This window comes from Tenebrio molitor, chromosome 1, assembly GCF_963966145.1.
Source record: "Tenebrio molitor chromosome 1, icTenMoli1.1, whole genome shotgun sequence".
In the NCBI taxonomy this organism is placed as follows: Eukaryota; Metazoa; Arthropoda; class Insecta; order Coleoptera; family Tenebrionidae; genus Tenebrio; species Tenebrio molitor.
This window is the reverse complement of record NC_091046.1, coordinates 28,888,960-29,173,319: the sequence shown is the minus strand read 5'-3', so window position 1 is coordinate 29,173,319 and position 284,360 is coordinate 28,888,960. Positions and strand designations below refer to the sequence as shown.

At 34.1% G+C, this 284,360-nt stretch overlaps 10 protein-coding genes and 3 long non-coding RNA genes across 25 annotated transcripts; 8 read left to right on the top strand and 5 right to left on the bottom strand.

The window, feature by feature from the left end:
- Window positions 1–28,293: 28,293 nt before the first annotated feature.
- On the top strand, window positions 28,294–29,090 carry LOC138141345 (uncharacterized). The gene is made up of 2 exons (XR_011163105.1): window positions 28,294–28,605; window positions 28,656–29,090. It is a non-coding gene; the product is annotated as an uncharacterized lncRNA (long non-coding RNA).
- A 14,988-nt stretch (window positions 29,091–44,078) lies between these two features.
- On the bottom strand, window positions 44,079–51,183 carry LOC138125887 (uncharacterized). 2 transcript variants are annotated; one of them, XM_069041453.1, is made up of 4 exons: window positions 51,043–51,183; window positions 50,513–50,979; window positions 44,648–50,446; window positions 44,079–44,589 (listed from the first exon to the last, which is right to left on the bottom strand). In XM_069041453.1, the coding sequence occupies exons 3-4, from the start codon at window positions 45,349–45,351 to the stop codon at window positions 44,097–44,099; spliced, it is 1,197 nt and encodes a 398-aa protein (XP_068897554.1). In that variant the 5' UTR covers window positions 45,352–50,446; window positions 50,513–50,979; window positions 51,043–51,183; the 3' UTR covers window positions 44,079–44,096. The 2 variants fall into 2 exon arrangements, with proteins under 2 accessions (XP_068897554.1, XP_068897547.1); XM_069041446.1 differs by having other exon boundaries at window positions 51,039–51,179.
- Window positions 51,184–51,353: 170 nt separating this feature from the next.
- On the top strand, window positions 51,354–53,054 carry LOC138125901 (transcription elongation factor, mitochondrial). The gene is made up of 7 exons (XM_069041467.1): window positions 51,354–51,508; window positions 51,567–51,683; window positions 51,732–51,862; window positions 51,911–52,139; window positions 52,241–52,390; window positions 52,445–52,698; window positions 52,754–53,054. Exons 2-7 carry the CDS (start codon window positions 51,630–51,632, stop codon window positions 53,016–53,018), a joined length of 1,083 nt encoding a protein of 360 aa, XP_068897568.1. The 5' UTR covers window positions 51,354–51,508; window positions 51,567–51,629; the 3' UTR covers window positions 53,019–53,054.
- Window positions 53,055–58,726: 5,672 nt separating this feature from the next.
- Window positions 58,727–146,550, top strand: LOC138122522 (probable E3 ubiquitin-protein ligase RNF144A). Of its 6 annotated transcripts, XM_069036758.1 has the most exons (8): window positions 61,353–61,578; window positions 61,726–61,751; window positions 100,857–100,896; window positions 113,426–113,697; window positions 135,784–136,340; window positions 144,653–144,815; window positions 144,877–145,229; window positions 145,287–146,550. In XM_069036758.1, the coding sequence occupies exons 4-8, from the start codon at window positions 113,481–113,483 to the stop codon at window positions 145,533–145,535; spliced, it is 1,539 nt and encodes a 512-aa protein (XP_068892859.1). In that variant the 5' UTR covers window positions 61,353–61,578; window positions 61,726–61,751; window positions 100,857–100,896; window positions 113,426–113,480; the 3' UTR covers window positions 145,536–146,550. The 6 variants fall into 6 exon arrangements, with proteins under 6 accessions (XP_068892871.1, XP_068892860.1, XP_068892859.1 ...); XM_069036759.1 differs by lacking the exons at window positions 61,353–61,578; window positions 61,726–61,751 and adding an exon at window positions 58,846–58,867; XM_069036757.1 differs by lacking the exon at window positions 61,726–61,751.
- A 10,021-nt stretch (window positions 146,551–156,571) lies between these two features.
- Window positions 156,572–157,584, bottom strand: LOC138122603 (transmembrane protein 223). The gene is made up of 2 exons (XM_069036856.1): window positions 157,044–157,584; window positions 156,572–156,991 (listed from the first exon to the last, which is right to left on the bottom strand). The coding sequence occupies exons 1-2, from the start codon at window positions 157,396–157,398 to the stop codon at window positions 156,690–156,692; spliced, it is 657 nt and encodes a 218-aa protein (XP_068892957.1). The 5' UTR covers window positions 157,399–157,584; the 3' UTR covers window positions 156,572–156,689.
- A 1,403-nt stretch (window positions 157,585–158,987) lies between these two features.
- Window positions 158,988–162,806, bottom strand: LOC138122481 (kinesin-like protein Nod). The gene is made up of 10 exons (XM_069036754.1): window positions 162,649–162,806; window positions 162,298–162,427; window positions 162,048–162,242; window positions 161,824–161,992; window positions 161,605–161,770; window positions 160,849–161,550; window positions 160,662–160,788; window positions 159,443–159,849; window positions 159,213–159,392; window positions 158,988–159,160 (listed from the first exon to the last, which is right to left on the bottom strand). The coding sequence occupies exons 2-10, from the start codon at window positions 162,409–162,411 to the stop codon at window positions 159,055–159,057; spliced, it is 2,166 nt and encodes a 721-aa protein (XP_068892855.1). The 5' UTR covers window positions 162,412–162,427; window positions 162,649–162,806; the 3' UTR covers window positions 158,988–159,054.
- Window positions 162,807–173,391: 10,585 nt separating this feature from the next.
- On the top strand, window positions 173,392–176,034 carry LOC138122472 (uncharacterized). Its single transcript, XR_011156518.1, has 2 exons — window positions 173,392–175,724; window positions 175,784–176,034. It is a non-coding gene; the product is annotated as an uncharacterized lncRNA (long non-coding RNA).
- Window positions 176,035–201,735: 25,701 nt separating this feature from the next.
- Window positions 201,736–203,402, top strand: LOC138134538 (uncharacterized). Its single transcript, XR_011160752.1, has 3 exons — window positions 201,736–202,094; window positions 202,151–202,222; window positions 202,269–203,402. It is a non-coding gene; the product is annotated as an uncharacterized lncRNA (long non-coding RNA).
- A 5,534-nt stretch (window positions 203,403–208,936) lies between these two features.
- Window positions 208,937–231,214, bottom strand: Top2 (topoisomerase 2). Of its 3 annotated transcripts, XM_069036441.1 has the most exons (10): window positions 231,036–231,213; window positions 228,904–229,082; window positions 218,000–219,857; window positions 213,708–214,700; window positions 212,788–212,983; window positions 212,393–212,733; window positions 212,075–212,337; window positions 210,052–210,213; window positions 209,840–210,002; window positions 208,937–209,784 (listed from the first exon to the last, which is right to left on the bottom strand). In XM_069036441.1, the coding sequence occupies exons 2-10, from the start codon at window positions 228,949–228,951 to the stop codon at window positions 209,081–209,083; spliced, it is 4,728 nt and encodes a 1,575-aa protein (XP_068892542.1). In that variant the 5' UTR covers window positions 228,952–229,082; window positions 231,036–231,213; the 3' UTR covers window positions 208,937–209,080. The 3 variants fall into 3 exon arrangements, with proteins under 3 accessions (XP_068892542.1, XP_068892543.1, XP_068892544.1); XM_069036442.1 differs by lacking the exon at window positions 228,904–229,082 and having other exon boundaries at window positions 231,036–231,214; XM_069036443.1 differs by lacking the exons at window positions 208,937–209,784; window positions 209,840–210,002; window positions 210,052–210,213; window positions 231,036–231,213 and adding an exon at window positions 211,770–211,939 and having other exon boundaries at window positions 228,904–229,057.
- Window positions 231,215–231,374: 160 nt separating this feature from the next.
- LOC138122273 (N-acetylneuraminate 9-O-acetyltransferase) lies at window positions 231,375–245,248 on the top strand. Its single transcript, XM_069036444.1, has 6 exons — window positions 231,375–231,830; window positions 231,925–232,021; window positions 232,078–232,326; window positions 232,377–232,644; window positions 232,699–232,934; window positions 243,698–245,248. The coding sequence occupies exons 1-6, from the start codon at window positions 231,704–231,706 to the stop codon at window positions 245,112–245,114; spliced, it is 2,394 nt and encodes a 797-aa protein (XP_068892545.1). The 5' UTR covers window positions 231,375–231,703; the 3' UTR covers window positions 245,115–245,248.
- A 9,294-nt stretch (window positions 245,249–254,542) lies between these two features.
- On the top strand, window positions 254,543–263,608 carry Cmtr1 (Cap methyltransferase 1). The gene is made up of 12 exons (XM_069036680.1): window positions 254,543–254,807; window positions 254,864–254,970; window positions 255,030–255,185; window positions 255,245–255,412; window positions 255,469–255,933; window positions 255,986–256,169; window positions 256,219–256,453; window positions 256,510–256,700; window positions 256,761–256,892; window positions 259,814–260,045; window positions 262,787–263,013; window positions 263,065–263,608. The coding sequence occupies exons 1-12, from the start codon at window positions 254,729–254,731 to the stop codon at window positions 263,181–263,183; spliced, it is 2,295 nt and encodes a 764-aa protein (XP_068892781.1). The 5' UTR covers window positions 254,543–254,728; the 3' UTR covers window positions 263,184–263,608.
- A 394-nt stretch (window positions 263,609–264,002) lies between these two features.
- On the top strand, window positions 264,003–281,502 carry LOC138122418 (serine/threonine-protein phosphatase 4 regulatory subunit 4-like). Of its 3 annotated transcripts, XM_069036678.1 has the most exons (15): window positions 264,026–264,214; window positions 264,360–264,439; window positions 264,724–264,934; window positions 264,991–265,297; window positions 265,350–265,462; window positions 265,521–265,621; window positions 265,675–265,803; window positions 265,856–266,085; window positions 274,661–274,841; window positions 274,893–275,218; window positions 275,275–275,506; window positions 275,562–275,867; window positions 278,373–278,514; window positions 278,574–279,407; window positions 281,385–281,502. In XM_069036678.1, exons 3-15 carry the CDS (start codon window positions 264,861–264,863, stop codon window positions 281,413–281,415), a joined length of 3,006 nt encoding a protein of 1,001 aa, XP_068892779.1. In that variant the 5' UTR covers window positions 264,026–264,214; window positions 264,360–264,439; window positions 264,724–264,860; the 3' UTR covers window positions 281,416–281,502. The 3 variants fall into 3 exon arrangements, with proteins under 3 accessions (XP_068892778.1, XP_068892780.1, XP_068892779.1); XM_069036677.1 differs by lacking the exon at window positions 264,724–264,934 and having other exon boundaries at window positions 264,003–264,169; XM_069036679.1 differs by lacking the exons at window positions 264,360–264,439; window positions 264,724–264,934 and having other exon boundaries at window positions 264,020–264,214.
- On the bottom strand, window positions 281,397–283,382 carry LOC138122420 (haloacid dehalogenase-like hydrolase domain-containing protein 2). 3 transcript variants are annotated; one of them, XM_069036682.1, is made up of 4 exons: window positions 283,271–283,382; window positions 283,030–283,179; window positions 282,459–282,972; window positions 281,397–281,674 (listed from the first exon to the last, which is right to left on the bottom strand). In XM_069036682.1, exons 2-4 carry the CDS (start codon window positions 283,113–283,115, stop codon window positions 281,504–281,506), a joined length of 771 nt encoding a protein of 256 aa, XP_068892783.1. In that variant the 5' UTR covers window positions 283,116–283,179; window positions 283,271–283,382; the 3' UTR covers window positions 281,397–281,503. The 3 variants fall into 3 exon arrangements, with proteins under 3 accessions (XP_068892783.1, XP_068892782.1, XP_068892784.1); XM_069036681.1 differs by having other exon boundaries at window positions 283,236–283,348; XM_069036683.1 differs by having other exon boundaries at window positions 282,459–282,571; window positions 282,629–282,972; window positions 283,030–283,330.
- Window positions 283,383–284,360: the final 978 nt, after the last annotated feature.

Here is a 284,360-nt window from a genome sequence, read left to right as displayed (position 1 = left end):
TACTCTTTTAGATAACACTTCCTTCCAAGTTTGTATTGGTTTAAAATTGGGTTGTAATCTTTGTACACCTCATATTTGCAAATGCAATGCGAAAGTTGACGAAATTGGCACCCACGGTCTAAGTTGTTTCAAAAGCAGTGGTAGATTTTAAAGACACACTGAAATTAATTCCATTATCAACCGGTCTTTAACTTCAATTCATGTGAATTCAACTTTAGAACCAAACGGACTATCTCGGGACGACGGAAAACGCCCAGATGGGATGACTTTAGTACCGTGGATTAAAGGTCAACCTTTGGTTTGGGACGTTACTGTTGTAGATACACTTGCAGACAATTACGTATTGCAATCATTTGAAGTCTCAGGTTTTGCCGCTGAAATGGCTTGCAAACGCAAACATAGCAAATATAGTTCAATCATTTCGTCAAACTACGTGTTTAAAGGTTTAGCATTTGAAACCTTAGGCCCTTGGTGCAAAGAAGCCATCGATTTCATTAATGTCATCGGAAACCGACTTATCGCGGAATCAGGCGATTCAAAATCAAAGAAATTCCTTTTCGAGAGGATTTCCCTTGCCATTCAACGTGGAAACGCTGCAAGCATTCGGGGCACTTTTCCAGATTCCGCAATATTATCGGAAATTTTTTGTATTATAAAACAAAAATGTTTATTGTAAATTGTTTGTCACTTCGACAATGTTATTGACATATCAATTTCGGCTGCTTCAGTCTGTTGAATGCGCTCAACGATGACATGAGTTCATGACATAACGCTTACACTATCAAAAATTAGAAATATCCAGTAAACTAGATTAGGCCGGTGTTTCCAAATTAATGGCCGCCAGTGTACGTAGAGGAAGAAAAACTCCGTAAAAGGAATTTCAGTTCTTCCTTAATACAATATTATGTAAAATAGTTATTTATGATGTAAGTGTTAAAAGTGAGATTTTATTTTGTAAGTGGGGTAGATTGGGAAACGAGCGCAGTGAGTTGACCAACTCCACGAACAAAATAAAATCACTTTTAACACGTCCATCATACATGTATTTTTTATACAACTGATTTGCATTGCATTAAAAAACGCAATCGTATTTTTGATGTTTATTTTAATTTCTGCGGCAAAAATCAGGTAGCTAGTCTTGTATTGACATTTGTTTATTAGAAACGACAAAAAAGTTTCCATTACGTTTTGTAAAACACTTTCAATTCCAAATTATTGCATTCGTAAATATGGAATGCAAAGAAAACGACGTTAACGATGCCGATATCGACGACAGATTTCCCGCAGTTATTGAAAAAGCGGCAAATAGAGCCACTTTAACATTTATAAATAAATAAAAAATAACTAGTGTTAAAAGTTTTTTTTTACTAGTGTTAAAAATACTTTTAACACGGTAAGTTATAAAGAGCAATTTCTAATCAAATTAGCTTCCACTAAAAACGTCACTTTTAATGTCAGTTGTATAAAAACTCATTTTTTTGGTTTTTTTTTTTTTTTTCATAAAATCATCGTACACAATACCCACGAATACGTAATTACGAAAAATAGTAGATTGTTTTACAAATAAAGAAAAGTGAAGGTTAACTAGCAAGTGAAAAATGTGTGATTCACGAGCGATAGCGAGCGGATTATATTCTTACGAGCTAGTAAACCTTTAGTTCTCTTACGAGTTGAACTTGATATTTTATTGTGTACTCAATGGAAAAGTTTGAATGAAAAACTAGTTTTTCATTTTTTTTAACAAATATCTTGCTTTAATCAAAGTTGCGAAAAATGTGATCTTTCAAATGAAGCTTTGCTTGAAGATTCTCCTGAAATATTAGCAGTGACTTCAAATTTACCACCTACGACGTAGAAAGACAAGAATGTCAAATGTTACGAGATCTTTTTCAGTTGGTTCATCGGTGGTACCATCGGCGCCATCGAAATGTGAATGAATTTCTGATGCCATACAAACGTGTTCTGTTTTGGTCTAGATTAAATAAAACTTTCTTCAGTGGCGTGGTATGGCAGATAAGAAAAGATTTCTATAACCTATAACTTTCTATTACAATTATTACAATTTTCCCCGAGTTTGGCTACAGGCCTCGCTTTTTTCGCATCGGTCAAGTGTCGTGGCATGTAATTGTATATCGTTTAAAAATAAATTAAATCTGTTGACAAATTATGTTTGTGAAAATATGTCACAAATCTGACACATTAACACCTATGATTCATGTTTCAACACACACTAGGAAAATTTGGCGTTCACATTTCGATGGCGCCGATAGTACCATTTTATCATTAATTGCGAAAATAAATCGATTAAAATTTGTTACTGCGTTGCTAATGAGTAAAGTGTTGCCAGTGAGTAAAGTGTTGCTAACGAGTAAAGTGCCACTTTTCTTTATTGATTTCTACCTAGTAAAATGACTTGTTTTCCATTGAGTACACAAAAAAAAAATTGCGATAATTGGCTAACGTTAACTTTATATCTTAAATAAGCTTATTTACAGGGTAGAACATGGAAATAATAGTATTGATTGCCTCTCAAACTGTCCCTCGTTATTAAAGACACAACCGGTAAAGACAGACCAGTCATTAGGCAAATAAAATTATAGGTTATGAATAGAAGGGGTAATTTTACTAATTTTACACGCGACAAAATATAAACCATAAAGTTGAAATTCTTAGCTGAAAATCGTTATAATTTATAACACTACAAGTGTATTCTCCTTCTTGATTAGTACGGTACGGACTATTTAAACATTTAATCTAAAGGAAGAGCTGCATATTGAGTCATCAAAATCTGGACGGAACATTTTCACAAAATATAGCTACGAGTATGAGGGTGAATTTAAAAAAGTAGAATATTACCAAATATAATGTTTAAATTATTTTCACACCACCGGTCTCAGTGCCAGTGGTCTTGTGATCAATCCCTATTCTGTTACCGGCGTCATCACCGGCTCCGACCGAAATATATACAGTGCGTTTTTTTAACTGTTGCCATAGGGAATTAATTGCATGGTAAAACTTATAGCCCCTGTTAACTTTTGTTCCGATGAAAATATTCAAACCATTTTTGGAACAAAGTTGGAAGATTTTTTAAACAATCGGACAGATTACTACAATTAAATATCCTAAACTTTCGAAAAAGTTGTGAAAATAGTAGTTTATTTAACGAGTTCGTGTGTAAATTGGGCTTTTTTTGGCATGAGTCGGCCAGTTTAAAACGCAAGTGAAACGAGCGTTAAAGGCCCACCAGTGCCAAAAAAGGTCCAATTTACACACGAACGAGTTGAATACAACGTTTTTTTGTCCGACGAGCCCCTTAAAGGCTCCAAATCGCTTAAAATCTAAATTAACTTCACGTTTCGTTTTGACAAGTTGTGACATTTATCGAAATCCGTTCACACAGGAGAAAATTCTCAAATTCTGACAGTGTCCAACAAAAAATGTCAATTTTAGGCACGTTTCATGTTGCAAATTTTATTTATTCCATCCTAAACGATAAAATGGTGTTTTATCTACTGTTTTCTTCATGACAAAATGACATTTTATCGTCTAGAAAAATAAAATAAGTACATTTTCACAAGTTTCTTTATTCTTTTTTAATCAAAATTACAAACATCTGAATTGAAATAACCGGAAATAACATTGTTAATAAAAATTAAATGTGCAGTTTTGCCACATTTGACAGTATTCTCGTTAGCGACATCTTTGCTTTAGATGAAGTTAGCGACATCCTCATTTTTGACGACGTTAGCCGTTAGCGCTACTGCAACCAGGTAATTCGTTTGAAAATCCTTGACAATTCTTTGTGCTGCTTGTTCCCATCAAAATCACCTTTTGGCTTTTATGTTTCTGCTTTTCCTCTACGCACAGAAAATATTGTATTCTTTTTCATACAATGATACAGATTTTCGCGGCAATAAATTTTTAACAACAGACCTGACTTCTTTAATAATATCTTCAGGAACATACAATTCATCTTCATTAAGGAAAGATTGGGCCATTATTTCCTCAAAATTGAAACACTTTTACGACGCTTTTACGAAACTGCTTTTAACTTCAACTGTGTTTTGCTCCTGCTAACATTAATGTATTTATTATTTAATATCAACACCAACAGGGGAACAATTATTGCCCCCATTGTATCGCCATTCGCCACACAGTGTACAGGAATTGGTATGAGATCAAATCCCAACATATACAGTCCGGACCAAGAGCAAAATAATGTTGCGCACTGGTTTGGTTGTGCGGGAGGGAGAAAGTTTGAGCGCCGCCTCTTTTGAAAATATCTCGGTCAGTGGCGGGTGCAAATTCATAGAATAATAAATGACCCTTTACATTTATAAGAAATCGAAAATATGCGCAGGAGATCTGCGCATTGTGAGAGAACAGTTGACCGCTACACTTATTTCTATTAGTTTTTTTATTACTTTGTTGTTGTTGTGTTGTTTTAACTCGTCGAAGTTATCTTACCTAACGGTCAACATCTTTGTTGTCTCACAGGACGCAGAATTCCTTTGCGCAGTGACGTCACTGTGCGAGAAAGCGCATGCTTATTTGTGAAAGTCCATTGTTCAAAAGACTGATGAATCTAACATCGACAGTAATGAATTCTCTATGCGAGTTCGTGATTAAAATCTTTTAAATGTTACGCCATTGGCTCTTGCATTTCTGTATGTAGCTATGACGACTAGACACGAAGCTCCATTCGGTATGCGCCGGAATTGGCCAACTAAGGGCGGCCGGACTGTAAATATTGAGAACACCTTGTCTCTGTATGCCACTATACAATACTGCCTCTTTGTTTGCTTTCACATTTCTTGTTTTATGCTAGTGATAATGATAAATACGACCTAACCTAGACCGTGCTGTCGAATACGGTATTGACTCACATATTTTCTTCCAATATAAATAACAGTGTTTTTCCTAAAAAATAGGTCTTACTGGTTTTTCAATAAAATCTGAAATTTATTCAACAACATATTTAATTTACAACACTAAATAACAAACATAACAAAAATAACACTTGACAATTCTTCATTTATTTTCAAAAATATTTTGCAGCATTTCTTGGTTAATAGTACGGCAACACTGCAGTTCATTTAAGTTATGCAGAGGTCTCCTGAATACACTGTTTTTAAATAGCCAAAGATTGAAAAATCCAATGTACCGTGTGAGCAACAAGTACTGATTGAGTTGGCAATAAATTCTGGTGATTTTTGGTGACTTTTATGTCATGTTCCAACGAGAAAACCATTTTATTAATAAAAGATTACAAAAACTAAGACGTTTAAATTTGAAATGTATACCAGCTGTCAATAATGTCAATAAAACAAACCGAAATAGGTACAATTCACAGTCTTGAAAATTTTATGAAACATTTTTTTTTGCCAACTGTAACAGTTATTGTTGCTCACCCTGTATTTGTTCTCTGTGCCTTTGTCCATTGATAGTTCCATTAAAAAATATTGGTCCAATCAGTGTTCTATGAGAAACTGCTATCCACAGTTCCACACGCCAATTTTCAAAACATGTAAAGGAGTCTCTACAAATTGGTGTGGATTCTCAGCACTCCAAATTTTGAAATTGAGGTGATTTTGAAACCAATTAATTACTTACAATATTCAACACAACTTTGATAACAAAAGTCTGCACTGATTTCGATGTTTGCATAAAATTGACAGTTTTTGAACAATTTCGACCCCCTGATTACGAAAATGATTTTGGTTTTGCGCTATCACGTCTAGTTTTTTCACAAATCGTTTTTTCTTAAAATTGGAATGTTCACCTAGATCGAATGAATTATTTCAAAATTTCGATATTGTAATATCAAACAACAATGTGGATATTCGAAATTTTCTTGTTTTATTTGCGATTGGGACAGCCGGGCACGAGACAAGCCTTAGACTCAAAAGAAGTGGCCTTTAAGAACTAGACTTGTACCGGGAAACAATAATAAAAAATAATTTTTCTTCAAACGTCCGTAAATTATGACATTATCCTGCTGCATTGATAATGCTAAAGTGTCACTTCATTGTCATGGCATCTAACGAGCTGATAAAGTTATTATCTCCGCTGAGAGCGGCAGATAAAGTTATTATCTCCGCTGATGAGCGGCAGTAAAGTAAACTAGCTAAATCATTTGAAATTCCTACCTGGTTTCTTAACATGTCTTAAATAATTTGTTATGAAGGTTTGAAGAAAAAATAGTATATGTTATTAATTATATCCTAAAAAATGGTATTAGGTACCACAAATGCATATCAAACTCTGTTTGATGAAGCAATTTGTAAAGGCTCTTGATAAAAATGGACAATGTTTCAAGTATTAATGGTCAAAGTTACCAGATCCCTCCAATGCCAAATTAAAAGAGGTTAGGACATCAAATAAGATCTTTGTGCAAAGGTAAGGATTTTCAAAATTCTATGAATGTTGTTGAAAGGAATGCTTCGACGGCATTTAAGAACGTCATAGAAAAATTGTTTGGAAATCACAAAGATGAAGACTACAAAAATATTGTAAGAATCCTGTTTAAAAATTTTCACATCTTGGGATGTAATATGAGTTTGAAAGTGCATTTCCTATTTTCGCACTTAAATCTTTTTCTTAAAAATCTTGGTGCTGTCAGCGAGGAACAAGGAGAACGTTTTGACCAAGATATAAAACAAATGAAGAGGTAATATCAATGATGGTAGACTTTTGCTGGATGTTACAGCGCGATGTACCCAAAAAAAAACATACAGCAGACAATCAATTAAAAGAAGTTTCCTCACAAAGCGTCAAAGATGCCATTCTCATAAGGAATAAAAAATTTAGTTAGATTTTTAACCAAGAATTATTATAAACATGTTATTTTCCTAAATAAATTGCTTAATATTTTTTTGTTAATTGTGAAAAAACCTGACGTGATACAAAAAAATGAATTGTATTTTTGTAATCAGGGCTCCCATGTTATACAAAATCAGTTATCAAAATCAAAACATGGATTAAAAAGTTTTGTTTTGTAGGCCTGTGATAATCTGCAGGTTGGAGTTCTTGTACGCTTATTTTATAAGGATGCAGTTGTAGCCTTTCTCTTAAATCCTCGACAATTTCATCAGATACTGGTGGCCATTCTGACGATCTACCCTTGCTAATTGTTCCGGTTATTAAAAATCTGTTCACAATTCGCCCAATGTGAGTTAGCAGTCATCTTGAATGTTGTCAAGATATTTTTCCGGGAATTCATTTTTACAAACAGCAAACAGATAATAATGAGTATGTCCATTCCCCATTAATAATCCTTCAATTTCGAAAGTAAGAAACAACAATGAACGTGTTCAGTTCAACAGAATAAATTATCGTATAGAAAAATAAAGCTAAAATAAAACTAAAACATTAAAACATAGCCTCACAAATTTTTCCAGTCTGTTTACCTCTAAATTCATGAAAAACTACGGTTGGCTTCAAAAAAAACGGGAACTTTCAGAAAAAGTTCTGTCAGATTTTATTAAATTTGTATAGTTTGAAACGGTCTTTTAGAATTTAGGTTAAAAAACTGCACTTATGTGTCAGAAATACTACTGTCAAACAGACACAAATTGACATAAATTGACAAATTAAATTTCCAATTCACATTAGGTCAAATTTCATTTCCCGTTTTTTTTTAAGCCAACTGTAGTACAGCAAAATTTTGTTGGAGTAAATTAGGCTACATGAAAATGTTAAATATAAAGGTCTGTCGTTATGACAGTTCGAATTTAGCAATGCTCAATCCAACGTCAAACGTATTTACGTATTTATTTGACATGTTGGACATTAGTAACCATTTAACATAAAGCACGTAGAAACGTTACACTACAACATTTTTGAAAAGTTGACAAAACTATGATGTTTTGCTGTACCATCGGCTGCATAGAAATCTAGTACAGCCAAATTTACATAATTATCGTTTACGTCAAGTTAGGAGTATAATTTATGTTCTCATGCACTACTGACACTATCACTATCTTCTACCGGTTGCAACGTGGCACTTTGCAACCTTACACAACTTAAATTTCCAAAAATTCAGGTAGAGTAAGATTTGACACTGTACTAGATTTCTATACATTATACAGGGTGGTCCCGATATAACCTGCCAAAAGAAATCCAGTAATAGGTGACGATGAGTAGAACGCATACACAAAAAAAGTTTCTAATAAAAGTCTTTTCGTTTTCGAGATAAAAATAATTGAAAATTTGGTCAAAATTTGCTGTACGCTAATGAGTTAATCGGTTTTAAAAAGGTAATTCTGGTTACTTGGCTGCAATTTCTTTAGCAACGGTACCTGCAACACCTATGACATTTGTCAAGTTTAATTTTAAATTTTCGAATCCTTCAAAAGGTTATGAAATTCACAAAACAAGAATACGCCGATTTGCATTTACTCTATGGCGAAACACGTGGTAATTCAAGACCGGCAAGGCGACCATACGGCGAGCGTTTTCCTGAAGGAGTCCTTCCGTCCCGTTGTACTTTTGTGGAGCTACATCCGCATTTATGTGAGGTTGGTTCTGACTGATTCCAATACGATGGCGTCCCCGATCCTCCATTTAACCCCTCTGGATTTTAATTTTTGGGACCACACGAAAGATTTGGTATACGAAGTTGAAATAAATACAGGAGGCCAACTCCAGAAACGCGTAACAGACGCCGCGAACCAGATTTGTAAAAACCCAGAAATGCTGAATTCTGTTTATTAAAATTGGTACCAGCGTACTCAAATGTACTTAAATGCCAACGGAAGGCACACAGAACATTTATTATAAAATAATTGTTCTAGTCTAGTTTACCTTTCATTAGTTAGTAGATATTCTCAGTTAGAGTTGAAAGTACGAATATGTAAAGTGTAAATAAATTTATTCAATACATTATTTTGGCTATTTAACCACAATTAAGACGATACTCTTGTTACACAGTTCTTCCACAATTTTGCACACACTACCTCTACATTTATTTACACATTGAGGAACACCACTTTATTTATTACTCATTCATCTCAGTCTACAAAATCAGCTTTTGTACCTAAATAAGCTGGTGAATTAACGCACACAGTGTAGGTACAGCGTTTTCAATAAATGTCATTAATTTGATTTAGTTTGTCAGATTTGAGATTTGTCATAAACGATTCAGGTACCTATGTTGCTTAGATACTGTCATACTTACAAACACCAACAATTAATTCCTGAGTAGGTACGTATTTTTGTGGTCAGCAGCGTCGAATGGGTGTGGATAGGGGTTAATTTATCCCCATTATTTTGGACCTAACAAAATGGGGTTTTTTGGACTTGTTAGATCCTTCTAATGACCCAGAATTTTTTTGGCAGGTTATATCGGGACCACCCTGTATATTTTTTTGAAAAATACAGATTTTTAGTGTTTATTAACTCTGATTAACTGCGATAAAACAAATATAAGGAACGAAAACTCGACTGACAAGCGCGAATAAAACGTCATTAATCTCAGAAGTGACCGTGAAAACGAACTAGAATTAGGCATCGGTTTCAAAAAAGCGGGACAGTAATATTTTTCCAAGGCTGTATTACAAGGAAAGTAGGAATTATTGTTGCCTTAAAATTTGAAAATTGTAATATTAATGTAAGTAACTGCAGGAAAAAAATTAATGAGTTCATGTTCAATTTTTTTTTTATATAATTGATTCAAAAAATTGAAATTCACGCATAGTTATCTGTGCATGAAGTGGGTCATTTTCTGACGTGTATTTTTTTTGCATTGTTAGTAAGATCGAAACCGTAGAAACCATACAAAACAGTGTGTGAAATGCAATTTCACGCATACGACTATTTCTGTTTTTCATTTCACGCACTGTTTTTTATTAGTTACCTAGCAACATGGTCACTGCATTGAAACTTCAGAGTTCCTTCAAAAATTTGAATTTTTAATTTAAATTTTTTGAATCAATTATAGAAAAAATATTGTTTATATTTCGTGCGCGAAGATGTTTTTGTGCATTCAAAGGCTTATACTGCCTCGACCTTCGTCTCGGCGTAAAAGACCTTTTCATGCACAAAAATCACTCTCTTCGCGCACTTAATATAAAAATAACTATTTTGTGATTCGCTTGAAGATGAAATTGTCTATATCATTAAGAGCAGAAGGTCTTTTTGTGCCTCGCCCAGTTGCCGACCTCAACTGCGTTTCGGTCATCAATCTCTGGGCTAGCCACAAAAAGACGTACTTCTACTCTTAATGATATTGGTATATACTATTTTTACGAGTATGTATACATAGATTTGATTTTTTGTTTAACCAATAAAACGGTACATTTATCAACACAACCTCAGCGGCAATTGCCCGTATCGGAATCTCGTCTGAAACGTTACGCTATAACGGGTGTTTGTTTAAATTTGGCGTTGAAGTAGGCGTTGAACTGTCGATTGTGAACGCACTATACAGGTTACGGATCACGGATCAGCTGTTTAAATCTTACGCTTTTACACGAGTGGTGCGATCTCAATCGACTCTCCAACGCCTACTTCGACCATTTAGTCTGTTTTTGAATTTCAGTGAAACCCATTATTTCGCATTGACTTTGAGACAATAATGTTTGACGTTGTAGACTTTGATTTACAAAACTAAAATTTTGGCTGTACGAGCTTTTTTTGGCCAGCGATTGTACCTACCTATTTTACGTTATCCTTTAATTATTTTGAATAGTCTGTTTAACTTAGGATTTGAATAGGTAGATTAAAATAATCAAATTATTTTTATTTTACATTTTTGATTAACTTTTATTTTTACAAATAGGTTCAGCAATTTTTTTACATTCTTTGTAAGTTTCAAAATTATTAAAAGAAGGATAGCAACCACCAAATTGAACAACTTCACATTTTTGCAGTTTATTGTTCCATGTGTAAATCCACATTAACTGTCTACAAATATCACCGATGTGCTCCAAATAATAACGTCTGGAACAATCTGTAAAATATTCACAATGTACGAGTAGGTAGGGTGGATGAAAACTGAAAAAGTAATATAAAGAAATAAGTAACAAGTAACAACGCCTAACAATATGTACAATGAGATTTTAACAAAATGTCGAAGTCCACCACGAACCGCATGTCTTTTCTTAAATTTTATTTCGTTGCCTATTGTAAAAAATATTTCAGGAACATGTTCGCAACCAAGCAGTCGACCATTGTTATGACGGCATTTACCCAGTTGTACGAAAAACTCTCTAACAAGACACACGCTTTTTTTTTATAACCTACTTTGACTCATTCTGTTATCGTATTATATCAGGTGTTCACATAGGAGAAAATTCTCAAATTCTGACAGTGTCGAACAAAAAAAGATATATTGATCTTCAACGATCATCGAAAACCTAGTAGCTCTCCTTATCAAACAGAAACTCTCATTCCCTTATCTGCGCATCTCAAACGTCAAGCTATTTCTGTCAAGCTGTAACTATGATCTATGTTAGACAGAGCGGTCGTTTTCTGTCGGAGGTATCAGATAGCAATCTCTTATTATTGAAGTTAAAGTCCACTATAAGAGTTCTTGGACAAGTATGATAAGTAAGGTAATATTTCAAATAAATTTCCTACATTACGAGATTACCTCATAATGCCTCACAAAAAACGTATTTTTTACTTTATTTCTGTAAGTTATTGTGTATTATATTGTCATTTAGGCAAAAATAGGCAGACTTGATTCAGAATAGGTGATATTTATTAATCAGCAAGCAGGCAATAATAATAATTAGGGCTCAGATTACATTTCTTATGAAACGTATTTAGGTATGTTCAACTCTTATTTATGTGCCACAGATTCACTGACCTCTATAACATGGACCGAGGATGCTATGTTTCAAAACTGAAGAAGAAAAGTCGGCCATATTGCTAGTCTCAATTTTTAGTAACTTTCTTTTTGTCCAGTTAACTGAATTCTGTCCTGCTTTTCACTGACGTTTGACGTTGACAGGTGTGGCCATGCTCGTTGATGGAGACGATTTAAATATAACTCGACCATGTTTTTGTGACCAAATTTACAGAAACCACGAATAAAATCACAAATAAGAAATCAGGCAACTCAACAGAACGAGTGACAGAATGATGTCACTAAATCTGCTGCCAACAGTATTTTGGTGTAAAACTAAAAGTTTCCAATGTGAGACTACAAAAATTTGTAGCTTCACTTTTACTGTGGCAAGGGAGCACTGCACACGCAGTCCATGTTATAGAGGTCAGTGCACAGATGTAGGAAATAGGGAATTGCTCTAGAATCCCTCTCTTCTCATTACACTATACAATGTTCTCACTTCTCAGTGCCTCGAAACAAAAGAAAAAAAAGACAGTTCAACCCTGCTTTGCTTGTAAAACTACATGCAACACTTTTTATTAACCTAAATTATTGTTGTAGGCACATTTAGCTAATTATACCGTGAGATCATTTAAATCTATAATTAAAGTTGGCTATGACTTTAAAATTAGATTGGCAACACCACTGACATCTTGATTTAGTTTGTCAAAGTGGCGCTTGAAAATTCAGTACAGAATATGAGGCTGAAACTACTGCGAGTTAACAGTTGTATTAACCACCTGACTTGGATACAATTGTTAACTCGCCGTTTCATATTTTGTATTGAATTTTAAAGCGTCATTTTGACAATTCAAATCAAGGTGTCAGTGGTGTTGCCAATATAATTTTGTAGTCATAGCCTCCTTTAATTATAAATTTAAATGATTTCTGGGTACTTATGTATACTTACGTAATTCAAGTATTCTTAACTTTTGCGTAAATTATATTTAATTTGATTCACTTATACAACAACAAATATTATTTGATAAACCTTTTAAGATAGACTTGCTTCAAAAGTATAGTTATTAAAGTTATAATGGACCTTTCAATTACAGATGGAAAATATGCGCGTGAGATCTGCGCATTGTGAGAGAACAGTTGAAGGCTACACTTACTTCCATTGGTTTAACTCGTCGAAGTTGTTTTACATTTTACCTAACGGTCAACATCTTTGTTGTCTCACAGGACGCAGAATTCCTTTGCGCAGTTACGTCACTGTGCGACAAAGAGCATTCTTATTTGTAAAGGTCCATTATTACAGAATCTTTATTTTTTAAATATATCTTACCACTTTTTGAAAATGAATGTGACCAAACAAGTTCAGGAAATATCAGACAAGTCACCAGAAATAATACAACTTTTAAACTGTGATACATGCTTTTAACAGTTGACTATACTATGTGAAAAGAGTATCATTCTCATTTATATTGTTATTTATAGGTATTGTTTACGGTCATATATTTTTATGGCTTCATTCATTATGCTTTTTCATTTAGTTGTTTATTTCATGCCATTTTGAAGTTTAAGTACCAATAAATATATATTTTAATAGTTGATCAATTTCTGATTGAGGGAAATGCCAAATTAATGTTCACCAGATTAAGCGACTTTTTTTCATCATACTCAAAATTTTGTCAAATGTAAAATCAAATGTAAAGTGTGCAAATCAGAAACAAACCGCTTTATCGTAGAAATTCAAATTTTAAAATTTGAATCTTTGGTGGAATAAGCGGAACTTTCTAAACGTATTGAAAATCTAATGTGATTTGCTAAAAGAACAAATTTTCAATTGTATAGAATTGATTGGCTGTTGGGTTAAGTGAGGGGTAAGAAAGTGAGTGTTTGAGAATGATCGAAGAAAACGGCACCACCGCAGATAACTTGAGATTGCCACTCTCAAGTGGCTTGAGGTACCATTTTCTTTGACAATTCAATAAACTTTGTTTTCAAAATCTTACCGTTCAACTTGTCCTAAATTCACAACAGCGAAACAATTGGAGAAACGTGTTCCAGAAAAGCGATTTTCAAAGTTTTTCATACGAGTATTACTATCTGAGTGTCCCACCTAAGACTTTCAGGTCTCTAACTGGTTGCCAAATTTACTGAAACGGGATCCATCCATGATTTGCCTCGGCAAGGTCGACCTCGAGGAAACGAAGAAACCAGATTAAATGTGTTACTTGAAGCTGAAGAAAATCCTCACCATTCTACAAGGCAGCAACGTGGACCACTCTTTTGTTGTGAAGTTGTTCAAGAAAGAGAAATATCATCCTTACAAAGTTCAATTGATTCACGAATTAAACGAGGATGATCCAGACCGCCGCTTGCAGTTTTGCGAAGAACTAATGTTACTAATGTTAAATAATATCCTATTTTCTGACGAGGCCACTCTTTGCCTGAATGGGACAGTACATCGTCACAATTGCAGGTATTGACAAGAGAAAATCCTCAAACAACACCATACACACATACATACATAATTTAGACCTGAGTTATAATGATATACCTGTTAGACTACGTCCACTGATAGAATGCATTTTTTTAAATATCCTTAGATAACAAAATCCCCAAACCATAACATTAAAATATTAAGAAAGTATCATAGATTGTGTTGGTATTATCTTGAAGCATTCGCGCCACTGATTCTCATTGGTTGTTATAAAACCCACGCGAAAAATAAATTATATGACATTTCAAATTTGAAATTGTCAGTGCTGTCAAGTGATTTAAGCATTTAGATTTGCGATTTTTCATCTTTAGAGCTTTGTTTTGCGTTCCTCTGGTTTTAAAAGTTATTAGTTTTGATCGTGTTGCTGTTTTGATCTTCTCCGTTGCGATTTTTGTTGATTTCTTTGAATTTGTGAAGTGAGTGCGTGCCTCAAGAATCTAGCATAATGAACACTTTAAGTGACATTACAAACATCGAAAATGAATCAGAGGTAATTTTTGTTCATGCATTAAATATTAAATAATCTCTTATTTGTTTTAGCCATTTCCGAAAAAAGCTGGATATTTTCATTTCAGTAGCCAGCTTTTTTCGGAAATTCGAAAATGTATTGTGCGTTGCATTTTTAAATCCATGGGGCACATTATCACTCTTGAAATACCCTGTATTAATAAAACCTAATATATTACCCCTGCTATACTGAAGTTTTCTTTCGTCTTTCCTAAGTGCAAACATGCAGAATAATAATAAAACATCACGTGTAAACCTGTTCTTTCATTTTTTTAAATTTCGCGCCGGATCTATTTCTTATAGCGTAGAGTGAACACTTTTAGTTACATTTATGTCAAGCAATCTATCAGTGGACAGAGTTTATTAATCAAAATTTTTACTACTATCAAAATTTTAAAGAACAAATTGAAGATGAATTCAATAGAACTCTTAACGAATTTGAACACACAGAACCATTTAATAGACCACTATTACCTAAACAACAAAGTTCAAAAAAATTATTTGCAATGATTGAAATTTTAAATCAATTCATTTTACCTAAATTTGAAAATAACACCACAAGTTTTAAAAAATTACACAGTATTATATACAAGTGTCCCGAAAATGGCGCACTCACTACTTACTACCTGATCGAGGATGTTTAAATGTACATGAAAAAGATATGGAAAAACATTTTGAGACAAAAAAATCAATTATTGCAAAAATGACAGTACAATGTAAACAAAGATATACTCGTACATCAGTGTTGCCTTTGTGGATTTAAGATAATTTTTACGATTTCCTAAACTTCTAAATTCTCTATTATGCAGGATCGGATATTGGTAGTGAGTGATCTTGTACTTTGTGATAATACATACGATTAGAGGTAGTTTTCATGACAATTTAATACATTTATTTCGAAATAATTGACCTGTTAAGTGCCACTTTCAAAGACCACCAAATCAGCAAATAAGTCCAATAGAATTTTTTTAACATTTTTCTCACGTTTATGGTAATCTCTTCTACACCGTAGTGCATCGGAAGGGCGCCATTTTCGGGACACCGGTATAGTGGAGCTTTAACAATTGACCAGACAAATAATATAAAAGCGAAAGAATTACCAAAATGGGAACAAAGACTAAATAAACGGATTAATAATATCAGACGAGATTTAGGTAGAATAACGCAAAATTTAAAGGGTATAAATTCTAATCATCTAAATAATTGTATTCAATTCATTTTAAATAACAACCGAGTACATTGTTTAAAATATAATGAATATAATAAAACATTAATAGAAATCAAAGACACTTTAAACGACTAAAAAGATATAAAAATAATAAACAACGGAAATTTGAAAACAAACTATTTATTTAGAAATAATGAGAAGTTGTTTTACAAAAATGTAAGATCATAAAACTCAAACTAATAATGGTACACCAAATATAAACGAAATTAAAGAATTCTGGTCAAACATTTGGTCAAATGAAGTTCAATTTAATAATCAGGCAGAATGGATTCCTCATTTAGAAAATGATATACCAGATAGTAATTAATAATCGACATCATATTCAAATTAGCCTTAAAATTTTAGTAAAAAATATTAATAGTTCACATAATTGGAAATCCCCTGGAGGTGACCAAATTCATAACTTTTGGTTAAAAAAATTTACTTGTATTCATAAATGCTTACTTGATCACTTTAACGGATTTATTAGGGAACCTAACATATTTCCAGAGTTTTTGGCCCATGGTATAACATATCTGAAACCAAAAGATTCCGATACTAAAAATCCATCAAAATATAGACCAATCACATGTCTACCTACAATTTATAAAATTATGACATCTTGCATTAAAGTAATAATTTACGACCATTGTCAAAAATTAAATATACTTAATGAAGAACAAAAAGGTTGTGTTAAGGAGTGTTTTGGTTGTAAAGAACAACTCATAATAGATACAGTAATAATGGAACAAGCTAGAAAAAATAATAGAAATATTTATACCGCATTCATAGACTACAAAAAAGCCTGTGATTCAGTACCACATTCATGGTTAATTAAAATTCTTAAAATTTATGAAATTAATTTGGATTTGATTAACTTTTTATCCCATGCTATGACATTTTGGAGAACTACTTTAAATTTATCAATAAACAATACTAAATTAAAATCCGAGCCTATTAAAATTAAACGGGGAATTTATCAAGGATATTCTTTAAGTCCTTTATGGTTTTGTCTAGCCATTAATCCTTTGACAAATCTATTAAATTGCACTGGATATGGTTTTAATATTAGACTTAATAATACCACACTATCCAAATTAAATCACCTTCTTTATATGGATGACATAAAACTTTATGCATCAAAAAAGAATCACATTTTATCTTTACTAACAATAACTGAAAATTTCTCAAATGATATTGGGATGAATTTTTGGTATTGATAAGTGTAAAATGAAGTAAAAAGAAGGAGAAATCATTAAAAATTTAAATAAAGGAGAATTTTATAAATATTAAGGTATTAATCAACCAAATCATATTCAACACTTAATTATAAAAGAAAATTTAGAAAAGCAATTTTATTTAAGAACTAAATCTATTTTAGAATCAAAATTAAACGGTAATAATTTAATTAAAGCAGTTGATACATAATATGCTGTTCCATTACTGACCTCTTCTTTCGGTGTTATAAAATGGTCCAAAACTAATTTACAGAACATAAACATTAAAACTAGAGTTCTTTTTGCCAAATTTAGTAAACATCACCCTAAATCTGCTATTGAAAGATTTAATTTACCACGCGAAAACGGTGGTAGTGGTTTTCCAAATCTAGAAATACTGCTACACAATCAAATTGCTTCACTAAAAAATTATTTCCTCAATAGAGCTCGTGATAATGCTTTGGTTTCAGCCGATAAAGGTTACACACCTTTAAATTTAAGTGATAATATAATTTCAGATATTGTTGAGCCAAATATACCTGACACTGTAGCAAATACATATAAAACAGAAGTCTTCACATGGGAGATACTTTAAAGAACTGGAACAACCAGAAATTAATATTCAGACCTCTCATTAAGAAATCAAATATTCACCCTGAGACAGAGGGTTTTATATTTGCAATTCAAGATCGTGTTATAAATACAAGAAATTATAAAAAACACATATGCGGTTTACAATCGATAATTGATAAATGTAGGATTTGCGGAACTGAAGGGGAAATAATTGAAAACATCATTTCTTCTTGCACCGTTTTGGCTCAAAGCGAATATAAGAAACGTCACGATATATTCGCTCAAATTATACACATGAATTTAGCTGTTAAATTCAATTTATTAAAGAATACACAACCACATATAGTTATACACCAGAAAGTTGTTTGGAAAATGATAATTACAAATTATATTTTGATAGAACAGTTTTAACTGACATTCATATTAAGCATAACAGACCAGATATTATAATTTTAAATAAACAACAAAAGCAAGCATATCTTTTACATATAGCTGTTCCAAATTCACATAATATAACACAGACATATAACACAAAAATTAATAAATATTTAGAGCTCTCCGTTGCTATGAGAAATCTTTGGTGTTTAGAAAAAATTTCAATTTTACCACTTGTAATTTCAGCAACGGGAATAGTACCGCAATCTCTTTTTAAAAATTTAAAAATTCTGGATTTAGGTAACACATTGGTAGTTGAAATTCAAAAAGGTATATTATTATACTCATGTCACATCGTGAGGAAGTTCCTTAACATTGACACAGAACATAATAAAACACAACAAAGTCAAAATGTGGAGGCGAGACGCCGGTAATTATGTTGATTAGCACTGCACTATTACTTGATAGTAATATCCGTAATAGTGTATGTACTCCGGCAAAATTGCCGTGCCGCCGGGTGGTGGAGGGTTCTAAATTCATTACTTCGTTTAACGTTTGAAGAAACTTTTTTTTTGTCAAAATTGGAAAAAATCTTGTATGTAACACGTTAGGAATTGCAATTTTGTGTAACTCGTGTGATTTTGCGGGATCTCGCTGCGTTCGTCCCGCAAATATTCCACTCGTTAAACAAAATAACGCATTTCCTAACTGGTTACATAAATAGCTAATACTGGATGGTTTAATTCTTCCATAAAGGACTAAAACACGATCGGAATATTTTAGCAAGGTAATTTAGTACGCTTCCTGTGTCTTCAAATAAAGTGAGGACTCTCTGAACCTTAAATTTTATAAAGCCTACATTTGGATAGTGTTCCACGAGAAAACGAACTGTGTCATTGAAGTTCTTACGATACTCTCCGCAGGCAAAAATTATTTCCTTTTTCAACAATATTGAAATTTCTGCCATTGTAGTCTATTTTTAGAGTATTTTCAATAAATTTACACAATTTGACTTTTCTAATAAGGCACACCCACTTTTGACAGATTTTAAGGGATGTATAAAATGTTGCTTGGTAACTTTTCATCAATTATTTAACAAAGTAACTGCTCAAATACCTTCAAAATTTAGATTAAATTTTTAACAATAAAATTTAATCTTTTCGTTGAATTAAACGGGCGATTTAGTTAATTTTTTGTGTAGACACCTATTTTTTAATGTTTAACAATCTAATAATAGTTGCGCTTAATTTTCAATAAAGGAAACGTGTGTTAAAAGTACATTTTTTAACTTGAAGTAATTTTATTATTGCTATAGTCCAATTTTTTTAAAATCAATTGTCAATGTCAAAATTCCCTCAAAGACCAGGCTGTACCACCCTAAAACCTTTCGTTTCGGGACACCTCTATAGTAAAATCTTCCTAGATCAGGTTTGAGGTTATATCAGTAATTTTCAAATGTCAGAAAAGTTTCAGGTGTAACCAAATTTTATACCAAAAGACAAGAAATAAAGACGATAATCACACTAAAAAGTGCAACTTAACATATACAGGAAAATGGGAATTTATTTAATGGGTTATATAAGCAGTTTACCTATTAATTTTCAGAATCTAACCCCCAATCGTCTTCCGAATATGATTCTGCAGAAGAGGAATGTCCTCAATTGGTAGATTTTCCATCAATTTTTTCCAGTCCTCTCTAATCAGTTCCTCGCAGTGACGAACCCATATATCAAAAGAAAATACCTTGAATATGATGTGTGCATCTTTACTGCAATTTAACATGGTCGGTTTTTCTGTCTACATTTCTTCACGTAATCTAATCATAGCCAATTTTTCTCGTTGTGTTAGATCCTTGTTTTCGGAAACTCATTTAACTTTGTATTTTTATTTAAATGTAATTGCGCCTTCAATAGCGCAAGCGCCTTTACATCAAAATGACTGACATATAGTTGACATTTTACGTTGCCAATCTAATAAGTAATAACTATCAAATAACCAGTGGTTCATACCAACATGACAACACTTTGACAATTGATTTAAAAAAAATTGGAGTATAGTTAAACCAGTTAAACCTTCACCGTCTAAAATATCTGCATTTTAAATGTCATAAAAATCCGTTGACATCCTGTATACAGGATGTCCCAGAACTGGCTCCCCAGAGAAAAAAGGGAGCCTTAGGGCGAATATATTAACTTGTATTTTGAAGAAAAAAAGTCCTATCTCAAGAAAAGACATTCTGAAGTTGACCAATCAGAGTTGAGCACCATTAAGGTGGAATAATCGCAATTTTGCGTGGCCTAGGTTTCCTTTTAATCCGTAAACCTCTATAATTCTGTCCATTAGATTTGGTCCACTACATTTATTAAAATGATTGTTTACGTCAGTTTGACATTTGTTAAGGCTCATTCACAATGACGTTAACGTTACGTCGATGTTAAAACGATGTTAAATCGTTAGATCTAGAAATTCAAAATTACATGTATTTCAGTGTAGACCGTTCACAATGGCGTTATGATGAAAGTTAATGTTACATGATATTGTTAGCGTTAACGTTAGACCCAGAAATGTTCTGAATTCTTGACGTTACATTCTAACATTAGCCAACGGAAATAATTTAAAAAAAAATACTAAAATACATGTAATTAGATCTAACGTTAACATTAACGTTTTAACATCGACGTAATGTTAACGTCATTGTGAAAGGGCTGTTATACAATTTCGTTGCGATATTTAATTCAAGTGTATCATTTAACATGTATTCTTTCTGAGTACGTAGATATGATTCTTACTTTTGCACGATGTAGGAATAATGCACGTGAAACAGCAAGGTTGTACCGTGAACAATTTCCGCAAAGACAAAATCATCCGGATCATAAAACAATCCTGAAATTAATCGCTCGGAGTCGAGAAACGGGTCAGATGCAGCCAGTTCGAAGAGAAGTTGGGGGTGCTCCAAGAAATGTAAGGACTGTCGAACACGAGGAAGCCGTATTGAATGTCTTTGAGGAAAACGGCACCCGGAGTATTCGAACAGTTTCTCGTGAAATGGGTTTATCCAAGAGTTCGGTGCAGAGTTTTAGCTGATAATAGGAGGCATCCGTAACACTATACAAGAGTACAACATCTTCTGCCAGAGGATTATCCAATTAGGCGAGAATTTTGTCTGTGGTTAATAAACCAAAACGATGCTGATCCACACTTCTTGTCATGGATACTGTTTTCTGATGAATCGCTATTTTGCCGGGAAGGTAGTTCCAATTATCACAACCTTCATATCTGGACAGAGGAAAATCGAAGAGAATGATTTCCCAGAGGTTTTCAACATAGTTTTTATGTTAATATGTGGACTGAGCTATTAGGCGATCGTTTGGCAAGTATAAGTGTGGTGGATCTTTCCATTTGTTAAAATTCCGAATCTCCCGCTCTAGATTGGACCGTTTGAATTCCCCGCAAGATTAACGGGGGCAAGATATGCTCAGTTCATTGGCACGGAGCTACCTGATCTACTTGACATTGTACCTCTTGCTTATCGCATAAATGACTGGTTCCAACATGATGGTACTCCACCACATTTTAGCAGAAACGTTCGGGAAATTTTGGATAACCAATATCCACAGCGCTGGATCAGTCGAGGGGGACCGCATCATTGGCCTGCCAGGTCTCCAGAGCTGAATCCAATAGATTTTGTTTAGAGGCTTTTGTTTCAGTTACTGAAGAATTGATAACTAACGCTACTACAAGAAGTTTGTTACGTAGAGCACAATTGTGCATACAAATGAATGGTGATCATTTCGAACATCTGCTTTAACATTATTAGTTATTACCTATTTAAATAAATGGTTCTTTTTAGAGTCGCCATTTTTATTGTTTTATTTCGAAGTTATTATCTTTTACACTTGTCAAGTATTTAAAAAAAAAGTGCCCACGACTGAAACTTAAATGTCCTTTTCTGTCGAAAGATTGTGAAAATTAACACAAAAATGGTCTAAAAACATTCTTTTGAAAGTTAAACAGCTTTCCTAACAGTACAAATTGGCAATATTGCACTTTTTTCTTCTAAAAAATATTATATTCACGTACTTCGCCGTATCTAAGAAACCAATAGTGATGACAGATACGGTCACCTGCATAAAAATAAAGCTGTCATGTGGATATGAATCAAAATTTTAATTTTCAATAAATTGAACAAAAAGGTAAATGTTTCAATTAAATCTTATAATAGCTGTTCGAAATTTTTCCACCAACTTCAATGCACATTGCTGCTCTTCGAACAATGTTCTCTTGAACCTTTAGAAGCATAGGAACATTTATGGTATTAACTGCTGCGTTGGTTAAGGTCAGGTGACCGGGGGGGCCAAGCAATCGCGCCACATCTACCATCTATTTGGATAAGTCTCGTCACACTAGTCCCATACTATCCTACCAAAATGTGGAGGGGCGCCATCCATTTCTAGCCACATTTGCCTCAAAATTGTAAGGGGCAAATCTTCAAGCAAAACTTGAAGGTCATTTTGTAAAAATTGTAGAAAATTTTCTGCATTCACTCTGGCAGGTAGCATAAAAGGTCCTACGAGGTTATTATCAATGACCCCAGCCCACATATTAATTCCGAAGCGGTGCTGATGTGCACGAGGATGCACAGCGAAAGGATTTTCAGTTGCCCAGATATGATTATTGTGTTGATTAAAAATGCCGTCTTGAGAAAAATACGATTCATCTGTCCATAAAATGTTTTGAATAAACCTAGGATCGATTCTGTGACATCCAAGTAGCCATTCACAAAATTCTACTCTGAGGGGATAATCACCTGGATAATCACCTTATCACTTTAACATAGTGATAAGGATGATAATGTTCGTCAGCCAGGATACCTTGTACCGGGCGATAGTCTACGTGAAACTCTCGCGCCAATCCTCCTATACTTCGTCCTGGGGCATTTTCAGTTGCTTCCAAAATAGCTTCCTCCAAAGCTGGTGTTCGAACTTCATGAGGTCTTCCACGATTTACATAAAGAGGCATTATTTGGCCGTTTTCTCTTAATCGCTGCATCAATCTTCTTATTACCTTAGCATCTGGATGACGTCGTTGAGGGTACAGTCTTGCATATTCTCTTGCTGCTTCAGATGCGTTATCATTTGAAGCACCCAAGCAGAGTAACATGTCTACATATTCGTCAAAAGTGTATGTAATTTTTTCAGACTTTTTGGAAAATTGACAGATTAAATTTGACAAAACCATTAACATTAAAAATTGAATTATTGTTGCTATCGTTTTCAATAATTACATGTTTCTGTATCTCAGGAGTTTTGCAATGTTGTAACATTGACGAATTTTCTTTGGACCCAAACCTTTAATAAAGTTGGTTCCGACAGACTTTTTGAATTTTTTACTTAAGAACATCATCAACTCGATCAAAATCAAGAGTTCAACAATAAAATTATTAGTAAACAGTTAATCATAGGTATAGATTTCTATTGTCTAAAAAGGAAATCTTATATCTTGGCGAAGAGTGGACAAATTTAATTTTGGATTTCGAATTCGTGTTTAGTTAAAAATACTCTATAACGTGCAGGTTAGCACGGGCACTTTTTTTTCATCATCCTGTATGTCAAACTTATTAGTGGAGAGACAAAAATACGGCGTTATTTCGGAACCGGTAGCAAGAGTTCCGATTGTAATAATTTATTTTTTTTTTATGTCATGAATACAAAATACTAAAACCTTTATAGGTTAAAAATTGACGCTCATAGTGGAAAATACACTCACCGTCACAAAAAGCGACTCATTATGATTTCTTTAATAAATAATCTTGAAATTATATTTGTGCTTATTTTTTTTTATAATAGTTAAATTGGGATATTTTCAAAGATCGGGAGTGCTATGGTCACCATGGCAACTGAATTGTTTTCTTTAAATAAATTATTGAAAAGTTTGCGCTACTTCCATGTGTTTTTGTCGGTTGTTTTACGTGTTAAAATTTTTAATTTGACAATACGAGATACTAATTCAAAATACTGTTCAAATTTGACAATTTTTTATAACATACAATTTTTTTCTAAAAAATAACTTTTATCATTTTTGATTAAAATCTTATTTCCTGTGTTTAATGTTTTGTTTGTCGGATATTCTTTGGCAAAGAATAACTTAAATAGCACCTACCAATACAACATGATACCAAAAAAAAAAAATTCTAAGACAATGAATTACTTAAAATTCGAAGTGAGTCGCGAAGTGAGTCGTTTTTTGTGCCGGTCAGTGTATTTCGGAACACTCGAAAACAAAAATCCAAAAACACGGAATTTAATTGATTTGCATTTATTTTAGTGGCTAAAAAGGTGAAATAAACTATTCCGACCACACTTTTTGAAATTATATATCTGACTTTGTTATGAGAACTCTTCAAACGATCATTGTGAGGGGTATTGGTAAAAAATATACAAGAAATTCAATATAACCCATTCTTTATTGTCAATGTGACAGTTTATGACAACTGGAACATTTGAAGAATTGATCAGACGTACCTACTATCTTGTCAAAAATAAATTACTCCCTATATTTCGAACTTTTAGACAAATAACGTTTTTCATGTTGTGTAACTAAAATTTTCAGAAGTAATTTTGAATGCCTAAGGTTGGTTACTATGAATTGAGGGATTAGGTAAGTTCAGTTAAATATGTCGACAGAAACCAAAATTGATTGTGAAACGAAAAATCATCTATCACTTAGCGAGGCATTAGTCATTAATTTGCAACTGTGACAAGGAATTAGCCACAGCGTTACATTTTTGAGATATCTTTTGTCAGCCACCAGAAACCACATAGCCCCCAACCTAACCAAATTTATGACAACCTAGTAACGAATATCCCTATATCCTAGAGAGTAATTTATTTTTGACACGATTGTAGCACAGTTATTAACTAAACTCTCACAATCAGTCTAAATAAGCTTAAATGTAGGAAGGACGGTTTCACACTTATGACTGTTATGTCAAAAATGATGTCTGTTTTTTTTTTACTCTCCACTGTAAGTGCCTTGAAAGTCCGAAAACTTTTGTTGAAATTCCTCGAAAACTACAGGTGTTGCATAGGACGATTCGCCGTTTCTGAAGTAACACTGCGCAATGAAAATTTTTTGCTCTGAACATATTGCAATAGCAATTTTAATAGTCAATAATTAAATTAATAATGACAGTTCTCCATTGTAATGATATCTGATGACATTTGAATTACATTTTTACGTATTGCCAACTGAAGCGTATTAATCACGGACCTCTGGATTTTTTTAATTTTCGATCGCATGGTATTACTAAACACTTTTTTGTCAAAAATCATCAAAAATAATTATACAGTGAGCGGCAAAAGTATGGAATAAATTCCTTAAAAATTAAACATTTTTTTCAAAAAAATCTTTGGACAGGTCAATTTTAGTTTATAAAAATACATGTTTTAGTATCAAAGAAAATTTCAAGCAGTCATTTGTTTTCGAGTTATGACGTCATCGATACTTTTTGGAAACACTACTTTTTTTGTTGATTCTGATATCCCTTTTAATTGTCTAAATGACAGTATAAAAATTTTGTTATCTTACATAAGGAAACTTTTGAGAAAAAAAATAATAGAGTTGGAAAAATTAAATTTTATAAAGAACAAAAACAAGTCAAAAAATCAAGTAGGTAAATCAAACAGTCAAATGTTACTGTCAATTTCATTCGTATGTGTTATTTGTTTTACAAAACGTTTTCGAAAATGACTCATTTATCAGAAACATAACGTATAGAAATTTTAATTTTGATTGGGTGCGTGGATAAAATTAGATAAAACTAAAACAGGGGGAATTTCTTCATAAACTTGCTTATTGTCAACAAGCTGGAGGATGGCAATTCGAACATTGAATTCCATAATTTTAAGTACTATGGCGGACAATAAATTTAGGCCGGCCTGTCATTGCGTTGACATCAAAATGTGAAGCTGGCATTACGTTCAAATAACCCCATTTTCGATTTTTGTCATTCTTGTCATCGTGACAGCGATAATCAAAATTAAAATTGGGAAAAGAAGCGTGCACCAGAGAGAAGTGCTACTACAAATCAGTTATGCTAGTGCGTCATGCTCTGTAAGTTACGAAAAAGGCCAAGGAAACGCCAAACAGCTTGAAAACCTTCAGTTTGACAAACTGACACATCAGTCATAATGACAATAAATGGTCGCTTGCATTGACTTTTTTGAAATGTCAGAAATTTGCCGGCCTAAATTTATTGTCCGCCATAGTACTTACTAACGCAGTTTTTGACTCGTTTTTGTTTGTTATAAAATTAGTTTTTTCCAACTTTATTATTTTTTTTCTCAAAAATTTCCTTATGTAAGATAACAAGTTGAATACAACGTTTTTTTGGTCGACGAGCCCCTTAAAGGCTCCAAATCGCTTAAAACCTTTAAAATTAGCTTGACGTTTCGTTTTGACAAGTTGTGACATTTATCAAAATCCGTTCACATAGGAGAAAATTCTCAAATTCTGACAGTGTCGAACAAAAAAATTTGTTTAATTTCTAAAAGACAAACTGAACGTGTTTCTATCTGAGCCGGTCATCACTGGGCTACCGAATATCTGCCTATTGTTCTTCTTTTTCCACATACAATTCATTCCAAACAAGTTTCAATATAACAATATACTATCGCGGCCAAAATACTTTGGTCGTCAATGTGACATAAAAGACATTCAATTCTAAAGCAAACTTTAGGATGTTTAACCTTATTTTTTACTACTGTCAAAATTATTTTAATCTATTAGTGTCATACGGGTGGGGTAAATCCCAGCTGCGGAGGCAGGGTTCAAAAGCAAAAGATCAACATGGTCGCGGTTTAGACAACCTTCAGAAGCACGTAAGACGATTCTATATTTATCAAAAACTGAAGGTGCCATATTTTTGACAAGAATAATTTGAAATTGTCATGTATATTGACATTAATACTTGATTTACATTTGAAGTGTCAAAAAGTGACGACCAAAGTATTTTGGCCGCGATAGTACTCTTCCCAAAGTCATTCTATATTGTTCTCTAGTATTTTTCTTGCGAAAATAACGATTTCTAACTGGAAAATTTCAGTTCTTATAAATAAACAATAAATTAATGAAATAAACAATGAGCGGCAATTTTTAACCTATAAAGGTTTTATAATATGTTTTATTTATAACACATTAAAAAAATTTCGTTCAAATCCGAGCTCTTGCTACCGGTTCCGAAATAAAAACCTAACTTTACTCCACTATATATTATCTTTTACAATTGTCAAGTCTTGATGTTGATGACAGATAAACGTCAACGGGATTTTTATATCGGAAAACGTCAAAATTCCAGTTGCCCAAACATTTTATTGATTTTTGCGATATCAGAGATTTTTTGCTGTTTAGTAACCGATCGGATTTTTTAGTAATACCTGAGGACGAGCTTCCGGGATTGGTGAAATTAAAAACTTTATAACTCGGTAATTTGAGCTAGCAGAAAATTTATTTTAGTCAATTTAGAGTCTCTTTTGTTGTCGGCACATGCCTGTTTTCTCTGGAGAGCCAGTTCTGGGACACACTGTATATACTGGGTGCCCCAAAATTTGCGGAACAATTCAATGAGGCAATGTCAATTCATGTCAGAAAATAATGAGAAAAATAATAAAAAAAATTCTGTACGTCTTAGATTTGAAGATATGGGGGCTTAAAAGGTGCAGCTTTGAACTCATTTATTTTAAAAATGAAAAAAGATTTTGACTATTTGTCTTTTACTAGCCAGTGGCATAATAATTTTGAATGATTGTGATCAGGTTTGCAATTATTTACGCCATTATTTGCAGCATTTCCAAGAAGCAATTTTATGTCCGTTTTACCTGAAATAACATGGTAACGTAGCCTTTGTATTCACCTATGAACCATTTCTACATATTAACTAATCTAATATTCGTTGACAGCAATTCCTCGCAAATAAATGTCATCGAGAACTGTCAATGTAATTGAAGAAATTAACTTATCTGTCAATAGGGAGTTTGCGGTAGCGCATTTTCTGTTACGTTATACGAGAATTTTACCGTATAACAAAATACAGTGTGGAATAAAATGATTTACATCTAGTTACCTTTGCATTACCATTGTAAAAATACGAAATGTCGCTCTACCAAAAAAAAAGAAAGCCTAACCTCAAAATATTCCAAAATTCCAAATGTGATTTATTGCGAAGGGATGATATGAATGCAAAGTAGAGATTGAAATTAAAAAGGAGCTAACAAAAGCAAGTCACAGCTAGTGTTGAAAGTGGCTACCAACGTTTGTTAATTCAATTTAGTAAATTGTAACAATTGTCAATTCGATTGATGACATTTATTGACAGAACTAATAGTTCGGCACTTCAAAAAAAAAGTAGAGCGGTACAGGAAAATTTACATGTGCAAAAATTCCAAAGGTAACTAGATGTAAATCATTTTATTCCACACTGTATAACGTAAATTGCAGGAAACAGATGTGCGGTTAACAAAAAAAAATTAATAACGTATAAGATAACAGTTGATGATAGATTCTTAGAATGACAGAATTAGAATGTCAAATCGAACAAGATGACGGAAATTATTTTATTTTATATATTGTGGTACAAATGGCTCTTGAGGAAAGAAAAAGACTCTATTCACTGACTACAGATGTGTCTTTGCGTTCAAAATTTTGTTGCTCAATGTGAGACACTGGCACATCAGATTCTACGGTGACTTCAATAACATTAACTTCAATACAATTTCCAGTACATTGTGCACGAAATAACAAGGACTGCAAATGCTGGATCTACCTACAAAGTATCAAACTTAGAACATCTACCTATTTTATACCAAAATTTGCTTATTTGACACAGATCGTACAGCGTCTTCTTTGTTCAATAATAATTGGTATGTTTTCTAAGACTCCTGTTATTATTTTCGAACAATTCTGCATCTTGCACAATATTTTTTATTAACAAAACTATGAAAATATTTGACATTAATATGAAATTGAGTATACTGTCACTTTTTCATAATGGAATATTTTCGGATTGGCTCTCTTATTTTCAGAAATAGTGTAAGGAAATTCGGTATACGGTATAAATTCTGTATGAGTTTGACGTTATAAAACATAACGACAATTTTTATAACGAAAAATGCGCTACCGTAAACTCTTTAATATCGCCCTGTTCGTTATAAGATTTATCTTAATTTCGCTGAGTTTGTTCTTTATAATTGCATTTTTGTTCGTTTTGTTTCGTCGTTGTGTTCATAGTATTTACTTCTTTTTGTGTTAGTTTGTTTTTTTCTCATCTTCAAGTTAATATGTTTTCGAACAATGAATATGCCGACATGCATTTAGTACTAGGAGAATGCCGTAACAATGCGACTGCTGCTGCTAGAGTTTATCGTGAAAGGTACCCATTAAGAAGACATCCCAGCAGTAATGTTTGTAGAAGGTTGGATCACAGAATAAGAGAAACAGGAAGCGTGCCAAAGGGTGTATTCTACAGGGACAGAGGTCGTCCAAGAATTGCAAGAAAACTTCAAATTGCGGATAATGTTTTAGATTTATTAGATGAAAATCCAACGTCTTCATGTGATATTGCTTTAAGGTTAGATGCATCGCATAGTTTAGTGAGCAGAATTATTAAAGATGAGCGACTTCATCCATTTCACTACACACAAGTTCAAGCTCTATTGCCTGCGGATTTTCCCATACGCGAACATTTTTGTAGCGGTTGCTGCAGCAGATACAAAGAGACCCACAATTTAGTCAAAATATTTTATGGACTGATGAAGCAAATTTTTCACGAGAACGCTTTTTCAATTTTCGAAATTCTCATTTTTATTCACTTCAAAATCTCTATTTATGTAGGCCAATGAACCACCAGCATAGGTTTAGTGTGAATGTTTGGGAGGGAATTATTGGCAATCGTCTAATTGGACCAGTTATTATTCCGGATCGTCTTGCTGGAAACAATTTTCTAGAATTCCTGACCACTGATTTTCAAGATTTAATTGATGAACTTCCTTTGGCGGTCATTAATAATATGTGGCTTCAAATCGATGATGCTCCAGCTCATCATGCAGCACCAGTGAGAAACTGGCTGAATGAACATTTTGAGGAAAGGTGGATAGGTAGAGTACCATTTCGATGGCCGCCTAGGTCCCCTGATCTTACTCCTTTGGATTTTTTTTTGTGGGGTCACATTAAAGCTAGGGTGTACAGAAAATGAAGACGATCTAATAGAAAGAATTTTTGAAGCAGCTCGTTATGTAGACGTGGAAATGCTCGAAAGAGTAATAATAATATAATAATGATTTATTATTAGCAATATGCTACAGAATCACATAGATAAATGTTAAAAAACTATACAAAATAGAAAAAAAAATAAATAAAAATACATCCGCTATACATAATATCAATAATTATCAATAATGTACACTCTCAACATACGCTTAAAATTTGACAAATCATTACATGCCTTGATGTCTATTGGTAACTGATTAAATAACATAAGTCCCTGATGGTATAGACTATTGCACTTAGGATTAAATTTACAGAGTTGTAAATCAAAATCTTCACAGTTTCTTAAATTGTATCGTTGCCGTTCCTTTACATAATTAATTTTGTCATGCAAATAACGTGGTGTTTTCTTTATCCTAATTTTGAACACAGTTATAAGGGTATTAAAGATAAGTGTTTGCTTGACAGATAAAAATTTCAAAATCTTGAGCATTAGATTAATCGGTGTATATCTACTGCAACATAGAATATTGCGCATTGCCCTATTTTGCACTATTTGTATTTCATGTACTTTATATGCTGGTAACATAAATAATACTGATGAACAGTAATTCAAATGTGGTGAAACAATTGTTGTATATAATAGGCGTCTGGTATATATGTTCAAATTTTTACCAATTCTACTTAATAGATAAACTTTTTGTGACATTTTATTTAAAACATATTGTATATGACTATGAAACGATAATTTATGATCGAATATAACACCTAAATACTTAATCTCATTAACCCGCTCTAAGACAATTTTATTTATTTGTACTGTCATGCCTATGTTACTGATTTCAGATTGGGAATATCAGTTTTGAAATATAATATACTTAGGGCCAGTTTACAGAAGCGAAATTAAATTAATCGTAATAAAATACGAGATTAACTGAACACATGATAAGATTGAACCAATCGAAGTTTCGGATTCATGGGTTAATCGCGCATTAAAATTTAATTCGAAGTAAATATTTAATTCTCATTCTATAAACTGGCCCTTAGACTTGTTTACATTGACACTAAGGCTATTGCTACATAGATAATGATAGATACTCATTAAGTCTTCATTAATTTCTGTTATGATGTTTTCAATATTTTTCCCAGACTTGTACAGCATAGTGTCATCAGCAAACATACTAATGTTACAATATTTGACATGCTTAACAATATCATTAACATACAGATTAAACAATAATGGCCCTAAGACTGTACCCTGAGGTACCCCGTATTCAACCAATATATCATCAGATAGTATATCACCATATTTAACAAACATAAGGTACTACAAACAAACATAATTAGAAGAGCAGAAGTCTGCAGACAACAGCATGGGCAATATTTTGAACATTTAATGTAATTTTTCCGCAATATTATCGGAAATTTTTGTATTATAAAACAAAAATGTTTATGTAATTATGTTATTAATATAAATGACAAATATGTATTTTTCTGTTGATTTTTTATTAAACTTTTTGACATCTGTTTTTATTAACGGTCTTATTGACATTACAATATTATAGTCCAGTTTTTTTTTTTTTTTAAGTCCAGTTTCATTGTTCATTCTGATTTCCATGGATACAACAAAAATGAAATATTTGCCGATTATTGGGATAAATCGAATGTTGCCACATTTAGTGTAACAAAAAGGTCCATATCTTCTATGTACAAAGTACTGACGTACTGTTATGTTGTTCCGCGAATTTTGGGGCACCCAGTATATTCAGATCGCTGATATACCAGGTGTAGAATGGATTTTGGTAAGTACTATTGGGAGCATGGAATTTCGAGCAGCAATTTATGTCATTTTAAAAAACCCAATGTAGTTTAAGCTTTATTGTCACAAATGTCATAATAATTACATAATTTTGACTGAACTTCAAAATTAACTGTCACAATTATGCACCATTATTTTACATTTTAGTTATTGATTTCCAAAGTATAATAAAAGACTGTTCAGTTTTCAGAAAATCACATCTAAGCACTTGCAGTTTTTCAGAATTGACGAATGCAATTTGCAAAATGATATGAGGCAATTGTAGATATTAAAATGAGGTTATTAATACGTTTAGCACCTAAAGCCTATTTCACATCTTATATCAGTCAAATTTCAAGTCTGCCCGAAATTCCGTGCTCCCAATAGTACATAGGCACTTTACGTGTAAAAGAAAAATCCTCGGATATTGGCTCCCCTAATCATTTTAGAACAAAGCCTTAAATACAGAAGTTGTAGACTTTTAAAAATGGTTTCCAATTCTTACTTTTTTTGTTTTTTAACATCTTCCGGAAGTGCACAATCATAGAAAAAATAATTGAAGAATTTGTTAAAAATAGCGATAGCAGTGAAGTGTAACCGAGGTGACAACCCAACTCGTTGCGTTTTCTCAAAAAATGGATTTTATAGCTGTCGGGAATCATGGCAATTACTATTTTATCGATAGATTTTTAATATTTAATTTTTCTTGTCTAACAGAACCAGAAGGTGTTAGAAAATAACTAGAAAAGGATTTAGATACAATTTTTTTTACTCTACAACTTTTGTATTTAATGTTTTGTTGGAAAATAATTAAGGGAGCCAATATCCGAGGATTTTTACTATTACACGTAAAGTGCCTATGTACTGTCGCGAGCAAAAAATTCTGGTCGTCAATGTCATTTAGATTGTCACAAATTAAAAATTTTTCCCTGCCTGATTATGCCCACGTCAACAAAGTGTCAAAAAATTAAATAATTAATATCAATTAATGTCATACAACATGATGATAGGTTATGATTTTAAGATCCTTTTACAATGGAGCATTTTCCATTGCGCAAAACATGATTTAGACGACCAGTTTTTTTTGCTCGCGACAGTACCAAAATCCATCCTACACCCTCTATATCTGTGAAAACAAAAAAAATATATAAATTCTTAAAAGAATTTCATATATACAGCACTAGATCTAATAATTTGACGATCTCTGCACATAGAATAGCTAAATGTCAGACTTCTTCAGACTACTATGCGATCAGATTCTATAATACATTGCCTGTTGAATTTCGTGATCTACAAAATAAACAATATAGAACGCTGCTGAAAAATTATTTAATTTAATACACTGCAAGGATTTTTCGAGGATAGTTTCTTAGAACTAAAGCAATTACCTAAAGCTCTGTAATTATACATATAGGCAATTATACATACATATTAATTATGTACTAGAGATCGCCCAGCGGTCGAAATTCGACCATTTTCATTAAATTTTAAGTTTGAACGTTACTGAGGTTTTTTTTTATCAAAGAGTATTCCTCTATAATTATTGCATATATATTTTTTTTAATTTTGTTCTATTACGTCAGCTGCGAGCGTTTACAAATATGTCATTATGCACTAATTTTCGAGTTATTTGAAAAATACGAACGATAGGAAAAATGAGGTATAGTTTGGGTATGCCATATTTAAAAAACAATAACGCGTTTTTTGACATTTCCTTAGGTTTTTTTATTGCTACACTGGCCAGGTTTCGCTAAGGCTACACGGTTAATTTGCCTATCTTTTTCAAATTATATAAAATATAAAATCTGAAACCATTGAATGATGATCGAACGCTATTTGCTGCGACGTACAATTGAAAACTGGCTGCCTCAATAAAATTGCAATTTTTTCGAATGTTTGTTTTTGAGACTTATTTATTGTCATCGCAAATGCAGCTATAATGGAAATTGACTTCTTTGAAAATAAAATTGTTAAATAGTACCTGAATATGTAAAATTTATACGTGGAATCAAAATTCTCTTATTGCGTTCGGTTCCAGTTAAAACTTCGCAATCAATAGCATTGCGATGCATAAACTTGATGCGTATTCTTGTTCCATAGACTAATGCTTGCTTTGTATTTAAGTTTCTGATCGGTAAAACGTGCAATTAACTTTCAATACTAACTTATGTGGTGGCAAACCACTAATAGTCAAAGAATTTTGTATTTCACTCCGAAGAGGTTTTTTTTTTATGAATAATCTAAATAAACTCCCTCCTGGAGTGGATTTCAGTGCGGGAGGATTAAATCAATTACAAATCACCCACTCCGCATTCGCTCCAAATTCACTCCGCATTTACTCCGCTAATTTTTTACAGTGTATGAACGTAATACACAGGTGTCCCCCAAAAAGAATTTGAGTCCAGAACTCCTTTACAGCCCTTTCACAATAGCGTTAACGTTACGTCGATGTTAAAACGTTAATGTTAACGTTAGATCTAATTACATGTATTTCAGTACTTTTTATAAATTATTTCCGTTGGCTAATGTTAGAATGTAACGTTAAGAATCCAGAACATTTCTAGAACTAACGTTAACGCTAACATTATCATGCAACATTAATTTTCATCATAACGTCATTGTGAACGGTCCACAATGAAATACATGTAATTTTGAATTTCTAGATCTAACGTTAACATTAACGTTTTAACATTGACGTAACGTTAACGCCATTGCGTATGGGCCTTTATTTATCGGAGGATATTAATTATTTATACACCAAATTAAATGGCCCTAAATAGGCTATAAAAAGCCATAATAAATTCACATAAGGTTCAAGGACTTCAGGGCTAAACTGTCAAAATATTTTTTTTCAAATGCGAACACATAATTTTTTTAACACTTCTGATAGAGATTTTTTATTCTAAAAAGAACAGTGTATCACAAGTGTACACTTACTTACCCAAACACCAAAAAAAAGTTAAAAAACGCTACTATCGTCGATGCTTAAACTGCGCTCTATGCTCGTACGTGCAATCCCAAATGTTATTACATACATATTTGTCATTTGTTTTTCCAACTAACTTAATTTGGTTAATTTATTACATTGTAACGCAATGAATTTTGATAGCTTCTCGCTTGGTGCTCGTCATTTGTTTCAAAATGTAGTGTTATTTTTTAATTTTTTTTTTCTTATATTAGGTTACACATTGTTGTTTTCAGAATAAAAATCTCTATCAGAATTAGTAAAAAAAAAGTATGTATCCGTATTTGAAAAAAATATTTTGACAGTTTAACCTTGAAGCACTTTGGGTTTTACGTGAATTTAGTACGCCATTTTATAGCTTATTCGCAACCATTTAATTTGGTGTATAGATAATTAAAATCCTCCGATAAATAAGGGAGTTATGGATTTGTCTCTTTTTTTGGGGACGCCCTGTATATTATACATAAATTTTATCTTTCTGCACTCCTTCTCCACATAAACTTTAACTATGTCAAATTTCACAACCCTCCGTGCGCGCAATTTGCTTAAAAAGGGGTACAAAAGTTTTCCTTCACGTATTAATATAGTGAGCGGCAAAAGTATGGAATAAATTCATTAAAAATTAAACAAAATTTTTTTCAAAAAAATCTTTGGACAAGTCAATTTTAGTTTATAAAAATACATATTTTAATGCAAAATAAAATTCGAAACAGTCATTTGTTTTCGAGTTATGACGTCATCGATAGTTTTTTTAAATAGAAACCCCCTATTTTTTTTCTTGATTCTGATAGCCCTTTTAATTGTCTAAACGCCAGTATAAGAATTTTGTTACCTTACACAAGGAAATTTTTGTGAAAAAAAATAATAAATTTGGAAAAAATAAATTTTATAACGAACAAAAACAAGTCAAAAACTGTGTTAGTACGTATTTAAAATTATGGAATTAAATGTTCGATTTGCCATCCCGCAGCTTGTTGACAATAAGCAAGTTTATGAAGAAATTCCCCCTGTTTTAGTTTTATCTAGTTTTATCCCCCCACCCAATCAAAATTAAAATTTCTATACGTTGTGTTTCTGTTAAATGAGTCATTTTCGAAAACGTTTTGTAAAACAAATAACACATACGAATGAAATGGACAATAACATTTGACTGTTTGATTTACCTACTTGATTTTTTGACTTGTTTTTGTTCGTTATAAAATTTATTTTTTCCAAATTTAGTATTTTTTTTCTCAAAAATTTTCTTATGTAAGATAACAACATTTTTATACTGTCATTTAGACAATTAAAAGGGCTATCAGAATCAAGAAAAAAAATAGGGGGTTACCATTTAAAAAAACTATCGATGACGTAATAACTCGAAAACAAATGACTGCTTGAAATTTTCTTTGATACTAAAACATGTATTTTTATAAACTAAAATTGACTTGTTCAAAGATTTTTTTGAAAAAAATTTTGTTTAATTTTTGATGAATTTATTCCATACTTTTGCCGCTCACTGTATAGATATCATACTTTCTTTTGACAAGTGTACAAATTTGTATAATAACACGAATAAAGATGTATTATTATTATTTATTATTCGAATAATTGGACGGCATTTAATAGGACCTCACTGTTTTGAAGGATAGCAATGTTTCCAAATGATCACGAAGCAGATGTACCCCATCAGGATATTTGGTTTCAACAAGATGAGGCGCCTCCTCACTTTGGAATCAACGTCCGTCAATATCTTGACGCCACATTTCGTGAAAGGCGGATAGGACGTCGAGGAGCCACCGCGTTCCCCAGACTTGACTCTCTTAGATTTTTCTGTGGGGTTATTTAAAATCAAAAGTTTATTGTAATCGGCCAAATAATTTAGACGAGCTACGGCAAAGAATTCGTGCTGAAGTAGAGCACACTACTCCTGAAGTCCTTGAGCGAAGTATAAAAAGTGTTTACACTCATATGGGTTAGAGTGGTATATGTATAAGAGAAAGTAGGCTCGATCCTGGTTCCTAGGGGAGTGTTTGAGAGTTAGATTTGAGTCGGCAACCTGGTTTTCACAAAATTTGTGAAGGTAATTCAAGCAAATTTAAATAGTTAACATAATATTTATATTTTATTTTCACTCTAGAAACATTTTGTTAATTAGCAATTTTATTTAAACGCAGATAACGACAATTTTGACAATAAACGTGCAGCCTATTGTCTGAATTAGCAATCAAAAAACGCCGCTAGGAATCAGGATGGTGCCAACTCTCTTTAATATACTAATTTTAGTATGGGTCAGTGCCAAATGGTTAACGGAGAGCAATTTGAACACTTGCGCTAAATTTTGTTTGTTTTTGGGGTTTAATTAAGATTTTCTTCGATTAAAGTTACATTTTTATTTCTTACGGTAAGTGTGTTATTTTCTCAAAAAATAGTTATCTAAGGTACCGAAGGGGGGGATTTTTTCAAAAGAATGAACCTCCGCCGGGGTGTGTATGTCTCCTGGGGGCTGACGGTAGGGTGGTGGAAAAAACAATCAACACTCTTTCGGCCACCACCGCGAGGTCAGCACGGGTTCGAGTCCCGTCGGGCAAAGGCGCCCATGGGTATATAAATGTTGTTGTGTATGTCTGTGAATGTGAGGTGGAATGGGCGTGGGTGGCCGGGGACAGTGCCCGGGAGCCCCGTCGCATCACCTGAGAAGGCAAAGGAACAAGAAAATTGGAATGGAAAAAAAACGGCCGACCGAAAGGTACCGTAAAAAGCCGTATGGCAAAAAACGGGAATGGCAATTTAAAAAAAAAATGAAAAAAAAGGGTACCAATCTTTTTACACCATCATTTAAGTAGTTGGACCATCTATAAAAAACAGCAAAAAAAATTGGGGTTGTCATTGAAAAAAAAAACAATGATGAGGTCATTGTGCAAAAATACATGACGTCATAAGTAAAATTTTTATGTCATAAGGTGGCTAATTAAAAAATAAAAAGTGTGCCATGCCTCTGTCAACATCATTTGATAATTCTCTTGACGAGAATAATAGTTATCTTGAGTTTAAATACCCTCAAGACACAAGATTTCGTCTACGAACTACAGACTGGAAAATTAGTGACAATGACGCAGGTCCTTCGAACGCTAATATTAATCTTGAACAGAAATTCGGAAATGTCAAGAAAAGTCATCATAAAATTTCGATGTGAAGACTGCAACAGGGATTTTAAAAAGGAAAAGGGCCTTAAAATTCATAGGACAAAAATTCATGGACTAATGAGCCAATCGTTTTTATGCAGATCATTTTCTTCAGAAATTAATAAAACAAGAAGGAAAAATGAAGAAATTAATAACACTCCATCTACTCGTAATTCCACGGATTATGAGAAGCACTTCGGATCTCAAGATAGTTATTCTAGTGGACCGAAAAGATTAAATTGTACTTTATGTCCTGGAAAATCTTTTAAAGATAATACCAGATTGAAAATTCACATAGATATACTCTCGTGTCAAAAATGGATTACTCCCTAGAATTCGAACTTTTAGGGAAATAACGTTTTTCATGTTCTGTGTAACTAGAATTTTCAAAAGTTATTTTGAATGCCTAAGGTTGGTTACTTTGAATTGAGAGATTAAATCCAAATAAATATGCCGCCTGTAACCAAAATTGATTATGAAACGAAAAATCATCTATCACTTAGCGAGAAAAAACTGTTACAATTAATATTTTGCTGTCTTACATTTTTGGGATATCTTTTGTTTGTCACCAGAAACCACATAGCCTCCAACCTAACCAAATTTATGGCAACCTAGTAACGAATATGCCTAAATCCTAGGGAGTAATCCATTTTTGACACGAGAGTAGTCTGTCTCAATTCTAAATTTCCACCAACACTGCATTCTACGTTGAAAATACAACCGGCAACACTGTTTGGTGAAAAATGCGTCAGATTGTATTTGTTAGGTTATCTGTCAATTTCCGTTTTTAGAACTCAAAATTTTAGAATAAAGGAAAAGAACGAAAATCTTTGTTAAAAAGCAGCAAGTGAGTAGGTAGAAAATCAAATTCTAAAACCAAAATAAACTTATGAACCAATTTTAATGTTTTCGAATCATAAAATAATTATATTGCCAACTTTGGTTATAAGAATCTCCAATTTAGAAATATTTTTATTTTGCCAGCATAATTCAACAAGTGGTGGAAATTTAGAATTGAGACAAACTATAAGTATCATATCAATAATAATCTACTATAGTATTGCCGTTATAACTTTTTATCTGCTCCGCCCACTAAAATTGACCAATCAGAATCAAAGCCAGATTCAATCTGTACAACTTTTCATCACATTTGCCACGTAAAAAAGTTAAGGTTAGAATTTTGCTGTCAGGTCCACAATTATTGTTTTAGGTTCTAAAAAATAAAATGTCATTAAGACAATTCGAATGTCAGAAATTTTTACTGTGTAAATCAGATCGTCTTAACAACCTATTTGATTGGTAACTAAGAAAATGAAATGGGCGGGGCAGATAAAATGTTACGTTGTCCTTAGTATAACTTCTTCTACTTTTTCTTCAACCGTTTCAATCACAAAATTACATATTAATTTAAAACATCAGTTACCAACTATATGAAGATTACCAAAAGCTTGTAGACATTTAGCTGCAGATAAATTAAGCTCAATTATTAATAATTGTTTTTCGACCAAATCAAACTCTTCCTTTGAGAATATTTTGCTTTTCTCCTATAGAGCTTTCAATGTGGCCGAGAAATCTGATAAGTCATTGAATAAGCATATAAAAGAACAACTTTCTAATTTTGAAGTTCCTCAAATACGAACTGTTTCTAAGAAACGTACAAATTTATCATTAGCTAAGAAAGTGGAAGCAAAAGTAGCCGATTTTGATATTAAAGGAGCTGTTATTATTGCTGTTATATTATTGTCCTCGGATGACTCATTAGCTTCATTCTCAATGAAGATGTTGCTGAAGAATTAAAAAAAAAAACATCCTTCACCATTTCGCGAACTTTTTTTCCCAGACGCTTTCAAACCAGGAGACTTTTCTTTAATAGTCAATGAGCAAAACGTCCGAGAAGCTATGAATTCCTTTCCTGCCGGTTCTTCACCAGGTTTAGATGGCATGAGATCACAATATTTGAAAGATATTATATCTTTATCAGCGAGTGAACCAGGTCGGCAGGCACTAAGAGCTTTAACAAAACTGTGCAATTTTTTATATAATAAATGACAAATTTCTGAAGGAAGTTGGCCATTCCTTCAGAAATTTGTCATTTATTATATGGTGCGCCTTTATGTACCCTTCATAAGGAAGATGGAGGAATTAAACAGATCGCTATAGGAAAATGTTTACGAAGATTGACTTCAAAGCTAGCCTGTTTTCAAAGCCGTAATATTGTAAATTCGTATTTATCTCCACACCAATTTGGAGTGACAACTAAAACTAAGCTAGGGTGCGAAGCAGCAACTCATAGAGGTATTTTCATATTTGGTGGCGGAAACAAAAGACTGAGAAATGTCACAAAAATGTATTGTCAGTGTGAAATTTCTCATAAACGCCGTAAAAAGGAATGTCTAAGTAAATTTACATTTTCGCTAAATAGATTGAAAAAACAAATTCTAAGGAAACCAATTTTTGTCAGTGCTTCAAAAGGAAAAGTTATTCTCATATAATCAAACGCATTACAAATTATTTCTCTAGTTCGACGATGAATAACCTTCTTATTGCCAATTTGCTGCATTTTTGTCGAAATCACGAACGTCTTTGAGAAATTTGACACTGACAATACAAATTTGTGACATTTCTCAGTCTTTTGTTTCCGCCACGAAATATGAAAATATCTCTACCACACGAATAACGACCAAAACCGTGGCAAAATTCTTCTTAAATTGGATTTCAAAAACAACTTTAACTCAGTCGAACGGGACTGTATTCTAAAAGAAGTGCAGTGTCATACCCCACTTCTTTACCTTTATCTTTATCAATGCTATAGGAATCCTTCAACTTTACTTTTCGGTGATCATTTAATTTCTTCTTCTGTTGGAGATCCTTGCGGTCCTATGATTTTTAGTCTTGCCATTCGACCAATTATTTTATCTTTTGATTCTCAACTGAATATTTGGTATTTAGACAAGGCGATCTTCATTTACCAGGCCATGACACTGACCAAAGACAGTGTGCTATGGAATGGCCTACCATAGTCTGGCAACATTGCTTCATTTGGTGAAAAAATTCGAAATCCACTAAACCTGTCATTGAATTTGCATTTGTCAAATATGAGTGATCTAATTTTGCGACAGTTCAAAAATGCATTATCGCATTGTAATATACAGTTTAAATCCACCTTGGGGACAGAAAAATAACGGTGCTCATTACTGATAATATTTCAGATGTTCTGCTGTGTTCCGGGCTATTGAAACTGTTTGTGGTCATAAACTAACGCGATTCCTTTTTAAAGCCAAAAGATTTTCCCCAGTGATTGTGTGGTTATTACTAATTTTCATTATTTCTTCTCAAAATGTACGTAATTTCTTCGTAATTAGAAGTTGTTGGCACCGCGTTTGGTAGAAGTCGCTTCATTTTGTCCCCGTTTATATCTGTTCCCCTAAAATATTTAGCACAAGCATGGCTGCTTTTGCGATTTCATCACTTTTCGATTTTTAAAATCTCTTTCCAAATTGGGTTCGTTTCCTCATTTGATCGAAACTTAAATACAGGTACCTAACTACCTACGTAATTTGAAGAAGAAGACGCATAATTTGAGTTGCAATTTGGTACCCAACACTTAAAGGCGCTTTTAATTCAGTTTGACGAATTTGACCAAGGACTTGTCAAAATTTATTTTAAATGTCGAATTGGTTTCAAAATTTTAGGAACATCGTAGGTCATGGAATGGCCTACCAGAGAATGTGGCAACGTAGCCAGTGTCCTGGCCTGTAACTTTAGACCGCCTTGATTTAGATGATTAAACCTTCGCTGATTACCCAGAAGTAGTTTTGTCCGACTTTAAGAAAGTTATCAATTTATCCAGAAAAATTGGTCTTGAATTAAACTTTAATAAATGTGAAATCTTTTGCTGTTCTGTAGACACAGATTTAAAAGTCATAAAGAAATTTCAAAATTTAACACCAGGTATTAAAATTTGTGACCGAGAAAGTTTATCTCTTTTTGCTCTCCAATCTTTGACCAAGGTTTCAAAAACACTGTCGAAAAAACTATAATTACAGTTGACAATTTAATTCATACACTAAAAATCCCATAAGCAGCGGTGTTTTTGTCATTATGACAGCGAAAAAAGTTTGCCCTAACTTTTCCAGCGACAAAACATTTATAATTCGAGTTTTGTTGTCTGGCAATTAAACTCAAAAAACTGCCAGAAAAAATTACTCGTTTTGCGGACAGTAATTTTTTCAGATGCAGTTTTTTTCGTTAAATTGCCAGGCAACAAAATTCTCATTGAAATGTCAAGTTTACTTCGACAAAAAAAAGCTCTCGTGTAGTTATAAGTGAAAATCTTTTAAACAAAGCTGAACTTCTTACCAGACACGTGGCTTATACTTTAATCAAGAACTGTCTTTTCATACCAAAATTTAATTTTTTATTAAGAACAACTCCATTTTGGAAGTCCTAACAAAAGTCTAAATTGAAACATTTAAAATTATGGTGGCAAACGGAAACGGTTAAATTGAAAGTTCTAGAAATATAAAAAAAAGATGTCGCGATTGGCTAAAGTAACAAGTAAAGTCGTACCGAGCTGATTGGCCCTTTTGGTCAACCCCTACTTGTATAATGTATTCCAACTTTAAAAAAACGATGCTTGGCCATGAGAATCTGACAGATTTCATCCTGTGTATTCGAAGAAAAGTTTGGTTTAAAAATTTGAAAAGTTTGAAGTCAAAATGTTGCCATACTTATGTTCCGCTTTTTTACGAATCGATTGAAACTGTATTAAAAGAAATTAATAGAGAACCAGAGTGTGTCTTAATTGTCGAAGTTGTACTGTATACAGTTTAGGATTTAATCGAATACCTACAATACGTTTTGTGTCGAAAGACACAACTTTTGGCATTATGCACTTGTAGTAAACCCTTTGAATTATTACTTTGTGTTTTCTAATCTCTATATACCGGGTGTAGAATTGGTTTACGAGACATAGGATTTTACATGTAAAAATAAGGAGATCCAATTATTGGCTCCCCTAATAATTTTATGGCAAAATGGTTAAAATGAAAGTTAGAGAGAATTAAAAGTAGGTACTGTCTAATTCCACTCTTTGTTTTTTCTAACATCTTGTGGTACTGAAAGAAAAGCAAGAAAGGAGTTAAGACAAAAGTACTAAAAAGCAGTACTAGCAATGAAATTTGACTTCTAAAATTATTTGTCACTATTATTTAATTTTCTTTTGATCTGCCCTTCAAATGAACTCGTACAGGACTACAGGACGAATGAAAAGGTATCTTCCATTAAATGTTCAAACTTCTCTCCAATTCTTCGAATTATTCCTATGGCTGAAATTGGTCGGTCTGGGAAATCTGAAGCAAATAATGCTTGGAAGTTTCTTAAAGAAGATCCTCCATAATACCATTTAAAGAAAAAAATAAAATTTCATGCCTAGTAGTACTTTTTAGTATTTTTGTGTTAACTCTTTTCTTGTCTTTCTTTCAGTACCACAAGATGTTAGAATAAAACTAAGATTCAAAATTAGACAGTAATTTTAATTCTCTCTAACTTTCATTTTAACTATTTTGCCATAAAACTGTTAGGGGAGACAATTCAACTCGCATTCTCTCGACCAATCAGATTTACGAAATTGGTCAGTACGGACCAATCACGTTTGTTTTAAAAAAATTGCAGCGGAAATTTTCACTAGTGAAAATTGCCACCAAAAATTTCCAACAAAATGTTTCCACTAGGATATTTTATTTTCTATTTTATTTATTCAAAGCATTAGTACCAAAATTAAAAATACAACTATTATAAACATTATTTGTACCCGATGATGTCGACGTAATTTCTTCATTCTTCTTGGCAAGAACTGGTTCTGAAGTTGTCGCTGCTTTATCTCTAAAACATTGTATCAGACGTGAGTGGTGTTCCTCATTGAGCTGCAAGTACGGCTTGATCGATGCTCCAGAACTATGGCCTGTTATTTTAATTAGTTCTTGTTCACCAATTCCAGAACTTGCCAACATTGTGACCGCACTTGAGCGTGCTGAATGATTGGTAATTTTCAGTCTTTTCGTATCCAGACCTGCTTTTTGAGCAGTGTCTTTCAACCACTTTCCTAGCTCATTAATTCCTGCGGGACAATTTTTAAACCAAGCGGCGGCCTTATTTTCTGGAGTCCACCCATGATTGACACTAAGAAACATTCTGTCCGTTTTTATTCGGTCGCTTCTTTTTGATAACAGTTTCTTAAATAGCCTGTAATTGATTATGTAATTAGTTCTTGCCTTAAATTTTAGTTTTTAAGTAAATTTACCTTACTGGACACAAGTCAGATGACATGTTTGGCACCAACCATTTGCTTTCGCTTAAGGAATGGCAGCCTCGTTGGTGTGTTTTTGAAAATATCGGATTGTACTCCAATCGACCAGTCAAATCTCCAAAATTGTTTCTTTCTTCTCGGAAGAAACTCACAAGACAATTTGCCGCCTCATTACCTCTCCAGGCTAATTCTCGTGCAACAATCAGGAAGAATTTGTGTTGTAAACCATGAGGCGTTTCTTCATCCCATAATTTAACCATCTTTAAGTATTCTTCATTTCTTAGTGCTGCTGAGCTTACTTTCCGCTTACTTACATCAGCTTGCAATATTCTTCTTCTAACGTCCCTTGCATTTCTTGCTTCTCTAAACGCTGGATCTTTGAAAGGATTGAACTTAATTTTAAACTTATTGTAATACATTTCCTGTAAAGCTTTGGCCGTTGTGTTCCATAATACTTTTACTACTGTCTCTTTGTAATCCTCTCCACTTTTTTTCTTCATATTGAAGCCATAATCTTTCAGAATATTGTTAAGTTCTTCAATCGGCAAAACTTGATCCAGCGAATAGCCACGTTGGGAGCAAAATTCCTCAAACTGTGTCCAGCACAAGCGATGTGTTTTCAAGGTGTTTACTGGCACTAAATTTCGTATTGCTTCGTTTATTTCTTTGTTCTCCGCGTTTCCAAATATTTCAGCCATCGTGGGAAGGAAAGGGGAAGGAAACAATTCACGAATGCAGAAACAACCACAGAGAAACAACCACCAAGGACCGAATTTTGCCTTTATGTCGTTTTCGTTTTTTGAAATTTTCACTGTTTATTGACGAATTGCTATAACAACCTTTTGTAAATCACAAACTACTATTCAAGTATTTCTTTCATTGAATTTTTCAATCTTCGCTCGGTGAATTGTCATGCCGAATACAAACTCGTGGGTACGAAATTACCGGAAATTTTCTCTTCTGACCACTAGTATTTGTTTCTTAAAACAATTTTCACTCGTTCGCTTGGCTCACTCGTGAAAATTGTCGCCGAAACAAATACTCGTATCTGCTTTTTTTGCATTCCCGCACTAACACTGTCACTCTCTACTTCTGAACTGGAACTTGGTTGTCAATGTGTAGTCGCTGAGAGAGTCTTTTCATTGGTGTAATGGGACGCAGTTCTCCGGCTTCTTGGCTTGTTTTCCTCCAGGTGCCTTCGTGTATACGCGAACGGGACCACCCTGCGATGTGTCGTCGGACATGACAACGCATGCTTCGGAATCGGCGCTGACTCCTGATTTGACATATGGTGCGGTCGACACTGCCATGTTGCAACACGCTCGTCAGGAACTCCTGGTGCTTGTGGCGACGCTTGCGCTAGGCTTTCAACTTCGGGTGTTTCTGCAATTTCACGGCGGCTCTAGCCTCGAGGTGGCGCTTCTCGTCGATCAGCAACGGGTCTTTGCTGATGTTGTTGTTCACCTTCTCTAGGAGCTCGTCGCGTTCGGCCTGGGGTTGTCTCTTGGTCCTCTCTAACTCCTCGACTTTGACGTTCGACTCGTCCAGCTCGCGGCTCAGCGACAGGATCTGGGTTTCTTTCTCTCGGACCTGTCTTTCGGGGGCATTGTTCTCACCTATCGACTGTTCGCTGACTTGCTCTTCCTCGGTCAACACTTTATCGAATGTTCTTCTGCGTCTTCTCCAGTTCGGTCACTTTCTGCATCGGCGTCTCTGGGTCGATTTTGGTGTTTTCTATCTTCGCTGCGACATTCTTCTCACTTCGCTCCGGTTTGTAGTTGGCCGCTGTCAACTCTTCGGTGATCAGCTGGGTCTTGAGGGTTCTGTCCCGCAACAGTTCGTTGTTGCTCTGCTCTTCTTTGATTCCTTCTCCTCGCGTGGTGATTCTGTTCTCACTCAGACTTTGCTGCTTCGTCATCTCGTACGCCTTGACGTTGACCGTCGTCTCCAGAGTGGTGTCGCGCCTGGTGCACGCGATTTCCTCGTTCCTCAACTGACTCTTGGAGTTGAGACACCGGGGGGCTCTGAGCTCGATCTGCGCTTGAATTCGCAACTCCTCGGACATGTTCGTCGGCAGCATAGTCACCTGTTCCATCGTGGTGGCGTTCCGGGACGCCAACCCGTTCCGCGCTCCTCCAGGATCACTCCGGGATCGGTCTTCTCCGGTTTCGGGACGGTGGTGACATGATTCTGTTTGGTTTCTTGTCGCTGCGGCTCCCTTTGGTTCTGCTGCGGGGGGCCTCCAGGGCGGATTTCCATCGTGTCCCGCTGGGGGCTGTCTGGGGGCCCGGACCTGACGCCGTGGACCTGCACAGAGCAAGTTTTGTGTCCTACCACTACTTGGGACTGGGACGAACTCGATGACGGCGTCGGACACTGCGTAATCCCATCCGGACGCTTTTCTTGCGCCGCATCCATCCTCCGGTTAATAACCTCTGCGAGGCCTTATCGACTCGGAAAAACTGAAGCCTCGTGGTAACTTCCGTTGATCCCTTTGGCCTTTGGACTCTTGAAGACTCGGATGTCGGGCTCTGCTATAATGTTCCAACAGGCTCGCAAAAAGTTTGTTCTGATCCTGGAGAATCTGCATCCAGAACATGATTTGGTGAATTTAGTCGCTTCCAGCAGACCCAGTGCTGCTTGATGGTTGGACAACCCGTAATTCGTATTAGCATGGTTGGGTGTTGGCGTGGTCGCGGAGCGTGAAGCATAATTATTATGCACTTGTGGTAGAATACTGACGGGGTTTGTCTGAGTACTCGGCCTCCACTCTCAGGGCGTGTACATATAGTTTGGGAACGAGAAGTTGGAACTTTAGCTTCTTCACCTGCAATGGGTTTAGGGTAGGTTGTAAAGATTATAATAATGAAGATTTACGATAGTGGTAAGTTTTTGCCTACCGACGTACTAGTATAGTCTTCCTGCTAGTTATTAAAAAGGGATGCCGAATATCGGCAAAGTGCAGATTGTTTGTGCCTCCTGGAATGAAGTGCTCATAGTCGTAAATCTCCATTATTATAATCTTTACAACCTACCCTAAACCCATTGCAAGTGAAGAAGCTAAAGTTCCAATTTCTCGTTCCCAAACTATACCCCGCCTCTTTTCTTTCGTAGGCTCGGTCGGCCTCTGGATACCTCGTTAGGTCACGTTTCGTCGCGTCAGGCGACTCTTGTGGTCTCTTGTGGTGATTAGGAATTGGGGTCGTCACTCGTCGCGAAGCAAATACTTGAACGGTTGGAGTAAGTATATTTCACAGAGAGAAAGTAACAAAAATCGTTGTGTTCTCGTTGAGCGTTGCTGGAGGAAGACTGGAAGAGTCCGCAGTCCGGTACTCCGGTCTTGCACCGGCCAGCCGGGGTTCTCCCGTCTACAAAGGGTGAGGGTGGGGTGTTTTACCCTGTGCCGCAGGTACGATACCACCCGTACTACTCCTCATGATTATAAAGTTGCCTAACCTAAGTCTTTTATTTCTAACACATTTTTACACAATTTATAATATAAAGAGCGATCAAATTAATTTGTAATCGAGTCATCCATGGATTTGAATCCGTATGTCTTTTCGATTGATATGCTCAGATTTAACCTGTGGTTTTTGTTCAAGAAACGACATACGATTTCGGATTCAGGGATAACAACGAAACAACAACAATTGACCATTTCTACATATATCAACGATTAATGACACAGATGACTTCGGAAAAGATATTTTTTGTTATAATTTTCAGACTGTAGTGCAGTGCAGGTATTTTTTTTCTACCTACCTATAATAAAAAATAGCGCGTATGACACACGTTTACAAGGGCTTTTAAAGCACTTGCGACGTGCATTTAAACTCATCTCGCGTTCTTTAAAGGCTTCCTTATAAACTTTTATCATAATATACATACTATTCTGCATTCTAACAAACAAAAATTACGGATAAAAAAAACTCTCTTATGTACTTTACGATTGTATTATGTGTCATTTACTTCTATGCTTTTATATTTACATGTTTTTTTTAAATAATTAAATATACATAATTACATTTCTTGTAATAAGGCGCATATACAAAGTTATGTATTTAACCTTTTCACTAAAAAAAAAGTCGTATGTAACGTCCATTTATAACGACGGGAATTAGCCGGTCCCTTGGTCGTCGTTATAAGCGACTTCCACTGTATCTGCAATTAGTCCTAGAGCAATGCTGCATATGGAAAATCGACTGAATAGTAACGTTTATATTAGAGTTCTCGAAGATGTGATGCTCTCTTCAGAGAGAATTTACCCTCATCAGAATACAGCACATAGGGTATTTGCATGGCTCAAGAAGCATACCTAATATCTACAGGATGGACACTTCAACTGGAATAAAATTCATAACTTGGAAATAGGCGATTTTTGTAAAAAATACCGAAACAGGTCAATTTTTATTTTTCCTTGCCCACATTTTGACGCATATGGTTTTTGCATATCTGCTCCCGGAAGTGCGCAACAACCCCCCAACTCTTTTTTTTTTCAAACGTAAGGGTATATCAAGTGACACCTCGTTTGAAAGGCCAATTTGTAAGGAATACAACGCACTATTTGTTTCTTGAATATTTTCAAAGCCTACGTGCTAAAAAATAAAAACCAATTTTGTAAGTTCAACACAATGCAACAAATGTTCAAAATGGACCCCGTTTCTCTTTTGGTTATGGTTCATGCCTAATACGTTGCTTAAGGTCCTCAATATTCTTCAGTTTTAGTTAGGCAAATCACACCGGAAATGTTACAAAACGTAAGGGATGCAGGTTACTATCGCTTTGCAATTTGTCAACAAACAAACGGTGGCGATTTTGAACATTTTTTGCATTAGATAATGTTAAACTTATAAAATTGGTTTTTATTTTTTAGCACGTAGGCTTTGAAAATATCTAGGAAACAAATAGTGCGTTGTATTCCTTGCGAAGTGGTCTTTCAAACGAGGTGTCACTTGATATACCCTTCCATTTGAAAAAAAAAAGTTGGGGGTGGTTGCGCACTTCCGGGAGCAGATATGCAAAAACCTTATGCGTCAAAATGTGGGCAAGGAAAAATAAAAATCGAGCTGTTTCAGGATTTTTTACAAAAATTGCCTATTTCCAAGTTATGAATTTTATTCCAGTTAAAGTTTCCACCCTGTATAAACGTGTTTGACTGGCCAAGCTGCAGTCCAGATCTTAACCCCATAGAAAACATGTGAAAAAATATGGTTCTGTTATTGAAAATGTATCTAGAATGTTCAGAAGAGCTGTCAGAGAACGATTGTGGAAGGACAGAGTCACCTAGATATACTGTATATTGATCCACATAAGCAGGGCTCCTGGTGGTGAATAGTTGTACTAAATATTTTTGGAATGCAATATGCACGACCTGCTGTATTATAACCGGCCTGTTCAAAAGTGTAATTTGAGTGATCCCCGCAGAGCGCTAGTGTACGGGCGCTTTTTGGGGATATTATTCATCTTAAGTTTTTGTCACCGAGAGTTTTTCTCGTTCAAATGACATTCGAATTTAAAATCAACAACACAAAAATCCAATTGTATTCAGTATTGTTTTAGAAAGAAAATATGAACTTACTGTGCTCAATCTTAACTCTAAAATCATGTCTAAACCTATTTTTCCGCATTTTTATTCTTCAGAAGCGCCCGTACTGTGGCGCCCTCATCGGCGAAAATTGGCTCTTTCTCGGAAACATTTTCTCAATGCTTTTTTAATGAAATGAACAGGCCGGTTAATATACAGCAGGTCGTGGCAACATGCAACTGAAAGCTAATTACGTCAGGTGTTGGTATCTGTAAAAAAAAGTAGTTATCTTATTCTTTCCTTAACTGTGGGAAGTAAATTATCGAATAACATACCTATTCATTAGTACATTAGTTACTATCATCAGTATTGCTTTCCTGTTTTACAGGTTGGCAATCTTTTTGAGAAAATAATATGTCGTCGATTTTCTTCTCAGTGACATGAAATTCATGAACAATCGTCCCGATGGCATGCTTTTCGCCTTCAACAAGCTCGTATTTCTTAGTCCTTTGTCTCTTTTTTCTAGGTGTAGAAAATGATGTAGATGTACCAGATGCCACAGCTTTAGATTCTCTTGTGATTGTTGAATACATCTTTTTTGATATACCTGTGGCAGCCAGAATTCGTTCTCTGAAATTCTGTAGTGGTATTGTGGGCTCATTCCGAAGTTTGTACTGTTCAGCTTCCATTTTCATAAAGTCAATCACATTTGCCACGATTTCACGAGCCTGGCAATGTAAAATTTGACCTTTTTTACCAAAAGTAGATGAAGGTGAGAGTCCCTGTACACTCATTTTACGTTCTGTAAAAATGAACAATAAATATGTAGTACCTAAAACGCCCTCCAACTTAGTTACTTACTTACTTACAAAACTCAGGAAATTCTCTTACAACATAAAAATATGTTTATGAATAATTATAAACACAAGAACTAAATAATAATGCAGGGGCAAAGGCGACAAAGTAATAAATGTCAAATTTACTTTAACCACTTAACCAGACAACCACGGCCTTGCACGGCAACCACCAACCACCCTTATGCACACATCACCCTGATCTGTGCCCTTATTTAAGTAATAACAGAGACAGACAATTGGGTTGTCTCTAGTAATAATAAATAATGGCCTCATCCAACGAAAAACAAAACTGCGTTGCTGGTTGCTGCACGTGCACACCACATCCCCACCGAAGCGACTGGAGTGATGGAGTCTAAAATGTGTCTAAAATCTAAAATAAGTAAATAACCTCCTTGATATTTTGCCTTTGAATTTCAGGTTATGTCATAATTGTTACAGGAGTCAGTGCAAAAGATGGTTCAGTAAAAAATTATTGTAATTAGTAAAAATGCAAATTATTATGTGCAAAACTAATTTCCGTTCAAATTTCTAGCAAACATGAAAATATTAATTTCTAGCAAAGTGGAAATTTATGCCTTGTTGAAAACTTGAAATCATGGTTTTTATAAAAAGTTATTGCTTTAAGACTCAATTAAATTTGCAATACGTGGTATGTTTTAATAAAACGCAAAAAAGGCTTTTTAACTTTTTTTTTTAGGGCAAACTCTTACATTTAAGTTCATCATTTGCTAATTACACAGAATACAGTTTGAAGCCTAAGTTTAATGAATCAGAACAAGCAAAAATACTTGACATTATCAATCAATCAAATAGAGATGAGTTGCAATGGTAAATTCCAGTGTGATAAACTGAGTTTATATTAATATTTATTTTTAGCTTGAATATTGCCCAAAATAAAGTAAAGAGTTTGGAGAATTATAAAAAGAAAAATGGACCATTCAAGTCATTAAATGAGCTTTTAGAAGTAGATGGTTTGAGTGTAAAACTGCTAGAAAAATTATGTAAACAAATTATTACAAATGGTTCACCTGAACAAGTAAAACAACTTAATAATGAGAATAAAAAAATAAAGCAGATATTAGGTCCACAATTACCAGCAAATCATGTATGTAATGTTTTAACATTATAAAATATAATAATAAAACTTAAATCTTCATGAAACTATGCTTAGATATTTAATATGAATACATATTTATTTTTATTCAGGCAATATCATCTGCTGTAGGAGTACATCTTGCTCCAACAGGAATTAGCTGGGCAAAAGTACTTCAAAAAGAAAATCAACTAGAGTCATGGGGATATAAAGATTTTGTTAATTTACCAAAGAAGATGTTTCCAACTGATACATTTAAATTGGTGTGGTCTTAAAGTATATAGTGGAAGTGCAGCTTTTATTTAGATGATTTGTAGGCAACAGACATTTTATATCAACTTCCTGTGGGTGATGCTTATATATTTGAGGGAACATCTAGTATGAGTTTGCAAGGACAAAAGCAACCTACAGTTGTGGCTTCTTACACACAACAATTGGAGTTATCATCAATGCTATTAGCACTTATTAATACCAGTTCAAGACATAATATAATAAATCAAAATAATAAGAAAACCGATTCTAATGATGTAATAAATGTTGTGTACTTTTTAAGGTCAAAATTACCCGCTAGGTAGCATTTTATGAGACATTTATCAGTGAAGAAATCAAATAAATTTAAATTTCAGGTTATTTAAAACATTAGTTGGTAACGAATGTGTTTCAAGTACAACTACAGTACTTCGTTTGCTGGGTGATTTACCATTAGATAATATTATACTGCCATGCACTCCGATTACTGTGGACCAGAAATTGAAAAATGACTATGCAAGCCAATCTCCACCACACAAAGAACTTTTAGGTCAGGCATTAATGTTAACAGTTGCTTTTATAAATCTTTGTATTAAAAAAAATCCAATTAGTATAAAAGCAATTATACCTGGTAAAAAATAAATGTAGGTACAGTTCTGCCATTAAATTATGTATGAAGCTGTTTACTTTTATTTTGACCTGATGTGAATCGTTCTAAAGCACTTAAAACAAAAAATCTGTTTCATTCAATTAACGAGATCACATAATTGTTAAGTACCTTATATCCAGTTATTAACTTACGTTTGTGATATTTCACGGTAGAAAATTGTCATTTTAAAGAAAAATTACAAATTGAATAGGTATGTTTGATATTTCAGAATCTCTAAAAAAAATGTCAATGCTACAATTGGTTTCGATATAAAGCCAAAAACCTTTCACTCCCTTTTTTTTTTTACTTGTTATGTAAATGAAGATAAATATTTAATGATTGTTGTAAAAACTGTAAAATTGTAATTTACAGTATAATATGGGTTGATTACGAAAGTCATAAACTAGATACACAACGAAACATTCGTTTTTGTTAAAAATGGGAATACATATATCAACAAATCGATTTAAAAAAATAGGTGTCTACTGGGTGCCCCAAAATTCGCGGAACAACATAGTAGTAGGTACGTTGTTAAGTAGTCATCAAGAGATCAGGTAAAAATGTTTAAAAAAATCAATCTTCTTGTGTTTGTAGAAGATATGGACCTATTCGTAACACTAAATGTGGCAACATTTAAAAACATTCTATGCATACCAATAGTCTGCAAATATTTCATTTTTGTTGTATCGATGGAAATGAGAGGGAAAAATCAAAGCCGTGTTGCCGTACGCTATTTGAGGTAAAATGAACATAAAATTACTACTTGGAAATGCTGGAAATAATGAAGAAAATAATTACAAACCCGATCACAATCGTTCAAAATTATTAGGCCACTGGCTAGTAAAAGACAAATAGTCAAAAAAAAAATTATTATTCAAAATAAATAAGATCAAAGCTGCACCTTTTGGGCCCCCATATCTTCAAATCTAAGAGGTATAGAATTTTTTAATTATTTTTCTCGTTATTTTCTAACATGAATTCACATTGCCTCATTGAGTTGTTCCGCGAATTTTGGGGCACCCAGTATAATGGAGTGTAGGTTGTTACTTTCATGTTATTTCAATACACCTTTTATAGAATTAGGTATATGTGGGATTTATAGACCCTAATAACTTCCATGTTCTGTAAGGAGTATATGTAGAGTGACAGGGTCCAAAAATCGTGTTCAAGATAACATCAAATTTTGATTGTCGTATGGTCAAAACGTAAAGCAAAGTGGTTATCCGCAAGGCGGCCGTGCTTACGCTTGTGTCTGCTGTGGATTTTTCTTCCGTTGACTATCACTTTCGCAAAAAAAGCACCCATTCGGGTATTTTTTTATAAAAAATGTTTGTCTCAGTGAAGGCTTCAGGGCTATTGATTTAGGTCCCAGTTGGACCAGTAGTTTAGGAATAGGTATACACTGAGTTTTTTTTTAAGACTGGCCATAGGGTTTTACATGCTAATTTTTCAACCGCCTGTTAACTTTTGTTCCGATGAAAATATTCAAACCATTTTTGGAACAAAGTTGGAAGATTTTTTAAACTATCGGATAGATTACAATTCAATATCCCAAACTGTAATAAATTTCTAAAAATAGTACAGTTGGTTTAAAAAAAAACAGGAACTGTGAGAATAAAATTGACACATTTTTCCAATTTTTTCATAGTGTGAAACCTTCTTACGAGAGATACGTTAGAATTGTTGTCAAAATTCAATGATATTTAAAAAAATATTTGATAGGTATTGTCATGTAGACAATTAATTGACAAATGGACAAAACCAAATTTACATTAGGAAAATTTTCTTTTCCCGTTTTTTTTGCAACCAACTGAGCGGGCCAGTTTAAAACGCGAGTGAAACGAGCGTTTTAAAGGCCCACGAGTGCCATAAAGAGCCCATACACACGAACGAGTTGAATACAACGGTTTTTTTTTGTTCGACGAGCCCCTTAAAGGCTCCAAGTCGCTTAAAATCGTTAAAATTAGCTTGACGTTTCATTTTGACAAGTTGTGATATTTATCTCCGTTCACACAGGAGAAAATTCTCAAATTCTGACAGTGTCGAACAAAAAATATGTTTTTTGCACGACCTGTATAGAGGCTGTCTTAAAATTCGCGAATTCCAAATTCAGAGCGTTGTAGGGGATCACTTCAGTAGTCGAAATATGGAAATTAAAAAAAAAAAATCGGGACTCCCCCCCACAAAGATACATTGGTCTGAAGGTGCACTCTTTGAAGTGCGTTTGGCTAAAAAGTTCAGTGTTTATTTATGGTGTAGATGATTGTGGAAAAAAATAACGTAAAACATTTTTTTGAAAAATAGCTTTACTTTGGAGTAAAGAATTATAAATTTTTGTAATTTTTCTTAAAAATGGAACGGCAACGTAGCTAGAATAGTATTTTGTCACTGTGGATATGAAGGCTGCTATGTATTGAACAAAATTAAAGTGCTTATATCTTCTTCAGGAAGAGCGAATTTTTTTTTCTAAGTATTTTTCGAGCTCCACTGGGTCCTTCCCTACCACGCTCTGAATTTGGAATTCGCGATTTTGAGACACCTTGTATAATGAGCAACTTTACTCCCTGATTGTATGAAGTAAACCGGGTCTTTTTTCCCCTTCGGCAAAAAAACCATAGTCAACTCAAGCTTTTAGTCAACTTTTTTTCCCTTGGGCAAAAAACCATAGCCAATTCAACCTTTTATGATGCATATTTATTTCGAATTAATTTGTTTTTTTACTCGAGGTGCAGTTTGTAGCCCAAAGGCGAAGCCCGAGGGTCCTACAAAGCACCGACGGTAACAATCATGCAGTCCCGAGGTGCAGATACTATTATTTGCACGATCCAAAAATTTTGAATTGAAAAAGCTGAAAGGTTAAAAATTATTTTTTCTACAACCGTCAAAAAAATGTGACATTTTTGCATCATTATCAAGTCGCAAAGTTTCTCATTTTTTCACGTGTTAAAAAACCATTTTTTTTACAGGTGTGAAAAAATGTAATCTTCATTTGCACGTTTCCGAGTTACAATGACTTGTCACAATACTTGATCTAATTTGCCTTCAAAAATCAAATTCTTTTTTTGACGGTTTTAGAAAAAATAGTGTTTGTATTTCGTGGCAAAATTCGTGTTTTGTTGGCGCTTTCGAATGAGTTTTTGATCGAGACCGTCATGCATCAATAAAAAACACTTATTTTGCGTTGGGTCGTGCAAAAAATAGTATACAGGGTGATTCTGAAATAAGTTTGGAAAAAAACCGGTAATTGGTGACAATGAGAAGAAATCATTGACAAAAAATGTTTTCTTATGAAAGTTTTTTCGTTTTCGAGATACAAATGATTGAAAATTTGGTCAAAATTGCTAGTACGCTGCTGAATTAAAGGTGATTGATTACCTGATTATCTTGGTAGTTTAGCAACAATAATAATCAAAGGTGCCTGTCAGTCACAAACGTAACCTTATTCCTCTTGATCATTTCCATAGAAACATTTACAAAACAGTGTGCGTGCACCTACGACTTTATTGTGGAGTTGATGTACCTGACAATGGTTGCTAATGAAGTGAACAAATTCGGACAAATTTTCCCTATCCATAGGCGTTTGAAATACAAGGATATAGGGTAATTTCCATCCTTTTGATTTCACCTCCAAAAGTCATTTACGCAGAATTATTTTGTATCAAGGATACAACACATTTTTTTTTCCAAACTTATTTCAGAATCACCCTGTATAGACCTCGGGATGAATGATTTTTATCCTCAGTGCTTTGTAGAACCCTCGAGGTACGCCCTCGGGCTACCAACTGCACCTCGGGTAAAAATCATCCACTTCACTCCCTCGGTGCATATATCGTGCGTTCATTTAAATTTAGCCTCAAAGTAGGTGTTAAATACTCGATTGTGAACGCACTATACGGATAAATGGTCACAAATCAGCTGTTTAAATCTACCTACGCTTTTACTCGAGTGGTGCGTTACCACCGACTCTACTTGCTCTACTCTATGTATGTATGAGTCGGTGGTGGGTGCGTTCTCAATCGACTGTCCAACGCCAACTTTGAGGATAAATTTAAATGAACGCCTGATACTATTATACTAATTTTGTGCTGTAGGTAATTTTGCTACTAAATTGTTTTTTTCAAGACCAACGAATATCTACGATTACAAAATGGTTTGTTCAACTGAACAACAGAGATTTATGGCAAAAAGTTGTTTCTTAACAGGTGCAAGATCAGCGGTGAGTGATTATTGAAATGATTTGTTATTCAGTGAGCTGTAACAATATTGTGCTGAACATGTTTTTGAAAATTTTTCAAAATTTGTTGATATAGATTTATACGTATTTAGACACTCCCATGTTTAGTGCCTATAATAATAATCTAAGGGGGAAATTCACGAAACTTTGCAAATTTGTAAATCGTTAACGAAACGGCAAATACAATGCTTCAACAATGTCGGTTGTCATGGTTTTGAATTTTCAATGCCTTATCGAGCCTTTGTCAATCGAATTGTGTCCTACGTTATTATGGGTGATAGTAATAAATTTCAAATTTTAATTTGCAAACGTTAGTCATAATGACAATAAAGATTAAAACTACACGCAACAGAAAAAATTTCTTACATTTGTATGAAGCTTTTAATTGTCAATATAAAGCCAAAATCAAACTGACTTTTACAATCACTGTTGACAGTTATCTTGTCAGCTGTAATGCCGAATCTAAATGAATTCCAAAAACCACTAATTAGACAACGCCTTGGGGAGGGTACCTATTACCATACGAGCAATTGCTAACGAGCTAAACCTTAGCAAAACTACTATTTTGCTCGCCAAACAAATGTTTTGTAAATATCACACGTGTCATTTTTGTCTTACTTATGTGATCATACCATAGTTAACTACATTTCTTAGCAAGCCTGAATTAAAGGGTGAAAATTTGTCAAATTTGGATTTGAACAGTTGTCATTTTTGTCCCACTTTTTTTGGTCCACTGACCGTATTTACATAAACTATTACTGTTAAAAATAATCTTGAAAAATAATTTTGAAACATGGAACTAATGTATGGTTATCCATGCCGATATTTTTATGTTAGAAATCATATTATATCATATCATGATAATTGAAAATTAGTACTTACATTATTAATATTAATATCGCTATATCAAATAAATAATAGTAGTATATAAATACATAATAATCTTTATATTTCATATGTCAAAGATGTAGATTTTTTGATATCAAATAATCAGGATCATCAGGTTCTATTATAGATCATGTTGAACCCATTAAAATGGGTCCATGTCGATAATATTTTCGAGAGCACGACGTAGGTATTTTATGGACTGCGCAATTATTAGATTACCTACTTACCTATTACAAATACAGTACAGTAGGTAGGTACTATTACAATATCTGATTGTAAAAATGTACAAAAAATTGTAATTTCAATTATGTTTTATTTATGACTCATACATTTGAATAAAAGCAGTCACAAAATCAATTAAAATTAATATTAGTCAACGTACTTGGTGCTTTTTTGAGTGAAGCATTTTAGTAAATATTTTTATTAAAAAATCTATATTTCGTATCAGGTTGATTTTCCAGTATTGTTTTGAAAGAGTAAATATAATTGGGCTACAGCCTACAACCGACGCAATAATATCGATCAGTGCGGCATAGACGACCTAGAGCATTCACCGTTTTCCTTGGCGCCACCGTAAAAATATCAGAACGAAATCGGTCTAATAAAACACCAAGTGCAAATTATACGTAGTGTTTTGTAACAATAAAAAGTGAAAATACAGTAATTTTCAGATTTTGCTACATATTCAAAATGAATAGATCTAATAAATGTTTTACTCATGTGAGTACTCTAACAATAACTGATTAGTTTTGTTCATAGGTGGTTAAGATAGATACGTTTTTGTTGAGTTGAAAATATAAGTTAAAAAAATGTCAACGAATTTAAAGACGTATGAATATCGGTAGAAAATATTTTTATCAATTACATTGTTTACATTAAAGTAAAGTGAGATGTCACTCAAGTATGAACCATTTTTTTTAAGTAACTACTACTTTACTAATGATTACGTAAGTAACACAAGTAAATGATAAAAGTATTGAAAACAATAACATAAAGGTACCTATATCTTAACACAATATTTAGTTATATAGGTATGTACTTACATATTTACGTGGGTAAATGTAATACCTACATGTAAAGTATTCACCTCAAATGAAATGTTAGCAACAGTTAACTACCTACCTAATGTGAATTTCTCTTTTCAAGAAAAGGGTACCTTCGTCATTACTTGTGATAATAACACTTCTGTAACGACTAACGACTCCTTTACTTTTATAAATTAATTAAGCGTATTAACATAAATATTGGCAAAAATTTGAAACCAAACAAATGGCACCTGTGAGATACATATCTTCTTATAAGAAGAACATAATAATTCAAGTGATTTAGGTTGTTTTATTTACATTTCTTTTCTCCAGAATAATATGGGATGATCTTCAAAGTTCTGTCTGGGTTGACATTTTCATTATTCATTATTCAGCCAATAGCTCATCAGATAATTGAGGAGTGTCATTAGCTCATGAATTCTTATCACTGATTTATGGTCTCTTTCAACTCTACCGCTTAAATCAAATACTGGTTAAATACAGTTATAAGGTACTGTCGCTAAACGATAATTATGTTTCCTAAAAATTGTGTCCAATTTGAATGCCATCCAACGAATGCTTCCACCATAACATTTAGCAAATTAGTGTTTTTAAAGGTGACTTTGTTCACAATGTACATATTATAGAAGCCCAGGCTTCCCATCCGCAAGAATGAGAACAAATCAAATACTGGTTAAATACAGTTATAAGGTACTGTCGCTAAACGATAATTACGTTTCCTAAAAATTGTGTCCAATTTGAATGCCATCCAACGAATGCTTCCACCATAACATTTAGCAAATTAGGGTTTTTAAAGGTGACTTTGTTCACAATGTACATATTATAGAAGCCCAGGCTTCCCATCCGCAAGAATGAGAACAAATAAAAGGATTATAATTCAAATTCAAACAATTGTAGGTAAAACTATTCAGAATTTTTGATAACTCTACAGTTCTGCGCAGCTGCTACACTCAGAATTTCCTGATGTTAGTGTACATAATATGTTTTGTGAATTCGGTAACATTAATGAACGAAGAACGTTTGTGTTTGTGATTTAAATTATTTGTACGTCGAATCGGAGAAATGTCTTTGCTAATATGAAGTAATGAGCTAATGAGCACGTTAGATATCTGACGCAGGGAAGATTCGTTCTGCTAATCACAAAATTGTTTCGAAACAGTTTTTCTTATGAAAATGATTCACAACGGCAACAGAAAATCCATTTGATTCGTTCGAATATTCAAAAATAACTTCTAACGAACAATATAGGAAATAAATTCTCTAGACAAACTACAGATTGAATTTTAATCAATTAGGTAATATCTGTTCACGTTGAAATGAACATCAGTGGTGCAAATGACCTGACCTGTTACTATGACAACTCATGGGAAAGTTAGTGTCAAATGTGTGCGATTTGCACCACTGATGTTCAATCCAACAGGATATACCTACCTACACTAGAACTAGAGGAAATGTGTGAGCCTTAGGACATTCATTTTAATATGACAATATACCTACAGGTTTGTGGATTTTATCGTGTTATCAAAATAACGATGCTTAGATAAAGTTAAAACTAAAAGTCTCTATTTAAACTCAAAAAGTTTTGTTCCCAGCCATAGATTTTTACAGTATTTTTTCAGTAAAGTAAGACTTGAGTTAGGGGCACATAGAATGACTGCAATGAATCAAAAATTAAATGATACAACTGAAGGTATTTTATTTACATTAACAAATTACAAAAAAAAAAAAAATAGGATCAACTTTCAGGTAAAAAGAATTCTGTATGAATGTTGGAATTTGAAATATTTTTTAACATTTGCAGTATAAAGTTTAAAGAGAGTTTAAGCAGGAAAAATGATAGATCAAACTAAACCGCAATATTTCTACAAAATAAAAAGTGTAAAAAAGTACGGCGTGATCAACAATGACTGAGTCTGTTGGCAATGAAACAGTTGAAAAAAACAATGAAAACATTTTTGGTTATGCCGGTAATGTTTATGCTGTTACAAAAATGAACCTTTGATGGTAAATTTCAAATTTGCCAAATTTCATGGTTACCAATAGACTCAGTCATTTTTGACCACACCGTATAAATAAGTTTACTGTATTGACAAAATATTTATGCATCCAACAATACATCCTAAACTTTGTTGGCTGAGGTGTGTATACATTCGTACAGTTATCAGTTAGAAAATTCTAAAGGAGTAGAGGTCAGAACGTGGCAGTAGTTGAGTAGTAGTTCGTTAAGTCAAACGTGAATTTAGTAAACAAAGTTAATAACACCACACCTGAATAGTGCAAATTAAAACATATAATGAACTGTGAATAGCATCAAATACTGAAACGTAAATTCGAATTACTTTTTCTGTTGTGGGTGAATCCGAAGTAGGACGACTATTTTCACAGGTAAATATGGTTTTTGGGGCCAGAATCGAACTGGTTTCGGTTATGTGACCTTTATTAACATGTTTTGACACAATTTATGTTAATCAAATAGAGGACTTTTGTGCTAGTTTCGTCTTGTTAAAACGTGGAAAAATCTACTTGTTCCAGATAAAATTATACACTCCTTGTAGCACGTACGTATTGAAAACTATCTAAAATAACCATCCACAACTGATTTGACGGTGACGTTTTTAACACAAACAATGGCATATTTCCACAATTCCGTGAAGCAAAGAAAATTACGCTGAATTGTTATCTTGAATTTCACACGTCTTGTTATTTAAAAACGGTTGTTGAATAATGAAAAGTTATTACTTGAGCCCCTTATTTGTATCTAGTCATTATGTTTACGTTTTATAAATGGTACCAACTTATAGCAAGCAAACCATTAAGTTAAAGCTTAAGTGATGAAATTGTTCTGTGTATCATGCTTGCTTGTCTGTCTTGAATACAAATTATACAGTTAGAACAAAGCATACAAATAATATTCATCCATATTGTATCACTACAGCAAAGAAAAAAAATTCTCATTTTAGTACCTGTTGTCGGCTCACATGGAAGGACCAAAATTTCTAAAATTATTATGATCACAATTATTTTTCATGTACCTAAGTACCTATAATCAGTTTATAATGAAAGATGTTATCAAATTTTAGGCCAACTCCACCAGAGATTAGCGAATTTAAGTATATGCAAATTAACAGCAGAAGATGATGATCACGTAACACTATTGTTTCAGCCCAAGATTTTTACTGTGAGAAAAAGTTTTACTGTGTATGTACTCTGCACCGTAAAGAATAGTTAACAGTTCATTTTACTTATGTTCTTTTGATAAATCAAATATGTATTTCAAAATTGTAGTTTTTCGTATCGTTTCGAACCACCATAAACAAAAATCTAGGTAGAAACTCAAAAAGGTCAATGTTCACTTTCGACGCACACCACAACCAACGCAACTTGATCAAGCCAAGCCAAATTTACAAAAATATTAGGTTTTGCCATTTTAATAATATTTACGGCGGCCTGGATGGCTTACTCAGGTGAATTGCGGATTGTTGAACGCTTCAGCTAAACAAATGTATCGGCGGCAAAACTCTAATACATTATGTATATTCGAATTCCACAGGGCTCTAGATATGCGTTCTTTTTTTAAATTCTCGTATCCCACCTCCACCTGGCGGCACGGCAATTTTGCCGGAGTACATACACTATTACGGATAATACTATTAAGTAGGTAATAGTGCAGTGCTTATCAACATAATTACCGGCGTCTCGCCTCCACATTTTGACTTTTTTGTGTTTTATGTTCTGTGTCAATGTTAAGGAATTTCCTTATTATTATTATTATTATTATTATTATTAAATTAAGCTAAATTACGGAGGCAAACCTTTTACGCAATTTTGTTTAAGCGTTAACAAGTAAAATTTAATTAATACAGACTGATTCACATAACTTTCCGACCCTAACGAAAGTTAAATGCAGCCAGTAATACATATAGTTTGTTTTTTAATCAAAGAACCACGACCTGTTGATTTAGGTTTGCAAATATAAAATTTTACTAAATTTAGGAAATTTAATGATATCTGTTGGCTATACCAGCCAACGCCTGTCATTTTTAATGTCCTTGAGAGTACGCAAACTCGCATCTAAAATTCGAATGTGTTATTAAAAATGCCTCGCAAAGTAAGACATTTATTAAACTTTCAAGTTAGTTGTTATTAGTTATTGTTAACTTTATTAACATGCTGCGCTTCTAATATCTCTAATAACCTCAATTTCTATATGATGAGATTTTCACCCTAGGTCAAAAGTGTACAATGTTGTCAGCTCTATTTGAGAAGCAACTCTTCAAAGCGCATTATGGCACATAAAACAGTTTTTTGGGTAGAAGCAAAAAACGTATATTTTCTAATTCGATTCACTTTACGTTAAAACTAAACGGCCATTTGAGAAGTTCTGTTAGATGGATCACATTAATGATCTCATTTAGATCAAAAAGACCCTAGATATTTAGAAAATTTAAAAAAAAACATCGGACATAATGCAATTTGATTCATTCTAGTGAATGTAATGCGTTTTGTTGTGGTATGTTTGGACATAATGCTTATTGTTAATCGTGAAATTTATTATAACATTGTAAAAACCGAGGTAAACACTTAATTGAAAAGCCAAATTAATACTAGACAAGATTTTTAATTGAAACATAATTTATAAACTAAAAGACACGATTGAAACCGCTAATTTGAGGTTAGATACATACCAAAATGTATCCAAAATGCCAATGAAACAACATAATGCGTTTTGATCCGTCTACCTCGATGGACATTATACGTTTTGATGCAAGCATCAGATTTCAAACTGAAATTAAATAGAGATATAATTTTATTTTTAGCAGAGGTAGGGCTGTAAAGTAGTTATAGAGGATTACAAATCCACTTCAAACTGAATTTTGGCCTCGACTGGACATAATGCGATTTGATTAGTTGCTCCTCATTTTAGGTGTAAATTGCGGTGTTGTGGTTCTTTGATTAAAAAACAGACTGTACGTATAGTGAAATTTTTTTAATAAACAATTGTCAGTGTCAAAATGAAGTAAAAAACCATACTGTACCACCCTAAAATTTGGACATGTGGACCAACTGTATAACAATTTGACACCAAATCATGGTTAAGGTTATGTTCACTTCACTTCCCGTACCTTTCTTCCGTGAATTCATTTTCAAAACAAATTTAATGAGAAATCAGGAGAAACCTTTTTGAATTTGAAATAAACTCTCGCTCGTTAGGGCGCAGGCTCAGTTACATAAAAAAATGTTGACACTCAATGTGACCAATCGTATTATCATGAAAATCACAGTTTGGCTCATACCAACAAGACAACGTTTTGACAATTGTTTATTAAAAAAATTCAACTATATATAACTTGATACCTTTATTTACAATGAAATCTGGACATCCTGGCATTATTGACAATCACTTGACAGTTCCTTTTTGTATAATTCTGAAATACTTTTTGTTAATTAAAATGTGCTCCAATGACGAAAGGACCGATATGATATTGATATATAGGGTGTGTCAAAATTCGCGAATTCCGAGCGTGGTAGGGAAGGACCCAGTGGAGCTCGAAAAATACTTGGAAAAAAAATCGCTCTTGAAGAAGATATAAGCACCTTAATTTTGTTCAATACATAGCAGCCTTCATATCCACAGTGACAAGATACTATTCTAGCTACGTTTCCGTTCCATTTTTAAGAAAAATTACAAAAATTTAGATTTTTTTACTCCAAAGTAAAGCTATTCTTCAAAAAATTGTGTTACGTTATTATTTTCCCACAATCATCTACAATCTACACCATAAATATAACAATAAACTAGTGTTGTGAGGTCCGGTAAGTGACTTAGTCAATGAGCCATTTGACCGGTCAATAATTGTCAATGACTTGACGTATTTGACCAGTCATTTTTAAAATTTAAATTTCCCGCTTATAATGAAGATTATAGGATATGATGACTGTTTGACTGATGAGATGAGGTTATGCTGGGTTGTCTGATTTCATTTACGTAGCTGCTGACAATGAAGAAATCGATTATAACAATAAATAAGTAAATTATGACAATGAAACATCTAAAACTTTAATAAAGATCATTGTGGAAAACGATTAAGTGGTTTTTGTTTTTTAATCATTTTTGTGTCTTCTTAGCATGACATACAATATATTTTTATTTTCATAAAATACTTACCTACTTTTTTAAATTCTAAACGAATGTTTAAGTACTTTAAAAGAAACTAAAAAACTGAAAATACACACACAGTTGTGTTAAAAGTTTAAAAGCGTTTTAAATTAACAAAAAGTTCAAATTCAAGCAAATATGTTAAAGAAAAAACAAAATATAACTTCAAACAATTCAAACTTAACCTCACTTACACAATTTTAGAACAATAATTTATCGATCAATAAATCTTATAAAAAATGGAATTAAGAACCATTATTTGGTATTAAAATAATCCTTGACATTGAAAGAATCATTTTGTGATGTTTAACTAGTTCCTACTTTTTGACCAATAATGACTGGTAATTGACCGATCAAGGACCGGTCAACTTTGACCAAAAATAAATGACCGGTCATTTATCCATCACTACAATAAACACTGAACTTTTCAGCCTGTATTTGAAGAAAACGCACTTCAAAGAGTGCACCTTCAGACCAATGTATCTTTGTGGGGGAGTCCCGATTTTTTTTCCCATATTTGGACTACTGAAGTGATCCCCTACAACGCACTGAATTCGGAATTCGCAAATTTTGGGATACCCTGTATGATGAGTCAGGTTCTTAAATAAAAAGAAATATTGTCTATTAGTGCCATTTTAAAATTTTTACAATTGAGCCTTGTGTGAAGGATCACGAATCAGCTGTTTAAATCTTACGCTTTTACACGAGTGGTGTGTTCTCAATCGACTCTCCAACGCCAACTTTGAGGATAAGTTGAAATTAATGCACGATACTAATTCGATTTACATTAATTAAATAATAAATTGAATCAAAATTGCGTTTTTGGCTACAAACGTCAAAATGACAATGTATGAAATTTAATCAGCAAACTGACAACGTAAAAAGAAAACTAACGTAAAAATTGTTCAACATGCATTCCGTTTTGGAGTATGGTCCTTGTATCTTCGTAAGGAATTCTGACTTAAGCCCTAAATAAACCGAACAAAGACCCAACTTAAAGAAATGTATTGTCATATTGTGCCTGTCAATCACTAGACGGTCTCCGACAAATATATTGAGTACTACCCCAGGTAATTTTTTTCTCCGAGACCGCCTAGTGATTGACAGGTACAATATCACAATAAATTTCTTTAAGTAGGATCTTTGTTCGCTTTATTTATGACTTAAGTCAGAATTCCTTACGAAGATGCTTCAACTCTGTTTAAACAGGACTTTTGAAAGTGGCGTACCTAATGTCTCTGCGAGTTATGGCTATACACTCATCACGAATTCTTTGAGTTCTTTAATCGTAAGTACAGGTGTTTAGTACTCTTTCTTTTAATACGCCTATGAAAATGGGGTGGGGCCCCATCTTGCTTGAACCACATACGTTGTTGTCTTGTTCCTGTATTCAGATCCAACTCGTACAACAATAAGGGCTAACCTGCGATTTGGATGTCTCTGTACTCTGTAGATACAGATCCGCAGTGACCATGGCTTTTTGCTTCTATGGAAATGATCGAGAGGAGTAAGGTTACGTTTGTGACTGACCTTTGATTATTATTGTTGCTAAACTACCAAGATAATAAGGTAATCACCTTTAACTCAGCAGCGTACTAGCAATGTTGACCAAATTTTCGATCATTTGTATCTAAAAAATGAAAAAACTTTTGTAAGAAATTTTTTTTGTCTATGACTTCTTCGCATCATTACCAATTAACGGGTTTTTTTCCAAACTTATTTCAGAATCACCTGTATAGTCGTTTTCAATGACATCCGTGCTGTCAATATGTTGGCAGCACTTGTTGTTTCAGTTTAATAATTTTGAATTTCCTAATTTGGCAATTTACCTTGACGCGGCAAATTGACAAATTCAAATTATTATGTATCATTTCCGACAAATCAAAGGAAATAGTAGTATGATTCGGATTCCGATGATGATTTAGTTTAAGCGTGTTGTACACCATGTGGAAGACTGGGTTTTATTGTTTGTTGTTGATGTTTCACGAAATATAAATTTTCTTTTATCATAACCTCAATTTCTTGTTTGACATTTTTTTAACTAGGATTTGCTTATACTCTGAATACTGTTAATGAATTTCGGTGTACAATCTGATTCAACATATTAAAAGTGACACTGACAGCACGGATGTCATTGGAAACGACTACATATACATAATGTATTCCAACTTAAAAAAAAACGATGCTTAGCCATGACATCTGACAGATTTCATCCTGTGTATCTGAAGAAAAGTTTGGTTAGGAATTTTGAAAATGTTGAAGTCACAATGTTGCCATACTTATGTTTCGGTTTTTTGCTAATCGATTGAAACTGTATTAAAAGAAATTAATAGAGCAATTGAAAAAAAAGTATGTATTATTCTTTATTTTCAAGATTTATTGTGAGTTCCTTTAAGTCTCGTATACTTAATCAAAATTCGTTTGTAAATTCTTACCTGATAACTTAATATGGGTAAACATGGGAACAAATACAAAGTAAATTCACAACCCGCATGTAATATGGTCTTCACTTTTGAATTTTGATGGATTGCATTTTTAAATCTGTGTTCTGTACTTACCCACCGACGAATTTGAGACCCTTTTTGATAAATCCAAGTTTCGTCCAAGTACACAAACAGGAAATTTTCACAAGCATTTTTCATCGGTGGGAACTTTCTTAAAAACTGTAGCTTTGAAGTTTTGACGTGTTTTTGTTCACAAACCCTTTAAATTATTACTTTGTGTTGTCTAATTTAAAATACATCAGAAACACGTCAAAATGACATTTATTGATAACTTTAAACTATATTTTGTTTTAGAATCATCTTGCAACATGGCATTTCAAATTTCAAATTTAGTTAAAAAAGGTTTACAACAAAAATGAAATTAAATAGAACTACTACTTTCCTCAGTACTGCCAATATAACAAAATTAAAGCATGGCAACCTATTGTTTTTTTTTTAAAGATGAAGTAGATTACTGTTTTAATTATTTTAAATTACAGATCTAGTGAATGATGGAATTAGTATTTTTGGTTGCATCAAAGACCATTTCAGAAATAAGCAGCAATTGACTCATATTGTACAGTCGATGGACAAATAAAACTGGGACAAAAATGACAATCACATAAGTCAAAATTTACAAATTTGCATCGTTTAATTACGGCTTTATCACAAATAGGTTAACTTTGGTATGACATGTTATATAGACACTGACAAATATATTGACAATTTAATGGTCTGACTTACATAGATTAAATTTTAAGTGTCCCAGTTTTATTTGTCCACCGACCGTACATATGATATAAATGACTATAAATGATTGAAGCAAAATAGTGGATTGGCAACACTGATGCAGTTGCTAGTGCAAATCTTCTCGTGCATCATCTGTCAATCATTTCTAATTAGGTTAGGTTAAGTCACGAAATACATTGGCGTTGGAAAAAAAAATGATTTTTTTGACGTTTGTTTCAATTTTGAAAATTGCGTGTGTCATGCCAACGATGTTGCCAACTAAAGATTTCAAATGTATTACCAACATAACAAAATAATTTTCAATCATTGATAGTCACTCGGTACATACACCGATATTGGGAGGCAAAAATTTGTCGCTGTCGTAAATCTTAATAATGATAATCCTTACTGTTTTATTTAAATACGATCCAAAGTTATTTAAGTCAAGAAGCCAGATTCCCATTTTCCCCGGCCGCTACTTTATACATTTTCGGTACGATAGAGAGCCTTTTGAGGTACTTATCAAATCTCTGCTATAAACAAGAAGAAATCTAATACGGAAATTAAAAGTATTTTACTTAATGTTAAAATTTACATCTACGTCAATGATTTCGTCAGGCTCTCAGATTTTTTATTTATAAATTATAAAACAACTACATAATTCATTTAATTTGTATATATTTCAGTTCAAAACTAATTTTTAGTATTAATACATTCAGATTTTAATTAATAATCCTTATGTTCGCACTGATCTGTGATCTCACGGGCAATAAATTTAATAGTATATTATGATACAAGTTTATAAGGAAGCCTTTAAAGCACGCGCACGAGCACGACGCGTAGCGGAGTGCTTATAACGTCGCAAGTTCTTTAAAAGCCCTTATCATACGCTATTTTTTATTATATGTACCTGCACTACAATCTGAAAATTGTAATAAAAAAGTAAATTGAAATACCTTTTCCGAAGTAATCTGTGTCATTAATCGTTGATATAGAAAATTAAAAACATTTTTTTTTTGTGAAGAGAACTCGACAAATAATATACATAACTATTCTGCGAATTGACAAAATTACTTTTTTTATGGAAAAGAAAAAACTGTACACTTAAATTCATTGCATATGTTGGGTAACATTCAAGTCTTTTATTGAAACTATCATAATGAATAAAATAAATGTTTTTTTGAAAATGTTAACAATTAAATTTGTGCGTGTTGATTTGGAATATGTAGTTGTAAAACCGGATCAAACCTGCAAATAACAATTACGTTATTTTGTAAATTTGAGTGATAATAATGTTAGATTGGTATATAAGAGAAAGTAGGCTCGATCCTGGTTCCTGGGGGAGTTTTTGAGAGTTAATTTTGAGTTGGCAGCCTGGTTGCCACAGACTTTGAAGTAAATGCAAGCAAATTTAAATAGTTAACATTATATTTACATTTTATTTTCACTCTAAAGACATTTTGTTAATGAGCAATTTTATTTAAACGCAGATAATAACAATTTTGACAACGGTGCAGCGAATTAACCACCGGACAAATGCCCCTAGGAACTAGGATGGAGCCAACTCTATTTAATATACTAATTTAATATAATGTAAGAATTTAGTTTTTTCACTACTAGTCTTAGAAGGCGTCATTATTGAGTCACGAACTGAACCCAGAAGTAGAATTTCTCTCCTACTAGTTAATAATTTTCCATTATTAACCAGTGGTTAATAATGAACAGCCGTCACCTAGCAACGAAAGATTTTCTTTGATTTTATTGGTTAACGTAGACAGACGATTTTCAATTTTCATAGCAACCGTTGAAAAATGACAACTCGGATCGTCGCATCGGACAAACAAATGTAATTAATAATTATTATTAGAAAGTGTTTTAACGTATCTAGTAGTGAAAAAAATAATATATACACCACGGTCGAGAAGACAATTTTAAGCCTCGCTTCTTTATTATCTATACCGGGTATCAACCACCAAACCTGGCCATAGGCACATTAGACATACTAAAATAATATATGAGTTGCTATGAAACATATTATTGTTTCGTCAAATTTGCCCAATAACTGCTCTGTGTTAGTCTTCCCTTTTGCAAATTTCAAAAGTATTTCTACTTTCTACGTTACCTACATCAAAAGTTTCCTGATGGCATTGTTTGTACGGATGATAATTATAGCTGTCAATATGACATTACACAATATGTAATATATTTCATAGCAACTCATATATTATTTTATTGTGTAATGTGCCTATGGCCAGGTTTGGTGGTTGATACCCGGTATACAGCGAGCGGCAAAAGTATGGAATAAATTCATTAGAAATTAAACAAATTTTTTTTCAACAAAATCTTTGAACAGGTCAATTTAAGTTTATAAAAACACATGTTTTAATATAAAATAAAATTCCAAGCAGTCATTTGTTTTCGAGTTATGACGTCATCGATAGTTTTTTTAAATAGAAACCCCCTATTTTTGTTCTTGATTCTGATAGGCCTTTTAATTGTCTAAACGCCAGTATAAAAATTTTGTTATCTTACATAAGGAAATTTTTGAGAAAAAAAAAAAAAGTTGGAAAAAATAAATTTTATAACAAACAAAAACGAGTCAAAAACTGTGTTAGTAAGTACTTAAAATTATGGAATTCAATCTTCTAATTGCCATCCTCCAGCTTGTTGACAATAAGCAAGTTTATGAAGAAATTCCCCCTGTTTTAATTTTATTTAGTTTTATCCACGCACCCAATCAAAATTAAAATTTCTATACGTTGTGTTTCTGATAAATGAGTCATTTTCGAAAACGTTTTGTAAAACAAATAATACATACAAATGAAATTGACAGTAACATTTGACTGTTTGATTTGCCTACTTGATTTTTTAGACTTGTTTTTGTTCTTTATAAAATTTAATTTTTCCAACTTTATTATTTTTTTTCTCAAAAATTTCCTTATGTAAGATAACAAAATTTTTATACTCTCATTTAGACAATTAATCGGGATATCAGAATCAAGAAAAAAAATAGGGGGTTTCCATTTAAAAAAACTATAACTCGAAAACAAATGACTCCTTGGAATTCTCTTTGGTACTAAAATATGTATTTTTATAAACTAAAATTGACCTGTCCAAAGATTTTTTTGAAAAAAATTTTGTTTAATTTTTAAGGAATTTATTGCATACTGTTGCCGCTCACTGTATATAAAAATGAATCGCCGTTCGTTAGTCTCGCTAAAACTCAAAAACGGCTTGACCGATTTGAATATTTATTTTTTTATTTTGTTCGCTTTACTTCAGGGGTGGTTTAAAAAAAAAAATCGGAAAAGTTGCCTGGAAAATTGGAAAATTCGGGAAAAACTGAAAGTGCTTTTTTCTATGGGAACGGCTGCAACGATTTGGCTAATTTTTTTTTTTTAATGTTCGTAATAATCCGTATGAGGTTTTTATGTAAAGAAAAATTGGAAAAGTTGCCCGGAAAATTGGAAAATTCGGGAAAAACTGAAAGTGCTTTTTTGTGATGGATATGCATAATTTTTGTTTTTGTTTTGTTCGTTATAGTAGTGAAAAAGTTTTCAGAAAAAAAAAATCGGAACAATTACAAAGGAACTTAGAAAAATTCGGGCAAACTGCAAAAATTATAATTTTTGTATGCATTCTCGATCATAACTGACGACAGGAACGACATATTTGATTAATTCTTTTTTTTTTTTTGTTCGATATGCCCCGGGATGGAAATAACTCAATTGAATGTTTTCAGTAGAAAAAAAATTTGGAAGATTTGGAGAAAAATCTGGAAAAACTAAATTAAAATAATTCGGGGAAAACTGAAAGTGCTTTTTTGTATGAACTCAAGACCATAACTCAGGATTCGAACGATGGCTATGCGTAATTCTTTTTTGGTTTTGTTTGTTAGGGTTTTGGATAGGTTTTCGGAAAAAAAATTCGGGACAATTACAAAGGAAAATTCGGACAAATTTCAAAAATTATAATTTTGTATGCACTCTCGATAATAACTGACAATAGGAGCTACATTGTAGGTATAATAGAGTCATCTGCAATTCATAAAACCGCAATAATAAAAACACTTTTCTTTGTTAAAAAGTCTCCTTTATTTATTACTTACCTACTTTTGTCCGTCGCTTGGGTCACATTATTCTAAGATATAAAGTTTTGTGGTTATTTGTGAACTCTTAAACTATATTAATTAGACAATACTATCATTAATTTCGTCTCAAATGAAAACGACTATTACATTCAAAATAGATCTGAAACACACTCTAATGCTTGATGCTTTTTTTTTGTTTTCAATTGAAAAAAATCTTGAAAATTTGAAGAAGAATCTGGAAAAACGCAATCCAGTAAATTAAAATTAAATATTAATCAACGTAGGAATTTAATAAACAAGTAATAGTTAAATGTATACATATAAATCATAAACAATGCACTTCTTCAAGTGGAGTTACATAAGGTAGAGTGCCTAAAATACTTGCAGCATTTCCACGTTGAATTGCCAATGAGATTCTTTGGTAGAAGAAAAATTTTGCTTTTACTTTTGTGTTGTTTCGCGATCTGTCCAACAAATGTAGTAGTTGTTTTATTTCTATTCCAATTTATTTGCCTACATGCACAAATGTCATTTGACCGCTGATTGTGAAATTGGGCATATAACCAATCGGATTGTTTACTTGAACATGATCTTGCAATCGAATTCGAAATGTAAATATTGGGTGATTATTATTAAATAATTGTGGATAAATCTGGCAACTATGTACGAAAATTTATGTGGCAACTGTGTGGGTAGGTTAGAGTTGACATTTCTTTGACAGTTCATAGTCGCGCAATTTTGAAAGTTGTCAAATCAATGTGTAATGGAATTTAAAAAATCAAATGGATGCTTATGAAATGTCATACAAATGTCAACTGTATCCCATTTACACAGTTGCCACGTACATTTTCGTACATAGTTGCAATACTTATTCATAATCATTTTGAATCACCCAATAAAACTGCTTGAGATTCATTGTGATTTCAAATTTAATGGAAGAAAATAAATCATTTGTTTGGACATGAAATTCTGACTTAATTAAATTGTGACTTAAATTCTGGAATAAAACCGCATGGTTCCAACTCGATCACATCCCAGACACATCACACACATCCAGCATTTCAGCAGTGTAGAATACTGTCGATAGAATTCATCTCCCATGTAAAATTCTTCATTTTTACTTTGTTTACACATTTCCAATAGCTTTTCACAGATTCACAAAACGATCACAAACAAATTTAGGTATTGAAATTTGGACAAGACAACGTCTGTCGGGTCAGCTCTTCGCGATATTATAATATTGGGTTACCCTCCGGATCGACCACTCTTCTTCTAATTTGGAAAGAATGATAGATACCACGTAAACGTCAAATTCGCCTGTCAACTCTGTCCAAGCTGACAACCGGAAATCAGAAATGGGTTTAGATTACAGTGGTACCAATTGTATTTATATTTAATGTACAGTTGCGGCCGTTGAAAACTCAGACACTTTGACAACGCCAAACTTTTAGCTTTGTAAATGGTATTGAAAGTGACGTTTCTCAAAATGTCACTCAAACATTATCCACATTAATTTCTTTCGCAATGGCTCCGTCCCTCAGTCAAACACATTTTTGCAAATCAGATAATTGCGGCATTTCAAAAGTTACGCGCGATTCTGACCTAATATGTCAAATACTGACACTGACTTTATAATCCTTGATGAAAATCCTGTTTACGCTAATCAAATTTCGGAATTTATACAAAGTGTTTAAATCTTTCCTGTCTGAGATTTCAACCTCCGCAACTGTACATAAAAGACATAAAATTCATTGGAATTGTAAACAAGTTTCATTTAATAACCAAACGAAATTCAAACCGTATAAAATATAGCCAGTACTATTGATCTCAATGAATTGAAGTTGGAAGGTTGATTAGGATTGATTATAGCTAATCAAAATGTTACAAAAAAAATATTCAAATCGGTGAAGCCGTTTTTGAGTTTTAGCGAGGCTAACGAACAGCGATTGTAGGTGATACGAAGTGCACCGGGTCAGCTAGTTTATTAATAAACTACCTCGGCTTAAAAAAATGTCTTCTCTACCTTGGTGTATAATTACTATTTTTCGAGTTCTCAGGCTACGTTAGACTAATATTCACTAGAGTGCTTTTCAACGAGAGGTATAATTTGTTTCAAAATCAAAAATCCACCAACACTGCATTCTACCTCGAAAATACAACCGACAACGTCGCCAATTTTTGTTTTTAGTGTGTTTGAAAGTGTCAAAAAAACGTGGGGTTATGAAATAAAACTCTTGACAGTCGTTTTGGTCGTAGTTCATCGTGTTTTTAAAATTTTTCGAAGCACTTAATGAACGCTCGCTTTAATTTAGCGGTTAAAAGATTCCTTGTTTTTCGAGGCATTTTTATAATTTGATATTTGTGACACACTGAAGGTCAAATTTTGGCGGAAGGTTGGACCAACCCAGAAAAATGAAACTTATTCTAGGGATTTCTTTTTTTCTGCCAACATAATTCAACAGGTGGTGGATTTTTGATTTTGAAACAGATTATACACGTCTACTCGTATAAACTTGCGCAGAAATCTGTTTCGGTCTGCGCTGGCGTGGCTTACCTAGACAGTAGCGGCGTTAGTTTGTACTTTTTAGGGAATTTCATTTCGACAGCTGATTTGTCGCAAATTACAGCCAAGTTATTGTTCTTTACCGTCTTCTTTTTTATGTCATACAACTCGATTTCTAATCTCGGTTGTGAAAATCTGATATTTTCTGTGTTGTGAAAGTAAGAACAAAAATAAAACAGGACTACGCCAATGCACTCGATTTTGGGTTGCCCTTCCCCTACATCCGGCGCATCTCGGTAGCCACGCCTGTGTACCTCTCGTTGAAATGCACTCTAACGACGATTCGATGTCAAAAGTAAATTTGATGTTAAAAGCGAAATTTTAGTAAAAATTTAGGCATTAATTAAAATCACCATGAGCAGTAGTGAACGAAAGTCTGTTTATATAGTTCTCCCAGAGCTGCAGCGATTTTATGGCAGGGTACCATTGTATAAACGTTAACAACACCGACAATAGATTTAAACCGCAAGCACAACCCCTAATCGTAAATTCGTCCAAGTACTATCCTGTAAACTGACAGGTATAGAACGAAAATGATGATTGACAGGGGTCTGTTTATGTCGCTTATTGGCATCTCAACACGCGTAATAATTACTATTGCCCTGCCATAAAATCGCTGCAGCTCTGGGAGAACTATACCTTATTGGCTACCATTAACAGCACAAAATTATATATGGCATTAAAGACGGCCATTATTCATACTTATATAATAATTGTATGAATTAAAATAGCAAGTAATAAATAGTAATAACAATAATAAAGTGATTGGAGATGATTAGCAACAGATGACCTTGTTTGCGATTCCAGTATTTTGCATCTTAATCTCAAGTTAAAGTGGATTACAGTCACAAACATTAAAATAATGTTGATGGGTATTGTTATCTCATTTCTTAAACATTAACAACAAATACTATTTACAACTGCAGAATTTTGATTCGACATCGATTGGGTACACAGTGGTTTATATTCTTCAAACTTTTCAAGATGTCGGTGATGTAAGAAAGTAAATCGTTAAATTACAGGTAAACAAGATTGTGATATAACTTATATGTAAACGCATAACTGGTTTTTAAACTAAATTGAGACAAAAGTTGATATTTACATTGAGGGAAATGCCGTCTATCCTTTCGTTCATATTTTTTAATTAATTGGTTTGGAAACGAAAGAAAATTTGTTAACTCTAAAATAAACTATTTTAGAATCTGCATTTCTAATAGGTCTATTATTGTATTCAATTTGGAGTCGTTTATGACTATCTCTTAAACCACTCGTAGTTTAATAGATCTCTAAAAAAATTGTTATCAATATTTCAGTGTATTATTGTCATTTACACCAAAAAACTTCCAATATTAATGTTCAAACTCTACTTTTTAACATAATATTACAGATGTAGTTGCATCCGTTACCTTGAATCACCAATTACATAATACAAAATTCCCTAGAATTTGAAGATTTAATTTTTTTATTTAAAAATTAAAAGAAGGGTGCAAATTCTAAAAAATAACATAAAAACTCGTTTTATAAGGGCATTGGCGCACTCGTCCCATACAAAACTCCCCTACGGGTCGTTTTCTACACTTGGGACTCGTGCGCCAAATCAACCCTTATTAAACTCGTTCTTTAATATACAGGCTGTCCCAGAACTGGCGTACATCCCGTTAACCACGTGCTCCGCTCTTTCTGCTGAGAAAGATTTCGCTAGAATTTTTTTGTTTAAACTTACACCGAGTGACTATCAATGATTGAAAATTATTTTGTTATGTTGGTAACACATTTGAAATCTTTAGTTGGCAACATCGTTGGCATGACACACGCAATTTTCAAAATTGAAACAAACGTCAAAAAAAATCTATTTTTTTTTCCAACGCCAATGTATTTCGTGACTTAACCTAACATAAATAGAAATGATTGACAGATGATGCACGAGAAGATTTGCACTACCAACTGCATCAGTGTTGCCAATCTACTATTTTGCTTCAATCATTTATAGTCACTCGGTAGTTTTTAAACTACAGCAATTTTAAGTTAGCCAATCACAACAGAAAGATTACAGATAAATCTACCGTGAGCTCTTGTTTCCCAGGAAACGCTGGATTGAATTAATATTTGTCTGCGATGATTGGTTAAATTAAAATCGTTCTAACTTAAAAACAAAAGGATTTAAACAATTTTTTTTGCAGAATCCATTTCGGAATAAATATTTACATTTGCAGTTAACGGGATGTACGTCAGTTCTGGGACACTCTGTACTATTAAAAAACTGAAAATCTGAAATGTATGTATTCAAAGTATGTAATACATAGACTATACAGGGTTATTCTAAATGATTGTAGTCGAAGTAGGCGTGAAAACTGAATGTAAAATTTATGGTTGCCGCTCCACATAAAAAAATATCAAAATGATGTGAATAATAGTGAGTACACACCGTTCACACACGGGAGTTAAATTGGGTGCAAAACAACTCAATATTTTTAAAATTAATTGCAAAACAACTCAATATTTCTGGATTCAGTCGTTAATTTAACAAAAATAAATAAAAACCTCATCAAAACTGACAGTTCACATAAAAGCGGCAAAAATGTACTACTCTCGTGTCAAAAATGGATTACTCTCTAGAATTCGAACTTTTTTCATGTTGTGTGTAACTAGAATTTTCAAAAGTTATTTTGAATGCCTAAGGTTGGTTACTCTGAATTGAGAGATTAAATCCAAATAAATATGCCTCCAGTAACCAAAATTGATTGTGAAATGAAAAATCATCTATCACTTAGCGAGAAATTAGTCATTTGCAACTGTTACAATTAATTTGCTGTCTTACTTTTTTGGGATATCTTTTGTTTGTCACCAGAAACCTCATAGCCTCCAACCTAACCAAATTTATGGCAACCTAGTAACGAATATCCCTAAATCCCAGGGAGTAATCCATTTTTGACACGAGAGTATCCGTTTATTAAACAAATTTTTGACTTTTTTGGAGTGTACCTATGCTGACATACATTTTCAGTTGCCTATACACAAAATCTAGTTATAAAAGCGTCAACAAGAAAAGTTTGGTTATGTTAATGGAGTTAATTCTCTTCTTTGCAAACAATGATTAGCAATACCGTACTTCTCTCTGGCCCTTAACAGTATTCTTTTACGTTTCATATCTTCTTCTTGTTCAGCCATTTCGTGTAAGTAATACAACGTCGTCTACACTAGCAAAGCACGTAACTCCAAAATGCAAAATTTTACAGGAGCAACAATAAACTGTAGGTACCAGAAACAAAATTGCATTCTGCTAACCGGCGAGTTCACCTGGATACAAGAAACTGAATGAGGTTTCTTGTATCCAGGTGAACTCGCCGGTTAGCAGAATGCAATTTTGTTTCTGGTACAGTTTATTGTTGCTCTTGTAAAATTTTGCATTTTGGAGTTACGTGCTTTGCTAGTGTAGACGACAACGTGATCAAGAATGACTGAATCTGTTGGTAACAATGAAAATTTGAATGATTTTGGTACCACTGTAATCTAAATGCACTTCCGGTTGTCAGCTTTGACAGAGTTGACAGGCGAATTTGACGTTTACCATCAAAGGGTCATTTTTGTAATAGCACAAACCACGGCCTCCTAGATTAATAAGAGACTCGTCTCTTATCCGGCCTGTCGCATTCGATAAATGTCTGTTTTTCAAAATTCCCCGTATAGTAGGTCCATCTAGCGGCTTTAATGTGACCCATATATTAGTATATGCAACTAAAAATACGTATGAATAATGACATTTTATATAATAAATTGTCAATTTGAAAAACTAAGTGCAGTCGAAACTTTAAAAAATGCCACAAACAAAGAAAAAATGTTGTATTAGTTCACGACATAAAGTTAACATTTCTTATCATAATCTACCCAATGATATGACTTTAAATGCGGCATGGAAAATAGGACTGAGAGATCATACTGGTAATATCATGAGTGCCGCAGAATAAGCAAGTAGTAAAATTTTACCAAGATTCCAAAATTTAAGGACCAATGTAAATGTTTCAGTCACCTTGCAAGATAGTTCTCTGGAAAAACTAGAAAAATAATCTCCATTTACTTATTTGCCAAGTACCAATTTTCAAATTGAGACGGCGGCAACGGCTTTTTTATGTGGCTACTTAATTAAGAAAATAACGGAGGCAATCCATGGATGTGATTATTGCTTGTCACATTTACGAGATCCAAATTCGAGAAAGAAAATCCCTTTATTGGAATTAATGTATTACTAAGATAGAGGAAGACTAAGTTACCCCAATGATCAATTTGTGGGTCTAGTATAGTTTGGGAATGAGAAATTGGAATTTTACCTTGTTCACTTGCAATGGGTTTTGGGTAGATTAAACATTTAGATAATAATGAAGATGTACGAACGACTATGAGCAGTTCATTCCAGGGGGGACAAACAATTTGCATTTTACCGATATTCGGCATCCCTTTTTAGGAACTAGCAGGTAGATAAACTTACCACTATCGTAAATCTTCATTATTATAATCTTTACAATCTACCCTAAACCCATTGCAAGTGAAGAAGCTAAAATTCAAATTTCTCGTTCGCAAACTACAATTGACAATAATTTCAATAGTAGAAATTCTACCAAGCATTCCAAAGGAAAATATAAATTTTGTTTTGAAGAATATCTTAGCCCCATATTTTTCGGGAAATCCACTAATTCATGGTCCTGTTCATTGTAAAATGTGAGTGAGACACTTGTTTAAAAATTAGAACTTCCTGTCATTGTAAACTACGAATGCGGCAGGCCGGATAAGAGACGAGTCTCTTATGAATCTAGGAGGCCGTGGCACAAACATACCCGACATAACCTATTTTTTTTTTTTTATTTAATGTCTGTCAAGTTAAAACATCCGGTCAGTGCCAATTACGAAACAGAAAAACACCAATATTTTTCAATTGTTTCATTGCCAACAAACTCAGTCATTGTTGATCACGCTGTACTTTGAATATCGCGCGTTCAAATGAAATCCTGGGCTGGGAAGGCGTTGGAAACCGTCAATTGTTGTGCTTTTTTAAAGCGTAGATTAATTTGAGCATGTTGACAGCTAACCTAAAATTTAGAGCCAAAAATTTTTTCTTTTTTTCTTTCTTTGCAATGTTTTACATCAAAAATAGAATAACGTAACGATTCCCATTCTCGAAGCAAATATCTAAGGGCACCCTTTGCTGAAAACAAACATGTTCAATTATGTGCGGATTAAACATAAACAAATGTCATTCGTGTCAAACGGCGGGAAATTCAAACTTTACACTGTTCTAAACGGTTTAATTTTTCCAACGCCTACTCAGCCCAGGATTTCATTTGAACGCCCGATAGAAGAAAGCGAATTTATTAAACTTAACTTCAAATTTGAAATTTCAAATTTTTGCGCCAACGTTAAAGTAAAAATGACTAGTCGCAGAACGGCAGTGCGGCAAATTGCAAACACTGACAGTGCGGGAGTTTAGTAAATGGATAGTAATAACATGGGCATGGCCTACTTCGACTACAATAATTTAGAATAACCCTGTATAATTCACATAACTTTCCGACCCTAACGAAATTTAAATGCAGCCAGTAATACGTTATTCACTTATAACTTGATACCTCTATTTACTATGAAATCTGGACATCCCTGGCATTATTGACAATCACTTGACAATTCTTTTTTGTATAATTCTGAAATGTATTTCAATAACGAAAGAGTCGACATGATATTGATACAGGGTGTTTTTGAAATGCGTGCACAAATTTTAACCACGAGCTACTGGCTTCATGTAGAACTCGGAAAAATTATCTAAAAAATCCTGTCAAAAAATAAAATGACATTTATTTTTTGAGCTACAATTTTTTTTTTATTGCTTTTAGTCTTCTACGTTGTCAAACAACCTCGTAGGTACAATTTCGGCACATTTTAAAAATACGCCCTGTATATCATATTTGATCTCGATCCCACCATTCTTTAATTTTGGACCCGAACATGTTGAACACAGTTTTAGATTCACTGAGTTTCGGACAAGTGTCAAAGCAGGCAAGGTTTAGTACAAAACCCAACATTGAAAATGAATGCTCTATAGTTTTATTTTAACTTTCGTGGTAGCATCTCAACATGAAATTAATGTGTGTGTTTAGTGAACGAGGCAATCCCTTAGTTGTTTTTAACAATTACAAATTTTATTGTTACCGAGTATGATGAAAGAATTGGGTGTTGCACAAAGAAGTTGTGCAGAGCAAGAATTTTTACTTTCGGTGAAATTTAGTATTTTTATCTTCCTAAGGAATTTTGGCTTAAGTCATAAATAAACCGAACAAAGACCCTACTTAAAGAAATTTATTGTGATATTGTACCTGTCAATCACTAGCCGGCCTCGGAGAAAAAAATTACCTGGGGTAGTACTCAAAATATTTGTCGGAGACCCTTTAGTGATTGACAGGCACAATATGACAATAAATTTCTTTAAATAGGGTCTTTGTTCGGTTTATTTAGGGTTTAAGTCAGAATTCCTTAGGAAGTTACAAGCACTTTTTTTAGTAAACCTACATTTTCAAGAAAGTGTGGGGAGCAAAATCACAATAAAACTGAAAACAAAGTCTTAACAGACAAACTGTTAAACTTCGTCCAGCGAGAGATTGGGAGATTTTAAATTGTATTAAATTAACCCAACACTACAAAATGCACTACATAGAATACATTCATTAGAGCATAATTTCATGGCAAAAGTGTTACTCCTTGAATGATATATTTCAAATTTTACGTGCTCTAGCTACTCCTTCCTCTACGTAGAATTTGATGAATTTTATGTCAACCAATCTCTTGATAGACAAACTATAGCAACAGTATCAAACGAAAAGCAACGGAAAAATTTTCAAGAAGACCCTCAAAATTAATTCATTTAGAATTATTCCAGGATGTAAACATTCTAGAAACTTTCATAGATAAAGACATGAAATACGAGGGTCATCCAGAAAGTAAGGTTACAACATTTATGTAGGATCGAGAAATTCTTGTATTCAATTGAAATTCACAGAATACTTCACAAATATATTAAACTATTTTTCAACGTAATCGCCGTCGAGATCGAGACATTTCTGCAGTCGGGGCACCAGCTTTTGTATGCCAGTGTCATAGACCTCCACCGCCAGCTCTTTCAGCCACTTCCTTGACCTCCTGATTGTTGGAAAAACGTTTCCCACCCAAAAACTCCTTTAGTTTAGTGAAAAAGGTGATAGATAGTCCGAAGGCGCCAAGTCGTGTGAATAGGGGGGTGGGTGACAATATCCCATCCAAACGATGTCAGCAGCTCCTGTGAAACTGGCGCTATCCCATCCAAACGATGTCAGCAGCTCCTGTGAAACTGGCGCGGTATGGGGCCTGGCGTAGTCATGCAAGAGGCTGACTCCCCGGGTCAGCATTCTCCTTCTGCGGTTCTGAATGGCTCTTCTGAGTTTTCGTTTAGGGGATTGCAGTAAGCCTCTGCCTTTTTAGGCATAAAATCCACCAAAAAGATCCCCTTACGGTCCCAAAAACAGATGACATGACTTTTCCGGCTGAATGGTTCGTCTTGAACATTCTGGTGGCTGGGGAAAATGAATGACGCCACTAAAGGATTGTCTTTTGGATTCTGAGGTGCAGTGACACACCGACGTCTCATTCCCCCGTCACGATAGAATCCAGAAAAGCTTCTCCTTCCTGTGCAAAATGGAGGTGGCGGGAGCGCGCGACGACCTCTCCTTCGGAAAAATTTATTGTGACTGAATAAAATGGCCGACAAACACGCAGGACCAAACAAACTGACAACTAGGATCCCCCCTACATGCCAGGTGTGCCAACTTCGAAACAAAAAATTTCCCCCGGCCTCAGGAGCCCTTGTAACCTTACTTTCTGGATGACCCTCGTATATTGGAGATGCCATATACAGAGTGATCACAAAAAAACGCCCCAGCTTATATCTTTTCTTATTTGAAATCCGATTTCAACGAGCGATACATCAAATTAAAGGGTTCAAAAGGTACTATAAACTGGATATAAAATGTTGCCCTTAGCAACTATATCTTACCAGGGTCAAGGGTCAACTTAAATTTTTTAAATAGCAACATATAATTTTGGTATAATTAGATTCATTATGTTTTTCTGAGTTAAAAAATATAGCATGTATATTTAAATGTTATTTTAACATAAGAAATAAATAAAATTCAATTACAAATCATTAGGAATAAGTCGAACTTTATTCTTAACAGGCCATGAATTACTTACTGTAGCAGACACAATATTCGGACACCCAATAAACCTAAGCAAAGTACCCACAATTATGTTAACAGTAAGCAGTAACCACAGCCATAAATCACCAAACTGTGAGGGTTCGCTTGAAAGTTTGCGGCACGGACCGTACTTGAAAAAATCCTAATTAGGGAAAAGCCAGCGGATGTAGTTTCTATTCAACACAACGCAGATGGCCCACAGTAATTTTTTCAATTTTGTGGGGTTATTTGATCAATACCTTTTCTTAAAAATTGTAATGTTTCATGCCCAAATTTTGGAAAATTAAATATCATTGAAGATGCAATGATACGGAGGAAGGCGTAAAATTGTGTGACCATATTTTTTTGCAATTTCATCAGTCGTAAACCGTTTTTTTAAAGAAACTGTACTGCCCCTGGAATTTCATAATACGGTCCATCGTAAGAAATTCTTAAGTGTGTTTGCAATCTCCCATTGATTTACCACCAACCGACCCTTTCTATTGTGGGTCTAATTATGGGCACTTGGTTTGGGTTTATTGGGTGTCCGAATATTGTGTCTGCTACAGTAAGATATTCTTGTAGCCATGGAAACACAAAAAAAAATATACATTTATTTTGAAAATAAACTTTATTTGTCGTGATTTTTGTTTAATTTTTTTTCTCCAATTTCGTGTTGTGAAATAAAATGAACAATAATGAAATTGTGGATATGTTGCAAGCATATTTCGGAAATAATAGAAATTACTACTTGCACCTGCACCTGCACTTGCCACCTGAAAGCCTTCTGAATGCCACGCGAAGTGTCTCGAACAAAATGGTGCTCAATTTGAACAGATCAGTTGAAAAAAAAAATTGTTATTTTTATTGTTTGTATTACTTAATAAATATTGTTTCCATGACTACAAAAATATAGTTGACCCTTGACCCTTGCAAGGGAGGGTTGCTAAGGGCAACATTTTGTATTCAGTTTATAGTACTTTTTAAACCCTTTAATTTGATGTATTACTCGTTGAAATGGGATGTCAAATAAGAAAGATATAAGCTGGGGCGTTTTTTTGTGATCACTCTGTATTTTTATATTTATGAATTAAAATTAATTATTTATAAATTAAAAGTATGTACCTACATAATTCTTTCGTATCCCACCTCCACCCGGCGGCACGGCAATTTTGCCGGAGTACATACACTATTACGGATAATACTATCAGGTAATAGTGCGGTGCTTATCAACATAATTACCGGCGTCTTGCCTCCACATTTAGACTTTCTTGTGTTTTATGTTCTGTGTCAATGTTAAGGAATTTCCTCACGATATGATATGTATAATAATATATACCTTTTTGAATTTCAACCACCAATGTGTTCTCTAAGTCCAAAATTTTCAAATTTTTAAAAAGCCATTGCGGTACTATCCCCGTTGCTGAAATTATAATTGGTAAAATAGATTTTTTTTCTAAACTCCAAAGATTTCTCATAGCAACGGAGAGTTCTAAATATTTATTAATTTTTGTGTTATATGTCTGTGTTATATTGTGTGAATTTGGAACAGCCATATCTATTATTATTATAATTTGTTACACAGTCTAGGACTGGTTTACAAATCTATGAGGGGCATGATGACCAACTCAATAGACCGGGACCAATGGCTTAACGTGACTTCCGAATCACGAGACAGAATATAGCCATTTTTTTTTTTTAATTTTTTAATTTCGCCCTGGGTCGGAATCGAACCCGCGACCCTCGCGTCCCTGAGCCGAAACGGACTCCCTTAGACTATATTCTGCCTAAAATATTATTATTATTATGATTAATTGATACAATGTCCAACTGGATTAAAACCCATTAACAGGACAAGGAATTAAATCAAGGAGTAGAATTTGAGATTGAAAAGGATTCTAAACTTGCACTGCGATGGGACTATCATTTAAGTGCCCTTTACACTATGTGATTTATCACATGATCTTGCACATGGTTTTATCAGACATAATTCGTATGATACGATGATCAGTGTGATTTTGGCCAGTTTAAGTTTACACTATGTGACTTTCTTCATTGCGTTCTCTGTGACTGAAAATAACAAACGTCAAAACTTTAAGATTTGAGGTTAGATTGCTAGTTGTTTGTTAGTGTTCAGACTTCGCTTGTGGGCAAGAAAGCTTCTAAGAAAAATGTTTCCAAACGACGCTTTATTGATTATAATGTCAATCTACTGTCGCGAGCAAAAAAAAACTGGTCGTCAAAATCATGCTTTGACACAATGGAAAATGCTCCATTGGTCCATTGTAAAACGATCGTAAATATCATAACCTATCATCATGTTCTATGACATTAGTTGTCATTTTTTTCTCATTTTCTTGACTTGACACTTTGTTGACAGGGCATAATCAGGCAGGGAAATTTTTTTAATATGCGACAATCTAACCAAACTTTGAAATGACATTGTCGACCAGAATTTTTTGCTCGCGACAGTACATCATATTGGTTCAAAGAGGGCAATTACGGGGTAATAAAGTACAGGGTCTCTATAAATGATTGTCTGGTCAAGCCAGCCTTGGAAAAAAATTTTACTGTTCCGCTTTTTTGAAACCGATTTTAGTTCGTTTTCACGGTCACTTCTGACATTAATGACGTTTTGTTTGCGCTTGTCAGTCGAGTTTTCGTTCCTTATATTCGTTTTATTGCAGTTAATCACAGTTAATAAACACCAAAAAACTGTATTTTTAATAAAAATTGCAAGTACCTACGTCCACTTTTAGAGGTAAACAGACTGGCAAAATTTGTGAGGTTATGTTTTATATTTTATTTTAGCTTTACTTTCTTTACAATGGTTTATCCTGTTGAACAGAACACGTTCGTTGTTGTTTTTTACTTTCGAAATGGAAAGTTTATTAGTGGGGAATTATCTGTTTGTAAAAATGAATTCCAACAAAATATCCCGACAACATTCAAAATTATTGTTTGGTAACTCATATTGGGCGAATTGTGAACAGATTTTTAACAATCGGAACAATTAGCAAGGGTAAATCATCAGGACGACCACCAGTATCTGATGAAATAGTCGAGGATTTGAAAGAAATGGTGGAAAAGACTATATATTTATCTCAACAATCTGGTGTACCACGAAGCACTTGTCACAAAATCATTAAAAATAGGGTACAACTGCATCCTTATAAAATAAGTGTTGTACAAGAACTCCAACCTGCAGATTATCAAAGTTGTGTTTAATATTGTAATCACATTCAAAATCACCTCAATTTCAGAATTTGGAGTGCTGAGAATCTACACCACTTTGTAGAGACTCCTTTACATGTTTTGAAAATTGGTGTGTGGAACTGTGGATAGCAGTGTTGCTGTACCCTTAACCAAGAAATGCTGCAAAATATTTTTGAAAATAAATGAAGAATTCTCAAGTGTTAGAAATTAATGGGGGACATTTTCCATCTAATTTATAAAAAAATACCTATTTGTTATCGTTATTTAGTGTTGTAAATTATGTTGTTGAATACATTTGATTTTATTGAAAAACCAGTAAGACTTATTTGTCATGAAAAACACTGTTATTTATATTGGAAGAAAAAATGGGAGTCAATACCGTATTCAACAATTCAGTCTAGGTCGTATTCATCACTAGCATAAAACAAGAAATGTGAAAGCACTAAAGCAGACAAAAAGGCAGTATTGTATTCTGGCATACGGGGACAAGGTGTTCTCAATATTTATCTGTTTGGATCTGTTCTCATACCAATTCCTGTACACTGTGTGTCGGTACGATGGGGGCAATAATTGTTCCCCTGTGGGTGTTGATATTAAATAATAAATACATTAATGTTAGCAGGAGTAAAGCACAGTTGAAACTTGTCTCTGGTTAAAAGCCAACAACCTAACCTGAAAATGTGACATTCATTATTTCCCGAACAAAGCGGCACATTCAAAATTTGACAAGTTTCCATGGCTGGCTGGACCCGACAATCATTTATAGAGACCCTGTAGAAAAAGTCAAGAAAAGGAAATTTTTGTTTATTTGAAAATAATACCATTAGGTATCCCTTAATGTTGCTGCGAAGTGAATTTACCTTTCCAGCCATTTTTCGCCACACTTCACAGGTAATACTTAATATAATATAACCTCAAAACTCAAATGATATTATCGGCAATCATTCGAAAACTGACATGGAAGTAGACACCGTTCTATTCTGAATGAAGACCTATGATTCGATATGATTTTCTTTGTGACCTTATGAATAACTTTGTGTGTTAAAACACCTAGTGTAAACACCAAAATTTTTGCTTGTGATAAACTCGTGATAAATCACACAGTGTAAAGCGCACTTTATTTATAATGACCCTGTATATGACAAAAAAATTTGGAAGATTTGGTGAAAAATCTGGAAAAACGCATTTCAGCCTAAATGTTATTACTTTTGTGTTGTGTCGCGCTCTGTCCAACAATTGTAGTTTTATTTAAAGTCAAATTGTGAATCAAACCAATCGGATTGTTTACTTGAACATCAATCTTGTAATCGAAATCGAAATGTAAATAAAATACTTTGAGATTCATTGTGATTTCAAATTTAATGGAAGAAAATAAATCATTTGTTTGACATGAAATTCTGACTTAATTAAACCGTATGGTTGAAAGTTGATCACATTCCAGGGACAGGGACACATTTCCAGCATTTCAGCAGTGTAGTGTCGATAGAATTCATCTCGAATGTAAAATTTTTACTTTGTTTACACATTTCCAATAGCTTTTCACACGATTATATTTAAACAAATTTATTGAAATTTGGATTGGACAATACAACGTCTGCTAGTTTATGATAATTTATGATCCATCCATGATGGCATCATTGTCAGTCATTTTAGAGTCTGACATAGTTAATAAAAAAATTCGTCCGTCAGTTTTTACATGTACATATTCAGACGATGATCTTTGGTGAGTGGCGTAAAAATGCTGTTCAAGCTGCACGTGTTTACTCTCAAAGATACCCAAGTAGGCCTGTTTGTAACGTTTTTGTCTAACGTTCAATTCTTCCAATTTCTTCTTTATAACCTTCCATAGAGAACAAAGTGTCATTTTAACTTTTAAATGAATTTGATTCCTTATTTGTAAAACATTAACCATGGTATTTTGTGTTGCATGACATTAAATTTTCGCGAGAACTCTACGGTGAATAACCTATATAGTATTTGAAAAATGTACAGTTTATATTATAATGGGTTTTCAGTTTATAATTTGTAAGTCTGTTAACATGACATTTCTATGTAAGTTTTAATTTTAATAAATTATTATCCATCTGACTTACCTACGTAATAAATTAAATTCAATACTTTGTTCACCTCCACGTTTTGCTCTGACTCATTTATACGTAGAAAATAATACATAAGTTATAAAAACAAATTAAAAAAAAATAAATAAATAATTAAAAAACATTTCTCAAATGTGCAAACTGATGTCTACTACTTTCAGTGCACATTGCTCATTGTTCAAGTATTATGGTAGAAGGAATTTCGGGACAGTCGATATTCGAATCACAAGAGTTTGTGGTGGAGTCGCGCATATTTAGCTCTGGTGACTGTGCAGGCCAGATGACGCAAATTTTGTTCTAATAAGCTTAATTCGATAATTTTAGTGACATCACTGAACGCAGAATAAAAAATTCTTTCAGATTCTATAAAAAACAACATAGGCATACATTTGAAAATAATAAGTTGACGATCGCTGCCAAAATCTAATACATTGCGAAATTTTTCTAATTCCGTCAAAATGTAGTATTTGTTAACCCATTTTAATTGACATATCCATCGTCGCGATGCCATCTGTAATAAAGACTTCAGAGCTGGGGGCGCATTTTATCATTACCTTTATACAGCTGTCATTTTCTTTTAATGGTTATGACAGTCATAATAGAAGATAATATGTACATACACTGGACTCCAAAATTAACTCATCACTTGAATTTTTACGGTTTTTTTAAACAGTTTTACTTTAAAGCCAAAAAATTGTTATACACACTGAAAATAGAAGAGAAGCATAGATAATGCTACAAACGTAATTAAAATTTTCAGCCACTGTTTACAAAAATGAGCAAAAATATCGTTTTTGTTAAATTTTGAAATTTACTAGAAAATAATTTTTTAATAGCAGTTGAAAAATTGAATCAGTATTGACACAAATCTTAATTTACTTTTAACACGGGTGACGTTAGGAACAACTTAGCATTTAAAAAGTCCGTGCAAGTGCTTTTGTTAGCTCAGAGTGAAAAGAGTCAGAGGACTATAGCATATCGCTTTGATTCGAACCAATCTATCGTATCTAAAGTTCTAAGAAGACGTCAGGAGACTGGACGACACACAAGGAGGCCTGGACAAGGCCAAAAACGAATCACAACACCTCACCAGGACCAATACTTACGATTAATAAGTATTAGAGAAGGGTTTCTCACTGCTCTTCTATTTTTTAAGATCGCATGTTAGACAATATGCACTCCGTCTGAGTGAAAATACGGTTAGAAAACGACTAAAGCAGGATCAGATACATGCGAGAAGAGCAGCTACTGGACCCAAGTTAACTTTGCATTAGAACATGTCAATTGGGTCGAACAAGATTGGCGCAGAGTTTTGGTCTTCGATGAATCCAGGTTCTGTCTATACGAATCTGACGGACAGGTGACCTGGTGAGCAATATGCGCAATGTAATTTCGTTACTGAAGAGTTTCGGAGGAGGGTCAATAATGGTATGGATAGGAATATCTTTAGACGTAGCTACAGAGCTGGTGGTTTTACATAGACGTAATTCAAATGCACATCGATATATCACGAACATCTTGGATCCTGTTGTTGTACCGTTTGCCCCATTCGTAGGACAAGACTTCATTTATATGCAGAATGAACCCTGACCTCAACCCAGCTCAGCACATACGGGATAATATGTATGGAAAAACGGTTACGGGCAATGGAAGGGCATCCAAATCACTTCAGTCAGCTAACAAGAGTACTTCTGGATATTTGGGAAAATATAGGCCAAACCCATAACAGAAACCTCATCTTAACATGCCAGAACGTTATCGAGCTGTAATTAACGCTAGAGGAGACAGTACAAGATTTCAGGAAAATAATCTTTAAATTTAGATGGTTTTTTCGATTTCTCATTTTTACTCGTGATGTTACCTCGAATTCAAATTTTTGTATTTTTTTTTACATTTATGTGCTTTTTTTTGTAAGAAAATGTGTTGAAAATATTTCCCATGGTTCAGCTGTTATTGTTGTTAATATTTTTTTTAATGTGTCAAAACTTGCTTTTTTAATTAAAAAAATCAAAGTGATGCGTTAATTTTGGAGTTCAGTGTAGTTACAATAGCAACGTTAGCTTTTAAGCAGTTTCTACAGGACTTTTTTAATTACTCAGCCAAGACGCTTAAAGGTGGAAATTTCAAAACTGCGTACAAGTCATAATTAAACTATTGGTGCGATTCTGTTTTAAAATTGACGGATATTGCTATACCGAGTGGAACAAAAGTATCAAATAATCGCTGTAACTTTTTAATTTGAAAAATTATGAAAAAATGTTTAATATAAAAATTGTTGGTTTATTATCATGCATGACGTTCAACAAAAATTGTCAACATTCTTGATGTTGCATTTTATTACTCAGTAAGTTAATTTTATCACCATTGTTTTTTTTTTAATTTTATTCTTTTTCCCCATAATGGCAAAACTGTATTTATGAATACAGAAAGATACGCACACACAAAAAATGTATGGGTGCTATTTAAAAAATCAAAGTTGGTTGCCATAGCAGCGAAACAAAAGAAGATAGGAACAAACTAGAAAGACCAGATGATGCGGGATAATACACCAATCAACTTTTATATTAAACATTTTTTCTTAAATTGTCAAATTAAAAAGTTACAGCCAATATTTGATACTTTTGTTCCACCCTGTATAACAATCACGATAACAATGTTGTAGTTGCTATGATATGAAGCTGTTGATTGGTTGCATCTATGCAAAATCAATGTTGTTCAATAACAATATTGCTAAATTTTGAAACAGAATCGCACTAAATGACGCCATGCTTCACTACGTTTACCGCAGACTCTATAGCTATACGGAAAACTGTAATGTCAACAAACAACAATAACATTTCACCATTATTTCATGCGTTCAAATGAAATCCTGGGCTGAGTAGGCGTTGGAAAAAGTAAACCGTTTTGAACAGTGTAAAGGTAAAGTTTGAATTTTCTGCCGTGTGACACGAATATGTTTGTTTTCAGCAAGGGTGCGTTAGTTATTCTATTTTTAATCTAAAACATTGCAAAGAAAAAGAAAGAAAGAAATTTTTTTTTATTGTTTATAAATTTTAGGTTAGCTGACAACATGCTGCAATTAATTTACACTTTACAAAAGCACAACAATTGACGGTTTCCAACGCCTTCCGCGTCCAGGATTTCATTTGGTCATTTGAATGCGCGATATGTTACCGTTTACTGGGAACATCGTGTGAATTAGAACACTATGTCAATAAATCTTTGCTTTGATAAAGAAAGCAATTTATCTGTGAGTTTTATTCAGACAGGATAAAAAGTGCAAGACATGTTTATACAGGTGCTCCAAAATTTGCGGAACAGCTTAGCAGTACGTTATTAAGTAATTTAATCATTAAAATATCAGGTAAAAATGTTTAAAAAAGTCTATCTTCATTTTTGTCGAAGATATGGACCTATTTGTTACATTAAGTACAATGTGATCAAGAAGACAACAAATCAGAGCAGGTGTTGCAAAATATCGGTCGTGTCGTAGCGGAATTCTATGCAAATAAGGGGCCAATGCAAGGGCGTAGACAATTTGTGGTCTCAAACGCTACTTTATAATAAATCATACCTCATGAATTTTAGACGTTGGAATTACAATTGTCCATTTAATTACTGTTATCTGATAATGGAGAAAATTTATAAAATAAAGAAGAGCAACATTTTACATTCGTAATAATGGGTCATTAAGCCCCTGGTAAGCATTTCGATGAAATGTCAAAGAAACATCAACGATGTGCTGCTGTTAACCTAGAAAACAATTTTTCGATTTCAGCAAAGTTTATCTCTAATAAACTCAATTTTTATATGATGAGATTTTTCACCCTATGTCAAAAGTGTACAATGTTGTCAGCTCTATTTTGGGTGTAAATTGCGGTGTTGTGGTTCTTTGATTAAAAAATAAACTACAGGTTGTAGGGAATGATTGTAAGTAAGCACGTAGTGAATATTTACTTAATGCAAAGTCCCAATCAAAATCTACCTATCAAAAGAAGATAGCATTTGGAAAAGGAAAATAGGAGTATAAAATAAATTTTTAAACTATCAGCTAGAATAGTGTAAAAAAAAAATGACAATAGAGGTATTTATGTATCAAGGGCATTTGAATTTGTGAAAATTTAAAAAATTTATAAATTGTGAACTTGATTTTGCTAAATTTCCTAGTTTGCGGTGGCTCGTATCTATGACACCTTGTTTGAGCGGGCGTAATAAGCGGGCATTATGATTTATACGCCCTAGGGCATTATAGCCTACTTAATATATCTCGTTGTCAAGGTATAAAAAACAAATAATGGTTCAGTGAAACGTAAAAGCTTGAACTACATCGAATTTTTCAAAACTGACAGAAATTTGATGTCCCACTTTTTATGCTCCCAATAGTACCTTAATAAACATAAACAGATTTTAACGAAAAGATTTAAGAGCAGGACACAGAGTGGAAGCATGAGACATTCAAAATGAATAGTGCTCAGGAGCAACCCTCTCAAGTCAAGTCTGAAGGCCGGTCTTGTAATTAAAAAAAGCGCACAACGGCGCAAATATTTCTTCACTTCATCGTGCGTCGTTTCCATTCTGTGCCTGTGTCCCCGATCCAGAAATTACTCCGTACTTTTCCTTCAGATATCTGTAGGAGCTTGAAGCTACATTTTAAATAGATCAATTTAAATTAAAAGTGGATTTATCAACTTAACGGCAAAAATTTCCCCAACCATTCGGTAAACTGGCATTCTCCCCAAATTTGGACCATTTACTTCCCAAATGTTTTTAAAACACCGGTGAACACCTTGTTTTATGTCTAAAGTGAGGCATTTTCTCTTTATAACACTACCTGTGGCCTCCATGATATCGCTACTTAATCGCATTTTTTTCAATAGTTATAATCTGATAGTGTCAAATTTTTTGACAAATTCAAAACGCCCGCTTTGAATGTTCAATATTAGAAAAAATAAAACACTTTCATTGCAATACAAAAAAAGAAAATTCCCTAATAGTAATGTATATTGAAAATGGATGGAGTTTACATTGATGTCCAAATCGAAGAGAATAGAATTGACAGTAACCAAATCATTCCTGGATTGTTGTCTAAAGTGGATCATTGTAACATTAATGTTTATAATATTTGTAATTTTACAAAATAAATTACATACGTACAGTACAAAAAATTAACACTGTCAGATTATAATTATATCTGAAAAAAATACGATTAATTAGCGATATCATGGAGGCCACAGGCAGTGTTATAAACTTTTGATTTAAATTGATCTATTTAAAATGTTAGCTTCAATCTCTTTAAGATATTTATTTTTAATGTCTCATGCTTCCATTCTGTGTTGTGCCCACAAATGTTTTCGTTAAAATCTGTTTACGTTTATTAAGGTCAGTTAATTTCAAAATTATCGAGTACACCTCAAAAATCAAGAAGTCGATTTATTACAATTTTTTCCACATGTAAAGATGTCTTTTTGGTATTTGAACGTCATATTTTTTATATACTCGTAGGTTAGTTAAGTTTGACAACATAAAATGTCGCTGGTATTTTAGAACACCATAATATTGTCTGTGTTTATCCTCTGCATGGTGTTCTTCGCGATGTTATAATACTGGACTACCCTTCGGATCGACCACCCTTCTGCTAATTTGGAAAGAATAAGCACTTTCGCGTTTTCGGTTAGATTAGGCATTTTGTTTGTCAAAATTAACATTGATCATTGACAAAAAATGTAAGTACATTTCACACTGTGTAACATTAGGTGTACTCTATAGTTTTTGAAATTAACTGTACGGTTGGCTTCAAAAAAAAAAACGGGAACTGTCAGAAAAAGTTCTGTCAGATTTTATTAAATTTTTATAGTTTGAAACGGCCTTTTAGAATTTAGGTTAAAAAACTGCACTTATGTGTCAGAAATACTACTGTCAAACAGACACAAATTGACATAAATTTACAAATTAAATTTCCAATTCACATTAGGTCAAATTTCATTTCCCGTTTTTTTTTTTTTGAAACCTACTGTACACCTACACTTCTGTTCACGGAAAAAGCATACAAGTCTTGAGAGAGATTTTTGCAATTTTTTGGCTGTGTAAATTTACTTGATATTTGTTTTGATCTACAAACGAATTTTGATTTTACGGTACTTTAAAGAACCCACAATTAACGATGCCGTGCAACATTGCTCCCGCACTCACAGTTCCCGTGACCTAAAGTGTAAGGTAACGAACGGTGTGTTTCCTACGTAGAGGGGTTTCCCAATAGGGAGGCCGAAATAGTTATTTATGCATTAAGGGAGATATGAACATGATTTTTCGCTGAGGTTTATAAGTCAACCGAGAGGAAAAACATGAATATCTCCCGTGGTGCATACAATATTTTATTTTTTAGTGTCTGTACCATGGACCTACTAGTAATACTACCTCCATGGTCTGTGCTTAAAAGTTAAAACTTTCTTTAAAATATTTTGCAGGGAAGATTGCGTGAATATATGATTGCTATAGTTTGGTTCTCATGCGTTTGTTGTAAACAATGTGGAGGGCGATAAAATTTGAAATATCTCAAGGGAGTTATGAGTTGTTTTTCATGATGTGAAAAGAAACAATATCGTGTTACTAAAAAATAAACATACATATTTGCGTTTCTATGGGTGTTCATTTAATATTCTGGTAGCATTACCTACGGAAATATTTTGTTTTTGTTAAGGCATGTCGTCGTTTGAACTTCCGATTAGTAAAATTAGAATAGAACTGTCATATTTTGACATTTGCGTTCAGAGAGGTTTGCTGTTTGTTGGTGTTCACGTTAGAACAGAAAACGTTTTTGATTGAAAGTTATTTTCGCAATGGTTTGAAAGTGAATGGTTCATGGATCTACTTCGTACAAAACTGCTTCGAAGAGTTTATCGTCGAATTTCCCAATGTTATTGTTGACCGAAAACGGAAAACCTTGGAAAACAACCTGAGCCGGTGTATAAAGTTGTTTCGTGAAACTGGAGGCGTTTACCGAAGAAAAACCACAGGGGTTGGCCGCTAAAACACACTGCTGCAGTTATTGAAACTGCAAGAGAAATTATGCAAAATGCTCCCCACACTTCACAATGCGTCAGTTATCGCAACGCAACAGAGTGAACCTTGTGTAAGAAAGTAGGAACGTGCCACAAAAGAAGAAGGTAGACATTTCCAGCACCTCATATAATAAATTGATTAATTTGTGTGTGAATTGTAATTGTATTACTTTTTTTATCATAATTCGTGTCATGCTGTTATTTTATAGTGAGGTTATGTACTTATGTCGTATTTTAACGCTGCGACATCCGTTTTTCAAAACAAACGATTTCCATAGGTGATGCTACCAGAATGTTAAATGAATACCCATTATTAACATTCTGTATCACCACATAAACGGTGGTGTGACCCTTTTGAATCATACTGTATACTGGGTGCTCCAAAATTCGCGGAACAGCTTAGCAGTACGTTGTTAAATAGTCATTAAAATATCAAGTAAAAATGTTTAAAAAAATCAATCTTTTTTGTATAGGCTCTGCCATTTCTATTGAAACGCTACCTGTTGATTTTTCATAAAATTTAGCAATGTGTAACAGGTCCGGTTGATTGTAAAATGGCTTTTCGTGAGAAATTTGAAATTTTGACATTTTCTAGTTCCTGAAACATCAAAGCAAATCACTGTCAAAATAAGTGTGTCATATAAATCAGTTATCTAACTACATATTTAGCTATTATTTATGTCGTCGACTCATCGTGCATTCTAAATACATATAATATAATATAAAATATAAAATCTAATATACAGTGAGCGGCAAAAGTATGGAATAAATTCCTTAAAAATTAAACAAATTTTTTTTCAAAAAAATCTTTGGACAGGTGAATTTTAGTTTATAAAAATACATGTTTCAGTACCAAAAAAAATTCCAAGCAGTCATTTGTTTTCGAGTTATGACGTCATCGATAGTTTTTTTAAATGGAAGCTCCCTATTTTTTTTCTTGATTCTGATAGCCCTTTGAATTGTTAAATGACATTGTAAAAATTTTGTAGTTACATAAGAAAATTTTTGAGAAAAAAAAATAAATTTGGAAAAAATAAATTTTATAACGAACAAAAACAAGTCAAAAAATCAAGTAGGTAAATCAGATAGTCAAATGTTACTGTCAATTTCATTCGTATGTGTTATTTGTTTTACAAAATGTTTTCGAAAATGACTCATTTAACAGAAACACAACGTATAGAAATTTTAATTTGCGGGGATAAAACTAGATAAAACTAAAACAGGGGAAATTTTTTCATAAACTTGCTTATTATCAACAAGCTGGGGGATGGCAATTCGAACATTTAATTCCATAATTTTAAGTACTTACTAACACAGTTTTTGACTTGTTTTTGTGTGTTATAAATTTTTTTTTTTCCAAATTTATTTTTTTTTCTCAAAAATTTCCTTATTTAAGATAACAAAATTTTTATACTGGCGTTTAGACATTTAAAAGGGCAATCAGAATCAAGAAAAAAAATAGGGGGTTTCCATTTAAAAAAATTATCGATGACGTCATAACTCGAAAACAAATGACTGCTTGGAATTTTATTTTGTATTAAAATATGTATTGTTATAAACTAAAATTGACCTGTCCAAAGATTTTTTTGAAAACAATTTTGTTTAATTTTTAATGAATTTATTCCATACTTTTGCCGCTCACTGTATAAAATTCTCGTGTCACAGTTTTAGTTATCATACTCCTCCGAAACGGCTTGACCGATTTTGATGAAATTTTATATGTATATTCAGTAGGTCTGAGAATAGGTTGTTATCTATTTTTTATACCCCTAAGTGATAAGGGTCGTCCACCCCAAATTTTTTTATTTTTTGGACAAAATTGTTTATTTTTATTTTTTTATGATGTGGCATTAAAAAATACATACAACCCTAAATTTTCATCCTTCTACCATCAACCCCTATTTTTTAATAACGATATTAGTAATTCAATAATTTTTTTTAAACCCCGGTCGATAACTTGATCGTTCAGTTAATTCTGTGATTTCATATACATAACCTCAAAAGTACTCGACATGTGTCATGAGCTTACACCGTGGAGGGAGAAAAGACTGGAGATGGCATTTCCTATGCTTCCCATGTTAAAAATCCGAACCCTCTAAAAGCACGTGCAACAACCTCTTATGACCCAGTCCACAATGCGCTAGATAAAGAAGCACAATGCGCCTGGAAGGAAGGCGAAGGAAGCCATTGGCCTAGCGTCTATATTCAGAAACCTTTTATGACTCTGTAGTTTTCGCGGGCCGGTACACTTATTTGAATTAGTGCCATCTCCAGTCTTTTCTCCCTCCACGGCTTACACCAATGATTTTTATTGTGTTACACATTGTTGGATTTGTCTCCGCTCCGATTAGCAGAATAACTATTAAAACGTCGAATAACTAACGAAAAAAAAATTATGAAGAAAATTCATTTTTAAAGGTTATGTCATCTGTCATTGTGCGCGCATTGACAATTTGAACTTAATTGAGATTTAACGTCAGCTGAGTTTTGACACCAAGTGTGATCAATGGTGATCAACACGTATTACTCTTACCTATTTTTGTATTGTACAGGGTGCGACAACATAACCTCCTTTTTTGAAATGCGCGCCATTCAGACTGTAATGGGGCGGGAGTGGTCTCATTCGGAAGCCGTGGTCCCGTGGTTTTAAAGATGTGTTCTCTATCTCTGTCAGCTGCCATCAGGCACTATTTGAAAAAAGCGGAAATGCCGCGTAAATGCGCACTGCCATAAAGTGGTACTAAATGCAGAGCGCACCATGTGGAAAGATCCCAGCAGAGGGCCAGCAGTGTCACTAACGCTTGCGCGTAGTTTGAGAAGAGTCATAAAGTGGTACCAGAGAGTGGCCGACTGATAACGCATCTAAAGCATTGACGGTATAGGGCTATAGGGAATGCTCCCTCCTGTTAATACTACCTCCATGGTTGGAAGAGTGGAGATGGAGACCCTGCGTTTGCCGTCGAGGTCTACTTTTCAAACTGATATTCTGTGATCGCAACCCTTCCGAAATCGCTTCAATGTTGGGTCGTGTCCCGAACCAGAAATCAATTGTTACATGGGTCACTACGTTCAGACAAACCGGGAGTGCGACAAGACGAAGAACTGGAGTTTCACTTCAATAAGCGGCAATTTGTAGTAGAGAACTCGCTCGCCAGATTTGGCCCCTTGCGATTTTGTTTATGGGTTTTTTTGAAATCTCGCGTTTATATCAACCATCTAAGGACCCTACAAGACCTGAAGGCCAACATCCGTGCAGAAATTGCACATCACGTGACGTGAATACGAATGAATAATCTCCGTCGGAGGGCGTAGTCCTTAGCATTAAATTAAGGTACAGTTGGTTGCAAAAAAGAACGGGAACTGGCAGAATAAAATTGACACATTTTTACAATTTTTTCATAGTGTGAAACCTTCTTACGAGAGATAGGTTAGAATTAGAGTCAAAATTCAGACATTTTTAGAAATTATTTGATAGGTATTGTCGAGTAGACAATTAATTGACAAATGGACAAAACCAAATTTACATTAGAAAAATTTTCGTTTCCCGTTTTTTTTTGCAACCAACTGTATTAAATTTGTGTATGCATTAAATCATTAAATTTCAATTCATTTTAATTATTCATTTTATCTTAATAAAAAAACTTAATTTAATTTACCTAATAAGTTAACACAACATTTATTGATTCTGAGGCGGTACGAAGTTCGCCGGGTCAGCTAGTAGGTATATAAAATTTAATATAAAAATCAAGATTGGCAATAATATAAAAAAAAAATTACTAAACATCTTTGCCGCGTTGCCAAACTGACAATCAACAGGTGGTGTTTCAATAGAAATGGCAAAGGCTATAGAAGATAGGGACCTATTTGTTACACTAAATGTGGCAACATTTAAAAACATTCAATTAGTGCGATTCTGTTTCAAAATTTAGCAAGATTGTTATTGAACAATATTGATTTTGCATAGATCCAACCAATCAACAGCTTCATATCATAGCAACTGCAACATTGTTATATAGCAATATTGGTAAATTTTAAAACAGAATCGCACCAATTGTATCCCAATAGTCTGTAAATATTTCATTTTTGTTGTATCCATGGAAATAAGAAAGAAAAATCAAAGCCATGTTACCATACGATATTTGAGGTAAAACCGACATAAAATTACTTCTTGGAAATGCTGGAAATAATGAAGTAAATAATTGAAAACCTGATCACAATCATTCAGAATTATTATAACATTGGCTAGTAAAAAACAAATTGTCAAAATCTTTTTTAATATTTAAAATAAACGAGATCAAAGCTGTACCTTTTGAGCCCCCACATCTTTAAATCTAAAAGATATAGGATTTTAAAATTATTTGTCTAATTATTTTCAAACACGAGTTGACATGCCTCACTGAGTTGTTTCGCGAATTTTGGGGCACCCAGTATGCAACATTTTTGTCACTTTGTGAAATAGATATTTCAAAGAATTCAGTCAAAATTAATTATTATGACATTTATGAATTATGACAATACAGCTTAGACTACATTGGGTTTTTATAAATTGTTGCCTGAAATTCCATGCTCCCAATAGTACAAATCTTTAAAACAAAATAATTGTTATATCTACGGGGTGATCAAGAAGGACTGTTTAAGTTGGTCATGCTGAATTTTATTTTTAAATGATACAACTGGAGTAACTTCCGGTTGTTGACGGCTTCACACTGACAGCCGCATCAGTGGCAAGTCAAATTTGACATTTCAAATTAAATTAAACATGCTGGTGAATCGTTCCGAATTCCAATTTTGATGTCATTTTGCCGTTAATTTTTACTCTCATAACCTACCATTTTGTCGTTATTAATTCTACGTCATATATCTGTCAAATAAACCCACAAAACATATCCGGTTGCAGTGTTGTAAGTAGCCGAATAAAAAAATGTTCTTCATTGTATTGCCAATTTAAACAGTCCTTCTTGATCACCCGGTATGTATATTAGTTACTGAATACTTAACACTTACTTTGATATTTTGTTTTAGAATTACTTGGGATTGTTGGCACCAGGATTTCGCAATGATGGTAAGACTAGACACTTGTGATTAAATATTAATCTATCTCAAGATAATAATCATAAAAACAAACATCTGTATAATACACACGGCCAACCTGTCTGTTGCTAGAATTGGTTCCAAAAAAAAAACAGGAAGTGTCAGAATAAAATTGACACATTTTTAAAAAATTTTCGTTGTGTGAAACATTCTTACAAGAGAGGTAGGTTAGAATTATGGTCAAAATTCAATGACATTTAAAACAATTATTTGATATGTATTGCCAAGTAGGAAAATGTTCATTTCCTGTCCTTTTTTGCAACCAACTGTACAATCGACTTTCATGTCTCATACTTTTTGTATTTTTAATTTTTTTAAAAATAGAATTCACGTGCTAATGAATATTGATAAGTACAGTTTACTAAGTTGCGAGGCCCGTTGTGGGAAACTTTATATTGCCACCCTTTATCTTCTTTTTTGTTAGTGATATTGAATTATAATATGTACTCATGTACAGGGTGATTTTGAAAGTTGTGCAGATATTTTAACCTGCGATAGAACCCCGCAAAAGGTAACGATTGAGCCAATAATGCCTGATATTACAAACGTTGATATTTTTCGAGAAAGACGAAGTAAAATGTTTTTTTTTTAAGTGTGAGAGCCTCTGCATTTTATGAAAAAGTGGTAAAAAAATCATAGTAGAACTATTGTTGTCATTTAATTCAAAATTAAGTCATTTTGACAGGAACTTCAATATTAATTTCAATTTAAATCACAAGTGGTTTTCACCAACCTGGAGAAAACCGATATGGTTTTGATCTATGGCGAAGCCCTTGGACGTTCAGAGCTAGCACGGCAAATTTACCATGAGAGGTTTCCTCAAAGGATACTTCCCAATACACAACCATTTGTAAATAAGGTACTATATCACAAAGGTATCGCCAACGGTGCGGAGATATATCTCCCTCTCTTTTAATTTCGAGCAATGTTAAGTTAATCTGTTTGATACGATACAAACATCCCTTAAAATTGTGGATACTTCTATCTTTGTCACACTCACAGGATTTATCGATAATGTCCTCTCTTTTAATTTCGAGACGAAAAATTGTGGAGCGGAATGGCGCTACCTTCTAAAGATATAGTACCTTATTTGTAAACGTTGTGCAACATTTTCGCGATTTCGGGCGTTTCGAAATGAATGTGTGCGATCCTGGCCGCCAACGAGAAGATCGGTGTGGAAAAAGAAATTCTTCACGAAATTGAAAACCAGGCACGAACAAGTACTCGGCGTCTTACTCACCTGGGAGTTTCTCAGTTTGTAAAGAGCGATCAAATTAATTTGTAATCGAGTCATCCATGGATTTGAATCCGTATGTCTTTTCAATTGATATGCCTAGATCTAACCTGTGTTTTAAGATGTGTTTTTTGTTCAACTAACGACATACGATTTCGGATTCATGGATAACTCGATTACAAATTTATTTGATCGCTCGATAGTTTGGTTACGAGTTCAAAACGCCGCTCAGGAAATTCGTCACAACAGAGGCATTCTGAATCGAGTTCGGCTTTCTTGGACACGTTCGTCGGACTGAAGCTTGCATTGCAAACGATGGGAGGCATTTTGAGCAACTTCTTTGATCTTGCATTTTATACTTTTACTCACGATTACAGTCTTTTTACTTTGTCGTTTAAACCTTTGTTGTTTTCTGAATAAGTTGCAGGCATTATTTTATCACTTAACAAATCTTACCAAAAATTCATGATGAAACTCAAAAAACTTAAATGATAACAATCAAACAGAACTTCGAATGACATAAAAACTTGACTTTTTAGGTTGGTCGTACGTCAAAACTGCCCGCACAATTTGAAATTTTTCAGGGATTCCTAAACAAACTGATTCCTTTGATTCTCTTGTAAACCATTAATATTTGTATAAAGCAAGTTGGGTTATTTTACCTACTTTTAACACGTACTTCCCTCAGGTTAAAATATCTGCGCAACATTTAAAATCAGATTGTAAAAACAGAGCGGTCAAAAAAATATGCGGTCAAGTCGTTTGATGCTTGTTTTTGACTCCGTGAACGTCTGCTGCAACTTCATCAAGTGTCAAACAATGGATGCTAACGTTATTCATTTAGCTAAGAAGCAGTGGTATAAATTGTTCCTAATAAAAAACATGTTCTTTTTAAGTTACCAATAAGTTGTTTTCTGGTTTTCTTAGTGTTACATTAAGGAAAGTAAAAGAAACGTCAATGACTGAAAAGGCAATTTGTGTTTGTTAAAAGAAGAAAACCACGACGTGCTTAACCACAGCAATTTTTAAATAGTCACATACCTAGGAGTTGACCGGTTTCATTGAATTTGTTACAGAACATTTATAAATTAAAGTAAAACAATGATTAAAATAATAACTTAAAACTAAAAGCATGTCGAATTAAAACATCCAATAATGAGTGGATCCACCATTGTTTGTTATACACTCATTTACTCTGCAAGGGATGGTTGAAAGCATTATTATTAACGGTGTTTTGGGGAAATTATACGTTATAAATCTCGCAGTAATAATTTCCAGTCTCAAGTAGTGTCCCTAGGGGCTACCATTCTTAAAGGACGATCTTCACGTGCTGTGGTTCTCCGAGGAGGATCTGATGTCTCTCTTCTTCAGATTACTTGAACCAACGTTGCCACACTTTTGAAACACTACGGTCTACACGGTTGAAAATTTGCCTTAGTAAAGATAACCTCCATGGAACGTATACAATTCCTCACTGCGTTCGTCGTGCTCTAAGCCCTCTCGTTCGATAGTAGACTGTCTTGTGCAACTCGTATAACAATGTACTATTAAAGATTTTAAGCGATTTGGAGCCTTTAAGGGGCTCGTCGAACAAAAAAACTTTGTATGTATTCAACTCGTTCGTGTGTAACTTGGGCTTTTTTGGCACTCGTGGGCCTTTAAATATAAGATGTTGGAAATAGTCGATAATATTTAATTGTAGCCAATGAAATTGTTTTTTCTGAGGATGAAAATTTCAATAAATGAACATTTTTCTTAACGAGAGTGATTCACCGTGTTCCTGACGTCGTAGGCAAATGAATAACTGTTTATTAAAGGTAGTGACAATAACTTATTTGAAATTTGATTGATACCCTTTTCGCTTTGAAAATTTTGTACTGTTTGATACAATTAAATATGTAATTTAAATTTTGAAATTATGTTTTTGTTTACCACAGTAAGTTATTTAATCATAAGATTACTTATTTTTGTGTTAAATATGTATTCAATCGTTCTTACTATAGGCCGTGCCAAACCCAAATAACCACCACCTGTTGAATTATGTTGGTGAAAACAAAATTACACTAAGTGTATAATGGCAATTTTGATATTACTAGGATGCTAGACCAATCAAATCTAAGTGTACAACGTTGCCGGTTGATTTTTTGGGTAGAATGCAGTGTTGGTGGTTATTTGGCTTTGGCAAAGACTATATTATCTATTCACTTTGATTGTGACCACAACGAAAAACATAGTAGGCGCTGTTTAGCTGTGTGTTGCATTCGTTTTACACTAAATATTTGTGTGGTGTGAATATGATGTGAAAATGTCAGAATTGTCAAAACTTGACAATGGTAGTATAGCAATGATTTTAATGTATTTATCAATATTAAGAACGGAAATCAATATTTGAAGTAGGAGAAACTAAAGACGTCTGTCTGATTCTGTAATCACGTCTGTTGAAAAGTGGAGTTATATCCAGGTACAGATTTAGTACAGATTATTTAACGTAAAAACTTCGAAATCACCTCATGCAATTCTCGATATTAATGAAGAACGAAGGAAATGGTAATTTGGCAGTAAGACAAACGCGAAAAATGCCTGGTATAAAGGTAATCAGAACTTTCAATTAGCATGGATTAATACAAATATTTTCAGATAAAAACTAATCAGACAGAAAGTTCAAAAAAATGATTTACATTGGATGAAAAGGCAGAAGGTATCAAACTACAACACTTACTAGCCAAAATGTACAACAAAAAAGCACAAATAGAGTTAACTTTATTGGTGATTTTCGTTTTTGTGAGTTGTTTTCCCGTTGGCTTCAATAAATGTCTCGAAACAAGTCAATATTAACCGTTTGGTCCCAACTTTGAGAAGACGACGTGGCATTTTCTTTTTGAATTCTAAAATTTTGTACCAAAACTCAATTTTATAGATATGCGCACAGTGTACGTCGAAAAACGTTTGCGCAAGTCGTTCTCCGTTCTGTCTTCTGTGAGCGTGACGTTTCTGTCAAAATGGCGCCTCTGAGAGTTGCCAACTGCGACTGGATTTAGTGTTATCGAAAATTACCTATCAATAACCTAGCAACTGAAAAGTTACTACGGAGTGGTCACAATCAAAATGAATAGATTATATGTATAGGCTCTGTCATTTCTATTGAAACACCACCTGTTGATTTTTCCTAAAATTTAGCAATGTGTAACAGGTCCGGTTGATTGTAAAACGGCTTTTAGTGAGAAATTTGAAATTTTGACATTTTCTAGTTCCTGAAACGTTAAAGCAAATCACTGTCAAAATAAGTATGTCATGTAAATCCAATCTGAAATTTGATAGGTACTTCAAAGATTTAGTGATAGAAAGGAGCAAACAGAGAATGCAAGTTTTGTATTATTGAATTTGTCGTCTCTAAGAAAGATTATAAAAAGTTATCGGTTGCCCGAAATTTCACCGAAGTAGGGTCTAGGAAGACCACGAACAACTACGCAAAGATTAGATGAGCAAATACCAAAAAGAATATCCACTCCTTTCAAAGAAGATTGTAACATTATTTAGATTATAGATGATTGGAACAAAATAGATTTTACTGATGATATTCAATATGGACGAGGATCTGTGGGTAAAAGATCTGACACAAAATACACATTATCCAAGGTTAAACACCCAAGATTTTTCGTAACGTAAAATCGACCAGTTTATCAAGTCTACAGTATAACGGATCGGTTTATGTGCGAGTATACATAAATATTTATATAATGTTACCGCTAATATGCGAAATCTGGTTTTATGCACAATATCCAGAGATTTTAGTTAATATGCATATTAACTAATGTTCAATACCGTCTATTTTTGTTGTTATGTACCTCGCTTTCTCTTTGCACCTCAGGGGATTAGCATCCCCACCCACTTGTATATAAGGGTGGGCGTCCCCTGAGTGTGAGAGTTGGTCAGTGTTGTTGTACGAAGTAAGATCAAAAAAATCTCGAAAATCACACGAATTTGTTTCATTCACAATCGCATTTCAAATTGAACTAAGTCGTTTGGAAACGCCAGCGACTTTGTATCGCCGAGACGATACAACTAATATCTCTCGATAATAGGCATAAATCCAAGAGATTTCAGTGCTTATGAATAATATCTTTAAAATTTTAGTACTAAATTCTCCAGTTATTTATATAATTTTGCAGAAGTACCTAACAGCTCTAAGTGCAAAAAAATTGAACGTCTTTGCAATTTAAAATGTCACAACAGCTCATCTTGTTCAAACAAATAAATTTTCTTTATTTCTTGTAATATTAGATAAATCAGGGTAACAAAGTGCCTCAGTTTATGATTAGATGCTATATGCTAAGTGTTTAATCAAATACATTTTTAGGTACATGCAGGTGTCCTAGAGTTGCGAAAAAGCTGCATAACTTGTTGGTTATTAAAAACTTTACTTTTTTTCTGGATGATAGCTACGCTTCTACTGCACATTCGGAAAATATTGCCGTATGTATACAGTGTGTCTCAATATTATAAAAACACTAAAGTTATGTTTGTTTAAACGGAACCTACACAGTTTGATTTTATTTTTGAATTTTATGCTAAATTATTAATCAAATTTATACAGGCTGTTTTTACTTTTCTGCCATCGTTTTTGATCAGGGGCCGTTTTTTTTACCAGAATTTCGAATTGCAGATGTTCCTTCGAAAATTCGTACCTTCCAAATTGCTGCACATAATTAAAGTGATTGACGCTGTTTGATTTCTGAATGTTTGCCTCATCTGCTGAGTGTTTACTCAATAACCTGCTCAGTCGCATATGCCTACTACGATTTTTTAAACATAATTAAACTAAAAATGTCAAAAACTCATTTTTTTCAAATGGCACCCCGTATTTATCTTTGCACTGGTCGAAAGCTTTTTTGACAAGCTTTTGAACAATATGAGGTTTGTATAGTCGAATCTGAAAATCTATGGTGCTATACTAAAATTGCTAAATTTGATGCAATTTTTCCGTTAAAAAGACAATACAAAAATTTAGTAGGCCTAACAAAAGATGATCACACAATATGGTCACTCCATAAAGAGGAATCAACCAACAAAACAGTGTTTAACAATGAAACATTTAATTATTTTAGTGATTTTAAGATAGCACCCTAGATTTTCACATTCGACTATACAAACCCTATACCGTTGGAAAGCTCGTCAAAAAAGCTTTCGACCAGTGCAATAATAAATGCGGGGTGCCGTTTGAAAAAAATGAGTTTTTGGCATTTTTAGTTTGTTATACTTAAAAAATCGCAGTAGGCATATGCGACTAAGCACGTTATTCAGTCAACACTTAACAGATGCGGCAAACATTCAGGAATCAAACAGCGTCAATTATTTTACTTTATGTGCAACTATTTGGAAGGTATTAATTTTCCCCCTGCAATTCGGAATTCTAGTAAAAAAAGCGCCACTGATCAAAAACGATGGCAGATAAGTAAAAACGGCCTGTGTAGATTTGATTCCCAATTTAGCATAGAATCCAAAAATGAAATCAAACTGGGTAGGTTCCATTAAAAAAAAAAACAACATAATTTTAGTGTTTTTATAATATTGGGACAGCCTGTAGATATACCGCAATATTTTCCGAATATGCAGTAGAAGCGTAGCTATCATCTAGAAAAAAGGAAAAGTTAATATCTTTAAGAACAAACAAGTTATGGAGCTTTTTCGCAACTCTGGGACATCCTGTATATGTACGAGTATTACCAAGTTTTATTTACCCTTCTGGTTTTGCATTTTTGCAGTCGTCCCAAAGTATTATTTTATTGTCATAGGGTTAATAAACCTCCACGAGTTAAAATTATGGATAGGTACTTAATATCTATACATATTTTTTGGTGGTTATGCATAACAGGCATATAAATTCAGTTATCTATATACCGGGACATTTTTTTTAACTCTGAACATAGTCCATATTTATTCACTATGTTCAATTTTAAAAAACACAGATCAATGAATTGGATGAATTGTGAGTTGCTATGCAACCAACTATACCGAAGACCAGAGATTTTGAAATAATGTTAAAAATTGTTCCGATTGATGGAATTGGTCTATCATATGTTGCATTGGAAATGTCACGCACATTTCTAATGCTCTAATTGGCATAGAATAACTGCATTATGTGTATTTCTTCTTCAAACAACTTGACCATTTTGTTAAACTGTCAAGTACTTATTTTCGTTACCTTGGTTACGTGATTACATACATGCATTGACCTGTGTTTTTTAAAACTGAACATAGGGAATAAGTGTGGGCTATGTTCAATGTTAAAAAAATGTCCCGGTATTAATACGTGAAAGAAAACCTTTGTAAAGTTCTCCCAGAGCTGCAGCGGTTTTATGGCAGGGCAATGATAATTGTTACGCCTGTTGAGATGCCGATAAGCGACATAAACAGACCCTGTCAATCATCATTTTCGTTCTATACCTGTCAGTTTACAGGGTAGTACTTGGACGAATTTACGATTAGGGGTTGTACTTGCGGTTTAAACCTATTGTCGGTGTTGTTAACTTTTGTACAATGGTACCCTGCCATAAAACCGTTGCAGCTCTGGGAGAACTATACGTTGTACCCCTTTTTAAGTAAATGGCACGCACGGAGGAGTGTGAGATTTGGCATAGTTAAAGTTTATGTGGAGAAGGAGTGCAGAAAGATAAAATTTATGTATAATATACAGGCGTCCCCAAAAAAAGAGACAAATCCATAGCTCCCTTATTATTCGGAGGATTTTAATTATCTATACACCAAATTAAATGGTTGTGAATAAGGTACAAAATGGCGTACTAAATTCACGTAAAACCCAAAGTGCTTCAAGGTTAAACTGTCAAAATATTTTTTTCAAATACCGACACACACTTTTTTTTAGTAATTCTGATAGAGATTTTTATTCTGAAAACAACAATGTATGACATGTGTAACCTCATATAAGAAAACATTTTTTTTAAATAACACTACATTTTGAAACAAATGATGAGCACGAGAAGCTATCAAAATTCATTGCGTTACAATGTAATAAATTAACCAAATTAAGTTAATTGGAAAAACAAATGACAAATATGTAATAACATTTAGGATTGCACGTACAGAGCGCAGTTTAAGCATCGACGATAGTATCATTTTTTAACTTTCTTTTGTATTTTGGGTAGGTAAGTGTACACTTGTGATGATACACTGTTCTTTTTAGAATAAAAATCTCTATCAGAAGTGTTAAAAAAATGATGTGTTCGCATTTGAAAAAAAATTTTTTTTGACAGTTTAGCCCTGAAGCCCTTGGACCTATATGTGAATTTTTTAGGGCTTTTTTTAGCCTATTTAGAGCCATTTAATTTGGTGCATAAATGTTTAAATTTGTTGTTACAAATATCAAAACATTCATACACTGTAAAAAATTAGCGGAGCAAATGCGGAGTAAATTTGGTAATTTGGAGCGAATGCGGAATGGATGATTTGTAATTGATTTAATCCCCCCGCAGTGAAATCCACTCCAAGAGGGAGTTTATTTAGATTATTCATAAAAAAAAACTCTTCGGAGTGAAATACAAAATTCTTTGACTATTAGTGGTTTGCCACCACATAAGTTAGTATTGAAAGATATATAATTGCACGTTTTACTGATCAGAAACTTAAATACAAAGGAAGCATTAGTCTATGGAACAAGAAGATGCATCAACTTTATGCATCGCAATGCTATTGATTGCGAAGTTTTAACTGGAACGGAACGCAATAAGAGAATTTTGATTCCACGTATAAATTTAACATATTCAGGTACTATTTTACCATTTAATTTTCAAAGAAGTCAATTTGCAATTATAGCTGCATTTGCGGTGACAATAAATAAGTTTCAAAAACAAACATTCGAAAAAATTGCAATTTTATTGAGGCAGCCAGTTTTCAACTGTACGTCGCAGCAAGTAGAGTTCGATCATTCAATGGCTTGAGATTTTATATTTCTGAATATAACGGCCAAGGGCATTTAGCAAACGATGAAATTTTATTTTAAAGGCTGTATGACACGATGCTAAATTTTGTAGAAAATTTGTTAGAAAATGAGAGAGGACCAATGAATGGTCAGGATCTGACAAAGACAGACTATGATCCTGATCGAGGGTCTCGCTCATTTTCTAACAAATTTTCTACAAAATTTAGCGTCGTGTCAAACAAGCTTAAGTTCAACAAGACATTTTATTTTTTTAACCGCCCGGTTTTTTTGTTTCAATAAAAAATATAGGTATTAAAAATAGAAACACATGTTATTTATTGTTTTTAAATATGGCATAGCCAAACTATACCTCATTTTTCCTATCGTTCGTATTTTTCAAATAACTCGAAAATTAGTGCATAATGAAATGAGGTATTTGTAAACGTTCGCAGCTGACGTAATAGAACAAAATTCAAAAAAATTATATGCGATAATTATAGAGGTATACTCTGATAAAAAAAAATCTCAGTAACGTTCAAACTTAAAAATTTAATGAAAACGGTCGAATTTCGACCGCTGGGCGACCTCTAGTTTAGATAAATAACTGAAGAATTTAGTGTATTACGCATAGTAATTAAAATTTTCAAGATATTATTCATAAGCACTGAAATCTCTGGGGTTTATGCATATTATCTAGAGATATTAGTTATTATGCATATTAACTAAAATCTCTGGGTATTGTGCATAAAACCTGATTTCGCATATTAGCGGTAACATACAGGGTCTATCAGAACTGGCGGACCGAAATAATACGGTGAATTCATCATCTTCTGGGAATAATAGGAAAAATGTTCAAAAAAATCTATCTTAAATAGTGATTAGGAAAGAAGCAATTTAAACTGACCAATCCTGTTGTTGATGTTAAGTAGTTGAGTTACCTATAAATTAGTTTTCCTGCTTTATTTGTAACTATGGATGCATTTCAAATGATGCATATGCATTGTTGGGTATCCGCATTGTTTATGCAATAGTGCCACACTGTTTGGGAGCTTTTGCACCATTTTATTGTTGTAATAATTAAATAAATAAAGCCTGTCTCGATTCTAAATTTTCACCAACACTGCATTCTACGTTGGAAATACAACTGGCAACACTGTTTGGTGAAAAATGCGTCAGATTGTACCGGGTGGGGCATCGTATATGCGCAGGCCAGAAATCGCGACTTCTAATTAAATAAAATCGGTGAAATTTTATATACCTGACTAATTATTGATAAGGTACATTTGAGAATTTTTTAAAACATTTTTGTTAATAAATAAGGCCGAAACAGTTTTATTAGTTTTCTGAAATTAACTATTAATTTACCTATAAAGTTTTTACACTAAATGAATCTGTATCTGGTAGCCCATCAAACCCTGGTGGCACAATTGACTTGGTTAGCTAAATAATTCGCTTTTTTATTTAAACGTAAACCAGACGGGTAATTTAGGGCACAATCGTATAATTTCCCAACAAAGGTACAGCCGACCGTTTTAAACCTTTTTGCCATAAAATTGACAGTTTCCATTGTCACCTAAATTTACGACAGCACAAGTAGCAGGTCATAAATAAAAATGATTTTGAAAGTTGAAATGTAAAACTGCGTTTAATTCAAAATCTAATTGGTATTTTTTTCCGTAGATTTCGTAAATAATTATAGGAAGTGAATCTGGGTAGGTTAGTATAAAAATCAGAATTTGATTTTTTGGTTGAAATTTACATTTTAATTTTTTTTGGCTTTGTTTGTAAGTGAAAAATTATCAAAAAATTATGAAATGTACCTTACCAATAGCCAGGTAAGTCTGAAAAATTTCGACAATTTTATTTAATTAGAAGTCGCGATTTCTCGCGTGCGCGTATACGATGCCCCACCCGGTATTTGTTAGGTTATCTGTCAATCTCCGTTTTTACAACTCAAAATTTTAGAATAAAGGAAAAGAATGAAAACCTTTTTTTAAATGCAGCAAGTAAGAAGGTAGAAAACCAAATTCTAAAAGCAAAATAAACTTATGACCTAATTTTAATGTTTTCGAATCATGTTTATAAAATAATTATATTGCCAACTTTGGTTATAAGAATCCCCAATTTAGAAATATTTTTATTTTGCCAACATAATTCAACAGGTGGTGGAAATTTAGAATTGAGATAAACTATAGTTAACATTTTGTAATGAAAGTCAATTGCTTAGCAATCAAAAACAACAATGCCTCATGTCAGATTTTATCGAGTACCTACTGTCACAATGACGTTTCGGTTTTAAATATTTCCCTGGCATAATAGATCATCAAAAAGTACCAGGACTGCATTTTTTATTGACAAAATCAATAATTAATTTCGAAATATCTATCTAGATATTTACCTTGAGGTAAGTCACCTTTTATTGCTGCAATGAACTGAAATTATTTGTGCAGCTTCATTTGTGATACCACATCTCGATCAACCTCTAAACTTCTAAAGGGATTTGAAATCTAGGACTGACCTTAATAAGATTCGTTAATTTCTGTGTAACTTTATTTATTTGTATTTGTATTGAAAACATTCATAATAAATGCTTAAAATATCCTCCGTTTGCCCCTACATAAGCATACCTTCGGACAGCAGCGCGCTACATTCCCCATACACAAAATGCATATCTGCATACTACTCGATAGAATATTCTGGCGTTGTAATCTATTGTAATCTTTGCAGCCGACGGATAAAAGATAGATCAAGACAAAGTGTAGACTTTGACAGTAGTAAATTTTTAAATCGAAACATAGCACATGCACAAAGCAATATTTCAGCGGTCCCAAAACAACAGGGAACGATTTTATTTTCAGAAAACCGTTCAATGTATCCAAAAGCGGTATAAAGGTTTTCGACCACATTTTCCCTGATAAACTCACCCTGAAATTCTTGGGAGACCATTCCCTAACACCCTGTATACATCACATAACTTGACCACAATTTTTTAATGCTCGTATCTTTTTGTCAATTTTTTTAAACTTTAAAGTATCAAGTTGAATTAGTAGGTTTAACTGTGCAACTGCCTTAACAGGAAAAGTTAGGGGAACATTGTTTTTGGTGTTCAAATAAAGTGACTTTCTGAAGAAAGCGATACTATCAAAAAAAAAGGGGAAAATTCAGCAAAGGTATGCTGTTCCATCAGGGCAACGCTCCTTTCCTATTCGTGACTGTTTTTCTGTCACGCAGCCTTATTATTTAAAGTATAAATGAGTCTTCCGATTCAAACAAAAGATTTTCTGTATGGAATGGAAAAACATTTTAAGATGATTATTTTTTATATTTTAGGCTATAAAAGAACTCAAGTTTTGGTCTTCACGTAAATTTACGAAATTACTTCAACATGACATTGCCCATCCAGCCACTTTGTGGCGATAATACATCATTACCATTACGTGGAGGTGTGACAGGAAGGCGAAGAGTGTGTCTAAGTGCAGCTTGGGCTGATCCACCGACACGAAGGGAGAGACGTAGGGCAATTTGCTCATGGTCAGTAGGATACGGCACACTAACGGAACAAGAAGAATCACCTATCAAACAAGATCTACTTCACAAGAAAGGTTTGTTTTAAGAATCTTTACGAACCTTCCTTAATAATAAAGCACAAATGAAAACGAATTAGTTAGTAGTTAACACCTAGACATACATTTTAATTCAACTTCTGGTTGAACATGAGCGACAAGGCTAAATTAAACAAAAACCCAAGTACAGTAAAATTTTCAGAATTAGATGCTATATTACTCATTTTTTGCCTTGTATTGTTTGCTTTGTTTAGTTCCCTATAATTTTCTCGTATCTGTTATTTTTCCATATTCGTCGTTATTTTGTATTCTGTTTAGAAAACGATTCATCGAGATTTCACTGTCTAATACGAAATTATAATAGTACAACGTTCTCTGTTGAAATTTACTGTCAAAAATTAAATGTTCACTAATGCTAAAGGACTGTGTGACAAACTAAGTAGAACTAATTCGTTCTTGGTCCGTGAAATTTTCGACAATTCATAGATTTCGTTCCAGAAGTGTTCCATCAGAGTAGTGATTAAATACAAAATTAAGTTTAATATAGACCGAGGGGTAGATTCACGAAACTGAGCTAATTTGTAAATCATTAACGAAACTGTAATTACAGTGCTTCAACAATACCAGTTGTCATGGTGTCTTATGTCTTATCGAGCCTTACCGGATTTCGTGAATGACCCCCTGATAAAACTTCATTTTTTACTTTCTAATTGACATAACAGTTTTTTTTTTTGACTAGGAAGATTTTCTTGAAATTGCTAAATCAGCAATGCAATAAGTTTGTATTAAAATAACATCAGATGTGTATTCTTCCGTTACCTGTAAAACTTGAATGACCTAGGTCGAACCAGTACAATCGATTGTCTTCTGACAATATTAGTTTTACCTAGGCCAAACATACGGCCGACGATCTCCTAAAACACAGTGTGGAACAAAATGATTGTCAACTAATTAACTTTGGAATTTTTGCACATTTAAATTTTCCTGCACCGCTCTACTGTTTCTGAAGTGCCTAGCTATGTAGTTCTGTCAATAAATGTCATCAGTCAAATTGACAGTTGTTACAATTTACTAAATTAAATTAACAAACGATTAAAATGTTACGTTGCAAGAAAACACTTTCATTATTGAGGCGTATTTCCGATCTGGATGGGTAGTAAATGGGGAATGGAATGGCAATATTCAATGCCTCAATGTAAAGCTTAGGTTTCCAAACAAAATTTTTGAAGAAACTCCATTGCACCACCACGTTCGCTAAATTGGCGAGAGATTTCCCCAGCAAGACGGAGCAACAGTTCATACTAGTCGAGAAAATTTGGGATTTCTTGAAAAGTTGGTCGATATATTGCAGCACATTTTTAATAATATGAAACGTCGTGTAGTATGCAGCAGAATGGTGGCCACTTTCAACACTTGCTGTGACTCGCTTTTATTGGCTTCGTTTTCAATTTCAATATCAGCTTTGGACTTGATCATCCCTTCGCAGTAAATCACATTCGAATTTTGATGTGTATTTTGAGGTTAGGGTACTGCCTTCTTTTTTTTGTAGATCGGCACTTCGGAATTTACAAGGGTAATGCAGTGGTAAGTATAGTTGACTCAAGGTGCAAAAAACCACTTGTCATTTGCAGCACCATTTTTTTCATATTTTTGAACCAAATAAAGGCACAGGACCAGAAAATCATAGTTTGGGTTGAATATTTTCCATATAAGTACAGTTTTAAAGTAATTTCAAATGACTAATTTCATAAAAGTGCTGTTACTATTGGGGACAAAATACTTTGGTCATCATTTTGCTGTCAGTTCAAAACAAATTAATGTAAACCAAGCATTAACGTCAAGTCAATAGTGATGACAATTTCAAATTATTGACTTTTCTCTTGTCAAAAATATGGCACCTTCCACCATTCAAAAATTTAGAATCATCTCCCTTGTTTCTGGGGGATTGTCCTTGGGCCAAATTACCTTGTGGAAACCTTTTCAATTTTTCCTCCTAGGAATATCTCCTTCAGTTGGCCTTTTTTCGGTATTTAACATTTTGCAATGATGAGTTTGACAGTGACAGTGGTTGACAGTAGTAAAAAATAAGGTTAACCGTCCTAATGCGTGCTTTACAACTTTATGTCAGTCAACTGACTTTGACGACCAAAGTAATTTGTCCCCAATAGTACAAATGCAGTGTTTTTTTGTAACTTAAGTCAACTTTAGATGAAAATCATTTTGTTTCACACTGTAGCTTAATTAGGTACCGTAAATTGGACTAATTTTGGCTACATGAATCCTTTTGAATTTTGAATTTATTTTAACTGTAAACGAAAAGGTAATAACTTAATGAACCAGTTTCTCAAGTAAACTATTGGGTGATTCCAAATGATTGTGGCCAAGTATTGCAACTATGTACGAAAATGTATGTGGCAACTGTGTGGATGAGGTAGAGTTGTCATTTATATGACATTTCATAAGCGTGCATTTGATTTTTTTGATATCATTACACATTGATTTGACAGTTTTCAAAATTGCGCGACTATGAATTGTCAAAGAAATATCAACTCTACCCTACCCACACAGTTGCCACATACATTTTCGTACATAGTTGCCATACTTGGCCACAATCATTTTGAATCACCCAATATATTGTAAAGTACTACAAAAAATACATACTGGATTCCGAAAAAAATTAGAACACCAGTATATGAATTTTCACAAATTCAAAAGTATGTACAGCTCGGACATTCTTAGTTGGCAAATTCCGGCGCATATCGAATGGAGCTTCGTGTCCAATCGTCATAGCTGGATACAGAAACGCAAGAGCCAGTGGCGTAACATTTAAGACTTTAGTCACATAGAAAGATCTCTATATGTTCTGGTATGCAACAATGGCTTGATTTTTTAATTTCATCAATTCGTTCTGGAGTTCTGCATGAATTCTGTCATCCTCGTGTTTAAAGTAATTTTCATATACAGATGTCAAAAAAAAAACAGCCCACGCTATAACTTTGCTATTGATGGCCCAAATGCAAAAAATTAAACAGGAAACGAAATGTCTCTAAAAACACTACAAACCTGAGTGAGCATATAATTTTTATACCATCCACTCTTTTATTTTTCAAAAATAATCTCTATTTTTTTATTGATTCTGTTAGAGTTTTTTTTTTCTGATTGTAATGGCATAAAAAAACTATACCCTTTGACAACAAAATTTCCGAGAAAAAAAGGAAAATATGTTGCATTAAAATTAGATTTATCCTTGTTTCAGAAACGAAAATTTGTTGGTAGTGTGCTGGACTTCACTTAAATGTCAATTTTACGCACGTTTCATGTAGCAAATTTTATTTATTTAATTATAATTCATAAAAATCATTGAATAATGGAGGTCGGTTGACTTGATTTTTTTATTAATATGACAATAAATCTAATTTTGATGCAACATATTTTCCTTTTTTTCTCGGAAATTTTATTCTCAATGGGTATAGTTTTTTTTATGCCATTACAATCAGAAAATAAAAATTCAAACAGAAATAATAAAAAAATTATAGGTTACCATTTGAAAGTTGCCCATTGCCATAAATGTATAGATGGTAAAAAAATGAGATGCTCACTCAGGTTTGTAGTGTTTTTAGTCATTTCGTTTCCTGTATAACTGTTTTCATTTGGATCATCATTAGTAGAGTTATAAGTTTTTTTTTTAAGACAGCCTGTATAATATCGTAAGTGGTGAAGTTTTGTCGGAAAAATTTTCAGATTGTACGAGAGTTTGTTGCATAACAATTTATCGAGTGACATTGTTAAAAAAAAAACACGAGTCGCAGACGAGTGGTTTTTGCTCAATGTCACGAGATAAATTGGCAACAAACTCGAGTAAGTCAATCCTAAAATTTTGCGGAGGACAATTTCATGAATAAAAGTATTTTCAAATTAAATGAAATAACTGTCAAAATATTTAAAATGGCAGAAGTTTTTTAGACCGTTGCCATAGATGTAAAATTTTATCAACAATAATACAAAGTGGATTTTTTCCAACAAAATTTGTCATTTAAGACATGAGTAGCTTTTGCAACGAAAATTACACGAATCGACGAAGGAGACGAGTGTAATTTTCCAAAAGCAAAGGCTACGAATGTCTTAAATGACAAATTTTGCAGAAAAAATTAGACCACGAATTGTATTCGACTGTCAAGTCGAGAAAATTTTTATCGAGTTGACGCATGTACCATCGGTGGACATTAAAAGCTGGGACATTCAAAAACTTTTCATTGTGTATCAAACTTTCGCTTTGTTACAAATTGTCAGCTTAACTATTGTCACATTGACATCACTCTTTGGAATCACTTCGAGTTTCAATGTTTTTTTGTTACCTACCTGTTTTGACCACCAAAAAACCGATTCTGTGAATAATTACCAACTATTCAATTGGGAAAACAAACAATATCATTCAATATGAAGCAAACTGAACTTTAACTTGATGGTTTTGACAAATAAACGTCATTCACCCCGTCATAATTTTTATAACCTTTTCGTAAAAAATCAAATTTAACCGACACAAATTTTGTAATTTTTGACTTTATACAACTGTCATCTTGTCCCAGCTTTTAATCTCCACCGATGGTACGCAACCATTTGTACCAGCAAATTATACAGGCTTATTCTAAATGGTTGTAGTCGAAGTAGGCCATGCCCATGTTATTACATTTTTGCCGCTTTCATGTAAACTGGCACTACTGTCAGTTTTGTTGCTGTCACTGTCATTTTTTATGTGAAAAGTGCGGTGATGAGATTTTTATTTATTTTTGTTAAATTAACGATTGAATCCAGAAATATTGAGTTGTTTTGCACCCAATTTAACTCGCGTGTGTGAACGGTATGTACTCACTTATTCACATCATTTTGATACTTTTTTATGTGGAGCGGCAACCATAAATTTTACATTCAGTTTTCACGCCTACTTCGACTACAACCATTTAGAATAACCCTGTAGTAAAGAATACTGTTGAATGTAATACTAATCATATACCGTGTGAACAACAATTACTGATTGAGTTGGCAATAAATTCTGGTGACTTTTATGTCATGTTCCAACGAGAAAACCATTTTATTATTAAAAGAATACGTTTAAATATGAAATGTATACCAGCTGTCAATAGTGTCAATAAAACAAACCGAAATAGGTACAATTCACAGTCTTGAAAATTTCATGTAAATTTTTTTATTGCCAACTGAAACAGTTATTGTTGCTCACCCTATATTTAGGGCCTTGTTTGTTACACATGTCTATCGATTTAATATTAATTTAATATAAATTTGACATTTCATTTTGACCTAATAAATTTGACGTTTTATCGTGACATAATTTTTTTCGCGGAAAAACTCTACCCGTTGTTTTTTCACTACGAAAAAACACTGCTCGGTGTTTTTTCACTATAAATCAATTTGATTGGTCCAAATTTGAAAAATGCTGCAATTTGATTGGTTAAAAATTTTCGAGTTGGATTGTCACTATAATTCAATTTGATTGGTCCAAATTTGAAAAATGCTGCAATTTGATTGGTTAAAAATTTTCGAGTTGGATTGTCACTTGAAAACTGGCTTGATTTCGATTTTATTTCGTAAATATCCTCGCTCATTGGCTCTAAATATGAGGTGAAGGCGATAAAATTTTGGTTTAATTAATTTTACCGACTGAATTTTTTTACTCATTATTGAATGACGAGATGCTACTGGCCGAAATGTACTATGGCGGACAATAAATTTAGGCCGGCCTGTCATTGAGTTGACATCAAAATGTGAAGCTGGCATTATGTTCAACTAACCCCATTTTTGATTTTTGTCATTCTTGTCATCGTGACAACGATAATCAAAATTAAAATTGGGAAAAGAAGCGTGCACCAGAGAGAAGTGCTACTACAAATCAGTTATGCTAGTGCGTCATGATCTGTAAGTTACGAAAAAGGCGAAGGAAACGCCAAACAGCTTGAAAACCTTCAGTTTGACAAACTGACACATCAGTCATAATGACAATAAATGGTCGCTTGCATTGAGTTTTTTGAAATGTCAGAAATTTGCCGGCCTAAATTTATTGTCCGCCATAGTAAATTAATGAAATAGTCAAACAAAAATACCATTCGGGAATATTTAGCGCACTAATATTCTGACACGTTGTGTCAGCTTTTCAGGGTTGTCCAATTAAATTTTTAAAATATTACGGAAAATAGACCAATAACTCAAAACATGGCCAACTGTATCAAAACGCTAAGCGCTTATTATGGCCGTCCCACTCGATGATTTCTCCGTAAGAAAAATTGTTCTTGACATTTAAAAAAATAGTACCTACAGTAGAGACTTCAAGTGACGATTATTTGAACTAAAGGTCAAGGACAACGAATGGCAAACGTTTTTTTTCTGTTATTGGTTATGTGATATGTCCATGTCAAAATTTATAATCCTTACAGGTCTATTTTGTAACTCTCAACGATCATCGTTACTAAAGGATTCCTCTTTATTCTATTAATCGGAAAATAGTGATCAAATGGTATTTTGTATGTTTTGCTTCTCGCTAAATAACGTAAATTGACGTCTACTGTCATCGTTAAATAGTTTATGCATTTTTACTATCCACTATATTTGATTCGTGTTGATTTGTATTATTAAAGCTTGACGACTCTAGCCAGTTTTTCTAGCGATGAACAGAGACATATTGATACAAGTAGTGGCAGAATTGGAAAGAAGGTATGTTCTTATAAACCATTATTAACTGTTCGGTACAATGTTCATTTTGTACACAGAAATCGTGATCAACTGTTAAATCGATATTTAAGAGATGTAAATGATCCGTTCTTTACAACTCAAGAAACTTTTAGAAAACACTACCGACTTAGTAGGGAGGTTGGACAAAATTTGTTTTTAGAAAATTTACCTTACATAGATAACGGCAGAAGAGTCACTAAAATTCCTGCTGTGATAAAATTTGTAGTAGCCCTGAGTTTTATGGCTCACGGCAGCTACCAAAAGCCTGTAGGAAGCAATAAGCAATGTGCTATGTCTCAGTCTGCAGTCAGCAAATGTCTTCATGAAATTGTACAAATTATGGTAAAACACTTGCCCCAGACTTATATAAAATTTCCTATTAATCAGAATGATGTGACTAGAACGAAGGGTACTTTCTATGAGAAATTTAATTTCCCTGGAGTTCTGGGTTGCATTGATGGGACTCATATTTTAATATATCCACCACCTGCCAATAATCCTGCGTATCCTCCACGCCTATTTATGAATAGACATAGCACCTACTCAATAAACTGCCAAGTTATATGTGATGCAGATTTAAAAATTCTTGCAATAAACGCACGTTACCCAGGATCTGTGCATGATTCGGCCGTGTAGATGATGAGTAATGTAAAGAGACATTTACTAAGAAATTACAGAAATGGCGAAAGGAATTCTTGGCTGTTAGGCGTCTCAGGCTATCCTCTGGAACCATTTCTACTAACACCAATAATTGGAGCAGACCCTGGGACTCCTGCAGGACGTTATACTCGGGCACATATTTCGACTAGAAATTCAGTTGAAAGATGTATAGGGGTCCTAAAGTCCTATTTTCGTTGCCTACTAAAAGATAGAGTGCTGCATTATGACCCAATCTTTGCTGCAAAAATTATACAGGCTGATTCACGTAGTCCGTTCATTAGAAACTTTTTGATTTCCCAAAATCATATTAATATGAAAATTGGTAGTTGACTATAACCGACTACTCCAAGTTCAAATGAAATATTTTCAAAATGGCGGCACTTCCGGAAATACCGGAAATCGATGCCATCTTTGTTTTTTTAAATAGAAAGGCCCCATTTTGACTTCACATTTCGATTCTACGTTAACTTTTGAGTTTAGTACGTCTTTTTGTTAATACTTATCTGTCATCGTTTTTGACCTATGTCATCTTTTTTGCAAAAAAGTGAGGTTGCAGGGCTTCATTAAAAAAATTATAATTCTTGAACCATCAGAAATAAATAATTTATTTTTACTTTACTGACTTGCCAAAGATTTGGCCGCTTTTCTGCGCTATCAACGACATTTTTTTAATGTTTCATATGCCTACTGCAATTTTTTAAAATTGATAATCAAAAAATGTCGAAAACTTCATTTTTTTAAATGGAAACTACCATTTCTGATACTAGATATACAACAACATTATGTATGCCTTTTAGGCGTAATTTCAATTTTTTGAATAAAATATTATTTTTTATAATCAATTGTTTTATTTGAATTTTTATTCAAAAATAGCATTGCAATAAATATTAGATAACAACAAAACAATAAAAAATAAGCAAATTAACAAAAAAATATTTTAATGTAAATGAATTCATTGAAAATATTTTTTTGTTAATTTGCTTATTTTTTATTATTTCGTTGTTTTTTACTGTTTATTGCATGTGATTTTTGAAGAAAAATTCAAATAAAACAATTGTTTGATAAAAAAAAAACAATATTTTACTCAAAAAACGTAATTACGCCAAAACGGCTGGGAATAGGCATACATAATGTTAATAAAAGTAGGCTTAGAATTAAATTTTACATTTATATTTAGTGTCACAAATGGTGGTTGCCATTTAAAAAAATGAAGTTTTTGACATTTTTTGATTAGCAATTTTGAAAAATTTCAGTAGGCGTATGAAACATTAAAAAAATTTCACTAATGGCGGAAAAGATCGGCCAGGTCTTTAGGAATTCAACTAAAAAAAAATCTATTATTTGTTTCAGATGGTTCAAGAGTTATAAATTTGTTAATGAAGCCCTGCAACCTCGCTTTTTTGCAAAAATGATGACATAGGTCAAAAACGATGGCAGATAAGTGTTGACAAAAAGACGCTCTAAACTCAAAATTTAACGTAGAATCGAAATGTGAAGTCAAAATGAGGCCTTTCCATTTCAAAAAATAAAGATGGCGTCAATTCCGGTATTTCCGGAAGTGCCACCATTTTGAAAATATTAATTTTTGAACTTGGAGTAATCGATTATAGTCAACTACCAATTTTCATATTAATATGATTTGGGGAAATCAGAAAGTTTCTAATGAACGGGCTACGTGAATCAGCCTGTATATTCTTGTGCAGTTTTGCATAATATCTTAAGGACAAGAAACAGAAGATAACGACGTTGAAATCATTTTAGATGACAACGATGAAGATGATCCGGTTGATGATAACAACCTTTTGCGTCAAGGACAAAATTTCAGGGCCAATGTTATACAAGAATATTTCAATTATTGATTATTGTTATTTATAGGTATCTAATAATAAAATGCAACATTTAAAAAATTCAAAAGTTTACATTTATTCAGTGTTAAGGTTTATCTCAAATTAAAGGCAATTAGCTACAATTTAATGATTAATAAAATTTGAAAAAAAAAAATATTTTTTACACAACACTTTACGCTTCGCTGTTATCTCCCTCCAAATGTATTTGGAAGTCTGGATACTTTAACTTTATTTTCATAAGTTCAATCTCAACAAGCCGCTCTTGAACATTTATTAATTTTACTAAATTGTTATTTAACTCTTTCAAGTCAGTTTCCCGCTGCATGTCATTTTTTTCAATTAATTTATGCACTGTAGAAGTTAACGTGAGCTTATTCATATGAGATGAATTAGACGATCGTGGCTTGGGAACTTTTTTTGTTTCAATAATCTTAGGTTGCTTTATGGGAATTTCGTCTTCATTTTTTTTATTTGAATCGTCTTCTTCTATAAAACAGTCATTTTAAAAATGGAATAGAACAGTAATAGTGCAATAGCATTACCCAATATTCCATACTCCGGCAAGTTATCAAATCCCTCTACTGCCGCTTTTCCAGTGATGTTAAGCAATCTGATTTCCAAAGTAGTTAGAGGTCTTTCAGGGGCAGTATTTTTACCAGTTTGATGCTCTGCTAATTTCAGGACTCTTGCCTTCTTACGAATGTTATTAGCTGGACCTCCCAGACTATTTAACTTTTCGGTCATCGAATTCCAGGTGGTTTCTAATATGTTTGGATGTTCAGGATCGTTTTTATTGTTCCTAAAGTGCGTATTGTTTTGCAATTCATCAACATACAGCTGATATTGTTGCTGAGTTGTCTTACATTTACGCTTCGGTATTATTTTTAAATAACTTTACAGATTACAAAGTCGCAAACTTTTCTTGCCTCTTTCGTATTCAAAGTGACATGAATTGTCAAGAATATATAGGTACTATAAAGTTGGCCATTGTGCTACTATCCATCCTAAAATCCCAAATTTTTGCAATAACGATGGTTATCGAATTATAACGATAACGATAGGATTTAAGAAATACCAAATATACTGAAATCGTTGTAGTTTAATAGCGACCAGTGCTTAACGAGCATCACTATCGGACGGATAGTTGTTTAATGATAAGTTACAAAATAGACCCGTTAATCTATGATATGTCCATGTCAAAATTTATAAGTAAATAAATTAACTGCAAGTAGACGTATTTTCATATTTGGTGGCGGAAACAAAAGACTGAGAAATGTCACAAAAATGTATTGTCAGTGTCAAATTTCTCATAAACGCCATAAAAAGGAATGTCTAGGTAAGTTTAAATTTTCACTAAATAGATTGAAAAAATAAATTCTAAGGAAACCAATTTTTGTCAGTGGTTCAAAAAGAAAAGTTATTCTCATATAATCAAACGTATTATAAATTTTGTCTCTAGTTCGACGACAAATAACTTTCTTATTGCCCATTTGCTGCATTTCTGTCGAAATTACGAACGTCTGAAAAATTTGACACTGACAATATAAATTTGTGACATTTCTCAGTCTTTTGTTTCCGCCATCAAATATGAAAATATCTCTAGCAAAATAATAAAAATAGTAAAAGTGTAAAATAAGAAACATACATATAATAGGTAAGGTGTTCTGTCAATAGCTTTAAAAACCAAAAAAAAAAACGAACTTCAATTGCTTCAAAATGTCAGACATAACCTCAAATTGTTTTAATTCGAATTTAGTATTTTCTGAATACATTGTGTTGTTGGATAATGTGACTCGTGTCAGCATTAGAATAAGTGAGCACATCAAAAAGATTGTCACCTGTGAAAAACGTTCAACAAGAAAATGGTAAATTTCCTAGAATGGAATAAAATTTTCGTGGTTGCAGAGGATAACCCAAATGGACTTACAGTGTTTTTCTTTTGCTTTTCTCCTTTTGACAATTGTGTTTCACAATTTCTCAATTGATTTTCCCATTTATTTTGCTAGTAAGAGATGATTTGTAGAACAAATACTTTTTTGTCAAATGTAATTCATTATTTGTCAATTGACTTTCCCATTGTGACAATGAAAATCAATTAAATTAATAAGAAAAGCATTTTGAATAAAGTGAAAGTGATTTGAGAAAAGGGGAATTTCATTTGATATATCATTTAGACATTTAAAAAATTGGAAAGTCATTTGACAAATCGTGAAACACAACTGACAAAAGAAGAAAAGCAAAAGAAAAACACTGTAATATGTAAATACAAAGATTCGCTGACCCAGCTAGCAAATAAGTTACCAGGGGCCAACAAGTCATTTATCAAAAAGAAACATTAAGTTTAAAGGAAAATGCATAAGGGAGGAACTGACACAGGATGAGATCCTAAATTTGTAATAAAAGCTTTAAAAATGTATCGATACGCTTATTAGCAAAAGCAAAACGCGGTACTCTGTATAGCAATCAAAGTGCTGTAGTGTTGTGAAAACAAGTATCCTTTTTTTGAACATCCAGTGTTTAAGAAATAAAATTCAGGAACTTAAGGTTATCTATATTAGAAATCAATAAATTTGGTATTTTATGTTGGTTGAGTCTGAGGCGAATTGTTTTAAGAGTGGGTAGTTATTCAATAGCTGAATACTTTGCTAGAAAAAATCACATCCATGGAGGAGTAATACAATTTGTTGACTCCAGTTTTGAATATATACCTCTCCCTACTGTTAAAGATTTATCCGTAGAAATAGACTGTGAATTAGGACGTACATTTATTCCTTCAATCTGAAACCATTGGTGAAAGACCTTGCACAGCCAACAAAATGCTCTGCTATGTTATCCATGGCTTATCAACTAAATACACAATTCCTGCAGGGTACTTTTTCCATTCAACGGCACAATTTTTACAGATTTTGGTTTCATTGTTCTTTGGCTTGTTACTGACATTCATGCATCAAATGTAGTTTAATTTAAAAATCTTTGCAGCGAAAAAATCATATTGACCATCCATTCCTAACCTTTTTTCCCACTATTTCTATTTTAAGTTGTGATTAATGTCATTGTGACAATTTCGTTTTCAAATCAGTTCCTAATGTTAATTTAGGGGGCGCCACTGTACGTATAAACCATTCACGATTATTTCAAATTCGGACTATCTATGAAAATCTGACATTTTAGTTGGCAGTGTTGTGATTTGTCTTAATAAATCTATTTTAGGTTATAATTCAACCGAACACTGCTCCCAAGTTGTTACATTTTTTAAATAATTGAACGCATTAGGAACAATAATCGTAAAATTGTAATTGAAATGAAACATACATATTCGCAGGGCAGTTCTGGGTAAATTCTTATTAACTAAATTAATGACGGAATTAACAACAATGCGAATATTTAAAAACGAAACGTCATATGACAGGACCTGACGCCAATCTAACAAAAAAATATCGCGGCCTCCTGCGTGTTTAAAATAATCGTGAACGGCATATACGCTCCACGGCCTACTCGACGGGAACACTTTTTCAAACCAAGTGGGACGGCCATAATAAGCGCCTAGCGTTTTGATACAGTTGGCCATGCTCAAAATGATCCTATCTAAAGTCCATTCAAAAATCAAAAAACCACCACCTGTTGCTTTAGGTTGGTAAAATTTAAAAAACCCTAGATAGATATTTTTTCATACTATGTTGGTAACTATAAATTATGACATTTATTTGATTTAAAATAAAATTCAATTGCTTTGAATTCCGTCCATATTGTTTTATTAGCAGCATGTTTCATTTATTTACTTAAACATGCCTAGAAAAATAATACATTTAATAAACACTTAACCTCAAAATTACAATTCTCACCAAATTTTACACTAAACAGCGTTGCCGATAGTAATTATCGAGGAAAATGCGACGTTGGTGGTTTTTTGATTTTTGAATGGATTTTACAGAGTGTCTATAAAAGAACATATATCAAGAGTCCTGTGGAATTCGAATATATTTGATTTTTGCCGCTTTGTCGCATATTGTGGTACCAAATAGAAAAACAGAGGTTATGTAACTTCATTAATGACAGGTTCTTTGATTTTTACAATAAAAGCAATTAAATTCCTTCGTGAGGCAGCAATCCATACTCCAACCTTTATAGGATGCCATCTTTTTTCTAACAATTTTCTGACAAGTGGAGAGTGGTACATCAGTCTGAAGTGATAACTTCCTATTTTAACTAACAGGTAGAACAAACCTAAATGATGAAGACTTGGGAACTGCAAAAACAATAACTTTTTTGACAAACTCTTTGATAATAATCTGGAGCGAGGGACATTTCGCCCACGTTGCGAGAAACCTTTTGCTTGTGGAGTTTACAAAAATCCGGGGCACACAAAATTTTGGCAGGAAGCAGTACTACACTTACGCAATATGTACTATCGCGGCCATCCAAAAGTGAACGTTTTTTTTTTATAGTTTGATATTTACTTTAAATCATAGGCGTCCTAAAATGTCAAAGTTTGACACTAGCGATAAAAAATGTATTGAAACTATTTTTTTAAAATGCCACATCTCTCTCCGATGCAGACAGCTAGGGCTATTGCAAAGCTAGAAGAAAATTGGTCGTTGGCTGCTGTGGCGAGAGAATTACATTGCAGTAAGACTTGCATTTTCAACATAAAGAGGGGTTGGCAAGAAAACAGGCTTGAGAGGCCAATGCGAATAGGTGTTGGAAAGGTTTCTTTACTAAAGTTTACTTTCACTTTAATAATGTATTAATTATTTCTCAGTCTCATTTTTATTATTACAACTTTTTATTATTAAAATAGTAACGCCTGCTGCACGAACGCCAGTGAATACAGCCTGATTTAATCTAACGAAAAATACGGAAATTTTCGCAAGCTATCGTTCACTTTTGGATGGCCGCGATTGTACCTACTTTGTAAAAAATTTTGGATTAAAAAAAAGCAAAATTTTAACGGTAATTCAAACATAAGTACCTAATGTTAATTTTTCGTTCACTTAAAAATAAAATTGAAGATGAAATTATTGGTAAAATAATTCATTTAACCACATTTACATTAAGGGGTAAAATTTAATTTTAAGTGGTAGGATACGAAAACGGTAACATTTAGGAATAATATTTATAAAAATGAAGCAGAACTGTATCAAAAACGGTTGAAAATAAAATATCGAAAGTATTGCTGGCGTTTTAATTTGTTGTGAAAATTTGCGATGATAAAAAAAATCAAAGGAAAGGTAAACTCATCCAGTAGGCTGTGATTTTGCACCCTCACCAGGATAAGAGATGGCGGTAAACGCTTTGTGCCCAAAAAATGTATAGGGAGTTTGCGTTCTATATGTTCTTATTTTGTCTATGCGTGGAATTTTGGCAGTGCGACATCTGACTATTTTGGCTGAAGCGACGTTTGATTAGATGAATCTACGACATTTGAGCGCGCGACAAAAGAGAGCCGCAATATGAGCGCAGCCAAAGCCAGTCGATTAATAAAGTACCGACACAATTTGACGTTTATATAAAAGGCAACCGTAACGATTTTTTTGCTACAAGAGGCGCTGATATCGCTATTGTGACTGGCTTTGGCATGGATTTATTAGTAATATATTACTAATTATTACTAATAAATTACTAATTATTACTAATAAATCCATGGGTTTTGGTGAACAAATGTTCACCAAAGCCAGTCAAAATAGCGATATCAGCGCCTCTTGTAGCGAAAATATCGTTACGGTTGCCTTTTATGTAAACGTCAAATCGTGTCGGTACTTTATTAATCGACTGGCTTTGAGCGCAGCGACAAAAGAGCGCCGCGACAAAATAGCGTGAGACAAATAAACACTGTGACAAGACAGGATTTTGAAAAAGCAGCAGTCAATGTATTTACGGAGGAGGTTGCTTTTTCCATTTTTCGCAGGCAATTTATCGGCATGTCCAATCTGCAGGACTCCAAGCATCTTATGCTGCAAATCCTGAATTTGCACTCATGTTGCGCCACCTGCCAGCATTGGCATTTGTGCCAATACAAAATGTACAGGATTATTTGGTAATTCTTCACTTTAACTACTTCTGGAATTTTCGCGTTTTTTCTGGCTAGACAGCCTCAGGGCGTCCCCCTAGATCGTGTCCCACCATTCAAACCTTGTGCAAATGCCTTTTTTCTCTCTTGTTGTGTTTCAAGGTCGCGTCAAGGTCGCGCCAAGTCTTAGTATAACTAAAGGGTAAGGAAAATTTTCATTCAATATGGAAATTAATTATTGCCTTAAGAAAGGCAAAGGCAAAGGCAACCTGTATTTACCTTCTTTTGTGGTCACGCTCTTTTGTCGCCGCGCTCTTATGTCGTCGCGCTCTTATGTCGCCGCGCTCTTATGTCGCCGCGCTCTTATGTCGCCGCGCTCTTATGTCGCGCGCTCTTTTTGCGGCGCGCTTTTGTCGCGATACCTGATTAGATATGGATGCCTCTCTGTTTAACGTCTGTATCCTGTTGACTTTGTCAGATTAGTTTTTTCGTGTCACTGTTGGTTTCTTCAGTGGGCGTGTCTGCAGAGTCTAGATCAGCCTCGATTACATTTTCGAGAATGAGTTAATTTCTTTGAAATACTCAATTAGAGCGGTCATGCGAATTTCTAATTGATCTGTGTTAATGCAGTTGGTACTGGTTTCATTTTCAAGAATGTTCTATAACGGATGATTTTGCGTTTGACTTGGGTGGACTTGTACACGCGGGTAGTTATACGGAAGTTAACAATAATTTCGATTAGTATTTTGGAAGTTTTTTTTACCAATAAAGATGTGACAAATTTGGGAAAGATTGATCATTCACTTACGAAATTGTTGAACTTTGTGCGGGTTGGACGATGTTTAATACTGACCGTTATACTAATTGTTGAAACTCTGATTGATTAGTTGTGATGACCAATGTTCGATACTGAGGATGCGCTAATTGTTGAAATTTTGATTGATGGATGGCGGTGACTGAAGACCGATATTCCACACGGTTGATACACTTGTAATAACCCAAATTGACTAGTCTTCCGCCTAAATTTAAATACATATTTGAAAAATCGAACAAAACCCGCGAAATTGAACAAATTGGCCAAGTCGTGATCGTCATAGAAACGGTAATAACCTAAAAGACCCCTTTTATACAAAATGGCGGAGGACTTACTGGAGATGCAAATAGTGGACCTGCAGGGTAGACAAATTTCGAAATAAAAAATAAAAATGAGTCAGTGAGAGGACGTACATACTCGAATAAACACATTCTCGTTCTCATTTACAGTATCGATCGGTTTGGAACTACAGGGTTATTATAAATGATTGTAGTTCGTAGGCGTAACAACTGAATGTAAAATTTATGGTTGCCGCTCTGTTTCTAACCCTACTTTGAATTGATTGACGTTGTCATTAAGTATTGTAGGTTGTAGGGAATGAGTGTAAGTATAATAAGCAAGTAGTGAATATTTATTTAATGCAAGGTCCCAATCAAAATCTACCTTTATCAAAAGAAGAGGACATTTGAAAAAGGAAAATAGGAATATTATCCGTTCACGATTATTTCAAATTCGGACACTCTATGAAAATCTGACATTTTAGTTGGCAATATTGTGATTTGGCATAATAAATCTATTTTAGGTTCTAATTGAATTACACTGATTCAATTAGGGAATTGACAACAAGACGAATATTTAATAACGAAACGTCATATGACAGGACCTGACGCCAATCTAACAAAAAAATATCGTGCCCTCCTGCGTGTTTAAAATAATCGTGAACGGCATATATAATTTGTCAGTTCCAATAGTGTCAAATTTCTATGACAACAATAATCAAAGGCAAGATGACAATAAAGCTTGAACTACATCGAATTTTTCAAAACTCACAGATATTTGATGTCCCACTTTTTATGACCGCAATAGTACACACCGTTCACACACAGGAGTTAAATTGGGTGTAAAACAACTCAATATTTTTAGAATTGGTTGCAAAACAACCCAATATTTTTGGATTCAATTCAATATTTAAAAAAATAAATAAAACTCGCATCACCTTTTCATCTAAAAAATTACGGTGACAGCGACAAAAATTGACAGTTCACATGAAAGCGGCAAAAATTTCATAACATGGGCATGGCCTGCTTCGACTACAATCATTTATAATAACCTTGTAGGTCCCATAATAAATTAAACAATTCACCGGTGCGACTTTTTACATGAGACAAAAATAACAACACGATTTGTGAACCCTCGCCTTAAAAAACTCGGTTACAAGAAGTTCCCCTTAGTTGAGGTGGAACAAAGCTGAAATAAAAAGAATAAAGCGGCACCGTGAAACTAATGACATGAATGACATGATAATAATAACAGATACCTACTGTAAATGGGATGAGTAAAACCTCCAAAAATCATCCACAAACGATGGTACACCATAATCTTTTATAATTGTTAAATTTATACAACACGTGACCTACGAGTGAACAAACAAGACTTTAAATTTACAATAACTAACGCTACGCTCTCTCTCTCGCAGCCCTCCAGGGTAACGCGTGGTCCCCGAACGCCATGTTATTCTAGCTTTCGCCCCACTGTTCGTTATTTCTTACACTCGTGGCGTACCCATTTGACCAAGACCCTACGCGACCTAACCTAACTCCCCATGTTGGTGAGGGCCACCCTCTCCCGAGTATTCCGTCATGGAGAAGCCTCGTGATGTCGACGTAGGCAATCCCAGTCGGGCCCCCATCGGTGCGTCACCCATATCTCGTTTTTCCCATTCTCATCTACTCCCTCGTCAATAACCTACCTCACACGTTGGTTTGGATGGAACACCACGAAGCGGGGTTGTCCGTCATAGATAAAATATTGTACATAACACATGGGCTAAAGCATATTACAGGAAACTCGTGTGACTACAGATGAACTCGGGCTAACGCCCTCGTCTTCTACAATCTTCACAGTCGAATCCTGTAATATTGCTTTTATCCCACTAATTATGTAAATCACTATTATTTACTGCAAGAAGTACCTAGTTACCTACATGAAAAAGTAACTTTATTTATTATATGATATACCGGGTGTATTATGAAAAACCTTTGGTGCTATAACTTCCTTATTTTTTATCAGATTTTAACAAATGATAAGTCAAACAAAATCGTTTTAGAAACACTATAGCCCGACATGCTATGATTTTTTTTGAACATTATATTTTTTGACAGACCGCAGCTAACTTTGTTTTTTTAAATTGCACTGTATATTTTTTTATCTTAATTCTGATAATGTTTATCTTCTGAATAGACAAACATTAAAATAAAAAATCAAAAATTTGTTTTTAATAAAAAAAAATTGAATTTCCAAAAATCAAGTAACCATAACTTTACTATAGCAAATGTTTGAAATTACCTCCATTCTCTCTAAGGCACATTCGACACCTTCCACTGATGAACATTGCGGCGTTTAATAAAAATTAGGGTGGTATTTGTTCACATACTGCTTTTTATTAAATCATCTCTGTTATCGGCCGGAGTCAAATAGACATTGTCTTGACTCTTGAATGTCCATAGGTGTCTTAGGCCCGGTTGTATAAAGCTTAGTTAACATCGTGTCAGCTAACAAAGCGTCAAGTCGGAAATCCACCCATTTGATTGGCTGATTCAAATAAAATTTTAAGTATCCTCCAATCAGATCGCTTGACATTATGTTAACCTTAACAACGACTTGACATCGCTTTATGCAACCGGGCCTTAGTCACTTTGCAAAATTAGAATGCACTTTTATTACTGTTTAATGTGACTGCTTGATTTTAAAAAAAAACATCATTTTTTAATTTCTTCTTTTTGTTTCTATGCATGAGCATGGTTGTTTATATTTTCTTATTCAAAATAAAAATCTATAAAACTGAGCAAAAAAAGTTAATAGTGCCATTTGAAAAAAAAAGTTGACTATCATTTGTCAAAAACAGAACTCAAGAACAAATATTGGATTAATTCAAATTGTAGCCGATTTAAAACGATTTTGTTTGACGTATAATTTTTAAAATCGGATAAAAAATAAGGAAGTTATAGCACCAAAGGTTTTTCATAATACACCCGGTATAAAGTGTTTTTAATAAAGACTGTCGTAAGATGAAAAGCAATTAGACTATAGAAAAACAAAAGAAAATCATAACCAACACAACTAAACCTGATTTGACAGCTTCAACGGCTCGACATAGTTCGATACAATAAAATGATAGAGCCTCACAATTCTACAGGACTTCTTGATATATGTACGTTCTTTTATAGACACTTTGTATAAAATAGCCACGTTAACTTTGGAAATGTATTGTGGGTTGCATTTTCAATTCCACCAGACTCATTATCACTCGTGAAATATCCTGTATGTATTATAAAAAATAAATCCTTCGTAGAGACTTCAGAAAAACCATAACGAAATGTACCATTGGGGACAAAATTCTTTGGTCATCATTTTTCCGTCACTTCAAAAAAAAATTATGTAAACCAAGCATTAACGTCAAGTCAACATCGATGACAATTTCGAATTATTGACTTTTCTCTTGTCAAAAATATGCCACCTTCCACCGTTCAAAAATTTAGAATTGTCTCCCTCGCTTCTGAGGGATGTCCATGAACCAAATTGCCTTGTGGAAACCTTTTCAAGTTTTCCTCCTTGGAATTTCTCATTCAGTGGCCCATTTTTCGATATTTAATATTTTGCAATGACGAGTCTAACAGTGACAGTCAGTGACAATGGTTGACAGTAAAAGATAAGGTTAACCATCCTAATGCTTGATTTACAACTTTATGTCACTCAAATGACTTTGACGACCAAAGTAATTTGTCCCCAATAGTACACTTGGCTTCAAAAAAAACGGGAAATGAAATTTGACCTAATGTGAATTGAAAATTTAATTTGTCAATTTGTGTCTGTTTGACAGTAGTACTTCTGACAGATAAGTGCAGTTTTTTAACCTAAATTCTAAAAGGCCGTTTCAAACTATAAAAATTTAATAAAATCGGACAAAACTTTTTCTGACAGTATCCGTTTTTTTTTAAGCCAACCGTATGTAAGTACTATGGTGGGCAAAAAATTTTAGCCGTCAATTTCTGTCACTATCTTGCTTGACATTCGCGTAAAGTGTAAATAACCCTTTAGGAACCGTAACCCTACTTTCGATTCTTGTCATTTTGACATGCATATTGTTATTCTGTCAAGCAATTTAGACTCGGATATTCCAAAAATCCGACATGAATGAACAAAATTACAGCAGTCGTACATAGATAACCTAAGGTAAACGTTCTGTGTAGTAGTGTAGTAGAAAATGACAAAATAATTTCGTGTTTTGAAATTGTATAATAAAAAAGATTTTTTGATGGTCACATTTATACAGCCAGAAGTTTCAATTCGGTTTCACATGCATGACTATACATAACGGGTGTTTTGTGTTTTTTTAAAGAAGTAGGTGTTGAACTGTCGATTGTGAACGCACTATGCAGGTTACGGATCACGGATCAGCTGTTTAAATCTTGTGTTTTACACAAGTGGTGCGTTCACAATCGATTCTTCAACGCCTACTACGAGGTGAAATTTTAAATAACACCTGATACCATACATATCTGTTGTCGATATATTTATTTTTTTAGATATGTATAACCTGTTCACGTTGGGAAGAACACATGTGGTGCAAATGACTGACCTGTTACTATGACAACTCATATGAAAGTTAATGCCAAATGTGTGCGATTTGCACCACTAATGTTCAATCCAACGTGAACAGATATTATACAGGGTTATTCACGTAAGATGACGAGCTTGACCAGGTAAAAATGCAACCCAAAAGGCAATTCACAAAGCAATCTCGATCCCTATTACATTATCCAGCATGATCATAATGCACATAAAACATAGACAGCTTTTATGATTTAATAAGAATAATAAGCGATTAAAATCACAAAAGTAATGGGTAAGTAGGATCATATCGGTTCTGTCACCGTCGAAAACCTTTTCAAATACTAAATATGAACGAAAAATGCAATGACAGATATACCTCAAATTAATAGAATACTTAGGGCCAGTTTCATAATAAATTTAAAATCGACTTTATCTTAAAGTGACTTTAATGGATTGTTGCAATAATATGTTTCTATGGTAAATGGTAAACTTTAATGTTAAAGGAACTTTAGGGTGATTATGAAATTGGGGGTTACATACTGGGATTCCTGATTTAATTTTTAAATACCAAAACACAATGAATACTTTGTAAAGCGTATTTTGGGTTGCATTTTTACCTGGTCAGGCTCGTCATCTTATGTGAATAACCCTGTTTTCATTGTTCAATGATTATTTTCGTCTCTATGGATAATTTAATAAAATTCTATAGTAAAATATCTAATTATCTTTCAAGTAGGTAATCTTTGAGTAAAATTTATCATCAAATGATGCAAAGATAATGATTAAAAAAAGTTTTATTATCTCTATTCAAGCACCGTTTGTGAATTTTTGTAATGACAAATGGAAGTAAAAGGTACGTGTTAGACGTATTTTTATATGGTCGAAATACTGTTTTATAATCAAATTTCAGTTCATCGGTTAAAAGTATGCTGACAGTTGTCAAAATTTATGATTTGATTGCCATTATAAATTCATCATTTTAGGCCCAATTACATAATAAAATAGACCGATGAAAATTAAAATCAAGATAATGTACCTAAACTACAGATAAAAGAAATATTTTAAACAGCAGATTTGCACACAAGTTTCTAAGTGAGGAAGGACTCTCAACTGCTTCGTATTTTATAACACTGTGAAGTTGTAGCTATAGGTACAATTATAATCGGTTATTAGTTGCAAAGTGGAATTTCCTTACAAGGATTACTATAAAAATGTTATTATAGGAAAAGTGGCTGACAACGCCACACTGTTGGAACCGCGGGGCCGCCGTCTAGTCACCACAATCGCCACTACCCATGCATCGCCTTCGGCGTCTCGCCGGTCCCGCAGCAAAGTCGACCTTCTGGCTATGCCTGGTCTCAAAACTTTAGTGAACCGTAGACGAAATAGCGGAACTGAAACGCAAGCTCCTTTGGTAAAGCAAAATGGCAGCTCTGGGAATCTCATCAAACCGGCCGCAAGTATGGCGAGTTTGCGAAAGTACGAAACAGTACTGACGGTCACCGGAGTTCTTCGATCGTCGTCTTCTTCAAGCAGTGTCGAACCTTTACAGCCGGTCAACAGGCTGAGGGTACCCCAAGAGTCGACATCTCGATTCTGTTCACGATGTTCCAGTATACTCACGTTAGCTTCGACTTCGCGATATTCCCTGAATTCGTCCACAGGAGGGTTCATTCCCATTTTAAAAGAAACCTTACTTCTTTGTAAACTTTGTCTTGCGGAAGTGCCTTCGAAGGACGCATGCTGTATTGAAGACTGCAAATGTTCCTTTTGTGCAGAGGTGAGAAAACTAATTTTATTTTCTGGGAATATTGGAATATTCAATTGTACGAGTAAGTGATCCAAAATTATTCACCATATGTACGTTGTACATGCTTATAAGTAAATAAAAAATGTGTGAGTTCCTGTAATTTTAAGAACGATGTATCATACACTGTAAGTACTTATACAACAAATGTTACAGTATTGTGCAAGGGGGTGCACTAGTCGAGTAGATGTTTGCTTAAATCTCGTTAGACCGTAATCTACCAAGAAAATTCCATCATCGACAAAATTACACTCTTTGTAACCTCGATTAAACTTCTGAACTAAAGCATATTTTACAGAAGTATAGTATGTTCAAGTAAATCTAGGACAACTGTTATAACGTAACTCTTAATTTCACTTGTTCATATCGAGTGTGTCAAAGAGGACGGACAGGCGTTTCAGTAGCATAGCATAGCATAATATGGACCCCGATTTTATACCAACAACTGTTCTGCAGCTTTCAATTAAAAAGAAAACTCTAAGAAAGCGAAAATGAAAATGGCAGCAACGCAATGGACCTTTTCATTCTCCCCCCTACGAAAGTGTAACTTTCTATTTTAATAAGTCGATTGAAAGAGAAAGTAAAACATGCTAGGGGATCGGTTGGTAGCTATGAAAAACCCTGGACGACAGATTAAAAAAAAATGTCAAAAACATCATTCGTTGCACACCATTTAATGAAATTTTCATAAGCTAAATTGTACATACTGATCTTTGGATTTGTCCGGCAACACACTTCTGCACCCAATATACAATTATCTACAGTGTGGAATAAAATGATTTACATCTAGTTACCTTTGGAATTTTTGCACATGTAAATTTTCCTGTACCGCTCTACTTTTTTTTTGAAGTGCCGAACTATTAGTTCTGTCAATAAATGTCATCAATCGAATTGACAATTGTTACAATTTACTAAATTGAATTAACAAACGTTGGTGGCCACTTTCAACAGTAGCTGTGACTTGCTTTTCTTAGCTCCTTTTTAATTTCAATCTCTACTTTGCATTCATATCATCCCTTCGCAATAAATCACATTTGGAATTTTGGAATATTTTGAGGTTGGGCTTTCTTTTTTTTTTTTAGAGCGGCATTTCGTATTTTTACAAGGGTAATGCAAAGGTAACTAGATGTAAATCATTTTATTCCACACTGTATAAGTATGCAGCTGCTTCAATGAAATTAATTTTAAATTGACCTGACCAGACCAAGTATTCAACGATATTTGACAAATGTCATAAAATAATGTTTTTGTATTGTTACTAAAGTAACGTTAACAACAAGCTGCCTTGGCGAGGGGAGAATGAAAAGTTTAATACATTACACGCTGCGAAGGCTCTTTCAGGTGCTTGCAGTTTTTAAGTCACCTCGGCTACGCTACGGTTCGCCTCGCCAATTTAAAAACACCTCACACCTAAAAGTAAACTTTCGCAGCTTGTAATGTAAATAACTATTACATTTATAAAAGATGGAAAATATGCGCGTGAGATCTGCGCATTGTGAGAGAACAGTTGACCGCTACATTTATTTCCATTGCTCGTCGAAGTTATTTTATCTAACGGTCAACATCTTTGTTGTCTCACAGGACGCAGAATTCCTTTGCGCGGTGACGTCACTGTGCGACAAAGAGCATCCTTATTTGTAAAGGTCCATAGTAACTAAAAACTACCGTCACGGTTACATTTTATTTCTCTCAGTCGTTGGCCAAGACGCCTAATAACATTCACACTGTGATGCTTTCCGTTAGGAAAACGCATAACATTGATATGTTCGTGCAGTTAAATGCCACGTTATTTTCTGAGGTACGGTCGGTGGACAAATAAAACTGGGACACTTAAAATTTAATCTGTGTAAATCAGACCATTGAATTGTCAATATATTTGTCAGTGTCTATATAATATGTCATACCAAAGTTAACCTATTTGTGATAAAGCCGTAATTGAACGATGCAAATTTATAAATTTTGACTTATGTGATTGTCATTTTTGTCCCAGTTTTATTTGTCCATCGACTGTACCAAGAGCTAAACACATACAGGTGTCCCAGAGTTGCGAAAAATCTCGATAACTTGTTTGTTATTAAAGATATCAACTTTTCCTTTTCCCTAGATGATAGCTACGCTTCTTTCTATTGCACCTTCGGAAAATTTGCGGTATATGCAGGTGTCTCAAAATTCGCGAATTCCTAATTCAGAGCATTGTAGGGGATCACTTCAGTAATCCAAATATGGGAAAAAAAATCGGAACTCCCCCCACAAAGACACACTTGCTTTCAAAACTTTCGCGCACGTATTCAAAATCAAGTAACAACCATTTTGCAAAATTTAAGCAGCGTGAACAGGTAATTTTGAGATTAGGTTAAAGATGACATTGACAGCAATTTAAAAAAATGTGATCGGTCTTCTACTTTTATTTATTTAGCCCATTATGAGTAGCAACCCTTCTTATGGACCACTCATCTTCTAATTTGGAAAGCATCAAAACTTTGTCTTGCTCTGTCAGTCGAGGCATTTTGACAGAAGTGTTTTGTTTTTGTTATTCCTTTCGCTGTGTACCGTTCTATGGTATTCATTGTTCAATTATTGATTTGTTAGAATTTCAATCGAATGTTTCTACGGCACTGATCATCAGCTGACTAGCGTCGTACGGTCAGATTTCGATGAGTCATCATGTACTTCTTAGATGAAATGGTCTCTAGAATACTACTTTCTCTTAGTGATTTTTATGTCAACCAATCTCTCGCTCTCCTTTTAACATGTCATAGTATACTTTGTTCTAAAGAGTTTTAGCCAAAATCACCTTAGTAAAATGTGTACGGCAAAGAAGATACAATAAGTAAATTTTTTTGAAACCGGTCCTGCTCAAATTTGCGCTGATTTGTTAGAAATTAGAATTGACAAAACTAATCAAATGAGCATGGACGTTAATCAAAAATACTGCCAGAGTTGTTATTTAATTAGTCGGAATGGCATATCATTACGAAAATAACGAGCTCACAGATATGTTGCTAATGTATGGGCAATGTTATCAGAAAGCAGCTGCGGCGTACAGAGAGTACGCAGAGCGATTTCCGGAAAGACACAATCCTACGTCAGTTATTAATCTAGTACAGCGGAGAAGTAGACAGGACCGGGCTCAGGATTTTATAAAACAATAAAAATATCCGTTAATACAAATATTTTACTAAGAAGATTCAGGCTAAAAAATTTTTAGAATAATGTATAGTATATTATAATTCAGAATAAGTGGCATCGCGGTAGGCGTTGGAAATTCAAATTTACGTTGGCAGCAAGACCCTTGCTAATAATACCCTAGTTTCAATGCTGTCGGTAACCTTCGCTTTTAATTTGGCCTTGATATTATCAATGGAATCGTTTTGTGTTTATTTTCTTGTTATAATATTTGGAATTTCCTTCTTTCATTTATGAAATAGTAGTTTATTTAACGAGTTCGTGTGTAATTTAGGCTTTTTTGGCATGAGTGGGCCAGTTTAAAACTCGAGTGAAACGAGCGTTTTAAAGGTCCACGAGTGCCAAAAAAGGCCCAAATTACACAAGAACGAGTTGAATACAACGTTTTTTTGTTCGACGAGCCCCCCCAAAGGCTCCAAATCACTGAAAATCTATAAAATTAGCTTGACGTTTTGTTTTGACAAGTTGTCAAATTTATCAAAATCCGTTCACACAGGAGAAAATTCTCAAATTCTGACAGTGTCGAACAAAAAAGTGTATTATTCTTCTGGGGGTATCTCTGCTGTGGGCGAAAACCATGTCAAAATTATGTAACGCATAACCTCAGAATAAAGTAATGACGGTTTCACATGTTTGCAAAAATTTTTGACATAACATAAAGCTCGCTTTAGAGAATCAACGCCTACCGCGATGCCACTTATTCTGAATTATACTATACGTCGTGTTACACGGAACGCCTCAACTTCGAAAACACCCTGTATAGTTAGATAACACAGGTCTACAAAATTAAAAAAAAAAAAAAATTGGTGCCGCTGAAACTTAAACGTGATTTTAATGCATAGGGTCTAGTGATCTTCTCAGTAATGTTAATTTGTGAAAACTACGTATAGTTTTTGCGGTAGCCGCAGCGATAACTGTTTGCCGTTTCACGTATTTAGTGTTGGTGTTTGTTTAATAAAAAACGGTCCGAAATAAAATCTTCGAGATATTTTCGTCAAAACGATCTTATCTAAATGATCCGAATACATTTTGTTATGTTTGTGGCGAATATACGATAAAGAAGTGTCGAAAACCAATATCTGAATTTGTGCAAAATGCATACTTATTTCGCTTACTTCAACATGAAAATCAAAGACGTTGACAAACCTTGGATTGTTTGCAAAACGCGTAGGGAACATTTAAGACAGTGGATGAATGGAAAAAGACGTCATTTGAAGTTTAGTGTGCCTATGGTTTAGAGAACCAAAAAATCACTACGATGACTGTTATTTTTGCTTAATCAATTTACATGGCGCTAACTGAAAAAAAAAGACCTATCCCGATCTGGAATCCGCTAAGAGACCTGTGCTTGTTGATGAGGCAACATCATCAAAACCCCTACCTTTTACTCAAGCCGCTACATAATGCTAATAAACATGGTGCAGTTCCCATTGCTCATTCACTAAATTAAAGGAGGAAAATCAAAACAAATTTCTGGTTTTGGAAAAATTGAAGTACCATGGATCAAAGTCCATTATCTACGAGTGCATAATGATTTGGATAAGTTTCCTGAAAATTTTGGCTCTTACAGTGAGGAACAAAAAGAGCGATTTCAGCAGAAACTAAAAATTATACCAGGGTCGATGGGCTACACATATGATGGCTGACTACTGCTGGGGTATCATGCGTGAATGTCCTGAAGACATTCACGCAAAGAAATAACGAAAAAGAAGCTTTCTTTATGTTCAGTAATATCATAAAAGGTGAAAAATATGTAGAAACAGCAGTTTTTGGACACGTGTCATATCTCGGAAACTACACGTAGATTTAGAAAAAAATCTATACCATTCGAATCAGCATAGCAGGCATAGTCAAAAACAGTTTTAATCTTTCCGGCACCAAATCCACTGTAGACCTGTGTAATTGATTTATATGACACTTATTTTGACAGGAACTAGAAAATGTCAAAATTTCAAATTTCTCACTAAAAGCCGTTTTACAATCAACCGAACCAGTTACACATTGCTAAATTTTAGGAAAAATCAACAGGTGGTATTTCAATAGAAATGGCAGAGCCTATAAGCCATTCAACAAACTCCCGACATTTTTGACATTTCGAGTTAAATGGCAACATCGAATGAGCTATTTCGTGCAATTGTCACTATTTTTACAATTGTCAATTTCACTGCCAATCTAATATTGCAATATTGAGCAACGAATAAGAATCATAAAATGGTACCGTGCGATCGAATAAAAAAAAAAAATCAGAGTAGGCAAATGGTGGTTTGAACCAATCAAAGCATCAGAATAGCACATTCCAGGTAACTCGATTTTTTTTTATTCGATCGCACGTTATTATCCTGCTAAAGAAGGTCGCTCTGCTAGAACAGCAGCTGTAAGAGTGCAGGATAATTAGCTTCCAATATATCCTAATCGGCTACAACCAACGTTTCTTGAAAACATGGTTACGTAAAAAAACAATGTTGCCAGCAATTCCATTTAATTTTTTCTTGTAGTTCCATTTTTTGGACAAATGTGGAAAAGTGAATCCAATTTTCGTAGCCAGTCTGTATTATTTATGCCCGGTTTCCGACGCAATAACTAACCGGCCAGTTAAATCAAATAGAGTTGGCTCCATCCTGGTTCCTAGGGGCCTTCTTCGATTGATAATTGACGGCACTTTTTGTCAAAATTGGCATTATTTGTGTTTAGATAAAATTGTTAATTATCAAAATGTTTCTAGAGTGAAAAATAAATTATAAATATTATCTTAACTATTTAGATTTGCTTGCATTTACTTCACAAAGTCTGTGGCAACTAGGCACGAGAGGCTAAATAACCCAGGACGATCCTTACCAATACGCATGCGTTAGTAACTTGGGTGCTTTGTTGTTACATGCTGTGCTGCGTGTAAGGCAAAGAACAGTAGATGAGTAGAACACAAACTAAAGATATAACTATGTTTTTAGAATCTTTTAATAGGTCTATTATTGTATTCAATTTGGAATCGTTTATGGCTATCTATTAAAGCACTCGTAGTTTAATGGATATCTAAGAAAATTTTTATCAATATTTCAGTGTATTATATTGTCATTTACACCAAAAAACTTCCAATTTTAATGTTCAAACTCTACTTTTTAACATATGTTGCAGATGTAGTTGCATCCGTTACCTTGAATTATCAATTACATAATACAAAATTCCCTAGATTTTAAAAATTAAAAAAAAAATCTAAAAAATAACATAAAAAACTCGCCTACAGGTCGTTTTCTAAACCTGGGATTCGTGCGCCAAATCAACCCTTATAAAACTCGTTGTCCAAACATTTCATCACAGTTTTTTTAGCAGCAACATCTAAAATCGTTTCCTCGGAAACGTATACATTTAGTAGAGTTACCTTCAGGAAGGCGTCTTAAAATCGTTTTCATTTCAAAACTAATATACCTACTTTTCACGTTTGTTGTTGTAGAATCCTTGTTGGACTAAATATTAAAATTCACAGTTAACAGCTGACGCGCGAGTTATGGGACACCTGTATAAATGAGTTTACTACATAAAAAAGTCTTTTATTGTATTGTTTCTTATTAGATACGCAAGTGTTGTTCTAATTTTTAAACAATAAAGGAGAACGCACACTTTATATGTAATTCTAAAGACCACTCAAATGGGGATATTTTGATATCAATCGACGCGTCTTGAAATGATGAATATTTGATATCATTGCGCCAAATGTGTAACTCGATTAATAAAGCGACAAAATCGATAAAACTTGAAATATTTTCCAACTGATTTCTATCAGAACACTTCATAAAACTGTCATTTGTAGTTTATGGGGGATTACGGATTCGGCTATTCCCTTTTAAAGGCATTGTACTGGTTCAGTGTCATCTTTGCAATTATACATCCTACTGTGAACCCTCTTAAGAAGTCAATTGCCCCCGTAAATAACTATCTTTATTTATGGAGTCCCCAAAACTAACCTGAAAAGGGTATCTACCGCTCTCTTTCACACTCATACAAAGTAAATGGAAGTTTTTGATTTTCAATTATAGATTGCGGCTTTATTTATAGAGTTAGCGTTTTGGCGCAAGGGTATCACATATTTGTCATTTCAAGACGCGTCGATTGATATCATAATATCCCCATTTGAGTGGTCTTTAGAATTACATATAAAGTGTGCGTTCTCCTTTGCGATATTTTCTGCGTTCTCCTTTGCGATATTTTCTAAGTCCGTGAACGTCAAATTTAAATAACGCGCAAAATTATAGGACTTGCGCACAAGTATGGAATGGCCTGGGTCATTTAGCCTCTCGTCAACTAGGCTGCCAATGCAGATTTAACTCTCAAAAACTCCCCTAGGAACCAGGATCAAGCCTACTTTCTTAAAGTCCCTAGATATACATAGGGACTTTATACTTTCTCTTATATACCACTCTAGTTAATGCAAGCGTTGCTATAGAAACGCTAGAAAGTAACCAATCACATTACGTGATTTTTGTATTTATCGGAGACTTAACTAACTGGCCCGATAAAATTGTTTCCAGAAACCGGGCCTAAAGCCTGTTTGACACGATGCTAAATTTTGTAGAAAATTTGTTAGAAAATGAGAGAGGACCAATGAACGATCAGGATCTGACAAAGACAGACTATGATCCTGATCGTTCATTGGTCCTGATCGAGGGTCTCTCTCATTTTCTAACAAACTTTCTACAAAATTTAGCATCGTGTCAAACAAGCTTTAGTGATTCAAAATGGATGTGGATAAATGTGGCAACTCTGTAGGTAGGCGCGCAATTTTGAAAATAGTTAATTTGCAATGGTATTTATAAAAAAAAATCAAATGCATGCATACAAATGTCAACTCTACCCCACCCACACAGTTGCCACATAAATTTTCGTACATATTTACCATATTTGTCGACAACCATTTTGATCACGAATTCAATGATAAATAATAATATTAACACAAATTAAAATCAGTGACTGAGAGTATTGTAGTGTTGGGAGTGGTATAATTGACCGTTGTTAATTAACGTTAATTAACAAAAATTGGTTAATTGTCCATAGATATATCTGTTAATGAGTATTGTGTTTTACATTTACGTATGAATTTGTTGCAGTGCATGCGATTTTATGTAAAATTTGAAATTGCGGAAGGAGCTTACGACATTTCGTGTCCTGATGCTCAGTGTCCATCCAAAGGAGTTTTGCATGAAGAAGAAATAAAAAGACTGGCTGGTGATGATCTATTTGAAAAACATAAAAAGTACAGATTAAACAGAGGTATGAGTATTATACGAGTACGTTGACTATGTGCATTTTTACTAATACAATTATTTTACAGAAGTAGAATTAGATAAGAATCGCACATGGTGTCCCCGGGCAGGTTGTGAAACTGTATGCAAGTTATGCCCTACGCAACAATGTCATCCTCAGAGTGTTCACTGTCCAAATTGCACAACAGATTTCTGCAGTAACTGTAAATTAGAGTGGCACGAAGGCTTGACTTGTGAAAGTAACAACAAAAAGTTAGCAAAAGAAGGTAAAGTCGAGGAGCCTGGCATACCTTTTAATTCAGATCTCATAAAATGCTGCCCCATGTGTAATGTTCCTATTGAAAAAGATGAAGGCTGTGCTCAAATGATGTGTAAAAGATGTAAACACGTCTTTTGTTGGTATTGTCTAGCCAGTCTTGATGTAAGCTATTTACATACTTCGTTTCATTCTATAATTACATCCTGTACCGATTTTTAGGATGATTTTTTACTTCGACACTATGATAAGGGACCTTGTAAAAACAAATTAGGACATTCTAGAGCTTCTGTAATTTGGCACAGAACTCAAGTTATTGGAATTTTTGCTGGATTTGGCATCTTACTTCTTGTCGCTTCTCCTCTGCTTTTATTAGCTGCACCATGTATAGTCTGCTGTAAGTGCCGAGTGTGCAATGCGGGGACCACTAAACTGGACAACGAAGAAGATGTTCCCATTGAGGAATCTTGACGTGTGTTACAGTGAAATTACCTTAGTTAGGGTCATGTATATTCTTTTAAACTTAACATTAAGCTTTTGAGAAACGTTGAAGAATAAGTCAAGATTATTTCAATTAAAACATTTTTATATTGTTGCACTCACTTTTTTTTTCTTTAAAGTTTCTCACATAAAATGTCTAGTCTTGCGTATATATACATGGCCTCTGTCCAAACATCACTGATTTGTTTTCATAGGTTCAAGTTTAAACATAGGCGGAATCTGTGATAGAACTGTGATTATGAATAACCGTCTGTGTCTTGAACTTAGTTACGATAATTTTTATTAATTTGTCTTGATGGCTAAACAATGATGAGTGATCTGTTGATTTATTTCAGTTTTAAAGTTTTATTATTTTTAAAATTAGCTGTTGACTAGAATGCTGTGATAAAAAGTGGCACATTGACAAGTATTAAATCATGATTTATATACCCTTTAAATTAAAAAAATATTAGACTAAGAACAGGTTTGTAATTTTTATTATCGTTCGTTTATTTTGTACAGAGTGTAAGAATTATTTACTTACAGTATTCTATTACACAGCAAATTAGAGTGATTTCAGGGCCTTATTAAGTGTACAGATTTATTGTTTGGTTGTTGCAGTTTATTAAGTTTGTTGAATATGTAAAACTATTAATTATTTCAAATTTTATTAGTCCACTACTGCTTGAAAGTACACGGATCCATCTTATGATGGAAGACAAATTGTGAATGAGATAATGTAAATACATATTTAAATATCTAGTTACACATAGATATAATAATTATATTAGCGTTGAACTTAATTATTTTACTGATAACTAAAAACTTGTTACTTTATTTTTGGAGGTACTCGGAAGTACAACTTTTTTTCAACTGTTTTTCCAAAAATCGTAAACAGTTATTTTATAAATGTAACTGAATGTACATACTGTTAAAAAGTCATAGATTTAATTAGGTACTATGTACTTATTATTATTAATATACAACTGTACGTTATTGGTATTAATTTATCTTTCTTTTGTTAATTTGCTTTCAAGAGCACAATCTGCGCATTACGAATAATTTTGCAGACAATGAATACTACAAAATTCTGGGTTCTAGATAAAATATGTGGTGAGATGAATTATGAGCAAAAGTAATCATATCAAAAGTCACTGTTACAAAAATACACTGGATGTCCGCACAAAAAGTCCAACGGGATCGAGTCTCCAGGATGTCTAGGGAAGAAGACGAAGAGTGGCAACTAGACATCGTATATGAATTACTGCGGAAAACTGGAGACCCTGCGACGACGTTAACAACCACGACCTTTAACGTCACCGAACTCCTCCAGAAAGCACATGTGGTGGAGCATAGCGAGCAAGAGTCCAGAAACACACCCCATGAAGCTGCTGCTCCCCAGAAGAAGGTTACCCAAAACTAAGCCAGCCGCGCCAAAAATCGTACGGGTGGTATAATGCCTGCGGCACAAGGAAAACCACCTCCACCCTGTGTAAGCGAATGAACCGCGGCTAGCAGGTCCAAAACCGGACTGCAGCAGTGCAGCCTCTTCCTCATTGATTAATATACTATTGGGGTATTTTTCCTTCAGCAGCGTTCAACGAGAGTATTCGTTTGCTAACGACCCCCTTTGAGTTTATCTCCAAATCCGGCTAACTCGAGTCGAGAAAAAACGTGCACAACATGTGTGTTTGTTAACAAACAACACTATCACACAAATCAGTATTAAGTGATTTCCAGCAAAAAAATGCCTTTCGTGAGTAAGATGAAGAATAAAGACAAACGCACAGAGTCGAGAAATAATTGGAAATAATTATATTAGAATATATGCGGCAAGAATAAACAGCTCAACTAGAACAAAATTGGTTGCTTATCTAAATTTAAACGAACCTCATAGGTCCAAAAAAAAAGATTATAAACAGAATAAAACACTTCAAGTGGACAGCATGTCCGAGCTGTTGAGCAGATTTGCTTCATTGAGTATACCGTACTGCTCGTCAAATCTTAGATGGCCGCTAAGGATGCGCAGAAGAGGGAGTGCGATGCAAGATGTGGAACCGAGATGCGACAAGGTGATCTGCAATTTTTATTACCTAAATAATAATAAATAGGTACCTTTCCCACTAAATTTCCGACGGCATTGTAATTTTTACATTTCTCCTTTTTATAGCAGGGGAAATCCTCTAGAAAAGGAATTTCTTTGATTTTGAATCGCCTGATTCCGCGATAAATATGTTTCACTGTGCTTTTAAAAGCCATGGTTTGGAGTGTACCTGTTGGCTTTTGTAAATAGTTAATTTTAGTTCTTTTCATTTTTGTTTGGTTTTGTTCGGTTTAGTTTTAGCGCCTAGTTTAAGTTAGCTTTAAAAATACAATTCGAAAATAGTTGCACCCTCTGTCACTGGTTATTGCGCGTTAACCGATTCACAATTTCGTGCAAAATCGGGGTTGACGAAACCTCCCCCGCGAGTGAGGGACATTTTTGGAAGAAACAGAGACTTCGAATTTGACCGTCCTTGTGAACACACCTAGTTTTCGTACTCATCGTCTCGTGTCGTGACACCCACTTAATTGAAGTGGCACCGAAGTCCAAAATTATCGTTGAATTCCACCCATGCCAATCGGTCCATGGTCTCTTCGCGGTCCGCAAAAAAAGGTAAGTCAATTTTGATTTAACGAATTGTGGATCCCGGAGAAAATCGAACAAAGCTCTTCGTTTAGGTAGGCTTAAGTCAACTAAAACTGACTTAAGTGCCCTGGAGACAAACAGTACCAGTGTTTCCACTAACCATATCCTTGTCTTGCAGACACTCTCTCGTTTCCTCTTCTACGCATTTCACCCGCCAAGCTATTCTGGTCAAGCAGTATTACTGGCCCGGAATGAGAAGATACTCGTATATCACCGATTACCAGAGACTGAGAGACACGACTATAAACATCAAAACTTGTCACTGATGGAAGTCGTCGCCATCGACTTATTCAGACCACTCCCTCTCGCCAGCACTGACGACCGATGGATTCTCATAATCGAGGAGTATGCCACTCTCTGGATCGAGCTATTCGCACTTGTTGACGCTACCGCCGAGCGCCGACCACCTTCGTCAACGACGTCTTACTCCGCTACAGTTTACAAGCGTCATTATGCAAAAATCAGTTTCTGACCAGGTAGCCTTTACCCCGGTCTTTCATGCCGAGGCAAATCCAGTCGAACGCCGAAACCGGGTTCTGAAGACCCAATTGGCCATTCAAATCGGAGACAGGATCCACTCCGACTGGCCCCGATAACTACCAAACATTCGGTTCGCAATGAACACCGTCCGCTGCCAAAGCACTGGAAAGACTCCTGCCTTCCTAACTACTATTCGGAAGCGAAATTCGCGCCATTGACGACATCACCAACGACCTTCGCTGTGTGGTCATTTCTGAGAACTTCGTTGCTGAAGCCACACCCTACGAAAGCTGGAAAGAAGCCCGCGAAACCCAGGAACAAGATCGCTGTAAGCAGTACACCGATGTACGCCAACCTCCATGACCTTAGCAACGCAACACGTGGATTCAGTAGCAAGCTCGGCCTTCGACGAGACGGTCCCTACATCGTCCTCCAGCAGAACGGTCCCACGAGCTATGACCTCGCCGCCCGAGACAAATAACTAGTACTGTTATGATTTAAATCGCCGGGCGCTTGTAAATCTTTGCGATTTCACTTTTCACTAGAATGCTCTAGAGCCCATCGCGACAAAAACGTACACCAACTTTCGCCGAAAAATCCATGGAGAGAGAGGGCGAAAGGTTTCAATCGTGGGAACCAGCGACAAAAAGGGGAAGTTCACGGCTGATTTGCAGTGTTGGTAGTGCCTGAGGAGAGTCAAGGGGACAGTGAACCAGTGATTTTAGCTGGACTGACGTGGTGGAGTCCAAAAAGGGGCCGTTGGAGACGATTCGTCCAGGTACCACCGCCCTAATCGCCAAGCGGATCAGCGACTCCACTACGACAGGTCTCCGGATCGAACGCTACGCGGATCAAGTCCACGTCGAGTCCTGCCAGTCAAGGTCGTCTCCTGACTCACCGGAAGGTCCCGGATTAACCAACAGCCAAGTCAGGGGCAGTGGTGACACTTTTTTGTCTAGGCCGTGGCTTCCACATTTATTCATATTTTTCACATTTACTTCATACTTAATGACCGTCAATTGATGCCCTTGCGAGGTGAGAAACTCGCCACCATTGTCTTATTATAAACTACATATAACATTCATAATTTCATTACACGTCATAATTAGTTAGTATTGTACGGTTGCGGTCAATAAAATCTGAGCACTGATTTGACATTCTATGACTTTTTCATTAAATTTGGTAAATCAGGCTCTCACCTCAAGTCACATTACCCTAGTGACGGTACCTACGCATACACAAATACCACGTGTTAATTCACACCTTCCGTGAACTTAATAAATAACATGTTTATGGTAGAAAGAACATTGTAAGAGAATGCAACAAAAAAAAATATATATAAAAAGTAATATTTTGTAGCAGCCCTATTTTTGTCTATTACATTATTCAATCTTCTCGGCATTGATGCTACTAAAACCTCAGTATAGTTTGGAGTTAATTCGTTTCACACTTCTTGAATTTTTTCCCTATAACTCTTCGACGTTTCCTTATCATCAAACCCAAAATATTTTCGATAGGGTTCAAATCCGGACTGCGCGAAGGCCAAGGCAGAACTCATATTCCTTCCTGCTCCATCCAATATGAGATAATTCTAGCTGTATGAATAGGACAATTGTGCTGATAAATAAAATGATTTTGGGGAAAGACCGCATTCACTGATGACAGCATGATATTCTCCAGGGTATGAAGATAGACCTCTGCATTATTTCTGCCTATTATATGCGTTAAAACTCCAGGTCCTTGGGCACTAATCCAGCCCCAGAAATTTACAGAAAAGCGACCGTTTACTACTATTTTTTGAGTATAACTTTCATCAAAACGAGAATTTGGTGGTCTATAAACTCTAACACGACCGTTATAGCACAATTGAAAAATCTTCTCGTTTGTGAAAACAACATTCTCCCAAAAATCTAATGGTTCTAGGGAATATTCCAACGCGAATCCTACTATCCTACTCTGTTCTTTTGTTGAGTCAAACAAGGTTTTTTGACTGCAGGATGATTTCGCATTTCCCATCCTTCCTTGACACGACGCCTTGCTGTTCGAAGAGAACCTGGGAAATTTGTTTCATTGTGTGCCTTGGTAACAGAATTGAACGGGTTTTCTCGTAGAACTTGAATCAAATTAACGTCGTCAATCTCTGTAGAGACTCTAGGCCTGCCACTACCGACTTGTCTTTCAAACGATTGGCGTTCATTCCACATTTTCTTATTGTGCACAGTGCTCCTGGCTATGTTCAACCTGACTGCTACCCTCCTTTCTGACCAACCTTCTTCCAGCAACGTAACAACCCTTACTTTTTCTGCAAGAGATAAATGTGGCATTTTTTTTCGTTGACGTTTACATCAATATGACAGTTTTCCAGGTGACTACCCGTACTTGAGCAACAATCTAAACCATATTTACAGTAGGAAAATGTGCTGCTCAGATTTTATTGACCGCAACCGTACATAGTCCGGGTTGAAAATGTTGAAATCATTTTTATTTTGCTTCAAGGGCGAAACTTTTTATGCACGGCTTCACCGTTATCAACTGTGAGTGGTCCTCGTCAGCTTTGAGTTATCGGCGAGCCATCGCAATTTCTTGTAACGGTTCTTCACGGGGTAAACAAATTTCGCGGTTGATAAATTTCAACGACTCCACTTGTTAATTAGGAAAATCAGAAACTTGCTGAAGGAAAGGAGGAAGAGTTCGACGTCCTACCCCTCTGGAGGGCGATGTAATTGTCTAGCTTCCGAAGAAAGGCTTGGTCTTCCTCCCCCTTAATTTTCGCGACTTAATTATTTAATTTGGAGCAAACGTTTGAATACCGCCAACAAGGGCGTAGCAATGATTTTTTGCTGGGGTGGGCCAGATTTTAAACCACAGACAGATGATAGATAGATATTGCAGATGTATCTTGTTTTTAATGTGTTTTACTTTTATTCTGGGGTGGGCCAGAAGGATTCTGGGGTGGGCCGGGCCCACCTGGCCCCCCCCTTTGCTACGCCCTTGACCGCCAACGAGGTGGAACACATGAGTCGGGCGACCCGGTGAGGAACCCGGAGTTTGAAAAGATTTACTCGCATTTTACCAGGTCAGAACAGGGAGTCTTGTAACATTTTGTTCTTTGATAAGTTGTTCAGGTTATATTTTGTGGAGTTTTAAAGGTTGTAACATTTTGTTGAGTTGTACTAGATCAGAATTATGTTAATTTAGGTTCCATTCTCAATAGTCATTGTCTTGTACTGAACATTACATAAAACAAGCTTGTGAATAAAAGCTTCCTCCACGAATTTCTGTGTGTCATTTCCCGTACTCCGGGCAATTCTCACCATTTTAAATTTCAGTCGACGAGTTCCCATTGCAAACCGACTCGAAGCCCACGACCTGTTCGTTATACCCCTGAACAGTCCGGATTTGTTACTGGTAGGTAACAGGGTTGCCCAGTTTCCGGAGAATAATTTATAACGTAACAGTACCTACCATGTCTTGCAACTCACCACTTATCCAGGATCTAAGGGCACTGCGCACTGCGCCTAAACCTATTCGTCCCATTACGAACCTCGGCAAGCAGACCCAAGGAGTATAGAAGTAGAGCTTGTGCCAACTCTCATGATCGATGACCTTGACAAAAGCTGCGCGAAGGCGGAGCCCAATTTTGATAAGTGAAACGTAAAAACATCGGTCGTTTGGTTAAATTTTCAGGATGGCGGCAAATTTGCATTTTACAGTGTCCAACGGTTTGGATTAGAATGCCCCAGATTATCAAGGGACCTGTCGCCAAATATCAATCAACATAAATTAGCTCACAAATCTGTAAAGTGTGACAAAATGGTACTGATGTTTTTAGTTCGAATAGTACAGCCGCTTCGGTACGCATTTTGGTTTCTGCGTCATCGATCATGAGAGTTGGCACAAGCTCTAATAGGGAGGGGACATACGGCCGGCCCAGTGAAGCCGCCTTAATGCGCATGTCTGCTATTAGTACGCCCCAAGAAATTAAATAAAATCACTTGCCTTGTGATATTTAGTGTGGTGTTCTGGTTTCTCATACTCTGACTGCATTTGTGATGCAAAAAAAAATATATATAGTGTTTTATTTTCCTGCAGTTTTATTGTTAATTCCCAACATCTCAAGTAGTGTTAACTGGGGCGTACCTTATGGGTTGCAAAAAATTGCGCCCGTTTCAATTTACCGCGCCCATAAGCTTGCGTGTGTCCCTTCCCTATTACTTCTATACTCCTTGGGCAGACCCCGCAAGAATCAGGTCCAATAGTCGGGACGACCTTATTAAACCTAAAGGGGAGGATGTAGCATAAATTATTGCGGATAGTACCGATGTGCCCCGTACTCTATTACGCAGTTACCCCATGCTCAGCCACCTATGCGCCCATTGGAGTGACACCCCACTCGAGCCGCAACATCCCATTCGGCTTACGAGTATAAAAGGGATGCACCCTGGGAAGAAAAGCCAAAATTCGGCAGAGCACTGGAAAACACTGAACACGGTGTACTTGGTCTCTCCTGATCCACCCTGAGCACTGAACGGCCCTCTCTCGGTCCAACCGGTCTTAGAATTAGCTGGTTTTACCACATGTATCGCAATCGCTTTGTAATATTGTTTGTATATGTTTATGTAAAAACCACGACACAATGTAAAAATAAATGCTATTATTCACTCATTTATGTACCAAATTTAGAAATTCTTGACTTACTCTAACATTGTATCAAATTTCAAAATTAACAGATTAAGCCACAAACAAATTGCAGCCTGTTTTTGATAACCTAATGGGAAACGCTCGTGGTAACTATACACTTGCATTCAAAACTTTCGCGTACCTACACCTAATTTTCGCTGTATTAAATCAGGGTTGTAATTAATCAATTAGAAGAGGAGTGGTCCATAAGAAGGGTTGCTACTCATAATGGGCTAAATAAAAGCAATGTTCTACAAGTAATAAGTAAAGAAGAGGTCGGAACAAGAAGGGACCGTGAATAGAAGACCGGTCATAACTTTTTTAATTGCTGTCAATGTCATCTTTAACCTAATCTCAAAATTACCCGTTCACACTGCTTAAATTTTGCAAAATCGTTGTTACTTGATTTTGAATGTGTACACGAAAGTTTTGAAAGTAAATACAGCGTGATCAACAATGACTGAGTCTGTTGGCAATGAAACAATTGAAAAATATTGGTGTTTTTCTGTTTCGTAACTGGCACTGACCGGATGTTTTAACTTGACACATTTAAAAAAAAATTGGTTATGTCAGGTATGTTTATGCTATTCAAGGAGTATAGAATAATAGGGAGGGGACATACGGCCGTTCGAGTGAAGCCGCCTTAATGCGCATGTCTGCTATTAGTACGCCCCAAGAAAGTGAATAAAATCAGTTGCGTTGTGATATTTAATGTGGTTTTCTAGTTTCTCATACTCTGAATACATTTGTGATGCAAAAAAAAAATTATAGTGTTTTCATTGCTACCAACAGACTCAGTCATTCTTGATCACGTTGTAATAAGTGTACATACATACAGTTAGGGACACGGAATTTCGGGCATCATTTGTCTCTCACTTCAAAAAATTGCGATGTAAATCACTCTTTATTGTCAACGTGACATTCAAACGTCAAATTTTGAAATTTATTTTCTGCTCACGTCAATCGCATGTGAATCATTGAGGTTAATAATGTAAAGCCTATTTAAATTTTTTGACAGTATATTGACAGTGATGCCCGAAATTCCGTGTCTCTAATTGTACATATTGTGACTGTACCTCGTATTCAGGGGTGCGTTCAGAAATGTGCTGTGGGAATAGGTAATGGTAAGGTAATGGTACACCCAAGGATTATGACGTCATTGCCGAGATGTGCCGCGGCAACATCACATTTGTGAACGGTTTGTTGCAATTTTGTGGTACTGGTAGGAGCGGGAGTTGTTCTATTCTATGGTTTGTGGTTATGTACAATTGTACATACGTATAAAATAAAATGTGGACATTCCAATTGCGTTAGCTGCAGACTTTATTTTAAATTTAGCATCTGAAAGCGAAGAAGAAAGTAGTAATGATGATGAAGGAATAATAGCAACATTAGCAACTGTCATTGTTTGAAAAAAAACTATCGATGATGTCATAACTCGGAAACAAATGACTGCTTGGAATTTTATTTTGTATTAAAATATGTATTTTTATAAACTAAAATTGACCTGTCCAAAGATTTTTTTGAAAAAAATTTTGTTTCATTTTTAATGAATTTATTCCATACTTTTGCCGTTCACTGTATAAGCCTTTTAAAACAAATATAAACTGAAGAAAATTATATAAATCAAATAAACTTTTTAAAACAAATACATATTACATTATTTTACTCCGTTCAACCTATATTATTTTATTAAATTAGAAAAATATAGGTAAAGGTAAAAAAATCACCAAATTGGCAATACATAGTCCTTAGCGACTTAGCCAGCCCCAGCTTATTATTGAGGCGCCAAAATGACGGTGAATTGACAGTTTATTATTACTATTGCGCATGTGCGGCAATTCTTCCCACACTCATGGAGCATGGTAACTTGGGAACACCGTCAGGCAATCACCGTGCAATCACCCAAACAATTCTGAACGCATGACAGATGACCATGTTTGCATTACCGGCAATTTACGAACGGCGCATGGCGACCTAGGTGCACCTGGGTACGATTTCTGAACGCACCCCAGATAATTAGAGCTTGTGCCAACTGTCATAATCGATGACCTTGACAAAAGCTGCGCGAAGGCGGAGCCTAATTCTGATAAGTGAAACGTAAAAACGTTGGTCGTTTAGTTCAAATTTTCAGGGTGGCGGCAAATTTGCATTTTACACTGTTCAAGGATTTGGATTAGAATGTCCGACATTATCTAAGGACTTGTCGGCTTCTCGCCAAATAAATATCAACATAAATTAGCTTACAAATCTGTAAAGCGTGACAAAATGGTACCGATGTTTTTAGTTCGAATAGTACAGACGCTTCGGTAATCGGTACGCATTTTGGTTCTGCGTCATCGATCATGAGAGTTGGCACGAGCTTCTATCATAGATGTAGACGTTACTGATATCCTGCAAGATTGGTAGAACTGACTAATTTGTATAGTAGGTTGCCTCGTTGCCATTTAAAGTAATAGTTTGAATTTTTTCCCTACGCAAAAGTTACTCGTGACGTCATAATGCACTAAACTTTTACTACAGAGTCTGTCGATCACGCATTAGGTGTTCCCTCACTAGAATAAAACCCAAAAAACCACCCAATAAACCCCATGGAGCTTATAAACCTTGGGTTCTATTCGAAAACTCAAAATTTCTGGGTTGATTTTACGTCACGAGTTACTTTTCCCTCCGCCCTCCAATTTTCAACGACGCAGTTCTACCAACCTTAATATCCTGGGTTTCGCGCCGTGTTTATTAGAGCGTGGAGTTCAAGTACTTCAAGTAACAACATACGTTTTCGGATTCATGGATAACAAATCAATTTGATCGTTCGATATGTGACAGACGTAAGTATTTCTATTTTAGGATGATAGTTAAAATCCATACGAATTAATGCAAGACTCACTAAAAGTGAAGCATATTGAAAATAACACACCAGACACTACTTTTTATCACATAAAGGCCCGGTTGCATAAAGCGATGTCAAATCGTTGTTAAAGTTAACATAATGTCAACGTCAAGCTATCTGATTGGATGATATTTAACATTTTATTTAAATCAGCCAATCAAATGGGCGGATTTCCGACTTGACGCGTTGTTAGCTGACACGATGTTAACTAAGCTTTATACAACCGGGCCAAAATGTTTAGGTTCAATGAGTGGTTTCAGTACAACTTACAAAAATTATTAAAAAAAATTATAATTCAATAGTTGTAATTTTTAAATCTAATTGTTAAGTTACAAATAACTATTCCATTACATAACATTTTTAACTCAAATGAAATACCTACCAGTCATATAATCTATGATATTTGCTATGTGCCTTTCCATTTTCGTCGTAGCCCAGCAGTGTGATCAAAAAGAAGGGGATTTTTAAATTCACCTCTCATATCAAGTATATAATGTAAATAATGTCCTCTCACTTTAATTGGTAACTGAGATTTTGCAAGAGTTCTTGATTCTTTACAATTTACGTTTTCTAAATTAACAGTAAGAATTCGATTTTTGCCTACAGGAGTGTATGTAACTAAAGATATATTTTGACCACCTTGATGCAGGATTAAATAACGCACTGATTTTAATGTGTACATCCAAGTTACCGACAAAATGCCATAACCTGTAGGGAAAAAATAAATGTATATGAAAAAAGATTACATATTATAACAAACCTATAATAAACGATATTATGGACAAACTATTTCTGTATTTATTTTCGCCAAGATTAATTTTCCTCCACCAAGTAGTTTCTTTAGAACGATCGACGGGTGCATCTCGAAGTGTAGTAAAAGAAAATACTGACAAGTAAGACCAAAATACAAATTGACATACAGCAAAAATGTTTACAATTTTAAAAAATCTAGGATTATCATATTTGAACAGTATAACATCTTTGGCAATATTTGTTTTAACCTCGAGATATCCATCACTAGAATTTCTCACCTTTCTGGCAATATTAATTCTGTTTAGGGGTTGTTTTAACACACTTTGACAAAAAACTTGTCGAAGCCGAAGCAATCCGATCATTTTGATCCTATCTACATAACAATTAACAATAAGCCAAATTACTATTCAAGTAGGCACCAAGGTGGTACCACACTTCTGAATCTGAACGTGCTGTGCTTAGTGTTTGCAGAGATAAGTGCTTGCTTTTGAGGTTATAAAAAGTGAAAACCTGTCAAAATGAAATGTCAAAAAAATGCATAGAATTGGAGAAAATCAGCAACCGCAAGATGGCGCTGCAAATTGAACGAAATCGAAATAGGGAAAACAAAGAACAGCTGATTTCATTTGTATTTGGATTTAATTTGCGGGTAACAATTTTTTACATTTTACATTATAATAAATGGTTTAAAACAAATTGCAAGTTATAAGAACCACCAAGATTATCAGTTTGCGTTGATTTGTCTACCAAGACCTTTGTCATTGCAACTTTCTGGACTGGCTCTTTAACATTTATGTTTGTCTGTTGTGCTGTTTCTTCATTAACATCAACAGTTGGAGAAAATTTGTCAGCATCAGCAGCGTTACCCAGATCATTTTCTGCTTCTTTTACACCAAAATTTAACCTTCACGAACTACAAAAAAACAACACTAGTTCGGTCAATAAAATTTGTTATTATAGTACCTAAGATGCGTTACCTATTAGTAGTTTGTCCACATTTTACGGTTTTATTGTGAGTACCCACTGGTAAATTGTGAAAGGGAATGGCTGTAAGTTTTAATTGTCTCACTTGACACCTTTTGCTGTTGTGTAAAAAGCTATAATCATCAAAGCTTCCCAAACTTGCCCAAAGGTATAAAATCGGTTGGTAGAAAGTGCTTTGTAACCCCCAATAAAAATATCTCCGAATTTAGCCTGAGTCCCTGAGTCTGCTTGCAAAAAATCTCAACATCTTGACCTGCTGCAAGGGGTTTTAAACAGTTTATTATTAGGGATTGCTACCCAACTCTTAGGGGCCAATAAAGCAATTGACTCTATTCTCACTTATTTCTAGAAGCTCTTTAATAGGTTTTCCGATTTTTAAAACTTCCTGCTTGGTATTTTTTAGAGTTTTTCATTGGGAATAACATCATGGAAATAGTGCAGAGAAATGTCTTTGTTCACTAAAGATCACACTGCGGCACGGAACAATAACACTTTGAGGTACTCGTTATCACTTCATGCACAATTTATCATGAAAAATAAACGAATTTGGCTATTTTTTGGCGATTGAAATGTATTACGGCCAATACGTAAACATTTGTTTTCCCTATTTCGTTAGTTCAAAAATTACCACCAGATGTCAGCCACTTCGCTGATTTTCTCCAATACCTCCTTCAGTCCAGGGAAGTTTAATTTTAACCTCATTGGTATAATGAAAAGTAAATAAAGATATTCGGCCGATACGCAAATAACAGACTCGATTGATTATAAAATCTCGGCTCCGCCTTGATTTTACAAACTTCAATCTTGTCTGTTTATTTGCTACATATCGGCCTTATGACGTTAATAACTATTTCAATAGCTATTTTTTTAGTAAGTGCCAAAAGCAATTTATTACATAGAAGTGTGGAATTTAACGCACGAGTATAATACATGTAATTGTTTTCGGCACCTGATATAAACATGTAGGTATATGTATATATGTATATATTTTAGGTACACAATTCTTCATTATTGATAATAAAAAACAATTACAACTAACGTCTTAAAAAGTTTTCTGCTTCAAATTTTTCATATTTTTTTTTCGTCCAGTAAGGCATATTCGCAATGTCTGATACATATTTGAACTTTCCTTTCAGTTGCCTGTAAACGTTTCCTTTACACAAAAATTCACTAGAACTCATGTCACAATTACCTAAACAGTTGAATTTTTTCCGCAGTTTTGGCTCCAACAGTGTGCAACTTTTCCAGTTCTCTAAGTGTACCACTATTTAAAATATTTAAAACGTATTTCCTACGTGCTGTTATTGGAGTATCTTTGGCGTCAAGTTTATTCTTTGGTCTTTTTTTACAAGGAAAATCAAATATCAGTGATCTAAAAATAAACTGCTATGTTAAATGTTAGGTGATACATTCTAAACTCACGATTCATTTGCTCTAGAAGTGTTTTTTGTTGATGTTTCTTCATTATCAGTATTTGCCTCTTGTTTTTTGTGAGGCACATTCATAACACGTTTTTTAAATTCACTGCCACCCTGTGTAGCACTCCTTTTCACTTGTAATCTTACACTGCGTCTTCTATTGCTCTCCTCCAGCGCGGGTTCATTAGTTGTAACCACATGTTCTAACAGTAATGTTTTGTTAGGCGTACCATTGATCTCGTTCAAATTTAATTCAGATATACATTTTTTCATTTGCAATCTTTGACTACTTCGCTGAACAGTGTTTTTACTTAGCATGTTTTTACTTTTCCCTGGTGCAGGAATTTTAAAAATCGCATTGTCTTCCTTTTCTTCAGTACTCGAAATTAAATTGTGTCCACAATTGTATGTCTGTAAAATATAGAAGAAATTGAAATTTCCTGAACAAGATGTTAGAAAAACGTCATTAGTGTTTGAAAATACAGGGTGAGCAACAATAACTGTTTTAGTTGGCAAAAAAAAATTTTACATAAAATTTTCAAGACTGAATTGTACCTATTTCGGTTTGTTTTATTGACAATATTGACACCTGGTATTCATTTCAAATTTAAACGTCTTGGTTTTTGTTTCTGATAGAGATTTTTATTCTGAAAACAACAATGTATCACAAGTATAACTTCACATAAAAAAAATTACACTAACTTTTGAAACAAATGACGAGCACCAAGCGAAAAGCTATCAAAATGCATTGCGTTACAATGTAATAACCAAATTAAGGTAGCTGAAAAAACAAATGACAAATAATAACATGTGGGATTGCGCAGATATGCCGCCAATGTTTAGCGCAAAATGGAACATAGACGATAGTAGTGTTTTTTTACATTTTTTTGGTGAAATTTTTGGTATTTAAGTGTATACTTGTGATACATTGTAGTTTTCAGAATAAAAATCTCTATCAGAATTACTAAAAAAAATATGTAATCCCATTTGAAAAAAAATATTTTGACAGTTTACCCTTGAAGCCTATGGGGCTATACTTGAATTTATTAGGCCATTTTGTAGTCTATTAACAACTATTTAATTTGGTGTACAGATAATTAAAATCTTCCGATTAATAACGGAGTTATGGACTCGTCTTCTTTTTTGGGGACACTCTGTATAATGCTTGATGTAACAACTAACAAAGTGTACCAGTTTTGTTAAAAATTACATTAGTGACTTACCAGAAATTTTCTAGATTTAATTACATTTTTAGAGGAATCTAAGTGCTGTTTAAGATTTTTAGTTATTTCACCATCTCCCAAATTACTAAGTTCACAGGTGGGATCCTCTTCAGTGCTACAGCAAACCCTAAAATATGTACATATTACATTTAAATTTTAAATATGTACATCATGATTTAGTTGATACCTGGGTGTCTCAAAATTTTCTTTATCCTCTTTATATAATCCTGCTGGTTTTCTTAATGTAGTTTTGATGACATCCTGTAATCTATTGATGATAGAATCTTCCATGGCGTTGATATACTTCTTTATTACTGGACTGAAATTTTGTGGCGTATCACTTACCACAGATGTTAAGCTTGAAGAAAATAACGGGGAAATTTCAAAATTTGAACTATTTACAGCAACAGGTTCTTGAATAACTGGCATGACAGTTTTATTTTTCTTAAAAGGAGTCTCATATGATGACTTTTTTGATGGTGTTAAACCTCTTGAAGGACAGTTTAAAAATATATTGGGATTGTTATGTTTATACTGTAATATAAACTCATTTACTTCAGGTTTATTTTTCATTTTTTTAACTCTATTTGCAAACTCCAATGTTTGGAGAGTTTCTCCCAAATCTTCAACATTCGAACTCACGCAAGCAATTAAAGAAACAAAATTTTTTCTGTTCAATGAGTCTTGCAAGATAGTTGTGATAACTGATTGTCGATATGGAATGTGTATTGAATTAGTTGATAGAGCCATCATTACTTGTCCTAGGCTCAATAACCCCTTGTTAATATTAATTCCTTCATAAAAACTACTACCCTGATTGCCAGTTTTTCGAGCACTTTCAGAACCTGCTAAATCTACTAGATTAAGCTTTGCCATCGTCTCTTTCTCACTACAAATTAAAAACAAGTTAATTTGTTTCTCAAAATATTCATAATTCACTTACTTGTTTCTTAAATGACAATATATAGTGAAAATGGCATGAGATCTTGAACTACTTAAATTTTGTTTTGTTTCCCCTGTGTGACGATTTCTGCCCCCATTTTTTAAATGTAGAAGTGCTTCAAAAGTATTGTGAACTCTCACCTTGTCAAATCCACAGACCGAAAATCCTATAAAATTATTTTTAAAACATAAAACAAACATGTTCCATTTCAAATTCTACCTTTTATAGAAAGAGGATTTTTATTATGTACACTTAGCAAGTCAAAAACCTTTTCATTGTATATTTCGATAAATGATATGTCAATTTCAATTTCATTATTTTCACTTGTAGCAGAAAAGAAGTCTTCCAGTGTTCTTGAAATTAACCCAGATTCATCCTCATTTGTTACCTTTATAATAACTAAGTTAAAATATTTCACTCGAAAACAAAAATATTATTCTTACATTAGGATTTGTGCCAATTGTGTAAGTCTTCCCAGTTCCTGTTTGTCCATAAGCAAATACTGTACAATTATAACCGGCTTTAACGTTTTCTACTAAAAGTTTTACGCTGTCTTTATAAACATCTTCTTGTTTTGCACCATCAGTAAAAATATTATCAAAGTGGTATGTTTGTGCTCTATCTAAAACTAACAAAACCTGCAAAGTATAATCAATGGTAAAATGCATATTAATGTTATAAATCAAATATTACCGCTGGATGTTTCTGTATAACTTGTAAAGAAGAGTTCGTTATTCTGCCGTTGCCTAGTGGCTTTATTCGAACTGATACATTTACAAACTCATCATTTTTTGGGTTTTTGTCCATCGTTAACCGCCTGATGCTAATGCATAAACATAACTTTAAATTACAAACACTAAACACTCAGACTGGGGTGACCTCTGGTAGTGAGATTGCCAATCTTTCGACTTTATAACCGTTCACCTAATTATTTGAAAAAGCAACAACGAATACAATTTCTTTCCGACATCTAACAATTAAGTGAAAAAAGGCAAATTCACATCACATATAATTTTTTGCTGACGAAATATGTAGTATATTTACCGCCGAAATGAAGTTGCGTTTGAAAAGTTGCCTAATCACACTAATCACAGTTTACTGGGTTGCCGCTTCTCCTAGTACGCAAAGACGGAGAGTAAGATATACCATTGTCTAAGTAGACAATGGATATACAATATATACCGGGATATTTTTTTTAACTCTGAACATAGTCCATACTTATTCCCTATGTTCAAGTTTAAAAAACACAGATCAATGCATTGTGAGTTGCCATGCAACCAACTATACCGAACACCAGAGATTTTGAAATAATGTTAAAAATTGTTCCGATTGATGGAATTGGTGTATCATGTATTGCATTGGAAATGTCACGCACATTTCTAATGCTCTGATTGGCATAGAATAACTGCATTATGTGTATTTCTTCTTCAAGCAACTTAACCATTTTATTAAACTGTCAAGTACTTATTTTCGTTGCCTTGGTTACGTGATTACATACATGCATTGACCTGTGTTTTTTAAAACTGAACATAGGGAATAAGTATGGGCTATGTTCAGAGTTAAAAAAATGTCCCGGTATATATATATATATATATAATCTGTTTCAAAATCAAAAATCCACCACCTGTTGAATTATGTTGGCAGAAAAAAAGAAATCCCTATCCCCTAGAATAAGATTCATTTTTTTGGGTTGGCCCAACCTCCCGCCAAAATTTGACATTGAATTGTTGAGTTTATTTACGTTAGAAAAAATAATTATTATGTATAGTGGAATTTTTTTAATAAACAATTGTCAGTGTCAAAATGAACGTCCCGCAACGACACAAACAGCCAAAGTGTCTGCTTCTCTAACAGGACTGAAGTGGAAATACCACTTCCTGTCCCCCGGGATTTACTTTCGATGTTTTTTGTTCCAGAGCTCCGCGGACACGTGAACTAAAACAAAAATTAACCGATTAACTCGATACTTGACTAGTCTAAATAATAACCCTACCATCTGTGTAGGTGCCTGTTATCAGATTGGGGAAAGATGAGTCTTGGAACCCGTTTGCGTGTTTGTGTGTGTGTGTGTGTGTGGTTTGCCAACCTTTGATAAATGAATATCGATTGCTTACATCGCCACCTGTTTCCAAATCAATTAATTTCCACTGTTACAATCCTTTCAGTAACTCTTTCCAAAATTCCAAATGGCGAGAAGTTTCAGGTAAGGCACATCTAAAACGTTTGTGATCAATCACTTGTGGATTTGAACTATTGAGGAAGTCAAACAAATTACCAATTTTTTGAACAAATTCCGCTGTAAAAATGGCTTTGGCAGGTACTAAATTTGTAAATGTTACAAACGTTTCAATGGTACTGGCCACTGAACTGCTTCATGTAGGAATCTGTGAAATTGAAATACTCCTTCTTCAGTTTTGCCAAGAATTTAAAAGTTTTTTGTTGATCGAAGTTAAAGACAGACAATATGTGTTCGAATTTAGCAAATTTGTGAGGAGCAAATTGAAGTTTGCACTTCAGCAGTGCATTCCGCGTATTTTTGAGGAGATGTGTTACATGAAAAATTGTCACAATCGACCGCTTATTAACACAGAAACAAAACGGACTCTGCTGAGGACGTTTTTCAGCACACATCACAGTTGATTCAATGCAGAACAGTTGGTGGTACATACATACCTTGATCACAAACTATGTCACATACATTGAGTCCAATTTCTTGAAGTTGTGAAATTATTTCTTTGATAAGAAACTTGAGATTGTTTCCTGTCAAGTATTCGCGGTGAAGTAATTGAAGAAATAAGCAATTAAGTATGTACTGTTACGTTATAAATTACGCTCCCGAAACTGGGCAACCCTGTTACCGGTTACAAATCCGGAATGTTCAGGGGTATAACGAACAAGTCGTGGCTTCGACTCGGTTTACAATGCGAACCACGAGAAACGCCGACCGAAGCTGAAAATTTGGTGAGAACAGCCCGGAGTACGGGAAATGATACACAATCTTCCAACTAATCGTTTATTCAGATGTCAAACAATGAAAATAATGATATAAATGAAAAAGAAAACAACGAAGCCTGACTAGCCCTATGGCGTGTACAAAATTGAATAACCCTAACTCCTCGGAGGGTCCTCCGGGTCCCAGACATTCAACGAACGAGTACCGGCGAAACAGTAAAAAAATTTTCTTCTTTAGCGAAGGAGGAAGGCCGACTGATCCTACGTAACGTCGCTATTCGGCTACGCCGCCCGCATAAGCGGAGAGGTCCTCCAAGTCTTCCTTCGCTCCAAAAAAAAATTGAAGTTAAGATGTTTTTCTCCGGTACGGACCGGTGAAGAACCACGCGCAAAAAAATGTTCGGTGAGCGCGATACACAATTCCTGGCGAGGTCACTCACGGATTGATAATCGTTCGTGAATATAAAAACCCGACGGACTTGATAAGGAATTTTTTTCTTAAGTTAGTACGATTAATGAAATGACGCGCCTTATGACAAAACTGCAACTTTAACATCGGAACAAATTATAAATCCTAAACGCGATATACAAATTAAATGAATTTGATAGAACTTTTCACCCGTCGAAATAATGAGTGACAATGGAAATTTGACTATAGTTAAATACAAACGCTCAATTAGTTCGACGGAGTGACAAATTATACAACCAAGAACTTTGAGAAGCTACGGCCTGTAAAAATTGGGGTGTCACCACGGCTCCGGACTTGCTGGTGGGTAGATCCGGCACCTTCCGGTGAGTCCGGGGACGACCTGGACTGACAGGACTCGACGAGATCCTGATCCGCAAAAGCGTTCGGTTTGAAACCTTCCGTAGTGAAGTCCTTGATCCGCTTGGCGATGTGGGCGGTGGTACTTAGACGAATCGTCTCCAACGGCCCTCGTGAACTCCACTACGTCGTCTCGTCGGCCCTGCAAATTCACTCGATCACTGTCCCCTTGACTCTCCCCAGGCACTGACAACACCACCGGCAAAAGGTCGTGAAAATCTCCGTTCTGTCTCTGGTTCCCCCGATTTATAGCTTCCACCCCCTCTGTGCGCAGATTTTTCGGCGGAAGTCCGAGTACGTTTCCGTCGCGATGGATTCTAGAACATTCTAGAAAAATCGCGAAGATTTACAATCGCGCTGCGATTTAAATCGTAACAGTACCTATATCAGATATTTGTCAAATAAACCAACAAAACATATCCAGTTGCAGTGTTATAAATAACCGAATTAAAACATTTTCTTAATTGTACTGCCAACTTAAACAGTCCTTCTTGATCACCCGGTATAATCAATTCACTTTTGTAATGACGAACTAGAGTTACTAAATTTAGTAACTTTTGTCTTGTGAACACATCTTTTTACCGTGAATTTGAGCTTTTAAAAAGTTAGGTTATGGGTCATGTCATTTGTTCTGTCAAAACTGGTCCCAAACAAAGTAACGAGAGGCCAAATAACCCAGGATGATCCTTACCAATACGCATGCGTTAGTAACTTGGGTGCTTTGTTGTTACATGTACCGCATGGTACTGGGAGTATTAGATATATGGGTACTGTACCGCGTGCTGCGCGTAAGGCAAAGAACAGCAGATGAGTAGAACACAAACTAAAGATATAACTATGTTTTTAGAATCTTTTAATAGGTCTATTATTGTATTCAATTTGGAGTCGTTTATGGCTATCTATTAAAGCACTCGTGGTTTAATAGATCTCTAAGAAAAATTTTATCAATATTTCAGTGTATTATTGTCATTTACACCAAAAAACTTCCAATATTAATGTTCAAACTCTACTTTTTAACAAATGTATGTTGCAGATGTAGTTGTATCCATTACCTTGAATTACCAATTACATAATATAAAATTCCCTATAATTTGAAAATTTAATTTTTTTATTTAAAAATTAAAAAAAAATCTAAAAAATAACATAAAAAACTCGCCTATGGGTCGTTTTCTAGACCTGGGATTCGTGCGCCAAATCAACCCTTATAAAACTCGTTGTCCAAACATTTCATCACAGTTTTTTTAGCAGCAACATCTAAAATCGTTTCCTCGGAACCGCATACATTTAGTAGTTACCTTCAGGAAGGCGTGTGTGATTGGTTATCTTAAAATCGTTTTCATTTCAAAACTAATAACGGGTGTTTTTTTAAATTTGGCGTCGAAGTAGGCGTTGAACTGTCGATTGTGAACGCACTATACAGGTTACGGATCACGGATCAGCTGTTTAAATCTTACGCTTTTACACGAGTGGTGCGATCTCAATCGACTCTCCAACGCCTACTTCGACGCCAAATTTAAAAAAACACTCTTTATACTTTTCACGTTTGTTGTTGTAGAATCCTTGTTGGATTAAATATTAAAATTCACAGTTAACAGCTAACGCGCGAGTTCTGGGACACCCAGTATAAATGAGTTTACTACATAAAAAAGGTCTTTTATTGTATTGTTTCTTATTAGACAAGCAAGTTTTGTTCCAATTTCTAAACAATAAATTTGCGAGAGTTTACTACATAAAAAAGGTCTTTTATTGTATTGTTTCTTATTAGATACGCAAGTGTTCTAATTTTTAAACAATAAACTTCCGTGAACGTCAAACTTAAATAACGCGCAATATTATAGGACTTGCGCACAAGTATGGAATGGCCTGGGTCATTTAGCCTCTCGTATAGTCCATTCATTTTAAATCTTGGGTAAAGTTGTAAACTCAAAACGCCGTAAATTACGAAAGCGGCAAGTTTTCATTGTGTGGGTACTGTAAAGTAGTAATCCCTCTGTTCACATAAAATTGGTACCACGTCGTACTTTCACCATCTTATCGACGAGCAAAAGAAAGAGACCTTAAAGTATCCGCAAATAAAAAAAAATTAAAACACATTTTGCGATCAGTGACCAAAAAAATGTTAAGAGATTGTTGATTTTGTATTGGGAAATTTTGTATTTGAGAAATAAGATTACTAAATAAAGAAATAAGAGTAATTAATAAAGTATCCATTACATGTATACTTTAAAGTAAATTAATAAATAAAATAATAAAATACTTACATAAACAAATAGAAAATTAATCGTCATCTGAATCAAATTCACTAGATGATTCACCAGTATTGGCAACAAATACAAAATTAACACGCATTCTTACAATATGCGGTTTTTCGCACAATCCACGTTGTTTAGAATCTTTGCTGTAGACAATGGATTTTATTAATTTATGAAGACTTGTTCTTCCAATGTCTGTATTTTTAAAATTCGGGAAAACCCCATTATTATGTACTTTCTGTCTACGCTTGGGATGTCTTATTATTACCTGCACCCGTCGTATACAAGCTGTTTGATTAAAAACGCCTCAACCCATAACCTTTTTATTTATTATCCGATTTCAATGAACAAAAAAACCAAAAATATGGTTTTTCATGCGCTACGAAGCAGCCATAAAATTTTATTTTTTTGGCGTTATTTTCAGTAGCTACCGATAGTCAACTTTTTTTTTTTAAATGGACACATGTAGTTTTTTAGGCTTAGTCTGGTAAAGTATTTTTTTCTGAATCTAATGGTGTATTAAAAGTTATCGTTTGGTCCATAGCTGACTGAAAAAAAATAAAACAATTTTTAATTGTGTTTCAGCTTATTATGAAATTTTCGAGTGTGCCGTGAAAAACAATTGGAATACAAATAGCAACAAATGTCAAGTGTGAGTTTGAAAATCTTCAGGTGCAATCTTGAAGAGTTTTAATATTATTTTCTTGGAAAACATGAATAATAATAATTATTATTATTTTTCTATTAAATTTTTGTTTTTGACTAATTACGATTTTTATTACACTCGAACATAAAATAATAGACAAATGACTGCTATCCTGCATGACTGACAATGTTATTTTATACTTAAATAAAAAAAGTTTAAAAAAGCAGATGAAAATTTCTAAGCTGACGTTTAGATGACATTCATCGTACGATAACTTTCAATACATCATTAGATTCAGAAAAAAAAAAACCTTACCAGACCAAGCCTAAAAAACTACATGTGTCTATTTAAAAAAAAAGTTGACTATCGTTAGCTATTGAAGATAACGCCAAAAAAAATATATTTTATGGCCGTTTTGTAGCGCTTGAAAAACCATATCTTTGATTTTTTTGTTCATTGAAATCGGGTCATAAATAAAAAAGGTATGGGTTGAGGCGTTTTTCATCAAACAGCCTGTAGATAAGGTAAGCAGAACATATTTATAGTACCTAAAAACAGATGTTTTACCGACGAATGCAAATGTATGTTAAATAATGAGCCACCCAGAACACTCGATATTTGTCTCAAGAAAATCCGCGGATAAATTTAACTACAAGAACGCAATTCCCTCAGAAATTTAATGTTTGGGATGGTATTTTTAATAATCAAATTATTGGGCGATTTTAGTAGTAAATTTAAACACAAACATATTTCGACATTTTGATAAATGTGAATAAAAATGTTTCTAATAACTTGACCATTTAACAAATGTTAAATTTAATCAATTTCTTAATGAAGTAGGTACCTGAAATCACGCAAAAACTATTTTTCATGTTAAATTCCTATGGTCAGGTTTGGTAGTTGACACTCGGTATTGAACACAGTTTTAGATTCACTGAGTTTCGGACAAGTGTCAAAGCAGGCAAGTTTTATTACTAAACCCAAGATTTAAAATGAATGGACTATATCAAAGTACCGTGTGAGCAACAAGTACTGATTGAGTTGGCAATAAATTCTGGTGATTTTTGGTGACTTTTATGTCATGTTCCAACGAGAAAACCATTTTATTAATAAACGATTACAAAAACCGAGAGTTTTAAATTTGAAATTTATACCAGCTGTCAATAATGTCAATAAAACAAACCCAAATAGGTACAATTCACAGTCTTGAAAATTTTATGTAACATTTTTTTTTTGCCAACTGAATCAGTTATTGTTGCTCACCCTGTATAATGCATTCATTTTTGTAATGGCGAACTAAATATGAAAATTCCACAGTTAGCAATGATTTAAAATGTCATATTATTGTCACTGCCAAAATTAATGAATTTCCAAAACGGAGTAAAGCATCAATAAGCAAGCAGACGAAGCAGCACATTTTAAAGGCTTTCAACAAAATTAAGAAAGAAATTAATCATGGAGACAATGGAAACGTAAATACGTAAAGTACAAAGTTGTAGAAGCAGTGGCGAATGTTTTTTCGGTAAATCCTAATCTATTATCTATTATACACTCACCGGCACAAAAAACGACTCATTATGATTTCTTTAATAAATGATCTTGAAATGGAGTTGTTCTTAATAAAAAATTAAATTTTGGTATGAAAAGACAGTTTTTGATTAAAGTATAAGCCACGTGTCTGTTAAGGAGTTCAGCTTTGTTTAAAAGATTTTCAACTGAAATTATATTTGTGCTTATTTTTCTTTATTATAGTTAAATTGGGATATTTTCAATGATCGGGAGTCACCATGGCAACAGAATTGTTTTGTTTAAATAAATAATTAGAAAATTTGCGTTTTTCTACGGTGTGTTTTTGTCGGTTGATTTACGTGTTAAAAGATTTAATGTGACAATACCAGATACTAATTTCAAATGCTGTTCAAATTTTGTCAATTTTTCATAACATAAAATTTTTTCTGGAAAATTACTTTTATTTTTTTTCATTAAAATTTTACTTGCTGTGTTTAATGTTTTGTTTGTCGGATATTCTTTGACAAAGAATAACATAAATAACACTTATCAATACAACATGATATCAAAAAATTCATCTAATATATAAAATTCTCGTGTCACAGTTTTAGTTATCATACTCCTCCGAAACGGCTTGACCGATTTTGATGAAATTTTATATGTTTATTCAGTAGGTCTGAGAATAGGTTGTTATCTATTTTTTATACCCCTAACTGATAAGGGTGGTCCACCCCAAAAAAAATTTTTTTTTTTTGACAAAATTGTTTATTTTTATTTTTTTATGATGTGGCATTAAAAAATACATACAACCCTAAATTTTCACCCTTCTACCATCAACCCCTATTTTTTAATAGCGATATTAGTAATTCAATAATTTTCAACCCCGGTCGATAACTTGATCGTTCAGTTAATTCAGTGATTTCATATAACCTCAAAAGTACTCGACATGTGTCACGAGCTCACACCAATGATTTTTATTGTGTTAAACATTGTTGGATTTGTCTCCGCCCCGATTAGCAGAATAACTATTAAAACATCGATTAACTAACGAAAAAAAAATTATGAAAAAAATTCATTTTGTAAGGTTAAATCATCTGTCATTGTGCGCGCATTGAACTTAATTGATATTTAACGTCAGCTGAGTTTTGACACCAAGTGTGATCAATGGTGATCAACACGTATTACTCTTACCTATTTTTGCATTGTACAGGGTGCGACAACATAACTTTTTTTTGAAATGCGCGCCATTCAGACTGTAATGGGGTGGTCTCATTCGGAAGCCGTGGTCCCGTGGTTTTAAAGATTTGTTCCCTATCTCTGTCGGCTGCCATCATGCGTTGTCAGGAGGGAGCACTATTTGAAAAAAGCGGAAATGCCGCGTAAATGCCCACTGCCATAAAGTGGTACTAAATGCAGAGCGCACCATGTGGAAAGATCCCAGCAGAGGGCCAGCAGTGTCACTAACGCTTGCGCGTAGTTTGAGAAGGGTCATAAAGTAGTACCAAAGAGTGGTTGACTGATACCGCATCTAAAGCATTAACGGTATAAGGCTAAATGGAATGCTCCCTCCTGTTAATACTACCTCAATGGTTGGAAGAGTGGAGATGGAGACCCCGCGTTTGCCGTCGAGGTCTACTTTTCAAACTGATATTCTATCATCGCAACCCTTCCGAAATCGCTTCAATATTGGGTCGTGTCCCGAACCAGAAATCAATTGTTACATGGGTCACTACGTTCAGACAAACCGGGAGTGCGACAAGACGAAGAACTGGAGTTTCACTTCAATAAGGGGCAATTTGTAGTAGAGAAATCGCTCGCCAGATTTGACCCCTTGCGATTATATCAACCATCTAAGGACCCTACAAGACCTGAAGGCCAACATCCGTGCAGAAATTACACATCACGTGACGTGATTACGAATGAATAATCTCCATCGGAGGGTGTAGTGCTTAGCAATAAATTAAGGTACAGTTGGTTGCAAAAAAAAACGGGAACTGTCAGAATAAAATTGACACATTTTTATAATTTTTTCATAGTGTGAAACCTTCTTACGAGAGATAGGTTAGAATTAGAGTCAAAATTCAGATATTTTTAGAAATTATGTGATAGGTATTGTCGAGTAGACAATTAATTGACAAATGGACAAAACCAAATTTACATTAGAAAAATTTTCGTTTCCCGTTTTTTTTTTTGCAGCCAACTGTATTAAATTTGTTTGTGTATGCATTAAATCATTAAATTTCATTTCATTTTAATTGTTCATTTTATCTTAATAAAAAAAATTAATTTAATTCACCTAATAAGTTAAGACAACATTTATTGATTCCGAGGCGGTACGAAGTTCGCCGGGTCAGCTAGTTATTAATAAAATTCAAAGTGAGTCGTTTTTTGTGCCGGTCAGTGTATACAGTGAGCGGCAAAAGTATGGAATAAATTCCTTAAAAATTAAACAAAATTTTTTCCAAAAAAATCTTTGCACAGGTCAATTTTAGTTTATAAAAATACATGTTTTAGTATCAAAGAAAATTCCAAGCAGTCATTTGTTTTCGAGTTATGACGTCATCGATAGTTTTTTTTAATGGAAACCCCCTATTTTTTTTCTTGATTCTGATAGCCCCTTTAATTGTATAAATGACTGTATAAAAATTTTGTTATCTTACATAAGGAAATTTTTGAGAAAAAAAATAATAAAGTTGGAAAAAATAAATTTTATAACGAACAAAAACAAGTCAAAAAATCAAGTAGGTAAATCAAACAGTCAAATGTTACTGTCAGTTTCATTCGTATGTGTTATTTCTTTTGCAAAACGTTTTCGAAAATGACTCACACAACGTATAGAAATTTTAATTTTGATTGGATGCTGGGATAAAACTAAAACAGGGGGAATTTCTTCATAAACTTGCTTATTGTCAACAAGCGGGGGGATGGCAATTCGAACATTTAATTCCATAATTTTAAATACTTACTAACACAGTTTTTGACTTGTTTTTGTTCGTTATAAATAGTTATTTTTATATTAAGTGAGTGAAGAGAGTGTTTTTTGTGCATGAAAAGGTCTTTTACGCCGAGACGAAGGTCGAGGCAGTATAAGCCTTTGAATGCACAAAAACATCTTCACGCACGAAATATAAACAATATTTTTTCTATAATTGATTCAAAAAATTGAAATTAAAAATTCAAATTTTTGAAGGAACTCTGAAGTTTCAATGCAGTGACCATGTTGCTAGGTAACTAATAAAAAACAGTGCGTGAAGTGAAACACAGAAATAGTCGTGTGCGTGAAATCGCATTTCACACACTGTTTTGTATGGTTTCTATGGTTTCGATCTTACTAACAATGCAAAAAAAAATACACGTAAAAAAATGACCCACTTCATGCACGGATAACTATGCGTGAATTTCAATTTTTTGAATCAATTATAGAAAAATGTAATTTTTCCAAATTTATTTTTTTTTTTCTCAAAAATTTCCTTATGTAAGGTAACAAAATTTTCATACTGGCATTTAGACAATTAAAAGGACTATCAGAATCAAGAAAAAAAATTGGGGGTTTCCATTTAAAAAAACTATCGATGACCTCATAACTCGAAAACAAATGACTGTTTGGAATTTTATTTTGCATTAAAATATGTATTTTTATAAACTAAAATTGACCTGTCCGAAGGTTTTTTGAAATTTTTTTTTTTAAATTTTTAATGAATTTATTCCATACTTTTGCCGCTCACTGTATATAAAAATGAATCCCGATTTCCTTTGGTCACGGCATAACTTGAGAACGACTTAACCGATTTCATTCATCTTTTTTTTAATGTTTTCTAATACTTCGTAGAAGGTTCTTACGGAACGAAAAATTAAGAAAATTGCGCAGAAAATTGGAAAATTTGAGAATGAAATGATGTTCTTGGTTAAGCGCATCACTTGAGAACGCCTGGACCGATTTGGCTAATTCTTTTTTTTTAATGTTTCTAATAGTCCGAATCAGGTTAAAAAAAAATTGGAAAAGTTGACCGGAAAATTGGAAAATTCGGGAAAAGTTTAGTGCTTTTTTCTATGAGAACGGCTGGAACGATTTGGCTAACTTTTTTTTAGTGTTCGTAATAATCCGAATCAGGTTTTTATTTAAAGAAAAACTGGGAAAGTTGCCCGGAAAATTGGAAAATTCGGGAAAAACTGCAAAAATTATAATTTTTGTATGCACTCTCGATCATAACTGACGATGGGAGTGATTGTTTTTTTTTTGTTCGCTATGCTCCCGAGATGGAAATAGAAAAAAAATCTGGAAGATTTGGAGAAAAATCTGGAAAAAGTAAATTAAAATAATTCTGAAAAACTGAAAGTGCTTTTTTGCATGAACTCAAGACCATAACTCAGGATTCGAACGGTGACTATGCGTAATTCTTTTTTTTGCTTTGTTCGTTAGGGTTTTCGAAAAAAAAATTCGGGACAATTACAAAGGAAAGTCGGAAAATTCGGACAAATTTATTTGCCTTCATGTACATCGATCTTGCAATCGAAATGTAAATATTACTGCTTGAGATTGTGATTTTAAATTTAATGGGAGAAAATAAATCATTTGTTTGACATGAAATTCTGATTGGAACATCACACATTTCCAGCATTTCATCAGTGTAGAATACTAATACTTTACCGATAGAATTCATCTCCCATGTAAAATTCCTCATTTTTACTTTGTTTATACATTTCCAATAGCTTTTCACAAATTCACAAAACGATCGCAAAAAAATTTAGGACTGTTATTGAGATCTGGACAAGACAACGTCTGTCGGGTCAGCTAGTAAATTAATAAAATAGCATTATTGAAAATTTTTTCTCCAAAAAAAAATCAGGTTACTATGGAAAACAATCCTAAACGCAATAGCAATACTTTCTGAAGACCAGAACAAAAAATAATGTGACAGAATGTGTAATAAATACTGCGTTTAGGATTTTTTCTGAAGAAAAAATTACAATAATGAGTGAATAATGGTATTTTATTTATTTATTTTCTCGGTTACTATTAAGCGCACCCTAGAATGCGGCATATCGTTGGATCCAGAAAAATAATTTCTTTCAAAATCGGAATAAAAAAATCTACCAAGCTATTTGAAAAAACAAAGTTTACTATCATCTGACCTTGAATGACTTAAAAAAAACCATTAATCTATATTGTGCTTATACTGTTTTTAAAGTGATTTATTCCAGTTTTTGTTTTATTTAAATCGGGCCATAAATAACGGAGATATGGCTTGCGGCGTTTTTTAGGACGCACCCTGTATACTGAAAAAGTAATATCTGTTCACGTTGGAATGAACATCGGTGGTGCAAATGACCTGACCTGTTACTATGATAACTCATATGAAAGTTAATGCCAAATGTGTGCGATTTGCACCACTGATGTTCAATCCAACGTGAAGAGGATATATTATTCAGTTGTAAAAAAAATATGGATGAGCTCTGGGTCCGGACCCCCCCCCCCCTTATCTACGCCACTGGTAACTATATCATCCAGTAAATGTGGAAGTTCCATATTTAAAAAATTAGCATTAATGTCTCCTGTTAAGCATACAGGAAACTCAAAAGGTCCAACCTAATGAGGAAGGATTCAAATTTCTAAATTAATTGATTCTGTTGCCATACCATACAATCCCCCAACAAACCAGCCCGCAAGGTCTAATGTACCACCACATTAGGACCATCGTACGACGGTTGGTGAGGGCAAATGACGGGTCAGCGTGGGAGAGAGAGAGATTTGGTCACTTGAATACTGTCGGCGAAAAGAACATCAACGGTAGACCCGCCGCGAATTAGTGTCCCAGGCTATTAGTGACAAAACCCGGGGAAAAAGGTTTGCGTCATCGCCGTCGTGCGGATCAACCCTGGGACACTCGTAATATATCGCCGTTGAGCGGATCAAGGGGGATCACCAGACCGAAGAGTAAGTTGAAACTCCTTATCTCTCCGAAAGTAACAACCACGCCATTTTGTGGCGAGCAGGCTTCACCGTCAACAGCATCACCACCGGGGACGAGAGACGCCGTTTCCTCCCCAGGTCCACCTGGACCCATCACGCAGCAGCAATCAAGGCCACCCGCCCACACCATCCAGCCCCGACATCAACCCTAGCCGGAGACTGCTCCGGGCGAGCACGGAGCTGTCCACCTGCGACCCAGCACCGGAAACCCAGCGATCCACAGTGTGAATCAGATGAATATTAGCCGAACAATATACCATTAAATCCAGCACAAGTGTAAAACTATTCCCCCCCCCCTGCGGAGTTACACAGCGTTACGTACAACCCTGGGCTTCTCAATAAGAAGGGTTGTAACAGTACCCTTGCCTGCCAAAAGTTGATTCATCCGAAAATAAAATTCGCGAAACAAAATTTAGTTCCAACATTTCTTGGTTTAGCAACCACGTGCAGAACTCCCTTCTACATAGTAGGGTAATCCTCTGGCTGTAGATGTTGTATGTATACGAATGTAATGATGCGGATGTTTTCGGTTATTTTTCAAAAGTCGGTAGGTATACCGAACTACTAGTAATACCCAATGGGCGAGCAATTTCGGCAAGGCTTCTGGTACCATCTTCTTCAACAGTATTTAGAATGGCTTCTTCATTCTCAACCGTACGCGCAGTCATGGGAGGACCACCAGACTATTTTCGATTTGGTAGAACTTGACCTGTCTTGTGCATCCTTGCAATCGCTCGCAGTATTACCTTGTGATCAGGGTGATTTCTGTTCGGAAAACGTTCGGAAAAGACCCTCGCTGCCTCCGTGGCATTACGTCCACATTCTCCAAAATTATAATTATTTTGAGATAATCAGCGGCTGAATACATGATTAGGGGCACATTAAAACGTTTTGACTTCACTCTATCAAATTTAATTACCACAGTGTCGACAGCTTCAAAATCTTCGACTTTTCCTCTAAATATGCTAATAGAACGTTTTCTGTTGTGTTACTCATTTTTTTTTACTCGTAGAGTCACACCAATGCCGGAAACCGGTGTAAGCTTTTTCATACTGCGGTCTTGACTTCTTCAGCAAAATACTGGCAATCGCTTCATTAGCTGACTGACTTACAAGAAAACGCGCTTCCTCATTCCGTGCAATCTTGGAACAGGAATATTATCTGCACTTTATTGAAATATGGTATTGGTAACATGTTCGCAACTATTTGAATGAAGTATGAGATTGACAAATTTTTGGATGTCAATTCCAAAAGTCATAATGACAATAAAGCATGGACTATACATCCATTTTTTTTAAAGTGACATGAAAGGGAGGGCCAAAATTCTGTGGCGGTAGTGGATATCTGGCCACTCTGGCCACTACACCTTTTTCAAGTGTAGGTAATTCAGAAACAATCACTTGTAATTCAGATTAGTCAATTTGATTTCAGAAAGTGTTAATTGTAATTCAGATTTGTAAGATGTATTTCAGAAAGTGTGAATTGTACAGTTAATTTCAAAATTATAGAGTACACCTAATTTTCTATAGTGTAAAATGCACTTACATTTTTTGTCAAAGATAAATGTCAATTTTGACAAACAAAATGCCTAATCTAACCGAATACGCGAAAGTGGTCATTCTTTCCAAATGAGAAGAAGGGTGGTCGATCCGGAGGAGAGCCCAATATTATAACATCGCGAAGAACACCGTGTAAAGAGGATAAAACAAACAATATTATGGTGTTCTAAAATATCAGCGACATTTATGTTATCAAACATACCTAACCTATATAAAAATATGACGTCCAAATTTCAAAAAGGCATCTTCACACGTGGAAAAAACTGGAATAAATCGACTTCTTGATTTTTGAGGTGTACTCGATAATTTTGAAATTAACTGTAATTCAGAATTCAATTTCAGAAAGCGTTGTTTGTACTTAATTCAGAACCTTAAATTCAATTTCAGAAAGCGTTAATTGTAATTCAGATCAGTAACTTACTTGTATTCCTATCTCAAAGTACCGCTTAGGTAACTAAAGTTGTATTTTTATTTAATATACAGGTGTCCCAGAACTCGCGGATCAAACTTACAGTGCGTTTTCCTTGGTGATAACTGAAAGCAATAACGTTTAAAAAAAAGGACAGGGTATAATCGGTTTTTTGTAATGAATAATTAAAGTTAACCAATCAGAAGGACGCTGTTAATTTGAATTTCATGTAAATTTAACCAAAGGTTTGAATTGCCTAGCAACATAATTCTAGTAAGAATGGTATGGAATTTCAAGTAAATGTTTGGGCAACTGTGAAGATTTTGACAACGTCAAGTTATAATTTGATTCGAAATTGTCAAACTTCGTATTGAAATCATGTATAGTCTTTGCCAAAGCCAAATAACCACCAACACTGCATTCTACTCAGAAAATCAACCGGCAACGTTGTGCACTTAAATTTGATTGGTCTAGCATCCATTATACACTTAGTATAATTTTGTTTTCACCAACATAATTCAACAGGTGGTGGTTATTTGGGTTTGGCACGGCCTATATACAGCTGCAGAGTATGCCGAAATGCTCATAATTTATGGAGAGTGCCGGCGCAATGGACGTGAGGATGCAAGGGAATATGCAATACATTTTCCACGACGTTTGCCACATCCAAATTATAACGTATTTCTACGGTTGGTGTACCGTGCTCGAGACACTGAGTGACTGAGTCCTTGTTCAGATGACGACGGTAGAAGAAGTATATTTGAAAAACTATATTTACCGCGAACCTATCAATATTTTAGAAGAACTAAATGACCAAATTCACGAAACACTGGCTACTGTTATTCTTAATACAGGCTGTTTGATAAAAAAAACGCCTCAACCCATAACTTTTTTATTTATTATCCGATTTCAATGAACAAAAAAACCGAAGATATGGTTTTTCATGCGCTACGAAGCAGCCATAAAATACATTTTTTTGGCGTTATTTTCAGTAGCTTACGATAGTCAACTTTTTTTTTTTAAATGGACACATGTAGTTTTTTAGGCTCAGTCTGATAAAGTTTTTTTTTCTGAATCTAACGATGTATTAAAAGTTATCGTTTGGTCCATAGCTGACTGAAAAAAAATAAAACAATTTTTAATTGTGGTTCAGTTTATTATGAAATTTTCAAGTGTGCCGTGAAAAACAATTGGAACACAAACAGCAACAAATGTCAAGTGTGAGTTTGAAAATTTTCAGGTGCAATCTTGAAGAGTTTTATTATTATTTTCTTGGAAAACATAAATAATAATAATAATAATAATTATTTTTTCTATTAACTTTTTGTTTTTGACTAATTACGATTTTTATTACACTCGAACATAAAATAATAGTCAAATGACTGCTATCCTGCATGACTGACAATGTTATTTTATAGTTGAATCAAAAAAGTGTAAAAAAGCAGATGAAAACTTCTAAGCTGACGTTTAGATGACATTTATCGTACTTTGTATTCCGATTGTTTTTCACGGCACTCTTAAAAATTTTATAATAAGCTGAACCACAAAAAAAATGTTTTATTTTTTTTTTCAGTTAGCTATGAACCAAATGATAACTTTCAATACATCATTAGATCCAGAAAAAAAAACCTTACCAGACCAAGCCTAAAAAACTACATGCGTGCATTTAAAAAAAAAAGTTGACTATCGTTAGCTATTGAAGATAACGACAAAAAAAAATCATTTTATGGCTGTTTTGTAGCACTTGAAAAACCATATCTTTAATTTTTTTTATTCATTGAAATCGGGTAATAAATAACAAAGTTATGGGTTGAGGCGTTTTTCATCAAACAGCCTGTATACTTAGACTGGCAAGGGAAAATTTAATAAAATGAGCTCGCCTATTCCTTCAGATGAAAGGTGGTCATTTTGAACACTTGTTATAAATTATTCTTTTTATTTTCCATGTTTCTTATTTCATTTGTTGCATTCTACATCGTTTAGTTATAAAATTTGATATTAAATTTTTACTAATAATGATGCTAAAATAAATAGGTTAGTTCAATCCAATCCAGTTTTGTCTTCTTTCTTTCAGAACTGCCACTATGCTTGATCTGTTGCTCAAAACCTACGTGTAACTCCAGGAGCGCGTTCATAAAATATGGGCGAAGGTAGAGTGTGGGGAATATCACGTGACTGCAGTGTCACTCCGGCATTATGAACGGAATCGGGTAAACGCGTGTTTTTTGTTTTTGTAAATGAACATTGTCAACTCAGATTAAAAATGCAATTTGACGAAAGAAAAAGAAAATTAATTATTTCTGGGACAATTTGTTCTGCAAAAAAACGTTTGTCCCCTGTAAATTTGTTATCACTGGATTCAATACATGAAGGGGAAGAAAAGAATATAAGTGTGGTTGCACAAGGAATACCTTTAAGAATTGTTGGATATATTGAACGGATTGTACTATTGCGATCAAAAAATTTTGGACACTAATGTCATCGTGCTGTCATATATTCTAAAGCGACCCTTATGTATTAATAACCTCAATTTTGATTGTGTCAATTTTGAAAATGTGAATGTCAGATTTACCGAGAAAATATTCAGAAAGTTGTAAAAATCAGACAAATGGAATAGAACGAGGTTTTAATTAATAAAAAATATAAAACAAATACCCAAATGTATTCGCATATTAAAAAAAATATATTTTAAACCGGTGTCAAATTGACAACAATTTCATCTTTCATGTGACAGTTTCAATAAAGCACGATTTAGAGTAATTTTTTTAATGTGAAAGAAGTTTGATGTCCAAAATTTTATGATCGTAATAGTACCGAGGTTAACCAACAGACAATTTCAAATGCATTTGAGAGTCAGCCGTTCCAGTTTCGAAAATTTTGTTCCCATTATTGAAAACATAGTTAAAAAATGTATAAAAACACCTTAGAACATATTTTTTTCACGCAGCTGCCGCTTCACTGCCGTCAGATATTTGACAGACGTCAAATCTAACGTATGGGTAATTTCTCCCGCACCGCTAGACATCGGTAACATGGGCACACTCACGATATACATCTTCTTTCTATCATGGGCACACTCCTTGTGTCACTCTAAACATTTGTGAACGATCTGGGGTAGCGTGATTATTCCTTCAATTTTAATTTGTGAACGGCGTTTGGGTGACCCACGGGTAACCTTTATACCTACCCAGAGTATTTATGAACGCGCTCCAGCTTTTTTTGCAATGTCTAAAATGTTCCTACAAGTCTTTTCTTTCATTTAGACGATGACGAGTCCCGCTCGTGTAGCTGCGCTAATACGTTGCAGGTTGCAGATGCAGTGTTGTGCACAGGCACAGCCATCTTTACTTACAAGCCGTGAAGTTAGAAATCTGGCAACGTCGCGTGTGGGTCTATTCCTTCATCAGTCCACGTTTGTTAGATAGTGTTTTTGTGAGTTTGAATCAAAAACAGTGAGATAAATTGGTGCTGAAGAAGTATTTAACAATTCTTGAGCAAAAAGAATCATCAAAAAGTACGAGTATTAACCACATTAGCAATTAAAAGTATAAAATCAGATAACCTTTATGTTGATTTTAGAGTTGTATGCGAATGTGGGGTCATTGTTCACTTTAACTACTTCTGGAATTTTCGCGTTTTTTCTGGCTAGACAGCCTCAGGGCGTCCTCCTACATCGTTTTCCACCACTCAAACCTTGTGCAAATGAATTTTCCTTACCCTTTAGTTATACCAAGACACTGGCGCGACCTTGACGCGACCTTGAAACACAACAAGAGAAAAAAAAGGCATTTGCACAAGGTTTGAATGGTGGGACACGATCTAGGAGGACGCCCTGAGGCTGTCTAGCCAGAAAAAACGCGAAAATTCCAGAAGTAGTTAAAGTGAACAATTACCGAATGTGGAACACCATGTGAAAAAATATACGTCCTTGCGGCATTAATTATGAGCAATATAGTGTTAAATAATTATATTAAAAAACGACACGATATATTCGCTAAAATTATACACATGAATTTAGCTGTTAAATTCAATTTATTAAAGAATACACAACCACATTATAGTTATACACCAGAAAGTTGTTTGGAAAATGACAGTTACAAGTTATATTTTGATAGAACAATTTTAACTGACATTCATATTAAGCATAACAGACCAGACATTATTATTTTAAATAAACAACAAAAGCAAGCATATCTTTTAGATATAGCTGTTCCAAATTCACATAATATAACACAGACATATAACACAAAAATTAATAAATATTTAGAGCTGTCCGTTGCTATGAGAAATCTTTGGTGTTTAGAAAAAATTTCGATTTTACCACTTGTAATTTCAGCAACGGGAATAGTACCGCAATCTCTTTTTAAAAATTTAAAAATTCTGGATTTAGATAACACATTGGTAGTTGAAATTCAAAAAGGTATATTATTATACTCATGTCACATCGTGAGGAAGTTCCTTAACATTGACACAGAACATAATACACAACAAAGTCAAAATGCGGAGGCAAGACGCCGGTAATTATGTTGATAAGCACTGCACTATTACTTGATAGTAATATCCGTAATAGTGTATGTACTCCGGCAAAATTGCCGTGCCGCCGGGTGGAGGTGGGATAGTTGAAGTTTTTTTAGTAAAAATAAAAAGAATGCTTGTCAACATGAAAAACGTAGTACAAAGAAAAAACTTACCACTTTGAATAATAATTAGCGAATATGTAGGTACAGTCGATGGACAAATAAAACTAGGACAAAAATGACAATCACATAAGTCAAAATTTACAAATTTGCATCGTTTAATTACGGCTTTATTACAAATAGGTTAACTTTGGTATGACATATTATATAGACACTGACAAATATATTGACTATTCAATGGTCTGATTTACGTAGATTCAATTTTAAGTGTCCCAGTTTTATTTCTCCACCGACCGTACTAAGTATTAAAATCGTTGAAATCTTAATAATGTTTTTTGTTCGACACTGTCAGAATTTGAGAATTTTCTCTTGTGTGAACGGATTTTGATAAATGTCACAACTTGTCAAAACGAAAAGTCAAGCCAATTTTACAGATTTTAAGCGAATTTTGAGCCTTTAAGAGGTTAGTCGAACAAAAAACGTTGTATTCAACTCGTTCGTGTGTAAATGTGGCCTTTTTTGGCACTCGTGGCCCTTTAAAACGCGTTTCACTCGCGTTTTAAACTGGCCCACTCATGCCAAAAAAGGTTCAATTTAGACGCAAACTCGTTAAATAAACTACTATTTTTATACGTTTTCCTTTTATCCATCCTTTATTCATTACATTACTATATGAAATTTAAAAAAATTACCTACCAAAAAACGAATTAACTAGATAAGGCGCTTTGAGCGGCCTGGCGCGTAGACCCACTTGAAGGCGACTAAGCGGTGTTGCCAATTTTAACTTCACGGCTTGTAAGTAGAGATGGCTGTGGCACAGGAGTCAGGATAAGTTTCTTGTGATTCTGATTCACTTCACAGGCCCTCACTTGACGCTACGTCGCCATTTTACCTTCCATCAACAAAGGTTCAATATTCATCATATCCCTCCCGTCAATTTCCCATACCCCTCAAGGTTACAATTGCTCTGGAAATTTTCACTCATAACAAACCATATTTGATTCATTGCCGGAAGAAGAAACTTCTTGCGTTCCCTGATTTAGATTCTATACATTTGATCATCTGCCTTTGGCGAAATTATCCCATTTTTGGTTATTTCAAAAGCAGCTGTCACTTTTGACGTCTGTTTCGACAAGTTGACCAGATAAATATTGAAAAGAAATGAAGAACATTATATTAATAACATAATTACATAACATTTTTGTTTTATAATACTTGCTTGCAGCGTTTCCACGTTCTTTGATTTTGAATCCCCTGATTCTTTGCACCAAGGCCCTAAGGTTTCAAATGCTAAACCTTTAAACACGTAGTTTGACGAAATGATTGAACTATATTTGCTATGTTTGCGTTTGCAAGCCATTTCAGCGGCAGAACCTGAGACTTCAGATGATTTCAATACGTAACCGTCTGCAAGTGTATCTACAACAGTAACGTCCCAAACCAAAGGTTGACCTTTAATCCACAGTACTAAAGTCATCCCATCTGGGCGTTTTCCGTCATTTCGAGAGAGTCCGTTTGGTTCTAAAGTTGACTGACGCCATTGTAAATTAGTTAAACGTAAATTAAGTATTCTCTCTAAAGAAGAATCAATTGAATTAACATAATTAGAAAATTTCCAAAATGGAGTTGTTCTTAATAAAAAATTTAATTTTGGTATGAAAAGACAGTTTTTGATTAAAGTATAGGCCACGTGTCTGTTTAGGAGTTCAGCTTTGTTTAAAAGATTTTCAACTGTAATTATAGTTTTTTCGACAGTGTTTTTGAAACCTTGGTCAAAGATTGGAGAACCTAAAAGAGATAAACTTTCTCGGTCACAGATTTTAATGCCTGGTGCTAAATTTTGAAATTCCTTTATGACTTTTAAATCTGTGTCTCCAGAACAGCAAAAGATCTCGCATTTGTTAAAGTTTAATTCAAGGCCAATTTCCTGAGATAAATTGATAACTTTCTTAAAGTCGGATAAAACTACTTCTGGGTAATCAGCTAAGGTTCCATCATCTAAATACCATATATTCAGTTCAGAATCCAAAGATAAAATAATTGGTTGAATGGCAAGACTAAAAATCATGGGACCGCAGGGATCTCCTTGCTGGGCTCCAACAGAAGAAGAAATTAAATGATTACCGAAAAATAAAGTTGAAGGATTTCTATAGCATTGATAAAGATAAGGGTACAGAAGTGGGGTACGAGATTGGATTTCTTTTAGAATACAATCTCGTTCGACTGAGTTAAAGGCATTTTTGAAATCTAATTTAAGAAGAACTTTGCCACGGTTTTGATCGTTATTAACAAAAGTTCGTGTGGTATGAATTGCGGCTTCGCACCCTAGTTTAGTTGCCACGCCAAGTTGGTGTGGAGATAAATACGAATTTACAATATCACGACTTTGAAAACAGGCTAGCTTTGAGGTCAATCTTCGCAAACAGTTTCCGATAGCGATCGGTCTAATTCCTCCATCTTTCTTGTTAAGGGCACATAAAGACGCACCATGCAATAAATGGCAGATTTCTGAAGGAAGTTGCCCAGATAATAAAAAATTGCACAGTTTGGTTAAAGCTCTTAGTGCCTTCTCACCTGCTTCACCCGCTGACAAAGATATAATGTCCTTCAAGTATTGTGGTCTCATGCCATCTAAACCTGGTGAAGAACCGGCAGGAAATCAATTGATAGCTTCTCTAAAGTTTTGCTCATTGACTATTAAACTAATGTCTCCTGGTTTGGAAGGGTCTGGGAAAAAAAGTCCGCGAGATGGTGAAGGATGTTTTCGTTGAATGAAGCTAATGAGTCATCCGATGACAAGCTCCTCTGATATCAAAATCGGCTACTTTTGCTTCGACTTTCTTAGCTAATGATAAATTTGTACGTTTCTTAGAACCACTTCGTATTTGAGGTACTTCAAAATTAGAAAGATTTTCTTTTATATGCTTATTCAACGACTTATCAGATTTCTCTGCTACATTGAAAGCTCTATATGAAAAAAGCAAAAGATTTCCAAAGGAAGATATTGATTTGGTCGAAAGACAGTTATTAATAATGGAACTTAATTTATCTGCAGCTAAATTTCTACAAGCTTTTGGCAATCTTCTAATAGTTGGTAACTGAAGTTTCAAATTAATTAGCAATTTTGTTATTGAATAAGTTGAAGAAGAAGTAGTAGAAGTTGATAGATTACACAGGAGAACACTGATTCTGCGGCGTGGAGTTTGAAAGTCGATATTGGGTAATTTTAATCTTGTGAATACGAAAAGTCTATCATATCTGCCGAATTGACTCTAGTTTTTGAGATAAAGGCAACCCTCTTATGATGAACATAGAATAAAATAAAAATATTGGATATGTTTTATAGTATATAACGGTATTAGGCTGATATGGGTTATATCCATATCGGCCGTATGTTGTTTTATACTTTTCTTTATACCAATAATACTTAACATTTAACGATGATTTATTTGTAAGATTGACATTTCTCTTTACTTCAAAAATTAAATTTAGTTGTCATTTGTGCCGTAACCGTAGCAACGGCAGCAAAAATAACGGCCTCGGTCTGATAATTTTGAATAGCGGCCTAGACTGTTATAGGTGTCATATCAATCAAGCGTTGAGTACTGATAAATCCTAATAACAGTATGGTATAAAGAAAAAACTTTAATTTTCAAAGGGCAGCAGCGTTATAAATAATAATTTAAACAGAATTAATGGTATAAAAAAAATCACGAAAATAAATTAAGAAAAACGTTTTTTATGCGATCGTTTAGGTACTGTGTTTTTGGTTAGCAGAAGTCCACCATCATATGGCGGTCCCACTAGCCTTGATATTTCTAATTTCTTCCATAAATTTAAATCTCCAATCAAGTCATTGAGCTCTCCTTGAGAAAAACCCTAAAGTGTAGGACTGCACCCTTCAATTTCAGTTTCGCTTCTGTTTTGACTCTCAAGAGTCTAACATTTCAACATCATCATAGGAAACGTTTGATAAGGCAGTAAATATCGGCACTGGCAAATCTTCACTGTGCAACATTGATGGTTTAGCCGATTGTATATTTGGAAAAAATATGCTTCGTAAGCTTGTTTTACAAAATCGGTAATATTTCTTCGTTGTAGTTGTTGACAATATTTACCACATATATAGCAAAAATTGTTGAGATCGTTAACACAAAACTTACGGGAAGAACTCATATTTTTTTCTGACATAAAAACACCCAATAAAACAAATGAATAAGCCAACTGATATTTTAGCAATCAAAATAATGAGCAAGACAGGACAGATTATTAAAAATTTTATCATTTTGGATAGTAGGGTTTATTGTGAGAAGTAGAGTCAATTTAAACAAAAAAACTACATCCCGAGTAATTGTTACTTGAGTTACATCCAAATTCACTACAAAAGTTAATGCCGCATAAAAAAAAAATTGTTTGTTCCCCAGTGTTATTATCGACATGATACTTATCTACATGAATTTTCAATCTGTTGTTATCCTTAAATGATTTTCCAGGACATAGAGTACAACGTAATCGTTGAGATCCATCAGGTTGACTATCTTCTGATCCGGATTGTTTCTCATACAATCAATTGAAGTAGATGGATTTTGATTGATTGTTTTATTTTTCCTTCTTCTTTTTTCAGTTTTGGAGGAAAATGATTCACACAATCCATTAGTCCGTGGATTCTTGTTCTATGAATTTTAAGACCCTTTTCGTTTTTAAAGTTCCTGTTGCAGTCTTCACATTGAAAAACTAATTTATCTAATCCCGTGGGATAAATGACACTTATCCCACTCATTTGAGTGGAATAAGGAACTTCATTACCGGACGCATTTCATTACTCCACTCAATGGGATAAGTGAGCTTCATTACCCCAATTAGTGGGATAAGTAAGTCATTATTCCACTGAGTAGTGTAATGAAACTGACGGAAATAAATAAGATTTACCTTTTTTTTTTAATTCGGGGCGGTCTTAGATAAAATTTTGTACATAACACGTGGGCTAAAGCATATTACAGGAAACTCGTGTGATTACAGATGAACTCGGGCTAACGCCCTCGTTATCTGCAATCTTCACACTCGAATCCTGTAATATTGCTTTTATCCCACTAATTGTGTAAATAACTATTATCTTCACAAATTGTATTATGACATTTCTTGACATTTCCGAATTTTTGTTCAAGATTTATATTAACGTTTGAAGGATCTGCGTCGGTTAAATCTTTGTCACTAATTTTCCAGTGGGTAGTTCGTAAACGAAATCTTGAGGATATTTAAATTCAAAAATTCGTCAAGAGAAATATCAGATGATGTTGACAGAGGCATGGCATACTTTAATATAATTAAATTAATTTAATATTGAAAATAATTTTTTTGTTCGACACTGTCAGAATTTGAGAATTTTCTCCTGTGTGAACGGATTTTGATGAATTTGACAACTTGTCAAAACGAAACGTCAAGCTAATTTTAAAGATTTTCAGCCATTTGGAGCCTTTGGGGGGGCTCGTCGAACAAAAAAACGTTGTATTCAACTCGTTCTTGTGTAATTTGCGCTTTTTTGGCACTCGTGGACCTTTAAAACTCTCGTTTCACTCGAGTTTTAAACTGGTCCACTCATGCCAAAAAAGCCCAAATGACACACGAACTCGTTAAATAAATAACTATTATTATTCATCGAATTATACGTTGCTTAGCAATTGACGGAAGGTACTCAATTTTCTCATAAAGGGAAAATTAGATCAAGCTCTATTGGTCAATTTGATTAATTCATAACTAAAAAGCTGTTGCACCCTGAATATTTTTCTAAACGTTTTTTACCTTCATTACCATCAAGGAATATACAGTTTCAATTTGATTCGCGAGTTCTGGGACAGCCTGTATTTTGTAGTAAATTCTTTACAATATTAACAGAATATTATTTTAATTTAATGCATTGCCAGTAGGATAACAAACTCTGCCGTCAAAAGTACCTACCTATTTTGAGAATACCATTTTTAAATCAATAAAGTAACGAATTCTGAATTACAAATGACGGGACTCGGAATAACAATTTACGCTTTCTGAAATACAAGTTTCTAATCTGAATTACAATTAACGCTATCTGAAATTCATTTCATTGAACTGAATTACATACTTATAACGCGTTCTGAAATACAATTAACTATTCTGAAATACAATTTACTTCTAATTTGAATTACAATTAGCGTTTTCTGAAATACTGGGTGCCCCAAAATTAGTGGAACAACTTAGCAGTACGTTGTTATGTAGTCATTAAAATATCAGGTAAAAATGTTTAAAAAAATCAATCTTCTTTTTTGTAGAAGATATGGAGCTATTTGTTACACTAAACGTGGCAACATTTAAAAACATTCTATGTATCCCAATAGTCTGCAAATATTTCATTTTTGTTGTATCCATGGAAATGAGAGAGAAAAATCAAAGCCCTGTTGCCGTACGTTATTTGAGGTAAAACGAACATAAAACTACTATTTGGAAATGCTGGAAGTAATGAAGAAAATAATTGCAAACCTGATCACGATTGTTCAGAATTATTATACCTCTGACTAGTAAAAGATAAATAGTCAAAATCTTTTTTTTATATTTAAAATAAATGAGATCAAAGCTGCACCTTTTGAGCCCCCATATTTTCAAATTTAAGAGGTATACAGTTTTTTTATTATTTTTCTCATTATTTTCTAACATGAGTTGACACTGCCCCATTGAGTTGTTCCGCGAATTTTGGGGCACCCAGTATATCTTACCGTTTCTGAATTACACTTGAAAAAGGTGTAGTTTGTCTAACGTTGCGAAGGTAGCGGCACATGCAAAATTTGTGTGGGTATTCAACGCCAACTACGATGGGACAATCATTTATGACCCTGTAGTAGTAATACAGAGTGTTTGGGGTATAAGGTAATAAACTTCTCCTGTGTAAAAAACTGGACAAAATAAAACTTTTATTCTACATATTAAAATTTTTTTGTGTTATAATTTTCTAGTAATATTTTTTTCAATTTGAAGAATTATTTGAGATTCAGCGGATTTCAAAATTATGAAGGCGCACCTAACGCATTTTCCTTTAGAAATCTTTATTAGCTTGGTATTAATAATTACGTGTGTATAGATACGAACAGTGGCTCTCCAACAGTGAAAACAGAATTTAGCTCAGCAAAATAAAAAATGCAAATTGAAAAAAATGTCACTTATGCCCGGTTTCTGAAACGGCCCAACAACTAACTGTCCGGTTAAATCAAGCGTTGCTATAGAAACGCTAGAAAATAACCAATCATATTACATGATTTTTGTATTTATCGGAGAGTTAACTAACTGGTCGGTTAAATTTGTTTCCAGAAACCGGCCCTAAGAAAAATTGTTCATTTAACCTAGCTGTGCATCTCAGAAAAGTTTGTAACCTTAAACACCAAACACTCTCTATATACAGTGTGGAAACTTTAACTGGAATAAAATTCATAACTGGGACATGGGTGATTTTTGTAAAAAATCCCGAAACAGGTCGATTTTTGTTTTTCCCTGCCCATATTTTGGCGCATATGGTTTTTGCATATCTGGTCCCAGAAGCTCGCAACCACCCCTAACTTTTTTTTTCAAATGGAAGGGTATGCCAAGTGACACCTCGTTTGAAAGCCCACTTGGCAAAGAATACAACGCACTATTTGTTTCCTGAATATTTTCAAATCCTACGTCCTAAAAAATAATGCAACAAATGTTCAAAATGGACACCGTTTGTTTCTTGGCCAATTGCAAATTGATAGTAACATGCATCCCTTACGTTTTTCTAACATTTCCGGTGTGCCTAATTTCATGCCTAAAACCGAACAGTATTGAAGACCGTAAGCAATGTATGTTACTATCGATTTGCAATTTGCCAAGAAAGAAACGATGCCCATTTTGAGCATTTGTTGCATTAAATACCGTGTGAGCAACAAGTACTGATTGAGTTGGCAATAAATTCTGGTGATTTTTGGTGACTTTTATGTCATGTTCCAACGAGAAAACCATTTTATTAATAAAAGATTACAAAAACCAAGACGTTTAAATTTGAAATGTATACCAGCTGTCAATAATGTCAATAAAACAAACCGAAATAGGTACAATTCACAGTCTTGAAAATTTTATGTACAATTTTTTTTTGCCAACTGAAACAGTTATTGTTGCTCACCTGTAGAATTTAACTTATAAAATTGGTTTTTATTTTTTAGCACGGAGGCTTTGAAAATATTCAGGAAACAAATAATGCGTTGCATTCCTTGCGAAGTGAGCTTTCAAACAAGGTGTCACTTGGCGTACCCCCTGCGTACCCTTCCATTTGACAAAAAAAGTTAGGGGTGGTTGCGCACTTCCGGGAGGAGATATGCAAAAACCATATGCGCTAAAATGTGGGCAAGGAAAAACAAAAATCGACCTGTTTTGGGATTTTTTACAAAAACCGCCTATGTCCAAGTTATGAATTTTATTCCAGTTAAAGTTTCCACACTGTATATGCTGTACAGTGGTTTCCATGTTCAGTTTTTGAATATCCGTGTCAATGCACTGCCACGGCGCAAACTTTGTCGCTAGGTAGGCAACCAAACTTTGCAACTTCTATTTTATTATTTTGACGGAACTGAAATTTTAGTTTTATTACATCTAAATAACAAGTTTAAACAGAAACTTTTAATTGAATAATTTTAACAAATGTTCAAAGTTGCCACCCTCTTGTTCCAAGCAATATGCCAAACGATTGTAAAATCTATTTTAACGAGTAACGACATTAATGGCAATTGTTTTATCAGAGGTTGCTTGGATATGTTGTAATTGCTTGTATAATACCATTCACGATGTTTTGGCATAAGGGGTGGCTATGATTTCATTTTTTGACGTTGGATACATGTTTGATTTCTGTCATCTCTGCTGTCACTAAAGTGCCTGACATGCGGACCTATCAAAATGAACGTAACATGTTGCCGAATTTACCCTAATCACAGTGGCGGCTCGTGACCAAATTGAAAGGGAGGGCACACTTGGATCAATTCGGATTGTACCTAATACTTTTTTATTGCTGTCTATATCCATGTCAGTGCCAGTGAACACGGTGTTTTTAGATTGACCTATGTGTAATTTTAAAATATCGTCAACTTCAATCCTCGAAAAATGCCTGGGTTATTGCTCTCAACCCCTTCATCATGTCCACGTAATGCTAACTCAAATGCCCCGCAAAATTTTATCGCGTCAATAAGTTTTCTTAAAATATATCGATTTTCTTTCACTTTTTCATTGTTTTTGAATTTCAAGGCGATATACCCCACTCAGCTGGTTACGGAGGTCCGTGTTGCCCAAAATTCCAAACTCGACTGAATAAAATAAATGTTTTTGGCTTATTGCATGCTTTTCAACTTTTTGGCCCAAATGTTTTAAATCTGTAACACCGGTCTGAACCCAGGCAGGATCGCAATCAGCGGATCCCATTATCAAACACACGAAACAATAAAATGAGTTATTTACATCGCAAGCACATAACCAACTAGCATTATTGTACATATGTACCTCTGTTAAAATTTCTTACCACAATTTTACCCTTGATCAAATTTTGTTTACAAATTTTCAGGTTTGGACGAGGTGGACCCAACTGTTTAATTTCTTTCCGCTCTTAAAATCCAAGTCCAACGGCGGTTTTTAAATTTTTAATTGATTGAACGGAATTCATGATAATATTCGTAAATAGCACGACTGAAACCTAATGTTACTATTAATGCAGAATGCTAGTAAAAACTACACTTGAAAGCAGAAAATAAAAGCACTAAACACACGTTTGATTAAGAATTAGACGTGTTTCGAACTTGCAAATCAGTTGAAATCTCGTTAAAATTTGAAATTCATAACTTCGGATGCAATCGAGCTAAAAACAATTCAACGTTCGATGAAGTCCGGTAAATTATGTGTTCTTATTCGCTGTGGGCAAAGTCGCCCTTGCCCACAGAGATGGGCATCGGCGTCATAGGATAGGGATTTTTTAACATGATGTTGTCGGAGAACTTGTAGAAGCGTCGTACGTCGTAGGTGAAAATAAACGAAGCGGGGCAAGCTAGTGCTTGCCTACGCCGCGAGGCGCTTTTGTAACGCAAGATCCAAATGACGGTGAGCGGCGCGCAAAATACAAAATGCACCCATTTCCCATTGTCACATTACAAAGGCGATTTAAACTTATTACAATTTAAATATTTGAATAGACTATATAACGATTTTTATATTTATTATTATCCTTATTTTACAATTTGTTTTGGGGGGGCATTGCCCATCTGCCCCTCCTGTACCAGCCGCCACTGCCTAATCATAATTAAGCGACTTTAAAACGTATTGATGGTGCTTGTATTAGACTACAGAACATATTTTCAGTAAGTTACAATGAAGTCAAGTTCTTTTTGTGTATAAATTGAATCGTAGGTGAGTACAAGATAAATATGTAGCACGGATAGTGAAGGAAGAAACAACGACCCAATTGAAATGGCACAGGGCTTTTGTAAGACCTATTATAACTTCCCGATAGAGTTGTGAATTTATGACTTGAGTCTATTTTGAAATGTACTCCTGAAATTTTTGTAGATATTGTGAAGGACTTATTTCGGAAGATTGGGCAAAATTAATGGGAAATCTTTCATTTGAAAACGTTCTTCCTTTAATAATTTCATTAGGAGAATCTGACTCGGAATTTGATTGGGATTTTGATACAGGTAATGATGATTCAGAATTTTCTAATGAAATTATGGAAGCTGAATAGTTTTATTCTTTTTTGTCATGGACGATGGGTCTGTAAATATTTTGCAGAAAGATTCGAATAAAGTAAGGCTTAATAAGTAGGTACAAGATTTTATACAATCTAGTTCTAGGAATGTTTTGGTTAAAATGAAAAAATCATTAAGAGGCATCCACAGTCGATTTTCTAATTTTATGTTTTATTTTCCCTAACGTCATAGAAATATACCCCAAATGGTTTTGCTTTGATATTGGGTATAGTGCTTGTATCTTCCTAAGGAATTCTGACTTAAGCCCTAAATAAACCGAACAAAGACCCTACTTAAAGAAATTTATTGTCATGTTGTGCCTGTCAATCACTAGAGGGTCTTCGACAAATATTTTGGGTACTACCCCAGGTAATTTTTTTCTCCGAGACCGGCTAGTGATTGACAGGTACAATATCACAATAAATTTCTTTAAGTAGGGTCTTTGTTCGGTTTATTTACGACTTAAGCCAAAATTCCTTAGGAAGATAAAAATACTATAGACGAGAGAGTGACGATTTTGTTACCTGTGTCTTAGTAGTGATAACACCGGTCAACTGAGACACAATTTGGAGCTAGAATTTTAATTTAAATCTCTTTGTAAAGTAAATATTAAAAAATATTAAAAAGGGGATAAAGGAATTCTTATACCGGGTGATTGACGAAAAACCTTTGACGCTGTATCTTACTTGTTCTTTATCTGATTTGAATAAATGATACATAAAATGAAAGAGTTCTAAAAACACTTCAACACTATCTATCAACAATATCTGATTCTATATTTTTTTCGACATCTAAGTATTTTTTGACAGACAATAGTCAACTTTTTTTTTTTAATTACGCTGTACATTACATATATTTTTTTATTCGTTCTTATAGAGAATTTTTTTTCTGCATATCATTGCATTAAAAGAAAGAAAAAAAATCAAAAATCTACGATCAAATAAATATTGTCTCGAATGTTTCGAATGAATTTAACGAAATCCAATGGATTCAAATCTAGGGATCTATCGGGCCGTCGAATAGGACCGTGGAGGGAGAAAAGACTGGAAATGGCATTTCCCTATGTTTCCCATGTTAAAAATCCGTACCCTCTAAAAGCACGTGTGTTACAATCAACTCTCAATTTGTCAGGATTCAAAAAACAAACTCAGACCTCTTAATAATTCACTATATTAAGGTTGTACAATGCCTAAAAATATTACGTTTCACAAACGCAAGATGGCTCTGAACTGGTACACTCTGATAGTTGGCGTATAGGCAACACACCAACCTTCTAGCCTTCCCTTTACAGACTTCAATTTCTTTACAGAAATAAGGAGGGTTGGTGTTCAAGCACAATTATTGTTATCTCTATTGACCGGTAGGTGGATTCAAACTGGACCGCTTCCCTCAACCACCTCCTGTCTACTCCATGACCCGAAGCTTTGGGTACCTAACCTATACAGGTGGTCCAACACTTACCATTTTTGCGATTACACGTTTAATAATTGTCCAAAAATTCTGAAACTCGGTAAGCACAATCTACAATGAATATTGTATGATTGAGCATGATCAATTTTTTTCAATTAAATTTTTGTGATGGAGCTAACTTTATAGCGATTTAATATCAAATTGGTCCAAATATTGAAAGCTTTTTTTTGCTCTACTAGTTACAGAACTCCTCACATTTTTGATTGATCCACTTCCGACTTTGAATTATAATTAGGTAATAGTGAAAATTGCGATCAAATATCAAGTTAAAGAAAGCTGCAATCCAAGACCGTTTATGGTAGAGCTGAATAGGACAGCTCGTAATGTGATGGCCCCCCAATAAATCTTTTTGACGCAGGGCTGTCGGCTCCCCCGAAACCATTTTTCAGGTCAGTAGGTACTGGTGAAATTCCAGTTTATTATAGAAACGATTCACAGCAAGTGAAGGATTTTTCTTTAAATGAAAAATAGATATTTTAGAAAACTGAATATTGAATAATTTCAACTTCATTACGTAATTTATTTGAAAATTTCTTCAGAACGTTTGCCGAAATTGCTAGGCGTAAAATAGTCGAGTTCGGCCCTGACAGGGTAAGTACCTGCAGTTTGGCGATGGGCTATTGTAAATCTTACTTCTGGTTTGGTTTGTGATTAGGCACTTAGTGTAACTGCGTCATAAATTCCTGTCAGTTGTGCGGCACATTCTTTAATTGCAAATAAATCGGCAATGTGATGCGTTTTAATTTTTTTTATTTTCAGATTTCTGTTTTCTGTATTAGTTTGAACCTATTTAGATTAAATTTTTTTTTTTTGAATTTTGATTAATTTCACTTTATCGCCTCTTGACGCGAAACCCAATTGATAATAAATAAAATAATGGGACAGGCTTATAGCTCCATAATGTGTGTCTCTTCTTAGCCAAGCGTAAAATTTTTTCGATAATTAGAAACCGCGTAATCGCCAAAATGGTAAGTGTTGGACCACCCTGTAGGTACATGGAAACTGGAAATATATTATAATTTATTACATACTATTAAGATGATAAATTAAACAGAAAATAGAAAATATCTTTTTCCTACTACGTATCTAGAAAGTTTCATCTACTGCCCTAGCAACACACTTGTAATCGAAAGTGAATCCTATCTTGCGTGTGGTTGCTAGCTACGAAAGTAAAATACTTACGCGACTAGGAGATTCCTTACGGGACGAGGAGAATTTATTTTATTTTGTGACAATTTCGATTGAGGTACCCAAATCATTAAATGGAAAACAGCAACACATTTTATAATAATATGTAGTTTAATTAGTCCAATTGAAGACAACAAAGGAAAATTAATCTACTTATTCACATTTATTGTGATTTATGAATTGTTGGAAAGTTAGGTTATATCGCTCACCCGACTTGACAGGCGACAATGAGCCTAACGTAATTCCAGCGGCTCTTTCAATTCCGTCACATTCCATATTTTGCGGGAAGACTTGTTGCATAAATACCAATAACTGTAAACTATCAAACTAACATTATTACGGATTACACGCACTTACACAATTCACGCCGTTTGAAGACGAAAAATAAAATGTTTGTAAAAGCTGTTGCTATGGTTTTTATTTCCAAGATCCAAGGACGGTCGCGATACGGCACGATTTTTGCTATTTTTTTTTAACATTATAAAATGTTGGTGCTTCGTAGTAGGAAAAATTTAATACAATACACGATGCGCAAGTTTCTTCTTTCACCGCGGAGGTTTCACGGCCCTCGGCTGTCGCCTCGGGTCTTGAACTACCTCCTTGGCAAAAAAAGTTCACTTACGCATCTGGTAATGTAAATAACTATTAAACAATGGCCAGCCTTATTGTTCTCAAGTGTCACTTTATTTGACCAAAAATATTTGACGTGTCATTTTTTCATTTCTTTTTCATTCTCTAGATAATGCATATGTACCCCTTTCCTACTATTTCATCTGAATCGAATAACAGGAAAAAAGTGTTTCTCCACGACTATTAAAGAATGAATGCATTCTTGGATATTCAACGAAAGAATGATATCAATTACACATCCGGTGAGAGAAAATGCTAAAACTCACGGCTGTCGGCATGATAAAACCAGTTCTTTATGTTATTTTTTAGGATTTGCACCCTTGTTTTAATTAAAAAAAAAAAAAATTCAAATTCTAGGAAATTTTGTATTAATTGGTTATTCGAGGTAACGGATGCAACTACATCTGCAACATATCTTAAAAAGTAGAGTTTGAACATTAATATTGCAAGTTTTTTGGTGTAAATGACAATAATACACTGAAATATTTATAAAAATTTTCTTAGAGATCTATTAAGCTACGAGTGCTTTAAAATATAGCCATAAACGACTCCAAATTGAATACAATAATAGACCTACGAGTATTAGAGACGCAGATTCTAAAAATGTTTTTTAACAACAATCAATTGTTTTTTTAAACAATGTTTGTGTTTTTTTTTGGTCAATAAACAATATGTAGTTGTTTTCACCAATTTCGTCTTTATGTTGAAAAATTAAGTTATTAAGTATCTATTACTGAACCCATTTTAATATGTAATACATACAATATATAAAATATATAATCAAAAATCGTTTTAATATATTAAAAGATCAATATTTTAACAACTCAGTGGATTCGTTTGCCTTTGTGCATATAATTGGACATCCTTCTTCGATTTCGGAAGTATTAGTGATATGTATTTTTTATATTCTCCGAAGGATCGGTTTTCTGTGCAAAAATCGTTTTAAAGCTCCCGTCGGCACCCGCTCGAGACGTACCTGAATTAGAGTTTTCCTGTGCGAATGGTAATGAAACCACATATTTACCCGTCTTTGATCGTTTGTGACGGTCAACAAATATTCGCTCACAGAGAGCGTCATCTTGAGTTATTACTGACTGTTTCCTTTTCAAAAGAGTCCAATTCCCAAAATTTGTTGACCATCTGTTCAAGGGCGGGTTCTACAAAGTGACATGAACCGTGACATATCCCGATAATATCTATAGAAAATGAAATTAAAGCCATAACTACGTAATTGCACCTTGCAAGAGTGATTGTTATCCTAATGATGTTTTACCAATCTATTTTACAGTTTCTTGAAATAAATAAACTGTTTTGTCTGTCTAGTAATTTGCAGATGGGCCTGGTGACATTGGAGCTAGTAATTGACAAGATATCCGTCCAAGCTATGAGGACGCTACTGTGCAGTGTTGCATTAGTAGTGTTGCACTTTGAAATCATAAACTCAAAATGCTTTTTTTGAGGAAAAAAATATTGTTGCAGTCAATTATTTGATGTAAATCTTCTTTTTATTATATTTACGAACTGTACAATGGGTTTTTAATTTTAGTTAATGTATTTTTGCTTGATTGCGAATCGTCATTTTTTTATTTTTTTATGCAAAAACTGTACATTCAAAGTCACTCAAAAAAATGGAACACCTACAGAAAGGTTTTTGTAACCTGATGTTGGATTTTAATTAAGATCTATCATCCCATTTTTAATATAAAAAATATAATGTGGTTAAAAATATGGTTTTTTAAATTTTTTTAAGAAACTGTACGGTAGATTTTTTTAAAATTAATCTTATATTAAGCTTGAATTATTTGTAAGCGATGGTAATTTTTTCAGATTTTTTGAATGTAAGGTAATTTTTTTCTTGACCATAGTACAACCTTAAGGCTCGCGTTTACCTGAGTTTGAAACGGTCGAAAAAGTGGATTTTCGATCACGTTTTTTGAGAAAACAGTACGAGATGAACGTTTTCTCTCTTTACTACATAAATTATGAACATTTATATTAGTGAACTATGAAGAGAAAAATATAATTTTGTTTTAACGAATTTGTTGAAAAACCACAAATAAAATGCTCTGCTTGGAAGCTGTGTAGGCAAAATGAAAAGAGATACCGAAAATATCTCACGTCATTCACTAGATATTGTTATGAATGTGACGCAGACGAAAAGTGGTGTTTCCTACTTGAATATTAGTTGAAAAAAACGAAAAAAATGAAGTCATTTCTCAACGTTAAAATTTCACGTTGTAGACAACCAACCCTACATGCTACCTGAGCTAACAGCTTACGGAAAGGGGACTATACAAGGGTACAAATTACATCGGCATATCACCCATTTTAATATTATGCAAATCTCTATCCTTTTTTTTTTACGTGCAATAACAATTTCCAGTAATAATACACCATGAAATAAGCACAATTTTTCCTTTATTTCATGTCAAAATTCACGATTTAAAATATTTTATTTTATACTGTCCGGTAGATGTTCGATTACATTATCCATTTGAGTCCGGTAGGTTAGTTATAACAGTATCAGAGACTGTTTTATTTATACAAATCAAATCTGACATTGAAAAGTGCAAAAGTCGAAAAATATTCACTTGAGTGCTTCGAAATGATCGAGTTGTAATACGAAAGTTGATTAGCAACCACGAATGTCATTTTTTAAAATGGTTGCAAGTTGCTCGTCAGAAGTTGACGACTCATGTTGACATTTGATATAAAAATAAAAAATGTGACACTAGTATTCGCCGTTGTCTTAAAAATTTAAAAAAAAAAAAAAAAAACATTTGAAGGACAATAAAAAATTATCGAAAAATTATCGCTGTAATTCAAAAAATAAAGCCTTACGATTGGTCGAAAATGATGATGAATGAAATAATCACATATTATATCCCAAGTGTAAAATTTTTTATCGGAAATTTTTTTGCTAATGAACGAAAACATCCATAAATGAGGTCAGAAGACCAATTATTAGCAAATAAGAGCACGAGACGAAGTCGAGGGCTTTTATTTGATAATAATAATTGGTCCTCTGACCGAATAATTTATGGATGTTTGAGTTCATTAGCAAAAAAATTGCCGATATTAAAATTTTGCACGAGGGGTATACGGCTGATTATTTCCTGAATAGAATGAAAACAAACGCATTATTTCCAATTCTTTTTATTCAAAATAATTAAATAAAAAAAAATCAGGTACCGGTATTTTTTTTCAGATTATTGCACATTGCATTTTAGAGAAATTTTATCGGGTTATTTTTTGTTTTCTCGTTTTGATTGGTCAATATTTGTCACGCAATTGGTTGCTAAACACATGAAGGAAATACTCATTGTAAAAAACAATAGCAACGGCCATTACCACAGGAAAAAAGATGATGCGATTTTCACAAAATACATAATATGATTTTTTATTTTTGCAATAAAATTATGATACAGAACAGACTTCTAGTATGAAATAATAGTATACTATTACTATTAGATACATGAGCAAGTACAGAATAAGTAAAGAATAAAAATCGTTACTTGCGAGTACATAATATAATCCTATACTTTATCTATAGCAAATTTTTTTGACTAATAAACCGATAATATTCAATTATTCACCGAAGGGACACAAGATGAAACCAACCGTTTCATTGTAATTTGACCTTAAAAATATTTTACCATAAGGGTCATTTTTGTCTCATTCATAATTCTTGACAAATCAGGTAGAAACTCCGAACTAAAATTCATTCCCTCATCTGCAGGGAGTAAATGCAGATTTAATCGTAATACTTTGGGAAAATACAACTACACAATGCTGCACCCTGTATTTGGTGAATTTTATAGTTTTATTAGTCGGACCTTCAAAGTCAGAAAAATGTCCTATACGATCAAATTGTAGGTATATTATGTACCTACAAAAAAATACTAAAACAAATTCTTAGCTCAATATTTTTAATTTTTTAAAATTTAATGTTCCTTTTGTTAAAAAAAAATCGGGAGAATTACAAAGGAAAATCGGAAAATTAGGGCAAACTTCAAAAATTATAATTTTTGTATGCACTCTCGATCATAACTGACGACATATTTAATTGATTTTTTTTTTGTTCGGTTTGTTCCCGGGATGGAAATAACTCAATTGAAAAAATATTTTTGGAAAATTTGGAGAAAAATCTGGAAAAACGCATTCCAGCCTAAATTAAAATACATCCGTTTTTACTATTCTGTTGTTTCGCGATCTGTCCAACAAATGTAATTATTTTATTTTTATACCAATTTATTTCGCTATCGGATTGTTCTCTTGAACATCGATCTTGCAATCGAAATGTAAATAAAACACCTTGAGATTCATTGTTATTTCAAATTTAATGGAAGAAAATAAATCATCATCACAAACTAATTTACTGAAATTTGGATTGGACAAGACAACGTCTGTCGGGTCAGCTAATAAATAATAAAATGGAATGAAACAACAGTTTGCAGTGCAGCCAATTCAGATTTGGCATTGTAGGACTTGTCTTTCCAACACAAAATTTTATCTCCGTATTTAGGTACGGAACAGGACAGGATCGTAATCCTCCACCCTCTATTGAGCGTCTGTGACTAATTCAAGGTACCTGCGTCTCTCGGTTTGTTTGACCCGTTTGACCAAAATATAAATTTGTAAATAGAGGACCCACTGCACATCAACTAAGAAATTTCTTTTAGGTAAACGCGAGACTCTTGGAAATCAGTACAAGTTACCAGATCTTAGGTCAAAACAAGAGTGTCTAAAAACTAACTAAAATCGCATTTATACATCCCCTTTCTTACATCTGGCATCCATCTATCACCTCACTCACCCAACGCCCACACCAAATACACAAACCACATGCACCCGCAAAAGACCACAACGGTCATATCAGTCCCAGCAAATTTACACACTAACCATAAAACATGTCAACTGTTTCTAACACCCATGGGAAACGCAGAGGGCTGTCTTAGATCTGTCGACAAGTGTGACTAATGGACATTTGCCCTCGTTTCGCATAAGTGAAAACTACCACGGTCCTAACAAAAAAAAAGGAACTTATCTCTAATTAATCCATTTTTCAACATCTGTAACACGTGCAACAACCTTTTATGACCCAGTCCACAATGCGCTAGATAAAGAAGCACAATGCGTCTGGAAGGAAGGCGAAGGAAGCCATTGGCCTAGCGTCTATATTCAGAAACCTTTTATGACTCTGTAGTTTTCGCGGGCGGGTACACTTATTTGAATTAGTGCCATCTCCAGTCTTTTCTCCCTCCACGATTGGACCCATTCATCGATCACCAAAATAATTATTTAAAAATAAAACATTCGTGCATTCTGTGGTATGACGCCATCCTGATGAAACACGACTCTGTTCAATACTGCTAATGGCATCTCATCCAGAAAGTTGCATATTTTGTTTGATAATAAATAATATGATAATTTGTTTAGTTAAGACCACAGACAATTAAACTATAGTAAGACACTTCAATCCCATATAATAATGTTGGAATAGCTTCGACGGTGCTGCTGCGCACGCATTTGGCCAAAACACTCCGTCGTATTTATTCGTAAAATTTCGATTATTACCGTTGTATTTAAAACAGTCAAAAAATATTTGTCAAATGTGACACTTTTCTGAAAAAAATAAAAATGTACTTATTAAAGATATAAGACTTTCTGTGAATAAAAAGGTAGGAATTAGTGCCATTTATTAAATGAAAGTAATTACAATAGCCAACGTTTTCAGTATTGAGAAATTATCAATAAGAAAACAATAAAGATTTGTGCAATTTGTGAACCTGCTACGTAATTTATAAAGGTAAAAACTTAAGTGATGAAACTTCTTAATAAAGTTATACTTTCAGTTTCAATTCAAGACAAAAAGAAACCAAACAATAGTGTGTGCCCCGGTACCTATTCTTTTAAGGAGCATGACAAGTTAAAATTGAAACTAAAATACACAGTGGGCCAAAAAAAAAACGGTAAAAATTTTGTTCGTTCATATCTTCCTGAGTTATTAAGTTTTTTAAATGATTAATATACCAGTGAAAAACCCAATATTTATAGAAAAGATGAAGGCCTCTTGCTGTGCAGAGATAGTCCTAACTCAAAAGTTGTGCGTCATAACATGAAGACATGCAAAAATTCTGGTTTTGAAGATTACCTATCTCAATTATGAGTTTCCAGATATGGTTCAATATGCCCTCCATTTTTATTAGCTATCATTTGTAATCGTCTTTGTCCGTCCCCAATTGCAGAAGCTACATATTTGTCTCTGAGGTACTTAGCTGATTCCAGCATTCCGTTCAGGAGCCTTCAGCTCAAGGTATATGATTGTTTGTGCCGCTCGGTGCGATGTTGATGTTGCTCCATCTATCACTAGTGAAGACGATTGCAAATGGTAGCTAATAAAAATGGGGAGCATATTGAACCATATCTGTAAAACTTATAATTGAGAGAATTTTTGCATGTCTTCATGTTGTGACGCACAATTTTTGAGTTCTGGACAACAACAATCTTCTCCATAAATATTGAGGTTTTCACTGGTATATTACTCATTAAAAACAGATAATAACTCAGGAAAATATGAGCGTACAAAATTGGTACCGTTTTTATCGACCCACTATGTATATATGTATAACAGAAGAGTTGTGTGTTGTGTTGCCAAAATTTACGATCTAAGTGTATTTTTGAATAAAAGAAGTATTGGAAGGAAATTACGTATCGCCTTAGAACGAAAAATTAATTTTCATGGTTTATATGTAAAAGCCATTTTCTGGAAATTAAAACAAAATTGTTGGATGCATCAATCAATTTGATCATTTATAAAAAAAAACTGCAGGACGTAAGAGAATTAAAAAAAAAATCGTCAAAGAGATGTTACTTACGAAGCAAATGGGGATTTTCTGAATATTTAATTTTAGTTTTGGTCTAGTTTTTAATTTAATTCATTTATTGTTAATTTTTCTTATAATTAATAAAACGTTGTGCATTTTAAAGACATTTTACATTTGAAATTAATATTAAATGAGGACAAAATTATTAATTTAAACAACTCCATCAAGCATGCTTTATAAAATTAGTTCGGCCAACTGCTCGCGCCGCGCTGGAATCGTGTTTCCAAAAATTGGGTAGCAATGCGACGTCTTACTATAGTTTAATTGTCTGTGGTTAAGACTGCTATCAATAAAAAAGGGACCCACTAGTCCAATCTACCTCCAAAAATGTCACACCACACATTAACACTAAACCATCTTTGGAAATTTTCTTCCACAACAACAATATTATTATTATTTTTATTTTTGTTACTTATTATTTTTATTAGACTGTTTTGACAAATGACGTGACTGACAAATATCCAGAGCTTACTTGGTCATTTCGAGTCAAAAATTGGGTGCAAGAATATTTTTTAATTTAGTTTTCATTTATTCAAACCGAATAAAAAATATGCATCAAAGGTTTTCACCCGGTATATTAAATTACAAAATTATTGTTCTAATAGGTGTAATTTTTTTGACTGGCTAGCATCAACAATTTCGGGAAGCAAACATTTTACATTAAATGACTTCAATGCATTTTCCATTTTCTGCTTTCAAAAATTATCATCGTTGTTTATATGTTCAATTTTTATCTCCCCGTAGCCAGTCCACACACCTAATATGCATGTTTTCTTGCCAGTGATACGCAGTTGCTCCTGAGTTTGGTAGTACCAATCATGATTTTTGTTTAAAACAATTTTGCCGCTGTTATTTTTTCCCAGGCTTTTATGTACATAATAACTTTTTGTTCAATGGCGTCGTTTGGAGACATTTTTTTAATACAGGTCTCCCTAAAAAAGAAGACCAGTCCATAGTTCCTTTATTTATCGGACGATTTTAATGATCGATGGACCAAATTAAATGGTTGTGAATAGGCTATAAGATGGCATATTAAATTCACGTATAGCCCTCAGTGCTTCAAGGTTAAACTGTCAAAAAAAAAATTTTCAAACGGGAATACATACGTTTTTTTAGAAATTCTAATAGAGATTTTGATTCTGAAAACAACAATACAGGGTGTTTCTGAAATACGTGTGTTAATTTTAACTGGTAATAGAACTCGTCAAAAGAAACAACTTTTCTATCTACCATTTTGCCGAAAAACGATATTTAATTCCAAAAAAAATTGGAGAGATTTTTCACTAAAATAGCCCTACGCCACTAAATACTGCAATGGCTAATTGAGATCAGCGCTAATATGAAAAAAACATCCATTTTCATCCAGAAAACGTGTTTTAACGCCGAAATCGAAATTCAAATAAATCTACCCGTATAGCAAAAAATCCACTTCGTAAGAATCTGGTTGTTTTACGTTTTTAGGTAACTTAGTTTTGGAGATATGAACGGTTTTAGGAAAATCTTTCCTAGTTTTTTAAGCCATTACGCAACGTTTTTCGCCAAAATGGCAGAGAGAAAAGTTGTTTCAGAAACACCCTGTATATCACAAGTATAACCTCGTATAAAAAAAAATAACACTAACTTTTGAAACAAATGACGAGCACCAAGCGAGAAGCTATCAAAATGCATTGCGTTACAGTGTAATAACAACCAAATTAAGTTTAACATAAAATAAAATTTAACATAAAATAACATTTTTAATTTACAATGCGAAAATTTCTGATAACAATGCGGAATCTGGAAAAGTGCCCCGAATGCTTGCAGCGTTTCCACGTTGAATGGCAAGGGAAATCCTCTCAAAAAGGAATTTCTTAGATTTTGAATCCCCTGATTCCGCGATAAGTCGGTCTCCGATGACATTAATAAAATCTATTGTTTCTTTGCACCAAGGGCCTAAGGTTTCAAAGGCTAAACCTTTAAATATGTAGTTTGACGAAATAATTGAACGATATTTGTTATGTTTGCGTTTGCAAGCCATTTCAGCGGCAAAACCTGAGACTTCAGATGTTTTCAATACGTAACTGTCTGCAAGTGTATCTACGACAGTAACGTCCCAAACCAAAGGTTGACCTTTATTCCACGGTATTAAAGTCATCCCATCAGGGCGTTTTCCGTCATCACGAGATAGTCCGTTTGGTTCTAAAGTTGAATTAACATGAATAGAAGTCAAAGACCGGTTGATAATAGAATTAATTTCAGTGTGTCTTGAAAATCTACCACTGCTTTTGGAACAAATTAGACCGTGAATACCAATTTCATCAACTTTCGCATTGCATTTGCAAATATGAGGTGTACAAAGATTACAACCCAATCTTAAACCAATACAAACTTGGAAGGAAGTGTTATCTAAAAGAGTACCAATATTAGGAGAAGGTATTGCATGTAACCAAGATCCTGATTCTCTGCATTGCAAAGCCTTAAAACGAGCCAAGTCCCTAGATGAATTCAAGATTAAGTCATTGTCAATTATTCTTTTGATATTGATATTATCCCAATTCTTCTGAAATTGTGGAATTGTTGGTCTTTCGTTCTCATTTTCTACATCCCAGACTGCTAAAGCTTCATCATAATGGTGAATAATAAGCTCATTATCCTTTGAATTTAGTAATTGAGAAACAAGCTTTTTAACACCATGAACTGAAGATAGGAAAGCAGGGAGGCAAATATCGGAAATGCGGCGAATTCCCAGTCCACCAAATCTAATCTGTAAAGTGGACTGACACCATTGTAAATCAGTTAAACGTAAATTAAGTATTTTTTCTAAAGAAGACTTTAAAGAAGAATCAATGGAATTAACGTAATTAGAAAATTTCCAAAAAGGAGTTGTTCTTAATAAAAAATTAAATTTTGGTATGAAAAGACAGTTCTTGATTAAGGTATAAGCCACGTGTCTGCTAAGAAATTCAGCTTTATTTAAAAGATTTTCAACTGTAATAATAGTTTTTTCGACAGTGTTTTTGAAGCCTTGGTCAAAGATTGGAGAGCCTAAAAGAGATAAACTTCCTCGGTCACAAATTTTAATACCTGGTGCTAAATTTTGAAATTCCTTTATGACTTTTAAATCTGTGTCTCCAGAACAGCTAAAGATCTCGCATTTGTTAAAGTTTAATTCAAGACCAATTTTTCTGGATAAATTGATAACTTTCTTAAAGTCGGACAAAACTACTTCTGGGTAATCAGCTAGGGTTCCATCATCTAAATACCAAATATTCAAAGATAAAATAATTGGTTGAATGGCAAGACTAAAAATCATAGGACCACAAGGATCTCCTTGTTGAGCTCCAACAGAAGAAGAAATTAAATGATCACCAAAAAATAAAGTTGAAGGATTCCTATAGCATTGATAAAGATAAGGGTAAAGAAGTGGGGTACGACATTGGACTTCTTTCAGAATACAATCTCGTTAAGTTAGGTGGAAAAACAAATGACAAATAATAACATAGGGATTGCGCAAAGATGCCGCCAATGTTTTGCCCAAAATGGAGCGCATGGACGATAGTAGCGTTTTTTAACTTTTTTTTTGTATTTTTGTTATGTAAATGTATACTTGTGATACACTGTTGTTTTCAGAATAAAAATCTCTATCCAAATTACTAAAAAAACGTATTTGTTCGCGTTTGAAAAAAAATATTTTCATAGTTTCATAGTCCTTGGGACTATACATGAATTTATGAGTTATGGATTCGTTTTCTTTTTTGGGGATCCTGTATAAGCTGTATGCGGGCACTTTATCGTCATACATTTTTCATACTTCGATATTTAAATTGAATTCATAGTTTGATCATTATGAAATGAATCCATTTTCAAATTTTAGTACATATTTTTTATGTGTGTAAATGTTTACTTAGAGATCTTTGGCATTAGGCGAACAATAGAGTCATAAATGTACCCTCGACCTACAGCTGAACGAGGTTTCTGTGAAAACGGCAATGAGTAAGACAAGAAGGCTAGCAAGAAAAGGATAGTGTGCTTTTGAATCGAAATTTGGAGACAAATCGTTCCGGCAAAATTACAGATTGATGAACAGTCGGATTCCAATGGGTTTTTTTTTTGAACGATATAAAAACCTACAATTTGACCGGATGATTTGTTAAAATACGCACTGTGAGCAAAGATATGCCTGATTTTCAGATTCCTATAAACACTCGTTTACTAGTTTTTGGTCCTTAAAATTGCTATTTTGAAAAATCATACGGTCAGTTTGTAGAAAAAAGTGCAAGGATTTCAAAAATATAAATTTGATTCGGAAAAATTGAAAAATAACGGAGATATGATGCCGGAACTATACATTGAAAATCCCATAAGAGCGGTAGGGTGAGGACTCCTCTTAAGAAGCTACTAACTGGTTGGTTAAGACACTGTATAGGTGGATTATCTAAGTGGTGCATAAATTAACAGGAGCCACTTCGTCTTTCGGTCCCGGTCCCTACTATTCTGTAGTCTGTTCAAGTCAGTTACCTGTTTTGTTAAATTGGATTAAAAATTGTATTGTTCTATTGCAAACTAGTAAAACTGACAACAATGCACTAGACAATGACGCAATTTATAACCTCAAACTTAGAAAAACATAACCTAATTCAACAGACAGCGTTACTGCCAACTTAAATGCACTTTTTCCATGGCCTCCCCTTATGCCAAAACATCGTGAATGGTACTATGGCGGACAATAAATTTAGGCCGGCAAATATCTGACATTTCAAAAAAGTCAATGCAAGCGACCATTTATTGTCATTATGACTGATGTGTCAGTTTGTCAAACTGAAGGTTTTCAAGCTGTTTGGCGTTTCCTTCGCCTTTTTTGTAACTTACAGATCATGACGCACTAGCATAACTGATTTGTAGTAGCTCTTCTCTCTGGTGCACGCTTCTTTTCCCATTTTTAATTTTGATTATCGCTGTCACGATCACAAGAATGACAAAAATCGAAAATGGGGTTAGTTGAACATAATGCCAGCTTCACATTTTGATGTCAACTCAATGACAGGCCGGCCTAAATTTATTGTCCGCCATAGTACTCTCGTGTCAAAAATGGATTACGCCCTAGAATTCGAACTTTAGGGAAATAACGTTTTTCATGTTGTGTGTAACTAGGATTTTCAAAAGTTATTTTGAATGCCTAAGGTTGGTTACTTTGAATTGAGAGATTAAATCCAAATAAATATGCCGCCAGTAACCAAAATTGATTGTGAAACGAAAAATCATCTATCACTTAGCGAGAAATTAGTCATATGCAACTGTTACAATTAATTTGCTGTCTTACATTTTTGGGATATCTTTTGTTTGTCACCAGAAACCACATAGCCTCCAATCTAACCAAATTTATGGCAACCTAGTAACGAATATCCCTAAATCCTAGGGAGTAATCCATTTTTGACACGAGAATATATATGCATTGACATGTTTTTTTTTTTAATTGAATAGGGTTAATAGTGTTAATGTTCAGCGAAATAAAAAAATCCTCACTGTATACTTAAAGCAAGTTGGGTTATTTTGCCTTCTTTTAACAGGTAGGTAAGGTACTACCTCAAGTTAAAATATCTGCACCACTTTCAAAATCAGACTGTATAACTTTCAAGGTTAGGTAATTACTATCAAACTAAGAAAAGACAATGTATTTATTATTAAAACTTGTAATAATAAAAAATAATGAAATTTTTAGTTACAGGTGAATCTACTTATTAAAAAGAAATACATAAATTTATGAACTTAAGAATTACCTACATGCGAGAAACAATTTACACTCAATCTGAGTCATCGGAATCAAAAACGTACTTTGTTTGTTTAGTATTTCGTCCAACGCGTCCTGGTTTAACAACTACTGATTCATATTCACTGTCCGAGTCACTGTCTACTTTTTTCTTCTTACCTTTTGGCTTTTTTGGTAGTCCAAAATCTTTGTCATCAGATTCTTTCTTCGTTTTCTTTTTAGGTTTTTGCTTTTTAGCACCTTCTTCAGAATCTACCTTCTTTTTTTTTGTTTTTAGTTTCTTCGTTTCAGTTTCCGGTGAAAATAGATCTGAATCGGATCCAGAATAATCGTTCTTTTTCCGTTTCTGTGTCGGAGGTGGTGGTGCAACTTCAACATTATTTTCTGTTTTTCTACCTACTAGATTATCAAACATGGCTTCTGACGACGTTTCATTTCTTGGAGGAGGCGGTTCATCTTCACTTTCAGAACTTAAATTAATTTTTTCTTGTTGGCAGTTATCTTTTACGGCATCATTATCAAAAAGTTCCTCTTCTCTTTCCGATGACATGTCATCCTCATCATCTTCACACATGTCATATTTAATTTGTTTTGTAGCAGCTCTTTTACTGAGAACTCTTTCTTTGACTACTGGACTCACGATATTGGAAAATTCAACATCAGACCCGCTATTTGGAGTAACACTTTCTTCACTGTCTGAAACAGCTTTTTTGCCACGTTTCTTGGGATTGCCATTCACTAAAAAAATAATAAAAATATCATAAATTTTAAAATTAACCAAATAAGTTATTACCTTTCCCTTCGGGACTCTTTTTCTTGAAATTTAGCTTCGTTTGCTTAAGTCCATCTTTCGCTTTTTTCAACTTTGTTTTTTTCTCAATTTCTTCTGGAGTGCCAATTTTATCCTTTAACGTTTTTTTGTTTTGCACCAATAAATCAAATTCATCCTTTTCATCCTATAAAAACATTTTGAAAATTTCCTTAAGCAATATTATTTATACTTACATCATTGGCAATATTTTCTTTTTTAATCGTCCTTTTCCCTTTATTTTCTTTGGTTTTCGCGGCATTGTGGATTCGTTTCTTCAAATCGTCGGAAATAACAGGAGCTACCCTTTGAGCAACGGGCGATGGCATAGTTTCTTGTAAATTAATTTTTTTCTTACCCTATTGTAACAAAATTCATTAATAATGAGTAATGACCTAACTATAGTTCGTTGATCAAAAAGCAAAACGCTCTTGAAATAAACGGATTTAGAAACATAGTTTTCCTTCCATGTTCTGTAAGGAAATGGAAGGTAGTGCGCTGGTGAGGCAGAAATATAATGTACAATTCCAATTTTAATGTCTTTAAAATAAAAAGAAAACTAGTTTTCCGCTTGGCGGTAGTGCGGGTGTCTGTTTGTGGAATTTTCTTTGATTCTGGATTTTGCAAAAATGTATCGATTTCAATTTGTCTTTTTGCAGAATGTTCGTGTCAATAAAGACTTCAGACCTGTTGATTTTGTTGCCAATCGAGTCAATGCATTTGGAAATATGGATATGCAATTTTATTTAATTTTTTCGTTTACAAGAACTTTTCCAAAAATGCATCGATTAATCACAGTGAAAACGCAAGGCGTATTCATTTTGGTGCTGCTGTTTTGGAAATATGTGCAATGTTTTACGCATCGTCTAGGTATAAAAGCATATTTCTTAGAGGTTACTTCGCATTGGCGTACATTTTATAAAATATGTTGTCTAATTTAATTTGATTAAAAAATTATGGATAGAAAACGGATGTATACAGCTTTCCATTATTGCCTATGTTATACATAAAGGGTGATTTTGAAAGTTGTGCAGATATTTTAATCACGAGCTACTGGCTCCATGTAGAACTCGGAAAAAATATTTAAAAAATTCTATGTCAAAAAATAAAATGACATTTATTTTTTGAGCTACAATTTTTTTTAATTGCTTTTAGTTTTCTACGTTGTCCTACAACCTCGTAGGTAAAATTTCGGCACATATTAAAAATACACTCTTGTATATAAAATGTACGCCAATGCTAAGTAACATATAGGAAATATGTTTTAAAACAAGGAAACCGCATTGGTGTACGTTTTATAAAATATGATATACAGGGTGTATTTTAAAATGTGCCGAAATTTTACCTACGAGGTTGTTTGACAACGTAGAAGACTAAAAGCAATTAAAAAAAATTGTAGAACTTTTTACTTTTTTCATTCATTCATTTTTTCCGAGTTCTACATGAAGCCAGTAGCTCGTCATTAAAATATCTGCATAACTTTCAAAATCACCCTGTATAGCATTAATAAACTTAGGACATTTGTTTTTTATAAATATTCAAGTTCAAATTTCAGAGGCTTTCATTCTCAAATTGTGATTCAAGTCGAAATACGTTCAAGCTGGCAACGATGTTACCGTTTTCGTCACATAATTTAACCTTAATTGAAATCAACCTAACCTAACACGAAAGCTATCAATTTCTATTAGGGAATTTTATTTGTTCTGTAGCTACTACCAACAATGTTACCAGATGTCATAGCCACCCCTTATCCACATTCACTGTGAATCGATTATACCGAGTGACTATAAATTATTGAAGCAAAATAGTGGATTGGCAACACTGATTCAGTTGGTAGTGCAAATCTTCTCGTGCACTATCTGTCAATCATTACTATTTAGGTTAAGTTAAGTCACCAAGTACATTGTTTTGTTTGTGTTTCAATTTTGAAAATTACGTGTGTCATGCCAACGATGTTGCCAACTAAAGATTTCAAATGTTACCAACATAACAAAATAATTTTAAATCATTGATAGTCACTCGGTACTTGATTTAAATACAATTATGCATTTGATGAAAAAGACTTACCCTTCCTGTTTTCACTTCCTTGAAAGCACAGCAAAAACGTTTAATGTGACAACAGTTTTCAAGAGTCTCAATGTTTACATTTTTGTCAATACATAAGTTTGTATTCAATCAAAAATAAATAATGAGAAATAACAGAACAAAAATAATGCTTACCAATTGATTTTTTTTCGCTGGTTTTACACCAGCTTCATCATTCCTTTCTTTCTCCTCGACTTGATCGAGTTTTTCCATAAAAACATCCAAATCTTCTCTCCACAAATCTGCATGAGATTTTCTTCTTAACGTTTCTAATTCCGCTAATTTGTTATCCTTTTGTCTTAATAATTCATTTTTTTTCTCTTCAGTTAACATCCACATTGACATGCCTAGCAAGTAGTCAAATTTCTGAACATCTGACGAATTTTTAAATTCTTTCTCTAAAAACGAATCATGCAGAATCCTAAACGTTCGCCGCCAATGCAGTTTTCTTACCAGGATCGACGGGAGCTTTTTTTGAAGATCCGGCTTCACTCGCAGGTGCTTCTTCTTCTTCTTCAGGTACCTGTTCCTCTTCTTCTGCTTTGCTCCTTTGTTTCCATTCTTTAACAGGATCAGGAGCATATCCTCTTTTCAGGAGTTCATCGACTATAGTTTTTCGCTTTTTATTTTCAACAATAAGCGTCTGGTTGCATTTTTCCATTATAAAACGTGCTTGATTACTTAGTTTTTTTGCTTCAGCTTCTAATATACCTTCAAGATAATCTTTCCTTTTCTGATACATGGTTAAACGCAACGTATAATATTCCTCAAAGATTTCAACTACTGAATCAAATCTTAAATATAATCATTTTGGCAACGTGCGATATTTAAATATTTAAGTAACAAACCTTCTTATACATCCAAGTTCATCAAATGTACACATAGAACTTATTGAAATCATACTTTGTAACTTAAAAATCTTGTGTAAGCCTTCGCGTTGCATGTTTTCCATTTCGCCAGGCAATAAAGTTACCACAAACTTTACAGTTGTATCAGTATTGTACTCTTTATAATCCGAAATAACCGCCTTTATTTTCTCGGAACCTATAAGTATAATAGTATGTATATTATTATACGAGTTGAATAAGACGCTTTATTACTACACGAATGTGTTTAATGGAATGAGTGTGATAATACGTCTTATTAAACGAGTGTAATATTAGTTATTAAATAAGAAAATTTGTAGTGTAGTGTTTTATATTAATCAACTTAAGTACATAACATTTTTGTTTTACAATACACGAAATTCTGATAATAATGCGGAATCTGGAAAAGTGTCCCGAATGCTTGCAGCGTTTCCACGTTCAACGGCAAGGGAAATCCTCTCAAAAAGGAATTTCTTTGATTTTAAATCGCCTGATTCCGCTATAAGTCGGTTTCCGATGACATTAATGAAATCGATGGCTTCTTTGCACCAAGGGCCTAAGGTTTCAAAGGCTAAACCTTTAAATACGTAATTTGACGAAATAATTGAACTATATTTGCTATGTTTGCGTTTGCAAGCCATTTCAGCGGCAAAACCTGAAACTTCAGAAGTTTCAGGTTTTATACCATCAGTTGATTTTCGTGACAGCCTTTTACTGCACTTATTTCAGTCCTGGTTATTAAATACATACCCACCTTACGATTGCATAAATACAAATTTAAATGTTTAACTATAATCAATTCCATCAAATTTAAACCGAAAAACGTGAATAAAAATGTGACAGTAATTTTTGGAAACAAGGTTACATTACAAAAATGTGATGTAGATCTAAAGAGTACTTACCATGCAAAAGAGGTTCCAAGACGTTTTCTTTATAATTTTGGGTCCACGTACCAACTGGTAGTTCAGTAATTTCAAGTTTATTATTGCCTACAATTGCAATTTCTCCATTAACTACGTATCTTTGATCACCACAATCCTCAATCGTTCCTTTAAAATTTTTATACCAAGGCATCATAGGTGTGACATCTTTCCCATCCAACTTTCCTCTAATATTTTGAACAATTTCTCTTGGATTGTAATTTGGAATTTTTGTCATCCATCCAGTACCTATACCATCAGCCCCATTAACTAATACCATTGGTATTATTGGAATGTACCAAACCGGTTCAATTTTTAAATTATCATCATACTCATGTTTTAACAACGCATCATCGTGCGGGTGGAAAATCATTCTGGTTAAGGGTGACATTTTTGTGAAAATGTATCTTGGACTTGCGGAGTCTTTTCCTCCGGCCATTCTTGTGCCAAATTGACCTCTTGGTTCAAGCACATTTAAGTTATTGCTTCCAACAAAATTTTGTGCTAAATTAACAATCGTCATGCAGAGTGACACCTCACCGTGGTGATAAGCAGACATTTCTGCCACAGAACCTGCTAATTGTGCAACTTTCACCTCTCTTTTGTCATTACGTTTAAAACAAGTAAATAAGACTTTTCGTTGTCCAGGCTTGACACCATCGACAAGGCACGGAATTGATCTAATATTATCGGCATTTGAAAACAAAACCAATTCAAGATTGACAAAATCCGCGTAACTGACATACTTTGTATCTTTTGCATATAAATATTTTTCAGGTAAGCCAATTTCCTTTCTTCTTCTACTTTCAACCATGAAATTTGTCAACCATTCCTTGCGATGTTCAATGTGCTTTTTACTAAAAGCCAAAACTATGTGATCGTCATCTTGTTGACCTTGATATCTAAACCGAATCCGATGGCGTTCCATATTGCTGAAATATTCTTTTGCCTCCTTAGATGTTGAAGTACCCAAACCTAGCAAAAGCAAAAAAAATTGTGACCATCGATAACTCGCTACAAAACTAAATACACAAAAAATAACATTCTGAGTTTTACTTCATTTCAAGAAATTTTTGTCTACATTTTTTTTTTATGGATATATACATTGCCGTTATTACCAAAACAGTATCTGCATACATATTTCAACATTTGCCGTAAAGTGAGAAAAAATTTGAATGTCTAGCCTCTGCTTATGATACATAATTACTATTTCAGCTACGGTGCGATCAATTAAAAAATAAATCGAGTCGGCGTGTTACCTATGGCAACCCATGCTATAGCATAGGCTCCAAAGCAAACTCGATTTATTTTTTAAATGATCGCTCCGTATAAATAGCGCGGAGAACAGAATAAAATCAAAATATGAAGCTTGAAGAGTCGATTGTGAACGCACCACCGGGTTACAACGCTAATCAGCTGTTTAAATCTAACTTCACTTTTAGCGTTGTTTGCGTTTTTAATCTGCAGTTGGAAAAATTGACAATCGACTCTTCAACGCCAAATTAAAAAAAAAAACACTCTTTACATGGTGTACCTACTACAATTCATCCATTTTGAATATATGTATACTACTAAATCTAGTAATTTTAGTAACTTTTGTGGTGTAAATGCAATGTCTCAGAGATAATAATTAGGTTATGTGTACTTTTAAGAGGTTCTAATGTACAGTCACGGCCACGGAATTTCGTCAGTCGTTGTTATTCAACTGACATTAGCTGTAAAACAGGTTTTATATATTTGTTTGAATTTGTACATAGTCGATCTTTTTTCCTTTTCTCGCTTTACCTTTTTCCTTTTGTTGTTTCATTATCTATTAGATCTTAGCATTTAGTTTCATTGAAAGTGGTTGCACTCTACCATCGTGTGTCATTGGCGCGTTTTTCGATTCACGATTCGTCTGTTCGAAAACGACCATAAAACCCTCCCTCTCGGGGAGGCCAAAAAGAAGAAAGTAGTCAGTCTCTGAGAGTTCGTTTCGTCGGTAACTACAAAACTCAAACATCTCGAACACGAAGTGAGTTCCACCGCGCACAGAGACACGAACAACATTCAGACGTCCAGCCCCAACGGTAAGTCGTTTTTGAATTTATTGAATCGCGAATCCCGTAACACAGCTCTTCGCTTAGGTAGGCTTATAATCAACAATCGGTTGATATAAGTGCCCTGGAGACACACAATATTTCTAACCCCACATTGGAATTTTTGACATGGATGTCAAAACGCATTTTGATTTTATTGTGCGCGACAGAATTTCTGTCACAAAAATTTTGAATGTCAGTTATAAAGCTTAGGCTACACAAGTTTTTTCGAATTGACAGTAAAATAACTGACGAAATTCCGTGGCCGTAACTGTACGATAATTGTCATTTTTAACAAATCCCTGATCGGGTCCCGCAATAAAGGAAAGTAAACTAGTCTTGAATATTTTATTTAAAATATGGTATCTACAGGTGTCCCAAAATTGGCGCGGGTACAGATCAAGCGCGCCGATCCGCGCCGTGCCGTGCAAGCCGTTTGCAAACAAAATTCGTGTATGCTCTCAGAACTGTTCAGACAGACCAAATGCGCGGATGTTTGGCAATGTTCGAAAAGGTTCCGAGTTCAGTGGGTTTGTTTAATTCGAATGCACCCAAAAAATCGGTCCAAGCGAGCGCGCACGAACAAGCAAATTTCTTTGATCTACCGACATCAGGCGGATGATGTTTGCGAATGCTTGTTCGTGCGCGTTGTTGCGCGTTTGTGCTCGGTAACCCGTCCAAACTGATCGCGCCTGCAACGTTCGCGAACGTTTTGCACGGCACGGCGCAGATCAGCGCGCTTGATCTGTACCCGCCTTAAGAAGCATCTTGTAGCACGCACGGGTTTAGGAAAGGAATAAGTGCTACAAAATGCCTTATAAACGAGATATCATACACCTTTTTTTTTTCTCTGCATTTTTTAAACAATTTTCAAGTGAAAATTAACAATTTTTCAAATTTGGGGAATTTTGTCCTGGTTGGCAACAGATGTCATTGTTTGGACGATTCACATGGTGCCATTCGACGACACGAATAAAAGCACAATAGTTCGCGGTGAATTTTCACCAAAATGTTGCAGACAGCAATTTACCAGGGATTAGTCTAACTGGCCAACACAGGTTTAATATTTGCGACAATTGTATATTCCATGGAAACAACAACTTAAATTAAAATTCGTTTTGTTTTGACGTTTACTTTGACATTTCATTTTCGTTGTGCCAACCTTGAAAAAATAAATTGCAGTGGTCTGTTTCAATACGCAAATTTCTATTGTGAAACTGTTTTCAGTGTCACAAAATGCTCATTGTGACACCGAAGTAGAAGTACAGGGTCATTATAAAATAGTGTACCATCGTAATTGGGGTTGAATAGTAGGTATATTATGATACAAGTTTATAAGGAAGCCTTTAAAGCACGCGCGACAAGTTTAAGAGTACGACGCGTAGCATAGTGCTTTTAACGTCGCAAGTGCTTTAAAGGCCTTTATAAACGTGTATCATACGTTATTTTTTATTATACCTGCACTACAATCTGAAAATTATAACAAAAAAAGTAAATTGAAATACCTTTTCCGAAGTAATCTGTGTCATTAATCGTTGATATAGTAATGGTCAATTGTTGTTGTTTCGTTGCCATGTATATTTGTTATAATATGTAAATTGTGTATAAATGTGTATTTATCATTGTTCAAAATGTAGGTGAATTTGTTGTTACCTAAGCAACCTTAAAGCTTTAGTGTTTTAAAGGCCCTTTTTCGCACGCATTTTAGTGTTAAAAACAGGGATTATGATTCAGGTATTAAAAAAAAAGGGATTTTTTGACACTGAATTAGAAAATAGTTATTTATGCAACAAGTGAGTAAAGTAATACTTTTTTTACGAGAAGGAAAATTTGCCGCACGAGCACAGCGAGTGCGCAAATCCGCCGAGTAAAAAAAAGATATGTACTTTACTAACGAGTTGCATACAAACATTTTTTGGCGCCCGTAAGTTTAAATTGGCCCACTCATGCCAAAAAAATCCCAATTTACATACAAACTCGTTAAAAAAACTACCAATTATGAATGAAAAATTTTATAATTGCGTTAAAAAATGACACGCTACGGCACTTTTTTTAACGCAAAATGCGTGCAAAAATGAACCGCTATGGCATTTTTTTAAAGTTTCTTGACCGATTCAAAAATCACATATTTTATGAACGCAAACGAATGAAAACACTTGCAGTTTTTTTGACGGACGTTAAAAAAAATTTCCATACCTTTGTAGTACTTTATTTCATAGGTGTGATGATTTGCGGTGTTTGATTTCCATTCTTCGAATTCTGGCAACGAATAAAATGAAAGCTCTTCATTTCGTTTCCTAGCTTTGACAATAGGTGTAATAAATTCTTCTAAAAACTGTCGCCTCAACAGTTCAGGCCAATTGTAGTGGATAAAGTTTATTAATAAACCCTTAATATGAGACCCGTCTTGATCTTGATCAGTCATTATCATGACTTTACCATAACGTAAAGTTTTCATATCTTCGTCAGTGTTATATTTTTTCTTGTACTGCAAACCAAGAATTTTTATCAAGTTGTTGATCTCTTGATTTTCCAAAATTTGCTTATGAGTTGCTTCTCTCACATTTAAGAGTTTACCCCTTAATGGAAATACTCCGTAATAATCCCTCCCAATTACTCCCAATCCGGATACAGCCAATGACTTGGCTGAATCTCCTTCAGTTAAAATTAAGGTACAACGCAATGCATTCTTTGTTCCTGCTTCGTTGGCATCTTCAAGTTTGGGTATACCTTTTATTTTTGATTGTTTTTTTCCGCTAGTTTTGGCAAGTTCATTCTGAGCTTTAAATTTAGCCCAAGAAAGTACAGACTCTATTATTCCACTTTTAATAACCTGTGTAATAAATTTTTCCGATAAGGTACATTTTGATCCAAAATTTTTCGCTTGTAAAGTCATATTTTCCTTGGTTTGGGAATCAAATGTTGGATTTACAATTAAACAATTGACAAAGACCCACATATGTGTTTTAACTTGAAATGGTTTAATGGCAACTCCACCTTTATTTTTCTTTTTTAATACTTCAATCAACTGTTTAACTATCATGTCAACTACATAATCCACATGACGACCACCCTTTGTCGTAGCTATACTATTTACAAATGACATTTGTTGAAATCCGTGATCTGATATAGTTACTGCAACTTCCCATCGATCATTAGCATTTTCATGTACTATTTTTATTTGTCCACCTGTATCGTCTTCTTTTCCTTTTATATATAGATCAATATAATCCTTAAAGTTCTTAACAGGAATTCTCTTTCCATTCAACATTACTTTAACGCCTCTTGTTGATGCGGCCACATCATATGCTCTTCGCGACATTAAAGCAATAATGTCATCGTCTAGTTTCGACATTTTAAATTTTTCTAGATCTGGACTAAATGTAATTTTTGTGAAATCTTCACCAAAAAAATCTTTAATTTTTGGTTCAGATGCTTTTGTCATGTTACTTCCCCAGGTCTGCTTGAATTGACGTTTGTATTCTTTAGAGGCAGTTTCTACGGTAAATTTCGTACTAAAAATATTACAAAGTTTGGCTCCGTAACCGTTTCGACCACCCGTAACTTTTTCTTCGTCATCGTTATAGTTTGAAGACGTCAGCAAATGACCGAAAATCATGGTCGGCACATACATATTTTCATCTTTATGCATTGCAACAGGAATGCCCTGCCCGTTATTCCACACCGACACAGTGTTGGTTTCACTGTTAATGTCAATTTTTATGCAATCCATTTTCTTATCTCTTTGTTTATTATCGGCAGCATTTACTAAAATTTCATCGAATATTTTATACAAACCAGGAACATATTCAATTTGCTTTTGCACAATCATGTCTTTTTCACTATCATATACCCACATAAGTTCTGATACTTTTTCGACTGAACCAATGTAAGTGTCCGGTCGAAGGAGAATATGCTCAAGTTGCGATTTTTTTTGGTATGTTTTTTCAATGGTTTGCTCCTTCTTGGATAATGTTTTTGTTGGAGCGATTATTTCGGTATTATCACCACCTCCTCCAGCATCATTTTGATTTGTCATCTTGGCAAACATACTCTGGAAAAAAAAATATTTCAATTTGTTTTTCCTGGTGAGCAGCAAAAATATGAAATTATCAAAAAATACAATAATTACATAATGGTATTCTAAAAACAAAACATGTTTTTTCCCTCATATTTTCGTTTCAGTTATCTTACTTTTTGTGAAGTGTACGAACAAGCAGCCATTGTTGACAATACCCCATCATATTGGGAAAGGTCATTATAATAGCCACAATGGTGTTAACTACGTTCAGATGGTAAATAATGGTACATTCAAGTCTGGGTAATTTATGACAAAATGAAATGATCCGAGTCCTTTGGACTAGAAGTTGGAGGACAAGATATTAGACACGTCTTAGAGCCGTCTGACACGAGACTTACTTATTTAAGCACAATTGTTGCGCGCGCTGATTTAGTCAGCTTGAATGCAAGAAAATAAAACAAGTTCTAATTTTTGGATGTAAACCTGCGTATTAGCGACATGGTTGAGGGTACCGCCAACGTGCAATCGTGCCTGTTTTCTAGAGGTGGAAAGTTCGATTCCTTTCAGTGAATCAATTCATTTGATTCATTTTTTTTAATGATTCAAACGAATTATTGTTCATACGCAAAAAAATTTATAGGCAGGATAGTCGATTAGTAATTCTTCGTTCACCATGGTCCGGTTGCATAAAGCGATGTCAAGCGATCTGATTGGAGGATATTTAACATTTTATTTGAATCAGCCAATCAAATGGGCGGATTTCCGACTTGACGCGTTGTTAGCTGACACGATGTTAACTAAGCTTTATACAACCGGGCCCATAATAATCCTTTGCCTTCTAATCGTCGCTTTAGCCAATTCCGTACCCAAACTTTTTTCGGATGCTTTTTTGCATTCCATTTTTTTCTACCATGATTAATATCATAGTCGTGTTCGCTGATCCATATTTGTATTAGGTATATCGGGTGTTTTTTTTTAATTTCACCTGAAAGTAGGCGTTGAAAAGTCGACTGTGAACGCACCACTCGTGTAAAAACGTAAGATTTAAAAAGTTAATCCGTAATTCGTGTAGTGCGTTCACAATCGACTCTTCAACGCCTACTTTGAGGTGAAATTTAAAAACAAAACACCCAAATTTCACTTTATACGGTGCTGCAAAGATATCTAATATTGACACTGGACAGATTGTTTCCATTGAAAGCGCATGTGCATGTACGAACTTACGTGCCATATAGCAACCTCGTATTCAGTACTAAATTTTAAACCAAATCAGCGCGCGCAACAATTGTACTGAATTTAGTAAAGTCCTCGTCGAAAAATAGTCAATTTTGACTTAAATTGTAAATCATTTTTCATGTTCGTTTCTTGAGATATATAACCGCGAAAGTGATATATAACTAAATATACAGGCTGATTCATCTTTTACCGCCGGTGGCAAAATTGACCTTAAAAATTATGATTTCCCTTTCATATTTTGCAGACCTAATTTATTATTCATAAGGCACATAATATCAAAAAATGAAATTTATAAGTTAATTAGGTCAAATTTTGGCATTTTCTCAATTATTAATTGTTTAATTTATTCAACTTTGTAGCATATACACACTCAGGTATTTTCACACAATTTTACCATGTTAAATTAATTTTAGCGTGTGGTATTATTGAAATAAACGCATTTTGATATTGAAATTTGTATTTGCTTCATGATTTACGACATAATGTCCAAATATCTTAACAATAAGATTTATTAGAGGATTTTTACTGCCACAGCAGGGGTCCTTTGTAAAATCTTAGAAATTCGTCTAAGCAGGTCAGTTTTACAAGGTAGTCATTGTTGGAGAAAATTTACAACACTAAAAGCCAACAACCATCAATAAAAGCAACTTTTCCATTAAAATCGATTTAATTCAAAAACTATCAAACATTTTTCGAAACGGATTGCAGATATTGATTTTATACGCCATTAGCCACATTCTGATGCAAAAATTTGAACATAATTTTTTTTTGAAAAACAGTTTTTTATAAATATTTGCTCAATAGAAAAAAATTTTTTGAAATAAATTATACCGGTCGAAAGTAAATTTTTCGACAAATCAACTCTGTAAATTTTATAATTTTTTCTCAATTCTTAAGGGTCATTTTGCCACCGGCCGTAAAAGATGAATCACCCTGTATAAACTTTCCCGGTTATATACCTAACTTGACATCTGTCAAAGATAACCTCAAAATTTACAATAAATCAATGCTTTTTAAGACTTTGCCCAAACGAACACGAAAAATGTTATTCAATATTCGTGCGCTGTCAGTTTTCAGGTATTCGGCCTGTTTTGCAGCACTTGGCTGACGCCTCGTGACCTGACCTGACCTCATTTATGGATGTTTTCGTTCATTAGCAAAAAATTTTGAGATAAAAAATTTTGCACTTGGGATAATATGTCCTGTTATTATAAATGAGTTAACATTGATTTACAATTTGTCGGCGGCATATTTTATAGCTTCGACCAAGTCACTGATGTCTTCAGCTAAACTTTTCGTAGATGAAGCCAATGTTGCTTGGCTTTTTATAAGATCAACTGGATTAAAACTTGAGGCAATTTCCGTTTTCTTTGTCTCTCTGGTACCTGTTGTGTCATATTAGGTGCATCCATTGTTATTGGCTCTGGTTCTGTTATTTAGATAATTTAATAATATGTTTGAACATCTTCATTATCACTTCTTTCTGCTTCTATGTCTCCCACAAGGTTTATTATATCTCCGCCTATGTTAAGTCCAGGTTCAGAAACGTTTGGTGTATCGCCAATTACAACAATATGTACCACGTAGGTATGTAGCAGGTATGTTTAAAATTGGTTCTTTGATATCAGTCAGAGGTTTTTCCTTGACTGACCCACCACCATTTCTTCTTCTGGTATTTGCTTTTAGATCCCCAAAGACCTTAAAAGCATATTTTCTTCAAGACGAATAAGTAGTAAAATACACGTTTCCACTCTTCTACTGAGCGCTTTGGACCTTCAAGATCCTTATTTAATATTGTTTTTAAGTTTATCCGTTTGCTTTCTACCTACTATCCCAGCTTCATTTTGTAAGTTTTCTGTTTTCCGCCAAATTCTCCTTATTGTTCTCCAAGAAGGCAACAAGAGCTTCTAGTTGCCGTGTTGTAAGATTCGGTATCAGTTGCTCAGAAAACCATTTTTCAAATAGCGCAGCGTCCATATCGCAATGGTAATCTACCTTGGCACTAGCAATGTTCTTCGCGGAAATTAATAAGCAGTTTGGAATCCAACCGTCTTCATTTCCGGCATTTAAAACAATTAAACGTTTTCCTCTACTTGGTGGCGTTTCTAGAAAACAACGGCCAGAGTTATCTACCCAGCCTCTACTAACTACATCATGCGTATCAAACCACGTTTCATCCAAGTAAGTGATTTTCCTTCCTTCTGCCCTATATTTTCTAATAATTGAAATAAAGTCTGTTCTCCATCGAATCAAACGTTGGATTTCCATGGTGGAAGTTCTTCGGTTCAATAATTTATATGTAAATCCAATTTTGTGCAACAACCTCGTTAGACTGGCAATAGAAATATCAAATGGCAAACATTTCTCCCTCAATTTTACCAATAAAGATTGAACTGTCGGCCTATCTTTGTCTTTGTACATTTGATATATGCTATCCCTAATTGCATCCAATTCAGCTGCAGAATAATTGCTATCTTTTGATTCCCTTTTTTTCCTTTCCAAATTTTCCGGGTTTCGGTTCCAAATTTTTGAAACGGTGGTTTCGTTGACTCCCGTTAATCGGGCTGTTTCTTTACCAACAGCTTCACATCCCGATTCTAATACATTTTTGTAGACATTTCTTATAATTCCTTTAGCATCGTTAGAGTAATGCTTCCTACGTTTCTTTTTCAGTTCTGCTGTAAAAATTACAGATATCGTTGTTATAATTTTCCATTAAAATATACACCCTTCTTATCTATATTTTTTTACCGTCATTATTCAACGTCGACCATATGCTCCTCCTCGCAGTTTTCTTCAAAAGGACGCCACATATTTAAATACAAATTACAAGTTGAAAAATACACTCTTTTTATTGTGGCGAATTCAAAATATTTCTATTCGCAGTGTACGAAAATCAATCGACAACTGAAGACACAATTTCTTGAACAAATGGTTTAGGTAGACTTTCTCTAAGTAGGGGTTACTAAATACCGGGTATCAACCATCAAACCTGGCCATAGGCACATTACACATATTAAAATAATATATGAGTTGCTATGAAATATACAGGGTTATTCTAAATGATTGTAGTCGAAGTAGGCCATGCCCATGTTATTACATTTTTGCCGCTTTCATGTGAACTGTCAGTTTTGTCGCTGTCACTGTCATTTTTTAGGTGAAAAGTGACCATTTTTTTGTAACCATGCAATGTACACCTTTAATTAAAAAAAAAAAAAAAGTTGCAATATTGGAATGCGCTATCAACGTAAATATTATCGACCTGACAAAAAAAATGTGTGTAAAACAGCAAGACAACTGAATATCAAGGTTTCATCCATGGAGGTAGTACAGCGTGATCAACAATGACTGAGTCTGTTGGCAATGAAACAATTGAAAATACTGGTGATTTTTGTCTAGTAATTGGCATTGACCACGCACTGACCGGATTTTTTAACTTGAGATGACATTAAAAACATTCTTGGTTATGCAGGTTATGTTTATACTATTACAAAAATTAACCTTCGTTGGTAAATTTTAAATTTGCCAAATTTCATTGTTACCAACAGACTCAGTCATTCTTGATCACTCCGTATTAACAGGAGGGAGCATTCCCTATACCGTCAATGCTTTAGATGCGGTATAGTTCTCCCAGAGCTGCAGCGGTTTTATGACAGGGTACCATTGTATAAACGTTAACAACACCGACAATAGGTTTAAACCGCAAGTACAACCCCTAATCGTAAATTCGTCCAAGTACTACCCTGTAAACTGACAGGTATAGAACGAAAATGATGATTGACAGGGGTCTGTTTATGTCGCGTATCGGCATCTCAACAGGCGTAATAATTACTATTGGCCTGCGATAAAACCGCTGCAGCTCTGGGAGAACTATACCAGTCGGCCACTCTCTAGTACCACTTTATGACTCTTCTCAAACTAGCCGCCAGCGTTAATGACACTGTTGGCCCACTGCTCGAATCTTTTCAGTGGCGTATTCAACAAGAGTAATTTAGGGAATTTGGGCATTTCAGTTATTTTACTTTCGGCTTTACGTGTGAGTGGTTTTGGTATGAATTTTCTCCGTGTTTGGGTGTTGTTTTATTGTTTTTGTTGTTATTGTTGAACTTTTTGTAATTCGGAAGAATTGCAAAGAGAGTGAAAAATACCAATTTTACAACGCCACTGGAAAGGCACATAGTGCGCTCTGCAGTTAGTACCACTTTATGGCAATGCGCATTTAAGCGGTATTTCCGCTTTTTTCAAATAGTGCTCCCTCTTGTCAATACTACCTCCATGGTTTCATCTCTTTGGGCCTCGATTACTACCTGAAAGATCTTAATCCCTTTGATGGCGGTCGGTGGTCGAACTCGACCATCAGATTAACACAAATTAGGGATGGTGGTCCAACTCGGTGACACCCCATAAGTGATGGGAGACCCGGTACAAACGAAATAATCACCTTTTTTTTATTACCTAGCTATGAAAGAGAAGAGTTGGGAGAATAGTAATATTTTATTTTTCAATATATGATCCATAAATTACTTAAAACATAATGAAAATATAGCGTATTTTTACATGGTCTGGGTCTCAGACACAACCCGTGCGACGCAGGGTTAACGGTACACATTTATTCTAACATTTTTTCAACATTGGAGTCAGTAAATAGGTCTCTTCTACCTTACTGCGCAGGTCGAGCGATTTTTACACACAGTCCACACTTTTAACAGCGGCGATCAGAGTGACGCTCGGTGCGATACTCCAAGAGATCTCGAACGGTATATTAGCCAACACAATATTAGGACACCCAATAAACCCAAGCCAAGTGCCCATAATTAGACCCACAATAGGAAGGGTCGGTTGGTTGTAAATCAAAGGGAGATAGCAAACACGCTTAAGAATTTCTTGTGATGAACCGTATTACGAAATTCCAGGGTCAGTACAGTTTCTTTGGAAAAAAGTTTTGTGATTGATGAAATTGCAAAAAAGTATGGTCACACAATGTTATGCCTTCCTCCGTAACATTACATCTTCACTTCCATTGAACTTCCGAGGAAACAACACAATTTTTGTAAAAAGATATCGACGAAATAACCCCACAACATTGGAAAAATTACTGTGGGTCACCTGCTTTGTGTTGAATAGAAACTACGTCCGCTGGGTTTTCCCTAATTAGGATTTTTTCAAGTACGGTCCGTGCTTCAAACTTTCAAGCGAATCCTCACAGTTTGGTGATTTATGGCTATGGTCACTGTTTATTGTTAACATAATTGTGGGTACTTGGCTTAGGTTTATTAGGTGTCCGAATATTGTGTCGGCTACAGTATACTTTTTATGTAATGGTGCGACATACGAAGCGTTTACAAACGACTTCTTCAGTGATTGTTACACTAGGATGATGTTCTCGAACGCACCCCAGGATAGAACGGCGTGGCGGGAGTATTAAATCACGGATTATCAATGCCAATTTTCATATAATATCTGTTCACGTTGGAATGAACATCAGTGGTGCAAATGACCTGACCTGTTACTATGACAACTCATATGAAAGTTAATGCCAAATGTGTGCGATTTGCACCACTGATGTTCAATCCAACGTGAACAGGATTTAATTGTAGGAAAAGAACCGTTCTCAAGCTTTTCCTGAAATTGTCATTTTATGACAGTTCGTTCAAAACAATTATTGTGATAAACACATTTAGGCCTGAATTACTCAAGTTACGCCATACGTTTTTAATGATTTTGTTTTTCAATGCCTACTTGACCAGAAATTTTTTGAAGCATACGGTACAATATGATCAATAACAAAAAAGATCCCGCTATGGAAAGCAAAATTTCTGAAAATGTGAGGCATAATTTAATATTCATGACAGATTTCTACTTTTAATGTGAATGTGAATAAATAACAATGATAAATGGTTTTAAAAAAATAATAGATATTTTTGTATTAAGGGCGTGAAGGAGGCGATTTTGGCCTGCGGTGGAATTATAAGCACGAGGCCCGAAGAGCCGAGGGATTTTAAGATGTCAAAGGGCCAAAATCGCCGTTCACGCCCGAAATGCAAACATTATTTTTTGTAAAATCATTTAAATCCACCTTAAAGCTTTGAAAAAATAAATTCGTTCTCAAAAATCAAGAGTTAGGTTGTTGGTTGCCAATGTGATGCAACAAATAAAATAGCTATTAAAATGAATTGTTCTCTTAGGCATTATTTACGCCCGCAAATTACTGTATAAATAATTTCATTTTGATACGATTTTACAAAAACATGTTTTTTAATAGTTATTTACGGGCCGAAAGTTTAAGTTTACGTCCGCGGACGAAGGAATTTATTTGTTGAATTTTGATTAAATACAGGTTATCTGTCAATCTGATATTTCTGACAAATACCGAGCGATCCAAAAGTCTTTCTATCAAGTGAACCATGACATTATTATAATTACACCATAAAATGAAAAAATGTAAAATTAAAAATATCAAAGGATACGGACAGACTAATAAAACATATTTTTAATTTTCATTTAAATATGCGCCAAATATGCTGCAGCCCGACGGCATTCGTTGCCACTGTCATAACCCACTTGATAGAAAGACTTTTGGATCGCACGGTATAGCCCGGACAAAATAAATGTGAATCCTGACTTTATTAAATCAAATTATTTAACAGCATGTTCAAATAAAAATGTAAAGATGATAATTGTAAAGATTTATGATAGGGAACAGATGGTTATCTACCACCAAAGTTGCAGGTAGAATTTCGAAAACTCGCTGTATTTATACATTTGCTTCTTTTCGAGAACGACCTACCATAAATTTTTATTATCGTTATCATGTTGTTAAATAATTTGACTTAATAAAGTCAAGATTCACATTTATTTTGTCCGGACTATACAACAGAGACCGTGGATGCCAATTTCGTCAACTTTCGCACTGCATTTGCAAATACATAGGAGGTGTACAAAGATTACAACCCAATCTTAAACCAACACAAACATTATCTAACAGAGTATGTACCAATATTAAGAGAAGGTATTGCATGTAATCAACATCCTGATTCTCTGCATTACAAAGCCTTAAAACGAGTCAAGTCTCTAGGTGAATTAAAGATTAAGTCATTGGCAATTACTCGTTTGATCTTGATATTATCCTAATTCAAAAAGCCATTTTCAAACTGACACAAATGAAAAAAAAGTGTCTTTTTTGACATTTCCCGTTTTTTTTTTTTTTTTAATTCAGCTGTACGTCCAAAATCTCTGGGGCTTCTTTGATCTAAATCATTGTTGATCGCACTGTATAATGTTTGTAAATAACGGGTGTTTTTTTTTAAATTTGGCGTCGAAGTAGGCGTTGAACTGTCGATTTGTGAACGCACTGTACAGGTTACGGATCACGGATCAGCTGTTTCAATCTTACGCTTTTACACGAGTGGTGCGATCACAATCGACTCTCCAACGCCTACTTCGGCGCCAAATTAAAAAAAAAAAAACACCCTTTATACTTCTTGCATTTCAGCTAAAAAATAGATATATTTTGTAAAATCCAACTGATTTTGCATTGCGCATACCCTTAAATAAAAAATATATATAATTTAATGCGATTCTGTTTCAAAATTTAGCATTTATTGAAGAACATTGATTTTGCATAGATCAAACATAGATAGATCAAACGTTCTACTTTATGAAAATTTATGGCAGACGAAGATTTATGAGAGGTTGCGGTTTGTCTAACGCCGTAACACAGGCAGGTATAGTGGAACCAGAAATATAGTGATTTTATGAGGGATGGAGTACATTAACTTGAGAGGGTCAGTTATGGCAGGGCAATAAACTTCTGGCACTCGTCGCGCGACTGGGCTCTACCTACCTTTGTCTCCGATGGTCCATTTTCAGACGGTTCAAAAACATCTGTCATAGAAGATTTATAACTCTCTTCAAGTTGGTAATAAAAGTGACCCCAAAATTGTAAAAGAAATTATCGACCAGTCCATAAAATCACTATATTTCTGGTTCTGGAACCCTCTTGAATGGTCTTCGTACCATAAACTGCGGACAAGAGTAATAACCACAAACTTAACTTTGTCTTCCATAAATTTTCATAAAGTAGAAGGACCCAAATTAAATTAACCAAATATCTTTACATCGAAACATTTTAATTAAATTCTAATCACGGATTTTATTTCTATCTATCATTTTTTCATAACGTATACTAAATTTGAACTGCATCGAAGAAAATTTAATTTATATAAAATAATTTAGTTTTAAAGTCATTTTTCTACTTGATGGGATACCCTGTATATAGCAATATTGGTAAACTTTAAAACAAATATTGGCTGATATTAATAAAGAGGTAGCATTTGATAGCAATTTTTCTAGCCTTTGCTCGCATATGCTATGCTTTTGTTTATGTGTGCTAGCAAAGGCTAGAAAAATTGCTAGCAAAAGCAAATGCTACCTCTTTATTAATATGAGCCACTGTTGATAGACTGAGAAAAATGTTTCATTCATTGACGTGCACATCTTCTCCAAACATGAATACGTGGTCAAGCTGTCGAAGCGTTTTTAAAACTATTGAGATGCCGGCAAGTAATTGTTGTGGATGTACAGTTAATTATAGATTGCACCTAATTTTCTACAGTGTGAAATGCACTTACATTTTTCGTCAATGATCAATGTCAATTTTGACAAACAAAATGCCTCATCTAACCGAAAATCCGAAAGTGCTCATTCTTTCCAAATTAGAAGGGTGGTCGATCTGGAGGGTAGCCCAGTATTGTAACATCGCGAAGAGCACCGTGCAGAGGATTAGGTATTATGGTGTTCTAAAATATCAGCGACATTTTATGTTGTCAAACTTACTTAACCTATATAAAGAATATGACGCTCAAATTTCAAAAAGACATCTTTACATGTGGAAAAAACTGTAATAAATCGACTTCTTTATTTTTGAGGTGTAGTCGATAATTAACGAAATTAACTGTGCATCAGACTTTCAAAAATATGCGCACGTTTTGAATAAGCCAATTGAAAGCTGCTGTTTAAAATTCGTTGTCCCAACTATAGCAAATTATGTGTTTTAACTGTTCTATTAAAGTACACACTTTTTCTTTCAATATCGCCACAGACGAAAAAAATCTAGAGGGATCAAATTGGTACTTCTGGGTGGCCAAATATTGTTAGATCCTCATCCTATCCACCTGTCTCTAAAATTTGTATTCAAATATGTAGTTTCTCATGATTCTATGATAGTGCAATGGGGCACCATCTTGTCGAGACTAGGGATACTACCTGGTATTTGAGTCCACAGTTTCTAATGATGGGGGCAGTTCCGTCTGTAGAAAATTAAGGTACATTTGTCCATTCAAATTCCCTTCAAAAATATGAGATCCAATAACTCACTGATTTAATATGCCAGACCAAACATTTGATGAAAAGATGTTCTGACAGTGTGTTTCGCGAATTCATCGCGGATTTATTTGGCTATAATAATGGAAGCTATGCCTGTTTACAGCCCCATTGTTGCTAAATGTACCCTCGTCACAGAACAATATTTTTTTCAAGAAATTATTATCTTCATTTAATTTTTCTTACATAGGTAAAACATCAAAGGGCAAACGGCAATCTTGGATCCAACATTCCGATAAAGCTAGCAGCCGCTGTAAATTTTATTGTTGGTTAATTTCTAATTTTGGTCAGAAATAAACCTCTTGTGATTCTAACTAACCCTGTATACTTAATAAAATAAAAGCTGTTTTGTTTTCAACGCCGTTTTATACGATTCCTACACAGCACTACCTGGAAAGGAAGTCATTGCAGTTTCATTTTAAAATCATTCAAATAAGTTTTGAATGAAATTACGAGATAACATAGCCGTTACACCAGTACGATATAACCAAATTTAAAATAGCGTCATAAACAACTCCAGTAACATAACCTTAAATTCATGGCGTCTCTGAGAAGTTCATCTCAAATGCCTTTATAACATAGAGGGTTGTTTACCTTAATATCTGCCATATTCTTGCTATTTTTAACTTTCGCCACCGACGTTTTCACAACACAATAGTTACGATTATTTATATAACATTTTCACTTATTTTTAAATGATAAAAACAAATGGCCGGTTACAGTTTCTCGCACTACAGCAGCAAAGCAACATGAATTGTTTCTGTTTCGCGATTCGTGAAATAAAAATTTGGACTTCGGCAAGTTTCGTGGAATTTTTAAAGAATCTACCAATAACACCACGACAGATATTTTACCGCCATTTAACGGCCAATCGTATTCAAAATTTTAAATGTAACTGTCTTTACTTACAGGGGTATAAAATCAATATGGCCGGAGATTTAGTTATATTTATTTATCCTTTACTACAAAATCGGAGAATATTAGTCTAAATTTTTATGAAATTAACGTTGTAAAAAAACCACAAATATTTTAATATTGAGAGCTTTATTTTTTTTATAAATAATTTGAAGCAAAGAAGCCAAAGTTTTAACGTTAATTCATGGCTGCCAATTATATCAACAGTGGGTGTGATAACTGAAAACTGATAAACATGAAAATCCTAGGATCCCAGATGACAAGTGATATGAAATCGTTTTTCAACAATAATAATTAATGTTCATGTGACTGTTAGCGATGTAGTAATCAGCCACCGAAGAATTATTATGAATAGTGACAAATCTCGGATAGAGAAAATTATTGATCAAATTAATGCTGTTAATGCAAAGAAAATTGCACTACTTTTAGTGATAGGATTTGCTTGTTATCATGGAATCCTTCACGTCCGTTATGGTAAATGATATAGGTTATAAAAAAAAAAACAATTCACTATCAAAACAAACCTATTTGCCAATTTGTAAAATATTTAAAGACATATTTTTATCAGGGACAAATTCTTGTAAGTGGCTATTGTCTGATGGTCGATACAAAGGGGACCAAGAATGGCAGCCTTATGGATGCATGTTGCATCGTTATACCAAGATGTATGATGTAACTTTTATTTCAAGTAAATTATTATTTATGATTATTAATTTTTCAGTGATACAAGAAAATGTTTACGTTACTTAGCCTTTTATGGAACTAAGACACATTTTATTTTTGTTGGAGACAAGAGGATACAAGATTTATATATGACATTTGTGAACCACCTTAAGCAGGAAGAAGAAGTGATGTTAATACCTTTACAAGATGTTACCAAAAATTTAACTCACATTGATAATAAATTAAAATTGAAAGTTGAATTTTTTGGTATATCTTTTGTTTCTAAATTAATGGTTGACAAATTCAGGTAATCTTAACAATTCCAATTTAAATAATCATTATAGTTACATTTTTAAGACAGTGGCAAGTATCCAAAGAAGCTCCATCTGTGATAATTGGTGGATGTGCATTGGAACCTATTAAGATTTCAAATGCTTCATTAGGAATGGTTGAAGAGTATAAAGTAAATTTAACACGCCTTGTTCAACCAATTAGTAAACTTCATAAGAGAAAAACTAAAATTTTATGGGCATTACAAGAACCAGTAAATCCTGATAAATTAAAATTAGATGTGCAAATGATCAATAATGAAGTAATTGATTTATATAATAAAGCAGCTATTGAGGTAATTAATATTAATAATAGTATTAGATAAAGTTTTAAACAAAGTAATTTTAAGATTTTACATTATACTGAAGCAGAATTATGGCGTAGTTTGAAGCTGGTTGGTGAAGGCATGATTTCTGAGAGTCCAGATGGAATATATTTAGCACCAAGACCTTTGCAGTATGATATCCAGATCCTGCTCAATATGTATTGTAATGATTACATGAACTTTAATGATGGAACATGTTGCAGTTCAATGGAACAATATACAATGTTACAAGTGGTTACATTTGCCATTCTGTGCATATGGTGAGTCAAAATTTTATTTAAGTAAACACATGAACTCCTTGGTTGATCCAGTAGACACATTCTGCAACAATATTGCAAAAATGCGTATCCTTAAGAGTATATTATACAGGGTGTCTTAGCTAAGACTTCCGAGCCTAATAACTCGGTTATTTTCCAACGGATTTTTATGAAATTTAAATTGCAGATATTTTAGATGGTGAAGAATAAATGCTCATTTATGCAATTACCCAAGTCTTAAAAACATAATTTTTATGTGCCTTTTTAAAATGTTAAATCACTGAAGATTTACATCAAAAAATTGATCGTCAATAAAAAATGCTGCAGGGAGAAACTCGTTCTTGAAAGACGTCTGGTTTGCAAGAAAAAAGAAAAAAAACTGTGTTAAACGTGGCTGCAGATGCAAAAACGTAGACGCCTATGAAACAAACGCGCAATTTTGTCGAATTTTGGTCACCCCTTTTCGCACAAACGCAGGTGACATATTTGACGTTTATCTTGCTAACCTTACAAACACTTACAAAATTAAAGACAACATTTGGACGTAATTTATTATACTAGATGCTTTAATTCTTCCGATCGAGATATTTTAGCAAGGTAATTTGGTTCACGTACGCTTCCTGTGTTTTCAAATAAATTGACGACTCTCTGAACCTTAAATTTTGTAAAGCCTATTGTCGCGGGCAATACATTTTGGTCGTCAATGTCATTTCAAAATTTGGTTAGATTGTCACATATTTAAAAAAATTCCTACCTGATTATACCCATGTCAACCTCCTTGATGTCAAAAAATGAGAACAAAATGACAATTAATGTCATACAACATGATGATAGGTTATGACATTTACGACTGTTTTACAATGGAGCATTTTCGATTGCGTCAAAGAATGACCTTACGACCAAAATTTATTGCTCGCGACTGTACATTTGTGTTCCACCAGAAAACGAACTGTGTCATTGAAGTTCTTACGACACCCTCCGTAGGCAAAAATTGTTTCCTTTTTCAACAATATTGAAATTTCTGTAGTCTATTTTTAGAGTATTTTCAATAAATTTACACAATTTGACTTTTCGCCCACTTTTGACAGATTTCAAAGGTGTACAAAATGTTGCTTGGCAATTTTTCATCAATTGTTTCAAAAGGTAACTGCTCAAATACCTTCAAAATTTAGATTAAAATTTTAACAACAAAATCTAATCTTTTCGTTGAATCAGTTGAATCAATTAGTTAATTGTTGTTAATGTTGAACAATCGAATAATAGTTGCGCCTAATTTTTAATAAAGGAAACACGTGTTAAAATTACATTTTTTAACTTGAGGAAATTTTATTATTAGTAATTGAACCTTCACCCTCTAACATATCTGTATTTTAAATTTCATAAAATTCCGGTGGCAAATAACCGAGATATTAGGCTCGAAAGTCTTAGCTGAGACACCCTGTATACTGGGTGCCCCAAAATTCGCGGAACAACTTAGCAATACGTTGTTAAGTAGTAATTAAAATATCAGGTAAAAATGTTTTAAAAAACCAATCTTCTTTTTTGTCGAAGATGTACGTATTTGTTACACTAAATGTGGCAACATTTAAAAACATTCGATGTATCCCAATAGTCTACAAATATTTCGTTTTTGTTGTATCCATGGAAATGAGAGAGAAAAATCAAAGCCATGTTGCCGTACGTTATTTGAGGTAAAACGAACATAAATAAAATTACTATTTGGAAATGCTGGAAGTAGTGAAAAAAATAATTGCAAACCTGATCACAATCGTTCAGAATTATTATGCCCCTGGCTAGTAAAATATAAATAAAGTAAATTCAAAAAACTCCTGGACTGTCAAAATTAAATTTTAAATAAAATGCTTGTTTTGACTGTACTTGTGTATAAAAAATGTTCGCTAGAGTGTACCGACATCAAAATCTAGTTACAAAATATATTTAGGTTATGTTTTCATTTTTAATTATTGAACTAAAAATGTTTTGAATCATTCATTGCTTCGAACACTTGAAGTGAAATGCAGCAACTAAATGAATTGGAGCAATTTAATAAAGTTTATCAAAAACACACGACAAACTGAAAACAAGTAACAAATTAAACAACAACCAAAATCATCCAAAATAAAGTGATCTGTTTCATTTATTCAGAATTGGAAGAAAATTATTTAACATTTGATTAACACTTATCTGCAAAATTTTGTGAATCACAAGAACGAACACCAATTATTAGTTAACAATTCTGGAGCGGCTTTGGCACAAATTTGTTATTTCTTCCCGTTATTATCACTTTTTTGTTTGTTCCTCATCATCATTTCTTATGGCTCTCTTCTCTCGCACCAATAGAACCACCCTAGTTCGTTTTGAACTTTCCATTTTAACCTTTTTACAAAATACACTTATAAATAATTTTGCAATTTGTTTGACAATGTCAATTTAAACAAATGAATAGTTTAAAAAATCGTAGAAAACAACTAGGCAATATGAAAATAACTAGTGATTTGACCAACCTAACAACTGCAATTTTGATTTTGACAGTCCAGATGTTTTTTGAATGGACTTTAGTCAAAATCTTTTTTAACATTTAAAATAAATGAGATCAAAGCTGCACCTTTTGAGCCCCCATATCTTCAAATTTAAGAGGTATAGAATTTTTTAATTATTTTACTCATTATTTTCTAACCTGAGTTGACATTGCCCCATTGGGTTGTTCCGTGAATTTTGGGGCACCCAGTATACTGTTTCTTAAAGTAAAAGATTATAAAAATGTTTAAGAATCTTACTTGTTCAAAGCACTTTTGCAAATGAGCACTATATGTTTGATAATAATAAAGGATCTGCGACTCTATACTAGACATCTTCACACTTTGTCGGATCATGTTTGTACACTTTCTTGATAAAAAAAATCACAGTTTCGAGTCAAGATGATCAGATCTCTCAACCAATCCATTTATCTTGGTAATGCGGTAATGCCAAATTCTTGCGCCTCAGCAAACATGATATTTTTTTATTGATGGATATGTATTTATGTTCATCCAAATACATTTTGTAAATATTACATAAATTTAAGGGGAAGAATACGCCAGTGGTGAGAGCCAAATTCTAATTTTCACATTTAGCGCTCTTCACGAAATGCTGTGTTCGGTATAAAATTTTTCTACGTCGTGTTGGCTTCGCTGGTACCTTCTCATAATTGGTTTACAACAGGGCAACGACAGTTTTGTCACCAGTAAATTTACGACACTTGAAAGGACAAGTGGTGCCCAACTGCCAGACAACTTATTCTATTTTTGCGGATATATGGCATAATAATAAGTAATAGTGTAACGTTTTCACACTCCGTGGATCGACGATTTAAAGAAACACAATTAACTTATTTAATGGTTTATTTTAATTAATACCTCTAATTTACATTAGTTCGCTCTGGATCTCAAGTGTCGCTGTTCAATTACCTTTTAAAAAATTCTGAAAATATTTTTCAATAATTAAAATAAATTAGGTCAAAACTATAACCTTTCAGTCCGTATGACTTCGAGACTAAAAAAGATGGATATTTTCAAAAATAGCTATTTGTGCAATAAGTTAGGAAAAAACACTTTTCCTACGAATTGCACACATGATTTTTTTCTACTGGAGTTTGGAAAATACATAAAATTTGGATATTTTTAATATACTATTAATTATTTCTAAATTAAAAAGCGAAATCAAAATTGTTCTACTTTCGTTACCATAGAGAAATAATTTATTAATGAAAAATTGTGACGGCGTTTAAGCTTTTATCTCAATTAAATACCAGTTTTTACGTTACGTATCCCAGGAAACGACCAAAATTGAACTTTTAGTGTTGAAATATTATTTCCGCCCTTAGTAGGAAATTTTTCACTTTTCCTAACTGAAATTAGTATTACAATGTTGAAGTTTTCCAAACTCTAGTAGAAAAAAAAATTAACATTGGCATTGGCTACTTACTAGTGTCAGTAAAATTAAACTGGACGAAGTAAGTACTTTGCATGTCTGGATGGAGGCTGCAATTGAAAGTTCTAAAACAAATACCGTTCAATTTGATGTTGAGGGAAAATTTTAAAACATAACATACCTATTAAAGGACTATTATACCAATAAAATTTAATATCCTCTTTGAATTAAAGCGGGCAAAAGATGTTCCAAATAGAACGGTTTCAGTTTGGGCAGCATCCTTTCATGGAAGTCGGGATCAGTTTCAATTTTTTCTAAAATCATTCCCTTCGGTGTCCATATAATAAAATAACAAAACTGACGGGACGTTATTAAAAGCTGCCCCTGAACTTGAAAGTAGTATGCGCGAGTACGCTTCAACTTCAAATGACCATTTTCAAGTGATGCAAATTTGATTTTTTTTGAAATTATTGCATTTTCAGGTGTAAAGTCCCTTGCCGTGTAGGGGCATTTTATTTCAATAAGTCCATCATCCCCAATTACTCCATCTGGACTTGCAGCTAAAAAGGGATGATGTTCACTTATGAATAATCCGCAATCTTTAATTGCCTCGCTGCTGATATCTAGAAAAACAATATTTTTTTTTTTAATATTTAAATTTGATAAAGCAAGCACTCATTTTTAGACCAACATAAAATCCAATCATCCTTTTTTACATGCATATAAAATCGTGTGTAAACGTTATTTGGTAAAATTTTAAATAAGCATAAATATAATTTTTTTATCACTGTTCAATCTTTACCTCTCTCTACCCCAACTTAGTGGTGCCGGACCCCTCAGGCTACTCCGGCTACCTGTAACTATATACGAGCCCCGTACGGCTAATTGTTTTTAAAAATACATTCACCTTTGTCTAATTCATATTTTCTATTTTCACTTACAATACCCCGAGTGTGTTGATTGTTTCCGGAAATTTTGTTCTCGTGAAATTGCCGGAAATTTTCGATCTCATTATACGAATATTTGTTTCGACGACAAATTGTCTAAGAAACAAATACGACTAAAATGTGGAGAAAAATTTCCCGTAATTTCGTACCATCGAGTTGTATTCGGCATGACAATTCCACGAAAGAAAATTTCATTTTCAACTTTTACACAATTTTTTTAATTTATACGTAGTCTATGACTCTCAAAGCGTTAGTTAATTTAGTTGAAAACAACAAAAATTTTACTGTGGATCAAAAATTAGTTTAGCAAAATTCGAGGAAGGAGGAGAAAATGAAAAGTGTTATTATTACGCTTTATTACGAATATCAACTGTTCAGTCAATGCTCTATCAAATCAAGCTAAAAGTAAATGCAGAACGTAGATGCAGAAACTTTCTTTTTGTAAATTTCATTACGCTCCTAGTTTTACTACTCTACCTGAACGCAAATTCCAGGATGCAATAAACATTCGTGTGCAACCCCGTCCAACACAGTCGAAGTCGAGGCGCCAGGCCTTCGACGGAGACAACACGCGAAGGATAGAATGCTGATAGCTGCATTTTCACTGCGTTGTACAATCAAATTTTGTCAAGGAATTACAACGATTGTAATTACTCAACAAATTTGAAATTTCACAAACACTTCAACAACACATCAGTCGAAAGATCTTGATTATTCTTGTTCTCATCTGAATAAAGTCCTGTTCAGAAAAATATTCTAAAGTAAGGCAAATTATTAGGCGTTTTCTTATTTTTTTTTGGGAAAACTAAGGCCGTCTTGAACATTTTGAATATCAAGAGCCTTCAATCTACACTAGTTTTATGGCATATATTTTTTTCAGGAAAATTTATTGATTAGTTTGGCCACAATTTGTCGACAAAAATCACCTTAATTTGGCTCTCACCACTGGCGTATTCTTCCCCTTAACTTAGCAGAATCACTTCCATCTATATTCATGTAGGTATCTACTGGGCGACCCAAAATTCGCGGAACAACTCAATGGGACAATGGCAACTCATGTTAGAAAATAATGAAAAAAATAATAAAAACATTCTATATCTCTTAGATTTGAAGATATGGGGGTTCAAAAGGTGCAGCGTTGATCTCATTTATTTTAAACGTTAAAACAGATTTTGACTATTTATCTTTTACTAGCTAGTGGGATAATAATTCTGAACGATTTTGATCAGGTTTGCAATTACATATTTTCTTCATTATTTCCAGCATTTCCAAATAGTAATTTTATGTCCGTTTTACCTCAAACAACGTACGGCAACATGGCTTTGATTTTTCTCTCTCATTTCCATGGATACAACAAAAATGACATATTTGCAGACTATTGGTATACATATTGGGTGATTCAAAATGATTGTGGATAATTATGGCAACTATAATATGTAGGAAAATTTATGTGGCAACTATACAGTGCATTTTTTTTAACTGTTGCCATAGCGAATTACATGGTAACTCTGTCCACTCATAGATTGCTTGACATAAATGTTACTAAAAATGTGCACCCTACGCTACAACAAGTAGATCTGGCGCGAAATTTTAAAAAATGGAAAGAGCAGATTTACACGTGATGTTTTATTATTATTCTGCATGTTTGCACTTAGGAAAGACGAAAGAAAACTTCAGTACAGTAGGAGTAATATATTAGGTTTTATTAATACAGGGTATTTCACGAGTAATAATGTGCCCGACGGAATAAAAAATGCAACCCACAATTCATTTTCGAATTTCCTAAAAAACTGGCTATTGAAATTAAAATATCCAGCTTTTTTCGGAAATGACTAAACACAAGCAAGAGATTATTTAATATGTACTCCTATTTAATGCATGAACAAAAATTACCTCTGTATCATTTTCGATGTTTGTAATTAGATTCTTGAGGCACGCACAAATTTAAAAAAATCAACAAAAAATCACAACGGAACAGATCAAAACAGCAACATGATCAAAACTAATGACTTTTAAAACCAGAGAATCGCAAAACAAAGCTCTAAAGATGAAAAATCGCAAATCTAAATGCTTAAACCACTTTGACAGAACTGACTATTTCAAATTTGAAATGTCATATAATTTATTTTTCGCGTGGGTTTCATAACAACCAGTGAGAATCAGTGGCGCGAATGCTTCAAGATATTACCAACACAATCTATGATACTTTCTTAATATTTTTTTCTAACACTAATATCTTATACTGTTTCTATGGTGCATTTGAGCTCACACCTTATGTTTCCCATAAAATACGCTTGTCTCTATAAGACACGTCGTCAATAGCAACGTATCTTATAGAGTCATAAAATACGCTCACACATATCATTCAAGTAACATTTTATTCATCATTTTTGCAGTAATTATCACAAAAGTGAAAAGTACAATTATTGAATTAGAACTGCCACATTAGCTTCGTGCTCTTGTTCCTAACATCTTCTTCTTTAACTTCTACTGTCTCATTCAATGCAAGTGCCCGGCCATCGAAAACTGGCAATCTTTACATTTTCTTCAAATGATTCTTGGCGTAGTGTGAATTAACTTTTAATGAAGTTCTAGACACTTACCCCATATCAAGAAAAGCCAAAATGACATTTTCCGTTACCTCCGTGATGCTTTTTTTATTGTTCCGGCCTTGAAACGAAACATACACCTTTTCGTATGCACTTTTAGACTTCATTGGTAACAAATTGCCCCATTTTTCTTATTTCTTCTGGAACGTTTTGGCACATTTCAACGATGAAAATTGTTTTTTTCCAAATTTGTTGATATTATTACCATAGTACCCACGGCAACCTCCGCATTTTGTGTATTGTGACGCGCCTCGAATAATTTCTGAATTTATTAAAATTTCTGATAAGATGTTACTGTTAGAAAAAATCTTGAAGACAACGCGTGTTTTATAGTTTAAAAATCTCGATCTATTAAATCCTCGCTCCCTGCGGTCGCTCTGATTTAAACTACGATCTCGATTTTTAAATCGTCTATAAAACCCTTGTTGTCTTAATAGCTATAATGTTATGGTTTGGGGATTTTGTTGTCGAAGGATATTTAAAAAAATGCATTCTATCAGTGGACGTAGTCTAAAACATATACCCCCTGTTAACTTTTGTTCTGATGAAAATATTCAAACCATTTTTGGAACAAAGTTGGAAGATTTTTTAAACTATCGGATAGATTACAATTCAATATCCTAAACTGTCGAAAAAGTTGTGGAAAAAATATTTTCTAGCGCGCCGGAATAATAGTAGGTACATACGTCGAACGGCCGCCAGAATAGCGTCCCTGTCGGCTCAACTCAACCAGCTCCACTTTTGACTTTTGTCACTTTCATTTAAAAAATAAATATCGAGATCTCCTCTAGGCTATGATTACAATAAATAATAAATTAAAATTTAAAACCTAATTTTTTTTTCCATATCGCCTACTACGTTTTTTGTCAAATTATTTACGTTCATTAATTTCAACTTTGAAGAGTAAAATTAACAAAATAAAACTGCTTGTTGTTGTTCAAACAGTATGCATTACGTAGTCTTATTAATGATTTATTACAAAAATAAAAATTAGCACCAAATCTGCAGTGAATCATAAGATTCATAAGTCAACAGAGGGTATAATTTTTACCATGCAATTCCCTATGGCAAACAACAGTTAAAAAAAACGCATAAGAGGTCAACCAGAAACTGTGGAGGAATTAAGGACAAGAATAACTGAAGCTTGTAATTCCATTATAGTGCGACATTTACGAAGAAATTTTCAAGATCGCTTGGGACATTGTCTAGCACTCGAAAGAAAACACTTTGAACAATTCCTTTGACAATTTCTGTTGATTTGTTGAGTTATTTGTGCGTTAATGTTTTTAATAAATAAATGTTTGTGCGTTGTTTTTTTTAATAAATAAATGTTTAGATGTTCTGCCTTCCAAAAGCTAGTTTAATCATAGCCTCCAGGAGATCTCGCTATTTTTTAAATGAAAGTGACAAAAGTCAAAAGTGGAGATGGTCAGGTGCTGGTTGAGCCGACAGGGAGGCTATTCTGCGGCCGCTGGACGTACTATTATTCCGGCGCGCTAGAAAATATTTTTTTCACAACTTTTTGGACAGTTTAGAATATTATTGAATTGTAATCTAACCGATAGTTTAAAAAATCTTCCAACTTTGTTCCAAAAATGGTTTGCATATTTTCATCAGAACAAAAGTTAACAGGGGGTGTATGTTTAACCATGCAATTCCCTATGGCAACAGTTAAAAAAATGCACTGTAGTCTTTGCCAAAACCAAATAACCACCAACACTGCATTCTACCCGGAAAATCAACCGGCAACGTTGTGTACTATTGGGAGCAAAAAAAGTGGGACATCAACATGACAACATCACTGTCTTGACTTTTAATGTGAAATGCCCCTTATCTGTTTCTAACCCTACTTTGAATTGATTGACGTTGTCATTAAGTGTTGTCGGTTGTAGGGAATGAGTGTAAGTAAGCACGTAGTGAATATTTATTTAATGCAAAGTCCCAATCAAAATCTACCTTTATCAAAAGAAGAGGGCATTTGGAAAAGGAAAATAGGAGTATAAAATAAAATTTTAAACTGTCAGCTAGAATAGTGTCAAATTTCTACGACAATAATCAAAAGGCAAAATGACAATAAAGCTTGCACTACATTGAATTTTTCTAAACTAACAGAAGTTTGAGGTCCCATTTTTTTTACTTGCAAATAGTACATATTATATAACGGGTGTTTTTTTAAATATGGCGTCGAAGTAGACGTTGAACTGTCGATTGTGAACGCACTAACAGGTTACGGATCACCGATCAGCTGTTTAAATCTTATGCTTTTACACGAGTGGTGGCGACATAAAATTGCGAGATTTGGACATGAAAGCTTGACGAAGATTCTGAATCTGAATGACAGCGATGACAGTTAATATTTGATTTACACCACACAAAAATTTGGTGGAAAAAGTAAAACTTACAAAGCTACCCATGGCTTGCTTGATCGCATCGACCACTCACCAAGATGAAGAATAGAGTAGAGTATACGTAGTTACATTAACTTATGCAGCACTGTTCTGTGATTAGACTGATCAACAGCCAAAATGTTCTCCAGACACAATAAGTTAATTTAGAATAATAATAGGTGCTTGCTAATTACGAATATAGTAGCAAAATAATTATTAGCTTTAGTTTTGACGATACAGCGTGTGTAACAGTCACAATCAGTAGGTACAATTTTGCTGTTTGTGTTAGGTATACTTAGGTAAGATGTACTATTCCGGACATGGAATCTTGGCCAACATTTTTTTGACATTTCTAAAAAAATTTATGTAAATCAATCATTAGTGTCATTAATAAATGACAATTATTAAAAATCACTTTGAAGTTTTTATTGTGACATCAAAAAAGTAAGGAAATAGCATTATCGAGTCAAAAGTTGGGTTATAGTCAATAAAGGCCAGTTCACACATATTTGTCAGTTAAATGTCAGTTGTGGCCAAGATTCCGTGTCCGGAATAGTATGTTATTATAAATAAATTAAAGATTAATTCATCAAAGAAAAATTCAAAGTCAAAAGTTGTTGCTCAGTGTTATCAGTTATTATCTGTAATACAATGTAATTATAATACATAAAGTGGGTACAGGTTGCAAAGACACACTTGTCATTTGCAACAGCTTTTTTTCAATATTTCTGAACCAAATAAAGGCAAACAAAGGGAGCAGAAAATCATAGTTTGGATTGAATATTTTCCATATAAGTACAGTTTTAAAGTAATTTCAAATGACTAATGCCATAAAAGTGCTGTTGCAAATGACAAGTGTGTCTTTGCAACCTGTACCCACTTTACAAGTTATTAACAAATACATATGTTTACAGTGTGACCGTTGCCGTTGTGATGATCCTCCATCGACTGGTAATGCAGTGGAAAGGTCGGCCTATTCATGAATACAATCAATTACCAGAAAATGAATTTCAAACACAAACAGCTGCTCCCGGAAGTTACTACAACCTCTTCGGTTCCCTCGCAAAGATGGCGCTCATTATGTCGTATTTTTTCGTATGTGATCGCACCAATTTCTTCATGAAGGAAAATAAATACTACTCTGAATTTAGTTTTTGGCTTCCAATCGGCTATGTCACTGTATTAGGTTTATTTTTTACCGAAGATAGTAAATACACCAAAGTATTACATCGCGATCAGTTGAATGAATGGAAAGGCTGGATGCAGCTAGTCATTTTAGTCTATCACATAACGGGTGCAAGTCGCATCTTACCCATTAATATGCACATTAAAGTATTAATTTCTGCGTATTTATTTTTATTAGGCTATGAACAGTTTTGTTGTGTTTGGCAACGTGGTGACATAGGTATAGTTAGTTTTTTTCGAGTGCTCTTCCAATTGAACTTCATGACCGTAACGCTTTGCTTATGCATGAATAGACCATATCAGTTTTATTATTTTGTGCCATTACTATCATTCTGGTATTTGATGACATATTGTTTTATGGCCTTTCCACCTCACATAACAGCTCAAAATTCAGAAAATAATGTAATGCAATATTTTTATCTGTTAATTAAATTTATTGTACTTTTTACTGTCATCACTATATTGTTTATGTCGGAAGTATTCTTTGAAAAAGTCTTTGTTACCAGACCTTGGAAAGCTTTATTTGTTACCACAGATGATGATATTCGTGAGTGGTGGTTTAGGTGGAAACTAGATAGATATTCTATTATGTACGGAATGAGTTTCGCTGTTATCTTACTTTTAGCTCAAAGATACAATATTTACGATGATAACAATCATAGCAATCTATTTTCAAGGGGCCTAGCGTTGACTGGCACATTAGCGGCAATAATGGGCATAGGTTGTTACATAATTATAACTTTTTTGTGTTCTAGTGAATTAGAATGTAGCGAAATTCATTCGTATATAGTTTTTATTCCAATTGTGGGGTACATAGTTTTAAGAAATATTTCTGGAATCTTAAGAACAAGATATTCCAGCTTATTCGCTTGGTTTGGCGAAATTTCTCTAGAATTATTCATAAGTCAGTACCATATTTGGCTTGCGGCTGATACACATGGTGTTTTGGTACTTATTCCGGGTTATCCCGTTTTAAACGTGATGATTACGTCGTTTATTTTTGTTTGTGCTTCACATGAAGTACATCGATTAACCAAAGTATTGCTGCCATACGCAGTTCCAGCCGATTGGAAGTGTGTTTTGAGAAATTTCATTTTGTTTCTAGCTATTTTAGTACCTATTGGAATAAATGACGGTATGTTTTAATAAACTGCTTTCAGTAGCGAATGGTTCAATTGTTTCTAAAAATGCACTACCTATATTCCCTGTACTGTATATACATTTTTATATTTCATACAAGCTTTGTGTAAATGTTTATTAATAAATGTTTTTTTATTAACCGCAGTTCTTTTATTTTGTATAAATTACTTTAATTAAAAACGTAATCTTGACCTAAGAGACAAGTATTTCCATTATACATAATAGTATATTCTGATAAGAGTCAGGAGGGCTTGTCCCCCATTGAGCTGAATCAAACCGAACCGCAAAAATTCGGAAGAAATAAATTACATGTTTTTAAATCACAGTTCGCACATTTCATCGAACCGAACCGAATCGGATCGAACTATATTAATTCGGCTGGATCGCTTGCTTGAGCGACTCAGCCAAATAATTCGGAAGCGAATTTATTATTTCGTCAACTTTTGTAGGCTTTCGGAAACTTTCATAAACCAGTCAAAACACTCAAAACGTGCATTTCACGTGTCTACCATTTTTGCTCAATAATAGTTATTTCTGTGGCGGTCGTGAAAAAGTAGGTAAGTCAAATAATTTCAAAAATGAGTTAACGATGTTTACACCTTAATAATAAATCATGGAATTAAATAATTCAGATTATCACAGTTTAAAATTTACTTATATTGAAAGCAAGTACAGGTAGAAAGAAGTTTCTATTTAATTACAGGATTTTAAGAATGATATGGAATTTTGAATCGTTGCCCTGAAAAATTTACATTTTCGACTTACCTACTTTTTCACGACCGCCACAGATTTATGGTATAAGTGGGTTATTTAAGATATTACCCACGAGGTAGGTTATTACCATTTTTTTTTTTAAATTACCACACTGACTTTTTCTTCTTTTTCTGATAGACCTTACTACTACCTAAACGATTAATGAAAAAAATTGGTACCTTAGATGACAATTTTTTTGAGAAAATGACAAATTTTACTTCAAGAATTTAATTTAATTTTTAATGTAAAAATTTTAATCGATCTTAAACAGAAACAAACAAACATCTAAGGTTAACAATAAAATGTAACGCAAATGTTGAAATTATCCCCCGCCAACTTTTGGCACTGTACACCGCGCTCAATAATGTCAGGACTGATTTGTTCCATTTCAGCGCGAATTCTCTGTCATAAATCTTCTAAATTGTTTGGTCTATTAAAGTAAACCCTCGATTTTAAATAATCATATAGAAAAAAAAATAAGTACTATTCCAGACATGGAATCTTGGCCAACATTTTTTTGACATTTCTAAAAAAAAATGATGTAAACCAATCATTAGCGTCATTAGTAAATGACAATTATTAAAAATCACTTTGAAGTTTTTATTCTGACATCAAAAAAGCAAGGATATGGCATTATCGAGTCAAAAGTTGGGTTATATTCAATAAAGGCCAGTTCACACATATTTGTCAGTTAAATGTCAGTTATGGCCAAGATTCCGTGTCCGGAATAGTACTTACATTAAAAATTAAATTAAATTTTTGAAATAAAATTTGTTATTTTCTCAAAAAAATTGTTATGTAAGGTACCAATTTTTTTCATTCATCATTTAGGTAGTAGGAAGGTCTATCAGATAGAGAAGAAAAAAGTGGAGGTTAGTGTAATAGTGTATTATGTACTTACATGTACTATGGCGGACAATAAATTTAGGCCGGCCTGTCATTGCCTTGATATCAAAATGTGAAGCTGGCATTATGTTCAACTAACCCCATTTTCGATTTTTGTCATTCTTGTCATCGTGACAGCGATAATCAAAATTAAAATTGGGAAAAGAAGCGTGCACCAGAGAGAAGTGATACTACAGTTATGGTAGTGCGTCATGATCTGTAAGTTACGAAAAGGGCGAAGGAAACGCCAAACAACTTAAAAACCTTCAGTTTGACAAACTGACACATCAGTCAATCAGTCATAATGACAATAAATGGTCGCTTGCATCGACTTTTTTGAAATTTCAGAAATTTGCCGGCCTAAATTTATTGTCCGCCATAGTATGTAGGTACCGTTACGTTATATCTCTAATAGAGAGATATTGCAGTGTCATATAACTGTTAGCAGTATTTAGAAAGACGTTATTTTGACATCTAAGTGTCAATTTTTAGCACGTAGACGATAATAACGATTGCGCTTTACGTAAATTGCGAACGTATACCGCAAGACGTTAACATTATTTTTGACATTTCTCATATGTCTACAGTTTGACAATTCAAAAAAGTTTGAGTGCGAAATAAGTTAGAAATAAAGTGATGAACTGCTTCTTTAATATCATCGTCATTTGCACCACCTAAAATTGCCGCTTCTAACATTTCGTCAAGGCGGTCTCTATTTTAACAGGCCGTGACACTGACTTCAGAAAGTGGTCTGTGGAATGGCCCACTAACGTCTGACAACCTTTAAAAAAAGTTACTAGTTTTGAAGTTTTGTGATCACTCACTGTCACTCACTATTTTGTCATTGTTAGCTGTCAGTTAATCATCACGGAAAGATTTTTCTAATTCTCGTATTGCAACTTTACTTCAGTCAAAGTATATCAGGTGACCAAGTCAAGGTAATTATGTGTATCCTGTTTTATAAGATAGCTATTGTTAGTAAAATTTCATAGTCCTGTATTCGGAACAAGTATCCTATCCAAAATGAAGATAGAAGTCCTTTTAGTTAACCTTGATTGCATTAGCTCGAGTGCAAATTCTAACACATGCCACCTGTACACTGTACAGCTCAGGACAAGATTTTTTTTCTAAAGTCGTACACAGAGACCATTAAAGACCAATAAAGGTGCAGTATGAATTGTTGAAAATAAATAAGAACTGCAAAAGCTACCCACTCGGGTGTATGGATCCTACCATCAATACAGGTTTATAATTTAAAATGGATTTTAGACCTAATGGAACGAGCAACAAAGACCTCACGCGCCAGTTTTCTAGTTCCAAAATCCGCATCCATTCTTGCATTCTAATCTTCTTCGATGGGAATTTGAAAACGCTAACGTAGGAAGACTTACTTGAAGCATAATTTAACTTGCAATTAGTATCTACGAGAACGCAACATTTGTGTGGCATGTTTATTTTTCAATTACTGAAATTAATTGCACAATTAATTGTCTTGTCAAAATTATTTTTAAATGAATCACCTTTCTATGGAAGTGCCAATATTTTTGGAACTCAGGATGCTATGGAATGGCCCACTAAGAAATTTGGCAACACAGCCAGTGTCCTGGCCTGTTAAAATAGAGACCGCCTTGATTTCGTCCATTTTTGACACTATTTGTCAACTTTGCAATGTCTTATAATAACGTTAACGCCTTGATAAATTGCAATAACTTTAAATCGCTATGGCGTTAAAGCATAGCGTTATTTCATAGCGCATGCATTTATTAACGTTTTACTTAAATAAAGTTTGAATGCAATATCTCTCTATTATTTTCCACAATCATCTACACCATAAATAACAATAAACACTGAACTTTTCCGCCTGTATTTGAAGAAAACGCAGTTCAAAGAGTGCACCTTCAGACCAATGTATCTTTGTGGGGAGAGTTCCAATTTTTTTTTATTTCCATATTTGGACTACTGAAGTGATCCCCTACAACGCTCTGAATTCGGAATTCGGGAATTTTGAGACACCTGTATATTTTGCTATCCCACCTCCACCCGGCGGCACGGCAATTTTGCCGGAGTACATACACTATTACGGATAATACTATCAAGTAATAGTGCAGTGCTTATCAACATAATTACCGGCGTCTCGCCTCCGCATTTTGACTTTTTTGTGTTTTATGTTCTGTGTCAATGTTAAGGAATTTCCTCACGATGTGACATGAGTATAATAATATACCTTTTTGAATTTCAACCACCAATGTGTTCTCCAAGTCCAAAATTTTTACATTTTCAAAAAGAGATTGCGGTACTATTCCAGTTGCTGAAATTATAAATGGTAAAATCGAAATTTTTTCTAAACACCAAAGATTTCTCGTAGCAACGGAGAGTTCTAAATATTTATTAATTTTTGTATTATATGTCTGTGTTATATTGTGTGAATTTGGAACAGCTATATCTAAAAGATATGCTTGCTTTTGTTGTTTATTTAAAATAATAATGTCTGGTCTGTTATGCTGAATGTGAATGTCAGTTAAAACTGTGCGATCAAAATATAATTTGTAATTGTCATTTTCTAAACAACTTTCTGGTTTATAAATGTAATGTGGTTGTGTATCCTTTAATAAATTGAATTTAACTGCTAAATTCATGTGTATAATTTTTGCGAATATATCATGACGTTTTTTATATTCGCTTTGAGCCAAAACGGTGCAAGAAGAAATGATGTGTTCAATGGTTTCCCCTTCAGTTCCGCAAATCCTACATTTATCAATGATCTTATTTCTTTATTAAGTAATCTGGAAGAGCTTATATTAATAACATAATTACATTTTTGTTTTATAATACAAAAATTTCCGATAATATTGCGGAATCTGGAAAAGTGCCCCGAATGCTTGCAGCGTTTCCACGTTGAATGGCAAGGGAAATCCTCTCGAAAAGGAATTTCTTTGACTTTGAATCGCCTGATTCCGCGATAAGTCGGTTTCCGATGACATTAATGAAATTTGACATTAATTTGTGAAATACATTATTCAAAATCAACAATCTCTTTACATTTTTTTGGTCACTGATCACAAAATATGTTTTAATTTTTTTTTTAATTGTGGATATTTTAACATATCTTTCTTTTGCTCGTCGATAAGATGGTGAAAGTACGACGTGGTACCAGTTTTATATGAACAGAGGGATTCCTACTTTACAATGAAAATTTGCCGGTTTCGTAATTTATGGTGTTTTGAGTTTACAACTTTACCCAACGTTTAAAATGAATGCCCTATACTAATAAGATTCGTTAATTTTTGTGTAACTTTATTTATTTGTACTATTCCGGACATGCAATCTTGGCCAATATTTTTTTGACATTTCTAAAAAAAAATGATATAAACCATTCATTAGCGTCATTAATAAATGACAATTATTAAAAATCACTTTGAAGTTTTTATTCTGACATCAAAAAAGCAAGGAAATGGCATTATCGGGTCAAAAGTTGGGTTATATTCAATAAAGGCCAGTTCACACATATTTGTCAGTTAAATGTCATTCCGTGTCCGGAATAGTATCGCGCGTTCAAATGAAATCCTGGGCTGAGAAGGCGTTGGAAACCGTCAATTGTTGTGCTTTTCTAAAGTGTAGGTTAATTGGAGCATGTTGACAGCTAACCTAAAATTTAGAGCCAAAAAATCGTTCTTTTTTCTTTCTTTGCAATGTTTTAAATATCTAAGGGCACCCTTTGCTGAACAAACATCATTCGTGTCAAACGGCGGGAAATTCAAACAAGCAATCATTTTTAAGTCGAAACATATAAGATTTTTTTTTGGTAATTGTTCACTTTAACTACTTCTGGAATTTTCGCGTTTTTTCTGTCTAGACAGCCTCAGGGCGTCCTCTTAGATCGTGTCCCACCAGTCAAACCTTGTGCAAATGAAAATTTTCCTTACCCTTTACTTACACTAAGACTTGGCGCGACCTTGACGCGACCTTGAAACACGACAAAAGAAAAAAAAAGCATTTGCACAAGGTTTGAATAGTGGGACACGATCTAAGAGGACGCCCTGAGGCTGTCTAGACAGAAAAAACGCGAAAATTCCAGAAGTAAGTTAAAGTGAACAATTACCTTTTTTTTTCGTGCACAAAGCAATATTTCAGCAGTGCCAAAACAGCAGGGAACAATTTTATTTTCAGAAAACGGTTTAATTGATACAAAAAATAAAGGTATAAAGGTTTTCGACCACATTTTCCCTGATAAACTCACCCTGAAATTCTTGGGAAACCATTCCCTAACACCCTGTATAAACACATAGATTATTTTCCAATTGCCCAAATTTACAAATTATTCTTAGGTATCTCTTATGTAAAGTAACGCTTAAGGTATAAGATTATATGGCCCTTTAAAAGTATTTCACCGGAGATAAACGTTCCTTTTGTCGCAATTGCAGTAGGCGGTCAGCCTAACCATAAATCATGCTTCAAGCAATTCTCTGTTGTGAATTCCAGAGCCGGCCTCAAAACAAATGCGTACCCACGAAATTATATTTATTTATTAAATATACATGTGAGCTTTTGTTTAATTTTTGAGCTCTGGGGTTGGATTAAAAAGCAACACTGAAGGAGCAACGTCTTTAATCAGAGTTAACGGAATAATAATACATCGTCACTTCGTCACCCTTTTATATGGGCGTGCATTGGGCGTGCTCCTGTCCTAGTTTCGGATCAGCAAAATGGGATTTCGGGGAAGACCTCGCTGCCTCGTGCCATGAAGTGGTACTTTTCGCAGAATGCTTTGCTAGCGCGACGCTTGAAGTGGTACGATGAGGTAATTCGGGGCACCAAAACGCAATTCGAGGCGCCGAAATGCCCACACGGCCAATCCTGACAAGTAATTCGTTCTCGAATTACTCACTTCCCTCTGGGTCCGCGCCCCTGGGAGCCGCACCTGTAATGACAAAATGATCTCAGGTATCGGGGTCTAATCCTTCCCTTCCTGCATTCATTAACTCATTCGGCTCGCCATCAACACAGACAGACACTGACTGATAATAATTAACTCAAATCATTACAATGCTCCGTGAATACTCTTAAAACCAGTCCTTTCAGTTTGAGCTAGCAGAGCCACTTCCTGATGGTCACAGATCACAACCTCAAGGTCTGGACTTACAGAGGCATTCCCTGCGGCCACAAACAAAGGAATACAATCACCTGTCTGGGCGAGCGGACACACTTTCCGCGGCCACAGAGCCACAAGTCTGGGCGAGTGGAACACTGTCCACGGCCACAGCGCACAAATTCTGGGCGAGTGGAGACACTTTCCACGGCCACAGAACACAAGAATTTTCACGGTTCAACATCCCTGGGCGAGCGGAGACACCTCCCGCGGCCACAGAGCACAAAAAAAAATTGATTTTTGAATTTCTAGTCAGTCAGCTTTTTGATATTCAAGTACTCACAACATAATCAGCAATAATAGTCAACAAATGCCCACACGAGCCGACAATGCTAATAAGAGCGATCTGCTGCTCATAAAAACTTGCAACACACGACGCTCGTGTTAACATATTGTGGCACACGCTCACCTTTTGTCTGTGAATCGTCAGCAAGTTCCCCTGACCAAGCCCTCAACATTTCCCGGGCTACAACTCGCTTTCTGTTTGTCGCCAAGTTCTTCAGTTGTACTCGGTCGTTTGGTAACAACTTCAAAACTTCAAGCGGTCCCTCATATCTTCGGTCCAGCTTTGACAGATGCGAATTGCCAGAGGGGTGGAAGACAATATCTCCGGGCTGAAGATTCTTCAAGTCCTTTCGGGATCGGTCGAATCGCTTTTTAGCAGACGCGGCATTTCGTTGCGTACGTTCGTATGCCAGAATACGGTTTTTTTCTAAATTTTGCCCTGTCGCAAGCGTAGGTAAAATGCTGTTTGTTAACACCGTGATGTCAGGACTGCTAATTTCCTGTCCGGTCACCAAATACAACGGCGAGAATCCCGTGGATTTTTGCACCGTATTATTTAAAGTGAATTGCAATTTTGGGATCACGCTCGTCCATTCTGACTTCGCTGGTTTGGACTCAATTTCGGTTCTCAATAAGTCTAAAACGGTTGAGACGTATCTTTCGACTTGACCGTTACCGCGAGGGGCACTTTTAGCAATAAGGTGCAGTTCTATTCGCATCTCAGACAACAAGTCTTTTACGCACTGATCGGTGAAATTGGTACCTTGATCGCAGATAAATCGCCTGGTTGTTTGAAAAATATTCAGGTAAATTCTCAACTTGTCGCGTGTCTCTGGTCCCGTAAGCGTTTTTAAGGGGATGAGAAACAAGTACTTCGTAAACGCATCAATTAACAGAAGAAGATGTTTGAACCCTTCAGGTGTCACGGGAAATGGGCCAACGCAATCGGCATGAACGGTGTGAAACGGATCGGGAATTTTGTCTATTGTCAGTGCCTTCTCTTTCAATTCTGAGGGTGGTTTTATACAGAGTGGGGACCAAAGTACCGCCAATACCTCTCAGCATTGTGAAGTCCGGCTCCAAGTGACAAGCTAACTTTTTGGCAACCCGACTCGATATGAGACTACATTCTGCCCCGGTGTCAATAAGGCAGTTAACTTTCATGCCCTGTATTATGAATTCTGTGCAAAACTCATCGTCCAGCTTCACACTAAAACATCGAACATTCGCCGGGCCAGATTGTTTTTCGCGTCTTTGTTTCAGAAAACACCTATTGGCAAAGTGACCCGCCTTACCACAAAAACTACAATTCACATTTTTACCGAAGGGTTTGGACTCATTCTTGGTCTCTCTATTGCGATTTTTTAGGCAAAACCGACTTAAATGACCTGGTTTATTGCAGGTATAGCATAATTTTGATTGTTGACCACTCTCAACGGGATCCGTTCTTTTCACTCTTTTAGCGGACGACGATTCAGCAGGTGTCGTTAATTCATATTGACTCAGCAAAGTTAATAAGTCCGCGATTGTCTCGACTTTACTATTAAAAGCAGCAATTTTTACCTGCGCGTCAGTAATGTCGCCAACGACAAGTTCTAACATCGTTCTCTCCGACAGATTGAAATTCAAGGCCCGTAACAACAAAATTTTCTGTCTGGCATACTCACAGTACGATGTCGCATTTTCGCTGGTGTACAAGCCTGCTTTCCGGAAGCGTTCGCTCAAATTTTTCTTCGGTGGGTACAGATTACACAGTTCGGTTTTCAAGTTCTCCCAAGATTTCGTTTCTGGTTGCCAGGAAAGGAACCAGGTTTTCGCCTCGCCAGTTAGGCCGGTCGTAGCTCGGGCCAACAGCTCGCAACCGGTCCACTGGAAGGTTTCGGCAAGTTTATCCACTTCTTCGCACCATTTGACGCAATTCGAGGCGCCGAAATGCCCACATACATACAATACTATTACAAATCATCTTTATTGTTTTCAAGACACAAAGTACTAAAGGTAATTTCGTTACAATAACACAATTTACAATAAACATCAAAAACAAGTTCTTTCACAAAATTTTAATCCCTCCCCTGAACGAAGGAAAAGGGATGCAGCTGCACGAGCCGTGACCGTGACAACCATCTTAACGCCAATATTGGTTTCCATTATTGGGATAATTTTAGTGCTGCCATATAATCTTATATGTACCTTAAGCGTTACTTTATTTCCTATGTCTTATTATGTCCATTGTGAATAAGCACTTACTCATTAAAGTTATTAAATCAGTTTTACTGGCGTTATAGTTTCCTAAATTAACTGAATTTTATCATTAAGAAGAGTAGAAGACGAGTTCTCAACTTTCCGCCAAGATGTATACTATCCTGTACACAAAGAAAAGTGGGATTCTGGAGAGCTTACAAACCCCGTAGGGGTTAATTTGTCTATGAATTCTGTTCTGTGTTCTGTGTCTGTGGTTCAGGATGGTCTGTGATTGGTGGTTCAGTACCTCATCTCATCATAATTCGTATGTTTTTATAACCTAACTTTTACATGTAAATGAATTTTTCAAATGAAAATTTATTTGTTGCTTGGAATTAATTATTTATTGGAAAATAATAAAGACGGCTTAAAAATGCATTCAAACGAAGGTATAATTGTTAATAAACATAATGTTACTATAATAACAAATTACAATTTGTCTTAGAGCATGAAGTTAATGTAAATACACAGTCACACCATTTCACATTTACAGAAGATGAAGAGAAAGATGTTTCATCAGCACTTGTGGATAAGAAAGTTCTTCATATGATGGTTAATTTTTTGTATCTATATTTAATTTGGGTCCACTACTATTTAATTTGGTTTCACAGCAAATGATGGGCTATCGATCTGGATTTGGTTTAGGGAAAAATGAACAAGGAATGACTTTACCAGTAGAAATTGAGCCACAACTAGGAAGAAGAGGTTTTGGACTGAAAATAGAAAGTTTGCAATGTAGTAATGAAGAATGGGATTTTTCATTAGATGTATGTACATAACATTTTTGAAGGTAAATTTTGTTATTACATTAGTTCAATTTTTAAAGAATCCAACAACAGTGGAAAATGTAGAATGGTTACAAAACAATACAAATTTACGAGTTACTTCAGATGTTATGTTAACATGGTCAAAGGAGGATGTACCTAAAAGTAATATGAAGGAAGAATATAATTTTTGTGATAAAGATATATTACACAATGTTATAGAAGGAAAAGTAAGTTAATAATATTGTAATTTAAATGTATGTATTTTTGTTTTTAAAACTTTCAGAATATATTTGACAGATTAGATTTAAAAGAATTATGTCAAGCACGTGCAAGAGCAAATCCATTTGAAACAATTCGGTCTGTATTTTTCATGAACAGAGCTGCTTTAAAGATGGCAAATATTGATGCAGCAACTGACTTCATGTTTACAAATGTAGATCACAGTGTACACCATGAAAATCATTTGGGGCCTTATTACTTTGCAGATGTATGTGCAGGACCAGGAGGATTCACAGAATATGTATTGTGGAGAAAAAAATGGCTATTCAAAGGGTTTGGTTTTACATTACGTGACGAAAATGATTTTAAATTAACAGAATCTATTTGTGCATCTCCAGTAACGTTTCTGCCAATGTATGGAGTAAATGGTGATGGGAATGTATGTTGTCCTGAAAATATAGAGGATTTCAAAGAGAAAGTTTTGCATGAAACTGAAAATCGAGGAGTGCATTTTATGATGTCAGATGGTGTATGTTCACAATTGTAGAAAATATTCATCCAGTTTATGAATTTTGTTTTAGGGGTTTTCAGTAGAAGGAAGTGAGAATATTCAAGAAATCTTATCAAAAAACATTTACATATGCCAATGCTTGATTGCATTGGAAATATTAAAAAAACATGGTCATTTTGTAACAAAAGTATTTGATGTTTTTACTTGTTTTAGTGTTGGACTTTTATATTTGATCTATAAGTGTTTTGAAAAAGGTATATTTCTTGTAAGTGTAATTTAAAAAATAATGATAAACAATTTTAGTTTGTATCTTAAAACCAAATTCATCGAGACCTGCTAACTCAGAAAGATACGTAATTTGTTATAATTACAAGGGGCGAGAAGATGTACAAAACATCAGAAGTTATTTAACGCAACTAGTTGGTAGACTATGGGAAATAAGGCACAATGTAAATGTAGACATAACAGAAATAGTACCTTTATCTATAATAAAAAATGATGATAATTTTTACTCATATGTTGTTAACAGCAACAACAGGTAAATATGTTATTTCTATATGACTTTGATTTTAATCGAAGGGGTATGTTTTGCAGAATAGCTAAATACCAAACTATTAATCTGCAAAAACTGGCGACGTTTTGTAGAAATCCTTTATTAATGGATTATCGACAAGATGAATTGAGGCAAAGCTGCTTGAAATACTGGCAAATTCCCGACATGCCTAAAGTACCAATTTCCAGATACAGCATAGAAAACCTACTTACCGAAACTGTTAGTAATAGAGGTTACATTTTTATATTTCTATGTATGTCAAATGTCTACTTCCTTTTATTAACATTTTTAGAACTGTTGGTGTTACATCCTCGAGAAATTGAAAACGTGGATCAATTAAGTAAAGTTGTCCCAGATTTGAGTGAATGGCATTACACCTTAATGCAGTGCAGAAGAAATACTAACATTTGCAATTTTTATGCAGGTATGTAATAGTAGCGTATTTCGGTTTCGTCCGGAAAATTCACGAACTTTAAAAAAAAAAATCCTACTTCAAGTTTTGTGTTAAATTGGATTTTTTTTACGAAAGCATTCAATATGTTAGGAAAAAACAATAGGCTTTAGACCGCATTCAAACGTATTAGTGGTCTACCTGTGGCCATAAACCCTGCCAATCCCCGTTGAGGTAAAGTCAACTCGCGGCTCGTTGGCCATCTTAAACTCATGTCTTCTTGTGGGCTAATTACAACCACTTAATTAAGTCAATCAATTTCAATCGCGCATAGCTTTTGAATGTCTCAACAGAAAAGCGCCATTTAAATTTTTGCGAACTCCTCTTTTCATCCCCCATTCTCATCGCTTCATTTTCAACCTCAAGTAATTAGTTGATTACACATTAACTTCGTGACGACGTATTTCGCTTCGACTTCTCCGAATTTGGCCAAATCATCCAGTAACCCAATCTTTGCGAATTTGCCTGGGCTGAAAAACCCGATTTGAACAACAAGTTGTTCTCGGGCGTCCCTTCAACGCGATCTTTTTTTTAAAGACATCCCTCCAACAGAGTTACTTTCGGACCCCGGTCTCAGAGTCGATTTCGGACATTTGTCTTTTCTTCAACAACCGCCACCATCTCTTTTCGCCATCTATTACTCATCTACTCCCGCCTCAGCTTTGCCGTTAGAAAAACAATTGTGTTTTTGAAGTGAAAACTTCTTTAAAAATTAAAATAAATAATCGTATAACTTCTGGCTAAGGCCAAGTGCTAGATGTTTTCAGGTTGCGCAAGCGCCTCTAACATAACCTAACGACCACTACTAAGTAGTAGCCGGGACCGACAGCTTTACATCTCCTCCGAAAGATGGTAGTGATTTGAAAAAAACCTGATGTTTAACCGGGAATCGAACCCGGGTGGTTTGGTTGATAAGCCAGTATCTAACCCCTGAGTCATGACCACTTCTTTAGGCGCAGTATACGGACAGTGAATTAGTTTCATGCGTCACGCTAAAATCGTCAGGCTCGGAACGTCAGGGTCGGACCGTCAGGCTCGGTCCAGTAGTAGAGTATCGCATATCTAGCTTGCTTATTTCTGAGGGTAGGTATAACTAAATGAGACTATACCATCTTGTAGAGGACATTTTGGGCCATAAGAAATGGTCATCTACAACTTCCTTTAGTAGGACCGAAATTTGAAAACGGCCTTTATACGTAGCCGAGGTGAACTCTGGAAAATTACGTTTCTCGCAACATTTAACGCTGTGTTAATTCAACTATTGGAGCTATAATTTAAAAAAGTATAGCGCCCCCAACAGTGAGGTGGAAATTTTTGAACATATCGGTGGATTTGAAAAAAAAAAAATTAATAAACTTTGATTAATCAAAAATGCGCATCGAAATCTTCACTGCTGGAACCTATGTGAAATGTTTAACATTTCGATACATATGCCGCGAGTCAAATGTAACTAAGATATTGAAAAAATTTTTTAAAGAAGAATTAAGTCGCTAGTCCGTGTACATTTTGAAAAAATAATATTTTATTCGACGAGTGAGCGCCAGAAACGCCTGGCAGGCAGCAACAACCTGGCACGCTGTTTTGCAGCGTATTTATTTAAGATATTAAAATGGATTTGAATCCAAATATTTATTCGTATTTTAACTATCACAAGCCCGTTGTTCCTGATTCCTTCAAGTAGTAGGTATCATCCATAATAATATAATTTATTAAACTTAAACTCTATTAGGAACATCATAGAAATTTTTCACTTCTGTCGTGCAGTCTTAAGCACACACTCTTTTTTTTTTAATTTTAATTGTTTTTTTTGCGTAATTAATATTTTTGTCATAATTAATTAACTTATCAATTAACTTCAGTTCAATCTTTCCATCTTTTAATTGTCGGATTGAACGTCGTTCGGTGACTATACAAGATGCGCTTGTGTATTGAAAATAATAATGTGATAACATATAAAAACAATAGCATATAATAGGACACTGGTTATTAAGTACCGCAATCGTCTAAAAATTCATTCAAACTGTAACTGGCTCTTTCAAAAGAATATCATATATTTTGGCAGAAAACTATGAAGTGATAAAGAGAAAATTAATTAGTTTTTTTTTCTTTTTCACGAATGTTGTATGATGTTTTTTGTAACGTATATTTTTTTTTAACAAACATCAAGTTATAATAAATGTATAGTAGGTACCTACAGCGAGTTTGGCTCGGGTCATCGCGATATGCTATTCTAACCGCTAGATTTTACGAAACCAGTATAGGCAATAAAATCAGTACCTAAACATGATATTTCTGATAACATTTTCATCATAACTCAACATTTTTCATTAGTCTTGCAAAACTCCATATGTTGTCGTGAAATATTTCATGAATTTTTCTTATTTTGCATGATCGGTAACCCTTTTTCAAAATGTTTTTTACTGTCCGATCTTTCAGCAGTTGTCGAAGTATAGAACTATAGAAATGATTTTATTTACGGCTGCTAGTACTATTCTTTCATTCACCTGTCTCTCTTCAGTAGAAACAAATTGGCTTTTTGTGGCTTCTAGGAGAAACGAATCCCCGATTTTCAAACATTTTTACTATTCGTTTGTTAACAAAGAAGGCCTATTTCGATATATTACTTCAAATGAGTATTTTATCACCTGAAATGAATTACCATCATATTACAATTTTAACAACTTGAACTTTTTCGGCTATCATCTCATAACTGTCTTCTTATTACTTCGAGAGCTGAGAGTAAAATGGTAAAGCAAATACAGGTAACACGTTATATGGTTTTAGTAGTATGTCGCAATCCGTACTCGTAGATATATTATGTAAACATACTCGTACTCGTACCTCTAGATTTATGTAGGTACCTATACAACGTGCGTTTTATTTTTTTTTTCCAGGAGTGGGATTATCAAAAGCTTATAGATTACAATGCAACAAGTGGGTTAAAGTGAAGAACTTACAACTGTGTCGTGGAACATTACTGTATGGAGAGTTGGTAAAGGAAAAAAGTTTCTCAAATAATAATTCCGATGAAGAGGCTGAAAAAGAAGAATATAAATTCAGTTTGCACGTTGTAGATGCTATACAATTAGGTGATCACAATTTATCAAATTTGAACTTTGAAGAGAGGTAAGAAAATATGTTATTTATATGAATAATGTAGTGTAGGTATATGTCGCAGGCTTACTTATAGCAGAATTAGGCTTTTTGCAGAAAACCTAGGCATTTTGCAAAACAACGTCACTTTGAATAATAACTTTCAATTATTCGAAATGACCTGCCGTTTTTAGTCAGTTTGTAAAATGCCTGATGGCAGTTAGGCATATTGAAGACATCGCAATATACTGTTGTAAATGATTAGGTATTTTGAATAGATCCTTTTATCATGCGCAGTATACAGTGCATTTTTTTTAACTGTTGCCATAGGGAATTGCATGGTAAAACTTATACCCGCTGTTAACTTTTGTTCTGATGAAAATATTCAAACCATTTTTGGAACAAAGTTGAAAGATTTTTTAAACTATCGGATAGATTACAATTCAATATCCAAAACTGTCGAAAAAGTTGTGAAAAAAATATTTGTACCACGCCGGAATAATAGTCCGTTGAGCGGCCGCCAGAATAGCGTCCTTGTCGGCTCAACCAGCAACTGCCTATCCCCACTTTTGATTTTTGTCAGTTTCATTTAAAAAATAAATAGCGAGATCTTCTGGTGGCTATGATTAAATTTCTTTATAAAAAAAACAAAACGTAAAAACGTTAACTCACAAATAATTTAACACATTAACAGAAATTATCAAAGGAATTGTTCGAAATGTTTTTCTTCGATTGTTTTGTAAATATCGCACTGGAATGGAATTTGGTCAGGTTGAGCCAAGGTTGAGCCGATAGGGACGCTATTCTGGCGGCCGCTCGACGTACTATTATTCCGGCGCGCTTTAAAATATTTTTTCACAACTTTTTCGACAGTTTAGGATATTGAATTGTAAACTATCCGGTAGTTTAAAAAAAAATCTTCCAACTTTGTTCCAAAAATGGTTTGAATATTTTCATCAGAACAAAAGTTAACAGGGGGTATAAGTTTTACCATGCAATTCCCTATGGCAACAGTTAAAAAAAATGCACTGTATGTAAATTTCTAACCTAAATCAAACGCTGTGATCAAAAACTGAGAGTGCGCTGTTGGACCATATATGTAGTACATGAAGTACTACATAGGTATATGTGTTGGACAGATACGCTATGATTCTAACTATACTGTATGACCAAATCAGTCGAGGCAAATACCGAGTGACTATCAATGATTGAAAATTATTTTGTTATGTTGGCAACATCGCTGACATGACACACGCAATTTTCAAAATTGAAACAAACGTCAAAAAAATCTATTTTTTTTCCAACGCCAATTTATAATTGATTTCATATAAATGTTCATCAAGTGAGCTGTGCATTTGTAAAAGCACCTTTAATTTAGTTACATCACAAAAGTCACATTTATGAAGGTCATGTCCAATAAATCTTTACTTGATAAAAATACAAAGACAAAAACAAATAAGAATTACTTTAATTTAATCAGTAAAAAGACGTAACATTGTTTTTGAAATCAGTAATGTTAAAATGTACAAAAACTAAAAAATTAATCAAATCGGGTTCGCGCAGAGCAAGCAACTTTGAAAGTCAAAGTCACTAGCTTTAGCTTTACTACCAACAGAAAATCAAATTTTCATGGCTTGCTTAGATGCACATTTATATGAAATTGAGTATACTTCGTGACTTAACCTAACCTAAAGAGAAATTGACAGATGATGCATGAGAAGATTTGCACTACCAACTGCATCAGTGTTGCCAATCCACTATTTTGCTTCAATCATTTATAGTCACTCGGTACTTACTACATACTTATTCCTCACCAAATAGTGAAAATAGTCCAACTGGAATTGAATAAAGAGCTTTAGCGCCAGTTTACAGAAGCGAAATTAAGTTAATTGTAATCAAATGCGTGATTAACTGAACACGTGACTAGATTGAACCAATCGAATTTTCGGATTCATGGGTTAATTAATGGCGCATTAAAATTTAATTGTATGTAATTATAGTTGTTTACACAATTAGTGGGATAAAAGCAATATTACAGGATTCGAGTGTGAAGATTAGCCCGAGTTCATCTGTAATCACACTCCTGTAATATGCTTTAGCCCACGTGTTATGTACAAAATTTTATCTAAGACTGCTCCGAATTAAAAAAAAAAAAAGGTAAATCTTATTTATTTCCGCCAGTTTCATTACACCACTCAGTGGAATAATGACTTACTTATCCCACTGAGTGGGGTAATGAAGCTCACTTATCCCACTGAGTGGAGTAATGAAATGCGTCCTGTAATGAAGTTCCTTATTCCACTCAAATGAGTGGGATAAGTGTCATTTATCCCACAGGATTAGATAAAATATTTAATTCTCATTCTATAAACTGGCCCCAAGGCTAGAAGAATTTTAGAAATATCTAAGTAAATGCATGTATGTATGTAGATATTTATTATATAAAAAAAAGTAAAAAAACGTTCAAAAGGAAAAAACTATTTGTTTAGGCAAGTGCTGCAACTGCTCATGATGTGTAAAAAGATTTATTCAAAGTGCCTAGTCATTTACAAAAGTATATTGCGATGTCTTCAATATGCCTAACTGCCATCAGGCATTTTGCAAAATTACTGAAAACGGCAGGTCATTTTGAATAATTTAAAGTTATTACTCAAAGTGACGCTGTTTTGCAAAAAACCTAGTTCTGCCTGCGACATATACAAGTTATACTACCATTGATGAAAATGTAATTATTCCAGTTCCGTTATTTTACGAGTATGTATGTGTTTTTGCAGAAACAGTTGGATCCAAATATATTGCAAAGCAATTAACCATGAATTTAAAACTAATACAATTCGAATTCGTCCAAAAATTATAAATAAATTACACTCACTACCCGCTAATTTTTGCCTAAGAAGAGATAACACTGGAAATTGTAGTTCATTATTGCCAATTTTAGGACATAAAATTAAAGAAGAATCTTATGTCGTGAATTCCCTTTTGTTATTGAAAACCAATAAACGTATAGAGTAATTTGAATATTAATGTAATATATTAATGTAATGTTTTACAGATCAATCTTTTCATTCTACATATGTTTTGCGGTTGCAGTTATTCATAAGCGATACAGAAGAAAAAAATGAGAAATGCTTTCCTCTGCAAACGTTAATCGACTTTGTAATAAAAAAGTAATAATTATGAAACTAATTGCTTCTAATACGTATGACTCGAAGTGTCTAACAGGTATTCTTTTTAAGAAAGTTGACGAACATCGTCAGTGTCTGGTTTGATAAATTAATTATTAAGTACAATATTTGATAAAAAGTGACGAAATAAATTGGTCTATTAAATGTAGTAAAACGTAAAAAAACTTTTTTTCTGTGTATTTTTATATGAATTGTACCTTTTGAATTCTTTCGACGTATAACTTGCTATTTAAACAAAGATAAGTGAGGCTGCACCTCACAAGAATATCTTATTTTTGAAAGATTATTATTATTTGATAGAAGTAGATTTGTGTAAGAGTCAATTTTAAGTTAAGTGATATTGAAATTTGTTATGTAGAAAAACTTCCATGTTATTATTTCGAAGTTTATTCAAATAAATAATAAAAATTCGATCTGAATATTGTTAACGATAGTCCCAAAAACCCCACTTCTGATGTGTTAAGAAACACAAACCCGCCATGGTCTCGCCTGTAAGATCTCAAAATACGCGTGGCCGCCACACTGTTGAAGGGCTTTTCTTTGACCTTTTTTACGGCAACTGATAGGAGAATGTTCACTAGTGTTCCTGTGGTGTTGGGTTCAATTCTGATTCATCTACGTTACCTTTGTACATATCATGTATCGCTCCTCGGGCGTTGCCGTTACCTACTCTAAAAAGTCGTAAACCCCACTGGATGCGTATCATGCTGACCAGAAAAGTAGTCAGTGTTAATTGAGGAAAAATAATCTTTGTTCCGACCAAAGAAGTCTTGAAAATTTTCATTGTTCGTTTTTATGAATCTGTCTAGTTGTAAAAAAATTATATGTCAACCAAAATTTGATTGTCAATAATGATTTAATATTTCTAAATTATATCTAAATTTGTAACAAATTTTGAAGATAAATTCAAATATGGTGGATGAAGAACTGAACAATTTACAATTAGACAGACCATCAGCTAACTGGGGAAAAGTATTATTACATGTTTCAAAAACGTGAAGCAAACCTTATTGCAAGGTATTTTCGATAATTTCTTCCTTAGTATTGTATAAATTATTTTTACTTTGATGTGTCTTTATGTTTAAGATAAATACTACATAAGGTTAGCTTCGGAATAAGTGCTATTATCTAAAGAAATTATTAAAGTAAAACATTTTTTCAGACAAATGAACAACTAGCAAAGCATACAGTAGACTCACAATTTGAATCGAAACCTATTGAAAGAAGTCTACACTTACTAAGGTAGATATTTTTTATGAAATGATTATGCCTGTTTCTATACTTTTAAAATTAATTTAGAGGCGGTTTCTTAAAGCACAAATGAACAAACTAAATATGAAGAGTTTGTTAGGATATTAATTATAAATTTTATTTTTAAAATTGTCGGTAGAAAAGGGACTATCCGTATGGATTACAAATATAAAATTCGGTCCGGTTGGGTTTTACCATGGGGTTTTATTCTTAGCCACTTAACCTTGACAATTGACAAGACTGACATATGTGACATACCAGTTTGTTTTTGACAGGACGTGGACAGGACGAAATAACCTATAATATTTCGTGTTTTTGTAATTAAAAATGAAACTTCGAAAGAATTTAAAATGTTCCATCAGACAAACATAAAAATCAAGCATAGGAGTAAAAGTGTTATATATTTAAAAACATGGATACAATATTATACGACATTCCACATACAAATGTGGAATGTGAATATTTATTGTTACAAGATTTATATATGTAATTGAATCAAAGTACGGTAAAGATTTTCAAGCGTTGAATAACCACTTTTTTAGGAAAGGTGATGATATTCAGAAATTGAGTGTTATTCAGGCATTACCTCAACTTTTGCAATATGATCCAAATGGGACTCTTACAAGAATTGTACCTAAAATTCAACAAGAATTACCAAAGTCTTCATGTGAATTTCACTTGGCCACCAGTAAAATATTTAAGTTACTTATTGAGAAGCAGCTACCTTTAAATCTAACAGGTGCAGTAATTCAAGGAACTGAATCTAAAGATCCTGTTGTGTCAAATGCATGGATTGAAACATTATTAGCTGTTATCCCAATTTTACCAATAGATCAAATTAAGACATCAGTATGATAGATATATATGTGTTTGGTATATAGAATAAAAAAATGTATTGCAGGTTGTACCACTAGCATTATCAAAATCACAACCATCAAGTCCTGTTTATTGCCGTGTAGCTAGTTGCAAGATTCTTGGTAAATGTGCTGCACATCCAAAAATACAAAGTATAGAGTAAGGTTTACAGACTCTACAGTCATAATTTACATTAATGCAAATTAATATGTCTTAGTGTCAAAACATCAGTTTTACCAGCAGTTCAGACTTTGTGTCAAGATTGTTTTCAAGATGTTAGAGCGACAATGTGTTCTCAATTACACTTTATTGCACAAGGTGTGTTCGAAAGTGTTATTATAATTATAGAGCTATTTTGATCTTCACTCTAGGTCTAGGTGAAGCTTTGGTCAAATCTAGTTTGCTTCCAAGTTTAGTAGAGTTGGCTTCTGATGATAATATGGCTGTTAGATCATCTGCAGTAGCTTCTGCAGTTTTAATAATCCCTTATTTAAATAAACGTGAGTTTAAATGGATGATTAAAATATTGATGAGCTAGTTTTGTTATTCTAGAGACAAAAATTGAAACAATTGTGCCACTTATTAAACAGTTATGCCAAAAAACGTCAGGTGCTGGTGACACTACTTTTCCAACAATTGCTCGAGAATTTGGAAAGTTGGTGGAAGCTTTAGAAAATGACCTGGAAATATCTGATTGTATATGGATTTTACAATTTTTTAAAACTTTGGCTACAAGAGGGCAAACAGTGCGTTTAAATAAGGATAACTTGGAAGTGACACAGGTAAGTACCAAGTGACAGAAAAAGTGTAACTTTTTTGTTGTCATGTTGGTCATTTTGATGACAAATTCGTGACTAACGAAAAACAGGCGTTGAGCTTATTTTAGAAAATCAATTAACAATAAATGACAAAGTAACTTTTTTACTTGCGAGTATTTTTATTTAAATATCAGTGTTGCCAAACAATATTTCAAAAGTGCTATCAACCTTTCAAAAATAATAACCTTTTTTAGTCATCTGGTAAGTAGATAAAATTCGTCCAGCGAGAGATTGGGAGATTTTAAATTGTAGACTTGTAACCCAACACTACAAAATGCACTAGAATACATTAATTAGAGCATAATTTCAGGGCAAAAAATGTTACTGCTTAATGGTAAATAAATAAATAATTTACGCTAGGTATCATTATTTTCTCTGCGTAGAATTTAGTGATTTTTATGTCAACCAATCTCTTGCTGGACAAACTATACCTACAATCATACAGTGCTTATAGTCCAGTCAATATAAACATAAAAAAGGGTCCGACCTTGCAAAAGGTCATGTAGTTCTGATTTTTTAATATGTTGTTTGGACATCAGCCAAGAGTGAAAAACCAAATTTGGAACTTCGAAAGACGTGTGCGCGTTGCGTGGTAGCCAAAGAACAGCAAAATTTTCGCAATTTTCAGTTTTTGCTCAATATCTCCAAAGATGAGTCTCACATAAAACATTGAAGTTACCTTTTTTAAACTAGATTAAATTCACTACAGTTTGAGGCCTAAGCGAACTTTGTGAATCCAGTAGCTTCCAAGAGAGAGTTCGTCAAAAATTGGGTATTTTTTCCAAGAAATGAAAAAAATTTGTTTACGTCTTTTATTTTATTAAATATCGTCAAAAATACTCGCCCCATGAGAAAAGTCATGGGCAATGAACTTGAAATATATTTATTTAGCTTTAAATTGAGATCTGACGGGCACCTGCAGGTCCAATGCCTCTCTCAAAAATGGCATATAACCGAAAACCTCAAAAAATGGAATTTGGGAAAAATTAATGAAAACAAGTTTTCAGCACATCCAACATCACCTATAGGGCCTAAATCGGTCAAATGAGTTATTTTAACGTAATTTAGTATGTGTGATTAATAACTTAAAGGGAGTCTGTGATGTTGGTGGAGAAATACTGCCATCAGCACCAGACTTGTTCTGGCTGTATGGAAAATCATCGAACACCCCAAGTATGCTCATTTGGAACGGGTTTATGGAGCAGGTGACAAGTGGTCTTGATTTTTATCGCTCAAGAATTATTTTCCTCTCATTCATCCGCGAGCTTTAATTTGAGCTCCAGCGGGTACATGTACATGTCCTGCCATATACGAGTATATTTACCATGAACACCATTCCTACGGTCCACCGTGCGAGCTCACTGCTGGAGATTCCACGCACATCAATCCACCATAGCTTTTCATAAACCACATCAGCAATTAAATGTGACCATAGGCCGGGCCAAAATTTATCGGATCGGTGGATTGTAAAATTTTGTTCTATGAATATCTTAAACTCAGTTGGATCCATCCGCTGTTCTAGAGCCACCATATCTTGCAAATATAAGTGGGCACTCTTTGTGAAGAAATAGTGACCAACTGAATGAAAGCAAGGTAGCATTTTATCGATAGTATACATGTGAAGGTTCTAATCACCCTGACGCTCTGCCTGGATGAATAGTTCTACGGGCGTACACGTGTGAAAATATTGGACCCCCACAGCTTTGATGTGGGACCATTACCTTCCAAATTATGTAATGTAGTTTTAAATTTGGCTCTTAGGCTTTGGTAAGAGTTATTTTCCTTTACAAACAAGATGAGAGATTTCACTCGCACGTAGCTTATTCTCAGTTTCGGCTCTTTCCTTCCCAGTCAAATCTACCTCATCTAAAATAATTCCAGCCAATATCAGATTAGTCAAAATGTGTGTGTGTACAGCCCATGAATAGGCGTAACCATTCAGCATTTTGTCCATGCCTGTGATCTGTACAAATAGTCATAAGTAGCGCCTTCAAGCCATTATTGCACCGATACAACCCATGAATGACATGAGGAGAGGGAACCCTCCAAGCCTCACAACCACGCAGCTTAACTGAGAATGTTGGCCACCCTCAACAATATCTCTGGCTTTAAGTAACAGTGGTTGATCAAAAGAAAAGAGTAGGTTTTTTGAAAATGACCTTTATTTCTCTCACTGGCTTCAAAATGTGCATTGTATCGTAATCAGTAGGTGGGGCGCGGATGAATGAGAGAAAAATAATTTTTGAGCGAAAAAAATCAAGACCACTTGTCACCTGCTCCATGAACCCGTTCCAAAGGAGCATACTTAGGGTGTTGGAGGAACAAGAACAAGTCTGGAGTTGAGGGTAGTATTTCACCACCAACTTTATAGACTCCCTGTAGTCTGTTAACCACACATACTAAATTAAGTTAAAATAACTTATTTGATCGGTATAGGCCCCATACGTGATGTTTGATGCCCTGAAATATTGTTTTCAATAATTTTTCCCAAATTCCATTTTCGAGCATTGGAGCTGCAGCTGCCCCTCAGATCTCAATTTAAAGCTAAATACATATGCTTCAAGTTCATTACCAATGATTTTTCTCGTGGCAGTATTTTTGACGATATTTAATAAAATAAGAGACGTAAACAATTTTTTTTCACTTCTTGGAAAAAATACCCAATTTTTGAAGACCCGTATCTCGAAAACTGCTGGACTCACAAAGTTCAAAGTTCGCTGAGGCCTCAAATTATAGTGAATTTAATCTAGTTTAAAAAAGGTAACTTCAACTTTTTCTGTGAGACTTATATCTTAGGAGATATTGAGCAAAAACTGATAATAGTGCCAAAATTTTGCTGTTCTTTGGCTACCACGCAGCGCGCACAAGTCTTTCGAAGTTGCAATTTTGGTTTTTTACTCTTGGCTGAGGTACAAACAACATATTAAAAAATCAGAACTACATGACCTTTTGCAAGGTCGAAGGTTTATTTTGACTGGACTATTACCATATGGGACAAATTTTTATTTATTGATTTAGCAAAAATTTTACCACAGCAATCGTCGCTGATTGTCAAAAGACTAAAAATGTGACTGATATAAGTTTTCACCTGGTGATCATGAAATTTTCAAGACAAAATTTGAAAAGCAAATTTTGTATCAAGGTCACCTTACTTACCCTATTACCTTACCCTATTCGTCCTTACTGCACTCTGTACCCGGCAACCCAGGCCGATTTTTAAAAATATTTTGTAGTCGATATTTAATACCAAAGTATGTATAGTTAATTTCAAAATTATCGAGTACACCTCAAAAATCAAGAAGTCGATTTATTACAATTTTTCCCCATGTAAAGATGCCTTTTTGAAATTTGAACGTCATATTTTTTATACAGGGTGTTTCTGAAATACGTGTGTTAATTTTAACCAGTGGAAGAACGCGTCAAATGATGGAACTTTTCTCTATAACATTTTTACGAAAAAGCAATACAAATTGATTTAAAATTTGGAATAAATTAACCATCAAAGTGTATACCCGCCTTGGGTAAGGGCGAAAATTTTCTGTTATGATAGAAACAGAGCTTTGTTAAAAAGTTCCATTGTTATAGAAAAAAATAAATAATCAAAATTTAGATTCTCATGGTTACAAAAAATAGAAACTAAAGTTGACGCAAGTTGCAAAAAACCACGTTGCATTTGCAACAGCACTTTTATGGCATTAGTCATTTGAAATTACTTTAAAACTATATTTATATGAAAAATATTCAACCCAAACTATGATTTTTTGGTCTCTTTGTGCCTCTATTTGGTTCAAAAATATGAAAAAAATGCTGTTGCAAATGACAAGTGGTTTTTTGCAAGTTGAGTCAACTAAACTCGGTACAGGTTGCAAAGACACACTTGTCATTTTGCAACAGCACTTTTATGGCATTAGTCATTTGAAATTACTTTAAAACTGTACTTGTATGGAAAAAATTCAACCCAAACTATGATTTTCTGGTCCCTTTGTGCCCTCATTTGGTTCAGAAATATGAAAAAAATGCTGTTGCAAATGACAAGTGTGTCTTTGCAACCTGTACTGAGGTTATAGTTAATCACACAAAACGACTCGTTTGGTAAAAATTGTGGGGCAAAAAATCTTGGAATACTTTTACGAATTTTACAAAATGTTATAAAGTTTCATAAATTAGCGAGTTCTTTCACTGGTTAAAATTAACACACGTACTTCAGAAACACCTTGTATAGGTAATTTCAGTTTGTCAACATACAATGTCTCTGTTATTTTAGAACACCATAATAGTGTCTGTTTTATCATCTGCACGGTGCTCTTCGCGATGTTATAATACTGGGCTACCCTCCGGATCCAGTACCCTTCTTCTAATTTGGAAAGAATGAGCACTTTCGCATTTTCAGTTAGATTAGGCCATTTGTTTGTCAAAATTAACATTGATCATTGACAAAAAATGTAAGTGCATTTCACACTGTAGAAAATTAGGTGTACTCCATAATTTTGAAATTAACTGTAGGTATCTACGGGGTCATTATAAATGTTTGTAACAACTAGTGGGCGTAGCGGCGCACCTAAAGCATTGCACACAGCCACCTACGATACAATAATTTATAATGACCCTGTATAACCACACCCATGAACTTCTTCTTCAAATTATTTTGTCTGATGCGACGATCCGAGTTCTCATTTTGCAACGGTTGCTATGAAAATCGTCTACGTTAACCAATGAAATCAACGAAAATCTTTCGTTGCTAAGGCTGTATGACACGATGCTAAATTTTGTAGAAAATTTGTTATAAAATGAGAGAGACCCTCGATCAGGACAAATGAACGATCAGGATCATAGTCCGTCTTTATCATTTTTACAGAATTTTCTGTGAAATTTAGTATCGTGTCACACTAGCTTAAGTGACGGCTGTTCATTGTTGACCTTGGTTAATAATGAAAATTATTATTAACCTAGGGAGAGAAATTCTACTTCTGGGGTCGGTTCGAGAGTCAATAATGACGCCTTCTGAGACTAGTAGTGAAAAAAATAATTTAATTAGTAAATATTATCAGAAAGGGTTTTAACGTATCTGTAGTGAAAAAAACTGTATATAAACCACGGTAGAGAACATTTTCTAAGCCTCGCTTACGTTATTATCCTCGACGCTTCGCGTCTCGGGTAATAATCCAGCTCGGCTTAGAAAAATATGTTCTCTACCTTGGTGTATAACATACTAATATTATCTCTTAAAAATTGGGGCTTTTTTCATTTCCGAGGATACAGTAAGGTAATCTTCCTTGTAAGTGATGCTCATAATAATTTTTTTATTATACCTGAATCATAATCACTGTTTTTGACACTAAAATGCGTGCAAAAAAGGGCCTTTAAAACACTAAAGCTTTAAGGGTTGCTTAGGTAACAACAAATTCACCTACATTTTGAACAATGATAAATAGACATTTATATACAATTTATGACAGCAACGAAACAACAACAATTGACCATTTCTATATCAACGATTAATGACACAGATTACTTCGGAAAAGGTATTTCAATTCACTTTTTTTGTTATAATTTTCAGATTGTAGTGCAGGTATAATAAAAAATAGCGTATGATACACGTTTATAAGGGCCTTTAAAGCACTTGCGACGTTAAAAGCACTCCGCTCTTAAACTCGTCGCGCGTGCTTTAAAGGCTTCCTTATAAACTTGTATCATAATATACTACATATTATTTTTCACTTTAGTATAACTGCATGATAACTCCTAGGATACGAAATACGTAAACATGTCCATAACAACCGGGGCATTATAAGAATAAGCGGGCGTAATGAATTCATAACGCCCTCATCAATTCATAATTGCAAAGATGCCAGTTTTTTCCTTTTTTTTTCAAAGAACACGTAGTGAAAAATAAAATCTTGTATGCACCACGGCGTCACCGAATGATTACGCCCATCGAACGATATCCATCTCTCGGGCTAAAGCCCTCGAGTTGGATTCATCGTTCTCCGGGCGTAATCATCGTTGTAACGCCCTTGGTGCATAATAGCTATTTATGCACCAAGGGCGTTACAACGATGATTAGCCCGAGAGATGGATATCGTTCGATGGGCGTAATCATTCGGTGACGCCGTGGTGCATACAAGATTTTATTTTTCACTTTACGTGTTCTTAAAAAAAAATGGCATCTTTGCAATTTTGAATTGATGAGGGCGTTATGAATTCATTACGCCCGCTTATTCTTATTACGCCCTGTATTATTCCCCGGTTGTTATGGACATGTTTACGTATTTCGTATCCTAGGAGTTATCATGCAATTATACTAAAGTGAAAAATAAATAGCTATAAACCATTCACGATTATTTCAAATTCGGACTATCTATGAAAATCTGACATTTTAGTTGGCAGTATTGTGATTTGTCTTAATAAATCTATTTGAGGTTATAATTCAACCGAACACTGCTCCCAAGTTGTTACATTTTTTAAATAATTGAACGCATTAGGAACAATAATCGTAAAATTGTAATTGGCAGAATATAGCCTAAGGGAGTCCGTTTCGGCTCAGGGACGCGAGGGTCGCGGGTTCGATTCCGACCCAGGGCGAAATTAAAAAAAAAAATAAAAAAAAAGCGGCTATATTCTGTCTCGTGATTCGGAAGTCACGTTAAGCCATTGGTCCCGGTCTATTGAGTTGGTCATCATGCCCCTCATAGATTTGTAAACCAGTCCTAGACTGTGTAACAAAACTTGTGTTTAGAAAAAATTTCGATTTTACCACTTGTAATTTCAGCAACGGGAATAGTACCGCAATCTCTTTTTAAAAATTTAAAAATTCTGGATTTAGATAACACATTGGTAGTTGAAATTCAAAAAGGTATATTATTATACTCATGTCACATCGTGAGGAAGTTCCTTAACATTGACACAGAACATAATACACAACAAAGTCAAAATGCGGAGGCGAGACGCCGGTAATTATGTTGATAAGCACTGCACTATTACTTGATAGTAATATCCGTAATAGTGTATGTACTCCGGCAAAATTGCCGTGCCGCCGGGTGGAGGTGGGATACGAAAATTGAAATGAAACATACATATTTGTAGGGCAGTTCTGGGTAAATTCTTATTAACTAAATTAATGACGGAATTGACAACAATGCGAATATTTAAAAACGAAACGTCATATGACAGGACCTGACGCCAATCTAACAAAAAAATATCGCGGCCTCCTGCGTGTTTAAAATAATCGTGAACGGCATATACCGTGTGAGCAACAAGTACTGATTGAGTTGGCAATAAATTCTGGTGATTTTTGGTGACTTTTATGTCATGTTCCAACGAGAAAACCATTTTATTAATAAAAGATTACAAAAACCAAGAAGTTTAAATTTGAAATGTATACCAGGTGTCAATATTGTCAATAAAACAAACCGAAATAGGTACAATTCACAGTTTTGAAAATTTATGTAAATTTTTTTTTTGCCAACTGTAACAGTTATTGTTGCTCACCCTGTATAATACATTCATTTTTATTTTAGAACAGAGTAGGCTATTTTAATTTTTTTAGATGTTGGTATCGGGGCTATAACAAAATCAAAATTGTTCAAACTGCCAGTGTTAAATTTGACATTATTATTAAGTATTAAGGTAAATTAGTTTTAAATTTGTGTAATATTTACATTTATCACTAAATACACACATTATTGAGTCCTCGAAACTATGTACGGGGTGATCAAGAATGACTGAGTCTGTTGGTAACAATGAAATTTGGCAAATTTAAAATTTACCAACGAAGGTTCATTTTTGTAATAGTATAAACATAACCTGCATAACCAAGAATGTTTTTAGTGTCATCTCAAGTTAAAAAATCCGGTCAGTGCGTGGTCAGTGCCAATTACTAGACAAAAATCACCAGTATTTTCAATTGTTTCATTGCCAACAGACTCAGTCATTGTTGATCATGCTGTAGTTAGATAATTGGAAAATGATAATGCTTGGCTATAGTCTTTGCCAAAGCCAAATAACCACCAACACTGCATTCTACCCAAAAAATCAACCGGCAACGTTGTACACTTAGATTTGATTGGTCTACCATCCTAGTAATATCAAAATTGCCATTATACACTTAGTGTAATTTTGTTTTCACCAACATAATTCAACAGATGGTGGTTATTTGGGTTTGGCACGGCCTATACATGGTCATGAATTTTGACAAAGTGTAACCTCAAATATTATACATGATGTATATTGTCATTCAGCCACAGTCTTACCATACAACTCGCCAAATTTCCATAGCCTACTCTGGTCTAAAACAAAAGTGAATGTACTGTATATTATATTCTGATTTCACTATGACAAAATCTATAATTCTATAAAATATTACGTGTGTTCAGCATGTTCAGTCGGTTTATTGTTTAATCAATTTATTAAGTTAAATTATTGTACTGTATAATTTGTTTTCTGAGGCTGAATTGAATTATAGAATGTATTTGTCATTAATAATTTTATTTTTCAATAACGTTAAGCTATAATTTAATTTTAATTTAATTATTCTGCTCAGGACGTGATATGTAGAGAACAATGCTCCTTCAATTTACCATCAGTGACTTCTTTCACAGTACATCGCATACCCAATCAGTTGGATTTGTGGCATTCAATTTTCAGTGGTTTGGCTAACGATTCTTGTTACCTCGTTAGGAAAACAACAGCTGCTTATATTCACGATGTTGCCAAAATTTTAGGTAAATATTACTATCAGTAAGTGCTGTTTGTATGACAATTGTTTTCTAAAGGTCCACAATGCAAAGTTATAAAAGATGACATTGTTAAGTTGTTGCGTGACGACGCAGAAGAGGTTTTACAAATGTTAGTACCACACGTGGGTTCTACTTTGGAATTACTTTGTGCCAATGGTGTCTTATCAAGAGAAACTAGTCTTCCATCGTGTCTCGAAATTACCAGGGCACTTTTAAAATGTCAAATGGAACTATCTAAATGTTACAACTGGAGGATCAAGTCAAATTTTCTTCAGCAAATGGAACGTTTACCAAATTGTATGCCGTCCGATTTCATACATCAGCATTTCAGTCCCGTCATTTTAAATTGTGTTTTAGAATCAGTTAGTATTTGAATGTTTTATTGTGGTTTTCTTTTTCATTTAAGTATTTGTTCTAGAGAGCTAAACCTGTAAGGTCTCAGGCCAGCCGAACATTACTAATTTTTTTGCGATACAACTTAAAGGAAATCCAAAGGAAATGGATAAGAGATAATTTAATAACTCATTTGTGTTATTCAAAATCATGTTACACTAGACATGTTTTCATATTGGCATGTGTTCACGCAGCAGAGCTTTTTAGTAATAGTTATTTCAAGAAACATTTTTTTGAACCATTGTTGTCATTAGCGGGTTTGCCTCTCGACGATTACGATATCCATACGAATTATAATGTTAAATATTGTAGATGACCCAATCTCAAACATTCGATTATGTGTGGTTGGTCTTTTACCCAGTTTATATAAAATGCTAATTATGCCGGAAGATCGTAAACTCCAAACAAATATTGATAATATTTTTTCGAAATTAGACATGATGGAAAAGGATAAAGATGTTAAAGATATTTTAAGGACTAAACTTAAAGAAATCAGAAATCTTGGACCAACAAATAAACATGATTATTTAGTGGAACAAAGACGTAAAGAAGAAGAAGAAAATAAAATTTTCCAAGGGAAAATAACGACTACTACTACAGCGCCAAGTGCACAATCAGGTATAATTATTAACGTTTTCCATTTCTCTTTTTAAGATTTTGTTTAGTTTTTACATTTAAAAAATATATAAAATAGTGCCTCTTTGTTTTAATTATTGGCATTCTTTTAATTAGGGTTGTACAATTTAATTTACTTAATTAATAGATTACACCGGTTAAAAAGTTACCAATTAAAGAGCCAAACCGGCCAAAGAAATGAACCTGTTGAATTAATTAATTAATCAATTTAATATGAGAATATATGTATTTCAAAATTTCGTAGTTTAACAAACTATTCTTGTTGAACTAAATTGAGTATTATACAGTGCATTTTTTTTAACTGTTGCCATAGGGAATTGCATGGTAAAACTTATACCCCCTGTTAACTTTTGTTCTGATGAAAATATTCAAACCATTTTTGGAACAAGGTTTGAAGATTTTTTAAACTATCGGACAGAATACAATTCAATATCCTAAACTGTCGAAAAAGTTGTGAAAAAAATATTTTCTAGCGCGCCGGAATGATAGTACGTCGAGCGGCCGCCAGAATAGCGTTCCTGTCGGCTCAACCAGCCAGCACCTGACCATCTCCACTTTTGACTTTTGTTACTTTCATTTAAAAAATAAATAGCGAGATCTCCTCGAGGCTATGATTAAAATAAATAACAAAATAAAATATAAAATCTAATTTTTGTTCCCATATCGTCTACTACGTTTTTGTCAAATTATTTACGTTCATTAATTTCAATTTTGAAGAGTAAAATTAGTAAAATAAAACTGCTTGTCGTTGTTCAAACAATATGCATTACGTAGTCTTATTAATGAATTAATGATCTATTACAAAAATAAAAATTAGCACCAAACCTGCAGTGGATAATAAGTTAACAGAGGATATTATTTTTACCATGCAATTATGTAATTCCCTATGGCAACAGTAAAAAAACGCATAAGAGGTCAACCAGAAACTGTGGAGAAATTAAGGGCAAGAATAACTGAAGCTTGGAATTCCATTACAGTGCGACATTTACAAAACACGCGAAGAAATTTTCAAGATCGCTTCGGACATTGTCCAGCAGTCGAAGGAAAACACTTTGAACAATTCCTTTGACAATTTCTGTTAATTTGTTGAGTTACTTGTGCGTTAACGTTTTTACATTCTGTTTTTTTTAACAAATAAATGTTTAGATGATCTGCCATCCAAAAGCTAATTTAATCATAGCCTCGAGGAGATCTCGCTATTTTTTAAATGAAAGTGACAAAAGTCAAAAGTGGAGATGGTAAGGTGCTGGTTGAGCCGACAGGGACGCTATTCTGGCGCCCGCTCGACGTACTATCATTCCGGCGCGCTAGAAAATATTTTTTTCACAACTTTTTCAACAGTTTAGGATATTGAATTGTTATCTATCCAATAGTTTAAAAAATCTTCAAACTTTGTTCCAAAAATGGTTTGAATATTTTCATCAGAACAAAAGTTAACAGGGGGTATAAGTTTTACCATGCAATTCCCTATGGCAACAGTTAAAAAAAATGCACTGTATAATTAACCAAGTTAACTCTTATAACATGACTGGTTTAATTATCAACCGGGTTAAACCCATGAAACCATGCGGCGTTAAATTTAACCCTATAGAATAGCCGGTTAATTTTTTTGGCTGCTTTGGCTCTTTAACTCGTTTAATCATCAGCTAATTGACCAAGTTAACCTCTTTAACTGGTTAAACCTGCTAAATGTACAACTCGAATTTTAACATTGTTAGAAAGGGTCTAGGCCAACTCGACACCAAACCTTAGAAGCAATAAACATTGACTGGCCAACTCGACACCAAAAAAGCAGGTAGTTTTCAAAGACACCCCAAGAGATAGGCCAACTCGACACTAAGCGCCCACTCACTACCTGTCTATATGATGCTCCCTAGTCGAGGATATTTCCTGAAGGACAGGCGTCTTTTCCGCATCAACCATTGCTTATAACACCCCTATAACCGCAGGAACATTTAAGTATTGTACAAAATATTTTCTTCAACTGTTCACAATCCACGGTTTACATAATGGACATTACATACCACTGATCCTTTGTCTACTTCCAAACAAACTATCAGACACATACAAGATGCTTTTTACCTCGCTAGTGACCCTTGGGACAAAAATCAATGTATGCTTAAATTCGACTCGAATAATTTTAGATTTTGAAATTGCTATTCATAATGCTGTCAAATTAGTTTGGTCCATCGTACAAATTTCCGGATGTAGGTTTCATTTGGCTCAGAGGTCCCAGGTAGACAGTGCCGAGTTGGCTTGACCGCGGTGCCGAGTTGGCCGGTTATCCATGGGCTACCGGTGCCGAGATGGCCTGTTGTACTTTATTGCAAATTTTACCTAGGTATAATAAAGTGCCGAGTTGGCGTCCGCCCGTTAGAAAGACGTACAATTGCGTATCTTGATACCTCATGTGTTGATCAATTTCAATAAAACTAATGTAAACACATTTTTATAAGTACACTAAAACAATATTTTTATTCACTGCAGCAAAAAATCAGTCTTCCACACACGTATCGCGAGATGTTGTATCTACTAACAGTGCTAGATCTCATCCCATTATCGCAAGATCAACAAGCGCACCACCTCGGGTGTCTAAAACACCATCAACAACCTCAGGTCAAGTTCCCAGGTACGTATCTTTATACGCGAATCTGTTCAGCACAGATGCTTATATTAGACTCGTTGTAGCGATATGAGCTTTTTAGAGCAGCATTTTTATATAGATGCTGGTATCAGTTTACCACGTGAAAATGTAGAAAAAAACACAGAACAAACAAGAAATAGAGATGTCTATAAAATCGCAGAAGATTTTGATCAGCTAAACTTGGCTGCAAGAACAGATGCTTCGAATGATTCTTCCGTTCCAACCGTGTCAGTAGAAAATGTGAATATTGAAACAATGTCGGAAAGCGAATTAAAAAAATTGGAAACGTCAACAACTAATATAACAGATGACGTGAAAGTAAATTTACGAAAATGGAGCAAGAAGAGTGCTAGTAAAAGTCTTCCTAATGATACAAGCTGTATAAGTTTTAGATGTAAAAGATATTCCAGTGTTTTTCCTTCAACGAATACGGATGTTACGATTAGTAATAACTCAAAGAAGAAATCGTTCAATAGAAGAAGTTTAAATATTGGAGCTGGTGACTTCAGTAAAATTCCCGTTAGCATAAAAAAATCACAGAGTAACGCAGATGTAAAAACTGCGGCAAAGCAGTATGACTTGAAATCAAAAACCAATAGTATCATTAAAAAATCTAAATATGGCAATAATAGTAGAGATAATGATGAAACTGGTATTGCCAGTAAAGTAAAAGGCAGACCAAAATCTGAAATATTATTAAACGTTAATAATAACGACAAATGGACACCTCTAATGGGAAAGGACAAAATGTGTAGCAAAAGTGCCACAAATGTCAGTCCTAACACAATAAATACCAGTATTACTAAAGATACCGTGCCAATAACAAATAGTATTAATCATAACACGTCAAAAATATCAGTGTTGCCAGTTCTCAAAAGGTAATATTAATTATACACAGCTTTTTAGTGCATGCTTAGCAATTAAATTCGTTCCTATGTTACTAGTACTGTTATAATCAGCTCACTTATTCATTATAGTTATTAAGGTATCAAGGGTGTTATAAGGTTGATAACGCGCGAGGTTGGCAGAGTGAAACCCGAGGGGAGTACTCCCACCGAGGGCCTATCATTATAACACCCGTGGTGCCTTCAACGTTTAATGTCCGACTAGTTTCGTGTGTTTTTGGATTGACAATGATTTGATTAATTTATATCAATCAATCAAAATTTGGTCGTAACTAACCAACAAAGACCTTATAAGGCCCTATGTAGAGCCTGTTATTTGAAGATAATACCCTAGGACAGGGGTGTCAAACTGATGTAAAGTGGAGGGCCACTTTTGATTAAACCCTTACACTTCGGACCGTAAATTGAAATAATAACAATTGTAATACCTACTTCATAACCATAAGAATAATCATTGCTTTGAGAAAAAAAAGAAGTCAAAATTTAAAAAATTAACATACGAGTACAAAAAATTATAATCAATTGATCCACTGTTGAAATAAAGTATGTACTCCTACTTATTTTCTCTGACTCGACACTTGACATCTTTTCTGATTTGCTAGTTTTTCTAAATCTAAATCAGGAGTAATATCCTGTGCTGCACTGACTTTCACCACAGCGGATAAATGTTCATCTGTAAGTCTAGATCGGTGAGAAGTCTTGTTAATGTTCATTACAGAAAAAAGCTGTTCACATAATTAATTATGTAGGTGCTTCCAAACGTTGCCAAAATTCTGGCGACAAACTTTCTAATTTCGGGAAATTGATGAGAATGCAAATACTTGTAAAACTGTGGGACGCCAATTTCTCGATATTTCGATTGTAACATGGAATCGCACTGTAGCTCAATCAATTCATGCTAATGTTTGCATCAGCATTCTCAGGACTGTACGAGAATGGTGATGTAAACAAAATATGGACTGTAGAACAGAACTAAAATTTAAAATATCTTAAGAACTGAAGAAAATCGCACATCTGTTTGAGCTATAATGGAATCTGGGAAGGTTTTCGTCTTCCCACTTATTACATATTCGCTTTTTTTTGTGCGGAGCGCTCAATTTCATGAAACACTCTAGATTTTTCGGGATAACTGGACGATCGGCTTGTTGCAGGCTGTTTTAAATTATTAAAAATTAGGTCGGACGTCGCGGGCCGCGTGTTTGACACCCCTGCGCTAGGGGATTATTTCTCTAATAACGTATCAGAAAACTGTGTCATTATCGTTCAATAACACTACAGTCGAACATTAATAAATTTAAACTAATGTACAAGTTTGTTACCATATTATGTATCTACATACATACAGGTGATCCAAAAAATTTTTAAAATGCTCTAGCAACTTTATTTCTTGTCCGATTTCAATAAGCGATATATCAAGTGAAAACGCGTTTAAGGGAGACCTGTCAGCTAGAGCTAATCGTGAGTAAAAATGAATACCTTTGAAGAAATGACCGACATGCTGCATGTCAGACTTAAACTCCATTCGAGGTGCGGAAACAGCGTGTCCTTGTCAAATACTTTGCGTAACAAATGCTCTAGCTGACAGCAACTTGATTTTATTCGTTTTTTCATTTAAATGTCTCAATTATTATTTATTAAACATTTTTATTTCTTCAAAACTTTTCAAAAAACAAATAATATTTTTATACAGCAATGTTTAGAAAAATAGTGACTTTAAAAATAAGTAATGAAAACATATGTCACAATTTAAAATAAGAAAGTTAAATATCACCCCATTTAAACTGCTTCTTTAAAAAATAAATATTATATGGCAGTTCATAGTCCCTTAAACGCCTTTTCATTTGATATATCGCTTATTGAAATCGGACAAGAAATAAAGTTGCTAGAGCATTAAAAAAAATGGATCACCCTGTATATGTTTATTTCATTACTTACAACATTTTGTTGTAGGAGGACACAATCTGAAGCAAGAAATAAATAATTTATTTTTTTGTTATATTTATAAATGTCTATTTTATATGTTTTCTATATACATTTTTTTTAAATAAATATTGTTAATACATTAAAATTTACTGTTTAATTTCTAGCAAAATTTTTTCCACAGCCTCTACAAAACTTGGAACAACTGCATCTGGTGTAGTGCATATTTTGTGTTCATCACCAGGTTGATATTTACCTGTTTGCACTAAATACCCTTTTATACCCGCTTTCATAGCACCTTCTACATCATCAGTTACATCCTACATATTAAATAAAAAATATTTGTAAATACATATATACATATGCTGGGACTTTTTTAACTCTGAACATAGTCCATACTTAGGGGGTCATTCACGAAACTCGGTAAGGCTCGATAAGGTGTTGCAAATTCAAAACCATGACAACCAACATTGTTGAAGCATTTGCCGTTTCGTTAACGATTTGCAAATTTGCAAAGTTTCGTGAATCTCCCCCTCAGTCCCTATGTTCAGTTTTAAAAAACACAGATGAATGCATGTATTTAATCAGATAACCAAAGTTAAGTTAAAATAGTTACTTACTTGGCAATTAAAAAAAAAGTCAAGTTGTTTCAATTATTATTGTGATAAAATAAATTAAATTACACATAATGCATTTATACCATGTCAATCAGAGCACAAGAAATGTGCGTGCCGTTTTTTCGGTCACTTATTCATGAATTTCAGTCAGTCAGGACACTTTTTAACATTATTTCAAAATTTAACAATTGCGGAGTCTCAAGTATAAATTGGTTGCTTAGCAAATACTTTCAATAAATAATTGATCTGTGCTTTTTAAAACTGAACATAATGGGCGGTATAACGACACCGTTATTAAAGTTGTTAATTAAAATCGTGATTAAAGTAAACAAAAACGATATAGATTTATGCAATTATAACCTGCCAGAAAGAGATGAATTCGTCACCATGGTAATTAGAGTCATGTTTAAATTTAATAAGGGTGTCATGATACGGCCCATTATGTTCAGAGTTAAAAAAAATGACCTAGTATATAAATAATCCATACATCACCAATCATAATAGCTTCTTCTGGTCTGATATTATCCAAGGCAGAATAGAAAAACATGTTTTGTGGTTTTCCAACTATTGTGGCAGTACATTGTGCTGAATATTCTAGTCCTTTAACAAAACAACCAGGGCCCAATGCTAAACCATCCTTACGTTTATAATACTTGCCAGCATGAATTCCAATCAATTCAGCCCCGTTTAATAAGCACTTAAATGCATCATTTAACCTTTCATAATGAAATTCATTTGGCGCTAAACCAATAACTACAGCATTTGGATTTTCATTTTTTGGACATGCCAATCCTTCAAAATCTTCTAAAGCTTCTGGAGATAGCAGTAACATAGGCTTTAGTTTTTTATTAACAATTAGTGCTCTCGCTGCAGCTAATGAACTAAAGATTTGTTCCTTTTGCACAGGAAATCCTAAAGCAGTTAACCTGTTGTATAGAAAATTCTGACTTTCTTTTGTAGTATTTGTTACAAATTTAATTGTCAGACTGGTCTGAAGCAATCTAAATAATAATCAAAAGATACACTTATAGTCAACTGGCGAAAATTAAGGTACTTGCTTTTTTAGAGCCTCAACAGCTCCTGGAATAGCTTGGTTTTCAATGTGTAGCGTACCACTTAAATCTATCAATACAGCCCGAATCATGATAAAAATTTTACACTACTAATTTTGCACAAATACTTTGTGTTCTGTATCGACGTTTGCGTTTCTGTTAAAAAAGAAAATTTCATTAGCACCTTCTTATATATTACATTTCGTAAGTACCAAAAATCACAACAAAGTGAATTCTCTGTACATACTTATAAACAAATTCATAAACATGAGTCGTTTTCAATGACATCCGTGTTCCGTGCTGTCATTCTGTCAATATGACAGTATGTTGGCGCCACTTGCTGTTTCAGTTTTGTAATTTTGAATTTCTTAATTTGGCAATTTACCTTGACGCGGCAAATTCACAAATTCAAATTATTATCTATCATTTACGACAAATCAAAGAAAATATGTAGCCTGATTCGGATTCCGAGGATGACCTAGGTATTTTACACTACTTTACTTCTTTTTAGAGATTGAGTTTTATTGTTTGTTGTTCATGTTTCACGACATACAGGGTGGAACAAAAGTATCAAATATTGGCTGTAACTTTTTAATTTGACAATTCATGAAAAAATGTTTAATATAAAAGTTGATTGGTGTATTATCCTGCATCATCTGGTCTTTCTAATTTGTTCCTATCTTCTTTTGTTTCGCTGCTATGGCAACCAACTTTGGTTTTTTAAGTAGCACCCAATACATTGTTTGTGTGATTTTCAAACAAGCGTATCTTTCTGTATTCATAAATACAGTTTTGCCATTATGGGGAAATAGAATAAGATTTAATTTAATTATATTTTAAACCGGTATCAAATTGACAACAATTTCATCTTTCATGTGACAGTTTCAATAAAGCATGATTTATGGCCGTTTGCACCGTTTTCAATTTAAGCAATGAATACCTAAGCATGCTTAATGTTTAAGTGTTTCTCAATTAAAGTTTACGTTGCACCACTCTTTTTTTAAAAAGTCGTAGCAAAGCAATTCCTAAATTAATAAAATAATGGCAACATAGTAAATATCTGGAAAATTTAAATCGAAGTGACGATGAAACTGTCAGTCACATTCTTTCAGAAATAATTTCAGTCGGTTTTAAATGTCATTAAACGTTAAAATGGAAGTTATTTCAGAGGTAAGTACATAATAATATAATTTTTATCACAAATATTCATAGTAAAATCTTTCAGAATGAAAATATAAAAAAAAGATTTCGTTCAACAAACTTTTCAAGTGAAGAAAAACATTTGATATTCACCTTGGTGGACAAATACCGACACATTATTGAAAATAAAAAAACTG

Coding starts and splice junctions, on each gene's coding strand:
- LOC138125887 (XM_069041453.1), bottom strand. CDS start 45,351: ATGGCTGAAATATTTGGAAACGCGGAGAACAAAGAAATAAACGAAGCA. Junction 44,590..44,647: donor TCTGACTTGTGTCCAGTAAG/GTAAATTTACTT, acceptor AATCAATTACAG/GCTATTTAAGAAACTGTTAT.
- LOC138125901 (XM_069041467.1), top strand. CDS start 51,630: ATGGTTTTTATAAAAAGTTATTGCTTTAAGACTCAATTAAATTTGCAA. Junction 51,684..51,731: donor AATTAAATTTGCAATACGTG/GTATGTTTTAAT, acceptor TTTTTTTTTTAG/GGCAAACTCTTACATTTAAG. Junction 52,391..52,444: donor CAACTGATACATTTAAATTG/GTGTGGTCTTAA, acceptor GATGATTTGTAG/GCAACAGACATTTTATATCA.
- LOC138122522 (XM_069036759.1), top strand. CDS start 113,481: ATGACATTGCCCATCCAGCCACTTTGTGGCGATAATACATCATTACCA. Junction 144,816..144,876: donor AAAGTACAGATTAAACAGAG/GTATGAGTATTA, acceptor ATTATTTTACAG/AAGTAGAATTAGATAAGAAT. Junction 145,230..145,286: donor ATTGTCTAGCCAGTCTTGAT/GTAAGCTATTTA, acceptor ACCGATTTTTAG/GATGATTTTTTACTTCGACA.
- LOC138122603 (XM_069036856.1), bottom strand. CDS start 157,398: ATGATCGGATTGCTTCGGCTTCGACAAGTTTTTTGTCAAAGTGTGTTA. Junction 156,992..157,043: donor CATAATATCGTTTATTATAG/GTTTGTTATAAT, acceptor TTTTCCCTACAG/GTTATGGCATTTTGTCGGTA.
- LOC138122481 (XM_069036754.1), bottom strand. CDS start 162,411: ATGGACAAAAACCCAAAAAATGATGAGTTTGTAAATGTATCAGTTCGA. Junction 159,850..160,661: donor TTAAATCTAGAAAATTTCTG/GTAAGTCACTAA, acceptor TATATTTTACAG/ACATACAATTGTGGACACAA. Junction 159,393..159,442: donor ACTTCTAGAGCAAATGAATC/GTGAGTTTAGAA, acceptor GTTTATTTTTAG/ATCACTGATATTTGATTTTC.
- Top2 (XM_069036441.1), bottom strand. CDS start 228,951: ATGACAGATGTTTTTGAACCGTCTGAAAATGGACCATCGGAGACAAAG. Junction 219,858..228,903: donor ATGGACCATCGGAGACAAAG/GTAGGTAGAGCC, acceptor TTTTTTTTCCAG/AGTATGTTTGCCAAGATGAC. Junction 210,003..210,051: donor AAGAAAATATTGCCAATGAT/GTAAGTATAAAT, acceptor ATGTTTTTATAG/GATGAAAAGGATGAATTTGA.
- LOC138122273 (XM_069036444.1), top strand. CDS start 231,704: ATGAATAGTGACAAATCTCGGATAGAGAAAATTATTGATCAAATTAAT. Junction 231,831..231,924: donor AATCCTTCACGTCCGTTATG/GTAAATGATATA, acceptor TATTTTTATCAG/GGACAAATTCTTGTAAGTGG. Junction 232,645..232,698: donor ATAATAAAGCAGCTATTGAG/GTAATTAATATT, acceptor AGTAATTTTAAG/ATTTTACATTATACTGAAGC.
- Cmtr1 (XM_069036680.1), top strand. CDS start 254,729: ATGAAAATTTATTTGTTGCTTGGAATTAATTATTTATTGGAAAATAAT. Junction 254,971..255,029: donor AGAAAGTTCTTCATATGATG/GTTAATTTTTTG, acceptor TTGGTTTCACAG/CAAATGATGGGCTATCGATC. Junction 256,701..256,760: donor CGAAACTGTTAGTAATAGAG/GTTACATTTTTA, acceptor TAACATTTTTAG/AACTGTTGGTGTTACATCCT.
- LOC138122418 (XM_069036677.1), top strand. CDS start 264,110: ATGGTGGATGAAGAACTGAACAATTTACAATTAGACAGACCATCAGCT. Junction 265,463..265,520: donor CCAAAAATACAAAGTATAGA/GTAAGGTTTACA, acceptor AATATGTCTTAG/TGTCAAAACATCAGTTTTAC. Junction 275,219..275,274: donor TAAATTGTGTTTTAGAATCA/GTTAGTATTTGA, acceptor TATTTGTTCTAG/AGAGCTAAACCTGTAAGGTC.
- LOC138122420 (XM_069036682.1), bottom strand. CDS start 283,115: ATGATTCGGGCTGTATTGATAGATTTAAGTGGTACGCTACACATTGAA. Junction 282,973..283,029: donor GCTGTTGAGGCTCTAAAAAA/GCAAGTACCTTA, acceptor ATTATTATTTAG/ATTGCTTCAGACCAGTCTGA. Junction 281,675..282,458: donor AAGCTATTATGATTGGTGAT/GTATGGATTATT, acceptor TTTAATATGTAG/GATGTAACTGATGATGTAGA.